The sequence below is a fragment of the Adelges cooleyi genome, unplaced genomic scaffold (genome assembly GCF_023614345.1).
Source record: "Adelges cooleyi isolate 19-005CV unplaced genomic scaffold, UGA_ACOO_1.1 ACOO_flye_CR_arks_rails_tigmint_CR_PRNA_30, whole genome shotgun sequence".
In the NCBI taxonomy this organism is placed as follows: Eukaryota; Metazoa; Arthropoda; class Insecta; order Hemiptera; family Adelgidae; genus Adelges; species Adelges cooleyi.
In genome coordinates, this window is record NW_026095971.1 from 1,438,480 (window position 1) to 1,686,024 (window position 247,545).

The following is a 247,545-nucleotide window of genomic DNA, read 5'->3' on the forward strand; positions in this document are numbered from 1 at the left end:
GAGTCCTTTGCCCGCGGCCTCTCTCCGGTTGCGTCGTGTCATCGAGTTAAGGGTTTACAGTTTAGTGTTTACATGATCGGCTTTTGGCGCGAGTATTGCCTAAATTTACGTTGTACTTGCAAGTATATGGTAGTAGTTGCCGTTGTACTAAGTGGCGAGTAGTTACTGGTTAGTATTCCTACAATCGCGTTCAACCGGCGGCCGACCGACCGATTCGTCACAACACCGTCGCCATCGCCCCACCACCGTCCGGCAAGCAACACAACAAAACGTCCACAACGACGGCGGCCGATAAACCCGCGTGCCGCCGCAGTCTGTGCTGTGCGGAATCGTCGAGCGGGTCGCGTACGTTTGCGGTACAAACACAGTCGACCGTTACCGGCATCGCCGCCGTCGCGTCGCATTTGTCGTTTATCCAGTGTCCTCTCATGATACAGAACTATTAGCAATAATTTTTAAGTCAAACGAATCGTCGCGCAAAGGTTTGTGCTGATCTAATAGTATTATATTAGTGTAGAAATAGAGTAATGATTATTGGTTGAAATAATCGGTTGCGCTGTGCGAGAGGCCCCCGGTGGCGTTTGGCGCAGCCGACCTCAACCGTGTCCAATCTTATCGGCAGCTTCCTCCGCCGCCGCTTTCTCGCGAAAATCATAATGCGGTCAATCGATTCGACGAGCTGCGTTAAAGGTCGACGGAATCCGTACGATTACACTTGAGTACGATCGACGGACGCAAAAATGTAAAACTTTAACCATAGGATGATGCGAATTTTCGTTGGATGCCGTTTAACCGTCCTTGCAGAACACGATGGCCAAACGTTCTGTCGGTACCACGTTTGTTGTTGTTGTCGTTTGCTCCAAAAAAAACTTGCAAAACGCTTTCGGTCGATCTGTTCGTTATCAGTCGATTCGAGTGGTTTGTGTTGTTGGGATGATATTGTCGATTGTATGGGATTATAGGTGTTAAAGTTGTGATAATGTAAACATTTTTAATATAATCTTTTTTATATATATAAAAAAAAAAAAAAAGGTTGCATAATAAGAATAAAAATCATCCGTGATATCAAAACGAGTATTTGCGTAACCAATGGCGGGAATAACGCGTTTTATTTTCGTCGGTGGTTCCTAAACGAGGTAAACGACAACATCAACAACAACAAAGATCCTACTACTGTTATCTCCTTCGCGTTGCGCCGTAGGGTCCCGTCCGACCTCTGCCGACGAGCCGCCCGTGTACGACTATCCCACACGTGTTCGGATACAGCGGTCTTGCCGACGGTCCTTAACCTTAATGGTTAACAGGTTAGAATTTCCAAAAGTAAAGAAGAAAAAATATCTATTGTAATACAAAATAATAATACCCATATATTTACGCGCATACGTTTTCTACAGAAGAAGGGACTCGTTGAAACCGCCCCATACATTTTTTAAGTAATAAAAAAAGAAAAGGTAAATAAATAATAAGACATCTGTTTCGACCAAAATCGACCCTTACTTGGGCCAGCACACTTTTTGCCTAAACTACATAACATGTAGTTAACTTATATCGTGTTTGGGATTATACTTTCAATATATTATTTACATATTAATTTAAATCGATTACGTATAATGTATGTTATATTCAAGTAAATTGTTTCCATATCTCAAATAGGCTCAAATTACAGATATTATACATCTATAAACTCGATTGCTGACTGCCATGTTGGCCAGCAAACCAAGTAAGATCGCAATTTTGCGGGATTAGACCTTTATCTCATACGTTATACGTACGTTTTCTGTGATAATAAATCATTTTAGGGATAATTTTCAGTGACAGTAAATATTTTTTACTGTTATTAAATTGTCGTTATAATTAATTTATTCGTCGTGTGTAAGACCCAAGTATCACAAAAATGGCTCCGTTCATTCTGTGTCTTAAACTAACAACTGGTTAACATTTTTAATTGCTGACTCTAATTTTTTAATGGAATAATATACTATAGTTTTCTACTAAAATAAATTATTCTGTTATAGTAATTTTGTATGAATACTCTTTAATTTTAATTACCAATTATTTTAGATAATATAAGCAATAATAATAGTATTATAATTTAATGTTAAACATTCTCGTCGACAGTTTCTTGGTCATAAACCGTAACTCATAACTTATGGCTAGGTATGAAAAATATATCTTGAAACCACTGAAGGCCGAAATTAGACATTTGAACCTTAATTTCTAGCATTGTACTTTATATGCATTTACTTAGCGGATTTTGATTATTGTAAAATTAAGAAATTAATTAGAATACAAATTTAAGTTTGATTGGAACAAAAAAAAAATCCGCGAGTTACTAAAATGTATTTTTTTCGTTCCTCAAAACTAACAAATGTTAAACATGAGAGAAGGGTAAGTCTCTCCGTGCTCGTCATAATGACCGAAACCGGTTGCCCTTTCGCATAGGTAATTATATTAAATCCCATGCGTTTAACTTGATCCTACGCCCTATTTCGAAAAAGTAGATTTTGATTTTTGACGTTATTAGTCAACTAAATACAATGTCCTATTATACAAAACAATGGAACCAGTTTTTAATATTGTTCATTGTGATTATGGATAGACGTAGGTGGACACAGCACCACGTTTTGGATCGATCCGTTTCGATGAGTAACACTTCCCTGTGTATACTTGCACAACACTATTATTATGTATGCATATACACGGATTTAATGACTCGGGACGAACAACTCGGTTCGGCCGGTGCTATATATACAATATACATAGAAGTATTATTATCGTATACTTGCAAAGCGTCCGTTGATTTTTATGCTTTTATACTGTTTACGTTGTACCAAATAAAAATAAAAAAAATGCCAACGTTCTGTGTTTATGTGAATAGGTTTCTTCGAAATCGGTCAGCTCGATGTAATAACACCGAGGATAAGATTATAAAAAGTAATGTTTCCACTTTTTATTGACCATTGAACGATATTAAGAAACAAACCCCGTCGTCTTATCGGTTCGTTCATATTTCTTCTGTATAAAAAAAAAAAATATATATATATATATATATATATATTATAAAAATGTCTATTGGAAACAACTCGACCGATGGCCGTAGTAAAGTTTTTCACAGCTTTGCTATGCCTGACGGATATCATCGACCCAACTTTCCTTTTTCACCCTCGTTTCGCTTACGGCTTAGCATAAAAAATAAAAAAAACATACCGAAACGACCGTGTTAACATTCCGCCCCGTCGACTCGGAACTCATTTTTTTAATTCATGTTTTCATCTTCCGCCACAACTTTCCCTATGAATATAATATTATATAAAACGCAACACTTAAGACGAGAGCTGCACATAAATAACGCCGCAACGCGGTGGTCTCGTGTGTTTTAGGATAAATGAAAAAAACAATACCCAAATTTTTACAGTACAAATACTTTTACGATATCATAACGAATAAAAAAAAAAAAATAGATTTTACATTAAAAAAAAAAACGAGAGTACTTAATCGCTTCATGCAATAAGGGCCTCGATCCTTAACATTAAACGTTTGGAAAAATGAAAAAACCGTTTGATATGTTTCAAAATGCATAAACATATAAAGGCTTTATCAAAGTTAATAGATATTAAACAGTACAATTACATTCTGTAAAACAATATTATTATTTTCAAATTATTTTTCTTCAAAAAATCGGTGAAAAATTGAAAAAAAAAATACATATAGAAAAGGGTTTCATTGGCGAATATAATAAATAACCGTATACTTGTTTTTGAAAAAATGGCCCTTGTAACCGTTTTGGTTCTAACTACTTTAATATGAAGGGCATCAGGGAAGGGTAGTAGCCCTTAGGTGACAGTTGTTTAGAAGGACAAAAACAAAGTTAGTTTGCGTGTACAAATTTATGTGTCAACCGTTTTTAAGGTGCTAAATTAGCCCAAACGATTCCTTGTTTCCGCCAAATGCATATCTATATTCGATAATAATGCCAATGTACTTTTTAAATGGTACCATCAACTCAAAGTCGAAAAAATTGACAAATACCATCCTTCTCCTGTGTCCTTCATGTTATGTTTTGATGGGATTATAAAAAAAAACCCTACCCAGTTTTTACATTTGCACTTACTCTATTAAACCTATATTTTTGGGTAAATATCGAACATTTTCTGGGATTAAACAAAAAAAAAAACCGATGGGTGTTTTTTAATTTTTTTCTGCCAATTCTGTGACAAATGTTGTTAAAGTGAAATGTATCGTGTACATAATTAAAAATCCCATTAATATAATTTTAATGTCGTTCAATATAATTTTGCTTAAAAGACAAGTTCAACTATTCTATAAATTTTGAGTTGTGGCTAACTACGCTTATAGACAAATCATAGATTTTTGTTGCTCTAAATCTTTTCTTTCTGGGTTACTGTGTGAATGAAAAAATACAACACAAACGACTATTTTATGTTTTATGGAAATGTTTTGTTATTTATTTAGCGTGCACTCGTTCTAATTGGGTAAGGTTAAGGAGAGTAAGCCGGTTTCACACAATAGTCGTTCTTGGCCCTCCCCCATTGAAAACCTCATCGACAACAATGCTACTAGGTATGGCGTGCAATAATTTTCGGTTACCTTATGGGACTATTTTTCTCGGTTTAGGTTGTAATTTTACCCGTGTGTTACCTTCGCCTGTGTATGGTGGCCTCTTGTCAATTGTATATTGGTTCTCTTTCAACACTACAATACACAACCCGACATGTATAGAATAGCTTCTTCTACTGCTCTCGGGTCTTTTTTTTAATATTGTTATCCGAAGTCCATAATACACGCGTTCACAGAACTAAACCACTTTAAACATTCTGTACGCCTTTACTGCAGCTCATGTGTAGTTTTTCGTTTTGATTAAAATCCAGTGAATAATTATTATTACTCACAAAATGATCAGACATTTTGCCGATTACACGTGAACTTACTGTTCACGGTTTTTAACACCATCATAACATGCCCATAAATTCTGATAATCTATTCTGAAAAGTTTCAAATTACTTCTCGTCTAGACAGGTGTGTTAATTGGCTAATATCGTAAAAACTAATTCACTTTGTGCAAGTTTTCTCGATAGTAGTCGCCATATTTGGCGTTGAGTAATCCATAGCATAAGCAAAGTTTAGAGTACACAGTATATTACCTGGTTATTTAATACAACTTATGCCAAAAGACTGCCTGGTTCGCGGTATTTAATTAGCCGGGAGTACTAGTATATGTTGAATACAAATTTCCATTATAGACTTGCAACCCAAGTCCCCCAACCGACGACAATATATTTTTGCTTTGTATAAAGTGATATCTAATTATTAATTTTACACTGAAAAACTCAATTATTTATTACTTTAAAGATGAAAACATTTTTAGCGAGGTCGTCTAGCTCAAAAACACACGGGTTCAGCGACAGCGAGAGGAAATTTATTAAAAATTACTTAACGACGTAAAATATTAAAAAAACCGTTTCATTGTCTGAAAATAATGTATTTTTTTTAAGTAGGTACCTATTACGATGCAATATTCACGTTTCTATTCGACTATATAGAATATTGACCAAAATAAAGTGACCGCTCAACTTTAACGTCAAAAGAAGTATTATTATGTCGATGACAGTTAATTTGGTCAAGGAGGTACTGAATAGGTGAAACATCAGAGTTTCTTATGTTTAAATTTAAAAACAAGTTAAATAGTTGTTTGTGTTTTGGTATTACCGTGAGCGGTGCTGTGTTCCCCACAAATCTATATTTTACAAATTTAATATAAATTAGGAACACCTCTATGAATAAAATGTTATCATATTCTGTAGTGTAGACACATATTTTATTGCTGTCTATTAATACACGTCATAGAACACAGTCCGGTTACAGATTTAATCAAGCAGAACGGACGCTGATTACAAATTACACAGAAAGTATGCCTTTCATAAATTTAACAGCCTCATTTTGTTTATATCTTGAAGTGACCATAGTGATTTATTTTATTCTACAATTTCACTGATTACATCCGTACATCCGACTCAAACCATTATTACTGCATTTAATAATAATTAATAAATATTAAATATTATAATAATTTTTAATGATTTACAGAAAAGCTTTAAAATCACTCTATGTGCTTTCTTTTCAGATTTTCCTTTAATCAAAATTCCAACTTATTCCATAAAGTCATACAGCATTTATTATTGTTTAATACTAGCCCATCTCTAAGTGAATACCCAGTCGATAATTAGGGGAAAATATCGAAGTAGTTTTTCATTTTATTAAATGTTTTACATTGTAATCAAATCTCCTTTATTTTTTTTTATCAAATTATTACTTCATTTTTCATAGTTAACAAAAAAATAAAACACTAATTTAGTAGTTGATATTTGCATTTGTAGATAAGTGATGTAGATGACCTCGGCCTATAACAGTTATAAGTAATATTAATAATCAGTGTGTTGTTTTTGTTGGTCCAACCCTAACATAGTTTTCTAATTACCCAGTTTTAGCTTTTTTAATAGTTCATTGTTTCACGGGCTTTAGAGGAGAGGGAGCGAGAGACTTGATATTCAAAAAAACTTAAAACTTGAAGTGTTGTAAAAAAAATCTTATATTTTTATATTTTACTGTTCTTAGCGAAAGAGTTGTTGACTATGACCAATATTTAACAATTCTTATTCAAACTTATAGTTGAGCGCACCTAGTCAAAATTCACAATTTTTCACATGTAAAAAAACACATAAGGGGCCAACCCCAATCTGTTTTTTGCTCGAAAACATGCATTATGGGACGAACCACGTAAAGGAATTATAAAAAAAATTAACTTGTGAACAAGTAAACGTGATCAACATATTATTTTGTTAAAAAATAAACTTTTCATTAAAAACTAGAATACCGGTTAAAAAAAAATTCAGTATCCTACAGTAGGACTTGGAGCTGTTATATTTGACGATATATTTTCCATTTATATATTCTAATAAAAACCGTGATAATGGTTATCGCTATTTGTCTAAATAAATATTACTCGACTTATTGAACGCTGCCAATTTGTACAGCTGATAGGGCACAAGATTTTAAGAGGCTGCAAAGTGCGCGCAGGTAAACCCAGTTATTACCGTTGATTACAAATGTTGATACGGTTTTGCTACGTCTATACTGTTCCGGATATAGACAATTATACATTTTCCAATTTCCTAGCCAACGCGAACGGCCTGCCAAATGACGCAATTGCAGATTTCCCCTCTAACCCGCTGCAGTCGTCGCCAATCGCAGTATCGAATTGGTTATTCACCCTACGTCTACAATTTCTGTTTTTTTTTTATTTCTATTATGCAACATTGCCGGTTGTTTGTGCCCGAACGCGTTTGAGACATTTTTCAAAACCTATTCGGATTATTTTTTGGTTTACCAGTCGTGATTTGAATATTCCATTACCTATGAACAACATGTAATATTAGCTGGATATAATGGTATCGTTTGGTAACAGGCTACTCTTTCCTCGGATCACACCGGACAAGTTTAATGGTCGATAATGATAATACAACATTGAGAAGAGCACACCTCCCTAGATCGTTAAAATCTAAAGAGAGATTTCGGATTACGTTTAAACTATGTATGTGTGGTTTGGCTTAACAACAAGCGTTATACCTAATGTCTTTTTTTTTTTTTTTACTTAATCACTAAATAACATAATATTGCAATTGTTATTATTGCCCTAAGCGCGTATAATGCATGATGTACAAATAAACAACGGATTGGTGAAATATTATACTTGGGGGAGTCATAACACAAATCGGAGCGAATAAATCGATTTTAAGTACCTGCTATGGGAACTATTTAAGCGGATTTTAGTTGCTTATGTAGTATAATAATTAATAATAATATAATGATAATTGATCATAATATATTATGCGTGACTAATGTTATTTCCAAAAAATACGACGAAAAATACCGGCAACGAGAATATTGCATTACTTTTTATACAATGTTGTTTACACTCAACAGTTAAATTACAAGACCTTTAACGGATTTTAATTGAAGTGATAATAACCGAGTGTACAGTGCCTTAAAAAAAAATTGTAATCATACGATATTTTTTTTAATTTAACCTTTCCATCCGCTTTTGTTATATAATTTATATGTTTGTTTTTGACAGATATTAAAAAAAATCTTTCAAATCACCCTTAAGAATATGTTGAAAAAAGGTTAGTAATAATTATATTTGTACTTTGACACGCTATAAGTATTTAAAAATATAATAGTAACATTTTAGGTATGCCTTTTATAACCATACAGAGCCTAGGGAAATAATTTGCTCCCTCCGTAGTTTTCCCCTTTGCATACAATATTTTGATTTTAAGGTCTGATCATACACAACGGAACTTTTTTTCTGAGGATAAAAATGTGATAAATATTTATTTAAAAAAAATATGACGTTTGCGAAGATTAACAAATGAAAAGAAAACTGCGATGAGAGGATCAGAGCATTAAGGTCTTGGAATTTACTTTGAGTTATTGACTTATGCTATTATCTCTCAAGTAGAATACCTCAAAGCTTTCTAAGTATTTGTTGATGGTCCTGGGAAATCCTGGGAATCCAACCACATTCTCAGAATTCAAAAACGATAAGGGTTCTTCAGAACTGTTTGATTCTAAATTCCTATTTAAAATTTATGGACACAATCTTTGTGTTTTCCGCGAAACACGGTTTTATTAAAAAAAAAAAAACCGTACTTTTCTAATATTATCAAATCTGTGTCCATTCGAAAATCGTGTAAAAAATACCTTTGGAGTTATTAAATTTTGATCCGTTATTGCAAGTATAGCGCGCCGTTGTTGTGCTCGTGTATTCTTAGAAAAATCAAAATAAATCTGCGTTCATAATGCCAGATTGTCTGTCGGCGGTATTGTGGTTTATTCGAAAATTCCCGAGAGAAAAATCTAGTGGTTGGTCTCGCTAAAGCCGCAGCTGACGTCGGTTCACATGTACAAAACTACATAAAATAATACAAATTGATGTGTCGACCCAACTCGTATGCGTTAATGACGAATACTCGGCGGGTCATTTTTCGTTGTTATGTACTTGTCAACCCCACTTCATTCGGAAAAAAACCTTTTGTTTCTCAATTCATTTCCCTCTTGCCCCGGTACTGCTGCTACTCGTTTTCGGCCCTGTTCACTGTTTAGTTCGTAACGGGAACACACGACGTTTGATTATCATTAAAGCGCCAAGGCCACTTACAAATCATGTGTAATTGACCATTTCCTCTTGGCCGGTGCTCAAAGACACGGCAACGCCTGTATTTCTCTATAGTAAACAAGAGATGTTTTATGATAATAGAAATCTCCGTGTATGTCATTAAAATAGAAACAAGTCCTTCCGAATTATTACTTATACGAGAAGACGTATATATATATATATTATATATTTATATATATATTGTTATCATAGTGTTACGCCTATCCAGTGGCTATTTGTTATTAGATTTAGTTAAATCTTGAACGTCCATTTTTCCATTCTTAGGCTTATGGTCTTGTGCATAGACATAGGCGCCGTGACATGTATAATTATAATATTTCAAAATGTTTAATTATCTGCGATACAATAAACTGCCTAGAAACCCTTTTCTTGAAAACAATTTTAATGGATTTGTACCTATAGAATGATTGTTGTTTCAGTTGAGTTGTGGCAAGGACAAAAACTGCGTTGGACATTCTGCTTTAGTTCTTAAGGTTTTTTTTTTATTTTTCTAACGAATTGTGGATTTTAAAATAAATCTTCGACTAACATTATTTGTTGTGCAATCGTCAAATACAAATTTTACTGTTTGATTGACATCTTTGTCCGCCAATGAGTCTACAAGAATTTTGATCATGGTCGGACGGAATGTTATGAAATTAATGTGAAGAATATTTCCAAGTACCCTAATCATGAAACTAGTAACAGCACTTACGTCGGGGACCGTAAGATCGTTTTAGATTACAATTTTATATTCTTTGGTGTATTAGAATAATTATTAAATTTCTATAATTAATAATATATGTTTTGTAAGGAAAAACAAAATAAGAACGCAATACTTAATATTAACACATTGATAGAGTAAATTAAATTTAACTTATTACACCGTAATTTAATCAGTTCAAATGTCCTTTTGTTGAAAATGTTTACAGCGGCTTTGTAGACTGATCAATAATATTGGAAAGCGTCGTGTAGATAATATTCTGGTTATTTTTACTCTAGTGGATCGCGCCACGCACAAAATATTAACAAATTTTATTATGTACTTTTTTTTTTTTTTTACACACTAGTTGGGCAGAATTATGTCCGTATTGATGAGTATACTATAAAAAAATTAACGTTGTTTATGATAACTAATTAATTTTTTCTCTGATGCATTCACTAGTCATTTTCAGAGCTCTCGGAACATGATCAAACGGCCGCACCGAGATAGTTATAGTGCAATATAATTTTTCATCGTGAAAAGACTGCGGTGGAAATTGTTAGAATTTTCCACCGTCCGGAATCATTTTTTAGTACTTAGGCTCATAGCTCTAGATTAAAACACGCATCAAAGCTAAAAAAGTATTTTTTAATCGCCGTCATTATTATTATTATTATTGTTTTCTACGTATATTTTTTTAATTTTCATTTCTCTGCGCAAGAAGTAATTTCAGAAGTACTAAATCGGTACTCTCTCTTGAGCGTACCGATACAGAGCGGCGGAGTAACTTGAATTTGGACTTTCGGAGTGTTGCGACGTTGTCGGAAATACAATGATAATAATAATAATATATATATATATATATATATATAAATCGACAGTAGCGATTTCATCGGATAAGAACGGTAGTAGAGAAATGGATCGGAACGAATTGTATTTTTTCCACGTCGTACACGGATTATTAAGCTCACCGTGTTGGCAGTGCACAAAATGCAACGTCGCAGGGGTACTCCCTCGCCAGTTTTTATTGTACTTAACGTATATTATATATATATTGTGCTCTCTTATTCTCCTAATATTGCCCGCCGGCTGCTGATGAACAGCAATCTATTATTTTGCCGTCCATCTGTGCTGCGGGTGCCGCAGGAAACGCACGAGCCAACAGCAATGCCAACCCTCCCCCACCTTTTGCTGAACCGGTTCCGGCATCGCGAGTTTCGCATAGATATGATGTCTACATTATGTTGTGTTATACATTTTGTGTACCCGTGTGTATACAAGAACGACAACACGTCCTCGACCTCAAACGCGGCCCAACGCCCACCGTGTTTAGCACCGGAAATCAAAATACATCTATCATCTAACCGTAAACTCTTAAATAAAAAAAGAATCCAAGAAACATAAACACCGACTTGTACTGTTCATAACTGATAACGATTAACATATTTTGAAAAAGCTAAATTTGACTAACGTTTGATAATTTTCACTCTCTATACACTAATGTAAAAAAAAAAACATCGATGGTCGTAATAAATAATAATTTAGTTTTATTGCTGTTATTTTATATATTATGATCCGTGAATTAAAAAGTAGATAAAACACGGGTACACAAAAACATGTATGTTTAATCTATGGTCATTCTGTTTCCCTCTTCAAAATCTACAAAGTCTTGGCAACGCATAAAAAATCTTTCAGTAGAACGGAACATATCTACTTACATTTGCTTTTGTTTGTTATCTCATTCCTAAAATATTTCCATGACCGCCAAAAAGTATTGCTAGGTCCGTCCGGTAGGTGAGATAAGTAAGCGTAGAATAATTCATTGTTATCATTAGTACGTGGGTATGTAAAGTTTCTATTCGTCTGGACTCGAAATAATTAGGTTACAAACCAATTGTTTAACGTTATTCGAAAGTAACCGACGGTACAATCGGTTCAAAAAACAATATTTAATACAATACGTTAATTTGGCCCATCGACAAACTGTCTAAAAACAACAACTTATGGCCATATTGTTGTGTAATTCTGCGAATATACTATTCGTCAAACAACAACTAGTGAAATATTAAATTAATTACCTGTATTTAACGCGTTTCCGTTCAATAAACTGTGTAAACATAATGACAAAATTTTTAAAAAAATGATCAAGGAAAGGAAGTAATTTGGTTATCGCGCTGGTGTACAATGTACAATGTAGGTACAGCCCATTAATACTAATATACAGTCGTACGCTTAATATGCTGCTATGTGCAGTGATAGTAAGTTTTTAAACTGAACCCTTATGTTTTATATTCATGTGTCGTCAAACGTTTCCGTCGCGTGTTGACAATGGTGTTATTGTCAATTACTAATCAGATATTATGATTTCTAATGGTGCAGTGAATTAATAACTCTTGTTTTGTTAATATAAAAAAAAAATATGAATTACAATATTATACTCACTACTTATTTCACTTCATCATTAAAGATATAAATACTAATGATCAAACTTTTGTTTTTAAAAATATTTTCACTCGACTCATTAGTTCTCGTTACTTTATAATTTAGTACAAGTTCAACTCTTTTATGAAAAAGTCTTCTGTATTTTATCTATTGGGCACTTTTATATAAAATTTTAAGACCGCATATATACCTAACCGGTCTCGCTGGTTAGATATTTGTAAAATGGGTTGATCTGACGCGATGGAAAAGCAAACTTAAGAGCTGGAATTATTGCACAAAATGATATTGGTTAAGCTTACCGACTAAAGCCTTTTATAGAAGAGGTGTTATTGATGCGATAACATAATTCTTAAAAAATATTTTTTCCGTTCTCAATATTCGAAATACTTTTCTCTCAATTGTCTAATAAGATTTTCGTTTAGCAGATGGTTCATTTTTAGTTTTCGGTAATAACTTGTTTCCTTAGTAATTTTGTTTTTAATTTTGTTTTTTACAGAAATGATAAGTTTAATAAAACCCCTATTATTTTAACTTTGGCATTTGACATGACATTTTCTAACAGACTTTGATAATAATAAAATATATATTTTTTTAAATCTTGGCAGTTCTTTTGCCGTTCACGTTGTTGAGCAACCAAAATAGTCGTCCGTGATGTAACTTATTATGGTAGAATCAAATTTCTCCCATAACGGATTATACTATGAGATAATTGGGTTTTTTGTTGTCGCGTGGCTTAGTGTTTAGACAACAGAAAACTGAAGTAATTTTCGACCGTGTGCGCATTGCCCTTTACTTGACATTTTATAAAAAGAAAAATACTAAAAACGCCCAGAATTAGGATGACCCTTGCTAATGTGTACTTGACATTCAAACTTTTGCGCAAACATTTTGCGAAACACACTTCATGATTTTAATATTTTAAAAACAATAATGTTCAACCAACGTCGTCTCGTGATCTTGTCTTGGCCATTTAAATGGATTACCATAGATATTTACTGTCATTTTCTCTCAATAGTAGTTGTTCTACGATAATAACAGTTTCTGCTTAAGACATTTTTAATATCTGTTTTTACTAATGTTTATTATTTTATTAGTTTTTAATTTAAGTTTTGTATTTTTTTTAGGTTTAATTGGGAAATGTTATACCTTATAAGCCTGTATTATGGAAAGTTTAAGAAAAACATGTTTCAACATTTAAAAGTACAATACAATAGAAGGAATTTTGTGATACGAAAAGCGCCATTTTGATTAAAAATAACTCTTCTGTTTTTCCCTGTATCCTTCGTGTGACGAAATCTTCTATTTTTTTTTTGTCACCTTAGTGTCATGAGAATAACAAATAAGACAGGCCAGTCAAATTCCACAAATCTATATCCTTCGCCGTTTATTTATATTAAAAAATGTTTGAATATTCATTTAATTAGGGTTTTAAGTAATTACTGTCAAAAAACACTAGTTTGTATGTAACTTGAGAGTCAAATGAAGTCCAAAATACATTTTTTACTTTATGAATTGTCAGCAAACACAATTTTCAAAATTTATCGAACACATGTATTTTCCGTTAGACCAAATTAACAACGACCAAAATAACTATTTAGATTTTAGAAGTATGTCAAATATAATATTTAATTTTTTCGTTTACTATTTTGGTAAAACGTCGTTTACTATCGATAGCTGTTGCACATTACCGCGTTGATTGTCGACTTGTATACTCGTTGATAAACAAATTATCTACTTAACTCTTGGCCGCCGTTTGCAACGTACGACGGATATACATAATGTAGCGTTTTCTGTATAACGAGTACAACGTGCCTTGGAAATGTTTTTTTTTTTATCCGGTACCGCAGTAAACCGTATACACGTACAGTATATCATATACATAATAATAATATATCATCGTTATTATGGTATCGCCGACATGGTGACTGTGACGAGGATATGGCATAAACACCCGTCCGTAGCCGTGGCCGGAGAAGGACGAGCAATGATTATTAGTCTATCAACGGTCGGAGAATAATATTTCGGCTATAGTCGAATTCCAGTGTCGGCGGAATGCTTGTTGGTTGGATTCGGTTCAAAAATTAAACAAACGGCACAGCCTCTTGCCGAGAAAACGCCGGAAAACCGTTTTTTTATTATTATTTTTTTGCCTTGTCTGATTGGCCACGAGGGACACATACACAGCATCCGAATCGTTTCCCGGTTGACGTCTGCAGGCCGTTGTGACTTTTCACTTGATCAGCAACACTAACGACCGTGTCAAACTCCCACGTGTGATAACGCGCGGTTCATGAAACTTGCTGCCGTATCATTGTAGTATGTCATTGTATATTATCTTACTGTTGTGTTGCATAGTCATATGTGTGCCGTACTACATGTAATATAATATACACCAATAGGCGGCAATGAGTCACGTCTTCACTGCTTTCCAACGCTGTGCCCCGTGTAGGCCGAACGGCAACTTTAAGACGCTACGTCTCTCTCTCTTTCTCTGTAACTTATTGTGAAATCGACTACAATTGCTACTACGAATCCTGGAGCGTCACGGATTCTAGAATTTTTAATAACTTTTACAAATGTCAACATCCCAGAACGTCTAGAAATGACCTAGACAATCTTCTCTTCCGTGGAGTAAGACAGAGTTGGACGGAGATGGGTAAAAAAGATCAAAATGCCAATCGATACAAGTATAAATAAAACCAGATTGCGTTAAATTGATCGATTAACCAAATTATTATTAGATATTCCCACTGTAAATTTAATCTTCGTTTTGGAATTCGCCGAAACAAGAAAATCAATTTGGATTTAATAACAATAAAAACAAACAAGATTAATGAAAAGAACGGGTTGAGGTGTATAGTTTTAACTCGCACAAACGGATTCCTTTGTTTTGTTTCGCGAGTCTAAAATACGATTTCGGCGATTAGTCTTAAATCCTAATTAAATTCCGACAAACTTTACCACCACCCCTCGTATTTTATAGGCGTTCCTAACGGTATTGGGAATTATTGTACTGTGGCCTGAAAAAGGGATTTTTAGGTTACTCGAGCGATTTTTTTGGTCTTGGCCTAACTACCGAGTATAAAACGTTTCTAAATATCTTTTCGCGGTGGCGGTATTTTTTTTATAACCCAAAAAATGTTCAGGTAAACGAATGCATAATATATACACACATAATGAAGCTTGTTTTTAAATTGCAATTAAATCGGCTTTTTTAGGAGCTTTTAATAGGGTGATATTAAAAATGAATTTATCGCTAAATCTAAACAAATATAATTTCTACTTGCATCATAAAAAAAGAGTTACCTGCGACTCGTACCGCAGACTACCATTGCAACATAATATTTGTTCGTCATAACACTGGTAATCTCGTCTATATACTTGGTAAGTGTTGGACGCTGACCAAAAAATAGCCTTTGGCAACCGTCTGGACTTGGTTTTTGATCAACCCAACAGTAACTCGACCACCGAGACTACTTCACACAGGATAATTTCTTAAAATAAATACTCCTAAGAATTTTTCTTCTCAACTCTGTGCATAACGAAAAGCATGGTTGAACGGTATTATAGTTAATGAACACTGCAACTGCGTTTGGATATTGTATTAAATTGATTTGCATGTGGAACTTATTGGATCAAAAAACATTGCCAGTACCGAAGTTATAAAAAATTCATAAGTCTCTCTTCTGAACGAACGGAAAGACATCTCAAATTATTGTTGATTTAATAGTGCTCGTGCCGACTGTAAATTAAATATTTAACGGTTTTAATGGACGTTTAATTGCTTGGATTTCCAAGAAATATCGCCCAATTGATTTGTACCTACATTTCCGAAAACGACATCCGAACTTTACCGATAAACCGGTGTATCCTTAATAGCTGATATTAAATAGGTAAACGATTAATGAAGAGAAGTAGGAAATTTGAAATTCCTTTTACAAGGTGCGTCAAGACAGCTCAAAAGTTTTAAATTTAAAGTGCGGAACATTGACAAACATGCTTTAGACATAAGTTTTAACCATTTAATCAGTTTATAACAATTTTACTGTATATTTGAAAAATATGAATCCGCGGCGGGCACCAGTTTAAAATTATAGTTTTTAAGGGTTAACCCTTTTTTACTTATTAAAAAAAAGTTTTAGATTTTATGTTTTTATTGAGGTATCCCTTCTGAGACCAATCCGGAACAAATAGTTCTACTTTTTTATTTGTTGATATAGGTATTAAGCATTAAAAAAACTTGTTATTTTACTGGTATGTAATTTTATTTAGGTATTGAGTTGAATATAAATTGTGGAGATGAAACTTGTTCAAGACACCAGTTGAAAAAATAACGCCTGTCCATTTCAAATTGTATTATGGAAAAATTAAAGAAGTTGGCAACCAGTTTATATGAATATTAGCAAAAGGGTGTAAACATCAAGTACATACTATAAATCGATGAAACACGTAGATGTATATCGCGATTTCTACTCATCAAAGACAATCCTAAATTAGTTGTCGGCGCTCAGTATAATGGAATAGGTACAACTCGTTTCTTTGGTGCGCTTAAACCACTATGTGAATTGCTTTTTATTAAATTAGTATGTGGTTTTATGCTGTAGTTAAGTGTTTGGTATTTATTATTTTTTTATCATAAAACTTAATATCACTTGTTAAGCACTGGATTATATCTCAAGGATAACTTGCGGTCGAAAGAGATCATGACCAAAATGAAGAAATTGTCAGTGGTGTACTGTAGTTGCGCACTTACTAGTTTTCGCTCTTTTGTTTTTTGAGCTGGCTTAACAGCTCTTGGTATTTTTTTTTTTTTGTATAAAAACAAAAACCGGTTATTTAACGGGTATATATTTACACAGGACACGTTTATTGTATATTTTCTAAACATTATTGTGTAAAGTACGTGCTCAATTTAATAATGTGTCTGTTTCGGGAAAGGATTTTCAGAAAACAATGCTACGCTTCCTTAGATAGGTTTATAGACGGAAAGAATGCTCGTGGCGTTTTTCATCCCTATAAACGGTTACATAACATTATTTTACTTACACAAGTGCCCACGTATGGGTTCCGACTTTGAAGGAATTTGTTTTAGAGGTGTTCACTGAACTTAATAATATAATAATCATAAATTCGGCGGTGAATACTTTCTTGATGCTGTATCGAGTGTCAACCCTGAGGGTAACACGAATGCATATAGATAGACAGCGCGAAACCGATGCTTTTCAAAGTCCATGATCACCTCCTGCCCCCGGGGCCCCCGAAACCGATCGTCGGTTTCGTTTCCCTTTATCATAAATATCTGGTAGTAATGTTATTATAATACTTGAGAGACCTGCAATAAAAATAAGTAAATAAGTTTGTTGGTTCCAGGTCCAAGTCCCAACGGTGTAATTACAGTATTTTTTTTTTTTAAGAAGACATTAACATATCTTCATAATATAAAACGCCGCATAAAAATACAGATAGGCATAGTTGTACTTCGCTAAAATTCTTCGCTCGTCTGTAGCTATTGATTATTAAAGATTCGTTTTCTAGGTAAACCAATAATACATTTTAACACAATTTTATAGATTTATACTGAGCCTGTTTATTAATTAGCATGTGGTGTAAATTAATCACAGTGAGAAGAGGGGGTTATGTTGTATAAAAATCTCGGACGATTGCTGCAGAGAAGAAAATAAAACAATTAAATTTTGTTTCTTATGAAAACCCGTGTAAAAAGTGCAAATGATTACCTCCTGTTCGAAGCGGCTGAATAATAGTTGACAAGACTGGCACGTGATATCCATCTGTTTTGTACTTGCGTGCCAGAGTCTGGGAGTTAATTTTTTTGTTTCTACATAAATAGAAACGGTCATGATATGCCAATATATTACAGGTTTATAACGAATCCGTTTAAAATCAGAGTGTCGCGTGTTGTACAGAATACCAGATCAGAGTCCAAGTGTGGTTTTGTTGTCAAAGAACATGGGGGGGGGAGGGTTACACAAATTCTGACGGTGTGATCTGTAGCCTTTTTGTTTTCGAAGTAATCTAGGGAAAAAGTTATATTCGGCGTTACAAACGTTGATTTTTTTGAAAATAAGCGAGAGAAATATTATTATAATTATTATTCTTTGAAAAGAAAAAAGAGCACCCCTCCGGTTCGTTGAGATTGCCGTCCCTTTGGCTCTGTTTTAGTATGATGTGACGGCCGGCAATGTATTACACTCGTAATGAACCAAAAATAAAAAAAAATACAGACTATTCATCTACATTTAAAATGAAACCCGTAAACATTACTTTTATTTTATTTAGGTACTCGCCTACTGCCATTACTCATCGTTTTTTTTTTATCTCAATTGGTGTGCGTGTATAGTATTCAAAATATATTCCACTAAAAAATTAACATAAAACCCCATTGTAAAATTACGTTCGCGGGATGACCTAATGATTTCAGTGATACGGCAGAACTATTGTTACCGAATAAATAAATCCCCCCTCCCCCCACGGGACTTAACCCCTAGAAGGAGAATATAACTTGTTAAAAGCCAAACCACCGTCAAAAGTTCGATGAAATTAACAGATAGATCGGCCATTATTATCATTACTTTGTTGAGCTTGCTATTGAGGAAACATTTTTTTTATAACTTCCTTTCTGTTATAGTATTAGCAACCTACATATAGCTTCTCAAGCTTTTCTGTGTGATGAGTATTTCCAGTTATTCATCGCGTAGCGCAATCGTCTAAAATATTTGAAACTTATTAGATGAACGTATGATAATATTTATTGCTACAAGTATTAATACACGCCTCGAAGTATGATTTTCATCTTCAATTTTTATCGTTTAGAGTTCAAACAACTCACAGCAAGTCAATTATATTTGTTTCGAGTTTTTTTTTTTATAATTTATTGTGATTTAACCTAACTGAAAATTGTAGGCGAGCTGGTTGGCCTTGTCAAGGCCGGTTCACATTTTGTTTGATGTGATTGACCTAAAACACATATCATTTGTCCGCGTGATTCACATACAATTGCATATTGTTAAATTTGTTTAATGACATTCGAATTGTTGTATTTACCTCTACCCACTGCTCTGCTTGTTGAAATTTATTTTTCCCTAGATCCGAGTATACCACCCAATTGATGAACATTACTACACTTTAATGGCCCTGTTCGATATTTTCTCAATTCGCTCTATGCGACGTCGTACACGACGTGTTCCTTATTATTGTTGACTCTCGTCGTTGTGTGTTTAATAATTGGACTGCAAAACAAATGTTTAATTTTCTGTTGTTTGCTAAACGTCATTTCGTTGTGTGCAAATGTAATAAATGACGCGCTTGTAGTGGGTCATTTATTATGTTGCCAACACACGAGTCTGTTTGGCAACGTTTTCCCAGCAACGTTTGTTCATGCTATTTTTCGGCTTGTATGGCCGCCGGCGGAATAACACTATGCCGAAAGAAAAGTAACGTTTACAAAGAAAAACATTTAGCTTCAAAGTGACATTTTACCAGAACCCTATCGGTCGTCCCGTATCCGATTACGTCCACACCCGGCGCACTATGCATCGTTTGACCTACCCAACACCTTAGTTTTTTCGGTATAGTATTTACAGTTGCAGTGCTGCTTAGCGCTATAAGTTATACCTGATACACCGGTGTAATTTTCGTTTTCAATTCTATCTCTTGTGGTGCCTTGGCTATGATGTTTGTCTGATTGAAAAAGTATATAACGTTTGGCTTACATAATAACACGGGCTTCCTTTGCCGGAGATGTTGGGAAAATCCTATATTTTATACATAGTTATATGTGTAAGTTTTAGTTTTTTTCACAAAACTATCAACTTTTGAAACTTATATGAATTTTCAAAATACGAGTGGCCAATTTAAAACGGATCGCTGCTTATTTTGATATAATTTATAGTAAATCTATTTAAATTTTTATACTTTCCAAGTTGAACAGTTTGAGCAATCGTAGTGCGATTTTCATTATCAGCGATTAGTATGCTGTTGACTGTAAATTTATGGTGAAAATCGCTTTGCCGATGTTCTTTAGATCAATATGTCGTTCATTGGCATGGTGTTTTTTCACGTGCCAAACGTTTTATATATGGATACATATTATGTATACTGTGTTCTCTTCGCGGACGATGACTTGCGCTGGAAACATAAAACGGTTATTTTTATTTCTTTATACAAAAAAAAAAACCGTATGGTCGTGTTTTTATTGATCCCCACAAAGCATAGGATAAAACGACTGCACGTTTTGTCGTTTAGACCTTTAAAACTCAAAAAAATATTAATACTTCATTAAAAAAACAATACCCTAAATAATCGAAATTACGGGTGGTGTACATTTAATATGCAGAAATATGTGTGTTTTCTTTTTTTTAAACTTTTATTTTACAGAGAAAAAAAGTATAACTATTTACTATTAACAAAAAATAAAATAGTAATAATAACTTAAAAACAATTTAAAATGAAAATTAAATCTTGAAATAATTTGTCCAATTGATTATTATTTGTAAATAGTTCTTGTTATTGGTTTTCCGAAAATAATATGATACATGCATTATGTACATGGTTATGGTGAATTATGCGATTAATATTTATTTTACCTATGTACTTACTTTCCAATAATTAAAATGTAAAGATAATTGATATAATAAGTGATACTCGTAGTTATTGCATTTTCGTCACTACCGATGAGCAAATAATAATTTGTATTATGTGACGTGTATTCAATTAAAACGGTTTAATATGTTTGTACAGCCGACATAAAAACGACATTTGTGTTAAAATTTTGGAATGGTCACCACCAACAATGTTCTCTTATTTAGTACACGTTTTATGCATGTTAAAAATAATTTTAAAAACTTTTAAAACTCGAGATAATTTTATTTTTTACAAAAATATCTAAACATTATACATGATTTGTTGTAGGATACACAACTTTTAAGCGTTTGAGTTTCGACATTCTAAAAATGATATCACTTTATCCAACCGGTGTTTTGTATAATATTTGAACGTTAATATTATAACGTTTTCGATTGTTAAAAAACGATACAATACCTTAGATATTTTTTTCGATAAACGTCCTTGGCCTTGTTATCTACCTTTTCTTTTTTTTGATTCATATGATTTATAAGTTATCCGTCGGTGAGAAGACGACTTCGGGTTGTTGTGGCGGTGAGATTTTGTTTACAAGCAAAATCGGTGCATTCGCCATAGTTGCACTACTGTGTATTGTGTTTCTTGTATTATTAGCGACTATTTCACGATGAAAGAAAATTAATTCCGTTTATGAGTTTTTATCGCCGCCGTCGTTTCGATGTCGCTGAAAATTGTAAATCACATACATTATTATATATTGCTACATATTTCTACTTTTTTTTTATGTATACCTATATATACTTGTATAGGTTCTTTCCACGAGAGTTTATATTGTGTCTGGGTCGTCGTCCCCGTATTGGCCGAGGTGTAGTAATATAATATAACGGAAGCCAGAAAAATTTAATAAAAATTGGGTTACATCTATCAGTTACTCTGCTATACATTTTTCAATGTATTAGTATACCTTCTCCTTTTTTTTCGTTTATCACTTACTGCCGGTGTTGTTGTTATTGTTTTATTATTATCCAATTATTCAACTACATAGCTCGTCGTTATCGGCGTTACAGAAAAAACTACTATTTATTATTACCATTATTAATTATGTGTTTTTTAACCAGTATAATAGTAATTTTTTGTATTGACCATCGGCGTGCGTCCACGCTGGATTTAACATAATTATATTTTAGGCGATATCCTATAATTTTGTACCCTACAATGTGTAGACTTTCTAAAACCATTGAATTAACGCGAGCTGACCGTGATCCGTCATAAACGAACGTTGACGTGTGGGCTAGTAAGTATACTCCAAGAGAATATTGTTACACCTTAGTATTATTCAAAGAGTTGGGCGTAGGCGATTTTGTCACAAAAATGAAGTATAAAAGTATTAAGTTTCAATCAAATTTTAAACTAGTTACAAAATAACCACGAGTAATTTCATATTTTTTCTGGACCATTAATATTAAAAATCACAACTTTTAAAAACGGTTACACATTTGGTTCCTTGAAAAAACAATTTTAGACTTAGTCAAAGTAACTATTTGGGGTAGGATTTTCCCTTGGAGACATGTTAGTACTCTCTCATTTAAATAATTAAATGGGCATTGAGGTCAACGATAAATTATTTTCTTTTTCAAAGAATTTATACGCTGTCCTATGAGATTGTGTCTAATCCTGACCTGTTTAAGTTGTTTCCCAAACCCAAGTTTTTCGAAAAATACCAAACGTTCGCTGAGCTTCAAAAAAACACCCATTGAATTTGTGGTTTTTTACTAGCTCTGCCATGAGCCTGTGCATATCTCGCTGGTTATATTATTAGGAATTTCCCTGTAGTGATCAGCTGACGTTTTAGTACAGGGAACGCACCCTTATACGACCGATGTTCGTACAACCGATTGCTAGAATGGAATTACATTTTTTATCTTTGATATTTTCTGGTCTTGTTCCCTTCGCCGTTGGACGATATTGACTCATTTCTGAGCGGTGTAAGCAAAAAATAGACGCGGAATTATTATCCCACCAGACGACCCCGTGCTCTTCATAATAACATACCTCGTCCCCAGCACCCCAAATACCGATTCTACAGCCGGCATGTATAACATTGTTGGGCAATGCCCTAGGGCAGTTGCCTTAGCAACAACTCCCCTATTCAACAGGGTGACCGTCGTCGTCCCTCGTTTTTGTACGATTGACCGTGAAAATCACAAAAAAACACGTTATGAATCAGCTGTTGTACGATCCGCAATATCTACATAGCACTCCTGACACTTTAAAAGAATTGTTAACCGTTCCTTGTGATGCACATTAATATGATGTCAGAACAATCCAATAAAGTAGTAATACAATTGTGTAAATAAATTGTTGTTTTTTTGAAAACAATAATATGTATTATTATTATTATTATTTTCTTACGTTCGATTAAGTAATGAAATATACAAAATACAGACCATAAATGTATGATATTAATAATGACCTGAGACTTAAAAAGTTAATGAATGGCGATAACACGGCCTTATATATCGGGCTTATCTAGAATATAGAATACAAGTACCAATTACAAGTACAAATATTAATTTATTAGCTTATTATGGATTGAAAATAAAGTTATATTTCATGACATCGTTTATCACCAAGAGGTTAATTGTTGGATCATTTCTCAACAATAATCAATAATGACTGCGTGAAGTGATTAGATTAGTACGAATTTAATAGAACTAATTCATGTTAGGTAATTCTGAATTTGTATGATTTGAAGAAAAATTAGAGAGAACAGATTGACATGATTTTATTGGGCACATTGGAAGAAGGAAGGTATGAGAGACGAAAGTAGAACAAGACGATGTGTAGAGAAATAGTAAAGGATAAAAAAGTGTGCAGGGAAAACATTAGGGGGGGGGGGGCGATCCCATTGGTTATTTGTATAGAAAAACATAAAGAAGAATGATTCAACTTAAATTTGATCGGCGCTACTAAACATATTTGCTTGGCGGCTATTTATAAAAATGCTTTTTCAAGGGTTCTCTTTTTACGCTGTAGTAGGTTTCCGTGCAAATGTGGTTGTACGGTTTGTAACTAAAAACCAAATAAATTATCGTCAGCGGTGTAATTAACTATTTATATTTGTCTTTACAGTGATTGAAAAATGGACGGGACCGAGGAAGAAGGAAAGAAATCGCTCCGCCTGAACGTGGAGGAGACTACGTGCTGTGGTAGTGACAGTGGAGTGGATGTGACTCCGGCCGCGTCGTGCGACTCAAGCTTGGCGTCCGGCTGCTACGACCCGTGCAAGAGCCCAGTGGGCCCGTTCAGTCCTACCGGTGCGGGCCCGTCGTCGTTGCCATGTTACACCGCCGGTGGTTACAGTAGGCCGAGCACGCCCACGTGGCGGCGCCCGGCCAAGTTGCCCAACAGTATGTCTTCGTCGTTCCACTTCGAGTCGTCGAACGGCAACAGGAACAGTCCGCCTAGGACTGCGGACGGTTCGGCGTCCAGGAAACCCGATCTGAACGCTGTAGCCAAACAGGCAAAAATCTCGACTGTGAAAAAGCTGGTCAACACGTACGACATGGTTAAATCGCTGGACCGGTACGCCACGTTGCCCAGACGGAAGAGGAGGTCCAAGGAGAACCTGACGACCGCTGTGTCTCCGGCCGCGACGCCGCCCAAAGAGCCTAGTCTCAACCGGGCGGCCAGTCTCAGGAGAAAGCACATCGAGCAGGGTGCCGCCATGCAGGCGACTCATCACGGTTCTTCCACGCCGTCGCCGCTCAAGTCGTCCACCATGCCAAAAACCGCCCGGCCGCCGCCGCCGCCAACGACGCCAGTCAAGACGAAAATCTATCACGAAGTGTGTTCGCAGACTTGTCTGACGGGCGAAGACATAACCAGTGTGTTGGCCGGCAACGTACTGGCTCCCGTAGAAAACAGGGTTGAAACCAATGACGCCGAAGTACAGGTAATTTTGAAACGATTATTATATTTTAACACCAATTGTGATCAGTCATATAATAGAAAGGTGGAACTGGTGAATTTGCGGTAATAATAAATTATGGTTGGATGAGGTGAAAATAGGCAACAGGAGGTGTGTTACTACGGTGTGTCTGGAAGGTGCCACTCAGACTGAAAGGAAAATAGTTTAATAACGGAAATAAAGCCAACATGATGCGTGGAAGTTAGTGTTAGACAATGAATAAGAGAGATAAAAGCAAAATGGAAATGAGAATGTTGAGATAGACGTGTTGAGGAATGACTAGGCTAATCAGAAAGAGAAATGAGTATCCAAGTTGGAAGTTGTGTTACAACAGTAAAAAAAATGAGAGAAAACAGAGTGTAAAAGTTATGGCAAGTAAAAAAGAAGAGAGGGAAGTAAAATACTTTGTAAAATGATCAAAGATGTCACTGTAGAGGGATTTAGAGATAAAGGTAGACCGAAGAAGAAGTAGTTGGATATTTGGTTGACCTATCCCATTTGTTTCTATGGGAGAAGGCTGAGAAGAAATTATGTTTTTTTACATCTATAATTTACAGATAGGCAGTTTCTATTGTTAACGATAGCACCAAATAATATGCATCCAAGTTTTATTTTTTATTTCAAAATTTAGAAATAATTGCTTACACATTATATTTTTATTAATAAAAACATATAATGTGTATTGCAATAAATATATGTTGCATATGTGTTAATGTGTAGTAGTTTCAAATTTAAAACGTTCTAGCGTTAGTAATAAACTAAATTTAACCAGTCCATTGCTAGCTTTTTAAAAGCTTGCCATTGCCTCAATTGCCTTACCCTTCAATTTGATTTATCTAGTTTAGAATGTAAATTGAATAAACTATAGCAATTTGTATCGTTTAAACTTATATTATATTATAAAATAGTCTGAATAAAAAAAATATTATATATTATATTAGGTCCTGCTTGACGTTCTGACAACATGATTTCTCCGTCAACTGTGATAAACAGGATATTATATTTACGGCATAATTTATTACTCTTTTTAAACTTTTATCAATTAAATTATTTTAATTTACAGTTTTAAACTAGTGTGTATTTAATTCCAATGATCGATTTCAGGTGGATCTGGTAGCAAAAAGAATTAACGCACTTGAGACTGACCTAAAGGAAAAGACTGAACAATTAGACTGTAAAATAAAAGAATTTACCGAACAACAAGAGTGCCTTAAACAGTTGCAGGAACGACTGAATCAAGAGGATTCCGATTCGTGCAAACAAGTAGACGCTTATAGTCTAAGACTATGTAACATTTTCCAGATAAATGGTACTTTATTGATTATATCATAATAGAGTTGTATTTTAAGTTTTATAACACTATTTAATTGTTTTTGTATAAACAGATTGTATTGATCCGTCGCCATCAAACATATTAGACATATTAGAAAAATATGTCACCTCCACCTCGTGTACGATCGGTGATCAACAAAAAGAAATCAGTAATCTGAAAACACTTTGTACATCTCTGCACAGGGTATTGTTTTCTAAACATTTATTTAATGACATTTTTTACTAAGTTATTATTTAATGTTTAGGATTTAGAAAAGAGCTATGCCGCTCAAAAATCACTTTTGCAAGCTAACCAAGCCGCTGAAATGGAGTCTTATGAAATACAAGATTTCCTTCAAGCAGAGAAAGCAATGTTGTTGGACACCATCAAAGACTTAGAAAAAGATGTAAAACTATATTTATTAAATACAAAATTAAGAAATGACATGTATAATATGTATATATATATATATATTTTTTTTTTGTTATTATTGCAACAGGTTAAAGACTCTAAAGAACAATTATCTGCGAAAGAAAAAGAAGCCGCCAAGCTCAAAGAGCAGTGTACGCATTTGGTGCGAATCTCTGAACAACGTAGACAAGAGAATTTATCGCTACAAGCCAAGATGCACGTTTTAGAAAATAAAAGCCGCGAAGTTTTGCAGCAACAAGAATCTACTGTCTCCAGTGCTGTTGTCGGTTTGTCGGGACTTGGCAATCGTCTTGATTCCCTTCTGGACAAACTAATCAAATCTTATTCGATTTCAGAAATTGACATTGAAGTAGGTATTTGCGTTTTTCAAAAACTAATAGATCCTTGTGATAATAGAATACTTACGATTTGTTTTCCCTTTAGGACGAAGTATACTTTAACGAAGCTTACACAAACGGTGACAGCGGTAGTGAATCCGAACAACATCACAGCTCCTCAAATAAAACCGATTCCAAGAGCCTACTCTCAGCCATCGTGTCGGCTATTAAATCCGCACCCGTTGGCTGGCAAAAGGCCAAAATGGATAAAGCCCTTACATGTAATATTTTGGTCAAATGTACATGATCTCGGGGCAAAATGTATTTATAGTGCTTTTTTTATTCATTATTTTAGCTAGTACAAATTCACAAGAGTTGTTTCACTCGCCTGTTAAACGTTTACACACGTCTGCTTCTTTGAAAGAATTGCAAAAAGCCGACTGTCAATTTTTCAAACAAAACGGATCGACTGGGGACTTAATATCGCAAACAGATTCCTTAGACGGTAAAATACATTTGACTTTTTACTTATTTTTAATTGTCTATTATAAAATAATATAACATACTATTTAGTGAAGAAAAATAATTATCGTAAAAGAATATTAGCTTCGATGCGGAGCTAAGAAAGTAGTGTTTTTATTTTTGTGTCTGGACCCACAATATCTTTTAAGCTGCTGAACTGATTTCTTTGTGTAGCAACTCTGTAGATCAGAAATCATATCTGAAAGGTACTCTATTGAGCTAAAAATTAAAAAAAATTCATCCCTTCCCCTTCTAAATCTAGAAAAACACCCAAATAAAGTACATATTTTTTTCAACTTAAAATTACAATGCTCTATAACATCTTTAAAAATAGTCGAATTAGTTCCAAATTTGTATGGAATATTCTTTACAGTACTACCGATAAACATTGACAAACTAAAAAAATATCATAAAACCTTTCCCCTAGAAGGGATAGAAATTTTTCCTTTATTTCACTTTTTCAAGTAGTTTTAGGGATTTAGGTCTGAAAGTTGTAGCATATACAATTTTTTCAAAAATCTGTTATCATACTTTTTTTATTAAGAATAAACAATAAAATAATGGGAAAATTACACTTTGACCGAAGTCAACTTCCAGGTTATTTTGTGTGAGTAAATCAACAGTTAACGGGTAATGAAAATATTTTCATTATATTGTTATTGATCAACTCTACTAATCGTATCCGCCCTAATTCTATAAATAAATGTTTAAGCACATTTGCACAATAATTGTCATTAGGTACAATGTTTTTATCAATATTTGTATTTTTATCTGTGAACACTGGAGCTCCACTTACTCACATAAGTATAATATTTTCTTACTGTCCTGGTTTATACTGTTTACTTTGGACTGTACTGGTTTGAACCTATTATCCACAGATTCGCATCAAAGTGTTTATTTAAAAGTGATTTTAACACTTTCAGTTAAATAATTGGTAGTAAAAAAGGTAATAATTCCTTGTTGGCGTGTGACCTCCCCATCCATCCTCAATATGTCACTACCAACTGTATTGTTTTTTTTTTTTTTATTTTAAATCAATAACATTGTTTGTTCGTTTAGATTGTAGTGAATTACAATCAGCCGAAAGTGAGTCGTTAAATAATTTATCGGACGCCATAATAGCTAGACAACAACTTGAAATGAACGTCAATTGTGGAGTTGGTGGTTTGGAATTCCTAGAAGACTTTCGACCACCAGACGCTGATCTCTTGGACCAAGTGATCGACCTTGATAACACGGTTACAAGGCTGTTAAAAGTTCTGACAATAGCACAAGGAAATAATAAAGAGCAACTGCAACGCCAAGAAAGGTACACATATGATTATGGAAATTAATCGATTGAATGTCACTAATAATTTTACATTTATTTTTTTGTAGACCAGAAACAAAATACAATAACTGCATTGGAAATGGAAAGAGTAGGCAGTATTTGTCGCAACCTTCGCTAATACACGAAAATGACGAAGCCAACTGCAAACGTACACCGCTTGTGCCCGTACAGGAACTCAACACTAGCTCACATAAAACGCTGAATGGATTCATGTGATTATTATTATTATTGTTGCACAAGTTTTGTGTAGTTTTTTCCTTTTTACATAAAATATTATATTAATATTGTTTATGATTATTATTACAAAACAAAATACTAATTTTTGTTCCCACAATTTTTTATTTAAATTTATATTCGAAAAGTTGTTACCAAATTGTAAAAAATTACGAATTTTGAAATTGGCGAATTTAATGCAGTTTTTAGCCATAGTTTTATAATTGCTAAGTCAAGTAATACTAAATTATAAAACATTTTCCCTCCTCTCCAAAAACAGTAACATTTTTGGATTTTATAAATATTTACAAACACATTTTTTCGGCAACAACATAATATACAGAAATGAATCGGTCAGGAATGTAATTCACAGTGTAGTACAATTGTTGATCTTATGGAATGTGATTTATACATGTAATAATAATAATAATATATTAAAAAGCCTTAAATATTTTTGCAATCAACTGTTTAATACGAGTATAGTCTACTCGATATTGCTGCTGTAACAATATTTTCTTCGTTGACTTATATTTGTATTGTTCTTATTATTATAATTTCTTTTTTTTTTTTTTTGTATAGATGTTTTAAAAACAAACAAGAAGACATTTGATGTTAATTCTGGTAATAAACTATTTTCTTACTGATACCGAGTAGTAAATGTTTAATTTAATAATCTGTAAACATATGTTACAAAAATACAATTTTTTTTATGCCTGCTAAGTTGATTTTTATACAAGTTAATGAAAAGTAGTTATACTCATTGAAAATATAGTAAGTAGGAAACTCCTTTTTCCCATTTTAAATTCTTTAAAAAAAATAATTTTTTCGCGTCTACAGGTAGATTATTTTACGGACACACTTTTTGAAATAAAAGAAATGCTTGTCAATCATATTATCAACAATAAATACATTAATTAATGTTTGTTTATAAAAACTTACTGAAGTTGTGTTGTGTTAGTTTAGCATTAAGGAAAGTATATTAACATCATTAATAATTTATAACATAAATGACTAAAATTAAATACCCATAATAAAAATATAAAATACAACCTTTACTCTTGCTAGTTGTGCAATTCCAAGCAATATTTATTAAGTTCATCCAAGTTATACTATTATTTATCATTATATTTAGCATTGTGGCTCTATGCATGAACTGTGAGGTATAATATGATAGTATGAAACAATATTTTCGTATTAAAAAAAAAAATATATATATATATATATATAGTCAAACCAAGTAACATAAAAATTAACAATGGTTTTTTTAGCAACTTACCAACACCATAGAATATGGTACATAATATTATACAATACCTTTCCAGCTCTGCATTCGAAGCTAAAAATACTTGTTTAAAAATAAATTATTAATTGGTAATTTAACGTAATATTTAATTATTTGAACCAATTCCTAAAAACAAAAATTCTTTGCTAAAACTACACAGCTTATAAATCCGATTCTGATAATTATATTTAAAATACATTTTCCAAAAAAATGATATCAATCTCTCTAATATATTATAATGTATATTATGGGGAAAAAATAGATAGAAATCTTGTATTGCACAATTTTAAAGACTAAATTTTAAGAGGTATTAATTTTAAGCAAACTAATTTCATATTCCTATGCTCCGCATCAAATAGTATTATGTTCAAACAAAAATGTTAATTGAAATATTAAAACGAGATAGTAATGAAAACAAACAACTGATGATTAAAACCACACATACTTTTTTCAAAACTTCAAAAAACAATTATCCTTGGTGAAATTCGCTGGTAAGCACAGACACTTTATTGCTTAAATTTGTATATTATTCTATTTACATGTATGAATTGAATCGCCTTTTGTTAAAAGGGCACATGTTTCAACAGGCGAACTTTTGATAAATGATAAAAAAACTGCATAACTTTCAAAATGTGGTAACTTTGCATTTAATTTTTTTTATGTGCATGGTACTCGACATTTATACCAAATTTCGATACTGTAAAAATATTTAATTCATGTTTATACTAGTTGAAAGTTGCAAAAAAATTTTAACAACAAATGTAACACCTGCCCTTTTAACAAAAAGCTATTCAATTCCTATAAATGGATTAAAAAGACAATATGAACAAAGTATATTGTTTATTAATTTATTACTAGCCATAAGTACTGTGTTAATTATTTATTTTATAAAAGGAGATCAATCGTAAAACAAATTCATGTTATGTATATAGTATGTATGTACATTGTACATAGTAGTAAATAATTGTTGGACAAATTTTATTTCAAATTTGAATATTTTAACAATGAACCTCTCATTTATAATAATTTTGTATACAAAATATGAGTGAAAAATCATTCAATTGTATAAATATTTTATAAAAATAACATTTTCCCCAATGATTACATTTTTTTTTTTTTTTTGTGAATGTTATTTTGGAAAAAATATTATGACAAAAATAAAATATGCAAGTAATTCAATTTGTAAGTAAGTTGGTATAAACACAATATTTTTGGTTGTGTAAATACATTGTATTGTTTTTAATTATTGTACAATTCATCTAAAGTTCAAAATATATCAATCATTTTAACAAAAAAAGAAAATTATTTACATAATATTAGACAATAATAATACCAAAAACTTACATTCTAGTCGAGAAAATTAATAACTATATCACAAATCAATTTGAATAATATTATGTAGAGTATACCGGTTTAAAATTTGATTTATAAAATAAATAATTTAAACATTTATAATGTTAGTAAAAAAGTTCTGTTTTACAATTTACAATTTATTTAAATATGTTACAAACGTGGGATTATGAATTGGAAAACAAATTTTTTTATAAAATTATAAAAATGTAAAGAAATAATATTGATGATGATTTATACGTATCATGCAAATAACTTTATAACTTCATTAAAAAATGAACAATAATAAGTGGTTTGAAACAAAATAATTTAAATAAAATACTAGTAATACTAGTAAGTAACCTAATAATATATACAACGGTAAGTGGTAACAGTAAATGAAAAAATTAAGTAAGTTATTATTAAGGGGTTGTCAATTAATTTCTAGAATATAAGTGGAAATATGTCCTAAAATATTACCAATTATTTGTTAATAAATAATTACTGAGACAATAATATTATTTTTTTCGTTTTTTCATCATTTGCTTTTCTCTTCTTATATCTGCTAGATCCTCCAGTAAACCTGTAATAATAAAATAACATGTTGAATCTGTCAACGTTACTTAATAAACATTAATTAAACACAGAGGATCCAAATTATTGTCAGTAAGAATCTTAATTTTTAAAACATGGTAATGTTCAATTTCTTACCAGCTCTTGTGCTACGGTATTCTTCTTTTTGAAGTGTACGGAAATCGGATTCCATACATTCATCATCATCGTCATCCATTCCTCTATACCTATAATAAAGAAAATTGTCAATTATTTAAAAACTTTTAAACTAACAAGACAATTATTACAATATTAATAAATCCGGGCTCAACACATTTATAGCATAGTAAATATAATGTTCAAAAGGTAGTAATCAATAAACAGAAAATGGAAAAATGAAGACTAACACAAATCTAAAGGTAATGGTAAACATAATACATTTCACAAAAACCACAAAAGAAAAAAGCCTAATTAATATAACCTTTGATTACAAAAATTATAGATAGCCCACCGAGACAGATTTAAGTTCTGGACGTCGACACGGGATTGGCGCTAGTAGTATCAATTTCATTGAAAACGATACTAGTTACTACTAGTGCCCATCCCGTGTCAACGTCCAGAACTGAAATTTGTCTCGGTGGGCTATCTATAATATTTATAATCAATGATACAACTTAACAATTAGAAGGCTGAAAAATAAATTTTCTAAAATATTTTTTACTCATTGGCTTTTTTTAAAAATGTTATAAAAAATTAATGTTGGAACAATAAAACTATCAATGTTAAACACAAATAACATTAAATACTCATTATTTATAAATTTAACCGTAAAAATAAAATTACTGCCATTTAACTTACTTTGATTTGTCATATCTGAATATTTCAGAAATCACTTTCGAGTAGTCTGCCTCTTCTTCTGGGCCATCATCAATAAAGTCATCTAGTTCAGAGTCATACTCTTCTGAATCCGATTCAATGACTTGACGTTTATTGCGAATCGACATAGAATGATCAGGTCTTCGCCTGACGTCTTCGGGAGGGAACCGTCTCGATACCATATCTCTTGGTGGGAATTGTTTAGGCATCATATCTCTTGGTGGGAACTGTTTAGGCATCATATCTTTAGGGGGGAATTGCTTTGGCGCTATATCTTTAGGAGGGAACTGTTTTGGCTTCATAACATTAGGTGGTAATGTTTTCGACTTATTGACTACTGTAGGTACATATTTTTCGTGTGCAGTTGCAGATTTTGATTTGTAGCTCTTGTCTTGAGATGACATACCGGCTCTAGGAAGAGGTTTTTCATTTGATGGTAACTTGGTTTTGGATTGAGGATATTTACTGGCAGATGAACCATTTTGTGAATTGGGCACATATTTCTCGGTATTTTGTATGTTTTTAGGTTTTGGTGAATACCTATCGTCAGACACTGTCTTTGAGCTGGGCACATATTTTTCATTTTTATTAGATTGTGATGAATATCTATTGCCAGATAACGAACTTTTGGGTTTAGGTGAATATCTATTGCTAGAAGACGAATTCTTGGGTGTTATGGTATATTTATTACCAGAGGATATAGTTTTAGGTTTAGGTGAATATTTATCACGAGCCGATAAATTCTTGGGTTTAGGTGAATACTTATCATCAGCAGATGATAAACTCTTGGATTTAGGTGAATATTGATTTATTTTAGGTTTGGGTGAATATTTATCCTCAGCAGATAAACTCTTAGGCTTAGGTGAATACTTATCATCAGCAGATAAACTGCTATGCTTAGGTTTAGGTGAATATTGGCTTGATTTGGATTTGGGTAAATATTTATTCTCGGCAGATAAACTCTTAGGTTTAGGTGAATATTGGTCTATTTTGGGTTTTGATAAGTATTTATCATCTGCTCTGCATTTAGGCACATATTTATCATCAGAAGATTTTGAAGTTTGGTAGTATTTATCATCAGAATAAGAATTTGATTTACTCCTAGGTACATATTTTTCATTGTGTGATGATGTAACTTTTGGTTTTGGTGAATACCGTTCATCTATAGAATCATACTTCTTTTCCTTCTGTACACGTTTTTCTAATAAACTTTTAGAACTGTATTTGTCATGAGTTCCGTTGGATCTCATTTCAGAACTATTTATTTGCCGTGGAATATACTTGTTTTTGTTGATATCGAGTTCGTTGCTAGTTTTTAGATTTTTTGCCCAAACGGATGAACTTTTTTTTAATTTCTCTTCGGCTTGTACATCAACTTTAGTCGAAGAAGGTATTGGCTTTTTTATTTTCTCCATCTGTTTTGACTCTCTAGATTTATTATCGGATGATGATGTCACAACTCTGCCTTGCCGACGAGCTAATCTCATTTCTTCTAATTTTTTTTCTTCTAAATATTTTTCTCGCTCTTTTTTAGTCATCATTGGCGTCATATTGTCTTTAACTTTTTTTTCAACAACAACTGGTTCATGTTGTTTCTGCTCAGCAATTTTGAGTAGCTCTTGAAAATTTAAAGGGGGAGGTTGAGGAGGTCGTTTTTTATGTTTATCTGAACTCATATCAGATTTATTTTTTTTCTGTTGTGGTGGTTCTGTATCACTCAGTGGGTCATCACCATTTTCATGTTCTTTTGTTTTTCTTTTCCGTTTGTGCGGCAATAGTAAATCCTCTTCTTCTTTCAACAATGCTGCTTTTACACGATCCTATAAAGTAACATTTAAATTATAAGAGCATAGTTTATTTAATGTGAAGTCAGCAACAAAATAAAAGTACGGAGTACATACTTTTGTACCGGAGATGTCGCATGATTTATGATTAGCTACTCTGGAACTTCTTGAATCTGCAGGTGTATTAACATATTTGTTTACAATATTATTGTAAATATCCATAGCATCTTTTGAAACATAGCCATAGTCATCTTCGTCAGGTTGTTGATAGCCTATTTGTAAAAAAAAATGTTTATATAATATAAAGGTAACATAATAGTTTAATACATAACCAACAAATTTTCAAACCTATAAACATATTATAATTCATAGGGTTCATCAACATTTCAACCAGCTTGGTGACATTGTAGTTGGAATATTAATAAACAATAACATTATTTATTATTTTATCTGGTTACTTAAGAATTAGGAACAAAAACAATAAGACTGATAGTTAGTTATAGCCGACAATAAAAGCACAGAATAAATTAGTCTACTTTGTGTTAAAAGACCAGAATAAAATTACCATCAATAATTTAAATGATAATTAATACTTTCTTATGACATAAAGTATCTACATAAAAGATTGTACTATTTATTATAAATTACTATACTAACCTGCAATGGTAACTGAAGTATTAACATCATCTTTGGCATCGTCTATAACGGCTTTGTTTGCTGATTTAGTACGATTCAACATAGACTGCACACGTTTGAATGATTTCTTATCTTGACTGCGAAGTGATAATAATTCCTCTTTCTTTTTTCTCTCTTCCAATTTCTTTTTGTTATCCTCTTCCTCCTTTTTAACTAAAAACCGTTTTATATTATCCGATAACTTTTTTTCCTTAGCCTCTTTTTTCGGAGGATCCAACGATGCTTTAAAATAGTTGACCTATATACCAGAGAATATTTTATATTTATTATTGTTATAGCGAAACAAACACTTTACAGACATGTAAAATGTGATTGTATACTTGAAACAATTTATTATCAGTCCCTTATGGACTAGTTAAACATTATTGACAATATTAATGAATAATTAATGTACTTACATAACTGTCTTTGTTATTATTTTTTTGTGCTTGATAGAGTAACGTGTTGAAGTCCATGCCTGTGTAAAAGAAAGCTTATCCATTCACTTATATAATAGGACATTTGTTTTTTTTTCGCAAAACATGTTCACAGTGAAATTTTTATAAAATTCTGTACAAATAGGAGAACAATTTAAAATAAATATAAAATTATAATTAGATATGTTTCGGCCGTAGTTGTGTTCTGTTGGAAACAATAATAATGTGAGTAAATATTGATCGGTGATACGAACAAGTCACAAGAAGAATAAATTAATGATTATAAAGCAGGTATTGACTACAATTTACATTAAACTACTTACTGTTGCACTACGTCTTCGCCACATGTCATATCATACATGAAACAGCTGTTCAATATCATTAGATATCGATTGATAACAATTTTTAATAAATTATTCCAGTTTTTTTAGGTTATGTTATTATAAATTATTGCAGACCACAACTTTTGATAATAAATTATAAAATAAACATAATATTTTTTATTTTACTAACGTAATTAATATTAAGTATTAATTTGTTTTATCTTCATTAGAAACCTTACTTAAATAAATTTTTTAGTCTATTTTGTATTTCTGCAACAATGAAAACGCTGTGCTGCTGTTTTTCGGCTAATTTTCGAATGATCATGCTCAATGCAGGAAGAACTTACTCGACAGAACTCAAACGGCCAATGGAAACCGTAAGAAAGCTAAAACCTCATGCCCGCAGCGGAGTGTTAGGAGCCGTGGAAAAAGATGATAGTGGATTTCCGGCTTATGTCATACTTAAGGAAACCAGTCCTATATTAAGGTTTGTACTTACCTCCTAAACTAAACAAGTATGTTTAAATATTTTCAAAATTGTAATCTCTAGTTTAAAGTTGTTACATTGCGGTCATTGGTTTACATTGTTATGTTCCAATTTCCAATTCTTTTTGGTAGTCGTAAGTTATGAATAAATATTATTCATGCCAGTACAAAAACTAATGAATTATATTTGCCCTACAAAAGCAATACTTTTTGCCTATTTAAAACTCTTGTAGGGCCAAACGTATTACTTTTAGTGGCCAAGAGTAAAACGCAGTAGTTTTCATCATTAGAGACCTAAAAGTATAAGTATAATATAAATGCTACATAATGTGATATAACAAAACATACTACTTTCCATAGCAGACATTATTATGGCTTAGCGAATTATTTGTTTAAAATATATTTCTATTTATGAAACAATAAATACCTAAGCGAGCTGCTTACCTGTGTATTGCCTCTTGACATAGTACACTGTAATAATAAGTATAAAATATAACATTTTATCTAAAAAATAAAAGAAGTACATTAAGGAGGTTCTTGTTAGAGGTGTGTCCATATCAGTTAAAAGGAATTTAAAACAAATATAAATATATATATATTCGATTTTTATTTTTCTTGAAATACTCACTATTATAAGAATAACTTTTCCCAAAGTCACTTTTTTTCTATGTTCCTTTTATTTATTTTAGCCAAGCAATAATGGACACTAAGAACAAGAAAAAACGTCAAAAAAAAACTAGCATACTCTTAGAAGGAAAGCGTTTAATTCAAGATGCACTGAATGTTGGAGTTAAACCGAAGCAAATATTTTTCAGTCAAAAGAGAGTCTTAGAACATTTATACTTACCTGAAGAGTTACGTGACCTACCAGTATCGGATACAATATTTTACAAAACGCCATATAATATGATGCAATTATTTTCAAACACTACAACTACACAAGGGATAATGGGTAATGCATATTTTCTTTTAATAAAAACTAATCATAATAATATTTTAATTATTTATAAATAGGAATTTTTGAAATGCCAAAGTTTGAAATTGATACTCCAAAAGAATTGTTTCCGATAACAATTGTTTGTGACAACATCCGTGAACCTGGGAATTTAGGATCCATTTTAAGAACTGTCACCGCTGTTGGAGCTTCACAAATTATTTTAATAAAAGGTAAAATTAGTATTGATTTATCTAATTTATTTTAATTATAATATTTATTTATATTATGTACATTACATTCCGTAGGCTGTACAGACTTGTGGGGCGATAAAGTGTTAAGATCAGCGTGTGGAGCGCATTTTAGAATGAAAATATTATCAGAAGTCGAGTGGAGTTCATTAAACAATATTAAAGGTCATGTATGTTTGGCTGATAATAATTGTAATATAGTTCAAGGAGACAAAAATGATGCAGATTTAAATGTATTTAGAAAAGTTACATCTACACCATTACCTTTAATTTCTTATGACAACGTAGATTTTTGTAAATCTACACCATTAATATTAATAGTTGGCGGTGAAACAGAAGGGTTAAGTGATGAAGGCTATCAGTTTGCCGAAAGTCGTCAAGGCATTCGAACTTATATACCTCTTTTGAATAGTGTCGAGAGTCTAAACTCCGCTACAGCAATTGGTATTTTATGTTTTGAAGCAAGAAAACAAATGATGAATTTAAGAAATAATGAGAATCCTAATATTGTAATACAAAATTAATGTTAAGTCATATGTAGTCTATGAAATTTCATATTTTGTTTGTTAATTAACATTTTTATTATTTGTAAATACTTTTTTTTTTTTTTAAAAATGTTACCTACAATATATTTTTTTCTTATCAAAAAATCATCCTATTCTGTTTTCTATTAAGTCTATAGACTCTCTCAGTGTCTCCTATGTTGCTTCACAACTGTTAATTATGAAATCAGATGTTACAGGTATTTTATTAATAGTTTATTATATTTCATTATTAAATTTTCTTTACAAATTAGATTTGAGTTATTTTTTCTTAATTCTTACACTTAGTTTTTATTGCATATGTTCTGACAATGGTGTCTTTTTTTAAAAACTGTAAAACACAAAAACCAAAGTAATTATTTCATTTAATACTTGTGTAATTACAAGTATTTTTTAACGTGTTTATAATAAAATATTATAAAACTTTTTTTATTGTAATAAAATGCCTCAACTTCTAATATCATTGACAAGCAGCGACGGTCCCACAGATTTTGCGTGCTAAATGCTTAATTAATAGTGTTTAAAAATAATAATGTACAGCGTAGACATTATTATCTTTGTTCACACAGTGGTACCTATATATAACTACAATCCGGGGTTCTCACATAGGAGGCCAAACGATTATTATCGGTTTTACAATAATTTAGACCAAGTTGGTCCAATATATCGTTTTATAGAAAGTTGAAAGTTCCGACGTGTAATGAAACAAGTTTAGTGTCTGACTTTTGTTTTTTCGTTTATATCTTTAAAAGCTAATAAAAAAACAAATTCACCAAAAGATAAATTGTTTTTCATAATTTACGCTAAGCTATAAGTTTTGGTTTGATGTATTATGCTTGAATTGGGAAAAAAAAAAAATAATTATACATAAATCATTATATTGGTCTCTTCTGCGCTCGTAATTGTATTAATATGCACCCTTTTGTGTTGTGTGATAAATGGAAATAATGTGATATGTTCCACTTAAGCTTATCCGCCCTTCGCAACACCAAACCAATGACGATGACTCAAAATATGTCTCTCGGTGGAACTTGCAACAGTCCACTCTCCCCAAGGCAGCATCCCCTAATGTTATTACGAATATTACTCATGTTTTGTCACACGTACTCGCCGCACGCCACAATGAAAACATGCCTTTCGCCTTCATTTTAATTTTGGTTTTTGTATACGATTCATCCCTTCACACAATGAGACTTTCCTTTTATAATAACCATCCTCTTCAAAATTAGTTTTATAAATTCGGCACGCATTGTAATAATAGTGTATTGTTGGCGGTGGTATTGCAAGTAATGATTTTTGTTCAATCAACATTGACTCAAATTTATTATAACTGAAACGACTAGTCACGCAAATAATCCAAGTCCAAACCAATTCAGTACAGAATAACACAGTTATGAAAAAATATTTTATTAAAAAAATTAATGTATTTGTTTTATTTATACAAACAGTTTTTATTTGATTTAAACGTATACTTTTAGGAAGTTATAAAATATTAGTCCACCGAATTTGATTGTTATTACACAGTTGTAATTATTTTATCGTGAATATCCTAACTGTTAGGTTCCTAAATTATTACTTTATATTTTAATTATAAAAAGGAACAATAAATTTGGTTCCCAGTAAACTTATTAACATTTAAACTTTAATTTTCGATATTGTTTCGAATATTAGTTTGATTACTATTGGTTTTATTAGTTATACATACATATTTACCGTAAAAAATAGTAATAAAACAACACTATAATAAATTGCATTAGTGTAATTTATTTGTTTAGATGTATGAGGTAGTATATTGAGATAAAATAGATTAATACTAAACATCAAATGGTTGCTACAACGAATGGCGTCTATTGTATGTTAAAACTCTTTTATAATCAAAAAATAATAACGTATAGCTAGTTCGATTACTCAATATCGTCTTTTCGAATTACATGTTCATTAGTTATTATTTTTTATTGAACTACTAATTAATAATTTAGGTCATTACAGAGGTGTTTTTTTCATAAATTTACCACCAAAAATATTTGTTTCATCTTTATTAAACAAGTAAATACATACATAGTGTTTATTTATGTCGTCAGTGTATGTAACCATGTATTCGAAACCATAGTTTTAACTTTGAAGTCTAGGTATAATAACTTCTGCGGTACTCAAGTTGATTAACGGGATCTCATTGTTCGATTCGTATATTATTCATTGTAGATATACACCAATACGTTTCAGTGCTCATTGCATAAAACTTATTAAGATCGAACATCCTTTTTTGGCATAAAATAAAAGCCGATTTAATCCGATTCAAACCGTCGTCTGGTTATAATGATTTACCAACTTAAGTATTACATAAACTATAATACTATATCTATCCCACTTATGCACTTAAATCTTAAACTATTAGACAAATAATTAATAGTTCTTCACATACAATACATAGGTGCCATTAAACCTAATTGATTTGGTAACTAACATTATTTAATTAAAATATATTTGTAATAGTTTTGGTAAAGTAGCAGTGTCATTTCTGAGAACACTTTTTTTCAATGGGGCCTTTTGGAAAAGTATTTTGAGTTTTTTAGGTGCCAGACCGACTCTGTCCTCTGATAGTATAAAATATGTTTTACATTAATTTTAAAATGTACGTAACCAAATTATTGGACGTCTTTTCAGCATGTACCCAATCTAATTCGAGCTACGAATGGTATAAACATACAACTGAATAAATCAGTTGTAGCTTTGACAATTTTGTAAAAAGTATATTATGTTATGCGACCCCAAGACATATTTTGGTACTCATAAACGTGAATCGCTAAACCTGAATACCATTAACATTTTGTATAGGACAGGCGTGCACAATTGAAATTAAAACAAAACTTTCCGACAGGTATGCCGAAAATAATCAGTTGCTGCTACGAGGGTGGGTTGCCTGTCAACCCGTATCCGTTTCTTTTTTTTTTGTAATTTTTTTCATTAAAAATAATAGGGAGGCAAAATGATTTTCCCTGCGGTCATGAAAAAAAACGAGATTATAGTACTTTGTAGTCATTAAAATAAAAAACAAGCGGATGCAGGCCGACCGAAAGCATAATGAAAAACGTACCATAATAATACGTGGGCGTAAAATCGTTTCCGGATATTTATTTATACACACTGTAGTATCGATCAAAAGATTTAAAAAAAATAATTACAATAAAACATCACATTTTTAACAGTATTAAATATTTAAGAATATTTATGAGAAAATGCCTAGCAACTGGCAAAATAATTTGCGAGCAATCAAATGTTCTTCTCCGGATTCTCTGTTTGTTATTCAAGACATGGCAAACGGCAGTTCAGTGTTTCCAGCATATTTTACAAGAGTTGAGATTCGAGTGTCGAGCAGTAATAATGTGAGTACCAATACTCAGAACAATTGGCAATAATAATTTTTTTTTTTTTATTCGATTTTATTTAAACAGCAACAATAATTACTATGCATAATACGAAGTGATGACTGATGAAAACCAAAAAGATATAAGTGACAATTTTATCAAAACACAACGTTTTTTCACAAACAATATTTGATCATTGAATACTTATTTTAACTGCACTTGGTCTTAACTCTTACAGTTTTTCATACATTTTTGAAAAAAGTACAAACCCGTGTGAGATCACATTAATTATTTAAACCTTTCGTTTTAAAAAAAAAAAATGTTCATACAATAAATGAACATGTATTAACATGGATAAGTTTTTGGGCTGAAGGTCATTCCATAATTAGCGTCACGTCAACTCACGGAATATGCGACGCTATAGATGAGCAAAGGATTATGCACAAACATGTATGATATATCCATGATCCAATGAGGACATAATTCTGTTATTGTCATATTTTATTTTAAAAAAATGCTAACAACAAAGTTTTTAGATGAAACAATATTTAATTATACATTTATTTCGTAATAATATTCCAGGTTTTTAATGCTTAAAGACAGTGACATCTATATTCTTTTTGTAAACCGTATATATATATATATAACCGTTTTTGCATTACTGGATTCAATAGCGATAAAACTATTATGATAAACGAAAGTCGAATCAATACACGGTAAATCCGTGTAATGATTGGGTAAAACTGGAAATGTAAAAAAAAAAAACGAATTTAATTTGATTTAACTGAATACTATACTGTGTGCTGTGTTATTATTATTATTATTATATTATCATACACGGAGGGTTTGGTCGGAAATCAAATTGGTCCCGGGTCAGTTTGATTTCTGTTTAACCGAAACGGCATAAAAACTTATTGAATTACTCGAATAATCTTGCGTTTGTTCAACAAAACATATACGATGCCTAAGATTGGACCTCGAGGGGAAAGATTTTTTCCCCGCACAAGTTTATTCTATAAATGGCTATACAAGCTGGTTATAGTTGAACAGTGATTTTTGCCTCGGGCGACGATGTTCTATCGGAATAATATACTACTGTTATGGTTTTTTACGATGGTGCGCAGGCTTTAATTTAGACATATTGAACCTTAAAGCAAAATATCTTTCGGGGTCCCTTTCCATAAATTAAATAGAAATTAATCCCCGTTTTTCCCGTTCCCTATTATATTACTACTACCACTAGGAATCACTTGATTGACAAATAATATTGATTTTTTTTGAAATGGTAGCCGCCACAAAAATAATGCTTGATTTTTACCAACACGGCTGACCCATTAAAGTACTTATATTATTTCTAATTTCAAACCCAATATTTTTAAAAAGCACATAGCAACTCCAGACAGCGTATTAAAAAAAATAGGTTTTTTTATATTTATTTTCTATTTTGTCTAATTAGTGTAGCTTTTCCTTCCTATAACTCTAAAAATCGATCGATAATCCAACCCATGAACAGGACATGAGCCTCTTGTAATAATTATATGACATTTTTCACACAACTAGTAATATTATTATAGATATCATTCTAACGGTTAATTATTGTTTTTTTATGTATTGTATTTGTGTTTTATTTTATTATTTTTCACTTATAGTTTTTAGCGAACTGTACCTATTAACTTCGGATGTTCATTAAATAAATAAAAACAAATAATAGATTTATTGTTTATTTTTAAATTGAAAATTTACAATTGAAATAATTATTACAGGCAATATTGATCCTATGTTTCGACTATCAAAGTCATAAAAAATGAGTTTTTATTATTTTGTTAGGTATACAATAAGGAAAACTGCAACTTAAATATTTTGAATAATTTATTCTAAAAAATATGTTCTCTTTAGTTTGTTACGTAAATAAATTGTTTTCAAAAAATTGTTCACAAAAACAATAATTGCCATAAAGAGTGTGTATTGTAATTGAGGCCATTGAAAGCCATAGTGCCTAGCTTGTCTAATAGAAAATATGGCCCTGTTAGTTCGTTGAACAGTATTAGTTTTTACTTAGTTTTCTTCTACTCAGGTCAGTTTTAGTTTTTTGGTAGAAAATATCTATAATATGTACTAATGTAGTTCATTTTTACAATTGATCGTCCGTTATTGGAATCCGGTGGGGTTAAAATCAAAAGAAAAGTTTAACATCTAATTCTAATATACCATAATTCATAATATAATGAAAACGTAAAATACCTACTGTTAGTAGGAACTAAAAATCGTCTTCTTTTTTATTTACAATGTATTTTATACGTCAAGCCTCAACGGTTACAAACATAAGTACATATTATTTATTATACAATGTATGCATATTTAGAAAATGTATGATTTGGAAAGATCATTGTAATTTGTAACATACAGGTATGCGTCCTAGTTACAACAAAAGTATTTGACATAATTAATAAAATACACATATATTATTTGCTGAGTGCGGTACACATTATTAGAGATAAATATAAATTGTGGTTGAAAAGACTAAAAAATAGACACGGTCAACTTTTTTGCAGAAAGTGAATTTTATTACTTTTTTCTCGAAGAAAATACAATTACCATACATAATTTCAACACTTTGTGCACTACTTACTCGAGTAAGTATGAATATACAAAATACAAACCCTTTTTTTTTAATAGTCGGCGAAATTAGTTTTTACCCCGTGGTGTATAAATAAATAAATTAATTAATGCTTGCATAATATACAATTGTGATATTGATGTTCAATAATAAACATACCCATGACACAACGAGTCAGGGGCAACATGACAAGTAAAAAGTAATTTTTTCATTTAATGTTACTCTTAATAGCAAATCACTAACCAGTTGAATAGTAATATTATAATAGCATAATTATTAGGTGGTTATGAATTTGAAAAAATTAACTAATAACTGCTTAGTTTTTGGAATAAATAATAAAATATCAAAAATTAATTCTAATTAATTTTATATTGAGTAATATAAACATTACAAATATTTGTATTACTGTGAGATGTAGTAAACAGTTATTTATGTATTTAATCATTTACGGGCAGAGCTCAAATATACACAACAGTGCATAAAATATAGTTAACTCAAATATTCAATTGTTATTAGTATTTCTTGTTGAGATTTTTTAAGATCTCCGTATCGAGTAAATTAAACGTGTTAGTTATAATTTATACCTTAGTTACGTTCCAAAAACTATATTTATGTCTCGGAGAGACTTTCGCAGTATACTATAATTTAATAAGTATTTTATATTGTTTAGGATGCTGCATACTTTTATACAACATGCAATTTAGCCATTTTATATTGTTCTATAAAAAGATAATTAATTTCCACTGCCGTTTTAAAATTACATAGTTTAGTAGTCGCTCCTATTTTGGCTGCAGATTATAAAAAAAAAGGTGTTTTTAATAAACCACATACTTTTATATAGTTCTACGACATATAAACCGAATATTATTTGTTTCAGGAAAGAAATGTATTAATTACATTATAGAGTTTCGACGGGATAATGAATTCAATAAGTTCAGTTTAGTTAAATACACAATATAATATGTGATTGTGCTGACGGTGTTCGCATTTTGTAGTCTATGGTGTGACTGTCGCTTCCTCACATAAATCATAAATGTAAAAGATTATAATAATAATGAATCTAAGTACAAGATTTATTAGTAGCAAGGACTCCTCTATATTACTTTATAATTAAAATAAAAATATTATTAGATAACATGGAAGATTATCAAACATTCACTATAGCTAAAATGATATGATTCAAATAATAAACATTTTTAACAATCATCAAATTTCAACTAAACTTGCATCTATAAATAATTCAATATAGTTATATAATTAATTAATTTTTATTAAATAGATCAATAAACATGAATAAGTGTTTAATTAACGTATTTATTCAGTGTATGTTATCTACCTTAATTAAGTTATTAATATTTAAATATATACATAGTTGGTCCAAAAATTAAGACCCACAATCCTCTCCTCGCAAATTTGGTCACGGTCAAAAATTGAGGAGATGATTGTTTCAAGGGTAAATATAACAAGACAAATGTAACAAATGTACAAGGGCCTTGTACGTTTTTTTTATTTCTTAAGTACAAAATGCCCATGGAAAGGACGACGTGGAACCCGTCATTGAGGCAACTGAAGAACCTAACTTCTCAGGATTTGGAGGGATGTTTTGATCAATGGAGACGGAGATGGGATAAATGATTGGTATGGGTATTTTAAAGGGGACAAACTTGATTTATTTAAAATAAAGAGTGTACCTATTACATCAGTCCAAATATTTTTGGTCAGGCTACAATTTAATCAACGCCATATTATAATTAACGTTATAAACAACTTGACGCTTAAGAAATACAATAATTACTTACATTTATCAGAAAGGAAGAGTTGTGCAATTTCCTGACTCCTGTTACAATTCAAACGCAGCTTCGTCATTTTATAAATAGCTTATTAAACTATAAGTGTATATTGCCAATAAAGCTATTAAAGATGTTTACCAATAAGCATCGATATCGTATTACACATATGATATCAATATTGTAATCGTGAAGACAAGGAGAACCTCTTTTCCAAATGTCATTCAATATCATATAAAAGTAGTATTTTAAAAACTTGATTGCCGTTCAATAAAAATAACTATAAATATATAACTTCAATACATTATTATTTTATTGTTAAAATAAAACAGAAAGCAAATACATTGCAATACATGTTATATTAATATATTAAAGTTGAGACAAATTATTAGTTTGAAAAAGATCACAGAGAATTATTATAATATTAAATTTTTATTATTAATATTAATATATGGGTAAGACAAAATATTTTTTTGTATACGTATATTGTTTACAAATCGCACTAAAGCCTTATAATAATATCAAAATGGACTGTAAAAAATGTTTTAAAAAAAGGACAGAAAATAGAGACGTAAGCAATATAAAGTGGAGAATTTTTTACTTTTCACGGTTATAAAAGCCAATGGCTTAAAAAAACAAACTAAACAAATATTTGATCTTATTTTTTTAAATTCCTTGAACGCGTTCCTTTTTAGTAATTCTCCAGTTCTTAATCGCCAAAAACGAATTAAATTTAGCCATGATAGCTAAATCAATAATAAAGTTATCCTTTATCTAAAAAAAACAACTACTATTAATAAATAAAGTCATATTTAAATATTGTTAATAAAAGTCATAATAAATTGGGTATAATTTTTTAGTGTACCCACGTGGGCTCATAAATAAAACATGAATGGAAATCCTATAAGACCACTTATTAATTATTAGCTAGAAAATACAATTTAATCTCAAGGTGGTTTTTGGGAATATAGGATAAGAGTTGTTTTATTAATTATACTGTTGAATTGAGTTCTTAAATGTTGTAAGAAAAATAATAATTTACCGTGAGAAAAATTATATAACTACTTAATTATAATTTATTATTATTTTAAAAGTTTGTTTTATTCTTCAAGTTTTAAAACAGCTACTAATCTCTTAACAGTTAAAATAAAACCTTCTGAGAATAGTTTTTGCTGAACTGTTAAATTTTAACCACCTTAATATGATTAACTAACTTAGTTTTTGTATACCTAGGATATAACCGAGTACCTTAAGTTAAATTAATTATTAAATGGTACTAATCGCTTAAAATTCACAAAAAATATAATCAAATTTAAAACCTCTTTTGAAAGAAAATAGTTTATTTATTTTACTAATTGATTATATTTTATACAACATCTTGATAACAGAACGTGAACTACTAAAATTACCTTCTTCAAAATTATTTATGAAAGCCGCAAGTATTACTAAAGTATTTATTTAAAATATTTGAAGCGCATAGCGCTAAAAAAACTTAACCCACAACAAATTAAATTTTGTTTTATCACATTATTAAACATTTTAGAAAGATATAATATTTGAAAACCAAACCCTAAAAAAAATGTATCCACTAAATGATAGAATTTGCTTTTTCTTGAAACAATATATTTTTGCGATAAGATTTTCTGAGGCCATGTGCCTCATTTATGGAATAAATAACAATAGCTTCAACTTAAATTCATTGTTACTAATTGATTGTAAACGGGATTGGAAACAATTCTTTTTTAAGCAAAATGCATCATTATTCTATCCATGGCACCGATCTAGTCAACAAAAAATACATCGGATAACATTGCGAAATGTTTAGCTATAAAATTAAATAAATTACTTTGGACACTAAATATAAATTAAAATAATTCTAAGGTAAGAGATTGGTTGTCAAAAATTTAATAGATATATTTAATTCAAAAATAACTACGTTGTTAAATAAATATTGAAATTACTGTAGTACAGTATCTATTATATTTTCGTAACAGTTCTATATGATCAACATTTAAGTAAAGCTTGTACTTCGTAAGTGCCAAAAAATGTTTAATGTATTTTTGAAATATTATTTTGTACGAACACACGTTAAAATTATTAATGATTTTTTAGCTCTTAAAAACATGATTTTATTTCTTTAGCATTTGTTTTTTCAACTAATTTTATAACGATTTTGAATTGAATTATTATTTTACAATATATTAAAATTTAGTATACTTACATATTTGCATGTGTGTGTATTATAAATATAAAATAAATAAGAAAATATGCAGTCATGACTGTGTATACTTAACCATAAAAAATGATGGTGTATGCTTAGCTGATAAATGGTTTTTTTTAATACAAATAGGTATTGTCTGTGAGTGCTGAACGTTTCTTAGGTGAATGGCGTTTCATTGACAAGAAGAAGGTCCGCCGGAAATTACATTACATCATAAAACAGCGACCAATATTTGTACTGGTAAATCCGCCCACAACGGTCACCGACAAAACAGTTAATGCCTATTGGACATGTAAGTCATGATACATTATCACTACTGCTACGGCAAGCATAAACGAACCAGGCTTTCATGCAAAACACATTATTCCAATCGATATTGAACCGCAAGAAGTACTTAACATAAACTTAAAAAATACATTCAAGGCCACGTGCGAGTATTGCTAACAAAAATAAATTAGCGTTACATAATAATAATCAATGATGATATTCTGGTATTTTATTAATAAGTCAGGAATGATTTTGTGCGCCTGTTCGGCAAAACGATTAACGTAAACCGCGTTAAAAGCATTCTCGGTTGACCTTTAAGGAACCGCTTAAACACCTGACGGTAAAACACCAAACCGTGCTATGATGTATTTAAAGTTTAAACCAATGCCGTCGCTATGATGGGTAGTTTGTGTGTGTTAACCCTCGGTAAACATTTGGCCGCAACAAAGAACAACAATAGGGTACGGAGTAGCCGTAAAATATTTTCCGAGCCCAATGCGTTAATCAAACACCTTTCTGACATTTACATACTTAAAAAAACAATAAAGACGTGTATTAAATAATATTATGTGCACAGGCCATCGTGTCTGTACACCGTATATACCTACTATACGCATAAATGTAGGTGTAAGGCTGTAAGATTTGTGTGGTAAAAAAAGAGAAAAGAAAAAGTATTAGACTTTCTGAGTATCTGAGAGTTTTTTTTTTATACACACATATTTGGATAGAATCACACTTGTAATGCAGTCGTTACTTCAGCAGAAATTAATCTGAATATATTGAAAACGTACCGTCTCGTCGTCTTGTCTTATACATATTATATGATGTGTTTGCCGTGTGTCTTATCATCGCCTTTTGATCTTTTGTACCGGAAACTTTTGCCTATCTCTTTATACAACGAATCCGGGCTTATACGTACTTAATATGAATGTTCACGATTATTTACTTCTACATTTGTGTTTTTAGTTGATCATTAAGCTAATTACACGAAAGATTGAACATTATATAACTTACTATCAATGTTCGTTAGTTTTAGTAGATGTAGGATATTTTTGTAATGACAAATTAAATTTAGGCAAAACACAAGGAGTACCTAATAAGTAAACTACTTAAATTTTAAAAATTATAAATTAAATAATATTAAATTTAGTTTCAACGAACTTAATGAAATAAGTATACATAATAACTCGCCTGACTTAGAATATATAATATATATTAATATATTTTTAATACAATATATATTATATATACTAAAAAAAAAGTTTTTGCCCCCGAAGTATGCAATTTGATTAGCATCGTTCCATTAGATTTATAATTTATAAATTAGTGCAATGTTAGAGTGGTAAATTAACGTAGTAGTTATAATATTAGAAAAGGACTTGCAGATCCATAGAAATGCCAAAATTATTTATTACACAAAAAACAAAGTTTTTAATGAGTTCAAGTATTTATATTGTGCTGTACAAGACTGAAAGGTATTATTTTAATTCTTGTCCAGTGGAGGACGGACATTAAAACTTTCTGATTGGTCTAATTAGCCATTTGTCTCGACGATATGTTTTTTCTAGTATGCTCTTTAGCCCGTTCAAAGTCTTAGATATGCTGGAAAACCGTCACTTACGCTTCCCAGCAAACTTAAAAAAATTGTGTTTATTTTGATAAATAGTGTTGTATGCGTTTCTGGCAAAATTAAAATTAATTTGTAGTGGGACGTGAGATGTTTTGGTGTTTTTGCGGTAGTAGAGCTTCGTGGTCGCGAATACCCGTTGTAGTCTCTTTTTGCGGAAATACCGCGGATTTTTGTTACGCCTAAACCATCCCTTTTCCCCGTCCGGCAAAGGCGCAGACGGCTTTTGTGGTAACCCCACCGTAACCGCGGTTGTCAATATTTGGGGTTTTTTTTTTTTATAATAAATTTTGTGTCCCCCGAGATTCGGCGTGGCTAATCGACGGGACGTTTAGACCGTCGATCGGCTAGTAGTCCGCAGGTACCCTCTCCGACATCCAATTGTGCGTGTAGGTACCCGGTTTGGCGCGTTTCTCTGATCGGCCGGGGCTAAGGGACCGAGGTGAATGGGGAAGGGTCGGTTGATGAGTACCGCGATGGGGGAGGCGACGTGTACAAGATGAAGACAACGAAGATGGGAAAAAAATGAGTCGGCGGTAGTCTTATATATTATTATAGAGCGAAAAAAAAAAAAAGAAATAATAGCGCCGCGAGCATCGCTACGTATATAGGTATATATAATATATATATGTACGCACTCTCTCGGGTCAATACTTGATTTCGAAGGGAGCAGCGGCGGCGGGTCCGACTGTATATACCGAACGCACGCACGCACGCACACGGCAAACCAACGGCTGCCGACCGCTCTGCAACCGCGCGGCAGTGTGTAAAACGGGCCGGTACCGCGAGCACCGTGTTCATCGCGTTCCGTTCGATATCTCTTTCAAAACCAAAAAAAGAGGACTACCGGAAAAGCGCGAGTGTATGTGTTTTTCAATCGTCGGCAATCGAGTATTGTGAGTATAACATGACGTTTTCGGTCGCTGTCGGTCCGACCCGGCGTTGTCACAGGCCGCCGTGTAAGCCGGCGTAATTTATTCGGTGAAATTTGTTTTTTTTTTAAATAATCAAACGAAACCATCGAAATTTCCGCAATTATCGTTCGACGAATCTCGTAATATTATCTATCATATTTACATTTACCTGCGAAAAAACTATTGAAAAAAACTACCGGACTTAGCGAGAAGATGGGACCGATATTCGTACTACTACAGCTGATCCTGATCATCGGTAAGTGTGATTAATCGTAAACGATCCTCCGGGCTATCATTAAAACTGTACAAGTCGTTAAATCCAAAAGACTGGGACGGTTTTTTCAAGAGATTCTTAAATTAATCACGAGTTCAAAATATCATCTTAAACTATTTTGTTGACTCAATCCAATAAGTAATAATATTAGTGCAAATAGACAGAAGTTTGAGAAGCTTAGACGTTCCAAATCGACTTCGAGCTCTAATAAAAAGGCAACCCTAGCGATGTACAAGTAGCCCGCCCAGTGATTTTCTTACTAGAATTTTGTGGAGCTTGAATGATTTACTGTGGGTTTAATCTGCACAAGCTTTCCCCATATGCGCTAATAGAAAAGATTACATTAACTTACCGGCTTTTTAGTAAGTTAATTTTATAACAAATACTATAACTATATTTTTAACGCTTTTATTTAAACCGTTTTAATCTATCCCACTTTTTTAGTATATTACAAAGCGTGGCGCCGCGCCGCCCTGACATAAATTCGGATAATCGATTGGGTTTGAGATTTTCTATTATTTCCATAGATATTCAGTACTTTATAGTTTTTAAAAAAACTACATCTCTCTCTGCCGTTATGTATTCGGCGTCCCCTTTGGTTACTATTAATAATTTTTTTTTTCATCTCAATAAACACTTGACCCAGTCCGTTTACGAATGTTGAATATCGCCCGTCGTGCACGCAATCTATGTATGTGTTGTTATTTAAAAAAAAATTATACATCGGCCCTTGTAGGTGTGCGGGACAAATGCATAGGAATTTCGTCACGGCCACCCTTTACTCGGATACGATCGAGAAAATACCTATAGATCCCGGGCATCTCGCCGGGATACAATCGTGGATTCATGTACAATAATTGAATAATATATGGTAGTCTTGCTTTATGTTTAACAATCACAACGTCCGGGTATCTGACATCAATACCGGAAATAACATTTCGAATGGCTTGTGCGGAGGACTCGACCTTTCGACTACGTTATTAAAACTCAATGTGTTACCTACTAGTTCTGATTGTTTGCGTGCTCCAGGTTACGTAGACCTTAAGTTAGGGTAGTTTATGCGATACGGGCAAGACTATAAGGGACAATCACACGTACACACGCCAGGGCATGTGCTCGAAGGGAATGTCACAATCCTTTTGATATTAAAACGAATATAATAATATTAATATTATTGCTGTCGTGGATAAGGAATACTGCGGCGGCAGTATAAGCCCACAAGGTAAAGTTTTCAGTTTATATCGTTTTTATTGCAGGGTGGTATACTAGTTTTTTTTTTCGCCAACCGAGTTTATTAAAAAAAAAAAAGTCATTCTCTTACAACGATAACAACGACTCCGCTTTCATTTATTATTCAAAACGACCGAGTTCGTTGGTTCGGTTTAACTATCTAGGTCTGTGCCGAAATCACCGAAGATTGTATTATAAAAGTTTTACAAGAAACGAAAACCCTGCGAACTTTTTAAACTTTTTCTCTGAACGCGATAAATAATGGTTATCTAGTATTAGTTGTAATAACAACGTGTCAGCACAGCCTATTCAATTATTTTCTGTAAATTGTTTTTCCTTCGTTATGTAAATACTGGAAGGCATGTCGCAGGAATTGATGTGTTTTTGTTGGGTTCAGCCCAACAAAAAAAACCAAAAACACGATAAAAATGTCATCTACGGCTGTAGTAACAGCGAAAACGTCGGTGTTACTATATATATATATATTGAATAATATATATATTTTTTTTAATTAATGGAAATGGATGACGCTTGTCTAGAGTAGAAAGCTAATCGAAGGGGTGACCGTTAACGTCAGTCGTCTATATGGTCAGTGGAGGATGGCCAATTATTATCCTCTCAACCCTACAATAGGGGAGACTGAAGAGTGTTGTACTTATTGTGTCCCTCGTGCCTTTCTCTAACGTAGTTTGATTTTATGGCCCGAGAGGACTCCGGGGACACAACCATTTGATATTTCGCCCAAGTCATAACTATTACAGCAGCCCAAAGGCTTTCAGTCTCCGGTTTTCTACTTTCGAATTAAGAGTTTATTAATATTTTATACTTCTGATTTTCGATTTCGGTTATTTGATTAGTGATTACTAACCAGTGCTGGGTCAGCAAACAACAGCATGTCTTGGCGGCGGCCGGCGCCCAGAATAGGTTGCGATTACTCGTTGTTGTCTCTTGTATCCGTTGTTTTTTATGTCGGATTCGAAAATAACCAACCGTTGTACTAACTGCTTGTGTACAATTACTTTGATAATTCCTTCCTTATGAGTAAAAACGAGGTATTTTAGCGGTAGATGGCTCGTCTGTGCGTCGTCGTTTCAGATGTTCTCGAACAAATGTTTGAAAATAATTTGTATGGCACTATAAAATAAAATTTCATTCATTATATCGATGTGTAATCACTAATCAGTAATTCAGTAAATTTAGTAACAGAGTTATTTCGATAGACGTTAAAATACGACCGAGTGGTAATCGATTGTTGTGTAATCTTATAACGCTGAAAGCACAAGTGTAAGAATATTCACCAACCCATATCCGGTTTACACTAGAGCACCCAATAATAATTTCAGCCATTGGGTTAACGGCGACGACGCCTTTGGACATCACGTGCGATACAACAACAAACGTTCTATGAATACCAGCTATACAAAGCCGGATTACAATTTCGCTATACTACATGTTTGTGTGTGCGTGTAGGACTTTTTTATTTCATTACTTCCGTGCGCTCATTTTCCTCTGTTAGTTTTACAAATCACGTTCTACAGGAGATGTTGGCGCTGGGAACGACCTCTTTGAAATCCAATTTAAAAATAAATTCCTTGGGTTCGCTCAATTATTATTCGTAGAACCTTGTTCACGGCGTCTATGGGAATCGAGAAAATGTCCAAAGGATAAATTAAATTTCGGTAATAAAAAAAAAAAATAATAATAAAATATTACTATTATTAACGCTAATTAATTTGTAACACATTAAAAAAAAAAATTAATAACAAAATGTTATATTATAGGTAAACTAATTTACAACGATCTTGCCATAAGATTCAAAATACTTTGGTTTTGTATTAAATCCGAATTAGGTGCTTTAATTCTTGTATAACCTCAACAAATTTTATGTAATTTATGAGTGTGTTAAATTACGAGATTTGTTTTTAAGTATATGACAGATCTTTTTCACAAATTGTATAAGTACTAAAAAAAATTGATCAGCAACTGTTGATCACAGGTCCGTTAGACCTCCGAGTCATTTGGAAAATTAAGGTTTCTAGACAGACCACTCCATTCTTGTTCAAATGTAAATGTTGTTTAATGCAAATAATGAGAATAATGCATACACATCATATATAATTATTAAATGTGTGATCTTTTGGAAATATAATCAAAACTTTGTCATTAGTATTAGATTTCCTGTTAAAAACATGAAGTAATAATATTGATGATAGTTTTTATAAAAAAATTATAATTCTCAATGAAATTTAATTAAAATAAATAAAAAATAAATTATTGCTTATTTTTATACATTTTTGACTGTCGTACTTCGTACAAGTGGCTGGTGGCAATTGAAAGAAATTCAAGTGCTCGTGTAACACGCAGGACGTGAAATAGAAACTCGAGTAGTTTTTAAAACGTTCCTTAAACAACACCTACGTACCTATATGTATATATAAATATACATTTAAAATATTGGCCTGTATACTTTACACATGCGCCCTGAGCCCACGTGTGATAATTACCGCAAACCTAATCGGGAAGCTGTTATTAGTTCGTACTTCATAGACGGTTAAAATATATACACTTCTTCCGTTTTGATACGGACGTTGAAGCTCATTTAGAGTGTAACAATAATAATAATAAATAATTAAGTTTAATAATATGTAACTAATGTACATCTACAGTATGGAGTTAAATTGAACATTGTCGCCGTCGCTTGTCGGTAAAATATATTCCCCTTAGGTCCTAGATGTTCTACAACAACAGTATATATGTGGCCAGTATAATGGGTCAAGGTAGGTGCATGCGATGGGGAAATAGAATTTTCGGCTGTCGTGTTTTATATTCTCCGACTTCTACGTTCCTTTGTTTTCTCGAACAAAACCAAATGTGAACGGGCGGCCTAAATGCGACCAGAACGTGTAGACTACTCCCGGAAGACTTCGCAAAAGCATTCATGATATATTACTCATAAGACCACTCAAAGCTTTCCGCAAAGCACGATATTAGTTTACCCTCCAAAATTGTACCGTAGACCTAACAAAAATGTATTTTGCCCAAGACCTTTTCTCAAATTTCTCAAAAGAACCAAAATAATAATTTCCTTTATAACTTTGATGCGAAACTGAAAAGGTATTGTTTTTACAATGACGTGTTTTTATTTTTTCAACAGGTACCAGAAAAATATTTTTTTTTCATCATATTTTAAGTAACAACGGCCAACAAATATTATTGAGACGATCAACTCTAATCGTACCCACCTAATACTAAAAATTTAGTTTGGATGGGAATGTTCGAAGTTGACCAAAATTCGAATTTTAGTCCCAACCATAATTTTAGCATAATACATGAAGTAACATACACAATACTCTTGATACATTCGATCAAATCAAATAATTATTATTTTATCACTTTTAATAGTTACTAATTACATAGGTTTTAAGCTTTAGTAGTTGTGGTCTTTGGTTATTGTTTAGGTACGTTAGTACATATTCCAATCGTTTTACTTTCATTCGTGCGCATTTCATTTCTTTATTGAACAGTTGAGCAGTACACATTTCCCACAATTTATTCGTGATCCCTGTTCAGAGCGTGTATATAAATCCCGAGATGTCATCGTCCAATTTGTAACCAACCGCGCGCCACGCTACCCGGGGGGTAAAATACTGAATTGAACGACAAGTATATAATATACAACAATAATAGACTCTCTTATGCGCACCTTGTTCCCTCATATTTTTATTCGTAAACGTGCGGGGAAAAAAACTTAAGTTAAAAACGAGTGAACAACATAATAAAAAGTCCAAAGGAGCGTCTCAGACAAACGCAGTACTATCTAGGAGATGGAATTATTAATAGCTACTATAACATTACCATTTTTGTGTATGAGACTAATGTACATAAAATACAAATATAGGCCGTGGTGGTATGTAATATTCAAACGGCCAGTAATTTATTATCCAACGTTTTTAGAAACCTCTGGTCCATGAAAATAATGCTCTGGTGTGTATGAGTTTGTTTTTTAACGGAAGTCAAGGACTCTGATAAAAAAAAGACGATAGAATGTATTATAAAGCAATATTTTTTTCATATACTTAATTAATAAAATCAATAAAATAATAATACTTTAATTTTAGCGTGATTATTAAGTGTAATAGTATGGTTGTAAAACTATACATCCAGCCCAACTAAATTATCAATGTATAGGTACCTATATCGATGTATATTCAATGACGTTAGGTTATTATCGTAGGTTTATATTGGGTGTTGATAATATTATTATTATTTTCTTACGCTATTGATCTTCAAACAATAGACTTAATTAACAATTTTGGCAATTGACTCGAAAACACACTATACTGGTAAATAACGTACCTCGTCTAAAGTTGAGTCACGCCTAGGTTTTTTTTTATTATTTCCTGTACAACTGATGACATTATTAATTATTTTTCGTCTACGCTCTACACCATAGCCGTTCATTTGGTGGCCGGTATTTTGTTTTTCAAAACGTGTTTATCATTTAAAGTTTTTTTTTAGTATAAAAAAATCAACTAGCTGTGACAGGTCGGTCCATATATGGGTAAGTTTTCTGGACGACTTGCAATGTCGATAATAATAAAACTGTTATCGCATCCAGATCATACGCATTCCCGTGGGAAACTATTAAAAACTGGCCGACTGCGGAGTGGTGCGACAGTCCGGGAAGTGTTGAAATTCAATTCTGAAAACACTCATTTGTCATACTTCTTAAGTAAAAAAAAACTACCTAAGAAAAAATATCGCGCACGAATGACATTCGACAGTCTTATTGGTTGATTCGCTAGCCCAAAACGATCACATACATGAATATCATTACCAACGATCCATTAGTAATGAATGATGTATTTGAGTCTATATATGCACTCACACGCTATTAACGACTTACGCACGTCTTTGGACTTAAAAAATAATAAATTATTTTTACTAAGATGCACTTTCAACGTCTATCACACTCGCGTTTTACTATAATATATTATAATATTAGCTTTCCTAAAAATACAATCGGTCCAAAAGTGCCCCATTACCGAACCGCAATGGTCGTGTGAACTCATCAATCCTTTTCTAATCGGTCGGTGGCGTGGGACAACAGCTGTGTCCCGAAAGAGCAAATGCCTGTATAACATTAAATGAACATCTTTTCGAATCGATCATGGTTACTCAGCCGGGTCCATACCGGCTGTAATTAAGTCTTGATCAACCCTACGACAACTTTTAGTCTAAAATTACATAAAACGTCACTATAGTTTTTAATAAAACAGATTAATCATTATTTGGTTCGTTTTGGATAACAATAAAATGTCATACAAAGAGTCATGTAAAAGTTTTTATTTTGAAAATCTAAAAATTACTGAACTGTTGTACAGTTAACTATTTTAAAGTATGCTCGGTGTAATTAACTGGTACTAATATTATAGATATGTTTTTTAAAATGTATGTAATCATTCATATTATAAGGGACTTAATTTTAATTCTGGAAAACGGCAACTGTACACAAATTTTGTAATGATAAAAAATATATTTTTACGAAAAAATCGTACTGAGATCTTAAAGGATCGAGTAAGTACATTAAAAAACACAAGAATCTTGGCATGTCCTTACAACTGTAAGAAGAAATATTTTATACATATCAGATATCGACACCAAGCCGAAATATGACCTGTAAATGGTACTTTCCTTTTATAATATATATTATCCAACCGGATAGACATTATTAATCATTATATGTTAGGTTAGGCACATCTAGATAGAAAAAAAACGCTGCCGAACGATCCGATCAGATATAATTATACACTTCATTATAGTATACACGATTAATGGTTCGAAACATGCTGTCAGATCTCAGAACTATAAGTCCATTTTAATCATATGAAACGATTTGGTAATTACGGGGTTAAAAGTTAAACTACTGTAATGTGGTGTACTCAAAATAAAAATAAGAAAAAGTCTAACATTATTTTATCCGGGCCGATGGCGTTTCATTGGAGCGTTGTCTACTTGTGTTTTTCTAGTGTCTTAATGAGTAATGAGATCCACGTTTTTGGATGATATTCAAGTATTTTTTATGTTCTTCTATTGAAATATTCTAAAACGGTTTTAATGGCCATAGACACTTTGAAATGTCTATTAGTAGTTAACGACCGGCGTCCTTTTACTATCTAAAACTTAAGTTCTAAATTAAAGTGTATAAAAGGTCGTCGCGGTCGAGTCTCTACTATATGCCTCGTGCCTATATCGTTACCGTGCATAGGTTATGCTGACCCGTAAGGGGTTGTTTCCCGAATTCCCAGCACAATAGTCACGTGTTGCGGGTTTTCAGCTGCTAAACCTACGAACGTGTGATTAATATTAGATATTTGGATATTGTAAACGCGCACAGTCATTATTGGACGGTGTCTGAAATATTCTAATCGCCAACACGCCTTACGCATAATAATGACATGTCATTTATTAAGCGCACATGCCGGGGAAGATCATCAATTTTTATCTAGTTCCTCGAGTATATTAGACACGCTATTCTTACCGCAAGTGTCAATGCTCTCGTACACTATTGAAGTTGCACAATTTTTTTTTTTAAATAGTTCTTTCGGGCATAGGAGTCGACGTCAACGATCGGCCGCCAATGGACATCTATCCATTATACATGCATCGTAAAGCGCATGAGCATCGTCATTAACGCAAGTATCTAATTATGTGCCGTTATTTTGTTTCGAGACTACTGGCTTTTTCCCGCATTTTATTTCGATCCATAAAAGACAATAAGTCGATTGCCGCCGCGACCGCTGGCGACGACGACCGATGTGACAGGTGATGCACATCAATAACATCCATACGAGACCGTTTTTTACACAGAGACTGCAGCCGTTCAGCGCGCGGTTCGATTGTTTCCGATCCACGGCCATTATATGATGTTGTGTGCTCGTTCTTGAACTCGGCACTCGAAAAGTGAGTCGCCGTGTGTTCGTTGTGAATACCTATATTTGCTCTTTGGTCTCTGAACATAATAAAAAACGCATCTCACACTGACAAGACGGCGACGTACGGCTGGTCGTTCCCTGCAAAACCCAATGGTAGTCGTCTGCGTTTCTTTTCATTACAATAGAGCGAAAAGTAGCGAAGACAACGAGGTTATCAACCCGGGATTTTATATTCGAAAATGACAAAGAGATAGTTTTTTGACCACCAATACGCAATATTGGACGCAACGGTAAGTGTTGCAAGCACAAAACCTCGGGGGAACACCGCAAGTTTCTGAAGAGAAGACCAATAGTAGCGCACGGTAAATATTGCAAATGCGAGAAGAATGGAGCATGATTGTAAAAGTTAAGCGTTTGTATGCTTTTGACTCTTCTATTTAGAGGAAAATCACACTATCATTGGTGTAGGCCTATGGCTTGTAAACGACGTATAAAACGCATTTTATTACAAAGTGACGACCGTTTGAATCGATAATGGTTAATATAAAATACATATGTATATGAGCCCAGAGGATGTGGGTTAAAGCGCATTAACCCTTTTGGCTGGATGCACCCCTGGGTATAATCAAGAGATAGTCGTTGTACTTTCGCTGTACTTAAATTGTAATACAGTGACGGAATAAAATATATATAAAATTATTATTACTTAGGGAATATATCAAGCCCGGCGCTGTACGGGTGTCCGTTAACAGTCGTAGAGGTCAGGCCGTCCGTTATTTATAAGCGACGAGAGACGAACCCCCGTCATAATAATTCATACGCCTCTGGTGGTAGCAGCCGCCAAGTGTGTTCATGTACAAGTTTTCAAAGTATATGTGTTGGGATGTGTGTGTATACTTTATAGTTACACACGGTTATAAATTATTTTTTAATAGCCGGATTACGTTTTCTCGGCCGGCGGAAAACGCATCGTGCGTCGGTTAATTCCGGACGATTCGAAATGGGGAATAAAACTAGCAGTCACGTTGCAAACAAAATATCTCGCAAATTGATTTATTTCGAACACAGTAATTCAGTCAGTTATGTCTGGCTGCTGTATGCGTCGTTGTCCGGCATTTAAAAATATCACCGAACTGATATTAGCGCGGGACGTTTGCGCCAAAATGTGCAAAGTGACGTAGATTACGAGATCGGCCTGTTAACATCAATTTAATAATTATAATTTAAGTATAATAATTCATAATTTTTTTTATAATTACGTCAGTTCAGGTCCAAATTTGTTTTTGCCTTTGCGCTTCTCTGTCTTTCTACAAAATAAAAAATTGAGTAATTGCGTTTTTGGCCAATAACGGGTAGGTATACCTCTATTCACAGTGTTGTTATATTTAATGTATACATGGCGTGTTATTGTGTATACGACCGTCATAATATTATTATGCGGCGCCGCCACGCCGGTAGCCGCCATACCGAATCGGTTAAGTGAAAAAAAAAACCAGTTTACTACATCACATGTACATCAAACTCGTATTTTTTAATAAATGCTTAATTCCATGGTTCGATCCTTCGAGTAATTAACCGTGTATTGTTTTATTGACTACGGGCTGCGGGGTATTCTATTGGCTCAGTGCGTGGGTATATACAATAGATACATAATATAGTAGTATCAGTATATCGTATAACCCCCGCATTTCGCTTCAAGTATCCTGTACGGACATAACACCATTATAAAGATGAAATTACATATCAAGAACTCATTTCCGGCTAATAAAATGATTTATCATATTATACATTTTATTTCCAAGATAAGTCGCAATATATTATGATTTTTCCTGTTTGTTTTTGCTGCAGTGAATGCTAATACTTTCATGTAAATTTGTTAACAATCCGACCCTTTGAGACTAATATAGTGTATTATACTTAAAATACCTCCGAGCTCGTTTACCGCTCTATGCATTAGTTATGAGTTCATAAAACCGCAATAGCCTGGGCTCTCGTCTTTAATTAAAATACGATAATTTATTTTAATTGCAAGATATATCTCGAGTTTCGAGTAAACAGACAACAATGTCGACAAACCTTAGGTATACTACTAGTTTGTAAACGATTTTCGTAGTTTTATGATAAAATACTTTTTCCTGTAAGTCATAAGACAATAAGTACACGTTTTTACTTTTTATATCAAATTAATTCACGAAACAAAAATCAAACTAAACAACCGCCTAAACCTCCTGAAATATATTCTCGGAAAAACCTCCAAAATTAATTGAAAATCCAAAATTCTATTATACAATCTACTCCTAAAACCGATCTGGACATATGGAATTCAACTTTGGGGATCAGCCAAGAAAACAAATATAAAAAAAATCCAAACATTCCAATCAAAAGCCCTGAGACTTATCACCAACGCTCCTCCATATGTATCCAATGATACACTACATATAGAATTCCATGTGCCCCTGGTGAATGAAGTGGCAAAACAACACTATAGAAGATTCAACAGAAGCCTCCTCAATCATACCAACCCACTAATTTCCAAACTATCCTCTACCAATCTCCCTGGTAATCCTACAAGAAGACTTAAGCGAAACTGGCCGAGAGATTTCCTAAGATCCTAATGTAATATCAAGCAATACGTCGGAGTACTACCACTGGGTGTCTTCTCCAATCGAGCAACCAAGTAAAATTATATTTGTCTACTTTATCACTTACGCTTATTGTACATAAAAATTGTATAGATTGTGTAGTACAAATAATAAAAGAAAAAAAAATATATCAAATTATATTGTAACGACAGACAAATAATTATTAATTCTTGCTACAATTAAAATATGGTATTTTAATTACACATTTTCAAAACAAATTTAATTTATCTTAAGAAAATGTCCATAATTTCGTGTAATTATCAAGGCTTTATTTTATACAACGTGTGTATGAGTGTAGATCATACGAAACAATGTATGCGATTCGTCAGTTTTTTCCTCCTATTCATTTATGTTGCGTGAAGCTCGTTCGAAAATTCCTCGGCCACACAACTGTTGGTATTTCAAGGACTACTCTTCTTTTTTCCATTTACATCGATTGATCGATCAGATGTCGTAATCGTACGATCTACAATAATATAAAACGATTTTTTTTTTTTGTCAGTCTGTTAAACGGATGGTGTGCAAATGGACTTGTAATTTACAACAGTCGCCTGCCGTCTGCCTCTTCACTTGTTACTGGCCTTTGAACGTTGAGTTTTGCCATAAATATATCGTTTCACAATATTCTACTCGTGGTAGCTCTTATTGTAATCATCAAACCAGCCTATAGTTGAATCGTGTATGTTATGACAACGACGGTGATTAATCTCTCCACTGGGGCCTTCTTATCGGGAAAAATAATCGTTGTACACCGTGTTTCCGGCCGACTTAGATGAAATAACTAAGCGCAGAGTGTGCGGTGGACGTTTTGACAAATTCGCACATGTCGGTCGCGCAACGGCTTTTTCGTCGAAAAATTATGTTTTCTACATTATATTATATTTTGTTGTACACGTTTCGCGGTGTATCGCAACCGTTTAACGTTTTACACATCACTGAAAACACAGTCTAGTATAACTCGCACGCGGTAATCGAGTAATATCGCTTATCGTTCACGGAAAACCTCCGTCGTCTCGGTCTCCGAAGGAAGTAAAATTTTTAATACAGCGCGAGGTCGGTTGTGTGTGGTTGTTATTTTATTGTGGAAAACGTGGTTATCCCGTATCGCTTCTCATAAATACTTGAAATGTAACGCTGAACGTTTGTAAAAGCTTTTGCATAAATTCATTTCTCCAAAACTCGGTCGGCGGAAAACGTGAAAAGCGTCCTCGACTCGTGTACCTACACCCGGCAGCCGTCACACAGCGTTCAGCCTGTGAGAGGCTAAGCGAATCTGACAATGTTGATTTACGATGTGACGCGATCCTATTATATTTCACGAATATTACCATATAGCTGCGGCGGTAACGTCAAAAGGAACCAAGAAATACCGAGTTTTTGTAAAACATCTTATAGTCGGCGTACAAATCGGTAAATGTCAAATGTATTAAAGGCGGTAGTAGACAAATTAAAAACGCAAAATTGGAGGTTCTATGAAATTCGAGACTAATAAGACGTATGATCATCGAAAATCTACCTTGAAAGTGTGTAGATAAACTCTCATCTTTAATTTTGTTCATGGCCGAAGATATACGCTAAAACTGTTTATCTTAGCGGTTTTTATATTATTCAAATAATTAGCCTTTTTGCGAGATTAGGCTAAAAGCTAGATTATTATTAGAAAATATTAAAATATAGTACTTCTTTATTTATTTATTATGAATATACGGGCTGAGCCCTTTTAGTACAATTAACGAGTAAACTAAGTTAAGTACTTAGTTGCCGCAACTCGTCCGAATTATATCACTTATTACATTGTTGCTGTATACTTGGCTTAGCGGACAAAAGCTCGGACCGTTTAAAACGTCACGTCTCCATTTCGGTGCTTAATAATTATTCATTGATCAAACACGTTTCCGCTCTATTGGGCGCAACCAACATAGGTAAACCGCGTCGATTACTGATAGTAAAATTTATTAACAAAAAACAAAAAATATTATACAGCTGTGTAATCCCATTCACGCGCCAAGATATTGATCTTCGGAGAGCACTTGACATATTTTTTTTACTGCTGCTTCCATAAATAAAATCCACTTGCACCCATATTCGACTGCATTTGGATATTGAAAATACTTAAACGTCGCGTCGTGTCGCACCGATTTACCTTATTTGTAAAACACTATTATGTAACATTGCACGTATAAACTGTACTCGTACCTATACACATAACTTCCAAATGTCAATGTTTATTTAATCAAATTACTATATCGGTGGTAACTTTTTTTTAAATATATTTTTTTAGCTAAATTTTCCTCCGTTCTCTATTATAATTACATACAATTTAGCCTCATCAAATAATGATTTTGTTGTTTATATAATTCCAAAAAAAACCTGATTGAGTCGAACTTTAAAAAAGGATACGCGTTTTTTAAAGTAAATAATATGGTCCCCTAAAATGTTAGATGTAATATATTTTTAAACGACGTGCTTAACCACGACTAAAGTTAAAAATATTTATTATGAGTATCTCGTTTTTAAATATATTTTCCGGATAATTCTAGATATAGTTTTGGCTGTAATACTAGTGATTATCGTGTGAGTGCTGTGGTTAGAGAAAACATTGTTCGTCGCATATCGCACTAAATATGCACATGTAGTTATAGTGCACAGCTATAGTTTGTAACAATTTGCTAAGTCTAACCCGAGTCGAAGGGTTACATGGACGTTTCCAGGTCGAAGGCAATGTACGACAATAAAAAAACGCGTACCCATAACGACCGTCGGTTGTAAATAATGCGTTATCGGCCCCTGTACACTCGAAGCGCCCGGTTAGAAGGAAAATAATAATTGTTATTGGACGGGCCTGAAATAAACGCGACCTATTCACTCGAGTCACTGGACTTTCTATCGCGTGGACTTAACTCATAAATCAATTTTACCGGCAAAAATCGTGATCGAATCCTTCCAATCGGGACTTTTAACAAAGAATTTTCTCTAAGATTTGATATTATATTTGTAAATTTGTAAGAACAATGTAAATGACAGCTTATACATTTATCTATTTATATCTAATCAATTGTTATACATAACATGCCGCTCGTATGCCTTAAAGTGTAATTAATATGTACTAACTCGGTACACTAATTCCTCTAAAAGAAGAAATTCGATTTAAACTTTTGGAATTCCACTTTTAAGATATGCTAGAGAATGAAATATGAACTAATAGTATTTTAATTTCATGTAACCGCCTTGATTAAGTATTTAACCATCATATATTTAATGGTTAAGATTTTATTTAACAAATCGTGTACATTGCACTGTTGTTAATTTTCATTATCCACTTCGAGTCTATAAGGACAATCCCAAGTTAAGAAAAAACGACCATTAACGCTTTTTATTATCTTAACGTAGATTTTTTTAAACCCTGGCGAATGCACATTGTATATTCTAACTAGTTCTGTACTTTTGTCAAAATACAGGTTTTTTTTTTATGTCGTCCAATTTATTGTACAGTTGCCGGTGTATAACCGTGTTAATCATGGACCTTTTTTTAGTTATCTTTGGACCTGTAAAGGTCGTCCACTGTTATAAACTGTGCTACCAAAAACCGTTTTAAACTTGGAGATGATAAAATAAATTGTCAATTCAAATCGGTCGACTGCGAAAGACGAACGGTTTTGCTCACCATACTAGTACCGTAAAACGGTCAAACTAGATTTCGATTACCAGGAGTGCCTCAACTCGACAGAAAAAAATCTTCGGCAAGAGCACACTTACGAGATACGAAGTATGATTGTTATTTTTCTTTCAAGAGGTTCGACTAGTTTTTTTCGAGCATTAACTGTGAGAAAGATAGGTCCCAACCTACGTAGGCCTTCGTTCGAACGGCCGTAAGGAAGCGCATTGTATTTTTTTAACGATTTCTCCGTAACTGTATTGTAATATATAGATGGCGTAGTGTAGTATATATGTTATAGTGAATACTTGTGTTCGATGAACAAGACAAACAAAAGGGAGGGAATAAGAACGTTTAGAAAAGTATATATATATATATATTATATCTACATAACGACATGTGTTCTCCGCATTCGTGTATCTACATAACCCATCTATACTGGATAACAATCGTCGTCCCGGGGCGCAAATTAATTATCCTGCGACCGACCTAAGGGGGGCGGTTAATTAAGTTTTAATTATCATCACACACAACACGAGTAAATTGTATTATCATATATTATATTATTTACCCTATATACGGCGGGCGTAACACAATATCAAAGGTGTACAATAATAGTGCGTTTTAACGTAGTACGGTAATTTATCATATCGAGAGAGACGAGCTTTTCTAGTCTTCTTCTGACGGACATGATCGTTGTATCATCATTAAAATGTGTGGGCATGCGGTATTATTGTTAAATAGACAAGAGACTGCGAAGCCGCCGCGCCCGAACGAAACTTGAACCGAGCGCCGCGACAATGTCCGAGATAGGATTAGGATCACACAAACATAAATACCCGCATACTATGTACATATGTATTAAATAAGCTCCATAATGCCACCAACAGCACTTTACGACCACACTGCAGCATATCATATCGACGTCCGTCCCGGTGATCCGTGCCAAGTCCAACTTAATATATATATATATTAACGTTCTATTCTTAAAGCGGACATATCGTTTTAAAAACGAGTTACGTACCGTGATGAGTTTGTATAAAAAAAAAAAAACCGACTAATTGGACTAGTTATGTCATCTCAAATCGCCGTCCATTAATACTGCTGTATAATACTGAGTGATTCATTGACATTATAACACATATATTATATCAGGAAAAAAAATACAATTATGTTTTTTTTAATTATATATTTTTAGGCATAACTATGCATTATTGTTCATTTCATTATTTTAATATACTATTTTTCAGTTCGACACTCGGTCACGGGCGCTCCGTTTACCGGGCGAGCAATCGTCCGGTTAAAATGAACCGCCATTCCCCTCTCCGGCAACGGACTGACGACCCGTCCCGGATAGCGAATTCGTCAAGAAACCATCTCATGATGGCAGCGTAGGACCTTCATGGCCCGTTAAGCTACATGATGATGATGATTATGATTTTCCAGTAAGAGCTGGTTGAACAGCTCTTTTTTTCCAATCTTCACTAGGTCTATCGACTTAAGAATTTTAAATGACATTCTCACATAATAACGCATATTTTGTAAAACAAGAGTGATGAGCAAAAACTAATAAGTGGTCGTTAATAATATTTTTGTATGCGCGAATCAAATAAATTGTACAATTGCACAATTCATTTTTAAAATGTGTTTTTTGACTAGGTAAAAAATATCAATAAACTATTCTTGGTGTAACAAATTATTAGTACATAAATTAAACTTAAAATTTTAAGTTTAGTCTGTGTAAACGACCATTAATAACTTTTTAAATGCGTTCGAATCACGTAAATCTATTTTATTTACATTTCTTCACAAATAAGACAATATTACTTACTTCACTACAATAATTATTCTCAAATGACAGTTATCATCAAATATACTTTAAATGTAAGGATAGTTAGCAATACTGAAATTATACTTACATTTTAAGTGTAGTCGGTATATAAATGATCATAAAGAAAGTAATGCCTAGGTTTTAACGAACCAACCGGTAGAACAATACGACATCAATAGTCAATACCTAATAATGTTGCTATCTCGCCTCTCGGACGTTTGCGTTTCCCAGTGTCCAGTAAACCGCACTTTAAATACTAATAAAATGCTATACACGGTAAGTACCACAATGTCCAATGATACTTATGTACGGGTACATTATTGTAATGTGCACGACTCATACGTATAGCTCCTACTCGTTGTTGAAGAGGTACTCACGGTTATATCTTTTAAACCGTGTATCGGGATTCGGGTCGTTGGAACATACCATTGAAGCGCTGCCTTGGGATCTCGTGCGTCGCCTCCGGTGCACTTTTAATTGTTTTTTTTATGATAACAAATGAATATCTTAAGAGTTCAGCCGGAAAAGGGTTTAAATTGACCCGTTTCGTTTTCGAGGTACCCATACAGATACTTAATTAAAATATGGTCGGAACGCAGTCCTTATCTCTACCGGCGTGTGTACGCGATAATGGAATTACCGTGTTTCTTTATGTTGCTTCCTATTTCTCGATTATTGTCTGCACCGTTGGTATTCGCTCACGTATGTAGACTAGTTCCAATTAAAATGTTGATTCCAATTAAACAAATTCGCCCGAAAGCCCGCTGCGCTGGTGGAACGTCGTTTTTTATCACGTGTTATAATTTATAAGTATACGTTTCGTTGTTTTTTTCGAAGTGGACGTGCTCGACGCGTTCAAGTTGAAATATTACATAGATTATTGTATTTTACGGTGCCGGAATATACAAAAAAATATTTATATTACAGTAACGCGTCTCGTACTATCGAGGAACGCAAAAGAAATAGTGTAGTATAACTCTTGTACATAAATAATCGACCGATTTCGCAAGCCTCGCGTGTACCTACATATTTTGGAAAAACAAATTCTGACGAATAATTTATCACGAGACTTCGGAGCGCGGTTATTGTCGAGTACTGCAGTGGGATGTATGAGTTTGATCGAGCGGAAACAGCGCTTTCAGGTTGTCTTTCTAGTTTCTATTTGTTATATTCGAAAAATGCTCGTTTCATCTTCGAAAAGTCGTATCTCGAAACCACAACATCTCTGAGAGCGTGTGAAAACTATAAAACCGCAAGATGAATCTATATCGCACTGCGGTCAGTTAACCTCAGAACCACGTGTAAACTCAATAAGGACTTGGTCATTTCAATATTATACCAGTTAAACTCATTTATCTATACTATAAAATCACTGAATCTTTACCCTTTTTACTATTTTCTAGAGCTTTATCAGTTTTTAAAAATTAAATCCTAACATATATATTCAAGGGAACGTTTAAATTAAAAATAATTTGCTGAGAATGTTGAGTGGTCGATAAATAGTTTTAGTTACTAACGTTTAAAATTTAGGGCGGAAGGAAGGTTGGAACGTAGAGTTATTTTTATCTGTGCGCATTACTCAACCGCACTCCACCTCCCGTGCTAAATTCTAACCTTTAATAACTTTAAAACTGGTTATCGACCAGTCAAAATTTTCATCAAATTATTCTTAATTTAAAATTCCATTTAACATATTATTATAATTTAAGTTTCAAAAGTTGATAAACCTCTAGAAAGATTAAATAAGATAACAATTTAAATACTGCCTAATATTGTGATATAACATTAACCAAAATGTTTTCAAAAAGAAAACCTACAAAATTGCAATTATTTTAAGAGAAAACTGATGTAGGAATCGTTAAAAGAATCACACGGTGTATATAATCACAGTATTTTGAAATTTAAGATTCGGCAAGAAATCACCTGTATCGAATACTTTAACAAATACGGTTCGTGGCGTTCTTTTAATTAAGCGTATTAAACTTAAAAATAAATGTAAGTTTATTGCTCGTTTTTTTTACTTATTAAGTAGTTATTTATTCAATATAACTAGTGGTACAGCCATTGTTTTATGAAATCCTATAGTTTTATACTATAGAAGTAGTTATTAGAGTTAAGTATAAAGTATACTCATTTACAATGAACAATTTTAGTACCACGTTTCTGATCTTTATCTCGTTGATATACAAGTTAAACCATACTGGTCGTTTCAGAATAGGCATATTTTGGGTATACGTGTTTATTGTACTTATACAACCCGCAACATTGTTTGCGTGACAAATTTTGTTTTATCATTATTATGATAGTTTATTAAATACATTTACTCGAAAAATTAAAATATTTTTAAAGACAGCATTTTTTAATGTTCAATTTGAATTGTTTTAACATAAGTATTCCATAATAATCTTAATCCTTAGCTATTTACGAGTATACGTTTATCAAATTTTGTAAGTTTTAAATAGAAATACTTACACATTTTATATGGCGGTGTAATAAGAGTCATTTAACGCCTATCTAAGCTGTAGGACACTTGGTTCATCATGCCTTCAACTCGGCCGTGTTACAGTGCCGCCTATGGCTAAGACTTGGGGGTTTAACTTCACCACAGGATGTCCGACAAGAATTGTGAAGCTGGAGTCGATTTTTTTTTTTAGTTGGTTTAATAGCTCTTTGTATTTTGTTACTGCAGTTGCCACGATTAATTTTCCAGAGTGCATTCCGTACATCTATCCCAGAAATCATAAAGTTTCTAGTGTCAGTATCACGTTTCCTGCTATGGCGATTGTGAAATCCCATCTGATGGGGCGTTTGTGTTCATTAATCCGAACGGTCACAATCGGACCCGTACCGCGCGTATAAGCACTAAACCGTTTATTAAAAAATAGGGTGTTGCCCCGGTTTACTATAAAAAATAAAAAATAAATCAGTAACGAAATTGATAAATTCCCTAGGCGAACATTATATACCGATGGCCTGGGATGTAATAAAACGCTTAACGAGGTCTATTGAAAACGACTCCTTTAACGACTGTGCGGTAAATTATTAATTTGATTTTGAAAATTGGATTTATATATTATGCTATTTTATGTTGGTACTTTTTAAAGCGTTTTTATTTTTATTAAGTTATTACATACACTGGCTTTGGATTTAAGTATAAAACGGTCTAGTCACGGTTGAACCGAATTTATTCTTATAGGATGTACAGAAATGTGGTCTATTAATTGTTGATATTACAAGCCCTAGACCGATTTCAACCAGTTCCGATGTTAACGATTCGTTCGGGATTGATTCGCACTGTAGTTTATCCATTTCTCAGGCATGGTTGCTTCGATTGTCAGACAGTTGTATTTTATTAAGTTGTTGTTATTACTATTATACAAACTTCTAAGAAATAATAACATTTTTTATAAACTCATTTATATTTCGACTGTCCTGGCCGATGATAACTCTGTTTAAATAATGGAACTTTTCTTCCGTTTTCGATTTTGCGGTTCGTTTTAACTAATGGCGTTGGTTGTGCAAAAAAAAATATTATAATATACTTATACAATATTATATTTTAAATAATGATTTATCGTTCGTCGCATGGCTGCCGCCGTTCTCTCGCCGCAAGTCCCGTAAACAACAATTTTTCACCACGACTTGAAAAAATAAAACAAATGACTTTATATAAAAGTTTTTAAAAAACGATTCCCGTTTACAGTTCAGTATCGAAATTACGTTAGGGATTTAATCGCCAAATTTCCATAATTTGCTTTTTTAATCTGAGATGACATGTTGTAAAAAGTGGAAAAAGGTAAATTATTTATTATTTTAGGAAAGCTGGCATAAAGTTTAAAAAATACTGTTAAATGGCATAAACAATTTTAAACATTCGATAATGACAATTGACACGAAAACGACGGGGGAATAAAAAATATATAATTTAGAGCGGATTAGTGTCTTAATCGTGTTATTCAAACAGTAGTGGTATTCTTGATAAGAGTTGAGTCATCGTAGTGTTCTTCGTAAAAGTAACAAAATGTTTTAAACCAATTTGTGCATATTAATTAGAATAAAATATGCATTTTCTCACAAACTACGGTTGAGAAATTCTCTAGGATTTGTGAATGGCATATGCGAAAACAAACAAAAAAAATATGTTACATATTATAATAACAATGAGAATATGATTGTGAAAATTCCGACGATATTAAGCATTTGAAAGATTATAAAATAATGTTTTCCGAGCTTTTATTTCCGTTTAAAAAATATTACTCTCAGCGCCCGCCCAATTCCATCGTGAGTTTTTATTATTTCTTAGCGTGAGGGCGGGATTTTGTGTATCATAAAAAAAGTAATTCAGAAAGAATTTGTTTATAAATGGTTTATCTCCCTCTTGTTTAAGTATTCGATAATGGGATGCACTCTGGTTATATTATTTATTATTATGTATACACGGTTATAATAACAACTTTATCGCTCGAATGCCTTCTTTATTATAATATTATTTTATGTTGTCGGAAATGGATCATTAATTTATTCGCTTACCTACCTGAAATAATTTGCTTTTCATAGTATTTTTATGTTAAATTGGTAGCCTTAATTGTCTCTCTGGTTACTAAAAAATTCTATTATTTTCATAAGTAGAAAGTTAGGTTAATTCAAAAATGTAAAAGTTTGATTTAATATTTCAGTTAAACATTAAAATTAACTCAAATATATTTTAAATATTACCGGCGATTAAGCTAAATTTTGGGTGTATAGTAATTGAAAGACGGAGAACGATTTTTATCCATGGAATCTAGCTTAATCAAAATAATTTTGAACATATAATTTTCTGTACAACCACTACAGCGTCATTATTTATGGCACTTGCAGTTTTAGGAGGAATACTAATTAATGTACGTTATAATATTACATAAGATGTTTACACGTCTTACTTATTTCCTTAATGGTCGATCCGACGGCGATAACAACTGGCGAAACAACACTTAAGCCAAAAACTATTATTATTGTACCGAGGAAGGTAAAGAATACTTTTCGAATACTACCTATTATACTTATAAAGCAAAGGCGGTCACCATGCAGTGGTTGTTTGTTCCTGTGGAAGTTTTCTAAACTTATTAGTGATGTTCGCCTTATATAGTGTACAACCATCCAATTGTCAGTATATTTCCCCCATCCAATCCAAGAACAGTGAATTATAATGAGTTTTTGTTTTTATAACACAAAGGGAGAAGCTTACAATATATATTGGCGGCGGCAGATTTTACTTGCGCGCCCTCAATTCCGTCAGAAGTTGTAAATCTCTTTTACCTGGAAGCCTATTATATTTATTGAAATTAAGCCGAACAATAGACTATAAAAAAAAAGTATCTTATAATAATATTAAAGTACGCATAAGTAAACGTTAAACTTCCTAATTGCATCGGTTCGAGAGTGACGTTTACGACTGCTTGTACGTGCGCTCGTTCAATGCATATTAGCATATACGTCTGGCCGTTTTATTACTGTGTACAGTGCATACAATATACTTACATCGCAGCATTATTTAACTCGTACGCCTAATGGTTTAGGTCGATTTATTCTAAAATATCTATGATGTAATAATATACTACCCAGTGGTGTGTGTATTTATAGCAATAAAGCATTTTGTTTAGAGAGGAAATAGCGACGACATGAACGGTATAAGCGCACATCAAACGATTATAATATTATGTTTCTTACAATAATTGTAAGAGACCGATAACCGTGCCGTAAAATCGAACGAGAAAACTATTGCGTACTTATTCACACCCAAAACGAAAATCGTCATAACTTTCAGAGACGCTGGACACGAAACGCCATGTTTACACATGGGAGGTTTTTGGAAGGATTCCAATGAAGTAGCGATAAAAACAGCATTGCAATGGTAGGAAGCCACCGCTGGAATCCTGATATTCCCCTGCAACGAACCAAATAACCTATACCAAAGTAATACGGATGAAAGCACTACAAAAGAGCTCCTAAATATGATTAAAATAATACTCAATTATGGTACTATAAATTAAATTGTATAAAATATATTATCAAATTTTTCCTTTAAAAACCCAATGGGGTTCTCTTATAAACATATTGTTTCCATTTTCTATGCGGTGTTAAAACTCAAAAGTTCTCTGTGAATTCTAACCATGTATTCCTGAATTCATTTTAGGAGGCTCTGTTAGTGTAGAGTAGCACATGTACCTTTTTCCATGACGATCCCACGTAATTTTAATTTGTGTCTTAAGACACTTCTGTTTCAATCCAAATGACTCAAATGGTACTCCGAGGACGGAACAAATCTAAACTATTATCAAAATGAGAGATCCTAAGAGTATTGAAATTCTAGCTTAAATTAGATAGAAACGAGAAAAAAAAAGGAGTTCTGTATGAGAGGATCTGTCCCCAAGATTTACTAAGCAATAATCATCATTGTTTTGCTGTCGTGGGGTGGCGCCAATAACCCCCTGTGATGTACGGTCAAAAGTATTCACAACATCAATAATGTTTTCTGCTTCGTTCTCTAGTGCAAACGTTTTGGCTGGATCAATTTTCGAAGTCGCGGGTCTGTAAAATGTTTATAACGACAAACAACAACGTGAAATATATAACTCGACCAAAAGTACTCGGCTGGTTAATTATGTTTAAAGGCGATAGCGGAGCCAGTGGTGGAGGCCCTGGGGATTCCAGCAACAGAAGCCCATCAGTCACCCTTGCAGCTCCCGTGTAATTGCAGTTGTATTCATATACTTCCGGGTTGCGGATCCAGCTAATATAATAATATCGCCGCCGCCTCGACTTTTGCAAAGCGGGGTTTTCACTAACAATCGCTTACCGGAACGACCGAAACTTTTGTTCTGGTCTTTTTGTAAATAATAATAATACTATTACATTATTCCGTTAGCCGTTGCGGTTTCTGTACCTAAGCCCCGAAAATAAAAGAAAAAAAATCAGACAAAGCGATTCGACGTGGCTTTTTAAAATTAACTGGCTGGTATACAAAAAAAAAAAACGGTAATCTCGTTAGGATCCAACAAAAATCCGCATATCTTAGATACTGTATTGATATAACATACCGTTTGCTTTTCTTAGGCTTCTTAAATAATTTATGCGCGTCCCAGCGACTCGTTATAATTGCATACGATTTTTATTTTGAAATAATTTACCACGGACAAAATATATCCGACGGGTTTACTCCTACGTGTATAAAAGGTCAACTATTCGTATTTGTTTATCTATAAGCTACATCTTGTACGATGATGACTGTTGGTTCGGTATTTTATTTATTTACATAAAATATTGTTTTTCGGATTTCGGTCGACGTTTCAATAAGTTCTATCTGTCGTTGTGTGTCCAAAGAGTTGGTACTGAAACAAAAAAAAAAAATGCACCCTCTTCTAATTCATACTGTAACAACAATAATAATTAATTATTTTTTTTTTATTGACAATTATTTTTTGGATGTTTAATAAATACAAAGAAATACACACACCTGAAGTGTGTTTAAAACGACGTTACTTGTGTTTGTATTGTTAGGTGGCGTGAGGCTGGTGGTGAACGGTGGTAGTTGTATTGATTTTTCTTTAAGGGTAGCATAGACGCCAGGAGCGGCGCCGCCTGCGGCCTGCCCTTGTGTTCGGGCACGGTATCGCATCACCGTCGCATCCCGTTTAGTGACATAGGCTGACTGTGGCTCTTCCCGGACAAAACAACATTTTCTCACTGACACACAAAGTATCTCTCTCTCTCTCTCTCTCTCCGTCAAATTTCGCCATGGCAGCTCGGCTTACTCGACGCCCGCTCTCACCCTACACATCCAACGTTTGGTTCGCGTTACGATTAATTTCGAGGTGGTCTCGCAAAGACGTTAAACCGACTACTTCCACTTCCCGGAAGCTGCGTATTGACTACAGCATGAGTTTTGTCGTAAAACCCTAATGTTTCGGCCCAACCTGTAAAAGCTCATCGGTAAAAACGTATTGAGATTATGTATAACTGTTAATATTAAAATAAACAATCTTATTTTGGAGCCCTATACTTAATTAGACTCGAAGGCATCCAAGTGCTAAACAAGTACCCTCAAATTGAGGTTTTGGTTTTTGTATGTTTGAAATAATTATTGAATAACCGCAAACCATAAATAAATTCATGCATGTATCTGTTGTTCACTGGCAAGGACAACGGTGGAGAGGGCAGTGTTGAAGTATGAATTTTCCAGATGGCCTAGAGCAAATGTAGGCTAATGGTATAAATAAACTTGTTGCTTTAACAAAAATGTTTAGTACGCAATTTTTGAAAATTATTTCTCATTATTGAAATCAGAATTGTCACATTTTCTTTTAAAATGTTAATTAAATAAAAATTTTATTCATTTTTTTTTCGTATAAAAAATTCCTGAAAAAAGAAAAAACTGAGTTTTGGGGTATTTGGGAAAACTTGTTTTGTTTCACAAAATCAAACTCTTAATTCTTATTCAGTGAAAACTGATAATTAATATCTTAAAAAAAACCAATGTATTTGGTTCTTGTAGCAAAATTATAATTCATTTTACCTACATTAATGGTATTGTATTTTGTTTTGCGAACTCTGTTAAAATATAAACATTACTTTATATCAATATACATATAATTGTTTTTAGGTCGAGTCCTTTTTACACCGTCTCTCTAGACAGATTGAGGATCATACTGGCAAGCCTAACTTTACATGTGTTACTTTGAATCAGGTCAGCTGATGTTGTATTATACGATTTCCGAAGATTCTTTAACCATGATATCCATCTTCTGCAAAAGCCTTTCTTTCCTTGATTTTTTCCCTGGAATTTTAGTTGGAGTAACTTATATTTCTCGTTTCTCATCACGTGACCCGATTATTTTAGTGTCTAAAGTTTTTCCGTGAAAACAATCTTAGCCATCTTTTTAATTCTCCGTAGTGCTCATTATTCGTTATCCAGTCTTCCCAAGAAATACATAGCGTTCGTCAGTGTGTCCACATTTTAAATAATTGTAGTCTTTTAAGTGTTTGAGTAAAGTGTTTTACCGAGTAAAGTTCGTTCTCACACTGCCTCTGTTCACTGGAATTCAAAAGTTTGACGACCAATTTAAAATAACATGTTTTGTACTATTATATAAAAACTAGTCCGCAGTCCGTTAATCAATTTAAACGATTTCGTTGAAGTCGCAGGCATTTATGGCGTTATTGATGTTTATTCTACAGAAACTAAATCTATTACATTTATGGACTTCTAAAATAATTGCATAAAACCTCGAGATTATTATCTCGGTTATGAAATAACTAATGTCAAAGATTTTTCTGGTGTCTCATTCGGTATTAGACAATAATATCATAGTAATAGAAATTTGTCTGAGAATGCTGCTAAGATGGATGAGTGGATAGGGAAGATAGAATAAGAAATGAATACATAAGGGGAGTCTAAGAGTTGCATCAATTGTGGGAAAAATGAGAGAGGATAGGTTGATATGGTTCGGTTATGTTATGAGAAGAGTTGAGACAGAGGCAGTGAGAGGTGTTATGAAGATGAATGTAGAGGGAAAAAGAGGAAGAGGAAGACCAAAGAAAAGATGGATAGATGGAATAAAGAGTGATATGAGGATAGCTTGGGTGGTTGAATGAGATGTAGAAAATCAAGCTCTATGGAGGTGTAGGACTAGGGTGGCCGACGCCATGTCTTTCAATATTATTCGACTCGAGGCATCAGAACAAGAAGATAACGCACCCATTATTATTTAAATATATTTATTTTACGATATACCAGTAAACATACTTATTTCAAAATATTAAAAAAGAAGAAAAAAAAAGATAAAATGTAATGTTTTTTCTTTTATATGATGAATAATAAAGATTGTTTTCTTTAGACATCAGGACGATCAATAACTTACAAAATATATGAAAATATCTGCATACTAATTTTAAAGCAACTGAACAGTGTCCTCGTTACATTCTGAATGAAATACAGATTGATTATTTACTTTACTCTTATATACTTTATATAAGATATTTTTTTAGTTTAATATATTTTACATTTTTTAAAGTAAACAGTTTAAATTAGCTGGGGAATAATACACAACTGACGTTTATACTTAATTGCAAATTATAATTTATACAACTTAAACGTTTCAAAAAAACAAAAGACGGTAAGCAAAAGTAATTACCTAAGCGTTGCAGTAGTTCGAAGAAACTTGAAAGACAATTATTATAAATCAAATTAAAATTTACTGTTTTGTTTTAATTGTCTTGCCTTATAGTGGAAAGTTAAAGGTGTCGCTTAGCAGTATACTGTGACTGCGTTAAGCCGATTGTTTAATTAAAAACGAATCTGCTTTGTAAGCTATATTATAATATATTACTACACCGATTATTAAAATCGCGATATTATTTAAATTCAATTATATAATTTAACCTTAACAAAAAAGATAAATAAAATACGTTTTAAGTTATTATATCGGATTCTTAACAAATTTTATCGTTAGTCTCTTTTCAGTAAAACCATTTCTCAATAATGTCGAGACAATTAAATTTTATACTTTTAGAAATTATATTATTTAGCCAGTCGTTAAATGTAATGCACAATCGTTTTTGTGTTGGCACATAAAAGCACATTAGTGCATTGGTTATAACGTCGAACAAAACAGGCATGCAATCGCGTTTTTGTAAGTCCTATTAAATACTAGGCGACATAAACAAATATAAGGTTGGTGCAAAAAGAACGCATGTTTTCAAGAAACTGTAATTTTATTTTTCAAAACATCGAAGGTAAAAAACATTTTCATTTTTCGAATTTGGATTAGGGTCGCTTATATAAGTTGATATAATTTGATCTTGAAACAAATTTGGCGTTATAAATTTGTTTACAAACGTGTAACCTTACTTGGGTCCTTGCCTTTGTTTTGGCTTTGTGAAATGTATTGTACACTTGAGCTGTAGTGGCACGAAGCGGACGTGGTTTATATATCCACTTGAATGGGGGGATGGGACAAAAAGCAACCCCTTTAGAAATAAAAAAAAGACACGGTGTAATACCGGATGAAGGTTGTACCTTTCTTCATTGTCTAAAATATCTTTTAGGAATGCGAGCACCGTTTTGGCTTTGTGGAAAGAGAAGTTTTTAGAGTAAAAAATGTGTAAATGTAAACACCTTCTTCGTGACTTCCATGTATTCTAAGGTTTTTATCGGATTACATAATAATGTTATTTAAAACGTTTCCTCAAGACGAATGAGATATCCGGATGCCGAACAAGTACAGATAATAATTTATAACTTGACAAAAAAAAAAACAAGAGAACATTTCCATGAATATATTGATTTTAAATTTAGCGCCGAATCTGATCGTTTAAGATCAACAAACCGAAACACATTTTGAAACATTTTATTTTTTCTTCAAAATACCTCAGAGATGTTATCGTCAACTATTAAGAGGAACGTCGTCGATCGTTTTCTTTAACGGCCACGGTGTATTGTACATACCGTTGTTGTGCCCACTAAATCGAACGTCTTTATTATTATTATTATTTACATCATCTCTTGAGCCTTTGAACGGTTATACTCAATCGTCCTCCTCGCCGCAGGATACATTCTTTAGCTTTATTATTGTATATAGAAGTCAAACGAGCATTCCCTTTGGGACGCATTTTTACGGTGCTCTGATTTGCTGCGACTGTTGCGGTGAATTCCTTTTTATTTTTTTCACGTATTCAACGTTTTATATTATATACATTTTTTTCTACCGGTATTACTCTAGAGAAAACCCCTCGGAGCCATGGCGCCCGCATATTGCAATACAACATGGTATATAATATTATGGCGACAACAGCGACGGCAAGCTGTAAAAAAAAAAACGTCAAACATTTCACTATAACCGTTCGATGAGTCCGACCGTTCGATTAATTAAATTCAGAAATCGAAAACCGGCAGACTAACACCTGTTTGACGATGCCCTCCGGCAGGTGTTATGTGTGTAGAATGTAACCCTTGCCCCCTTTTTTAAGCGTCTTCTTCTGTCTGTCTCCATTAGGGTTTATAATACTACCAAGAACCTGTATAATATGAATATTGAATAGTATAGTAAATGCAAGTAGTATATTATTATATACGATTTTACCATAGTTGTTATTACTTTTAATCCCTGTCGAAATGGTCGTGACTGTACCAGGCTAACAATTGTTACACAGCCGCGTCGGTATAATATGTAAATATTCGAATTAACTATACAACCGAATGGGGTTTGCTTTTGCCGGTGATATGAATCGCATATTTTATAAGCAAACAGCTGTCTACTTCTACCGCGTTCCATACACACACAAATTACCAGTGAATAACAGTATCCAATGCTAGTAACATATTTATAGACAACAGCTGACGAAGCTGTTCTATCTGAAGACGAGAATAAAAAAAAAAAACATTATAATTTTATATAACATTCGCTATTTGCTATTTAGATATTAAAATAACACAAATTTAAATGTCAATTTACTTAACTACCTTTGTTTTAAACTTCTCGAATGAAATTGGAAAACATTCTGTTGTTGTTATAACTACGATAGCCGTTTGGTTCCAATATGGCGGTCTCCATCGGCCTCACAAGTGATGTTTCACGTGCGAACAACAAAAAAACGTGTCGACTGATGAATGAACTTGTGAGGCCACCATATTAGAACCAAACGGCTACGCTTTTCCGTATAGGGAGTTAGCAGACTTGGTTATAGATCGTTATCATAACTATCATATCTATTATCAGTTGGCCCCTATCGGTCACCGAATCATTAACGTTGTGTAAGACATGTTCTGGTCAGTTGTCAGTATTGAATTCTAGTGAGAGGCCTGTTATTTTATTCCCATCTTCACACGATAAAACCCACACACAAATCATCGAGCACAGTATTAAATTTCTTGATAATCCTTCGGCGGGTCTACAGATAGGTTCTCCATTTATATTCGAAAAATAATATTTCCGAGGAGCTATCAGAGCGACCGAATCTCATTGGGCTGTATTATATGGCCACTCACACGTTTTTCCATTATTTTTTTGTTGTATGTGTACATGGCTAATGGTCATTTATTTAGAACAAAACTTATTTTTTCTTAAAATATTTGCAACTTTGTGGTTTATATTTTTTAAGACATTTCATTTATGTTGTTAAACAATATTATAAAATTACTAAATCTTTACCTTTTTTAGTATTTTCCAGAGCTCTATCAACTTTTGAAACTTAAATGGTAACATATATGGTTAACTTTTTAAATTGAAAATAATTTGCTGAACATTTCGACTGGTCGATAACCAGTTTTGGATAATTACTCTTCTTCTCTACTAAAGGCATTGCCTTGTCGTTGCAAATCTGGTTCTCCATTCTTCTCTGATGTTTAACCTTCATTGATTGGTATTTGGGAAAATTAATGCAGTGGTATCCCGTTGCCTTCTGCGTCGCAATGGCATCTCTTATTACTAAGGGATGTTATTCAAGTATAGATAAATCTATACTTGATACTAACATTGTTGCTGCCCATTGCTAGGTCCATTTTGGTCGCCTTTTACGACGGGCATGGATTGCCGTGGGTGTATTCTGGCCCCCACCCACATACTAAGAAAAAACAGTAAGCTTCGCATAAAAATAAAAAAACTTGAAATCCGTCAATAGATACGCAAGAAAATGACATCTACAAAAGTCATTTTTTATCAAACTTTTGTCATAACTCGGAGAAAAATATCTTTAAAAGTATTATAATTAGAAAATTGTAATATGTGTTCACATTGAAATAAGTAGGCATATGAAAAATGGCTATTAGATCAATTTTTGTCAAATATTTCCTATCTTTTGCCAATTAATAAATAGCGCTTTCCGTTTTAAAATGATAATTAATTATGTACTTTATAGTTTAAGATTGAAAAGTTGTTTGAGCTCTAAAAAAAATTTAAAAAGACACAAAATTGAATATTGTTTAATATCCTAAAAGAATAAAATAACTAAGGTGTCCCCAAAAAGAAAAACTACAAGATGGTAATTATTTCAAGGGAAAAAAATGTCTTATCTTTCAATGAACCACCCTGTATGTGTGTATAGTTTTTTAGCGTGTACAACAAAGACTCGTTTAAAACAAAATAATTATATGATATTCGACGTCTAGTAGTTAGCTAATCTCTCTGTGGATCTTTTTCCTTGTTATTGATGTGTTTTATTTTTTCGGCTATGTTAAACGTTCCTAAGACGAAATCATTATACATAGTAGTCACTTGTGTTTTTTTGTCTTGTAACCTGTTTGCTTATAATATTTTTTTTTACTGTTGTTGTCTTTGCCGCGTTGCTGCCGAGAACCCGATTTCTGAACGCAAGTATATTATTACAACAAATGACTACATCGAAACAACCGCTTCTCGCATATAATATGTATAATGTGTACTAATTGCGCAAAAATTGGGCGATAATTAAAACGTTTAGTGTCTTTCCCACGTGTGTACATGATATATCCCACTTTGTAGATGCATCGTATCGAGAGCAACGGCAACTCATTAACAATTGCAAACAGTATTACATGTTAAATATACATCATGTAAACACTGTAGGTATCTGTATAACGTTCAACGCTGCAACAATAATAGTAATAATAATAATAACAATAATAATAATTACAAAAACGCTTTATGGCGTTCGTTTTAAACACACATGGCGTTGTTTGCTCTGCGTATCGCTTTGATATGACAAATTTACATACAAATTATAATACCTATGTAGTGTGTACCGTGTACGTCTGTCAGTTCATCGTATTCACTTTGTACATGGTTACTGGGACGGTATTGTCGGAAATTCGATTTCGTTTTAATCATTTATGTGTGTATGCGTATAAAACGTTTCGAAGGGTTTCAAAAAATAAAAATACAATTATTATGATGATGACATAATGTACATAATATATGTAAACCGCCGCATTGCGTTTTCCGCATTTACACAAATCCAATCGTGTACAACGTTACCGTTCGAGCGTGTCAAAATGAATATTAGTTTTCAAATGGTTTAAAAATAAATCATGTATTATTGAAAATAATCATTATTTAGTTTCACGTCAGTTAGACTTTGGTGTATAGTAAAACGGAAACCGGCTAGGTACGATAAACTGACATATTATTGTACGGTTATTGCCGGAAGTTATTAAAGCTGGCAATTTAATAAATAACCTTTATTGCATTAAGATTTAAGTTATACTATACGAAATTATATTGGTTAAGTTCAAAACGAATCATATATTTATTTAACTTGAAAACTTAACAATAAATAAATAAACTCAAATCAGGGGAAAAGTCGGAATTTCAACAACATGTATCTGAAAAATAAAAATAGTCTCATTATATTGTTAAATACGGTGTATGGGTAACAATACCAACAAATTATTATAGACAACTGAATTCCTAATCGTATTGACGATCCTTAGTATTAAAAATATAAATTTAACCATATTGTAGCTCTTACAATACTTTTTTTTGGTAGTTTTAAATTCTACAGATTCGCATCGAAGCGTTTATATTAAAGTGACATACCACTTTCAGTTAAAATAATTCTCATAGACCTGCAAATTTTCCTTGTTCATTAATACAACCTCAAATTGTAAAATATTCGCAGTAAATACCAAAATTTGTTACTTACAAAATCGAAAATATATTTTTTTCTTAATAAAAACTCTTTTATTCTGAGCCTACTATTTTTCTCTTTACTCTTATCGTCAAAGTCTTAACTTGTACAGGTCACGAACAAGTGTGTGCAAACATCATAATAACATAAACTATAAATGAACATGGTTGTACCAAATCAACCCGTTCGCGACCCATAGGTGTCTAAAAAGTCAATCTTTACAAGAAAACAACGGTTCTATTTTTTACGATATATCTATTTGGAGTGTTTCTCGTTGTATGTTTTATTTATGTATTATAATTATTGATGTGTAGGTCGGTCGTATCGATTTCGCAAACTTATAGCAGTTTTGCCGCATTCAATAAAATAAGTTAGCGAACGTGCTTTTCATCCGAAACGGATACTAATAAACTCCTTATAGAACCGCATGAACTCGAACCAAGCAACGAACCCGTGTGTATATGTATATATATATATATTATTCTTTTGTGTGAATTTTCGGCGAAAAAGTTTATTGCGTTAAGCTTTTCCCACGTGGGTTTGTCGGTGGCGGCCGTGCGTGGTTTACTAATCGACAAGACTGGCGGTATTTCAGTAATACAAATAGAGCAAAAAGGATATGAAATGTTATTTAAAACTATCAAATAACATACTTATAATATGATAATTTTCATAAGAAAAGTCATGTGTTAACGCGAATATTCATCGTACAAAAACAAACTTTTGTAATCAAACATCCGGTAATATAAACTAAATAAGGGAACGTGATGTTTTCCATGGGAAATTCAAACAGTGAAATTAAGTTTTCCCCACTATCATTAAATATTTTGTGTAAGATAAAGGATTTACTTCGACAGACCTCTTTGTCACGCTTTCCTTGTTGTATTTCCAAAGTTCACTTGTCAGTTGTCTCTTGATCCGCATGGTAATTTAACTCATTTGTTTTACAAAGGAACCAAAATAAAGGCCATTTTCTACACTACCGTGTCATTTTCCCATAAAATTTTATAACTAAAGTCAGTGTATTGTCAAGCCAATATGGCACTAGCTGCATTAAGGCATAATTTTATGGTAAAGCACTTGAAAAAAATCCTGCAACGTGTTCACTGTTTTGCTACATTTTGTTTTGTTAAGAATTTAAAATTAGTCGATTAAAAAACGTTTAATGTATCGATAAGCTTAACTATTGGTTCTTTGTACAGAATTTTTTATCAAGTTTTTGAATGCAACCCGATTTGAACATTGTTAGAAGCCTAAAACCGGCTTAGCTATACGTTGTCGTTATTTAATAAAATTCTGAAATGCTTGGCAAAATTTTCTACGTTAAACGCGGGGTTTTTGTGATTTTTTTTATAGGTTTACGTTTTTTTATTTTGGACATGAGTCAATATGAGAGTAAAACTCGACCAACTCGAGTTTCCGAATAGTCGCACAAACAAATAATAATTCGTGTCGCGTACACGACCGAGTAAACTTTTAAGCGGCGACCGCGTATGTTGGCCGAGTACAAAACCGTGCAAGTTAATATGGTCGGCACTGGTATCGAATAAACCGACTTTTGGTATTTACCACGCGTATACAAAATAACATTAATATAAACTTAACACTGGAGGAGACCCGCAACCGCCCTCCACCCCCTTCGGCACGGGGTACAACTGTTGAACTTAGGTAAAATCCGTTCCATAAACACACATAATAATTTAACGGCGCCTTTTATGAACGCGATTATCGGTAGTTTGCCAAAAGTTTATCGCTTTACGATTCAATTGGTTGCTATGTGCCGTGTTCTTTGTTTAAAACAACAACACTCGTCGTATATACCATCTAAGTCGGGTATACTAATACCACTGTAGCGTGTCTGTTCGACTATACGCACAACCGAAAAAAAAAAACAAAATGGAAATCTACCCTTGAACCACTCGTCGGCTTAAATCGATTCACTGGTATTAGTTTTACCCCTACTTTTGTTTTTAGTGAAATTTTGCCTTAATTAAGATGATCGTTCTTAAAAACATATTACAAACGATTTTCTTGATTGGTTATTATGATAACTGTATTCTTATGTTATGGTGTACTTGATTATGTTTTTTTAACTGACAATGGTTCTCAAACCAATTATTCATATTTCTTAATATCATATAATATCATGTAAGATTTATCGATTACACACTTGCACAGACATGCATAGTCCAGTACTGTAAGTGTGTGACTGCGATTAAAAGTTTTAATTATTCGAAATCTTAATGGTATCGTTTGTATGTTTAAAGGTTATGTCTCGCCCGTGGAGGTACACTTTGACAACCCGGACGGAGGATTCTTCGTTCGTCATCCTCTGGGAACAGGCCGTCAGTCGCAACAACAGCAGTCCGACGATAACGAAGGCGCCGTGCTGAGCATAGACAGGTTTACAGTTTTACAGGATGTGCCTCAGACGTCGATCCGTGCCAGCTACGGGCCGTTTTCCACCAAGCAGACCGTGCCGTCCCGGTATCTCATCCCAGACCCGAGCGCCGCCATGTCCAATAATTACAACGGCACCGGCTCACCGCCGTCCTCGTTGGCCGCCGACATCTCGTCGATGGACGTATCCGCGCACCTCGTCCAGGAACACGTGTACCGCGAGAATCCAGTGGTCAGGACGTTGTTCCACGTCGGCTACAGCGTGGTCAGGCCACCGCCGTCCGCTTCGGTGGTGGTCGGTGGTATTGGCGGTATCAGTGACAAGGGAGGCGCGACCGGCGGCCCTGGATTGCGATCGTCGTACGGGAAACTGTGTGCGGTAGCCAAGGCTACGTTCGAAGGCTCCGACCGTCCGGTGACAGCCGCCTGCAAACCGGACCCCAAGGACGGTGTGTGTACCGCAAGGCTGGTGTTGCCGGCCAAGTGGTGGCCGCCGATGAACCCGCCCGACGCCAAGCCGGTGAAGACGCCACAACGATACGTGCAGATATCGTACGCGCTGTTGGAGTCCGACCACAGGTGCAGTCAATCGGACGTTCAGCTGCAACCGTTCACCTACATCGGACAAGCCGCCTTGGAACATGCCCAACGACCGTACAAAGAACTCAAGACGGACGCTTACCTGTTAACTCTCGTGCCGTCGGCGCCACTTTATCCCAAATCGTTTACGTACGTTCCCGTCTTTTTCGACGCCGGGCCCAAGGTACAGAACATCAAAGGCTTCATACTCAGGTAAGTTATCGACGACAAAACATCATATTTATCGCGGTTGCGTTTTGCAATGATTGCTATTTTTTTACAGAGCCAAAGTCAAAAACGGATTGCGCGTTTTAAACGCCGAGAATAGCGCTCCGGATCGGTGGACCGTAAACTACACTTCGAACCCGAAAGGCACTCAGATCACAGTGACCGCCGTGCACAAGGGTTTACCCAACAACGGGCAGACTGCTTGGCCCAATTCCAGGTACGAAGAAGTGCTCCAGTGGTTGCTTCAGGTTGACACGGAAGCGGAGGACGTTTGGGACGAGGGACGAGTCGTGTGGACGGTGCAGTATGTCATGGAGGCTACTGGCAACAGTACCAATTGGACGTCCGCCGCCGTGCCGCCCAAAGCAGACCGCCATCGTTCCGCGTACAAACACCATCGCAGACAAGCAGCTCTGGTAGCTGGTCAACGCAGGTCAGTAAGACGTGCCGCTGGTGCCACTAAAATGCTTTACTTGGACGGAGTCAACGGCGTGCTGGACGGAGTCAAGCGTAAGATATCTGCTCGTTTTGAGATACACAAGGACGACACGGAAGCCGTACTCCCTATATCCAAGGTATGCACCCAACAAGTATTGATTATTTACTCAAACGTATATTTAAAAAAAAACGTACTAAGAAAATCAAAAATCAGAAATCTGTTGTTTTTTATTTAGCTTTTGTTTGGTAGCAAAAATATTAGCCTTTTATTCAAATCAATCTAACGCTCACGGTCAGTTAAGCGATAATTTGTATTCAAGTTAGTAGGATGTAGTCATCATTTTACCTATAACGTCTATTCTTGATCATTAGATGGCTGTTTACGATCTGTCGTATTTATCTGTTATATTTTGTAAAGGCAAAAGTAGTTTTGAAACTCATAATAACAATAACTGTAACAATAATGTATCATTATTTTGATTTTACAACAAATACGCGTGGTCTTAAGAAGCGCCTATCTTGCCTGATCGCCCTCCCCTAACCGACCTTTGTAACTATACCGTTTTAATAATAACGCGACAGCTGTTTGCCACGATAACACGTCGAGCGTACGGGTAAACATAACGGGTGTGCGTGCAAACTGAAAACTACGAAGATCTCACTCCATCCTATGCTATTTCATTGAAATTACTGGGGATATTTAACTGATTACGACGGATTGCGTAATCGGTTGTTGTTGCTAATTTTACAAATGGCACAGTTGAAACGATTGCCGTCGTGACCCGCGATGCCTGTTGACATATTGGCACTTGCTCAGTTTTATTTCGTCAAACTTTGTTCAAAACTTTAACTTCAACGGAGCTTCGGTCATGGTATTATTATAATACGCGATGTCATATTATTTTTGTTCGGCGTGCGCACACGTGTGGAAAACTCAATTAATAATAATTCCATCGTTGTAACCGCCACGCTTGTGACTCACTGTACAACATTACATATATCATTGTTATTATGGCTTGCCCGCTTAGGCTCCCGCGCCGAAATCCCCAGAGCGTAGTAAACGCTATATTATGATGTGCAGCCCATGTGGTCGTTGTGCGCCACCTGTCATTCCCCACATCTAGCCGTTGCCGATGAATCACTGTTCTCACCGCTTGTACCCACGTGAGGGTTGCACATCGGCAGACGGTGACAAACGTGTGTGCCGCGTTTCACCTTTATATGACCTATTCATAGACAAATACCATTACTGCGAAACTGCGAACATGTAATAGCGGCGGAGGCGGCGCGCAAACGGCATTGACGAATCGATTGGAAAATCAAAATTGTTTATTGCTCTTCTGATTCGGAGGCGTTTCGCGCGCAGGGATGGCATTGACATGAGTTTGATGACTTTCGCCCCGAATGTATTGAACACGCCGGGTCATACCAATAAAGGGTTGCAATCGGTGTCGTCGTATTATTTATTTATTATTACATGTGGGCCGAAAGCCCGAGCTACAACGTATAAAATATTTAAAACAAAACATTTTTAGATTTCTGATTTTTGTATTCTGATACAAAAAAACTATACTAAGCCCTCGGTCTCGAAAGGAAAAGGCGGCGTCTGTATATTAGCGGTGCGTAACATTCTGAATATTATTGAAACGAGTTGGGTTCGATTGGTGTTTTTATAGAACTGGGAGATCATCAACACCGCCGTCTTAACCGGCAAGCAGATATCTCACGCCATGAAGGTGTTCGTGGTGAGCTATTCCGGTAAGATTTCGGACGTTACCCGTCAGTCGACGTGTCAGATGGAAGACGACAGCGTTCTAAAAGTAATTATCTTTGGAATATTATTATTATTTCGACGACAAACGTTAGATTGCTTTGGCGAGCAAACGTGATTTCCATAATGTTGACCTTGTCGTTTCCTATTATTACCTTTGGTCACTTCTTACAGGTCACTTCGTCATGCAGTTCGGTGTACGTAGACGGTTCGGAGATCCGGGGATCGTCTAACGCCACGGTGATCGTCAAGTACGAGACTTACACGGGCACGGCACACTTTATTGTTTGGGTGCCGGAAATCAACGAAATGGACCTGACCATCGCCGACCAGAAACTGAACCAGGTCAAAGGTTGGAGAGTGCCGGCTAGCGTGGAAGCCGACGACGACATGGACGAGTAACGACACCTATAAACGATAACAATTGTAACAGTAATCTGACAACATGTTTGGTTTTTGTATAGTTACGCTAACAAGTTGAAGAGGTCGACCGAAAGCAAAGGCGGTTTAAAACCGATAGATTTCCGGCTCAACGAGATGATCACCGAGGACATGGTTGCCGACGAGTACGACAGGAAGGCGAGCTGTCAGCTGAGATTCCAGCAGACGTCTGTCGAGGTAATTATTAGTGTCTTTTTAAACGAACGAACCGGATGTACATACTTGAAACAATTGAATTGAAGATGACGTTTTATTGAACTTGCCCGTCGTATCATAATTAAAACGTGTAGTACGAGCCGTTTAAATTATATTCCCGCTGTTTTTCTTTATTGATAACAATGTGCATGCGTTCGGGAAGTTCAAAATCATTAAAATCATTCGAATACTCGAAAGTTATATACAGTATTAATATATGTACACACATAGATAATCCACGTCGTAAAATATTTTAGCAAGACGATCTATAAACGCGAATTATTTTTTTTACGATAGAAGGATCTTGATTTTGCTTAATGTAATGTTTGTTGTGAATCAATTTCCCTAAATGTTTCCAGTATTTTTATGTACTGAAAATATAATATAATATATTTTTTTTAAATATTTATCAACTAAATATTAAACGGTTTAATGTGTTTTCGTATGTTGTATATATCAGATCTATGCGAGATTCAAGGCGACAGATCACGATTCTGGCCGAGTAAGTTACTTTGTCAACCGCAGGACATGGCTGAAAGTTACCGATCTATTACTGCATTACCTGAGGTCATCCGATCCCCGGGTGGCGTCCATCACGGGACAGATCGTGCGTGGCCACAACGTGGGCAGAACTGAGATCCAAGTGATATCGGCGCTGTCCGGGCACGTGCTGGTGTCTAAGGAAATCCGGGTGGTCAGCGACAAGGTGAGCGTGTCTAGACTGGCGGTGAACGTGGTGTCCGGACTGCAGCTGAATATCCGACCGGACGCGGCGGCCGACAACAATTACATAGCCGAGACGTCTGTCACCCGTAAACTGACGGCCAAGTATCAAGAAGGCCTGCTGGACATTGATTTGTGGTTCTCGGACGATACGCGAACGCCTTTGCGATCCGTGGCCATGGCCGATTACGCGTTGCGCGTTGAGTCCATCAACCCGGACGTTGTGGCGTTTGCGCCCATGGCCGCGTCGCCGCATCCTCGCGTCATAGCCGTCGGATCGGGCAAGGGACAACTATTACGCGTATCGTTCGGGCCGCCCGACGTTTGCGCTGGAGGTGCGGGCAACAGTGGTCGCAAGACCCAAATGACGCTCAGCGAAACGGCCGCCGACGTACAAGTTGACTTTTCGTTGTCCCCGTACGCTGTAGAGCAGTTCGTGCAAAACGACGGCGGCGGCAGTGGAATACTCAACGTCGGACCGCCCAAGGAAAAAAAGGATCACAAAGAAAAAATAGGTAAGCCTATACTGTTAATAAAATATATTAACACTTCTGTCCATGTTGTTCTATGCCCTAAAGCAACGAGTTTCAGTATAAAATATAAATTATAATGTACCCTTGATAGTACTGGATGGAAGTCAATAAAAAAACACTATAAAGACGCCGTACCTATTGATGTGAAACGCTTATTTATGAATACCGCGACTTGGATAAAATTGTTTCGATCCGCTCGCATTACCGCAATAAACCTAATTGACCTTAGTAATTACCTAAACAATTATACTTACCGTAGTAGTCGACCATTTTCTTTTCAATCCACAGCGTAGGAAATTCGGTATAATGTACAGCCTTTGTTTGTTTGTATTCAATTAGCCGTACCGCAAGTTGAACGAGAAAGCACCACCGATGCTTCGACTTTATCTTTAAAACCGGTGACTGCAGTTCTTTGAATCGACGTCTTTGTTTGCTTTCTATAAGCGCTATTGTTTGGCCAACAATTACTAGTTGGTCCGTTAATCGAATCTCCATACGCTCAATTGAAATGCCATAATTTATTACCGGGCTACGCGTTTTTATTGTGTCGGTCTAATGGTAGCAGCAGCAGTAGGTCGTTAGATAATAATTAGCTTCGCACATTAAAAGGTACTATACATAATATTATCTCTGGAAATAGACTCGCGCTGAACATAATATGCTTCCCGATATATTTTTAAAGCGTTACGTGGTTTCAACGACTGCGGTTCGACTAATATACGGTAATTTTGTAATTAATACTTGGGCGTAATCATCAAAATAGACGCCACCGAGAAAATGAACGCCTTCGGTTTTTAAGTAATATCAGTAATTACAACTGCTGCTATAACACAATAACAGTGTTTTAAATGTGTGACATAATTATTTAAAAAAATATAATAACATTTGTATTTTGTTTGGAATAATATATTATATGCCGGTTTACGTTGGCTCGAATTCATATCTTGTCTTATTGAAGCTAAAGAACGTTGTTAGGTTTTGCTAATATCATCTAAAAAACGAGAACACGTGCCTATAATGGATTTTTTTTCAAAGGGTACGCTTCGGATAAAAACAAAATATTCATATTCTCGTTTACAAAAAGTTAATGCGTGTAGGATTATAGTTTCGCTACCGGAAAATAGTCTGACTTGTTTGTAATAAGCAAAAAACACTTCTCCAAGTGTTCGATTACATTGTTTAAACCTTTTTTGCCCAGGTTTGACTGGCATTAAAGATGAAAATAACGATGAACCGACCGTACAAGCTCGCCAACATAACAACAACAACAACAACAACAACAATAACAATATGGTTGGCAACGCCGGGGGTAGTACTACGGTGCACGCTCACAAAGTCCAGACCCACTTGAGTCCCTTCGAGCTGGGCATGTATACACTGTTGACCACTTTGTGTTTCGCCATCTTGGCCTTTGTCATCGCCTGCTTAGTGTGTGCTTCCACGTATAAACAGACTTCGTTGGAGGCGCCAGTTACCTGCAAAGTGACGAGTGAGTACATCAACACGCACATAAAAAACTCTTTGTTCGTTAATTATTTTTTGTAATTTTTATATTGTTTTATCAGAGAAATCTTTGATGAGGAACGGCGGGGCAAATGACGGTGGATGCTCCGGTGCAGCCAATAAACCTTTGTCTCAGGAACAGACTATAAACGCCCACGACTGGGTGTGGTTGGGAAGATCTACTCTGGAACGGTCATCCGGCATGCTGGTGCCCTCGATGTGTAATAAATCGCACAACAACAGCAACAACAATGATAACATGCGGATATTGTCGAATCCTATTTATGGCGTTGACGACAACAGCAACCAGAGTTCAAATGTTCCAGCAATCAACACGTCCACTTATAACGTCAAGAACAGACTATCCCAGAACGGCAATGTCGTTTTCAATAAGCTGTGGAAAGTGTGAGCATTTTGTTTTTTGTAACTATCCGAGTATTGGTTTTGCAATATTGAGGCTCTGTAAAAGGGGGAAACGCGTGTAGAAAACCATTAGAACCATCTGCCGCGCACATCCGATTTTCCTTATCGCCCATTTCAAGCCAATACCTTCTTTTATTATATAATGTACATTCAGTAGAAACCTCCCAACAGCGGTTTTCAGTTTTATATTTTTTACTCCTTTTCTTTCTCTTTTATTGCCACCACTTTACCTTCTGCATTCGACAAAGTCACCGTCGTTATTTACCGTCAAAAGTTGTTTGTCTATTGATTTTTTTTGTTCTTCTATATACTATCATATCTGAACCCTGAACACGTTACTTGCAGCCTCGGTCGTGGTACGTATCCCCAAAGCGATAATTAGGTAGTCTACTAACCTTAATGAACTAACCCGTTTAATTGCGGCCGCGCCCTTACTAATTCGATTTCGAAAAACATAACGATAAATACCCGCTCCTGCATTCCATCTTGGTCTTCGGTTTGCTTTTATTACTCTAAATTTAACGTCTTGATATTTTATTACTTCTATCCATCTTTCACTTCTTTGAATTCAACCGCCAAGTAATTATGTTTTCAGTTTGTTTGATTTCCATCAACGTAAAACATAATTAAGTTCTAACGATCGACTTTGCCGCGATATTAGTTTATTTCTTAAAATAATAAATACACCTTATTTAATTCTGGTTTATATAGTTAAAAAACGTAAACAATGCGTTAGTTTCTATAATTTTTTCTGCATTTGCAGACTTCCGACGCCCAACGATCAGAACCTAGAGAAGCCTACTGACTATCGTCCACCTGTGCCGCCCCATAGAACACAATCGAACATTTCTGCCAGAGTGACAGACACGTTAGACACCGACGAATCGGCACCGCCGCCACCCAAACGTCATCACCACCATCATCATCATCACCGCAACAAAAGTCAAGGTATGTGAACAAAGCCGGTGCTTCGGTAAAGTGTTCAGGCACTGTTTAACCAGCTATCGCACAACTAATATGTTTGTTTATAACAATATGCTACTTTATAGTTGAAGTCAGTTCTTGAATCGCTAGGATATTTGTTTACACAATGGACTGAATAGGGAACACATGTTCTTTGAGTATACTCAAAAATAATTTGGGTCAATTTAAACATTATAGGCTCGATCTTTTACCTATACTAATCGAATGTTTATGGAATTCACAGGCTGCAGCAGACCGTTGAACAGCGGCAAGGCACTGGAAAGGAACTCCGACCCGGTGTTCGTGGAGAACTGTCATAGGAGGTCGATGGACGTCAAGCGGGCGGCCATCATAGGCAACCCTATGTTCGCATTTGAACCTACGGCGTCGGCTGTTGAACAACAGCAACAACAGCACCTGCAACAACCTGGCTCGTCCGGCAACGCGGACACGATCAAATTGGACGACCTTAACCTGGGCATGGACTACAAGCAACTGATGGAGTACTTCGACAACCTCAAAGAGTCAAACGCTTGAGCGGCCGTCGTAAACCGATCAACCCATTTGCATATCCGTGTCGTCCCAGTTACCAGTAACCACGTTACAATGCAATAAAATGCACAAGAACCTGCTTTTGCCAAAAACTACCCCTTCACCCTCACCCGAACATAAATTATCTTAAACTTTAACTGCTTTGCCCTCGTCACCAAAGCGCACAATAATAACAAAAATTATATTTTTGAAAAAAGTCAATTAACTTAAAGTCTTCAGAAAACTAGAGTAAACCAAAACAGCTATCGGCTTTTCCTCGCGATGCTTCGGTTTATAAAATTGTTTTGTTTTATGATCACTTATGGTTGTGAAACTCTCAATTACAAAATATGCTCTTTTTGGTTGTCATGTTGGGTTGTTGTTGTTGGTGGGGTAAGAATTTGTGTCGTATTATAATTATTGAATCTCGACCACCGCTAAAACTTTGGCCTTTCCTAAACTTAATTTTAACACTGTCTTCTAAACGCCTGTCTGATGTTTACTTAAAAACGTTTTTTTATAATTATTTATTATTCTATTGACATATTTTGTTTATATTATATCCTAAAAGTCGTATTTGAACGTCCGTTTTAGATAAAATCTTTAAAGTCTTTAGAGTAGGTAACTCTACTATTACTTAAACGGAAATCTAAGCTATATTATTTCTATTATTATTGTACTATTAAGTTTAAAATACCCAAACATTAGTTCCTCTATGATAATTGTTATCGTTATAAATATATGTACACTGGACATCCAACAAGGAATTACTCGTTGCAAATTTTCAGTAGTAGTGAAGATATATATTTAATTCTTTGAAATTAATTTCGCTATTCGTATACTAGAGCTATTATTTTTTTTAAAAAATTGTATGCTAAAGTAAAATGCTAATGGTGAAAATGATTAGAAAACCAACTTTAACAAGCAAAATGTTAATACTTAGACAAGAGTAATTGTAATTTCCCTTCTATACTTCATATGTTTGCATTGTGACTTAACACTACCAACTCATTAAAACATGTATCATCGACCATGTATTATTTCAATAGACCATTATTTTGCAAGTAGCTATTTTAAATTTACAAACAAACGTAAATTAAATTTATTATTTGGTATATAAAGAGTGATGACTATATAGAATTTAGGAATTGAAAACTAGTATAAAAACTAATCTAAAATGTATATCTACCTATTTATTTTATTTATTCAGCTAAAACAACAGCTGTATACTTGTGGATACAGTATGTATATTATGACAAAAAAAAGTATAACCGTACTATAGTATATAAGCTGTACTAAAATATAATTTAAGAGCAAATATTTCACGATACATGATTATTATTATTTATTTATACACGGACATAGGCTGTATTTAATATTACTGAATTGAGTATAAACTTTTGTTCTACACGTCTCTCTCAAAATGTTCCTAATACTAATGATCTTGTATCACTATTATATTAATGATTAATTTATTTTTCTTTTAGATAAATAATTTAACCCGAGCGTGTTATGTTGAATTTAATTGTTAATATTATTTATTTTTTAGTTTGGCACACCTATTATAAATTAAATTTTGTTTTATAACCTTTCAAATCTATCGAAGTTTTTCACTATTCTATTATAGTATATTATAGAGTGTAATTAAAACAATTATTATAATAGGAATACGTTACATTTTCGAAATTGTAATCGTTTAAAAAATAATGTCACTTGTATGCTCCTTAAACAAGAAAATTGCTCTGAGCAGTTACCACAAATATAATATAATGATATTACCGGTTCTAACAAACATGAAAATGTTTTCCATATTATTGAGACTCCAACCCCCAATCAGTTTAGGACTTAACCGTTTATTTTTTAATTATATTATGCCTATGTTTTAGTTTTAAAGTGCCATATTTTATAGTATATTTAATTTAAAAGTACAACTGGTTTGTTTAGTTTTTCTGTGATAATGTAAATACTTTTATTTATTTATTAATTTTAAAGCTATCGTTATCGACATCCTATGTTTTTTTTTATAATTAGGTATTCACTATTTACCGTTAAATAAAAACAATTTATTCCTCTTTTCGACATTTTTTTTTTTTTTTTAATTTTCGAAACCTAGTAGTGGAATATGGATGAAATATAGTTTTATTTATGTATTGTGAAACTATTAATTCCTTTTTAAAGGAAAGAGAAGACGTAAAACCTTTTCGATTTTGCAATAACAAATCACATGTCGTACAGCCGTCCATATTTTACAATGTTGTGTATATATTAAAATATAATATATACAAATTTGATTATTACAAAAAAAAAGTTACATAATTTACATACTATGAATATGTTACTATAACTACTTATAACTTAATATTTATATAATATATTTGAGAAATGCTATTCTAAGCTAATAAAATCATAACAACATTACAGTATAATATTATTATTACAATGTATAATAGTTGTTTATAAAATAATGCAAAACAAATATACCTATTATTTTCTAGTCAAAGTCTATTTATAATTTTTATGTTATACATTATAATTACATATTATATTCACGCATACACTAAAAACTATTTGTAAGTCATAGGTTATAATAATTTGTAAAAATAAATATTGTTCATCTTCCTTTTGGGTGCAAAGGTTTTCACGAATATTTAAAAAAATACATGAACGTAATAGACTATAGTAATTAATATAAGTGTAAAATTTATCCGTGTTTCACTTGTTTTGTTTTTAAATATGATAATATTACTATTATAATATATGCTAATGCGCAAATGTCATACGCGACTCAATGAGACTGTTTTTTAGAATAGAATAGAATCTTAATTTTTTTTATTAATGTGCACAATATTTATGTATTCATAAATTTCATACTATATTTTACGTACCGTTGCATTGTAGAAATTTAATAACAACATACACGTTCTCCATTTTATGAAACTTATCACAACGCCCGCCATATTATATATAATATGTACCTATACTATTAAAATAATACCGCATGTATGTTTAAGATACTACTATAATCTATTCAACATGTATGTGAGAAATATAATAGATAATAATAATATTGATATTGTTTTAACCACGGGACCTGGTTGTGATCCTATAAACTATAAATTATAATACTATTATTATTAATATTATAAATATAAGCTATATCATTTCACTATGTGAGATTTTTATAGCTATTAAAACATGTATCGTAGTAAAAATAAAAATTATTTGTAGACAACACTACATTTTAAGCATTGTTATGTTGTATGTGAGCAGATATAATTTTAAATAAACAATTTATTAAACTTGAAATCTGTGTTTGGTATTATTCTTATTATATAAGAGTTCGTGGTTAAATTTAACTCGACGTTAACACACATGAAAAGCACTAGAATTAAAAAAAAAAAAAGGATTTTGAATATTATAATTAACATTAAACAATTATTAGCTAAATAGTAATTTTTTCTAAATATTACATAGTCGATAATCAACGAACACATATTAACAATATTACGCTAGGAAGATGACAAATTTGTTTTTTTAAGAAAAGATATACAAATATAAATGTTTGAACTGTATAATACAAATGAGTATAAATGCGTATTAGTAAACAAAAAAAAAATCACCGTAACAAAGAACCCACATTACTGTACTAGACGTATACATAACAGTTTTAGCCAAATATTAAGTTCCTAAAAAATGTATTGCTTATACCAAACAAATAATAAATAGGGTGAGTGGCGTCCCCTTGTAGGTACAATGAACAATCTGTAAGTGTACAAAAAAACATAATCTTAAGCATAATAAATTCTGGTGTAGTACTTTAATAAAATAAATTGTAGGGGTTTTAATTAAATCCCCGACAAAAACCGTTTTAACGACCTCTTGTTTTTGGTACATATATCTCAAGGAAATTACATTTTAAGTCAGTTTGAAAATGCTACTAAATAGGTAATATCGCAATAATTTTAGTATTTGGCTTTCAGTGCCTATTGTAGCAGAAGTGTAACATGTTTGCTGCATAAATTTATATTCTTAGAAAAAATATATTGCAATAGATGGCTATAGACATTAAATAAAGAAATCGCTATCTACCAGATGCTATGCATGCAATTCTGTCAGATGTATACTATTTTATTTATTTTTCTCAAATACCTGATAATTTATTTTATATAAAAAAATTGTTTGTTATAAAATTAAAAAACGGGACATTGAAGGGTTAGAATAGTTTTAAAAAAACGTGATGATATTTTATTTTATGGATTAGTGTTCAATGTTTATACTTTATGTACTCTTAACTACTTTATTAATGGTTACATTTTTTTGTTAATTCGAATTTTATCCTATTGGTTTTTAAAATAATACTATTGATTATAAATTAACGATAATACCCATTTCTTTTATAATTTATAATAAATGCATTTGCATCTATTACTATTTTCGGCCAATCGAGTTTACTGCTAAATATGTAAATTAAAATGACCTATACATATACTGCCCCATATAATAATAATCTATAAATTATATGTATATATTAATATATTTATATATATATATATATTCCGCGATTTTTTTACAGTGTAATTTCAAACAAGTAACAACCCCCTGAGTGTTATAGCGTTAAGTGCCGCAAAAAATATGGTGCTTATAGCGCAAATGAGTATAAATTAATTTAAAAAAAAAAATCTTAAAAATATTCACTAGAACAAAAGTTATTTAATTTCTCTGATCTTTGTGGGACACTTTGTATACTTGGGTAATTAAGTTATATGTACGTAGGTAATAGTATGAATATTTTTATAAAGACTTAGTCGACTAAATTAATAAGCCTTTAGTTTAAAAAGTTTTTTTTTGCTCGCCAACGGTAAATTAAAGAAGTTAAGACGTGATTTTTACAGAATATGACACAAAACTCACATGGAAATATATACGATATAATTATACTTAGAGAGACATACTCAATGTGCATAGCCCTTTCAAAAATCCAACAACATTAATAATTAACATTGTAATATGTTACACACAGTTCTAAGCTTGTAAATGTTATATTTAATAAATATGAGCATTAATATTCTATAAAGCATATTTTCAATCATGTCTGTTAACACAGCATCCTCCAATTATTATCAAAGTTGGATTAACCATCAATATTTTATATTGACTTGGTTAAATTAAGTTAACTAGGTAGATTAGTTAAGTTTTTTATTAATTTGTATAGAAACTAACTATGTACTTTAGATAATAGATCAACTATAAGTGTCTTACAATGTACTTTATCCTGTGAAGAGTAACGATTCTTCATAAGATACATAATTATGAAGTACCTACATAAATTGTTTTTTCGACTTTTGTACGGTATAATATGTGTTGATCATTATAATAATATGGTTAAAACTATACAATTCGAAGACTTAATAGACAGTACAATTTAAGAATACCTACCTACTCATATATTTTTTACACAATTGAAATAATATGTTCGGACCGGCACGTTCATGTTAATTACATTTTTTACCCATATTGGACCATGGCACGAGCTATTCGAGCGTGCGTTCACCGTTTATAACAAATTAATAAACGCCTTAATAGGAAAACGATTATAGATCTGATATTTTTGAAAATAATTTGTATTTTATACGAGTCTATATAGCTCTTGGGTCACCCGTTCCCACGGTCAACTCGCAACGTTTGGCCGGCACACCAAGACTCGGGTCAAGTCACGCCTCCTCCTCGTTCTTCACCTCCTACTTTTCCTTATTATATTGTGCTTGTCTCCTCCTCTGGTCCACCACGGTATTATCATTATCGCCCTTGTCGTCGGGATGGACCAGCTATGGGTGATGTGGTGGTGTATATCTATAGAGGTACACGTGAGCGTGCGCGCGAGTCCTGACCAAAGACGCCCTCGAACAATTAAACCCATAGTTGATGATGATTAAAAAAAATACATAAATAAATAACATAAGCAACGAAAATAATACTGATGGACGTGTACGTGCTAGTCGTTGTAGAGATGAAATTTGTACAATACCCGTTGGTCGCCGTCTATGCCGGCTGAGTTGAGAGCGATACGGGCTGGAGTGAATATGAGCTAAATAGTCGCCCACATCAGATGGTTAAAGACGCGCCACTTCCATCACTCGGCATTGCAATTTCCATCGTGTTGCCAAGGTAAGTGCAAATTTATTATTTTATGCCAACTCACATTTTTAGTATTTTAGTCAAGGGGCCCCCCTTAATGATTTTCCAAAAAGTCCCGCTTGTCATACCCCGTTTTTCATAATTGACCCCATTTTCGGTCTATCTCGCCTACACTATTTAAATACACACCAGTTATTACAAATATTATATTAACTTACAATTAATAGTGAACCTGAGATAGTAGTTATTGGGTTTATATTTTCGAAACCGCTGCTTCGATTTGTTAATTGTTAATGTAGCAAAAATCTATAGATCATAAATCGAACCTGAAAGGTAGTTAATAAAATTCATCCCTCTCTCTTAAAATCTAAAAGACCACATACAAATATACACACTTTCCATCTAAAAGTTATGGCACAGTGTACATTTTTTTTTAAATAGTCGAAATAGTTCTAAATTAGTAGATATGGAATAATTTTTAGATACAAGTATAATGTTATCGATTAAGTTGACTAACCAAAAAAAATATCCAAAACACTTTCCCCTACCCTTGTTAAATTCTTTTTTAATAACCTTTTTCGCACGTATTTTTGGTATGAAAATTAGACTGAAGAGTAAGACTATAAATTTACAATTTTCTCAAAATATTAAGCCTTTATTAAGGAAAACCCCAAAAAATCGAGGGAAATAACCTTTTGACATTATTAAATTTCCATGTTGCTACGTGTGAATGTGTGAATCAGTGATTGAATAAATCAACAATAAACAAATATTTGAAAATCATCTTCATTATCTTGTTGATTACGATATATGGCAACGGCAATAATCATAAATAGATGATCAACCCTAATCGTATCCATCCTAATACTAAAAGTTCAATTTTAAGCACGGTATAGCTCTTACAATGATTTTATGTAATACGTAGATTTTTGTATTTCTACCATCTACAGATTCGTGTTGAAGTATTTTATCTGAAAATGATTACATCACTCTCGCACTTAAAATAATTCTTACCGGCTTATACCAACACTGATCTCACTATGCTCCGTCCCCACATACTCCCAACTCCTTATAATACTCCTTATGATACTCCTTATAATAAAAATACTATTTTAAACACAATATTGCCTTAATAATAATATTTTTGTTGATCTTTATATTTGTTTCCGTTTATTTAGGATCATTCTAACTAAATACACAAAATTAATATTAATTTTGTAGTTTAATAAACTTTTTTAGAATATTATAAATTTCCCAATCGATGAGATAGGACGTCCAGACGATTATTCTGAACTTAATAAGTTAATATAATATACGATTTATCGGTTATTTAAAAAAAATTTTAAATCCGTAGTGACTTTTTATCAAATGAAACTAAATAACATGATTCCACTTTGCTAGATTTTAGCTTCGATGTGTACTTTAAATTAAACTTGCCGATAAAACATTAAACAGAAAAATACTAATAGATATTTTCTAATGTAAGAAATAATTAGTTGTTAGGTAATACCTTAAATATCTTTATTATCTTTTCTAAAGAATTAACTAAAAATAAAATTATGAACACGAATATAAATATATTGTTGAAGTTGGTATTTAGTAACCATATATCTTTCCATACATTTATTATGCTTAAATGTTTAAGTTCAATAGACTGTTTTTGCATAGCTGATCCTCAACAATAGGTACAATAGTAGGTTTTATTTTACTCTATGGTCTCTTCCAATAATCAAAATAACAAGTTGTTCATGTGTGTGTGTGAGTGTGTTATTAAATTATTCAAATATTCTAATTTAGTCTCATTGATATAGAAAATTTAGGGATATGCTTTATTACAATTCAAATGTATTTTCATAAATCTAATCAACAGTTTAGTAGCATTCGATTAACTCTAAAAAAATTCGTATGATATTGATTAAATTTGTTTATAACTTTCAATTGTTAAATTAGATTGCAGCTTTAAATCTGCTATTTTTTTTTATAGAGTCGCCTGATGGAAAACGATACTGATGGGTCTTCGAAGTTCGTCGCTTGCGAAAAAGAACAACCAGACATTGACATGGGTTTTACACAACAAGAACCCTTCTCACGAAAATTCAGACAGGAAGTCACACGAAATGTTAGTGAAAAACATATTATATTAATATACTTTTTGTTTTAATAATGAATAGTGTTACGTCCAATTTATTATTTTGATTTAATTATATTCCTTCAATTTGTATTGTGGCTCGTTCTTGATTCATAATTTTAACATGTAGTATTAATATTTAGAAAATCTATAGCCGACTCAATAATGCCCCAGTACAGAGAAATAAAATACAATAATCATGTGATACATAGACCGAGAAGGCAAAGGGTTCGCGCCCAACCAGATGATGTAATAGACTACGGGAAACCCGGTCAAACATATGGATATGGCATAACTAACTTGGATGAATTTCTCTCTAAGGTAAATATAGGATTATTATCTGTTATTGGCGAATAATTGAGAAGTCCTATGTAATAACTAATAAGTGTTTATATAACTTTATAAATGCAGTAATTTATATTATATAATAATAACATGAACATTATTACGGCTGTTTCGAGCCTAAATTATTAATACCTAGAATTAATTATTAGTTTAACTTAAATGAATTTTTCTATAATTGGGATATATTTTTTATCTATATTTCAAATGTTTATTTTTTTTTTTTGGTTGAATATAGTATTGGTCGAATTTGTTTATATTTTGATGACAAAGTTTAAATATTTGTTAATGTTTATCGTATACAACCTATAATATCCAAGCACACGAGATCATAGTGTAATTTGACAAGTCAGCTATGTTTATGGAACGATTTGTGTGGTTTTTTAAAAACCTAACCCATACCAAACCCTAAAACCTAAGCCAATGTATTCTATAATGTTGTGTTAGATGACTAAGAATTCATCGCATTAACAATTAATATCAATCATATTTTGTTTGTTTTGGTATGTAGTCATCGATCGGCCGTCCGGGTAATATACCAATGGTATTGTGCGCGGGTTGTCTGCTGTACCAAACGCAATTGGACGACCATTACCAAACAGAGGTGGCGTTACCGTTAGGCATGGTCGTCAACGCCGTGTTCAAGCAGGCCGACTGGCTGTACGTGCAGACGCCACACGCCGAAGAGGGCTACATACCGTACAAGTGTTGCTTACCGCTGGGTATCATACCACCAATGGGGGCGGTCGACAGCGGCACGCCTTGCTGGGAGACGCAGTCGGACGTGTTTCCCCGGCCGTTGGGTGTAAGGAGATCGCGGCGGACACGGTCGACGGTGGCAGGTCAGGTCGAAAGCCCTGTGACCGACCACGTCCGGAAAGCGGTGTACGACATAGCCCCAATCAACAACGATAATCATCGACCGCCGAGAGTGGGTCCCAATACATTGCTCGTGGTCCACCGAGATTTTCTGGGTTCGCCGTCAGACGGTACGCTAACCGTGGCCAAAGGCGACGTTCTCACGCTGACTGTCGAAAAAAACGAACCGGCCACAACCGCGGACGGCTGGTTTTGGGTCCGCGACGGCCGTGGACAGGAAGGTCTAGTACCCGCGTCCCTGACCGGTTACGGATATCTTTAAACGGTATCGTCAGCAATGATAATTAGTAGCAGAAGATGAATGATAACTTATTAATCGCTTAATTCCGATTTGTATCACAACAATGTAACATTGTAATTATTACAACAAAATTGAGATCATTGGTGTAAGGGCAAGTTAAATGCTCTAGCAGTAAGTAATTAGTAGCTTATAAATAATCGATTACGTTAAATACCGTTTACAATTTGATATTTAATCGATTTAAAATTTTTTTTTTTTATAAGAAACGTATTACACTATTATTGGTAAATAATAAATTTATCTATTTGTCAGTTGTCATATATTAACAACGGTGAAAACTTAAAACTTTATTAAAACTGGACAGATCATAGTAGTGTACATAATTTTATTTTTGTTCACTTATATAGTTTATAAAGTAATTTTATCGTAATACAATTGTGTACATCCAAAATACGAAGCTACTACTAAGCTGAATTTAATATAACAGGACACCATTAAAAGACAATTTTAGAAAACAAATAACTCATCCCTCAAATTTAAACTCTAAACTCTGATTTTCAGGAAATTTTTTTCTGATAGCATTATTACATAATATATTTTTTTCCTATACGTCCATGGTGACCCGGGGGTAGACTCGCTTGATGAGACATTACTTCCCCCGGGTTTCTGACGCCGTTTATTAGAACACAATACACAGTTACAACTTTGTTGAGAAGGTGATTTATTTAATATTTATTAAACTTGTTATATTAATATTACTAATTTATAATAAACGATTGAATCAGTCATCGCAAATTGTGTATTATATTACTTGAAATAACTATAAAATGTAAATTATATTAACTACTTAGAGACAACACTCGACTCTACCCAAATAACAGGAGGGAGACATAAAATAGTTTTTGTCGTGTTTGTCACAAGTTCTTAATGTGAAAATGGCAGAGTGTGTGTGTTAATGAATAATAGATTAGATAATGGACGTGTGTATGTTATTCACTCATTATGTGTTTCAAGAAAACCAACGTTGTACGATCATCAGAAACATTCACTAAGGTTTTGTAAGTATTTGTATTGATTTCTGTATAAATTTTAATATCGTAATAATTCTTACAGCTATAGATAAAAGCTTAAAAACATATGTTAAATGTTTATACTACAAAATGTTAGGGTTTGTGTAATGCCAAACTTAAAACGTAATTTAGATAAATATGTTTAAATAATATCCTATAATTGTATATTAGTACCTATTTCATGAACCATGCAGATTTTATTTTGGCCAGAAAGAGTTTTTATAAAAATGTATTATTGTAAATAAATATACTCCGTATTATACAATATAAAAAGCCTGTATTAAAACTGTAAATTATATTGTAGTTAGTTTTTTATTTCGGTACGATAAATCATAGAGGGAGACGTAATAATGCCATTGTTAGTGAATTGTGCTTATATAATAATGGTGTTTATTATAATAGTTAAAAACTTTAAGTTTAAATATTATAATATAATATATTTAAGAGGACGCCAATGTGCACAGTTTTTGGAGGAAAATAGTACTTTCGTATTTCAACTACTAAGAAGTCAACAATAAACCCTGAGTCGTAAATAATAAAGCATACAACTAAAAGAGGACGTCATAACCCAAGTTATTAAGGAGATAGGTATGGGCAAATTAGTTTAGTAATTAGGACTCGTTTTTTTGGTAGTTAACTAAGTATGATAAGTTGATTAACTATAGGAGCAATGTTTAGGTTCACTTTCTTGGGTTAGACTCGTTGAACTATTTTTGCGGTTGCATTATAATTTTGACGTGTGTTTAATTATACAGTTTTATACATTTAACTTTTTGGGTGTGCTTAACTATCTACAAGTGTTTTAATGACATCAGTGTTTTTTTGTCAAAGTATCACAGTCGTTTCTATCGAAAAAATTAGAATTTTTTTCCATAAAATTAGCTTTGCGTAAATTATAACGAAAGAGACTAAAATCACCAAATTTTCACATTAAATAGAGAAGTAACTTTACCTCTGCTTAAAGGTATTAAAAGCAATATATTTTTGACGTTTTAGATTGAAAAGCTTGTCAAAACTTTTACTAATTAGGATGGTCAAATTTCAATTCTGTAATGATAAATATTAAATGTGATTACTTTTGCTAAGTTATGTTAGAAACAGATTTTTTATTTAAAAAATATGTTAGAAACAGATTTTTTACTTAAAAAATTGCTACAGCATTTTTAAAATGTAATTACAAAAAATTCTTTAAATGAAAATCTGTTTTCAACATAACCAAGTAAGGAGACAAATAAATTCTTATAATTTTAACAAAATAAAATGGGACTAGCCGAAGTCTCATAATTTTACCCCAGCGAATACATTTTTTACCAGCAAAATGGCTTTTGAGAAAAATACGGATATACCAAAGTTTGAGAATCCAGATTTATTGAATCTAAAATCCCAAACCGGATTTTGAAACTCTGATTTAATTATAAAGTTATTATAACCAAAATTTATTTGTAATAATTTAAAATATTTTTACGATTCATTAAAATAACCAGAAATAAACATTTATTTAAAAAAAAAACTGTTTAATTAGTTTTTTTAAATTTAAAAAAAACTTAATTTGTATAATATATCACATGCAATGAATCACAAAATAGATATTCATCTATATTATTATTTTATTTTATTATTGTTTTTTTATATTATTATATTAAAGTATATTAACATTGATTAAGAATAAATTATCAAAATGTTAATAATATAAATTATAAATTATTATTATTAAAAAATGTTCTTCGATAATAATCGTTAACATTTTTTTTTAATGTTAAAAAAAATGCCAAATATTTTTCAATTGAAAATACTATTTTAAATTACTAATTAGTATTTTTAATAGAAAAATAAGTGCGCGAAAAAATTAAAAATACTTTTTGGTACTTTCTAATATCGAATGTGTTATCTCTTATCTCTTACCTCTTATATTTATTCTCTTACCTCGCCTCCAGCCACAGATATATATAATAAACTGGATTGCTAACTAGCGATAAGAATTGAAGCCGACGGTCCGCCATTCTGGTGGGATTTGTGAGTGTATAAAATAATATATATATCTGTGATTCTGCGTTATCAACTGAACTTATTATATTGTTATAAGCATATTATTGTCATTTTATCGTCATGTTCTAACTTCTAATTCCACCAAGATGGCGAAAAGTGGCTGCTTCAATCTTCCCTATTGGTGGCATGTACAGTTAGCAATCTAGTTTATTATATATATCTGTGCCTCCAGCATCCAGCTGGACTATCTCTTAACTCTAATCTCTTATCTATATTTTTTTTATCTCTAATATCTTATACATACCGGAGTCCCACAAAGATAAGACAAATAAAATAACTTTTGTTCTAGTGAATAATTTTAAGAAATAGTTAAATTGAATTAAATTAATTAACCTATTCATCAAAAGCAACACCAAAATAATAATTCTATAAAACAAATATATTATAACAATATAATTTTAAATGTATTTTTATCTTTATTACAATAAAAAATAAAAATAATGTTTTAATCTCCTGTTAAAGTGCGGCCAGTGACAGAAATAATATAACATATATTTTTTTTTAATAAATAAATTATTTACCCCTAAATTTTTCTACTTCCGACCACGTGTTGCATAGGTTCCAAGTCAGTACAATGTAGATTCTTTTTTATTTTTACAATGAATGTTGTTATATTATTACTTTTACACTAACCGTATACACTTTCAAGTTTGCATCAATGCTAAAATTAATAATCCTACTCTAAAAAAATAGATTATTTTAATTTTAAATGATAACTTATTCTGTTATTTTGTTTAAGTGCATAATATGCAATAAACAGCCGGTCATAAACATCCTATTAATTTATTAATTATTGTGTGTAATTAATAATACTTGTTTATTTTAGTTTGCAGAAAAAAAGAGAACCAAAGTAGAGTTTTTCAAAAATGAGTTCAACACACAGCCAAGTATTCGAAAATGAACTATCGACTACATTTATCAATAATGTACTCGTTGATCGCTTTAAAGAAACTGAAGAAAATATTGTATATTGTACACTTTGCAATTTGATTGTGCCGAATACTTTAAAGGAAAAAAAAAGTCATTGGAAATCCTGCACGAATCGTCGGTATTACAATATCATCAATAATGACAACAATAATATTTCTGGTGGATTTCAATGTTATCCTTGTAAATTTGACATTAACACCTTAACCGGCTTTAGAAACCACATAATGACTGAATCACACACTACGAAATGCCATGGTGTAATCCTATATTCTTATTTGTGTATAGCATGCAGCATGATGATCTACGCTCCGTGCGAAACGATTAATAAGCACATGAAGGACAAGCATAAGCAATTATACTTGCTTCCTAGGTTGTCTTATATTTTAAACAGCATTATGACCAAATTTGAAAAAACAAAAGCACTTCGATTTTACTATGCTTGTGTAACGTGTAAGTCGATTTCTCCCTGTCGAATAAAACACCAGCTATTTCATAGCGACACAATGTTTTACTGTGACACCTGCAACATAGTGTTTTGTTGTTCAGATTGCATATACAAACGGCACACACTCAGCTACGAACATAATTTGTTTTGGATCAAATCAAATTCAAACACAATAGTTGATAATTCATATTTGATGGAATTTTCTATTAATTTGCCTCGATGTATCAAGCGAAATTTTGTGGCACTTCCCGATGATTTTATTAGGTGCAAGATATGTGGCGTCTCATGCACAACGAACGAAGGCGAAATCATGAATCATTTAGAATCCTTCTGCGTTCATCAACCAGACTTAACGGGTCGCAATTTCACTAATATCGATACTTTTAAATGTCTGATTTGTGACGAGCTACACAACGACTTTAACCTCTGGAAATGCCACGTGGTATCAAAGCAACATCTTGTTCGTTGCCACAATGCTGGTAACGTGATCACGGTGTTTGACGATAAGACCCTTTGGTGTGTTATTAACAAAACAGATGCGACCATCCTAACTTTTGCTGATAACCAATCAGGAGAAATATCTTTGTTGTCTATGTGTATGGCTCGAGTGTTAGAAGACCAAAATTGTGGTCTTGACACGTTTTACTACTATTACGACCACATTTCGGGAAATTTCGGTCGACTCCGTGAAAAACTCCAAAGTTCATCATATTACTGTGACACATGTAAGATATCATTTTTTTGTACGTCCGATCTTTTCAACAAACATTCGTTGACAAGTGAACATATTTTTTTAAGGTACATCGGTAACATTAAAAACGTTGAAAATCGTGAGTACCCGAAATTAATTTCACCGTTAAATACCTCAGACACGTCCCCACTTAAAGTATCCAATCTCTGCACTAGCCCAATCTATCAAACGCAAAAAACGCGACTTGCTAGACATTTCAAAATCAAAATCGAGACGCTTAACTCGCTGATGCAGTACAAAGATCAAGTAATCGACAGTGTTCGAGCCGTATCTTTTTATTGTACTGACTGTGATTACGTCACGAATGAAGATCTTCATTGGAAAGACCACAATGAACAGCATTACTCCAACAGTTCTAGTGGGGCCTTACCAGAACAGAGGATCCAGATTTACTGTGATGTCTGTAGCATTTACATGGTTGGTTTGAAGAAATATATAGACAAACATAAAACAACAGAAGAACACATTGCTTTAAATAAATTGTTTAGAGCTTTGAAGAAAGTAGAAAGCAACATAGCCGAGATGGAAGAAAGTCTACAGTCGTCGAGTAATATAAATGATGACAAAAGTGTTAACAAAAAAAGTGAGAACAAAACAACATTACCAAATGCAAAGTCCACAAGCCTGCATAATCTATCTACGAAGATTCCAAAACAATCAAATCAAGATCGACAACCTTGCAGTACAAGAGATGCACTGTCTTCAAGTTCATTAGTATCCACGGACGATCAGTATTTATTATACGTTGCCCAACGGTTTCAACAAATTCAAGACGATACCGTGAAATTCAAGATAAAATTAGCCATTGACCAAATATTTTGTAAGAATATATCTTTGCCATCCGACCTGTAAATAGGTAATGAAAATCCCATAACGTACCGGTCAAAATTTATTAAAGTTCTCCTTTTTATTTTTGACTACTACTGTAATGTATAAAGTTAACTTAATCGAATTTTTTTATAGTAACGTTAATAAAAATCTACTTTTAAGGAACAAAAATATTTTTTTACAATAAAATGTATGGAAAGTGGAAACCAATAATTTACCATGTTACACTGATATTATGTCGTATATTGTAGCATAACTTTCTTTCTTCCTAAGTCTATTATTCAACCAAAGTGGAAACAGCCTAATCCTCCTTAAAAACAGCTATACATTAATCAACTCAATTACAATAATAATATTTTTTAGAAAATTATCAACAATAATTAAATTACATTTTATTTAAATTATATTTATATTTGATTTATTATATATATAATACTATAAAACACTTAAGTTATAAATTATTTTCAAGTACTGACAAAATGTACACATATTTTACTCTGGGAAATAGTTTAAGCGACCTATATGTAAAGCCACTGCTTCCCCCTCCAGGGAAAGAGGTTTTTACCAGAATCTCTATCCGGGGTGGGTCATCCGTTTGTCATCAGAGTCTCTTTTATAATAGACAATATCCCGCCCCACAAATAGAACGCCTGGTCAAGTGTCGAACACTCGAACCGGTGATGGTGTGCGTCTATATATTTTACTATATTTTATAACTAATAATACTAGTAACATGTAATTCATTACACCCAAGTTCTAACATACCTTTGAAATCAAAGTTTTACTTCAAATTTGACAACGGGTAGTTCAATGTATAAAATTATTATTTATTTATATGTATGGTAATTCCAGCATTTATTATATTAAGATAGCCCAATAATTATAATTAATTATAAGTCGAGATTTAAAACATCACAAGTATCAAATATCACTAAAGCTGCTGGTGCTGGATTAGATCATAGGCTGAAATTCGGACTTGTAAGCTCCTCAAATAATTTTATAATATAGGTAATTACTAATTACAAATTTTAACTTTTGAAATAGAATGTTGGTAGGCTTAGTATAGAAGACTTCACATAAAAAAAAACGAAATCCTTCCAATGGATACGCTAGAAAATAACTTCTATGAAAGTAATTTTTTGTCAAACCTTTGCCGTAACTCGGATAAAATTAACTTTAAAAGTTTCTACTAGAAAAACATTAGAAAAATATATTTTCACTTTAAAATTAGTCGACATTTTTAAAATGGCTACTAAATTAACTTTTGTCAAATATTGCTTTGCGCTAAATAAATAGCCCTTGCCTAAAACATTTTTTATTTATTTTTGAATTAACGCCATTACGGCTCAAGTACAATACAAAGTTACATAATAGTATACAGATAATAAAATTTAAAATTACAATTAAATAACAGTTTAACACAATTTTAACTATAAAAGATTAATTATAAATCATGAAAACCAAAGAGTATAAATAATAATACAAAACACAAATCTAGGTTAAATTAAGACATTTTAAAGGTGGTAGACTATTTATATTGAAAAAATCTAAATGAGATAAATGATTACATTCGCGGCATGTTCTGTCAATTGGTGTATTGAAACCATACAACGTTCTGTGGAAAGACAAGGAGAAAGTAGGACTGGAACGTGAATAAAACTGAGGAACATGATAAGCGACTAATTTTAATAAATTTGGACACGAGATTTTGTCATTTAAAAGTTTATATTTAACTTTAAAAGCAATTATTACAAATTTATAAAAAATAAGTTGACATAATGGATAGAGTCCAGTTCACCACAATGTTATCATTGAGTGAGTGGCTATGATTTTTTTCAAATATTACCCTTTACTAAATAGTTGCATCAGGGAAATAAAAATAAACGGGTTTAATGTTTGAAATCTACTATTTTTTTATGATCGGTACTATTATGGTATTTTTAAATTTTAATATATAAAAACTAAAATAATGGCAGTACACAGATTTTACAATTCGCCGATAGATAGCTCTGCTACATTTGTAACAGATTTTAAAATAATTTATTTTTCAAGATTAGGTAAAAAAACTGGTAAGGCTGAATCTATTCTGTGGTAATAACAGAGAATAGATAAAAGCAGAAGGGTCACTTAACAATGTAAGCAAAAAAGTGACAACCATGTTTCAATTATGCTATAATCATAATAAATTATATCTATACACAATATTGAATAAACAACTAAAAATAATTATGTATAGATATAATTTATTATGTCATTACATATTTAGAAGTAGGCCGACGCGTTTTTGTGTGATAAGTATCTTTACCGTGTTAATTTTTATCAGTGTCCCCCCTTTGGTAATAGTACAGTTTTTAAGAGATAATAGATATTAGAATAGACTTATCAAAGGTACAAATTCCACTTCTCGTTATGTTTTAGTAATTTACAGAAATATCAATTTTTTGTGCCTTGTGGACAATAATCGTATTTTAATATTGTTGCCTGTTGGACGGTAGTTCATCAGCAACAATAACTATAATGAATTTCCAATTCTTTCACACTAATAACATTAAACGTTTTCTAAAATGAAAACCAGTTATAAGTACTATGTTAATAGTTTAAACTATAACCCATACGAACTACTAATATTATACATCTAAGGACGTTTTCATTTCCTGTTGGTGTTCTATTCATAGATACTATAGGTAAATTTCTACTTCACTAATAAAATTATTATATCAACTCCTATAATATAGTTTGTTATCGCCATTGATGTTCCCAGCTAAGTACCATAATCATTATTGTTGGCGATTATTGACGTTTAGTCCACATCTATTAAATAATAACAGATTCGCATCAAAGCAAAAAACTCTGTAAGTACTTAATTGAAATTCTAGATATTTTATATATAGTTTTAAAGTTACTCTAACGATATACACACCTACCATTTAAAGATTTTAGATAGTTTGTTTATAAAAAAAACTTATTTGAAATGGAAATTTAGAAATTTATTATTGTTTTACTTAATTTTTTTAGTGTTAATTGTTTTGATAAATGTCTTGTGTACTAAAATTTTAATTTTTCTACCAAGTTGTATTATGATTAGTTGCCAAGATTAAATAAAGAATATTTTGTTTGTCACCATCTAAGTATAGTTTATACTTAATAATTAAGAGAAAGTATATTTTTGTTATTATTTCCTAATTATAGTGAAAGAGAGATTAATAATGTTTTTTTTCCGCTCTCGCTAATCATCCATAATTCTCTCCTCGTTCAATGCAATTCAAAAAATAGGTAAATCAAACATGTAGCTTGTGTAACTGCCACAAAAAAAAATTGATAAAATTTTTATTTTTACAAAAGTCAAAACATATTATTTTTAATTATTTAAGAAAAAGATTTCATTTTAATCCATCTTAAAGGTCTTTTCTTAAGCTATTAAATGCCGGTAGTTAGAACCGTGTCTTATAAATGTACAAAAATATGCGTGATTAAAAAAAACATAGTGTATTGAAATGTTTGAATTCTTTGATTATTTTATTTTAAGCATAACAATGTAATAGTCATACTAATTATAGTAACTATTATCTTAATTATTCACATTGTTGTTATTTCTAGTGGATTCAATGTATGGTAAACCCGACACAAAGATATTAAGTAGCTTTATAGAATTTTTAAAGTTTTTTATCTTGTTGACACCCATATTTTGTGTTGAATGTACAAAATTACAACAACTGTAATTTCAGTGTAAGATTCAACTATTTACAATATATGTATACTGTTTACCGTTTCTATTCAATATTTTACAAAAAAAAAAAAAATGATTAAATTAATAATAAAAACAAATTTAAACCAAAGATCACTCTAATTTACAGTATGCGCTCTGATTACAGATTCCTTATACTATGTTTTATTTTAACTATGTAGAGAAGTGTGTTTAAAAAGTTGGGGTATATTCAGTACAAATGTTTTTAAATAATGTTTAATTTTATTTTAATAACAACGTTACAAATTAGAGTTTCTGTAAAATATATAGTTAAATGTATTTCACTTTAAACTAAGATAGATATGAAAATTTTAGTTATTCTAGTTCTTTTGCTAATGGTTTTATACGGTTAATATTTGTACACAATTTAAAAATGCATATTACATTACGTTTATTTAGAAATTACAATAAAGTTTTCTTTAAATTTTTATGTTACTGAGCAAATCTGTGAAACTACTTGACCATTTTACTTGTATGGTTGCCTTAAGACTTACTAATAAATAAAACTTGTTCAGTACTTTGTACTTAATTAGGATCTATTTTGAATTAAAAATAATTTATAAAATGTTGGTATGTTTTAGGACTTGTTCATGTATTACTATTGACCGGCCAGTAAAATCATAATCATCTGTTTCTTACTTAAAAGTGCGAAGTTCAAAAAATGTCGGTGTCTAGCAGCAAAACCAGCAGCCCAAATGAATCGGTTCCAAAGCCATCGTTAAAAGCTGTAATGAAATACACATTTAAAACATTTAGTATGGCAAACAAAGTGTTTTGTGTTTTTTGTAATCGAGTGCTTGACAATAAGACTCAAGTATTAAAAAAACATTTTACTGTGTGTACGCCACTATTGTTTCAACCGAGTCCAAATACTGAGTACACGTGCGGACCGTGTTCGATATCTACAAAAAGCTTTAAGCACTGGATGTACTTTCATATAGGGACGAAATCACACTGGGAGCAATGCAGAGCAGTAAACAAACCGCTCTATACTTATATGTGCTCTTCGTGTGAAATGATGTTCTACGATACAGAACGGTCTATAAGGAACCACATGCTCGACATACACGAGCACAAAGCAAATTTGCCATATGTATGCCAATTTATGGCCGAAGTACATTGTAAGTCGACCACCAGCGGCGCCAAACCCGGGAAACCGCTGCTCTATTTATGTGGCCCGTGTAAAGAGTTTGGCCAGGAACCTATACATCCGGAATTGACGTGTACAAAGGTTAAAAAGAAATCGGAGCCGTTTTACTGCAAGACTTGTGCTGCCAATTTCATTTGCACTGAAGATGTATACTTGTGGCATCTGTCTTCCGTCGAACATTTGGTACTGCTCAAGGAGACCGAAATCAGCAGCAACGGGTGGAAGGTACCCCGTATCGTGTGGTCACAGTTTTCCAGCTCAACGTTGAACAAACATCAAGTTGCCAATTGCGTCAAGTGCAAGCAAGACGTACCCTCCACTGACGTTGGTCTCGTGGACCACTTCAAGAAGTGCACCCACCATAAACCAGACATGACCGGCAAGAACATGTCTGGTGTCAAGCTGTTTTGCTGCGGTGTTTGCGAATTCCACATGGATAACTTCAACCAGTGGAAAAATCACGTGTTGTCAGAATCCCACCTATCCACGGCTAACAGTGTTCGCAATTACAGTTATTACTATTGCAAGTTGTGCTTTTGCTTGTTTTACGGTACTGCCAAGCAAGTGCTGGATGCGAGCAAACTGTTGGAGCATGACGACAACACTAATCACGTAATTCTCACGTTTGGACTGTCCGACCTGATGGCTTTTGTTTACAAAACGTTCAACATGGATCCGTTCAACAATACTGTGTTCTTCTATATGGAAAATACAGGTAAATTTGGCCAGTGCGAGCGTAGTCAAAAACCCGACACAGTGCCACACTTTTGTGCCACTTGCCACATTGAATTTTATAGCGGACCGAATGTCTACAACGAGCACGCGGTCACCGGTGAACACGTTCTGCTGAAGTATTTTGTTTTGCTTAAGCCGATCCCTCCCAAACCGCTTGAGGCAATCCCGCCTAAAGTCGACGAAGACGACGCATATGGGCAATCGGTCACGCTCCGGCTTAAGGCCATCAAAAACGACGCAGCCAAGAAAAACTTGAAAATAGCCATCGACACTCTGTTCAATTTACAATTAAAGTAATGCGTTTTCATCATATAAAAAGAATTTTTGAAAACATTTTTATAACTGAATCCATACATCCTTAAACGTTTTCATAGTGTGTTTAGAAACCAAATTCTACATTATTCTTTATAAATATTCCTTAGATGATAGTTGTTGAACTTTTTTTTATTGTTAACATTTTTTAAAGTATTAAACCTATTCCTTTTATTATTATGAATATAGTTGATACAATCGAAAATGTGATGTAACCTTCATATAGTGAAAAGATCATCACGAAAAATAAATATAAATATTTTACGTATTAGTTATGTTATATTTCCATCATGTTAAAAATAAATTTTTTCAATAAAATGTCAAGTATTATTTTTAAAAGCCAATACAGTAGGGTCTTGGCGTAGCAGGGATGGAGCATAATGAGATTGGTGTAGTCGGAACTAGGAACTAGTAAAACTGAGGGATAAATAACTAAAAAAAAAGTTTTGATATAATATTGTAGATGATAGAAATATTAAATATCCATAAAAATCATAATTATAAAGGGAATAATTTCTTTCAAAATGTAAATTTATTAATATGTTGTCGTTGTACTCATATATCGTAATCAACAATAATGAAAGTATTTTTCTGATCCTATCTGTTGACTGTTGATTCATTCACAAACAGCAACCTAGACATTTATTGAGGTCAAAGTGTAATTTACTCTTTTTTTAGGGATATTTTTTTAATAAAAAAAAAGTTCGACTACAGATTTTTGAAAATATGTAATAGCTTCACTTTAATTCTACCGTAAGTCACAAAACTATGTCAAAAAGCTAAACGAAGAAAGTTTTCACTTTCTGATTTAAATAGTAAAACTTGTAGTTTTTTAACACGCTGCAGTGATCTATTTAAGTGATAATTCACTTCCGCGAGAACTAATTGCACTTTTATAGTTTTTCTTTCTAATAAACTTTTAAAAAATTATTTTTTAATTCATAAATGATTAATAACTATTGTTTTATCGATTTAAAAACTAGTACGTCCGGTAGCGACTTCTAAAAACAATCAATATATATATATATATATATATCAATATACATATCAATGTACATATATATAATATATTGAAAAGATACCCCCTCAACAAATAACAAAAACGTGTGTATGAGCAATGTAAATTATTACAGGATGTCAGGATAGGAATCTGACTATGGTTTATCAATTATTTTTAAATGCCACTTTTAACACCGTTAAAATTGTTTTATGATTATTATGTTAACTAGGGCAAAAATTAGAAATTGGAGTGAAACTTGCTGAATATTGTATAGTTTAAAATAATACGCTTTTATTGGCTTACAAATATTTGCTTATAACAATAAAGCAGTTTGCTGTTGTGTAGTAGATAATTGTATTGATAACAATTATTACAAAAAAAAAAAATAGTCGTTCAACACTAAGGAGGTACAATGCCAGAAATTAAAATAAAGTAGTGATGGTTACTAGATAGATACATGAAACAATTATTGCACTATAAATCATTGTCTGGTATTTATTTACGCGATTTAATTGTCTGTGTGCGCACTCTAAAAAGTACTTATTGAAAACACGAGCAATTTATGTGACAAGATAATTATTATTTTAATTTAAAAAAGAAGTTTTTTATGTGTTTACAGATATATTTGTATAATATAGATATTTGCTTATCGCTTTTGCTTTATTACAGCAGATTAATACGTCAGTGACTCTGTTATGGTAGTCCGAACCGTTTCAATACCTTATACTGTCTTAGTAAAACAGTTATTACTTTTGAATTTGAATTTTTATACATTTTTTTTTTTATAAGTTGGTTACATTCGACGAGATTCCTATTAACAAGAAACAAGAAAATATCTAATCAATATCAGTTTCATATACTTATATCTTTTTGAATCGGTTTCTGAATAATCAACGTGACAGTGAAAGGAACGAAAATTTGGCATACTGTGAGAGTCGGGTATACGTTTCCCTACGAGCAAGAAATAACAACAAACCAGAGAATTAATACCTATCCAACATGTGAGTTGAACATGAGAAAGTATTTTGAAACGTTTTTTGGGTTAGAGGCCCGCATAACATAATTAATAGCTCCTTTGTAAGCAAAAATGTCAACTGAAACAGTTTTTTACTACTTTATATAACGTGGGAACAAAATATGACATTTAATTCAATCTATTTTTTTTATTAAGGGTTTTATGCTAGAAATGATGATGCGTCATTTATACACTAAGTGGTAGTTAAAAAACAGGGACATTTTTTTTGTTTTATCAAAAAAAAACGATTACGCTGCAGAAAAGTTGAAATTGTTTTAATTTAAACTAAATGTGGGTAGTCGTCTTACTCAATTTTGAATTCGAAGGAATGCAGATGACCTTTCCTCGTATTTAAAACTCAAAACGGGCTACAAAGCTATTTCGAATCGATTAGGTTAGGTTCCGAATTTAAACAAATTATGGTATTTAAATTTTAACATGATATAACTAAAAAGTACATCCTAAGGCACATCTAAAGGCATTGGTCTTTATGCTAGTGATGTACTTTTTAGGTTGACGTTTAACAAATTTTAGAATTAAATACGAATGGGTATAATTTAAATACCAATTATTTTATTTAGAAGGACAAATAAAATAGTTTTTAATTTATACTGGTTTAATTGAAATTAAAAAAATATACGCAATAACAATAATTATATTTAAGAGAACGCCACACCGGCCATTTCTAAGGAGTTAAGTATAGGCAATTTTTCGAAAAATCTTAATTTAGAGTCTGAACTATAATGTATACTTATTTATACAGTAATGAGGATACTTTGTTGATTGTAATTTTTTTTTTGTCAGACTATCACATTCATTTCTATAGGATAAATTACAATTTTTTTCCAATCAAAACTGCTTTGCGTGGATTAATTTTTCTCAGTCTTCATGTATAGTTGAGGAATGAAATTCATACATATTATACATGACAAAATTATGTGTGCTCCAGCATCCTTGTTTTTTCAATATACCTAATACTACCGACGCTATAGCATTTTTAAAAAAGCCCTTTTCTTAATTAATTAATTATTGATTAACTGGTTGAAATATTGCCAAAAGGGCCATGGTAGAGCACAGACAATGTTGTCTATATTATACTAATTTTTTCAGAGATCGTTGTATTGATGCGATAAGACTTTTCAAAGGTATTGTCAATATTCAACATTAAATTTTCAGGTTGATATCTACGTGAAAACGAATCAACAGTCAACAGGTTTCAGTAAAATATGTTTACTATCTATATTATGATGTTTAATTAGGTAGTCAGACGACCTACCCTAATCGTAATAAACCTATTGTACCTGCATAATGCTAAAAATACAATTTAATGTACATTATTGCCTTTGTAACGATTTTTATCGACATTTCTACCATCTGTAGATTCGCATCGAAGCGTTTCGTTTAAGAGTATAGTTTCATCAGTCACATTTGTGATAACTATTACTGTCCTGCGACTACATCGACATCGCTTAGCGGTTAGCCCCGACCCTACTGTACTTACTGTAAATTCCTATGATATATCAACAGGCGAGCAACTGAGTTCACCTACAGTGTAAATGTAAAAACAAGGTTTCTATGAACAAGTCAAAACGAATAAGTAAATCTTTATTTTTTCAAATAATTGCTCTTGCGGATTTTATATTTTATGTAAGGGATAAGCTCTAAAAATAAAATCGTTTTAAGATCAATCGATATCAATTCAGCTGCTCGTATTATACCTGTCACTAGCAAACATTTAGATTTTAGGACTGTAGGTGATGTATTATTCCATACTGGTATTTATATGAACGCGATAGTGGTAATCGTGTGTTGTGTGAAATGTGCGGGCTAGTACGCATTTTAGATAATGGTGAATCCGGATGCCTCAGCGGACGTGCGTCCTGCATATACCTGCTATTTAACATATCCGTATAATAACTGTGTACGGTAAAATGTTAATTTATCTGCTGTAGCTTATAATGAGCGTTGCATAATTGTTAATGTGGGTTTTTAGATAACCTTGACGATGGATGTGCGAAATGTTCACCCGTACATATCCCGTCGTTTGCCGTCAATGTGGGCTTGCGTCAATGCGCCTCTATTCTATTGTAAATACTCAATACTTCCGAAACTCATACGTTTATCTCCTAAACCCGGGCCACAACTCTGTGTGTATCTATGGGTATGGCCAGGATGTGTCCTATAATATAATCTCTCTGCGATATTAGGTAGAGGGTCAGGTTGGGTTGGGCTAACAACCAGAAATAATTGAAAGCGTTACTATTTACCAAAACTACACGAAAATAATGACTAGTACAAACCATCATCATTACTGAACCGAGCGTGATTAGGTTCATACTTAAGAGTCAAGGGATAACATTATACCTATATAGTAAAGGTCTATTTATGCATATCCGGTGGGGGGGGGGTGTCCGGACCGTTCGGGAACCCGAAGAGAGAATTGTCTAGAACAATATTTTTTCCACCCGGATTCGACACAGACGCCCGTCTATGTGGAGATAGACCTTTAATCGTAGATAGTTTTAAAAAATGTTTGAATAAAGAATAGCCTCTCTTGAGATCGTGGGCGTTATAGACAGGTTTGTTACTGACCCTCAGTAAAACTAGGGCTTTATAACTGTTAGTTTGAAATTGAAATGTTGGTACAGATGTGATTGAGGTTGAAGATTGTAGATGTTTAATTAATTCTGAACTATCAAAATTAGAATAATAATTTTTATCGTACAGTTAAATATGAACGCAAAGATCTTTTGACAAAAATATAAAATATGTTTTTGAGACGCCTTAGATGGAAGTCATATTGTCTTCTACTTGGCTGTCGGAATTGATCTCCTTGAACCATTGGCCCCGACTGGTATATAAGTGATCGAAATGCCGATGGTGGGGGGATCGCAAAGACAAGCCGGTTTTCTTGACGGCACTGGTATCAAAGAATTCGACCTAAAGTATAGCCTTGAACGCTCGTCGCGGTCCGTATTTTACATATAAAATTATTTAATACAATTTTTACATTTACCCATTTAATGGGTTGTCGTTAAAAAACTACTTTGCCAATGCTGAATGCCGACAAAGTAATAGAATTTAATATTCACAGTATACCACATCTGGTTAGGTCATTATAATACGCCGTACCCTTTGGACAAAGTAATCAAATTGATTAAAACACTGTTAAAAAAAGTGTGTTTGAACTTTGAACATTAAAAAATAATTGGGATGTACACGTTGTATTAAATAATAGCGATTGTGCGCAGTTTTTCAAGGAAACATAATATATTTGACTACTTTATTGAAATTGTCATTAAAATATCAGCTTATGGTAGTTTGTAACAGGTTTTTTAATCATTTTAGATCAATAAACTAGAGAGTATATACCCTCTTGTGGGCTCACAAGAGCCTTCTTCATAGCTGTTCATACCATGTGATTTGACTTTTGTATCGGGAATATTAGCCGATATTCTCGATTTTTAAGAAATGTTCATGTTTATATGGTATCAAAAATAATAAGCCCCTAACAGAGGTTTAGAAATTAGATTTTAAAAATCGAATTAAATCTAGTTTCCAGAAAACCCAGTTCAGAACATAGAAATATGTTCTTATTTACAGACTTATATTTTATGCCGTATGCGCAAGACATAGCGATAATGGATGTACATTAAAAACAAATTTCTGAATATTATACATTCTTGATATCCAAAAAAGTACACTTATTATCAAATGAAAAAAGTCAAAATATAAAAGCCTAAAATATTTCATTTCAAGCTCCTCATAGTATGATATCGATGGTCTAGCGTACAGATGTGTTAAGTGACATTTTTGTCGAAAATGTCACTTTTCATATTATGCACAAATGTTGTAAGTGAATTGTTTAATATTTTATCCACTATAAATTAAGTAATCTATAATTAATATTATTAATTATAGATGTTATTGTTGTTTGAGATATGTACTGTGGTTTATTTAAATGTGAACTTTCAAATGCTTCAACTGAACAATTTGTTAAATGTCACAAAACACATTTGTGCGCTAACCATCCACATATTTACGTATACCATAACAACGACTAGAAGTTTTGAGTGAAACGTAAAATTCAATCCTAAAACTTTGTCAAGTTAAATAAACACGTTTAACATAATATTTGATAGACGATTTCCTAGTTTCTTATCTGCAAACTTCAGTACCTAAACTTTTACAATAATTACCAAATTTGTCAATTAAAATAATATTAAATAAATTATGTTATTATATAATGTTAAGTATTATAATTTATTATTTAACAATTTTTGTACTACTTAAACTATACTATACATAATACTCCAAATTTGAAATTAATATGTTGGGTAAAGTTTCTGTATAAAAAATCTTCCATCCCACGGCTTAGTCAAAACAAAATGTTAAACCCCTCCTAATTACGGTTTTGTGGTGAAGCGATGATTTTTTTATGAAAGTCATGTAATTATGTTTTTTTGGTAAAACGCAATTGGTTGTACCTACGGTAGGTCCCTTCAACCTCGCTTTATTATTTATGAATGTCGAGGTTAGATACTAAATCTTATCCATTTTACCAAAGTATAATAATATAGAAAGGTTAAGTCGACTGTGGCTACTGACTACGCATTTGTTCTGTTTCAGAAATATAACTTATGAAGCTTAGGACGAACCGGGCGACCATGTTCGTTATTTCAGTCAAGTGGCGCTAAGCTGACAAATCAAATTAGGTAAAGCGTGCACGTTAAACGGACGGTGCCAAAACAATGGCCGTAAAACGTAACACGAGGCCAACGACGTTGAGGCCATCGTTGCAAGCCGTTGCCCAGTACCATTTTCGGCCCGTCGAAAACGAAAACAATATGACGTATTGCTTAGCGTGCAGCCGCGTACTGGAAAACACGGCGGTCGTGCTCGACTCGCATTTTGACGGTTGCACGCGCTTGACGTACATGCCGAATGCGAGCACGGTGTTCGCTTGCGGACCGTGTTCGTTGAACACCGACAGTTTCGAACACTGGAAGCACTTACACGTGTGGTCGAACGCCCACTGGGACCGGTGCGCGATCGAAAACGAGACGCTTGTCTCGTACTCGTGTGACACTTGTGAAACGGTAATGTACGACACCGACGGTAACGTAAGGGCCCACTTATCGAACGAACAATGTCACAAGCCCGACTTGCCGCACGTGGTCGAGTTGATGGCGCACGTGTTGGAAGTGTTCAAGGAGCGGTCCAAGTGCAAGCCGCTGTACTTTTGCGATCCGTGCAAACAGTTTTCCTACGCGCCCGTACACCCGGACTACCGTTGTCAGAACGCCGACGAAGCGGTCGAACCGTTTTATTGCCGTTTCTGCCGAGTCATGTTCGTCTGTCACGCCGACACATACGTTTTGCATCTGTCTTCGTTGGAACATCTGGCCCTGTCCACCGAGACCAACTTGGTCTGCGACGACGCCTGGAAACTTCCGCAGATCGTCAGGTCTCGGTTCGTCCGGCTGAACGCCAACGCATGTGTGTACTGTGCCAGTTGCCATCTAGTGGTGGCGTCCGACTCTGCCAGCGTCGTGGAACACTTGAAAAAGTGCGTGGGAATCGCGGTCGCCGGCTCTGCGGTGGCCGAGAAAAGCGATTGTGCGACGTCGCGGCCGACGAGACGATTCTGCTGTGGCGTCTGCGACGCGGTCGCCGTCGACACAAACGGTTGGGAACGTCACGTGTTGACGGCTTCGCATCTGACCAGCTGTTCCGACCGGACGCAACACCACGGGTACTTCGAGTGCAGATCGTGCCGGTCGCTGTTGTTCGGCACACCGAAACAAGCGCAAGCTGCCGAGTCGTTGGCTCACGACGTCGGGACGGACGAACGCCACACGTTTGCGCTGTTGCGGCCGTCCGAGCTGATGGACATGGTGTACAAGGCGTTTAACGCGGACCCGCTCAGCCCGGCCGTATTCTTTTACTACGAGGCTACCGGCAACTTTGGCCGGTGCGAGCGCAATGTCGAGCCCGCCGCGGTGCCTCATTACTGTCGCACGTGTCGCATAGAATTCTACGGCGGACGTGAGACGTATGAACAACACGAGTTGACGTGTGAACACATACTGATCAAGTACTTTGTTCCCGTCAAGTCAGTTGACAGCCATCTTTTTCCGGGTTTCCAAGTAACCGACGCCAGCCAGACGACCATTACCAACGCCATTACAGTGACAATTGGCAGTTTTTGTTCAACGTTTAAGCGATTTGTCAGTTTTCTTAACCAATCAGTCAAAGACAAGCCTTTTGCTTTTTTTCTTACTTTTCTCGCGTGTTATATTTTGTACAGCTATTTTTTCATCGACAGAGATTCGAAAAACAAATAATTATAGAAGGATAAACATTATACACATCAAGAATGCTAAACTACTATTTTAGAAGTACCTACATTTTGTACTTTGTAGTTCAATTATATCAAATTGTAGTTTTCGTGTTCGAGATATACTTTTTCTGTATTTAAGCACAATTTTCAATTGAAAAAAAGTAGCTTTGATATTACTCTGCTATGTATCATATTACAACTTTCGACTTTAGTGCACTATGATATTTGCAACAATTATAATTCTTGAAGTGGTAAGAAAAACGTCTACTGAATGAAACATAAGGCCCGTATATTTTTCTGAGAGAAGGGATAAGTAGCGGTTTTTTAAAGAAAATTTCCAAGTTTTTAAAAAGTCAATAGACTATTTGGTATTTACTATGTTTTATATGCATTAGGAATGACTTTTTTAATTTAAATCGTATCTTGTCGCGTCAACCTATTATTTATCCAGAAAAAATTGACCAGGTTCAACTCAATTTTCTCGTTTTTAACGCTACAACTACTTCATAATATACCTTGCACCACGAGAGAAGGAACCCGTTGCTCGACCGAAACGCGTTGATTCCGCGCATCGCCACCGATAGGCCACGCCCACGGTCGGCGGCGGCGCTGCATATATAGGGTGTATCATAACGTAAACTCGATACAGTGTGTAACAAGTCACAAGACTCACGTCTTACGTCTTTCAACCACGCGCTTGCTTTTACTGTTGAATTATTACATTATTATTATAATAATAATAATATAATATTTAAATATTAAATTAAATATAAGTATGTTTTAGCTTTAATTTTAATATAAATATTTTTTTATTTTACTTTTAAAATAACAAAAATATACTTTATATATATTATTATTATTACGTTATTTACATTATTGTCGTTATTTTTGTTTTTGATTTTTTTTAAATGAACGTTTTCAACGAAGAATTAGTCGATGAACCTACTACATCTGCTGAACAAAACAACGATTCTTCAGAAATCAAAAAGGAAGGGTAAGAATTTTAAAATTATTTTATATTTATTGAATTTATACTTATATATATAATATATGTTTTACTTTATTTGTAAATTTTAAATTATGAACGAATCGACTTATTTTTTGTTAATTTCAGTTTGTTGGAAAATGGCAAAAAATGATGATTGTTAACCTGTACAAGTCGAGCCAAGAAGAACATCCAGATATGAAATACCTGGCTGTTTTTGCCTGTACACAAAAAGTCGGGACGCGGCTTTCCTTTGCCTGTACATAAAAAACCTCTGACCTCACTTGACCTTGTTGTAAATATATGTTATAACTTATTATATTTATATTTATAAATTAATATAATAAATTAATTATGTTACACTACCGTAGGTGTTTTAAATAAATAAATAATTTTATATATATAATTTATAAATGACAATACAATATAATCATTCACAATTATAATAAATAATATACTTTATATACAATCACTCTGTATATCGCTTGTTTCGCGCTGTATGCACGCCTCAGCGCGACACTGAATGGCACAAAGTGGGGGTAATGGGGCCTTGGAACAGTCGCGGCCGTCAGTCGTGTTGCGCAAAACGGGTTCCTTCTCTCGTGGCGCAAGGTATATTTAAGATTGTTAAAAAGGTTAGCCAAAGGCCTGATATCTACACTTCATTTACCTCCAGTGACGCTTCTGAATTTATTTTTACTCTCTTTAACTTTCTCTTTAGTCTTCATATTATGTTATGTTAGGACCACTTCAACCTTTTTTTCAACCATATACGATCATCTTGCACACTTACTTTATATGATATCTCATCTAGTCACAACACATGTCAACCTCAACCTCATTACCAAAAAAAAAAACGATTACAACTTACTTATAAAAATTATAATGGGAAAGGTTTTGTGATAAATAAAAACACGCTTTAGAATAAAATTATATATTATTTTATACTTTATATTTAAAATAATTTTTGAATAAAATAAAATAACATAACTAATAAAACATAAACATAATGATAATATATTATAAATTGACAAAATATACCAAAATGCTATAAATATAACTTGCTATGCTAACTATGCTAACTAAATATCCCAAAACCAAATTTTTTTAAAACTATACTTGATTAAAAATGTAACCTTGAAATAACCTATCATCTGATGTACGATGTACGGAAATAAAATAAAAAGCATCGCATAAGAACAACTTTTGAATGTGAAGTTATTCAGGGATTCGTAACAAGTAATTTAAGGTTGATAGATAACCATTAGTTTCAATAGGTCCAACAAAACAAGTTATAACGTCATTTGAAAAATCGTAATTTTTTTAGAACTAAAACCAAAACGATTAAACCGAATGTACTCAATAATAAAATAATTGTATAGAACAGTTCGTGTTTTCTATGAAAAATGACGTTATGTCGAGTTTGACGAGTAAGTTACAATGTAAGTGTTATACAAGACGAGTTGTATACAAGACATACTCTTATTTTATACTTTTTATTTGCAGATTTCTTAGAAAACGATACTTAAGTAACGGGTTACTTAAAAATATTGCTTTTACGTTAATTAGTCATCACGCCCAAAAAAACTGTATTCTTTCTCAGTACTCCCTCTTACTTTTTTCGAAATAAATAAAAAATATCTCCATGTAAACAACTAGTACTGAGAGTTAGAATTGTATCTAATGTGAAAATTTAATTTGCCTGCAAAAATATATACACAATATAATGTAGCACTAGCTTGGCAATTTCGTACTACTCCATTATAATAAATTAAATAAATTTAAAACTTTGTAAACATAACAAATATTTAAAAAAAAAAATGCATTTTAACAGAAATACGATTGGTACGCATCGATTGTAAAAATAATAACAAAATGTGAACAGATTTTGGGAATGATCTGTAACTTACACGTCTTTAAGATGTCTTCAAGAAGCCAATAAAATGGTCGTCGAGTTATGTAATGGTCGTTCGTAACGAACATTCGTTCTTATGAATAGGCCAATGGTTAGCCTATAAACAGTTCACAGTGGTATTGATAAATATACAACAAAGATTGGTAGAAATAAAACAGAATATGTTGAGTGAGAATGAATGGTTCGGTGTTGGGAGGTAGACAGAAAAATAGAGTAGAGAATGAGTGTAGCTGACATAAGAATGCTTAGGTGGATGATTCAAGTGAGGAGAGAAGATAGGATAGGAACGAATTCATAAAAAGTAGCATAAGCGTGGCATCGATAGCGGATAAAATGGGAGAAAATAAACTTTAGGAATGTCACGAGGAGAGGGAATCGATAGAAGTAAAAATGATGATGAAAATAAACTTAGAAGAAATGAGGGGAAGACGATAACCGAAAAAGAGGTTATTGGATTCGATTGGGAATGATTTGACAACTGCTGGTGTATGTTGTGGGAGATCTAGTCTACTACTGTGAAAACTCGACTAAAACAACCAAGTTTAAATAAACAGCAGCTGATCTTACTTGGCATTTCTGGCTGCAATACGTGGCTTTTTCGCACATGCAAGTCCATTCAGAAATTTTTTTGCACGTTGTGAATTCCATACAACGGGACTAAAATCAAAACACCATCAAATTATAGTCACGACTAAATATGGGTTTACAGTAAAGATTATGTTACGATTGAAAAATCAATCGTGGATGAATTGGTAATGGTTAAGCAAATAAATTGGTTTTCATCCGCGAGTTAATCAAATTAAAAATGTATTGTATTAATGCAATACTCTACAGTCGACTAATGAAACTGAACTTGTTATTGAAACAAGTTTTAAAGCAAATATTAGCTGTGTTATAATTCTATTTTGTTAACCGAAAAAATGTATAGGTACTCACATAGGTCGTAGTAGCTGGTTGCTTATTGTCAACCGGTTGGGCAGAATTGACTTGAGGTAAAAGATGTAGCACGGAACTCAGTACGTTATAATTTTCCACGGCAAAATTACTAATTCCAAACTCAGGTCGCACTGATATTACAGGCAATGCCGGTTTTTTATCATCCATACACGAGGAATCTTCGTCACTCGGAGATAAACAATCTTGCACAACATTAATCGATGAAACATCAACGTCGTAACAACCGACGCTGGCATTTTCAAAATATTTAAATGCCAAATTTATGTAGTGAGTTATTTTACAATTTTCTTCTTGAAAACGCAACTGCGAAATCATACTTTTTTCATCCAAAATTATATAATCACATATTTCCAAAAAAATGATATAGTGTTTATCTTTGAGCCATCTCTTGGCAAACGGTTTGTTTATGGACTTTACGAATTTGGTAATAACTCTACAGAACATTTTGAATCTGTCTCTGATAATATGAAATTTAATATCCTGGTCTTGTATTATTTTGTGGAAAATCCGTACAAGGCAACTGGACAAATATATCATGTTGTATTTTTTGCGATTAAATTCATCAATAAGTTTTGCGATTAATTTACAAACTGATTTCGATTTCGAAGTTTCCCAAGTCGTTGATGGGTTTTTAGTGGCACCACTACACGGGTGAGGTACAAATCCATAATTGTATAATACGACTTCTTCTTGTAATAGGCCAGCCAAAACGTTAATTAACGATTCGGTCTTGAGTACAAAATTGCTGTTTACGACCACTTCCATCTCGTTCAGTTTTTCCATATCCTGAGGATATATAGTATTATATTGCATTGGGCCGTCTTCTGAAACGCTTATTCCGGAATCCGGGGAAGCTACGTTTTTCCCAATATTGCTTTCAGTTTCCGGAAGCGCAGTGTGCGGCTTAATACTATAGGTATTGCCTTCGGTTCGTGTCAGGCAAATAGAAGGTATTTTAGAAGAGTCTCCCCTTTTCTCTTCTTTCACTTCTCGTTTTAAATTGAACTGAATGAAAGTTTGTTTGTGGCACTTTTTTAGATTTACCACACTAGTTATTACTCGGGAAAACATTTGTGGCTTTTTTTCGTTTGTACTCTCGTTAATTTTGCTATTGTAATTACTTTTTTTTTTGGTAACTATTACTTCTGGCGACTTTGATTTTTTAACGTTTACCAATGTACTTTTGGCTTGTTCCGAGCTTGACTTAAACGTTGTACCTGTTGAAATTCGCTTTTTCTTGGATGGTTTACGTTCACGATGTACCTTTTCTTCTTTGTTTATTTGCAAAGTACGAGGTTCACCTTCGTCATCTGTTGGGTCATTTTGTAGATCAGAAAGAAGATCTAATGTATTATTATATGGATCCAATGATTCCAGTGGAGTAGAAGAACGGTTACTTAAAGACGAACGTTTATTCTTGTCTTCGCTCGTAAGCTTCATAGATAATAGACAATTATCATAAACATTTAATAGTCCTTCGTCGGCATATAAATGTTCAGGACCAAATAAGCTTTCCAATAATGAAAATAAATGTTTTTTATTTTTCATTTTTCTAATCTCTTTTTTTTCTAATTTCCTTTTCTTAACTGTAACTGTCACAGACCTGAAGAAACGCAAAGAAAAAAGTTAAATACTTTAAATAAATCTGACTATGTTTAATAGCCATGTTTGATATAAAACAAAATTATGAAATTCACTGACTTCTCAATTTGTTCACGATTTAATGAAACCATCGGCTCGCTGCACATCAATTGGTTGTACATTTTATCGGTATCATCTATCGATCCATTCGATAAACGAATGCAATCGTTGTAGATCTGCAACAAAATATTAATCACGTGATATTAATTATTTGCCAAGTAAAAATAATTGTTTACATTTTTGATAGACCTTAAATAATACATATTGATAAAAAGCTGAGAAGATGTCTTCCAAAAAACGATTAATGCGGCGATACATTTTATGATTCAACAACGCCGTAACACGGGCGGGGAGGACTGGGATGAAATATCGGTCGGAACTACAATTACATAAAAAGCCCTCCTCGGTTGTTTACATATAAAAAAATGGATCTAACATAGAAGTTAAACCAAATAAAATGTCTACAACGAGAAACCACATAAACATAACGATGGTAAGCTCTACAGTACTCGTGTTTTATGTTGTAAGCCAACATCTACATATGATCCAACAATACTAACAACTAAGATATTGTATGTACGACGTGACGCACACAAAACTCGCGGGGAACACGCCAACAAATACCGGTTTCGCAAAATCCGTAGCCTCTGGTAATTCTATTGGCAGGTTAATCAAAGACAACCGACACACCCAAAAATCCAAAGACCGCGTTCGGCGAAACGTATGTTTAATGAGCTACACGTGCGGTTTTCGCAAATGATTGCCAATTTGGTCGCTCGAGGACAAGTCCACCGGACCCCGCTACTCTTTTTGCTACTATCAGACCAGGATGTTCAGCCAACTGAGGTTATGCACGAGCGGGCAAATTGCAACACATTGTGCAAATCTCGCCAACTCTCACCAGGCGGGCTGCTATTGAAGGGCAACTCCCCGCCATGCTATGATTTTTTACCATACTAGCTATACACATGTAGTAATAAAACACTTTTCTGAAGTTTAGCCTGCTTAAAATTGTCTCAAGATACTATTGTCTAAAATTTAACTTGTGTTTATTAAACATGTATTATCATTATTCTGAGTTTAATTAAAAAACTAACACCTAACATGTATCCATCAACCACGATTGAGTACGAGCCTTTAAATCAAGCCTTTACTATCAAACGATATAATTGTAAAATTAAATTTTGAGAAAGTTAGTTGTATCACTGTTACTGTATTGAAGCTCACAATACAGGTTCAAGTTAACCGATTACCTGAAACATATTTAGTGTAGCATACCGATATTCAACCAAAGATTTATTGTATAAGAAAATTGTACAAGTTATATCTATTACATTATATTATTGATCATATTATAATGATCAATTTCGTGCAATTCATTTTACTAGTATGAATACTCACAAAAGAAAAAAAGCCTAACTAATAAAACTAGCAAGCCTTCAATTAACATTTTTAATTAAAATGCGTTCTTAAAACGTTTATAATTTATTTATTTAACTTATTCATATTTTATTTAGATAATTAACGTTCGAATGGGCACAGAGTACAGTGAGTGAAACACAATATATTTGAATCGCTTATTTTGTAATAGCCTGATCACTGGTACCAGACTATTAAGAATATTTATTTGTTGTTCGGACGTTGAAATCAATGCAGGGAGATGTTTTTTTTAGAAATAAAGTAAAGACTTCTGAATAATCTCAGATATAATATTTTATTAACACTTGTAAAACTTATTAAACATAAAAATGACCGCTTGTCATAAGAGTGTATACTTGTTGAGTGTTGTAGTTCGTCTGGTCTAGCTCTGCGTACTACTCCTATTTATATGGATATGATAATTTTGTAATGTGTTGATACTGATAATGATAATGATGAGCGGACGCGCACATCGTATAGTTATTTTAATTGCGTGGAGTTTTATAATAAAGGCAATAACATGATGCGGATCAAAAAGCACAGTGGTTTTTATAAACGAAATGTCTATTTTGCAATTTACCTAATTATAGTGTGAGATTAGATAATTATACTTGTGCGTATTGTGTTGACTATGAATCACGCTTCCGTCTTTGTATAACTATGCCAATTATAATAAGTGCGCAATTTTATACTATTTGTCTGTGTAACATCATCATAATGTATGTGGTATATGTATAGGTGTGTGTGTGTAGTGAAGGAATCGTCCGTAACAATTTAAGAAGGAACAAGTCACCATTTTTTACGGAAATTATGTTTTGGTAACAAATCATTTTGTAGAGTAAGACGAAATTGTTTGTACATCAAAAGGTACAAGTTTGTAAAACGCCTATGAAATATTATGTTTTTGAAAATCTCGTTAATTTTTAATGAATTATGAAGTCTTGTGGCCTTATTAGGCTAAATTTGTATTAGTATACACATTTTTTTCTTCTAATATACCTAAAACGAATTTACACAATACAATAACAATGTGAAATAAGCGTAAAATAATGTGTAAATGTATAACAACTTTAAACCACGCCACTTTGTTTTATGAAGTTAACTCGCAAATCTATCTGAACTTTTATTTTTTTTTAGTAATTTTGTGTTGTCTTTTGTGTTAATAATAATCATTTTTAGCTAAATTGGCCACTTTGGTATGTTATTATTTAACAAGACAACATTTTCCACATCTCCACCCTCGGCACGTAACAAATTATTAAACTTTAGTTATTTTAATATCAACAGGACCAAGCTCAAATACAATTAATTAAGTGTATAATATAACATTTTGTATGCAACATAATATGATTTAGTTAATGTTTATCACATTTAATATGAGTATATTATGTACATAATAATAATAATATATTTTATTAGTTAGCGCCAAGTCTACTACTCTTAAAAATACCGTAACACCCCTAAGACCTTATTACCTCTACACGAATAGAATTTTAATATAAGTTAATACCAGAGTATATAGCAAGAGAGAGAAAAACGACAGTTGAAGTGACAAAACAAAACAATATTGTTATTGCTTTTTCCGTAATTGGCTCTGCACTTTTGCTTTGTTGTCAAACTATTTTTAGCCCATTAGGTAACAAACCAAAAAAGCACGACAAGATGTGTCCAAATTACCATTAAAAATATTATACTTAATAGTTCAGTTAAATTTAATAACCAATAACTAGAATTATATTTAAATAATATTCATATCTTAAGCATTTATTATAGGAAGCTGTCACTTGGTCTAGATTAATTTATTGTTAGTATGTGCCGTAGAAAATAAACTTAAATTACATCAATGCGTTAGCGAGCGGCAATTACATGTAATGTAGATTTGAGCTTAGGAATGCCGGGTTGCAAAAAACCTTTAGTTATATCTAATTGGTTTTTATTAATCCAAAAACAACTTTATTGAGCCATTTGAGCTGCATAAACGGTTTATTGAAATGTAAAGATTTTATAAATAATAGCAAGGTTAATTTGAAATGGATAACAACTGAAAATTCATAAAAATTATTAATGAAGATAAAATATCATTAATAATAATACTTTATTGTCATCATTCTGTACTCTTAAGCGGCTGTTTTAGTGTTGTTATCGTAATTCATATTTTTATTTTTTCATCTATAAAACTGCCCATTAATATTAATTTTGCGCACGCCTATGAATTAATATACATTAATTACCTATAAATGTGAAGTATAAATTAAAAATCCTACATAAACGATTTTTGAAATCAATGTCATCGAAAGCTTGGTAAAATTTCCAACACATTCAAAACAAATTCGTCCTCAAAATCCGATGACGAATTTTAACTATACGACATTATTTATAAAATCAAGTACTTAATCAATAATACAAATAAGAAATACAGACATCAGACAACTTTATTAACAATGTGACAAAACGTTATTTAAAAATGTATCGGCCCGAAATTAGAGCACTAATATTTATTATTGATTTATTTATTTTTTATTGATTGTTAAATTTGGCATTTATGTATTTGTACAATGAACTTGATAGTGTTTATTTGTAGTGTGAAATTTAAATTGTCTTATGTATATGTATATTGAATAGTATGCTGTGTCATTTGGCAACCCGCATAGTGGGCAGCTCACTTTATGGTTTAATTAAATAAAAGCTGTTTCTCTCAATGAATTGTAATTAACTATAATGTACGAGTACATTAACCATTAATATAAGGGACCAATTAATTGAATGGGTTTTTAACGATCCAATAAATATTTTAGTTATTCATCAAAATGTTATTGGTTCAGTAAACATTTAGCGAATGTTTATGTAATATTATGTTAATTTTTTGGTGAACTTAATTATTTAAATTTTATATAATATTTTCTAAGCAAATCTTAAGCACAAACTTACTTGTTTTAGGAGTGTATTACGAGCATCTTCAGTGCACGCTTTTAGGTGATTCTTTACATTTGTACCCAGTTGATTTTTTGTACACATTCTTTGATAATCTAAAATATAAATACATTTTTAAAATTACATTAAAAAACATTTTAGTCAGACTATTTGTATACTTAAAAATATACTTACTGTAAGGTAAAAATTTCAATTTCATTTTAATTTTTTCATCATCCATTCTAGCATATTGTTTCTTATTTGCGATTTCCTGAAACGTACAAAAAAATTAGTATAATCATTTTGTAAAAGGCGGTAGAAGTAAAATACTTCACAGCGTGTATTCTTTGCTTGTTAAATCATAATTCTAAATATAATTGTACTATTAAAAAAAAATAAACTTAAGTTATATTGATGTTGTAAATTAGCGCAATTTAACAGTTTTAGTACCTGTAAAGTGGTAAGTGCAAAAAACTTACATTTACAGCCAGAGCGCAGTTTCTTTATCTATAAGAACCTCGTATGTTTTTTATTTGGGGAGTAAAGTAAGCGTGATTGTTGAGCAGCTGGCACAAAAATGCATGTAGGTTCAAAAAGAAAGTTTAACCGTCAAGTATAGGTCCCGGGATAGTGCATTATTGATTTAAAATTGAGCCTGCAAAATGTTTAACCGTCAAGTGCAAGTTCCGGGATAGTGCATTATTGATTTAAAAGCGAGACTGCAAAATGTTAGACCTAAGTGCGCAACTGGTAAAAGAGCGTCGATAGACAGTTAAGACATTATTTAAATATGTATTGTCAATTTAAAGTAGTCACTTGTGGTTTTTATTATACAGTTATGAATAAACCCTGACCACAATACAAATATCCTTATGAGCGTATACGACGATCATGTTGCCATCATCGCTAACTTTGTTATTTGCTTATTGTGTTAGGGTTTATTTATAATTGTATAAATAATTATTATAATACATTTTTATGTTATTTCATTATTTGTTAACATTACCCTTTTTAGGGGACGAAGCACGTTCTAATTTATTTAGGCATACGATAAAGGCAAGTTTTTTGTTTTATATTTTATCAGTCTTTATTTATAATGATTGTGAATATTTTAAATAAAAAACAAACCAAAATCCTGAGTTTTTGTCATGGATTTTTATGAATGGGTTTTAAAAAATAATATTAAATAATATTTTTATAAAAAATTACTCTAGTCGGTAAACAAATCGTTCTTAAATCTTATCGTAAATGATTTATGTAATTGTTTAGAAAACGTCTTTCATTATTAGTTACCATTGATTATACAGCTGTCTAGACACGGATACTGTTTAATAATTGATTGTTCTTAACTTTCCTGATGTGGTAATATATTAATATGTATGTGCTCATCAGTGTTTAGGTAAGCATGTTTTTACATAACAATTATACTTAAACTGATAAATACTTGATTAAAACTATAATCACATGGTAGAAACGATATGTTAATAGAAAAAAAGTAATAATTTATCTTTAAATAAAAGCAAAAAATATTTTAGAACATCATATTTTAGACTGCCTAAATACAAAGGTATTGATGTCATAATCTAAATATATGAATTTAGCTTACATTTTTATAGTATGCTATAAAAACTAACATTTTTATTAGAAAAAAATTCCAGCTTTGATAATTACTAATTAGTAATAATCGTAGTGATTGTCTATTTATCGTACACGTCTAGTGTAATGGTCAGATCTCCTTGAGATATAGTATTGACCATGGCACGTGAAATACAGATTATTGCTTACTGTTGTTTTGTGTAACTTTTAATTAATGTGTAATACTTAGTTGGCATTTAAGTATTATATTATTGTACTCAATTCTGTTTAAATGACGTTGTTAATACTTGTTTTCCACAAGTATTAGCATTTGCTTAGGTTGCTTTCTTGTACTATAAAACCCCAAGGAACAGCGAGTATGCATTCAATTGTTTTGTTTTGTTTCACCCGAGCAAGTTATTGCCTGAGTTATAAATAAATTAAAATTACATTTGAATCAAACCTTTTTTGGCAGTTATTATTTATTTTACTAAGTCTAACCGAGTTAATTACTATATTACTAACGCTGTCCAAAATAGTATTTGTATTGGACTCTACAGTTCATTACACTAGTAGCTGTCATAATAAAATGTATAACCCGGCCAAGGTTGTAGTCTCATGTTCGTATTCTACAAATGCGTACAAAAAATTTTTAATTTGATGAACTAGATTCGTCCTGCTAAAAATTAAGTTTCCAATGTATACAAACATTTTATTGACTGTAATTTTTTAGTTGTCGAACTGAAATAAAGTTTAGGAACTTTTGAAAAAGACTTTTAGGTCTTTATTGTGTACTTCTCTCTTGTAGCGTGCGATGTCGTTAAAGGAAAAGGATTACTCCAAGATACTTTTAAAATGTTTATTTCAAACTTTTCACGAAAAAATGTGAAAATGTTCATATTTTTAAAACGTAAGCTGGCGTGAAGGTACAATAATGTACTTGAAAACTGTTTTTACTATTGTTATATTTTTAAAAAACCGTGTTTAAGTGCATTATAAAAGTTATTTTTACGGTAATGGAAACTAATTTTATAATTAGTATCGTATAGCACTCACAAGAGACCGAGCTCTAGAGTATACTTTTAAGGTACGGTATGATTAAGAAAACGATTGAGGGGGGTTCGTTCATTGAGGCTCAATTCGTACATACACTTAGGTCCTACCTGGCATCGAGACACATTAAGTATACCCCCGTTATGATTATTACCTATCTGGGACAGGTCTGTCGCCAGAGTGATGACGATTCTTCCACAGAACGCATTCCCTTGCCCGGCAAACGGATCGCTCAACCTAACAAAAACACTCGTTCGACCTGAACAGGTGACAACGAGGCGTACACACGCAATCGCCTTAGCGACTCGGTCAATAGTCCTCATCTGGTCGTGATGCCATAAATATTATAAAATATTTTTAGTTTTATGGTACCGATCGGCTATTACTGTCATTTACCTATAGACTGTAGTCGGCTGCCGGTTTTGGGTTATCCCAATTATTCCGTATTCGATACAAGTCGCTCCAGCCGCCAAATATTAGGTACTCAATAATTATTAGGTATAGTCTATCATTTATGGATAATTAATGAAAAATGAAAATATGTAGGTATATTCAATACAAGTGTATATTTATAATATAAATATAGGTACGGTTGACCAAATAAGACACTCGTTTTCTTTTAAAGTAATTGCAATTTTGTAGTTTTTGGAGACACTTTAGTTTATATTATTTTACAATATTAGACAATATTCAAATTGTTATCTTTTTTTTTATTTTATCCGAGGCTCTGTCACTTTTTAAAACTTAAATGGTAACATAAGTATTTAATTGACATTTTAAATAACGAATAATTTGTTGACAATTTTGACAGGATGATAACCAGTTCTGGATAATTACTTTAGTTACTAAATTTTAAAATTAAGGACGGGAGGTGGAGGGCGGTAGTAATGCGGACAGATACAAAAAAAAATACTACTCACCACCCTTCCTCCTGTCCTAAATTTTAAACTAATAACTTTAGAAGTAATTATCCAAAACTGGTTATAGAGCAGTTTAAATTGACAATAAATATATTCTTGATCTAAACAGTTAATTAATCTTAAGTAAAAAAAAATATTTAAAAGAATACTAAAATAGGTACATTCTCAAAAAAAGTGAGAAGTTTCAATTATCATTTTACATACATTTTAAATGTAATGTTTACAACACTGGGCGAAATTTAATTTAATTCTGTATGTTAATTTTATGAGCAGCTTATGTATAATAAGATAATTGTTTTATTATTGAGAAATCCAAAAATGAGGTCATGGCATTATTACTGATTTTATGTTGAATACAATTTCACCTACGTTATTTCAATATCATTGGCTATGTTTTTAAGAGAGGTAACCGCAAAAAAATGAAAGTTCGTTACGGTCGAGCGCCTATTAAAAAAAAATGTAATCCTTTACCCGTCGCTGCAAAATGCATAATGCTACGGTTTTTTTTTTAGATAAAGAAATTCAATATTTATCATAGCGTCTCGTCTACATTATAATTTTTAGTAATAAATCGTAATCGTAAACATGGTCCCTATCACATCCGCATAACGAAGACAATTCAAAGAACTGTTATAACTGCGAATACTAAGAAATAACAATAATAAATAATCATTTGTGCATTTAAATGTCGAAACTATGAAATATTGTTAGTGATATTATTACAAATAAAAACAATAATAATTTATTACAATATAATCTAATATTGGCATTTCCTATAGAGAAAATCAGAAAAGTACGACACGCAATTTATAGTTGTTGATGTCCTTCTTATCGTCGTTGTGGGCAGTTATCCAAAATAATGTTATTTTAGAATAATAATACAATTATTATAATCAGAATCCTTAGCGAATAAAATATTTCGTTTAACTTACCGGAACGACCGATTGCTCACATCGCTGCCGTTTGCAACCCTTTACCGGTTGTTTAGGACTCATCTCTTACAATGACACGTTACCTATTCAAGTTTATTAATTATTATACAGCAACATATAACGAATAAATAAAACTGATCAGTACGACGTCAAGCAAGTCAAAGCAACCGACAACGACTAACGACGTGCCGAAAATAACTATCCAAATTCCAATTGTTTATTATACAGCAACATACAAATGAATAAAACTGATCGGTACACACCGTCAACGCAGACAAAACAACCGACCGCGACAAACACGACGTCTCGAAAACGGAGAAAAACTATCCAATCCGCAACCGTGCAACGACATTAGACAGCAGACAGTCACTTCCACACTAAACACGTTCATACCTGCCGTAGCATTGCAAGGCAGTCGCGACCGCCGACATTCGACAACCGCCGCAGACCGCCACCAGTGGTTACCAGTTGTCGTGCGCGCGCAACTATCAGTACATCCCAAAACGAGTATCCAGGTATAAAAACGTCAAGGACATTAAGGCGAGATCACACAAGGTTAGCACCGGACGTCTCTCGTTGCGATTTTTTTATAATACACAACTTTTACTATTTGCGTTGATATTATTTCTTCGGCGACTCAGTATAAAATATAACTGATAGTTACTAATGTGATATTTTATAAAAAGTTTCCAAGGCGTTGATTAATCAAATCAGTGGTGATCGTAGTTTTTACAGAAAACGCAGATTAAATTAAATCAAAACAAAAAAATATTATATTACATACAGTATTCATTATACCTATTCAAGTCTTCGTAGTCTGTGCAGACTGCAGTCTGCAGAACGATTTCTTTGCTCGATTATTTTTGACAGTGAATACAAACAAAAGAAAACCGGCTACACGCGATTCGGTTGTGAACTCGCCCCTCCTCTCCGTCACCCAGCAGACACGTGTTTGGTACAGGCTACGTGTAGACTGTGCCTTTCAAGGTTAACAAGAGCAGTATAATTCTCCAACGACCTTCAGATACACGACTTGTTAAAACCTGCACAGGGGTCAGGCACATCTGACAGGTTAACTGGGTTGTGTATAGCCGGTTTTAGTAACTCCACGAATACTAACAAAGAAATGTTGGTTTAAAAAACCAGTCGGCGTTTTAAAAATTTCAAAAAAATCTTTGGCATTTACCAAAAAAAAAAGTTAGTTGCCCCTTTGCATATTGACTAATAATAAAAATATAGTATATTTTATACATTTTCATTACAAATACTTGATTATATTTTATATCTTATATTTTAATTAGTTAATAATAAAATGGGCTTATTAGTTTATATCAAAAGAATTGGTATGAGCAGTTTCCTAAGTGTAATAAGCTTCAGTTTATTGTACTGTTATACTGTTTTGTTATCTTACATTATACATATTATACTATGTTGAAATTAAGATAAATTATACTATACTAGCACATCGTCAGCATAATATCTTGCAGATATAATGTTTATTTCTATAATAACTTTGTAAACCTTACTTTGCACTGACGCATGTTATTGTAACACTTTCTTACACAATACCATTGTTTTTCCCTAAATAGATTATCCATTTACGTCGATTAATCAATTGTAGATCAGTATATAACCCACCCGGAATCTAGGTACAATCGTCAGTTACTTGTCAAGTCTTCAGTTAGTTACATTATTATTATTATTATATTATTCTCAACGTGTTTATAATCTGTGTGTTTAATATATATATAATATAGTTCAAAAGTGTTTTATTGCTTAATAAATCTGTTACTTCTTTTACTCATCTTCTCTTATTGTATGTGGTACCTTACCAGTACCAGTTATCTTGTACATACAAATTTTAACCCACTTCAACCTTCACCACGGTTAAATTATTTTAATAATGATCTTGTTGTTTACGTTTAAATGTATTTTCAATTTTGGTTGTTGGTGGTGTGTATCTATTATTAAATGTTTGCCCTTCGCCAGTCCGATTAAGTTGTCCCACTCCCGTTGCTCGTAACGTTGTTGTTGTAAAACAGAATTTTATTTTTTCAGAATTCCCCCCCCCTCCCCCCGTTATAAGTACCGTTGTATTTTCTTTTTCGTGTACACGTGCGGTCAACAAGCGTCCGACATAATATGTAATATCATAAAGTGGATGGTCCACGTATCACTTATGTCTTAGCGTACAAAAAAATGGTTACTTACACAGATTGTGTAAATTATATATAATAACAAAAAAAAAAAAATGTAATAATATGTCGCGTGAACTGGCGGTGTATCGTGAGAACTGAGAAACCGTCTCGGGTCTCACGGTGAAAGAATCGCCCCCGCCAGAAAACGTATAGCACCATTTCATTTTTTTAAATTTTAAGCACGTGGCAAGTACCCGACGACGATTAATGCCAAAAGGAATGAAGCAAGTACGAATAGTAACTGCGTAGATTGGAAATAGTTGACCAAATAAGGAAATACATACAACAAGGAAAATATATAAATGTGGCATCAGAAAAACAAAGTATGACATCATGACAACATGCAATATAGAATCCAGTATCATAATATAATATAAAGAATATAATATAATAAAAATCCTGAGTTTATTACACTTAATAATAAATAAACCTAGCCAATAGGTATACTTCATACGAAAACAATTTTTTTTTTTGACCAACCAAAGGTACATTTTAAATAAGTAAAATTCTTGGTATGGGATACCGCCTAAGGGGGGTGTGTAAGAGAGAAGCCCCCACAAGTTTTTCATTGGAAACGTATTATGTAAAATAATGCAAGGGTCCAAAATTGTTGTCCCACCAATAGAAATGTTCTGGCTACGTGTCTGCGTATGACGTTGTAAAGATATTATATTTCTCCTTATAATGTCTTCACACACATGTCTTCGGTTTTCAAAAAAAAAAGTAGTGGCCATCTTTGTATTTGAATAGGTATATAAGAACCACCTGTCTATCATTATCTCAAAACCATTGTGCCTGGTTATCGGTGTTCTCGACTATCCGACAATGCAATTATGAATTTTATTATACAATTCGCATATAATAAGTTAACTTGAGGCGGAAAACCATTGTTTCGAAAAAAATACAGGTCTTATCTACAAGACGATTCATTTTTAAAAAAAGTCCATCGAGTTTTCACATACACGACATCGTTTTATAGTAATTTATGCAGAATCTATCACATTCAATTCCGAGATTAAAAAACTATAGTCGTGCATTAATTAAAAATATACAATGTTTCAATTCACACAGCTTAAGTACATTAATTATGTTTAAATTAATTAATAATTTCAACACTGAGAGTACCACTAATAATATTTATGTAGGTACTGTAGGCAGTACTGGTAGTGCACGTTTTACCTGTTCGACACTATAGTTTTAATAATTTATCTTTAGTATAATTATGTAAGTTATAATATAACATGTGTTATGTCTGGATGCAGTGTGAGGATGGAAGAGGGTAGGCAGAACAGAAGTTAACAACAAAAGTTACTTATAATTTGAATGTTAGCTATGAAACGATTGACAACACAATGTAATATTAACAGTAAAGTATTGACAAAAGGTCACGTATTAACAGGACGTTCCTGGATGAAGTCATATGTAGAACGCAGAGACGTAATAGTATAATAGTCCCTAAGTCCAAATAAAGAGTTATTTCAAATTAATGTCCATATAGGGAGTGTTATCGCCGTATGGTTGTAGCGAGTAGAATGGACGTGAAGGCTTTTGCGTCACACGTGGTATTTACATAGATTAAAAACGTAATTAGATTAATTATGTTAATACATTTTATATATAATTACTTCTGTTTTTTAAATCATTCTAAATTAAATTATTCAGTATACGGTTAAGAGGGCGTCGCACCGCCCATTTTTAAGGAGTAAAGTATAGGCAATTTTTTACAAAATCTTAATTTAAAGGTTAAACTGTAATGTGTAATTATTAGTTCAACGACTATGACTCTATTTTGGTAGTTAATTTATTTTTTGGACTACCACAGCATCCTTGAAAGCGATTTAAAAATGGTTTTTCATCTCTACGTGTTTAAGCAGACTGAAAATAACTCGCTTAATTTTGGTTTTAGAGTAAAAGCACCCATTATAAAATTAAAAGACAACAATATTCCGGAGGGCAAGACGGTGCGTTTTTTTCATTATTCTAAGTATAACGCTCAATACATAGTTTAGAAATAACGACTATTTTAACATTTTTAAATGATTGTAACTTTTCAAAAAAATATTTTTCGAAACCTAACCTAACCTAACCTAACCGTCTTGCCCTAATATTGTTGTCTTTTAATTTTATGATGGGTGCTTTTACTCTAAAACCAAAATTAAGCGAGTTATTTTCAATCTGCTTAAACATGTTTTTACCACTGAAAATCACCAGTGCGACGCCCTCTTAAGATATAATATTGTGTTCGACTAATATACTGTTTAGTGGTTAATTCATCAAAATTCAAAACACGTTATTAAAATTGCAATGCATAATATTTGTAGAATCGAATACGACATTAAGACGACAATAATGAATTGCGTAATTTGCAAACGCATGAATAAGCAATATTAAGTTAATAATATTTAAACGTCATTGTTGTCAATACAAATTATTTTTACGATAACTTTATAAAAAAAGAACTACATGATGTATCGCACCCGGTAACTGGAGACTAGTATCACTGATTATACATAATAAATATTTTATTTTATAATCAATGATAATAGTCAACATAGTAGGTACCGACATATTTTAATATATTACTTTTAAAAAGCATAACGCCTCGTAGAATAATGACATTTTGATAAAAAAAAAAAACTATTATGTTTGACATAGGAACTATTTTTATAGCTAGATTTCGGTTTAGGTAGATAAGATTTGTTGAATTTGATTTCTATGCGCCGTTATGCCTGAAGGCCGTCTTCTGAGGATGGAAGAGGGTAGGCAGAACAGAAGTTAACAACAAAAGTTAGAAAATAACTCATAATTTGAAGGTTAACTATGAAAAGATTAACAACACCGTACAATATAAACAATAAAGTGTATGACAATATGTAGCAGGACGTTGTACTGTAGAAGACTGGACGACGTTTGACGAATTGGCCCTGTTCGCTGTGGGTACTTATAGTAGTTGGTTGATGCCGGACGATGATAGTTGGACACATAACTAGACCATAGATAGTACTGTTTCTGGATGAAGTCATATGTAGAACGCAGAGACGTAATAGTATAATAGTTTCTAATATCCAAGTAAGGAGTGATATCAGCTAAGTGCCCATATAGGGAGTGATATCGCCGTATCGTAGTTGTAGACGAGTAGATGGACGTGAATGCTTTTGCGTCGCAGCGCCTTAATATGAGATTAAATATAACAAACTGGCAAGTGTACAACTATTTTTGTTAGGTAATGAAATAAAAAATCCAACTTACGTGAGTGATATCCTTCCTAAATCCTAGTCGCATGCAAACAATAAGTCATAAACATTTATTTTTTTCAGATGACCTAAACGGCGATGTCTTGGACGAAGAACATGTTACTTTTTCGTATTAAATTATTTGTTTTATTATATCTTAGCTTCGATGCGAAGCTAAGAATGTATTGTTTTGCAAAGAAACTAGTTTGTTGGCCTTTTAAAACCTGACAAAATAAGAACCCTGCCTGTGAGAAATGCAATACATTGTGTACAACTAGAATAAATTATATGTGTACATTTTTTTTATGTATTGTGAAATGCTATCTCATCAAAACAACGTTATAAATTATATGTGAGACATTTTTAATGCAATTGTAAACCTCACCTGTCTTTAATGAAAAGTCCTAATAATTATCGTAATGATAAATCTAAACAAGCATTTTATATACAATTTTAAATTTTGTTGACAATATGCTTATTACAATTTTTTAAATAAGTGGATGGTATTTATCTTCTAAAAATTAAGGTTCAGAATTAATTCTTAAAAGCGTTAATCCAATATTTGTTGAAAACTTAAATCTTAAAAGACTTGTCCTTTGATTCTTATGAAACAAATACTTTAAATGACGTATGTTTAGTATATAAACCAATTGGTTTACTTTAATGCATAAATATAATTTTTTTCCAAAAAGGTGATTAAATATTTTTGTTATATGATTCAGTATTGACTGTTAAAAGTCAACAAATTAAGTGTTAAAATACTAAAAACATACATAATAACTTCAAAAATGCCCTCCTAAAAAAATAGACTAAAATTATTACAGTAAAAATCTTTATTTATAATTATCAGTAGCGGACTTATGTTGTTCATTTACTATTCTGTGAATAAAAACCGCTAATTGGATTGAATATTGAGTTATCAGGAATGCTTTTTTTTTATATTATGGCTGAATATGAGAAAAATATAAATAATTGTTTTGACAATAATTGAACATTGTAAAACAGGAACTTAGGTATGTTGTTTAAAAACTAACTTTGTTGTTGAAAAAATTATGAAATAAAATTTGTATCATTGAATTGTTGATATGTAAATCAAATTTCCGTTGAGTCTAATCATTATACAAAAGGAATAGCTATACAAGTATATGAATATCAAGTTGCTATTACAATCATTACGAATACAATATAGTGTACAAAAGTAATTCAAAATAAAAAAAACGCCATATATTTTAATTTACAAAAAGTTTTTTTTTCAACAGCTAACGGTAAACTTAGGCTATTTAAATATTATAATAAAAGAGACAAAGTATTATTTAATATTTCCTATTAGAACTGATATCTATCAAATAATTTTTTACCATTTCTGGAATTTTATAAACAAACCATTCGAAATTTTTAATACTGGATACTTAATTTAGCTTGTATATCGTCGAGAATTTGTTGTAATTCATCGTCGTCAAATCTGCCATCTAAACTGGGTATAAGCGATTTTGCCTCGTCAGCTAGTTGTGGACAGAGATTGCCAATAGACGCCAATTCAAACTTGTGTAACTTTTTGCCAGCTAACAAATTACGTACAGCAACAATAGTTTCTTTATTCTTAAATTTCGAACACTGCTCTGTATACGTTAGTGTTTTATTAAATACTTCAGAGAATTCTTGTTCTTCTTCAGCACTCTCGTTCTGGTTCTTTCGAAATTTCAGAAGCATGTTTACCTAAAATTAGATGTAATATATTATAATATTTTGACAAATATATGTTATATTATAGTGAGTAAATTTACCTCAGATATAAGCAATGTTTCGGCATTTTCAAATTCTTTTGGAAACTGTAGCAAAGCAGCGTCTTCATCGACCGCTGCATTCATATATTGTGCCATACTTAACGATTTAAAACACTCCTCAATAAAAATCAAACAATAATATTACCCAGTTATAAAATAAAATTGAATTTAAAAACTTTATTTTGTCATCTAAATGGCGTTCGGTTTATTTATAATAATAAATAATAAATATTCCTTTTTTAAAATTTTTTAAAACAAAACGTAAACACTAAACAAACTATAATAATCTGAAATACAATCAACGTGATAACGGTTGATAAGAATAAATATTGCCGAATGCCGGGCAAAAAATTAAATTTCTGTATTGGCGTTCTATATATAAACAAAACGGGCAAAATCATGAAAAACAATAAACTATAGACATTCTTTGGGAAATCTGTAAAATTAAATTTCTAAGTTATAATTTAATATATTATATTAAAAGTCGATACTTGTTTTTAAATTTACTATTTTATCATAGTGTTATCAATAATTTACTTTGTCATGGAACAGCAAATTACTATTTAGGCTCCATGAAGAAAACTTTTTAGAGACATCTTACTCGCACATAATACCTATTTTAACACTTAACATCAGTAGTTTACCACACAATAGACTAAATTTAGTCTATTCTGTGATTTTACATTATGCTAATATACGGCAATATTCGCGGTCTATGTATATTATGTCTATGCAAAATAAAATAAACAATATAAGCAGGTATGTCAGCAATTGGATAACCGCAAAATGGCTGCCGATGTTTTCGGAGGGCTGTGTATTTTTTATGGGAGATAACAAACAACGATAAAAAATGATCACACAAATTGATGACATACTTAATATTTTGACGCGGGCAAAAGTAAATAGGGCAATAAAATCAAACAATTATTGTTTACCATCTAAACTTTTATAGGTAAAATATAAGCACCGATTTGATATCATCACTACATTTTTTACTTAGATCTTACCTTAGGATGCAAATAGGTAAACATAAAATAAATATGTTAAAATAACTGAAGACCAATACAAATATACCTATTTAATAATAACATAATAAATAATTTAAAAAAATATATATTACGATAAAGCTTTTTCATCAATAAAGCATAATATTTTTGTGTTAATTATACAAAAACAAAAAAATTAATAAATATGTCATTTATAATAAACAAAATTTGTTAATAAAAATATTTAATATTGCTGCCAAGGGTAATATAAAAAAAAAAAATTAACAAACAACATTTACAAGATTAAAATTAGACTTCAAATCTAGAGTTGAAGAACGTGATAAACTGTAAAAAACAATTTTGGATATAGTTTTATATGTTAGTTTACTATACAATAGACTTTTTCAACATTTAAAATAATCAATAAGATATGATGATTATGATATTTTTATCTAGAATTTGACAGGCACACTAAGACTTACATAGTCTTAGCTAGTTAAATAATTTAACTTTCAGGCCTCTCAACAAATTTAAACTATAAAAATTCTAATATTGTAGTTACCTACATCAGTTTACCGATTAGTTGAAGTAAATAGTTCGACTTTAAGCAAAATTTGTACAACTTTAGTTACTGGACTTTTAGTTAAAAAATGGTAACCTTGACCAATAACTTTTATCAATGACAGGACATCCTTTTTGATGTCGTATTTTTAAAGCATACGGCATTAGGTTTTCAATATATTCGATTCTTTTACTGTGTGAAGGATGAGTTGACAACCACCAAGGAATATTGTTGTTAACATCTATTTTTTCCATCATTTTCCAAAACACTATAGCTTGTCGAACGTCCAAACATGTATTCGCCGCTAACAGTAAACCGTACTTGTCCGCTTCTATCTCTTGATCACGTTCATATGGTAATAAAAGTACTAAGTCTTTAAAGTAATTTCCTAAAAAATAACCAAAAATGGCTTCAGGTATTGGAAATACAGCCCACATGACCAACAATAATGGCAAGAACAAAAGTATTTCCAACAAGTATTCGTGGCTTAATCTTATAGCGTGATGGTTGAGTAAGCAATGTGCGATTTCGTGCGACAATACAATACCTACTTGTTCGTCATTAGCCATATTTAATAAGCCTGTAAATACGACTATTATTCCATTTGGTAAAACCATTGCATTAATTCTTGGATCATTAACTACTACTAAAAACCAATTACGATCTTTTACGAGATCATGTTTTTTGTTTGCATTAATAATTTGCATTGCTATTTTCAATGCTCTTCGGTAATGAGGATGAGATGGTTTTAAAACTGCATGTGGATTTTCTTGTATCAATTGTTCAGCAATCACATTGGCTATGGCATTCATTTGTTGTTGGTTAAATAAAATTAGTTTTCTTTTCCCCGTGATCGGATCTAGTTCCATATGGAAACCACAATACATTGTTAACAGCCCTAACGCTCCTGCTATACTATAATATATCTGCTTACGACGCTTCTGTACGTTTGACCAAAATTTCTCTTTTTCTTTTTCACTCAATTTTAGATACCATCGACGTATTTGTGTGCCTAAAATCATAGCGAAAAACCGTGAAACTGGACGTAGAAATAAAGCTATTAGATGAGGTGGTATTGGAACTCGATGAACATGAGAAACACTAAAAACAAATAAATAACAATAATTAATCTAATTTATTTATCATACATAATATATTAACTTCCGTTTCGAAAAGTAGTAAGTGACCTAATTCCATTAGACCCATGTGGAGCTAAGCGTATTACCATAGCAAAGAATGATATGTCTGATACAGAGTGATTTTTTTTAGTGGCCCACCCGGCACTCAATACCTTTAATTAATAATTACATTTTTTTTTCCATAGAGTTTTCATATAATGTGATCTCAATTTTCCAAAAATGTTAATGCTCCCACCCCTCTTAAACTAATTATTTTTATATCAACTTTTGAAACTAAAATGGTAACGCATACTTTCATTAACTTTTTAAACTGAGAATAATATACTAAAAATGTTGACTGGTCAACAAGTTTCAAGTTTAGGGCAGGAGGAAAGGTGGAGTGCAGTATTATTTTTATCTGCGCGCACTTCCCCTCCCATCCTAACTTTTAGACTCTTATAACTTTAAAAATAGTGGTTCAAAACTAGTTATCAACCAGTCAAAATTGTAAGTAAAATATTCTTAATTTAAAAAGTTAATAAAATATATATGTTACCGTTTAAGTTTCAAAAGTTGCTATCAAAAAACTTATTTAGAAGGAGGTAGGAACATAAAAATTTGTGGAAAATTGAGATCACATCATGTAAAAATGAATTACTAATTAAACCTAGTGAGGTATTGAGTAGCTCATGATAAAAGAATCACCCTGTATGTATGTGAGTCTACAGGAAACCTTTATACAAGCAGCATTGAACCACAACCCTGAAGATGGAATGTGCAAGTATTCCGAAAAGTTGGCAGACCAGTCAATCTACTCAAGTGGGAGTAACCGTAAGATATGTATTAGTTTTCATCATTAAAGGGACAAACATATTAGTATTGATGTAACATACTACTTTTGTAAATAAATAAAACTTTTAACTTTTCGTAAAAGGCGTCAATATATAAATGTATACAACAACAACAACAGATTCAACAGGTTATACAACAACAGATTATGTCCATATATTTACCTAAAATGTTGAATCAACTTAGAATTATATTTATCCTTAATTGCTGTGTACTGATTCTGTAGTTTTTTAATAGGAAGTGGTCGGTATTGTCTATACAACAATACTTTTTGATGGTTGTGAAAACACAGCCTGTGTAAGCTGATACGAAGCATAATAATTTTTACCTTCCTTACAATCAATTACATTAGATAGTTTGTGAAGGCTTGAAAATGAAATAATTGTTACATTGTTGATGAACTTATATAGTAATGTAAAATTAGTACTGTGAAAACTTCATTGTTGTGTCCAAACAAATTAAGTACTAACTATAAAAGATATCACTACAAATTCAAAATGCTATTTTGACCATGATTCTTAGGCAAATAGTGTTTATTTTTATTTTGTTTATTTTGTATTTTATTCGTAGCGAGCAACGTAGCAACGACTTGGCAGTTGCCAGTTTGTACTTTGAAAGCAATGATAAGATGTTGATCAATAATAAGTGATAACAGTAATGATAATTAATAATAAATAAATACATTTTGCCAAATACGATTTTTAATGATAATTTGCCGATCACCGATGTTAAAAAATGTTTTAGACAACGTTAACGTCGAGAAACAAGCATGTCGTTAAACTTAAACCTTGCAAACCAAACAAAAAGACTTCAATTTAAGGCAACCGAGCTTTTCATCTACATTCTGTAAAATATAGAAAACCGTGCATTTAATTAGTAGACATTAAAGTATTGTAATTACCTTTTTTTAAAATAAACAATTGCTCATACTTATTTTGTAAAAAATATGGTTGTGAGCAGCACAACCATATTTTAGAAACTAAACGAAAACACTCAAATACACATTAAAGATAACATATTAAGGAATCTTTTAAAAACAAAACTACAAAGATGTATAGTTTTGGTTATAGTAAATTAATATTGTTATTGACTATGGTTGACTTGGTGCGGATGAACTCCGATGCATCAGACAGAACTGATTCTTTTGTTGAAACATTGCCGAGGTAAGAATAGGAATATTGGATTTGAACCGTAAACTTGTATTAAAAGATTTTTTATTTAAATTAATTACAAATGATGAATATTATCTCACTAGGTATATTCTATGGCATTTTACCATTTCTAAAATGTAGCTTAGATAATACTTAAAAATGTAATCTTATTGAACATGCGTTTTTTTTTTTTTAGATATGTTTTATACGATGTCAATCCATCGGAAGGATTTAATTTGCGTCGTGATGTGTTCCTGCGTATGGCAGAATTTATACGACATTTGAATAAAGTTTCAAATTATAATTGGATTTTGGTACTTATTCTAAAATCTTGTTAGTTGTTGTACGCATGGAACATCAAGATGTTACACTATAAACAATATGTAATTATCATTTATTAGTGATGATATTTTTTTTATAGGTAATGCCACCTTGGCATCAATTGTACCATTGGAGAACATTAGACATCGACCAAGAATATCTTCCTTGGAGTTTGTTTTTTGACATTGATTCTATAAAAACTACTACTCCAGTTTTGGAGTTGCATGAATTTTTGGAAGGTAGACATTTCTAGAGATATCTACAATAACATTTTTTCATAACGTTCAGTAGTCTTTGCTGCTGTGAGTTAATTTGATAACAAAAACAAATTTCTTTAAAATATAATTTATATTAAAAATACCATAATAAAATAAAATTATTATTACTACTAAATTATTTTTTTTTTACTTTTTATAAATTAGAAAGTGTTAAGGTATTTATAATTACAATGTGTTTTTAAATAACTTCATGTTATTATCTTATTTTTTTTTTTATTAATACTAACAAATTTTTAGTTAATGGATTGCGGCCATTAGACGTTCAAGTTACATTGCAAAACTATCCTGGATTGTCAGATCCAAATCATGACTGGTCAGATAATTGGGACGTTGCAAACTGTATAGAACCTATTAAAAAAAAGTTTTGGAGTTCAGAAAATTTAACAGCAATCACCTCTATTTGCGTATCATTTCAAGGACCTTCGACACTTTTAGTCAAAATTATTAATGATTTTCAACCTCGGTAATTTGTATTCTTATTATTATTATTTGTTGTATTAAAATTAAAATTAATAATGTTTAGAACAATAATGTTCAACCATGCTGAAGTGACGTTACACGAATATTACGGAGGTCAAGAGTATTGGTTAATTAGAAAAAGTATGCAGTTTTCCAAAAATCTTATAAATATTGCTAAACAATTTAAGGAAAACCATTTGAAGGACAATTACTTGTGTGCACATTTGCGCCGAAGAGATTTTTTGTTCGGACGTCCAAAGGAAGTGCCTACTATTGAGTGGGCCGCAAAACAAATTTTCGATATACTCCGTTCTCTTAAAGAAATTCAAGTTATTTTTGTATCTACTGATGCACCAGATTCAGGTTTTTTATTTTATTTTTATTACTAAAACGTTAGTAATAAATTAAACACTGTTTATAATAGAAGTTCGTCAGCTTAAAAAGTCGTTAGAAGGTTATCGAGTGCTTAAATTTGAAGCCAATAAGGAAATTTTGAGATTGTTCAAGGATGGCGGAGTAGCAATTATCGATCAAATAATTTGTTCTCGAGCTAAGTAAGCAATTTTTCTATTTCATTTAATTTTTTTAATTAAGAAATTTATATTACATTATACATATACATATTAAACATTTATAGATAAATTAAAATTTTGTTTTTAGATTTTTTGTTGGCACACATGAGTCTACATTTTCATTTAGAATACAAGAAGAACGAGAAATTCTGGGTTATGCTCCAGAAACGACATTTAATCGTTTATGCGGCAATGGAAAAAATATTTGTTCACAACCATCAAAATGGAGATTAGTCAACTAGCAATATGTTTGTATTTAAATCAAGGATATAGATTATAGTTCAAGGCAATTTTATTCATTATTTAAAAAAAATATTTTTTTTCTAAATAATTGGATTATTAAATTAATAGACAATCAATTTACATGCCATTAAAAAAAAACTAAAGTTCAAAACAATATTTTTGTTTAAACTATTTTTTTTTTTTTGGTTGTCTAATAGTTCAATTATTCAGAAAAATATATTTTGTTTGGGTTAATGAATAAATGTGAATTAATTTCGCCTTGGATAATGTGTTTTTATTTTACTATTTTTATGCTTGCTTGACCCACAGTATTTTTGAAGTCGTCAAAAATCATATTTTAATGTACTTTTATAAAGCCAAAAAGCGAGAAAAATATTTTAAAAATTAAGACGTTAAAATATTTTTCAAAAAAGTGTATTTGTCCTGAACTTACGTGAATAGATATAGTACTATAATTATGCCCCAAAAATTATCTGAAAACTTAATTAAAATAGCAAATACATTTTGGCGTCTTATCACTTATGTACCACCAACAATTTTATAAAGAAATTGTATACATAATTTATAAAACAATTTTCTCTTTATTATTTTAACTTGTTTAAAATTATTTTTTTTCATGTTCTAGTTTAATGGCCAATTCCTTGTTGAACTTTGATAAAAACGTACCGGCTGTAAAGAATTCAGTTTCGAGCAACTCTGCAGCAGTCTTGCGATTATTTGGTTCCAGTTGCAAACAGTATGTTACTATTTCCAAAACGCTCAACGGCCATTTGGGATATTTCTCACGGAGTGGCATAGCGGTTATGGCCAATCCATAAGATTTACTAGGTTGTGGCAACACGTTTATTTTATAGCCTTTCTTGTTCAAATATGAATGGATGGTTTCGTTGCAGTGCAATATTTTAACAATATTGTACAATTGAGCTATACACGTGTCTTCCATTACCAACGGTAGACTTTCAAGTAGTTCCGTCATCAAAATACCTAAATATTATTGTTGTTACGTGTACGGAATGGTTGATCAGTCTTGGATCTTACCTACCGACCAAATATCTATCATCGAGTTGTATTTCTTCAATCCCATCAAAACTTCTGGTGCTTGATACCAGATAGTTCCGACTTTAGTACTGAGATCTAATAAATCATTTGATGTATATACACGAGATATGCCAAAATCACATATTTTTATAACGCCGGATTGAGAAAATAATATGTTTTCTGGTTTAACATCTCTGTGCAATATGTTCCGCGAGTGTATGTATTGCAACCCCTTTAACACCTAATGGAAGTATAATTTTTTGACATGAAAATTAGTAAAAATTAAAAACAATTTTCAAAGGAGTCAATTTGTTTTGTAGAATAAAAACTGCTAAGTTATTTACTACTAATAGTTAATCCTATGAAATATGGGAATTAATATAATGTAGCATTGTGGACACGTTTGTAAAATAAATTATAGGTATTTAAGTAATAACTAAAAAAAGTTATATAAGAAAAAATTAAATTATGTAACCTAACCACCAATTTGGTTAAAATACTCACAAAAAAAAAAAAAAAAACATATGACAAACTTGTTATTTTTGAAACAACATTTATTCATAAATCAAACGTGAAAAGTTTTTAAATATAATAAGTTTAAAATAAAATAAAAGGTGATCGGCAGAGATGGGTATTATTTTGTTAATTTTTAAATAATTATTCATAATAAATTATTGTTTATATTATTTATTAGGCAAGTATTAGATTTCCTGTTTAGTTATTCATGAAAATGACTATTTTTATTTGTTAATAATTTATTTATAAATAAAATTAATAATAAATTATTCATGACTTTTATTTATTGTTCAATCATTTTTGCAAAATATGATCACACATCTGAACTGATTTTTTAGTCATACACAGAGTTCATTTAATAAAGCATATAATATTTTTTTCAGCACTACGATGTTGACTATTTACTTACTTGATATGAAAACTTCTTGGTTTCATTTAAAGTTAGGGTACTGTTTTTTAATTTCATGTATTCATAAAGGTTGTGAGTCATGTACGGAAAAACAATGTAAATACATCCAGCATAACGAAACACTTCGATCATTTCAACAATGTGGTTGTTTTTCAACATCTTTAACAATGTTATCTCACGCACTATCATTTCGTTGTTAAAATGGCTATCCGTCTTGTTGAGCATTTTTTTTATGGCCACTAGACGTTTAGTAGTTCTGTTAAAACATTTCATAACTGTACCAAATGTACCTTTACCCAAAAACATAATTTCTTGATACTTTTCCATCTGTTTTTTTTTTTAATTTTCACTTAAAACATTTTTTCTTTGCTGATTTTTTAGGATAGTGGATGTTGTCTTAAAATATAAAAATCAATATATTTTTTTTTAATATGTTAGTTTTTATGAAAATCTATGGAAACACGTATGAGGTTTTACATATATTATTCAACATTTTAAGTACAGTAATTAAAAAAATAAATAAATTGTTTGTGCAATATGTTTTTTGGCTGTATTCTGTATTTATTTAAAATATTTCTTTTTCTATTCAAATTCAAGGAAAATATGAACCTAATATAAATTACTTAAGTCGGTAAGTAATCATTAATAAAACACCATTCACTAATATTCTTTGCTTGTTGTATTGAAGTTTTTTATTTTGAATAATACAAATGTTTTCACACTTGTAAAATAAAAGTTTTATAAAAGATTATTTATATTTGTTCTAAAAATTGTTGGATTGTAATTAAAAACTTTAAAATATTTTTGTGGTATTCGGAAAAATAAATTCAAGACAAGTTTTATCGATAACTAAAAAAAAAAATATGTATATATAATCTTATATTATTTATTATAAAAATGGGTTTTATTTAATCTGACAGGCTAAATATCCAAATAGTAATTCAATGTGAAAACACAAATACTACAATTTATAATGTCCGTTATCTATGTCGCACACTAGTTTATTTACATTGTATTGGCTTTAGTGCTGGAAATATTAGGAATAATACTAATTAAACTTCAGCAGCTTTTGCAGCCTTTTTTTCACGTGCTTTCTTTCCTTCTGTTAACGACCGTCGTTCTTCGTCTAATAACCTCTTCTTGACATCAGTGATGACACCTGTACCAACCGTTGTGCCAGCGACACGCAATGTAAACCTTTGTCCTTGTTCCAAAACCATAGGTCTTATCATTTTTAACTGGATGCTAAAAATAATATCGGTAAACAATAATAATTAGAATTTTGGAAACCATTTTTGATACCATACCTGCAATCTTCGCCCGGCATAACCAACTCCTTGCTGACAATATGTAGTTGAACAGCACAATCCCAAGTTTTAGAATACATTTGCAATTGTTGATAAGGTATTAGCGGTTTGCCATTACCTCCCTCGTCTTTTGTCAACACGTATACTTGAGTGATAACGTTGTCTTGCATTTTTACACTACCGGGTTTTGCCAAAACCATTCCACGTCTCAAGTCATCACGTTTGGTACCCTTAATCAAAGCACCCAGCTGATCACCAGCCTGAGCTTCTTCGAGAATCTTGTGGAACATTTCAATACCTAATTGTACAGAATAAGTATTTTTTTTAGTAAAACATTTCTTAGTTACATCAAAATGTACGTGTTCATGTACGTAATTTATCAATGCTATTGACACAATTTAGTTGTGGACATACCTTTTTATTGTGTTAAGGGTGTTAGTTATATGAATGATAATCAAAAGATAAATTTTATCATTATAAATCACTTTTTTTTTTGGTTAATTAAAAAAAAAAAAACTGCTATCACAGATGAATGTAGAATGAATAAAACAAACAAATTATTTATGTCCATCAACGAGTTTTTTCAAAACACTAAAAACCTAACCTGTAATGGTGGATTTGATGGTTCTGTTGTAGCCAATGAATTCACATTCATTTCCTTTTTTGATTATTCCTCTTTCTAGTCTACCAGTAACGACTGTTCCACGACCGGGAATTGAATAAACATGTTCTACAGGCATCATAAACGGTTTATCTAGATCACGGGTCGGTTGTGGTACATATTTATCAACCTCATCCAGCAACGATAGAATAGCTTTTTCACCTATTAAAAAAATAGGGTTGAAATTATCAATGTTATATAATTCCATAGTTTGTTAAAGTTTACCGATTTCAGGTTCTTTTCCTTCAAGAGCACACAAAGCTGAACCTTTTATTACTGGTAAATTTTCACCATCGAAACCCATTTCGGATAACAGTTCTCTGATTTCCATTTCAACTAACTCAACCATTTCGGTATCAGCAGCATCTACTTTATTAATAAACACAATGACATGACTGATTCCAATCTGTTTAGCCAATAGTAAATGTTCTCGAGTTTGAGGCATAGCACCATCTGTGGCAGCTACTACTAATATAGCTCCGTCCATTTGATTAGTTCCTGTGATCATGTTCTGTAAAATGATAATATTTTGTTCATAACAAATGGATATATTCGTTTACATAATCATTTTGATAAGATGTAAATACTTATTAAAATTATACACTACACATAAAAGTTATTTAAAAAAAAAAGTGATAATGTAAATTAATGCATAAATAATGTCCAAAATTACTAAATTATTTAATAGCAGAAGCGTATTTGAGATCCGGCGACGGATTGACGACCCGTCCCGGAAGCGAATTCGTCAAGAAACCATCTCATGATGGCAGCGTTGGGCCTTCATGGCCCGTTAAGCTACACGATGATGATGTATTTAAGAGGGGCTACAGTTTTCTATAGAATATCAGGAAATATAAATTATTAATTACAGTGCAGCGTGGTACTTTTTTAATTTTAGCACATTAAAGGTTACTTCCTTCCCGAAATAATACAATTTTTGCTACGCCACTGTTTTAAAGATTTATTTGTAGAAAATTTTACATAAGCAAATTATTTATAGACAGAATTGTGTGGGGAACATTTTTACAGTTCATATAAATTACCTTGATATAATCAGCGTGGCCTGGACAATCGGTATGACTGTAATGTCTGGCTTCGGTTTCATATTCAACATGTGCAACATTAATAGTAATCCCACGAGCTTTTTCTTCTGGAGCATTATCAATATCAGCATACTGCTTCATCTTGGCCATTTTTTTAGAGGATAAAACTATAAATATCATAATGATAATGTTTAAATATCAAATAAATAAGCTTATACTCATAAAAAAAATGAATCTTATCCACACTAGTCACTAACCACAGATGTTTCATAGTTAAATGCAGCAACATACACATCAAATGTTTATATAAAATACTGACATTAGGTGGATTGCCGAAATGTTATACAAACACACACATCTATGTTATGCATTGAAGTATATGGTTTACTAGCATAGACAAAGCTTTAAACGAACAACCTTTTATTAAAACGTTAGTAATATATTTTTTTAACTTATCTGTCGAAATTGCATTACCTAGTTTTAATAAAATTACAATCTGTGGTAGATTATAAAAATAGTAATTTAAAATTAGCACAATTAATTCTTCGATTACACGATTGATGCAATCTTAAAAAGTATATATAATACGTATTATATAATAATAATGATTGACGACATCAATTTCATTTTTAATAGTTGAGTAACACTATTATGTACTAGGTACTTTAAATTTATTTTATTGGCATTGTCTATTATAAAGTATAGACAAATATTTTGTGTTATGATGTATATTAATGAGTGATAAGGGGACCCAATAAAAATATGAATTGAAAAATGTCTTACTTTTAGTTATAGCGGCTGTAAGTGTAGTTTTTCCGTGATCTACATGGCCTATAGTTCCGACATTACAGTGTGGTTTATTACGTTGATATACTTTTTTTTCGTTTGGTGCGGCATAAGTTCTAGCACGACCCACAATCGGACCAATAACTGTGTTTTGTCTGCGAAGGACATCGTTCATACATTTTTGAAGCGGTACATTGTATTTCTAAGTCAAAATTAATTCATAATGCGATGATTAAATTCAAGTTTTTTGGACTACCTAAGAAACAAGTAACTTACGCATAACGTTTGGATACATCTGTTCAGTTGGGATGAAGTCCTGTTGCGAGGCACTAACACAATCAATTTAATTAAAATACAACTTGCCAATGCCAAAAAAAAAATAACGTATTCTACTTACATGAGTAACAAATCAACCTGGACGATTTTAGTATAGTTGCCATTGTAGATGTAAGCGCGTCACTTGAATTATAGATAATAATTACTAGATTAGATTAGATTAGACAGCAATGAAGAAACATCTCTAAAATAACAATATTTGAGTCAAGAATTAAATAACTAGTACGATAATGAATAGCAATTGATGTATTACAGGTAAAAATGTAAAATCCAAAAAAAAAAAACGTGATTCGTGCGGTGACTTATTATCAATGATGAAAAGTTATTGGTGAATACTAAATTACCCCTGGCTGCGTTTAAGCCTCTTCGCCGGTCTGCGAACATGTGATTTGAAATTACATGGAAAAAACAATATGCAATATAGTTTTTCTGCCAAGATAAATGATAAGATATTGAGTGGGAAATTTTGTCAGAAAAAATATATTATTATATTAACTGAATATTAATTATATTTATACCTTACCGATTATTAGTATAAACAGTATAAATATTTTAAACGCAAATTAAGATTATATTCTATGCTTTTAACGGGATAAATATTTATTATATTCATTATTATTGTATTTGTCAAAATATCTTAGTAAGATTATGAAAATATTTCGTTTTTTTTGCTGTCTATATGAATTTTACACGTTTTGAGAACTTTAATCACGGAGTACGGACTGAGACAAATAGGTTAACTTGCATTTATTAAACATATTATTTACAAATATTGATCTCAAATGATATACATTTTTGAAAAGCAAGATTTTTTTCAATTACGTATATCTTTTTAAAATTGAAAAATGTTGGAGTTTCGGATATAAAGGGTGGCCCACAATGTTTTGACAAATGAAATAACTTTTGTTCTAGTGTTTATTTTTAAGATTTTTTTTAAAAAATAATTTATACTCATTTGCGCTCTAAGCACTACGTTTTTTATTGCACTTAACTATTTTACTTTTTAAAATTATTTTTGTTACATTTTTAAAAAAAATGCAAGATAGCCATTTTGTTAAGAATAATTTGCTAAAAATGTTGACTGGTCGATAATCAGATTTGGATAATTATTTTTTAGTTACTAAAGGTTAAAGGGTAGGATAGGAGGTGGAGTGCGGTAGAGTAAGCGTGTAAAGTTTTTTTATATGCGCGCATTTCTCTAAAAAATTAAAATAGTTAAGTGCAATAAAAATCGTGGTGCTTATAGCGCAAATGAGAATAAATAAATAATTAAAAAAATATTCACTAGAACAAAAGTTATTATAGAATATATATATAGAAGGATATACGTAATGAAAAAAATTTTGCTTTTCAAAAATCCATATCTTTTGAGACCATTATTTGTAAATAATAATATGTTTAATAAATGCAAGTTAACTTATTTTTTTGTCTCAGTCCATACTCTAATCCGTATATATATATATATATATAGATTTGCATTCTATGGTTATATAAAAACCCTAGACAAATGTCAAGTCCCAGTTACAGTTGTGTGAATGATTCCTGTTCAGTACTTAGAGCGAATTAAGAATTATTAGTTAGAATAACTACATTTTTGTTTCTACTTGAAATAATAGCGTTTCTTATAAAACAGATTGTTCAGTGTTCACTCGGGGTTAGAACAAAATAATTGAATATAAGGCTCTCTGATTGCCACGCCAACATCAGTGTGACCGTTTGAAGGTAACTTTTTTTTAAACGTGCACGAGGGATTTTACCCTGTAATTATAACAATACAATAATATAATAATTATTACAGTCATTAGTTTGATATCTTACGTATAAAAGTACAAACAGTATGATGTTCCGAAAATCAATGATTTTTATTTAATAAACACTTATGTCTATCTTTATAATATTGCAAGTTGTTAGGCGTCTATAAAAAAATTAAAAAAATGTCTGATGCTAAATACCAATTACCATATTTGAGTAACTAATATGTATTTGAGTTCAAGTGTCAGGCTATAGTTCAAACATTTTTAAATTCCCCATAAATAACAATGTAATACATTTTTTAATTTTATAAATAGATATATAATAGTAGTATACATATTATAAACCATGCTATGTCAACTGTAATTTACGCTCTAGGGCAATCATATATTTGGCGCCCTAATTAACATGTATTCATATTTTTTTGGCATCCCTAAAATTTGTGGCACCTTTGGCTCCCGTTGCCACCCCTTGGTCCTGATTATAAACATGAGTTATCTACCTATACGTGCAACAACAAACTTACTTATATTATTATAAAATGCTATTATCATAAGAGTAATCTAATTGCTTTTTTTGCTACATTCGAAACAAGAGCGTTAGAAGGTTTACAAACGTCATTGACCTCATTGCACAGTCGTAATCATCTCAATGTGTTTGTATTATGTTTAGATTTTCTACTTACTAATATATTGTTACTGATAACTCGACTTCTGTGTTTAAATTGTATTATTTGAAATACAAAATTATTTAATCGGTAAATCTTAACCATAGATAATAATTATAATAAAACTCGTTTGTATATATTAACTAAATCAAAGTAATTATTTCATCTTTTAGAACATGCTTTAGTCTTGACCTCCCAGCTCGAAAACGACATAAAAAAGCGTCACGAAAGTAGCGCGCCTACTTTAATCGTATAGTAACATATAAGATGCCATCGAAAAAATGACGAGCCGTCGTCGTCATGCAAACGTTTTGGCCAGAACATATAATTAAGACTATATTATCGTCATCAATCACAAGGAAATTATAGATCAGAAATGATCACTGTTCAGGAGCTAGCAGGCTAAAGCATGTTCCATGTTTTATAATTTTGGCCGTTAGGCTTTAAATAGACAGTAACTTTTTTTTATTTCTTCTGTCGGTCTTTTAAATGATCTGTAAAATTTCAGACCCTCATTCCAAGTAAGTTAAGTAGTCTGTAGCTACCTGCGTTTTTCTCGAGTCTTTACTACATGCCTCATGCGCTTAGGTATACCTACCTGTAGGTGTATAGTTAAGCAAGCTGTATATTGTTCATACGAGGAAACGACGTGATGGTAAAAATTACATATTCTATATGACAAAATCACATTTATTTTCGTTAATTGTTTTAAACTTACAAATTACAAAAAAAAATATATTAGGATTAACAACATTTAAAACGCCATCAGACGGATGGGGAGAATGACAAATCCGAGTAACACAATGATATAATAAACTGAAAGACAGAATGGATAAAAAACAAGTAGATTAGGTAAAATAATTTATCTTTATCCAAATTTTTTTGTTTATATAAACACAATTTATGTATAAATTAATATATATATATAGTTATGACCAGGTAAAACAACATAAATGGTCATTATATAATGTTAATTTAGATATAAAATATCATTAAAAAAAAATATATATATATATAATATATACAACGTTTAACAAAAGTTCGATAAACTATAATTAACTTCCTTTAACACGATTTCTATTTTCTTCTGCGGAGCTTTTGGATTTCCTATAAAATATAATAACACATTATATGAAAATAAAGTGTTCTAAAACGTTATAACCAAAGAGGACATTGTACACACAAAATATTATGTTGGTAATTATTATAAGAAGTCGTTCAGATGTGTATAAAAAACGACTATATTCGATTCGAAGCGTTCAAATGTTTTTTAAGTAGCGATTTTGTTTTAGTTTTTTTTTATAATATCAGACATTGTGCGTGCTTATTTAAGGGCTTGATTTGTTTTATATTAAAACCCTTTGAAACCCGCGTGTTCGAATTGAAAAAAAGTTGTAATGGAACGGCATTAATAATTTTAATATGTTTGACTTTGTGTGTATCGTCCTCATAAAACAATTAGTGTCATTACTTTGGATTGAAAACCCTTGTCGTTATTCTGCTTTGATATTTTGCTTTATTCTCTTTCTGATCGGCTGATTCTAAAAAAATAAAAAAAATAAAACATATTTCGATTTTAATATACACCGCATCTAAAACCAATTCAATATCATAACATCAATGAGACAATTACGTTTAGTCAACGTGTCTGATGTCCTGCTGCGAAACCTCGTCGTCGTTTGAGTACAGTTATTCGAAACGTTTCCATAGTATGTTGGATGGACTTTGTGTTGAACGTTGTTCGGTTTAGTCACGCTGTTGGTTTGTGCGCGACTTTGTATTCTATAAAATAGTTGTTTTTCAGAAAAGTTTAATTGAGAATTATCATTGAAAAAAAAAAAAAAATAGATAAATACACTGGTCTTCGTAGACGGTGAAGATTTTTAAATTGAAATGTTTATTATCAAAAACAACCAAACGTAATTTTTTGCTATTTATAAAAAATTGTACAATTGAAAAGCCAATTTAGACGTTAAGGCTAGAGTACACCCAAAAGACGTGTAACTAGTGAAGAACTCGATTTAAAGAAAAAAAATAACATTTTCGATTTTATTATAGGTACGGACCAACTATTATAATATTATATGCAATTCTGTCCGGCTATACTGTGAGATAAAAAAAAATTAACTAATATTGCAATAAGTAAAAAAAATTAAACAAAAAACAAAACTTGTTTGGCTGCACAAAAATTACAAATTTTCCTTACACTTATTAAATCAGATACACGGACGTTTAGAGTTTATATTTTTATACTCATTGCATGTATTATACATTTTTTTTACTCAAATAACATTATTTACTATTTTATTATTTGTTATCTATTTAATTACATTTTTATTCGAATAAATCATATCAAAAAATATTCAAATAAACTAACAAAAAAATTAACGATTGAATATTTTTTCAATTGAATAACATTTTATCATGAAAACGAATTACTTTTTAGCGAAGCTGGTCGTTGTCTTGGTGGCAACACTATTATTGATTTGTTGGGATTTGGTTTTCCTCTGAGTTCTCGGTTTAGTCCTCTGTGATTCGTCGGTGACTTCTTCGTCTGACGAACTCGCCTCGTCCAAATGAAGCAGTGCTTCCCTACTGCTGGCCCTTTGCAAAAGCCTGGCAGCTCTTTTCTTGTTTTTTGACTTTGTTTCGTCGGCCTTGGCAGCTCTCCTGTCGTCGCCGCTTGTTGGCATTTGCGACTCATCGTCGGTGTAACCGTTGACAGCTTTGAGTATCTCATCAGCCGCCCTATTCAACTCCTCTAGCACCGACGCCTCCACTAGGTCCATCGTGTCTTTCCGACCCCTTTGCTTGAACGTGCTTACCTTGGACTTGTTCAGCTTGGGACCCATGTCCTTGGGCATGTTTAACCAACTGTCTCTACCCGTGTTGAATAAATCTTGGGTTCTGCTGTTGGACGTTTTGTCTTTGATCCGGAGACTGCCGGCCCGGTATCCCACGTTACCGTAGACCGTCTCTTTTTTGTCCACTTTTTTTTCTTGTTCTTGACACATCACCTTGGGCTGTACCGTCATTGGAACCTGGAACGTTTAAAAAAAGCCGATTTTAGAAACAATATTTTATCATCGAAACAGCCTATTTTTGATTTAACGCGTTTGTCAGTTGACAAATCACCCTCCAGGCAAGGGCTTTTATTAGTGGCGGACTGGGTAAAGAAAGGTCTACAGGCATAGGAATTTTTAAAAAGGCAATGCAATTTGCAACGTGGCTATGTAATTTTATACACTTTAAGTGGCGTCCGTGAAAGTTAAATAAGGATAATTGTTGAACAAAGGTACTTTACCCTTCATGGTTGGGTCATTGTTATTATTGAACATAAAAGAAGGCCTACAACAGCGAATGTTCTAAATTATGACATTTAAGTTTTTAATTTATAAACCACATGTCTCAAGTCAACTTAACATTTTTCTTAGTACTTTCAAGGTGGTTTGTAGTTTCTCGAGTGAGAAAGGCAACTATACATTTATGATAAACCTGATAAATATATATATATATACAAATAAGATAAACACAAATTAAAAAAAAAAAGAGGAAATTATTTTTTGTAAAAGGTCAGCAAAATGAATTTATAATGAGGTTTGTAAAGGTGACTTATACTAAATTTACTTGAAAAATATGTATAAAATGTTATTAAATCAAATTACTTAACAGATAATTAGACTTAAATATCGATTATTATTTAAAATAAATTATTTTTAAATTATATTTCTGTGTGCCTTGGATTTGTAGGGGCTACTTTTTAGGTGGGTATTTCTTAAACAGTCCTATTTTTTTTTTATTGTTCGATTTTACCTGTTTTAACGATACGGTGGCAGTACTCTTTTTGATGGTCGGTGCTGATGTCTTCGGTTTTTCTTTGCGGTTATCTTGAACGATTCTTACCGGCACTCGTTTACTGGCTTTCTGTGGGAGCACCACGTCGAAATCACGGTTAAGCACAGTCGTTTGTATAGTGTGTACTTTTACCGGTTGAAACTTGGACGGTTCCGATTGTTTTTCGTGGATCAAGAGCACCGAAGTGACGTTTGGCACTGTCGACGGTTCGTACGGTTTGGCATCCGGTTGTTTGACAAAACCGTCTAAAAATACAACGAAAATTTACCTCTTATTAACGGCTGTTATACATATTTGCGTTTCTTATTAAAAGGATTAATACTATTATTTATTATTATTATCATTGTTATTGTTATTTGGCATTGATCATTTTCCGGGCGTGGGATACGGTTGTAGTAAATTGCACACTTTCTCCTAGCAAACGAAATTATACCTTTATTACAAAACGGTTGCTTGATATTTTGTTGAACGGTCGATATGAGCTTTTTCAGGTTGTTGTCGCACTCGGGCGTAAAAGGTGGGCAGTCTTGTTCGTCGTTGCAGTCGGCCGCCATGTACGACCTGACCTCTTCGTCAGCCTTCATACTCTCCTCGCTAGTCTCGTCCGTACTCATGAGATCTTTGACGTACTCCAGCCGGCCACGGATTTCGTCCTGCGGCTGTCGCACCCGGATCAGCGTCACGTGCCTGTCGTCGCCGTCCACGATCTGCCTGTCGATCGTTTTGCTCAAGTCGTCCAGGGCGCCGATGACGTCCGGCAGGCCGGCCGCCCGTTCGCGTTTGATGTCGGCGCACGTTTTCAGCAGGTTGTATTTCCTGCCGCTCGACGCCGTCTTGTGACTGCACCGCGGCCACGACGTGCTGCTGGCCTTCTGGAACCGGCCATGCATCTTCATGTTCATCTCCTCTGTGTACGTGCTCGGCTGTTCCGAACGGAGCTCGGTGTTCATCACCAGCGACGCGGACGTCAGCACGCATTCCGCCGGGCGGTCGCCGTTGGGTTTCACACCCGATTTAGACGCGCCGATGCGCACCAATAGTTTTTCGTGGCATTTGGCCGCGGTATCTGCAACGTGTCCGAGGCCATTAATACACACACACACATACTACCCCTTCCGATGTATAAATGCTTCATGCTTTCTTATAATTACATTTTTGCCATGCTGCAAGACATACAACAGTTCAAACACAAGCCACAGATACATTCCACGGTATTACAACAACAGTTACTAAGTACTACTACTACTACTACTACTACTATTACTACAGTAAGTATACTACTATTTGAAACACAAAAACCGAATTAAAAAAAAAAAAAAAGTACAAATAGCTGCTAAGCTAGCTACAGAAGCAATTTAAAAGCTTTATAATTAATACATATAAATACAATACGTAAACCGATGGCATAGTGCATAAAGTCGATATAAACGTTAACACGCTCACTGTCCGATGACCCCTATGTGGTTCATGATTTATTTATAGGCAAGTCCCTAATTAATTAATTAATTGAGTCCCTATCATCTCACCTGTCCAACTGTTTTATTATGAATTTCATAGAATATAGTCCATGCAGATAAATCTCCAGAGAAATAAATGTTTGAAATGAACCACATGTGGATACATGGACTACTAAAATAGGTTTAACGTGACCAATATATAGATCATAGGACTGACAACTTTTGATTTAATTTAACATTAGGACAGTGAACGTGTTAAGCCGTAAATACCATAGCGTTTAAAAGATGAAAAGTTTAACTATCTACGTTTTTCTGGGCAAGACTTTTTTTAAAAAAAAAAAAGGATTCCAAAGAAATAGTACTTAAATGCATGTCAGTGAATATAGCTCTTGTGAATCGTTTTACTAATATTTTTTTCAACTATAGGTTTTTAAAAACACATAGTTGTGAACTTATTATCTTTCAAACTTAAACGATATTATAGTTCTAAGTCTAGTCATTTTTAATTTTATTTTTAAATATTTTCAAGTCAAACATATTACGATTTATCTTATAAAAATAAAAATAAATTTATCTTATATATATCTTATTTTCGGAGTTCCATCACTAATTAGTGTTTACTACAATTACTAGACTACTATTGTTACTAAAGTTTGGATGTGTTATTGTATCCAATGCCAATTCAAGAAGTTACAAAAGCACATGACATTTGGCTAAAAATGATAAAACACAACATTTTTTTCTTAAAAGGTACACATACAAGCCATACCCTTATTGTTATTATTAATATTTCTTTGTAGTTTTTGAAAAAAACGTATACAATTGTAGAAGAAAATGTGCAATATAAAACAAAATATGTATGCGATATTAAACTAATCGTACACAGTCTTAATACGTTAAAAAAAAATTGCTCATGTTGTATACAATTAAAATTCAGTTATGGTCGGTACAAAATATAAAAAATTTAAATTAATCTCAGTTTGTTATGACTTATGTGCAATACCAAGTGACCCATGTTCGTGATTTGTATTAAATTAACTTAAAGACGCTAAGAGGTTTCAGAGTTAACATAATGCATTATGAGTTTTGGATTTTGTAAATAGCCAACTATTATAGACTATCGGTGATAACGAGGCCATCCCTTATATAATTTAGTGCTAGAACGGATGGAAAGATATTATATAAATTAGTTGTTTCTTTAGTTAACCCAAGGGAAAAGTTAATATAAAATGTGAACTTTTGACATTTTCATGTCTTAGCTCTGGCACATAACCGAAAAAAGCGTTCGTTACAAAAGCATTACAGGGGGTAGGTGATAGGGGTGGGAGATAGGGGGTGGAGGATAGGGGATGGGAGATAGGGGTGGGAGATATGTTGTATTTCCTGTGAATTGTTTAAGGCCAGATATTATGAAATCACTAAAATATAAGCCAGAAACTTGATATGTTTACCAGCCACCTTAGATACTAGCTTGTTAATATACTATTTCATTGTCTATAATTCCACCATTACTCTAAATTTATTCGGTACTTTAACGAAACATGAAAATGCTCTTTCGCGGTTGCAGACTCGGCTGAAAAACTTTTTTTTTGTTTAGTAATTTAAACTCCTGTCCATAATAATTGATGAGCTTTAACAAGAGAGAAACTTTTACCGCAGCTGTAACAATAATAATTTGTTTTGTTATTCACACGTGATCGTCGCGAGTTATTTTTTTAACTAATAAATTAGTTCTGAATAAAAAATAAAAATTCAGCCGCCTTGTCGTTTTCACAGAACACGAAACACATCGTTTGCTTTATGCCTTGTAATAGATCCTACCACGGTAGTCAATGAATTCTCACTTTTATATAACCCCCCCCCCGGTCGGCGAATTATTAATGAATCGTCAACTTACCAACGAAGAAAGGATAGGTTTTCCGTTACCCGCATAAAAACCCTTTAGAAAAATGTTTTTTATTAAAAATAAAAAAAATACAACAATTTATTGAAGCAGTTAAGTGCGCATTGCGATCATCGATAACGTTGAAAGCTATCGCGGGTTACAAAGAAAGGTTGTACACTCATACATGATACATCATCATATTATAGTGTAAGCAAGTGCCCCGAAAGTTAGTTTAAGCTGTTACTGGGATGAAGCCTGACCGTAAATACTATCCGAGGCGTTCGTGTTAAATGGTAATTATCAGTATCATCAAAAGCGTACCTGATGCGTTACCGCTGTTCTGATACCAGACCGGCGACCCCGTTCCGTTGTATGAGTAACGATGGTACCTCTTGGGGTCGGCCGGATCGAAACCGACAGCCGTGGTTTCGCCTTCGGTAAAGTTCACTCTGGTGGAGAACCCGACGGCTTCCACTTGTTTTACCCTGTCGGCCACTGACCAGGACGCTCGCCGATAGTCTACTGGAGTAGATTCTGTCGAGGAGATCCGCACTTCAATCCCGTTGTCAGAGGCCATGCCCGAGCTCTCTTCCTTGCCAGCCTGCTGCTGCTGCTGCTGCTGCTGTTGTTGGCATTGCTTTAATATGCTTTTGGGCTTGTTGTTGTCGTCGTCTTCGGCAGCGTTGCATTCGGCGTGACCGTTCATCATTACTTGCACGTCTCCGTGAACTTCCCCGAAATGATATTCCGGCAGTCCGTTGCTTTTTTCCGGCGGACGGTTATACCTGCAAGCGCAGAGAGAACCCGTTATGCAAAGAGGCGCGGTTGTAAATAGAATGGAAATTTAAGTGTTAGAGCTAAGTTATGCAAGACAATGGAGGAGTGGAATAAAACGCCAGTCGATCGACTGAGTGATGAGACTTAGACATTGAATATGCGTATCGAAATGAATATGCGAGCAGCTGAAATAAATAAGTTGAAATGGATACGTGATATTAAAAAAGTGATAACAATAAAATAATGAATCGGGTTGAAGAAATTATTTAATCATTTTATTCTAAAACGATTTAGAGATACACCAAAATGGATGTCGTACGTGTACATAAAAACATGAATACAGAATGTAAGCTGAGTGAATAGTGAAGTAATCACGTGAAGATAAATATGGGATAGAAAATATTAGGCTTCGTGATACCTTTTTTTCGGTCTGTACGCTTGGGCCGGCGCCGGTTTATCTTCCATGTCGACAATGTTTATTTTTCCAGGAGTAGTGTCGAAATGTACTTCTGTCCTGCAAAACTCCACCTTCTTGCCGACGTTCTTCTTGTCCGAGCTCGAATCCCTATCCAGGATAACTTCGCTTACCACCGCTATAGAATGACGCTTGGGACTTTCTTCTTCATTGGGGCTCTTTTCCATGACGTGATCCGCGTCCACGGATAGCCTTCTCCCGTTTGCCTATAAAAAAAAAAAAAAAAAGGTTAAAATTACAAATAATAATATTGAGAGCATATTATCACTCACCTGTTGTTTGTCTCTTTTGTCGTTATTCCTCAACACTAGCGCCGTCGTTTCGCCAGGCGTGGTGGTGTCAAAGTAAGCGTTGGATTTCGTTCTCAGGCTGTTGATCGCTTCCAGTATTCTTCCTTTGGCCACCACTGTGGTGCTATACGCTTGCACCGGACTATTATTGTTGTTGTTGTTGATTTCTTTGTTCGAGTATTTTTTTACTAGATCGGCGATGGATTCGCGGTCCGTCGAAGATTGTCGGCTCGAGTTGGAAAGACCGTTTTCGGTAGAATGGCAAATGCCGCTGTCCGTCGACGAGTCGATAGCCGAAAGTTCGGCCGCGTACTTATCTTCGTGGTCGGCCGCCATTTGTTCAAAACCGTAAGACTTGCGCCTGTTGTACCATTCTTCGGTTCGGTGTAACGCTGAACCTCTATAATCCAAACTCCTGGTGTTCCCGGCGGGTTTCGCGTCCGTCTCGATGCCGTCGTCTTCTTTGCCCGGGTCGTCCAGTCGCCGCAAACCGTTTTTGGTTTTGTTTAAGCTCTCTACCGTGACGAACGACGGTTTTTTTAAAAGAGACGACGGTTTCAACAGCGGACCATCGTCGTTGTCGCCGTCGTCGGTCGTTTCTCGATTGATGACATGCATCTTTTTGCCCAACACCTTTTTCAGCACGTCTTCCAATTCTCCGGCAACTTTGTGACTGGACTCCTCGACGTCCGTCGGTTGGGTGAACTGCAACGACCTACGGAATCTGGAAGACCTGTCTAGAAAGTCGTCCGACTCGGTGGTTTCGCTGCGTATTTCGTCGTTGGAGCAACTCTTGTGACGGCTCAGGTTCGTGGTGTAAGTGTCCGCGTTGTGGTCCCGATGATCGTCTGACCCATCGGCATTGTCTGTGGAATCGGCCAGGTCGATAACCGGCAAATTCGTCGTAACCACATGGGGACGGCGAGTCGGAGGTCTTCTGTTACTGATCGATCCGCTTCTGGCGACGCTCGCTTTGCTTTTCTGAGAACTAACGTCCAAAGGACTAAATTCCAGTTGAAGCTCGTCGAACTGAGGTTCTCTTTTATCAAATATCGAAGACGGCCATTGGAACGTTCCCGCGACAGCCTGCGTAATATAAAAAAAACAAATGTCTAAAAAAAATCTAGTTAAATATCTAATATAAAGCTGTTCCTTGGCTTTGGTGGTTCGCCCCGAAGGGATCCCCACGACTGCGGACCGACTAGTAGCACTGGGTGCTAATTGCTGGCCGGAGAAGTCGTGTCACAAGAAGAAGTGACCAGTCGGAAAGGCCACTTGTCGGAGGGCTCTACGTCACTTCAGTAGCCTTTTACGACAGGTGTAGAATTCTTTATACCCTAACCACCGGGAGAGCACAGACTACTGTTGAGAATAACATTTTAGATTTTCCAAGATCACGCCTCAATTAGGTATCCGATGCATGTGCTTTCGGTATTAAGATTGATTTGTGTTGAATTGCTTACATTTGAATTGTGCCAAGAGCTGGTGGTACTCGTTTGAGATCTGATTACTTGAACCGAGCACCCGCCCGTGTGAGCTTGAAACACTTCAAGCTGTTTAGTTTGTTTGGTTTGTTCTTTACTGCCATCGGCGAGATTTCTAGCTCGTGTGTCTACTACCTAGAAGAAAAATGGACAATTTACTATCATGGTAACCGTAGTTAATCGACATACATATTACACGCATCTGATGTTTTACATGATTCGGCGTTAAGAGCGACCCAAGGATGGAGTTGATTATTAATAAAATAATTATGCGTAATTGCTGTTTTGGTCAATGAACCGGATGTTAAAATGTGCTTAACGACTATATACGGTGATATATAATTTTTAAATTTCATGCCATACAAATATTGAGTGTTTCACAAAAGGAAATTACCCATAAATCAGTTTGAATCAACACACGGCAATTTCCATTTAATTAGGCATTTCGTAGAATTTCAGTTACTTTGGCAAACACTTACGTTATAGACATGTACAGATTACGTCGTACATCGTTAGTATTATAGTTAAAAAATAAAAACCCACTATCGACCTGTAAGCAATTGGTTGTAAGGCGTCGGACTCGCGGTCTGAGAGGGATGCGAATCGACGATTGTCCACGGGGGGGGGGGGGGGCGGCATATTTGGGCATAAATTCTACCAATTTATAATTATAGTATTTTTTTTTTTTTTTTTTTAACATTTGACTGTACGCTTACCTTGCCGTACTTGTGTTTTGTGTTAGCCGTGTGATTAGACCATTGGTCGGCTTCGACCCTGGCGTGTTCCAATATGCCCGTTAGCCTGTCCAGTCTTGACCATTCTTGAACGCGTCTCTTGATGCCGTTATCGCCGCCGTTGGACGTTTCCGAACCGGTAGCCGAGCTCCTCATGAGAGGAATCACCTCCATTTCGCTACGCTATCACAGTCGCTATAGCATCAATACACGTCAAAATGACAAGTCTGTAAAACAAACGCAAACCCGTAACTATTAGAACTGACGTAAACGGTTATTATTATTATTATACACTGCTTGTGGCCGCTGTGTTAAAGGCGCAGCAAAGACTGGTAAATTATGTTTGTCAGAGTGTCGTACGGAGGAAACGGAAATTCAGTCGCAGTAATTGCTGCAATAAAAACGTTTACCGTCAACGGATTTTATCGACGGCGATGGTCCAACGCCAGTGCCGCCCTCGTTCTCCTTCGGTCCGTGACAGTCGAACGGCGTCTGATTTTTTATCAAAGCAAATTACTTCTGCTCAATCAAGGCTTCAGACAACGTGTAAAATTATTGATATTTGCGCAGACGACAAAAACGCACGAGTTACTCAAGCGAATCCGGATGGTTTGCCAAGAATGAAAGAAAATAAAAAAAAAATGGTTTGCTGGCACTGCACCGACTGCAAATGTCGCATACAAGTGACAACGTGGTTAGTTTATTACTCAAAAAATACTACGTTGGATTGGAAAATGAACAATTAATTTACCCTCCCCTCTCTGGGAGTCTGGTCGAAAAATAAGTCGTTCGGTCGATTTCAACAGAACCGGAGTAAGTATAACCGCAGCATGAATCGTGTCAAGCGTGGGCTGTCAGGTGTATTCGCTGACGTTAAACGGATGACCGCGGTTTCATTCCTCTGTCATTCAGATCCTAAAGTATGTAAAATTTGTAGGAATTTGACATCTCAACGGTCGAACTCGCCCGGGACGTGATTTAATCTATCGTATATTTTTATTTAAAAGCGCTAATGACAAAATTCAAGTAAATTCTTTAATTTTATATAAAGTACACTCTTACGCTAAAACTGTTTTGTTCTTTAGAAAAGTGATTCTCTTGAGACATGCTTATGTACAAAAAAAAAAAAAAAAAAATAGCTAAAAATGTAGTTATACGTGTCGTGTTCGATACAAATATTAATAAGGACTATTACTGCTAGAGTTACTACTTGCTTTATATTATATTTTATCAAAAAATTGCTCAAAATTTACCACATAATAAGTAGGTGGGCGTGGTGCCCTCGCAACTAGCTATCCTAGTTTTTGTCAAGCACTAATATGTACAGCTAAGTCCATAGTTTTGCGCGAAATCATAAACCTATTAACAAATATTCCGCTTTAGCAATCAACGTCCGTTCTAATGTATCGACCATTATGATTTATGCGACTCGACACGTTGTCCTCTTATCGACAGACGATTTTTTTGTTGCATCGTTTTTTAAACGACTCCTTCAAAGTACAGTAACCCCGGTATATGCACAGCGGTCGCCGGCGGGATAAAAATACGCGTTTTTCACCGTTTCGATTATCAATGAAACTATTTTTAATGTATGCTTTGAACGGGTTTTCGGTCCCGTCCGAGTCCACGGCCGTCCAGACGCACTGCCGTCGGTTTACCCTAACGCAAAAACTGTTCATTATAAATTATTACCACTCGGCTCGGTAATGTATTTCATTTTGTGCAAGGACTCCCGAATTGCGTAATCGATTTTTCGTTTTGCGCCGATTATGTCATAAACTCATTATCGTTATTACTAGGTAGGTTTTTTTTGTACTTTTGGTACTTTTAGGCGAGTGCGGTGAACGTGAGCTCATCCGCTGCGTATGCCCGCGGCGACACTACGGAAAACAGGACGCACGGTTAGGTTAACATCGATGTTAAACGTCGTATATGGTCCGTAAGCACGTAATTAAGCTCGAATTGACGGTTCCAACTCCAGCAGCGTACAACACCTTTGACCACGTGCGGTCACAGAGAATGATATATATATATATATATATAGTATACACCATCCGCACGACGGTAATATAACAATATTACCCGCTTACCCCTGCTGTCCTGTGTCAAAACGACTTAACCGAACTGTCTATTCGTGCGTGCCGAAACGGCCGCTGCAATTGGGGATCGTCAAAACTTTGGCGCGATTCGCTCACATTGTCGGCTATTCAAAATAATAAAAACAGATGTTGCGCACCGTGAATTCACAAAGCGTCAGCTGTTCAGTTTTGAAATCGTTTCGCTCGTCTGAAGCCACTTGGGAAATTATCATATAAACGCACACCACGTCCCCCGTCCTCTGGTAAATAACGTTATTATAATAATGCGTCTATATAGTCATATAACTCTTATGCTTTCCACCGAAAATGGCCTTGTAATTTTATAAAAGTGACACAATAAAACGGCACCGATAAAAATATATCGATCTCGTTCCAACCCCGATCGTTTGCGAGCCAATAACAAATTCCCTACGCAATCACATCATCTAACCTAACCGTCAACATCTGAAAACTATGGTTTTAATAGGTTAGTTTGATTTTTTTGGGGTTTCTCTGTACATTTTGTTTTAACAAAATTGTAAACTTTTAGGTCGAGAATAATCTACTGACAATTTTTACCGGTCAAACAAATCGTGTCTTTAGTTTTTGTTTGTTATTCTTAATAAAAAAAAACGTTTGATGACAGATTTAAAAAAAAAAAATTATATAACATGTTATAGGGCCATACTATATCTACTTTTAATCTAATCTGTAGATCTCAAGTCCAAAAGTTACGCCTACAAATGTAAAAAAAAAGTTTCAACCCCTTCTAGAGGAAAAGGTAAATAATTGTTTTTATTGCATTATTCGTCGAAAGACATTATAGCACACATGTACAGTATACAGAAAGGTAAATAATATTTTATTGATTTTTTCATTGTATATCGGTAGTAATTTGAATATTTTTTAAAGTTGCATAGTGTGTCATAAATTTAATTGAAAAGTTCGTACATTTTTGGGTTGTTTTTTTCGATTTTTTATAAGGAAGAGGTAATATTTTTATTACATTTTAGATTCGCTGCATAAACCGCGGTCCAGCGGTTTACAAGATATCGCGGGTGCAGATACAAAAATAATAACGTATCTTTGTCACAGCAATACTATTTGTGTTGCGCAAGCTCAAACGATTGAGACGATTACGCCGAAAATGCGACTCGCACGGTAAAAAAAGGCGCCGCACCGGTCTCTACATAATAATAATTTACAGATTTATATTCAATAGGCCAACCGGTCAGCACGTAGTGCCGACCAGTGTCAAGGACTACGAAGAATGCAATAATATGGGCTATATTCTATTTTGTTGTCGCACGTCTAAACGTGACTACTGACGGTAAAAAAATTCTACACAGTCCATTCTAATCGTAAACATCAGTCGGAAGTATGACGTTATTACAAATGTCTGTTTCCTCGTTCAAAAATAAAAACCATTTGATTCTGTTTTGTTGTGTTGTTGTTTTGAAAATGAATGACGATTTCGAGTGTTCGGCTAAAACCACAGAGACGAGCAAACATGTTAAGCGGGTATGTTGGCGGGGGGAGGGGGGAAAGTATAGCTGTCAATAATAATTATAGCCGTAGTATAACTTCTAACAATGGTCGAGTCTTTAATTGGAAAAAAGCGACCAGACGATTGTATACCCATGAATCGTGTTGCTCGCGAAGGACATCCAAATCGGGTTCGAAACAAAAAAATAAATACAAAAGTCATTCAATAATGTTACTGGAAAATCGGCGACAAGACAACAATTACGTTATTGTAAGTCGTCAGTTCAATTCATACAACACTATTATTTTTTTTTTTTCCATTAATTTTCAACAGAGCGATTAGTTTTAATTAACGACAATGGGTATTAATTATTATTAGCCGGTACATTTTTGTTTGCGTCATTCGAAGGTTTTTCATCCACATTGATGCAGTTTAGAATTTATTGTTAGATTTTATAAAGTGTGCGCGTTATGTACTTTAGTAGGCCTTGTTGAAAAAGTTCACTTGTAACCATTCAATACGATGAAAATTCTTATTTGTTAAAAAATATATATTAAAATTCGATCTTTGACAAATGACAAGCTATGATAAAGCTGGCTAGTCAAAATATACAATGATTAAAAGTGACAGGCTTTCAGGGGAATTTCTATAATTAGACTACACTTAAATATAATACAATAGTGTTTATTTGAAATGTTCCCGAAAGTTACAAAAGTTTCTCTTAAAAGTGATATTTTCTTTGAATAACTTAAAATTTAATAAAAATGCTATAAAATATTTATTAAGTCATTTGTATTTTATTATTATATGGAAATAATATAATAATAAAAATTATTTTTTGGAAATAATATTATTTTATTAATTTAATGTGCTTTTTATGATGTTAATTTATTATTTTTTAATACATGACAACGCTGTAACAAATTCCATATTAGTAAAAACTGTCAAGAATTACTAAAACACTAAAGAAGCAGAAATAGGAATTTAAAACAAAACTAATCAGAATTCAAATTTTGCAAGATGCGTGGAAAACAATCATGTCGTTAATTTTAATGCATACAAATGTTATACAGCTGATTTGAATAACCGAAATAACACATTATACATAAATACAACGAATAATATAAATAATATTTTTAATTTAATCAGTAAATTATGTTATATAATAGGTAACAAATAAATAATAATGTAGTAGTGCATTAGACCTTTTAATTAGATTATTAATCATACACAACATATTCGAGTATTTTTTTAACAATACAACGTATTTTACCACTTTTGTGTAATAATTTTTTATTTTGATGTTTAGTTCAGGCTCAAAGGATATGTTTATTTACAAAAAAATGTACTACAACTTCACTTATAAATGATTTATATATTATTATTACAAATTTGAGTAAATAAATTTAAACGTGGCAAGTATAAAACAAACTTATAACATAGAAACATTCAATCCCCACATTGTATGTGATCGAAGTGTGCAAATTTCCAAAAAAAATGTAATATAATTTTTTTTGATTATTAATTAAATTGATGATAAATTTATGCACACGTAAGATACAAACACTTGTTTGAGAAATTCAGTTGTTATAATAATATCAGGCCACTCAAGATATAAAAGAACATTATACCATCAAATGGTCACTAAATCTGAATAAGATAATTAAGATGATTAAGCAACATCCGTAACGGATAGCACATGAAGAATAAGATAAAAACATTAGATACCAAATTTTTAGAAAATCAATTTGTATTGCTAGAGAACGTATTTAAATTAATTATATGGCTTCATCAACTTTTGAACGTTGCGTCGTTCCTGTAAAATTAAAAAAATGTACTTTTTGCATTTTTCTATCATTATTTTATTTGTTATAAAAATAAACTATTATATGATATATACTATAATAAACCGTAAACTTATTACTTGCAAAATGAGTTTTCTAAAATCATATCTAAATAGAAATAATCTTAATAATATCCAACAACATTAACAGTATCAATACTTTGGAAAAAGTATTTGGTTTTCCTTGCCTTACAACAATCATCCTTCAAGATGAAAAAAAAAATGAGTGTAATAAAGAAGGTAGTTAGTAGCAGGAAACTCAAAAGAAGGAAAGAAAATAATCTCATTCGCATAAATCAATGTCTTCCATTTCGCGACTTTGGGTTGTTATTGTTCATTCAAGTTCCTTCGATCAAATTTTTTTAATACTAAAAAAGTTTTTTATACGTCCTGTTTCGTTTAGATTTTAGATATGATCTCTGTGAATACCGCATCAAAAGCTATGCGGACGTTGGCGGCAATGTGTGGTGCAATGGAACAATATTGTTACCATAAAGAGTATACAGCTAAATGGGAAATCAAACGTATAAATAATAGCACGGTATATTTTCGATTTGCATAATTTGTACACAACAAAAAAGGGAAAATCATCATGTCGACGTTAGTGGTAAATTTCCGGTTCGATTGTAACACAAAACGGGTATTACAAATAAAAAAATGCTTTCTCCGCGTTGAACACAATTAGAAACAGTATGGAATTTGCAGTTTGCTACACAATACCGTCCGTCTGGGCTAACTGCATTTCGAGAATATCTACTGGCACGCCGTCGATCATTAGCAGCCAACAACGAGAACTCGTCCCCGAGTGTCATCAAACATTACCGGGCCGGCCAAGTAAGTACTCGGTTGTTTTTTCTACTTCTTCTCCGCGAACGGTCAACGCCAGACCGGGTGTAGCCGGTCAGCCGCTATTATCCGACAGCGTTCTCGGCCGAGAGACCAAAATAAAAAAAAAAATGCGATGTACCACTGTCGTCGTACGACCGCGTGTCATCCGCTTTGTCTGTTGGCTGTTTATGGTAAAGCACGACCGCCGGGATAACCAACCACAGCGCAGTGAAACTAATTTATTTTCTTTAGCGCGCACCAAAGGCCAAGTACAAGTCCAAAACGCCAACACGACCCAGGCGGATGGCACCGGAGACTGGTGAAAATATCGCGTAGAACGTTGTATATTATGCAGACATGAACGATGAGGTCTTTGCACGAGCTCACGATATCTTCTCCGTAGGGTTAGCCGTATTTTATCGGCACTGTCATCGAGAGTTGACACCGAGAACGTAATATAGCTTCTGTGGGCGCAATACACGTCAACCCACGGTGAACACCGAAGCCTGTCCTCGCGAAGCCCAACAAGTCCGTAGCACGTTGGACGTTTTCCGCTAATAGACGATATAAAAGCTTCATCATATATTTTCATTAATATTTTTACAACCACCAAGGTGAGTCCTGCGAGTTCTTGTTGGCGGCATAAAGCTTTTAGAAACTTATTTTGCAACACAGTAGTTTTAACTTCGACACGGAGTTGAGAGGCTATTTTATACATCAATTATTATTTACAATGGAAAAGGTGCGTCCTGAATGAAATCATAACTGTTTATCTAATTTTTTTTTTTAATAGGAAATAGCGCATTTTTACCATAAGTAATAGTTCCATTAGATTCCACGTCAAATGTCTTAAAATAATCAATAATGTACAATCCGATTTTTAATGGAATTAGTGCCTTTTGTATTGAATCCCTTGAATTAATAAAATCCGATACATTATGTACCGATACTCGTTGAATTCATTAAAACTTGATAGGATTACAATTTGAATAACAAAAGTTATAAATGCTGTTTAGCGGAATTAATCATGACCGTGATTAAATTGTCAATTATCAGCACGAATCTGCTGATTCCAATTGAACAACATTTTTCATACTTAAAGTTTAATCCTATCTATACATATAACTGTTAGGTGCAATTTCCACATTTTAAGAAATTATGATTCGCGAATTAGCCATTGAGAAATTCGTAATTATTTTAATACTGCCGAGAACAATTAAATCCCCGAAACAACGGATTCGACAAAGTACATGTAAACATTTATACAAGTAAAAATGGAAATACATTTTGGAAAAATTGATTGCACACTTTTTTCTTGACATTTTAAAGCCTCTCGCTATTCTGCCCCGTCCTGTGCACAGAATTTTATCAGTTTTGTTAAAACTATAATTATAAAACTTTAACCATGGATTTTATCAGGCTATACGGGCCATATGTCATGTTAGCGTTAAAAATATTTTTGTCGCTCTCTCGCATTCAACCTATAACCTAATATAATACCTAATCTAATACAGGGAGAGGAAATTATTTGGTTTTTGTGTTTTAAACAAATCCCTATTTATGTTCATGTTCAGAAAATATAGTATTTTACTGTAATTTCACACAAAAGAGCCATATATTGGGAAAGTAACATCAATGGTCGAAATCTCTTTCATAATTCCTTATAATAATATCATATATATAGGTTTAAACATTAATGAAAATAAAGTATATAAATTAAATCATCTAAATATTATTATTTATTTCCCATTAAACATGGATTATGCGATACATTTTTGTTTTTTATTTTTTGTATAATATATTTTTTATTTTTTCATTAAAATAGTAACTATTAATTATTAACCACTATAATATACATAAATAAATATATATATATAATAACTGACATTATTTATGATATGAGGTCTTTACCTATTATTTTTATTTTCGTTTAATTTTGTTATATGTACAATATATATTATTTACATTAAAATTATCATAAACTAATATCATGTAATAATGACGAATATAAACGATAAGTTAATCGTGTAGGTGGCCTAAGCTGTGTTAAAGAGTGTTTAGTCTTTGTCTTACAAAATATTTGACATTTACACATACGATTCCCATTTGAACAATTTTGCAATAAAATTGAGTATTTTAATAAATATTAAAATTAAAATGGAATAAATTATTTGAGAACGTTACTTTTTATTGTTTTAGTCGTACGAATTTGGAATAAAACACTTAAACACCTTTATCGTATTATTTTAATCAATTTTCGAGGGGAATTAATATTTCTAGTTTTTTATTATTTTTTCATCATTTTCCTGGTGGTTATGAGAAGCGTACATTGTTGGTTAATGGTTACTGTAGTATAGAAAATAACTATACGAGTGATTTAAAATTTTTCCTGTTTTATTGTTTCGATTTAATTAGCTGGGAGACAGACTTATATATAATTTATTAGTACAACTGGAAACGGTTATTGCAATGCCGTCTCGTCCCGACATCAAGTGAACAATGCTCCATTATCATTATTTAGAAATATTTAAAAAGAACCATGCGATCACTTACGCAGTGTCCTTTAAACTGACTTGTATAAAACCATGACGCTATAAATCAGTACACAATATATATATACATTAAAAGCTTGTTGCTATCTACTATTACTATAAAATTCAGTTAAGTCGGCAGTTAAACAATACATTTTATTGTATTTGTTTAGTGCGTTAGCGTTAAGTCTAACATCGACAACATTGTAACAAATCATATCGATTTCATATATTATATATATTTATTTTTTTTTTTTTTTGAAGAGGACTTTTTTTATTTTTAAAAAGCTTATCTTCTTAATATTAAATGTTACATCCGACGCTGTATCGATTCGGACGCAGGGTTTTCTCGCTGTTATTTTTCTAGACGTGCGTCGACTACTTAAATTTGCAAAACGCGTGTGCGCGTTGTTATTAATAAAATATATCTCGATCTAACGACGTTCTCGGTGTATTCAACGGCACATAGTACAAACGCCTATAAACAATGCATTAGACTTTGTATAGCGTACGGAAATCGGAATAAGACATTATTTTATGGTCCACGCCATTTAACGCGGAGAGTGAGTCACTTTTTTTTGAATATTTTTGCAGTAAAAAAAAAAAAAGAGGCATTATGAACATTATTATCGTTATTACGCGCGTTCGCGGTAAAACAAAAAAAAAATCCGTTTTCAAGAGTAGAGATTTATTTTATACACATCTGACCGATTAATATTCCTCTCGGTCGGTTTAACAATGCACGTATAATGTTATAAACATTATGCTCACGCGGTCGACGTTGAAAGCTGATATTATTAAGTCGACGAGCCGAGGGAATACTTAGTCATGTCAAAGCATAACAAGTCGGACGACTTGTCACCGCGGCAACGGGGTAACTGTCGTTTACCTACACAAGACAAGAGGAGACCGTGCATATCTTATTGGATAAGTCCCTTGGAGGATGTTTTGCACACGGTTGGACCAAGGAAAACCGTCGAGACGAAAAATGATTGATGAACACCGAGGCCATTATCAGAATTAAACGACGCCTTCTGTGTTATTATCATTATTATTATTATTATCATTATTATTTGGTCGTCATGTTTTTGGGCGTCCGCTTTGCCAGGCACGACTGACGAATGCCTATTAATTAACACGTACACTTCTCGAAGGACAACTAGTAAGTAATTATTATTTTCATTTCGGCGCGATTAATAACTTACCTGACCGCGACCGTTTAATTTGCGTTTGTCGCGATACTACCACCGATATTATAATGAGAATTTTGTGATTGACAACTGCATTTTGTACAAGGTGTTCCTCAGTGCAAAACTGACATTACAGGTATATCGACAACGGGGTCAGAAATAAAACGAAAACTTGTCTTTCTTTTGTGAATTCTTAATTGTGAGGTTATTTACGTACGGAACGTACTTAAAAGTCACTCTACGTTTCCGAATTTTAGGTTTAACCCTTTCGACCAAGGTCCAAAAGAGTTATAAAACTTTTTTTTTTTTAATCTATTTAAACAGTTCTAAAAGAACACAAAAAAAAAATTCTAAAACAACAGTTATACAAGAACTAATATTACAAAATATCAGTTATTATACACAAGAACTTATAATACAAATGAATAATCTACTAGCATTTTTATTTTTTAATAATAAAAATAAACATTCAACTAGAATTTATTAAAATCATTGATTTCTTTAATTTGTTCTCTGCGTTCAACTTTATAGTTGAAGCGCATATGAATAACATTAACCAAGAAAATAAAAAAATATAAGTAACTATTTTCAATATATACAGTTTAAAATTTTGAATATATTTAAGTTCAAAATAACACAACTCTCAAAAACGTTTTCGTCCATAATATTATTACTTTTGAAGAACAATACTAAACTAATATTTTTTAAATCAAACTACTTAAGCTGCTTTAACTCTATGCGCTTAAATTAAAAATAGGGTTTCGATTTACATATTTAAATAGTCAAACAATCACTATTTTAACCCATCACTATTTTAAAAGGATAATTGATAAATTGTGCAACATGTTAGAGTAGCGCGATTAAGGATTAACATTAAATTAAGTTAGCTAAATGAAGTTTTCTAAATTAAATGTTTTATTTAATTATACATTTTATTAAGTAGTTAAGTAAACTTAAAAATGTAGGTTTTATTTTTTTATTTCATTGCTTATAAATACTAATCTATCGCCGGTCTCTACGGTCTAGACGTTTGTGGTCCCTGGTAAGGGAGGGGCGGGCGCTCGAGTCTCCCTTTCCATTGTTTCCTGCTGGTTGCGCTGCTCATTCGGCAGTAACATTAAAATTCGGATGAAAAGAAGCTGGTAAGTTTTCGATTCCCCTTAGTCCCAGGAGTGGACACGCGAAATATTGGTGTATTATAATTTATAAACGTATAGAAGCGTTATTTGAAATGCTGTGCAGCGATTCGCGTGAAGCCGAACACGACCGACGGTAGATTTTTTTTAAAATCGAATATTATAGGTGAGACTTGTCCGTGTGTACGCGACGGGTACTTCGCGCATAGATTCCTCGGTCGCTGTTTTCATCATGACTGTAATAAGCAACGAAGCGATGTGCCTCGTCGACAGTCGCTCTGGAAGTATAAGGAAATTAATTAACGGTGACGATTTTTTAGGGTGTCGTCACTTCCTGGTCCGTGACCACGTCGAGACGGCGCAAAATGATATAACAAAAATAGCATCTACCCATTACCTACTCAAACACATTTTTGCTCAAGTCCTCGGAGCCGGGTCAAATCTCTCAGACACGAATCTTTACGTTTTTTTAGCGGTATAAATCAATAGGCGTTTGTTTGTATCGCGCTCCGGGAATTTGTACACGCCAATGTGGTTTCCGACATTATTCCATTTATGGCGGTTCGCCTATAATGCTTTTCATTCGCTGTCGTGTACTGTCCTAATACGGCACGTGCAGTATATAAATATAATAACTGTGTCTAATGTGCTCAAGTTCGACTTGAGCCAACAATAAAAGTGAACAATGCGGATTTCTGGGCGGAATCTCGATACTACACACGGAGAGAATTATTTTTTATTTTTAAGACCGTCGTGATTTGGCTTTAACCATTAAAACCCGTCACAAAGGGCGTTTAGACGGAGCGTGTTTTTTTTATCACATCTTCAACACGCTGTCGACTGCTATCACTGGCTTTGAGTGACGGCACAATGGTTACTCGCGACCGGTTATTCCATTTGCTTAATCTCGACTTAATACATTATTATTATCGGTTTTAATCAATTCCAGACTCCTTCGAGGTATAATCACAATATATCCACGAAAAATAAACATGTGTCGTTAAATTATTTTTATTACCTATTCAACTATTTATTATAGTATGGTAATATAAGACATTTTTCGATACAATTTGATATGCAGCTAAAATGTACAAAATCATATTATATGAATACAACAGAGAGGAATCTTTATTAATACAAATAGGCAGAATAGATTATTAAACTACCGACTAATATTTATTTGAATAATTTTGCAAGACTGATGACTAATTTCTTCAAAGTTGTGCATCTACTAAAACATGTTTTGTCTGCTCAAAAAGTACCAAGTGTGCTGCGCTTAATATGCGTCGGTAATTTGTGATTAAAAAACTAGATTGTCTTGACCGAACACACGGTAAGATTTGCATTTGAACAAAACACAAAAACCTAATCGATAGGTTGATGCGGAACAAATTCCACGTCATTTCATATGGTGGGATCAAAGTGTGCATGTATTTTTTTTGTTAATCCCAAAAACAATGATGGATTTCCACCCGACGGACTGCTAAAAATTAGTTTTACCGTTAGTTCATGTGGACAACGGGGAATAGGTGCCACTATATGTAATGTATAATTCATGCCGTGGTTTACCGTACGAAAAACGGCAATTTCGAATATTTCTTCCACGCAAACTCAATTGTTGTTTGTTTACTGTTTTACAAACATTTTGGAATATTTAGAGTCTGTCGAGCAGGACCCGTGGTAATAACTTGATAAATAATATAGTGTTATCGATAACAAATGGTAAACATTGGCAACAACGTTGACACAAACGTAATGACATCCGTTGGAGATTCATAACCGCGCACAAAACCTCTGTATCACTATTTACTATTATTATTCATGAAATATTGATTTAAAATTAGGCACTATATAATCATATAATAGTTCTTACAGGTGGTCTACCTACTTAAAAAATTTCAAATAGCTGTAAATTTCAGAAAGTCCATCCCGAATACATTTTAATCGTTATCATTAGACATTATCGTTGAATTTTTCTCAGAAATATCATAATATTTAACACGCGGTGTTTAACAAGTTAAATGTTGAATAAATACCAAAAAATGTATAATGGGTACAAAAGTTATAAAAAAAACATCATGCAAATTCGATTTCTACCAAGAAAACAACTCCATATTTAGTTTTTTATGAGACATGTAAAATACGATATTCAACTTTCTAAAAAAATATTCATATTTTTAAAACTCGACTTTAGAAACAAGCGTTTAAGTACTGTTGTATGAGGTTCATTAGGACAAGTAGTGTGTGGCATGAATTCGGTATAGTTTTATGTAATTACATGTTACCATCTAATGTTACCAATAACTTGAAAACACCAGCGCACATATTATGCTAAGGTAAATAGTATACGATTTAAAAATAAATAATTGTTTTATTTAACACAATTGTTGTTATTTATATTTTATTGATTTGTTTAAAATAATATATCTGTACCCCGGGTCATAAAGAGTAAATAAAACTTTTTGAAATGTTTGCCAAATGATACTTAAAATACAAAATATTAATTTTCCGTTAGATTAGGTTTAATCGACACAGAACTCTTCGTCTCAACTATGAATAATACCGTTTTGTAAAATTGATCATGTGATAGTGTTTAAATTTCAATCTTAGGTACTAAAATTATTACCATAAGATACTTTCAGTAACTTCACTCGGGTAGTTTTTCGTGTGTATACTGTAATAATACATAAGTTCGGTTTCCACCTCTCATCAAATATAGTAATAAATAATAAATTATTACAATTTTCCGTCTACAGCTTCACAACGGAAATTAAAAAAACATGGCTGCCCCACCTAAATAAAATCACAAACAGGAAATCCATCTGATTCGTTGGTAGGAGGGGAGCGCGGAAGGGGCACTTTTTAACCTATACTTTTGCGTTTCGCTAATATTTTCTTAACGTCTAAAAATGTACGAACCTATGTTCGATGCATGTATGTTAAATGCACCGGTTATTACGATAAGTATTGGACTTAAGAATGTGCACGAGAAAATACTAGTTTCCGTATTTGGTGATACGAAGCCGGTCATTACTGGACTGTCTTTTTTTTAATTTTTATTAGTATTAGTTTTATTATTATATTTTTTTACACGCTTCGTGATTTTGCTTCGGCTACAACTTATCAGTCGATTAGTTAACATTCGATTTTATTGTCGAGCTAGTGAAATCCACCAGCCACCAGTTTCCTTGGGTGCATTTTTTTAACCACAACCAGTATTTTCCTTGCCTATGAATATTGTGTACATCTGAAATCGTGCATGCGGTATTCAGCGTTGATATTGTATTATTGTTATTTTTATAATATAATATCTCTCAAGGATAAACTGTTTTTGTACTTATACATGGGATTTTAATGGCTAAACGTATAGCGTACGCGTAGTTCTATTTAAATTGCTCTGCTTAACGGTTACTATCTAGTCCATTAACACATGTTTATGGTTCTTTCAATTGTAGTTTTAAACGAATCATTTAATTTAGTTGAATAGGGTGTAACAATACTTAAATATGTCTATGATATCGTTTATGGAGCGATTGGGTTACAAGTAGTTCAGATACAAGTAAATTTTGGATTATCACAGTTTAAAACTGGCTAAATTTCATTTCCGTTTGGTAGATTTTTTTCTTTGTACTATATTTCCAATGATTGATTTATTGGAAGCTATAAAATACTATAATTTATGTTGTTTTCTCGTGTAATTAAACTATAAAAAGAGAAATGTATATTTTTTATCGATTCTTAGAAGATCAAGTAAGGAGGTACACCTAATGATTAGGTATTAATATACTCTGTATATTGTAGTCACGCAAAATTAATTAAATGATCCATATCTGCCAATACGCTCAGTAAACATTGGACCGCCTCTTAAATGAATGTTTATATGAACTATATCACATACTTTCTCATTACATAAAAGAAAAACGTTCGTCGGACGATCTTATTTATAATTTAACACATCGACATAGTCGGGACTTCTATGAGTTATATGTTCACCAATTATATGTTTATTTTTGGTTTAAGATTTCTAACATATTTTGCGAAGTAATCAAAAGTGACTTAAGTTCCTTTTTACAACAATCCATTAATTTATATTATCATTTATCTGTTGCTATATGTTTTTTTCCGCTTGTCTTAAACAGGTTTATGCACAAATGGGTGGGCGTATAAGTGTGATCTTATAATGACCATCAGATGTTTCAAATATGCAAACTTTGCTGTGTGGCATATATTATAAATAATGTAGAAAATTATTTTTCATTCATTTTGTTGAGTACCAATTGAATATATTATATTAAACACACTTTTATTTTGGGATTCTTAAAGAGAAACTCATCAAATTATACTAGTAGGTACTAGGTATGAAAAAAAAAAATGTTATTTGCTAAAAGAAAATAAAGTCGTCGTGTGAAGTCCTTATTTAATGGTCGACTTAATGGTCACAATACTATCATCTTTGGTGTCCAGTATACGAATACGCGCGTTTCTTTTAATTTATCAAAATTTGTTTTAATAAGAAGTGGTTCCTAAACAATATATGTACATAAACTGTAGAGAAATTTCTAACCTAACGTTGTTTAACATGAATATATTTATAATACATAAAACTCGTGTTTTTAACGTTTAATGAATAATACACAGTACAACAGTAATTTATACAAGGTCTGTAAGGGTGGTGTGCGTTGTAAGTTGTGAGCGAATGAGAAAGATGTAAATGTAAATTTTCGTACAGAAAAAAAACTTTTTATTTAATTGTTTATTACTTTGTCGTCTTATAATTAAAATAACACGAATCGTGCGAAAATAAAAAAAGTAAGGACATGGAAATTGACATCTTAGTTGGGGTGTAAAGTGTACCCGTTACAGTATGTTAATTTGCCGCTGCACACTTTTTAATTTCATTCAATGCACAAAGTATGTCATGCTGTACACCGAAAATTGGCAACTGATAATACAACCGTTTGTAAATAATTAACATTTTATTTTAGTCAAGAATCTGGTACACGGTGTACCAACACAAAATAATTGTTTTTTTCTTGTTTAATTGCCGTTACGATAGGAAAGAAATAGTCCGCGTACTTCGCGGGTTTACATAATACGAAACGTTTTTTTTTTTTTTTACTAGAGCAATATTTTTATTCTGAAAGAAAAATCGTTTTCGGCGAATTACCTCACGCCTTGGTTGTTACGCGCATAAAGTGTTCGGTAATCGATAATAATAATAAAAAAAAAGTGTAATGCGGCAGTAGGTACACGCCCTGATAATTATTGTTGTTGGGCGCAATTATAAAATTGGACGAGCTCTGTGAAAGCACAAAAAGGCTGTTGGCCAACGATTCTACTATGATAACCTCACGGCAACCCGAGGTAGGCTAGTGTATAAATCAATTGATAAAATTGTCCAACGCATTCCGTTTTCGGGCAAGTATTATATTCTGCCGATATTGTCACCTGAGAGAAACCGTTGCGGTCGATTTGTCAACGGATTCCGCCAAATCACTAAAAAACCCCTACTTATAAAATAAAACGGGCATTGAGAGAGCCAAGGGCAGTGACAACTGTCACACACAAATTAAATTTAAACACAATGCAGAATTCTTGTTTATCAAAAAAAAAAAAACCGATTTGTTAAATAAAATGCGAAACAACACACAAAAATAATATTATGACTTTCTATGTTTTGTCACATTGAACACATTTGCGTTATTAATAATTAATTTCCTGATAAAAACATATTTTAACAATATCAAACGTTTAATTGTTTAGTCAAGTATTTAAAATATATTTTTTGCTAAGTGAAATAGATTGCCTTACTTGTATCTCACACTTGATAATACGACAACATTAATATTATCGTAAATTTCTTTAATATAACAATTACGTTGCAAGTGCAATGCGCGTAACGGCCTTTGTTTCCAAATAAAACGATTTCGATGCTAATAATTAATAATTAATCACTTTAGCCTTTAATAAGATGGTATATCTTTGTAAATAAAATATAGATATTACATTATAATAATAATAATGTAATAGTTCTGTACACAACAGTGTTGCGCACTTTTGCGGTTTTTTACTAGCTAACATAAATAATATCATAAACATAAACAAATGTAGACTTTTACTTTATACATGGTCTGAAGAAACGATAATATTATATATTAGTTACAACTAAGAAGGTCATAAAACGCAACGACTAACTATATTCACTCAACCTTAACTCCTTCAGGGCAACGCAGGTTTAAACACTGGCGCAACTACAGCCTAAAGCGCCCAGGTGCAAACTTTATCATCACATCATCGCCTTATTTAATATTTTGTACCCTAAAACATTTCTTAATAGTTAATACTCAGGTGTCATATGAACTGGTCGCAGCAAATTGAGCGCAAGTAAATGAAGCGTATATATTTATTTTAAATTAAAACTGGTAGTTATGTTTGTTGACAATCGATTTGTTGTTATAGTAACTATTTTATTCGTAACGTTGAATTTTTACATAAATAAATATGTATATGTAAACAATTTTTAGCCCTCGAAGTAAAATTGCAGCTTTCTTAAAATAGTTGAATTGGTGATATTAGGTTTGGTTAGGTAGTTAAGTGCAGGAGGGAAGAAATGCGAAAGCGGTCCCCCTCCATATACGATTGTTTTCTTCTAAAAAAAAAGGTAGTTAAGTGCGATTGAATTATTATTTTCTTTTTGTATTATTCGATCTTGTAAAATAATGAAGTTACGGATCTTCTCAAATGCCCGACCTTTGGCTATCAGTTAAATTTAAATTTAATTTTGCGATTGACATCCGATTGTGTTGTATTCCAATAAATTGTACCGTGCACTGAATCCATTTTATGTAAAATATTGGCGTCATGACAAACAACTTACTTTATTTATTAGTCTACCGAAACACTTAAGTATGAAGACTAAACAAAAAGCCATTTCAAAAATCTAGCATTAGACACGTACGCAGTCGTGCTCCAGGGTGTCACTAAAGGTCAATTATATGTTTGTTTCACGGATTTTACAATCGAATTTAACAATCTTTATACTACCGGGCGAAAGGGGAAAAAGGAGAATTGAATAGAATTTACAGCCCAATCTAAGGTAAAACTTTACCGGTTTCAGTTTTGTAAGGAATTCTCGAAGCTCTTGTATACAATAAAACATAATACACACTACGAGTCTATCACGTTCTTGATGTCCGAACATTCAGTTACATATAACCTCGTTATAATAATTTTATTGTTTTGTTATTTCATGTAGATCATGTCGATTTAATGTAATAATAAAAAATAATAACGACAATGGCGGTTTTTTTTTATAGACTACCAGCTATGCAGAATGACCAATTAGCGCAGTGATCCGTGGCTTTGGCGTTCGCATCATCTTATAGAAACTGAAGGATTTTTTTTTCTTTCTTTTGGCGTTCACGTGGATTTATGTGGACGATGAATTTTGCTCGCGAATCTGACTTTATTGACGATGAACGTGCACATATTATACACGACACGTGTCGTTGTGGTACATTCCCGTGTATTATTATCGATCTCGTTGGCGGAAATAAAAAAAAAAACAAGATAATATTATGATGGCGAACGTGACGGTAGTGAATATGGCGTTGTGTTTGGCTTGGATTCAAATTTTCCGGTCGTGCAGACTCACAAATTCGGCATTGGTGTGTGCTCTCGCACTAATATTACAATGTATAAATTATATATCATTACGCTCTGGGTATCGACAAAACGACGCAGGAAATGATCTACCGCGTCGACCTCGTCCGGCTCCTAGTTTAGGTTCTCACGTTATTTTTTCTCCGTCTCGAATAAGTCGCTCCTGGGTAGTTTTCGGGTTGAAATTCGTTTTCCGTGCTCGACCATATACGGTACGGCCAATGTCAAGGGTTCGACGCAACAGCACCCGGTAGTCGTACTTAGACCTGTCGTCTATCAATAGGTACTCAATAGCCACGTTAATCGCACACACGCAATATAACAATTTATTATTATTATTTCATTTTTTTTTTTTTTTTACCTCCTTCGCCGACCAATCCAACCCAGCTGCCTAGTTCGATTTTTGATTGATTAAACGATACCAGCGTTCAAGGGTAATGAGACGGGTGCGCGCACAGTAATAATAATTAACGGCCGCCCGTTTTCCGACTATTATGATAATATCGTTTGTTAATTATTACAATAACTCATATCACCGCGCCATTATTGTTATTATTGATCGCCGGCGTCTGTGTGTTCCGGCTTGGGTAATATGTGTGTTCGTGTATTATAAATCACAAGAACCCGGTTTGACCTAGTGTGAATTCAAAAGCGACCACTGCCGCCAAGGGAAAAAGCATTGGAGATAGTGTAGCGGAATAGTTATTAATATTCAGACGGCGAGTCCGTTCGGTACTTCACTCTAAAGATGAGAAAAAAAGTTGACAAAAACGGGATATATTTTAAGTTTGGGCCGATTTTGAAATAAGAAGTATATTACATAGAAATAGTCCTTATTTTTATTTTATTAGTTTAAGTATACTTGAATTTAGAAAAAAATATTTTTTAGTGTAGACAAATCTTTTATGACTATACCTACGCCTGTGCCTCTATATTAATGCGAAATAATAAAACCGAAAAAATTACCTCACTACCGTTGTTTTTTAAACGGTTTTTTTCTTTGGTCTCTATTGAAAAATTAGAATAGAGCATATTTGAGTAGGGTTTCTCCGCGAGCGATGACGTTTAAAACATGTAAAGAACTATAAATTGTAATAGAAACATGTGAAACTTAATCAACTAATAGTAATGTTATACTATAATTGTTATGATTTATAGAATTTTGTTGTAATATTTAATCGTATAACACATTTTGATTATTGTAGCCTTTGTATATCAACAATAATTTCCATTTGCCAAGACTTGACAGTTTTATTTCAGAATCGTAGGGGTACCGTGAATTATCGTCTCCGCCTATCGCTAATGGAACATCCCGAGTACAACAAGTTCCCGCTGAGAATATTCAATCAGAAAACATAATAGTCCTCATGTTACATACACTCGTTCGCGCCGCATATAATTGTTATTATTATTAATGTAATTATATTGTTCGCAAAACCATTGTGTGCCGCATTAATCAATATTTCTTCGTTTAATATGCGTGTGCGCCTTAAGCCGGCCGTATAAAGATAAATATTTGCACTAACAATGTCTATCTTAACGCTAAATCGTATTGAACTGGTAACATTTTGATTGAAATTCGTAGTCGATTAAAACCTGCTATAAACGCATCATTTCAAATCAGTCGTGTAGGCGATTTTTGTTTTTGGTATTTTAGAAAAAAAACCACGTCTTGTGAATTTCGAACTCTTTGATACGCCAAAAATCGGAATCCCTACGAATCGTTTAAGTGTTAAACTAAACATAATGCATTAAAAACTGCAACTAGGTCATTCCATGCGATTAAACGACAATATTTTCACTTTTAGCTAATTCGAATTTTTCTAGATATATTTTTTTTTTATTTATTTTTTGTGAAGTAAATGTTATAATATATTAACCATACACCATATACTATTTACCATATATTATCAAATCAAAGTTAATATCGTAATATTATACAAAGATAGATTTCAAACTGTTCCGGAGGTAAAATTGAAAACGTAAGCAAAGTTGTATTATCTTATTTATAATTATAAATATTAAATGTCTTATTATATTAATTATAATACGAGAAAAACATTTTTCAGGTTTTTGTCAGGAAAAATTGATTTTTTTATTAATTTACAAATAGAGTAATTATTATCCTTTCAATTATCTCTTGACGTTGTTGTGAGTTAGAATTTATTTATGCGTTTATTAGCGATTTTTTTTTTAAATTTGGAGGTGGAGAAATCAATGATGCATAAATTAAATTGAATATTATTAAATTAGACAATTTGAAAAATTTGAAATACAAGTTAAAAATGTTTTGTTGATTTCACGTAGAACATAAATATAATTGGTAGAATTGATATTATAAGTTTATTAGCTATCGAAACTGGATGTTTGTTGAAATAAGAAATGAACGTCGTTCATTTTATGAAATAAGAAAACGTTTGTTCAAATAAAGTAGCACGTTAAATTAATAAAGTATTATATTATTAAATTAACATAAACGTTTTCTAATACATTTCTTTAATTAATTACGTTTAATTTTCAAATCGATGTATGTTTTATTGGTCGTGTATTGTAGTATATTGATGAATATTTTGGTTAAATCAACCGCTAATTATTTTTTTATTGGATTGTAGATGGAATTTTTCGGCGTTGTCGAATGAATACCGACCGAGGTCTGGCGTGTAACGGTCGTTGAATTTCATCGAGTGTCGTCGCGTTAAATCAATTTGGATAGCGGTTGCCGTTTTCCATCGTTGTGACAATACGGTAATTGTCTGTGTATGATAACGATATGCGCTGTATTACATTATAGTTGTCGACCGGGGAACCGCTGATCGGTTTGTGCAACGCACTCGAGACAATATTGTATAATAGCCCGTATGTATAGGACGACACGACCCTGCAATACGATATAGGTATATTCTGCGGTTTCGATTGGCCGTCGCAAAACGTCCGTGGGTAATTATCGCTGTGCCAGTTCCTCTTTCCTCTCGTGCCCTGTCGGGTCGTTTGCACGCGTTATTAACCCGAAGCCGTGTCGTCGGACGGTGGTACATTATATCGATAGACGGTCGAAAAAAACACTGAGACCGGTCGTCTCGACTTTCACGCGTCCGTCCGGATCATAATAATAATAATAATAAAATCGACCGTAACCGTCGTTGTTCGGGTGAAAAAAAAAAAAGAAAAGGAACAAACAAATATTATAATGGTGGCATAAAAAAAAAAAAAAACAACCGGGAGACTTTCACTGCAAAGACTCGACACCAAAAGGTCATCTCCGCCGAGTGTGCATTTTCGATTGCACCGAAAAGTCGTTTTCGTGCATCAGCCGGCGTAATCGCAATTTGTAACACGCTATGATATATATATATATATTTATATGTTATATTATCGTACATAACGCGCACGTTAATCGCAGTGCAGTCGTGTCAGTCAGTCAGTAAGTCAGTCGCCACGTACAGTTTATATAGAAGTAATAATCCGTAATAATAATACAAAAACAATTTTTTTTTTTTTTTTGGCAAACCAACACGGACAAGTCGGTACGTACTATGATGTACGACGCCTAAGAGCGCGACGATAGATCATGCGATCTCGTTGGAACATAGGCAGGACGAAAAATACCAACTGCCCAGTATGTCCAACGAAAATCGCGGTTAAAGTAACTAATAACATTTTTTTTTTTTTGGTTGGCAATCATAACCAGTCAGGAAATTTCAAGACGTGTTTTGGGCCCAGAAAAAAAAAATCTGATTTAAAATAATTGCAAGATCTTAATTTTTGCTAAACTTGAATTCGACTGGTTTTTGTACAGCGACCGCACACGGTTTGATCAAAACATTGTACCTATTAATTTAATCAAAGAATAAATAAATACTTTGTTGATTCCACAAAACCCATTGTACTATTTTTATGTTAAATTATAGAGGGCATATTTGAATTAATAATTGTTTCATTTAATTATAGTTTAAAGTTACAAATTAAATTATAATAATAGTATGATTATTTCAAAAACAATATCAATGAATTTCGTACAAATATTTATCAAATTGATAAAACTGTTGTGTAGTAATCCATTAAAACTACGAGTATAGTGTTTAATGCCCGTTTTCGATATAAAACACATTATTCAATGATTAAATAGTTTGTACATGAAACTAATAAAATATTTCTTATTTTAATTAATATCCTATTGTTCAAAATTCATATTATTAATTTTAAAATTGCTTACATCTACAAGCGACCTTGGTTCTTTATCACAATAGATTTTTATTAAGTTTTGAAACCGGGTATTTATCGTATTCGAACGAGGAAAGGTTGCAAACTTTGTACGCTTAACGGTTGATAAGTTTAAATTAATTGAGCTTTAGACATTCCACCAAGATCCAACGATCGACATTCCTGCAAACGTTATAATATTACACTTGGGACAGATCGTACTCAACGATTTCGGATTGTATTGTTCAGTTGGTTTTTTTAATGAGTTGTACTTTCATTGCAATGAAGATGAGTGTTATTTTTTTAATAACGAGTATTATGTTGTCTACGACGGTTGAACTTTAGTGCATGATAATGGCAAAAAAGGAAACCTGTTCCAAGTAGGTTTCTAACGTTGTAAAAGCCTAGATTCGTCGTGTCTTAGTCGGTCACACATTAAAATAATAATAATATGTATATTCGTCTTTCGCCAATAGGAATTGGGAACAGACACACCATATGGTCGCAGTGAAGGTTTCCGGGTTTTTAAAAATCGCTTTCTGAAACGTAACCGATAAATTGCGTTGCTGTTGTTTTGTGTTTCTAGATGAAGCCATCTGATGACCTACGCGGTTCAAATTCCATTACAATCTGACCCGGAGTAATGAAATGTGCAATTTTTCCGTAAACAATACTATAGAAAACTATAATAATTTATAGTATTGTTAAAACGCATTAATGTAAACCGCCTAGTGCTTTCAGAAATAACTATAGAAATTATTATTTTTGAAACGAAATCGCAGTAATCTATTTTAGCATTTTGATGTATTATTTACTTAAAAAGCTCTCTTTCTCTCGTCGCGAGCCAATTTTTTTTTAATGAAAATCCCAACGATGAGAAATGTGTCCATGGTGTTTATTTAGCAGCATATAGATACATATATTATATACAGACCAAAGTATTGGAGAGGAATATACAATTATATAAGGGACGTTTTGGCGCCATAATTCATACTCCTATATTTTTTATATCTTCTTTGCCTCAGGTCTTGGGTATTTTTATGGTAATTTTTACGACTCTCGAGGCATAATAGGGATTGGGAAAAGGAAATCAACAAAGAAAGCGACGGCGACACGGCGAGGCCGATATCACCGTCCAATTTTATACTATTGTCACTTGGTGTCGAATTATATTTTAACTGGTATCTTCTGTTGTTACAATGTAGGTATTGGTATCTAGTGAATTGATCATCAGTCGATTAATCGCGAGCAAATGAAAATCTAGTAAAAGCAAATCGATAACTGATAAGTGGAACAAAAGTGTGTGGAGAAAGATAAGACGTCGAACATAGAAACTTGAAGAGAGAGAGTGAGAGGATTGTGCTGGATTTTAATTTATTGTTTTTATTATTAATATCAACGGTTAAAATTTAGTTAATTACATTTTTGAGGGTATGGTAGGTACTTTATGAGTCTTAAACAAAAGTATATTCCTAGTATAATAGGTTTTATAATTTTGATCTAAACTAAATGTTTCGGTAAATAATCTTTCAAATTTCGTAATAATAATTAACAATAAGTGTATTTATTTATATCTATTGACCTAATGATCGTTAGGTCTGACGGCTAATCGACTTAGCCATTAGTCGTGTGCCATCCCTTCGTCTTGACAAATGTTCAACAAAACATTATAGCCGGCACCACGATATTCTTGTGATAATATTATTATTAAATCGAAAAACCGTATATCCGTTTTGCGACTAATTGATACATATAGCCCATGAAGTATTATAATATTTCCCCAAGTGTCTGGAGGAATCACATGTCGTTTGTGCATTTTACCATAATATAAATCTATATAATATTTATACGTTTTTTGAAGAGCAGACACGAAGATGGACACGCGGACACAACGATTTAACATGTATGTATAGTGATAGGCGAAGGCAGCAACAGCAGTCGCTATAGTATTATGCCGCTTCATTTGGATCGTTTTACTCGGAAGAGAGCTGTGCGGAAACGCGTTTCCTACAACGAATGTATAACTTAAACGACGACGACTTTTACGGTAATGCGGTTAAGCCACAGGGCTCATAATATTATTATGTCCAATATGTAATAACAAGTAAGATTTATAGATTTATTATTATTACTATTATTATGATCACTCCGGTGCGCGTTTGTGAGCGACTATAACGGCCGTTCGACCGGGTAATTATTATTATTATTATTAACACTGTGTGGTTATGTTACGACGGGTATTACAATATTATAAAGCTACCGCACGTATAATAATGTGATCTGATTTATACAGCACTCCCGGTAGACAGCTTTCTAGGGAACTCGGCGACGCGACTGTGTGTTTATCCGAGATCCATCCTAGACCAGACTGGAAAACGACAACACGGCGATATCATTGACAGACAAATAATTGTTTATCATTTAACCGTTCGATTCCGTTGCGATCTGTCGTTTCTGAATGCGGTTGAACATTTTTATTTATTACTATTATTTTTTTTTTTATGATGTTTGAACGTTATGGAACATGATGTATTACTGATGCGGGCGTCTCGACCAACGCAGATCTCGGTCCATACGGCGACTCACACATTCTTTTTGAATAAATAATTTTGTAATACCCTATTATTATGCGTCTTCGGCGGCGTAGGCGACATCTCTCACATCGGCCAAGACTCAAATAATAATAATAATAATAATAAAATCCGACACTCGCCTGTGCAATTTCCGAACGAAACGCTGGCTCGTGTGTGCATACCTCGTGCCTTAAGTTATATCCCGTCTCGACTGTTTGTTTATCACTTGGAAACGTAATAAGTAATAATCCTTCATGACGCTGAAGATTAACATTACCATATTATACGCCGGCCAGTTTGATCTTTAAGTTAACAAAACAACAATAGGTGTATAAAAAAACGTGAAACGTTTTAAAATGTCACGTGTAATTCATCCATATAGTTATACAATATTATAATTCAATTGCCATTTGGAAAACTGCGTGTGAAATAAACGGGTAGGAAATCATTATTGCTTTTGCTGAAAAAAAATTAGAATTATTATTGTCGACCGGAAAAAAAATCCATTTACCGTTTCAACTCATTTAATAACGTATTATAAATAATTAAACGACGACTGTCCGAAAATATATACTAGGCCGTAGAGCTGCTTGTGAGTTATAAAAAGGTACTCGTCTTTTTTTTAATAATTTATTTTTACAACAGCGAACAATCGTATATAAATTTCTAATTTCATAACAAAGCCTATTTTACCTCTTCTCAATGTTATCGAGAAATGTAATCAACATTGCAATCGTTTTGATTATACCGAGTTAATCACAGTTCCGGTTACTTGGAGTGACAAACGGGTTCGCTTCTATTACACGTTCGCCGTGATTGCGCTATTAATCTTTCTCGGATAATTACAGGTATTATTTTAATCTTTGGAATTACAACAGTTTTGGGCGAATTCCCGGTTGGTGTTGGTCAATTTAAACGCCGAAGAAAAATACAACGTCAACATAACATAATGATAGTTATAAATTATAATTATTGTCAACTGTTATTGACAAAATGTTTATCATCTTTATAGGCATTCTTATTATGAATCAATGTCGTGTCGTGCATAACATCAACAATCATCTGCGCAATTAATAATGGGTATTTAAAAATAAATTAACTTGTATTGTTATTAAATAAATAAATCAACAATAATTGTTGATTACATTCTATTCTCAATCGGTTGTCTATAATTTAACATATTAAATCTACAATGGATATTTTGAAATAAACAAAGAAGTGAACTATAAACCGGATATATGTAAAAGTTCAAAAAGATCTAGTTTGTATAAACTGGCATAGAATTAATTCAATTAATACTTGTTTATTTCCGAATGCCACTATGTAATACCTAAATTAATTAATTGTTTTTATTCATTTTCCTCTGTATAGTTCATTTTTAATTTATTTTGAAAACGTTCACTACAAGCACTGTTTTGCCTTTTGCAAGGCGTATTATATTGTGATGTTTATATTTTTAATGTAAACATTTATGTTGTAGACCTTTAAAACACGATATAGACAAATTACAATAATAATCAGTCAATTTAATGAAATTCTTATTACTAAATACTTACTGAAAATAATATTTTAATTTATAAATAGTAAAATTTAACTCCGAATATTACTAAATTAATAAATACTTGTTTTGGCGTTTGATAGAAATTGTGTTCAATAAAGCGCGATTTTTATTGGATATATAGACTTATATTAAGTATTATACATTTGTTATAGCACACACGGATTTTCATCGGTAAGACTTGCACGGTAGCATTGACCTACCGGAAACAGTCGATAGCTGTTATTGCCTGAAGCGTGAGTTTTCGACAGAATGATTGTTAACGCTATTATGCATTGGTGAGTATAATACATATGGTTGTATAATATGGCTTGACTTTTGGTTCAATACATACACAAATACTTTGTTTCCATAATAGACCAATATTATTGTAACTATCTTACAAAAGAGAACAATAGAAACAGTCTGTTAAATAACGGGGCTAAGTTGAATATTTTTTTTAAAAACAAAAATGATATAAAACTATAAATGATACGGTGACACGGAGAAAAAACTTAAGATAATGACTTTGACCTCTAAACATGGAGCTCCGTCTGTGGTTTTATGACCGACTAATGTTATTGCTCTGTGTGCACATTTGTTTAAAGTACATTGCACTATATACCTTCAGTGTTGTTTTGAAATAAAAAAAATCAAACTGTACCATTGCTTTTGTTTTACATTAATGTGTGGTAATTAATTAGATTGTATACGGACTATACACAGCTGTCATCAATAATACAATACATAATTTATAAAGGTTTGTGTTTATCACTTTACTTAGATAAAAAAAATATTTGGATGCTAAAATCTAAGATGTCACTGTCAATGTCACTTTTTGGTAGAAATTATTTAGACTATTAAACATATTAAAAAAACGTTATATTGTTTCCAAAAAATTGACAAACATTGAATAAGTTATTTAGTTTTATAAAAAATGAACACAGAACTTATAAAAAGTTAACTTTAAAGCTTTGTTTTACACAATTTCCAAAAATGTGTAAAAAAAAAAAAACACAGTTAATTTAAGACGGCTTGAATGATGCAGGCCAATTTTTTGTTAGATATGACAGCAACACGCTTCTAAACGTCGAATCATGTTTTCAACAATAGTTATGAGATTTCTTCATAATTAGAGATGTTATTACTTAAAAGTCGACCTATTAGTCAGCAAAATAAATCATGCCTATAATTATATCGATATTAAGTGATGCTGGCGTTAATAACAGTATGGAGGTTTACATAGGCATTTGGTAGAATGTAGAAAACGCAAAAACACTTTAGTAAACTTCTAAAAATACTTGATCATCGTACACGGTTTTCACTTACTTCTTAATTTAATTTAAAACTTAAGCCATCTTATAATTCCAACATTATTTGCTTTTCGAAATTAGAGTTAAATGATTGACCTAAAAAAATGGACAAGACACACTTATTAACATATTTATATATATATATATTAAATGTTCGCAAACAGTTCTGATTATTAAACTTTTATTTTAATACATTTGCCGTTTTATAAATAATTAACATATTATTATTCTGTCTTGCCCATATCATATTATTAAACGTATTTTAATGGATTATGAAAATACGTTGACAGCTATTAACTTAAGTAACAACGCTTGTTTAACGTTTATAAAATATAATTTATTTTGCAACAGTTTATTGAATACAGTCATAAATATTTTTCTGTTAGTGAAGGTATCAAAACAAGTCTGTATTATTTGAATTGTTTTAGAAATATGTATTTTAACGGAAAACTAACATTTATACAAATTATACAACGTTACCGTTTCTCTTAATCTGTTGAAAATTGTTTCACTGAACTAGTATTAAATTGGATGATTGGATACTCGTGATGCATTTACGTTCAATGTCGACATTTTCATTCGAAGACAGTTATAATATTTTAATCTTGAGAAGCGGAACATTGTAGATAGGTAATACGCCACGACGAGTACACTTCAGTAATATCAATTGTTGTATATATCAATTCCCTATCCCCTAAGGACAAAAATAATGAAGTATATATTCGCCTTGAACGTTATTTGCATGAAATAAACATTATTGTTTGTAGGTAAATATTTTACCACTCCATCCGTGTTGGAATTATGTATTTTTGCTAGATTTGTGTTTATTATATGCGTCGGCTCCTTTGGCCAAATCGATTATGTGATTTCTCGAAAAACATGTGCATCACTATCATTCAATATTTTATTGTTATTATATCCTCCAGCAGCCGACCAACTTGGCCATCGACCGTGACATTAATGGTATTAACAAACACATTCGTATGGCACGTGTATATTCAACAATATTATAATACACCGATTACTATTAAATATGTAGTGTAAAAAATGTTAACAGTTTGTCTTAGTTGCCGGACAGCACAACACATGCTGGGTAGGATTATTATAACTTATATTTTGTAACTTTATGTTGCGTGGGCTAAACGTAGGTATGTTTTTTTTTTTTTACCTTTTTTGCCCGTTATCACGTGCAAATACCTCTCAAAGTGTGCACTGTATACTGATAATAATAACAACATTATTATGATTGCTAAGTACTAACAGCTACCGGACCAGCATGGGGTCGAACTACTCGCGGTACTGATGAAATAGACCGGTGGCAGACAACAGAGGCGAATTGGATTTCTAACGACAACAATGTAAGGTACCCGTTCTTGCGATATACAAGAAGGTGTACTGCAGGTGGCGGCCACTTGGTCTACACAAGGTCATTGCGCCGCTTTATTTTCGCACATTTTATTTAAAACGTTCGTATAATAATATTATAATTATTATTATCATTGAACACACTACATACGCGGTAGCGTCTATAGCGAGGCATCGCGATAATCGACAATAGCGTACGCAGAAGTCGAACAATTGTTATTATACAAACACAATAGCATTGCAAATCGATAAGACTTTTGAGCTGGCTTGTTTTTATATTATTTGTCGGTACTCGTGAATTCTATAACTCAATACAGAATCTATACAACAATATCAGTATTATGGTCTCGAGGTTGCAGCCTAGGTATTGCCGTGTCTGTCTTTATAAGTATACAACGTGGTGTGTTTGTGTGTGTGTGTGTGTGTAGGCGTCATTCGAATCGGTCCAATGCACTTTGGACCATCGTGACCGCACTCACTCCTATCGTCCAAAAACCTAATTATGGTTCACTCTAAACTATCACGGATGTCTCAATTGTGTTACAGTTGAGCATTTGAACACTAAATGCAACGAGTTAGCGTATACATACATAACCTGACTGCGAGCACATGGTACAATTTAAATTACAACAGATTATTGTTATTTTATATATATATATTCACCTTGAATAGACTTTAGTACAATAAAACAGTTCAATATTAACAGGTACACGTTACGAAGAGGGGGGAAAAGTGAATAAAATAAAAATAAAACGTTTGATTTTTAGGATGAAAATTGGCATATTTATCAATTATCAGTAAGGGAAAAAAATACATTTAATCAAATATTGAACGTCAAAAAAACTTACTTCAAGTGGAAAAATCTGATATTTATAAAATCTGTTTGATACTTGTTTTTACATATTTTTCATTAAATAATTGATTTATATTAGTGTTTATGCTGGTTATGTGTTAACGCATTGCAAACATATGAAATTTTAATTTGCAACAAGACTCAGATTTATTACACTTACTACTATTTTTATAAAACCATGTTTGTGCATAAAAAGTGGTATGGTTTTTAAGGAAACAAAGTGCCCAAACGGTAAGTCAACTAAGGACAAAGAACAGGTAAAAAAGTCTAAACGTGTTTTACTGGAGTTATTTTTCTTCGTAACCCTGACTTCACGTGGGAAGCTTTTAACCGACACCGTGGCGATATTTTAGACCGAAAAACCACGCTAAGACCTTGCTATGACCCGTGATTGAATTTGGGATCGCAAATGTGATCGATTTGATCGTTGAGTACTTGCATATGGTTCGACAAACTTATATTACATAAAAAATATATTAAGGTCAAAGAGATAATTTTCGACTGCAATGCGTCATGATTCATATAATACCCATAACAGAACACTGCGGTTTACGGTACACTGTTACTTGACACGAATATTTTTTAATTAAAATAATCCCCAAGTTTAATTTCAGAACACTGCAGTCAAGTCCAATCTGTTTTATGGCTATACAGATATAACAATAATATAAAATGTTGATTTCAAAAACAAAGCTTTTGTTTCGTGGTCGGCATTGGCTTAAGCCGTTCCTCCGGGAAGTAATTCTTAAAAAAAAAGCAGTAAAAAAATCGTTTAAACTGAACTCATCTTTATTCAATTAGTTATAAAACGACGTTGTTGGGATTAAATATTGTTAGGTACACTTTATTATTGCACTCTAAAACGGTTCGTCATTTAAATTAGATCGAATCCAATTTATATACGTTTAAAATTCTTCCTACATAGGTAGTTTGATGTACATAGTTGATTAATTGTTTTATTGATATTTACTTTTGAAATTTAAATGGGAACGTATATATATTTAATTAACTTTTTAAAATTTAGAGCAGGAGGATAGTAGCGTGTAGTATTATTTTTAACTGCGCGCATTACTCTATCGCACTCTACATACCGCTCAATTTTTTAAATTTACTAACTTTTAAAGTAGTTGTCCCAAACTGGTTATCGACCAGTCAGCAAATTATTCTTAATTTAAAAAGTTAAATTAAACGTATACGTTTCCATTTATGTTTCTAAAGTTGACAGCGTTGTGGATAAAAAAAAAATAAACATTTGAATAATGTAAAATAACATTAACTAAAATGTTTCCAAAAAGAAAACTATAAAATTGCAATAATTTTAAAAGAAAGTGTCTTATCCTAAATGAATCACCCTATATAGCGTTTATCCATAACTACTTACGTTTTTTTTTTCGGAATCGAATAAAAGCTACTGTTATTTTTTCACAACCAAGCCACTTTTTTTTATAAACTAATAGTAGACATTACTCTAAAGACGATCGACTGTGCTAGTCTAGTAGGCATCCTGATAGCAAACAACCCTATTTCACGAGGAAAACGAGAATTGATTGACATGTGGTTTTATTTAAGGTTTTATTATTTTTTTTAACAAATCTAAAACATGTTTTTCTGTAACGGGGTACCCGTCCTTGCTCGTAGCGGTGTCATTGCCGTTTTGGATACGCATAATTAAATTTACTGTACTCGGATGACATTCATTAAACGTGCTCCATTTGCCGTTTAAACACCGTTATATTATTATGACTAGTCTATGTACGCATATACACGTAGGTTGGACACTTGGACCGATCCGTTTAAGTTTGTGGTTTCAAACGTACGGATGAGTAGGCGTTTGGTAGGTAAAACCTATATATATATATATATATTAAACGCTACAGCTATCAGTAAAAGATAACTGATGCGTTTGGTGGACACGAATGATCGAGTGTTCTTATACTCTGGTAAACGGGGTTAGGACAACCGCAGAGCTTATACTAAAATCCTAATGAGCGAATGTCGTAAAGCGTGAAAAATTCGACTCTAGTAAATCACAAAATCGTCGGTGTAGTGCGCAGTTGTCACAAGTGTAATTTTTGGAATTTCACAAATAAGACGTTTTAAAACACATGATGGCATATGATTCGCATTGATCGGCAAGAAAAATCGTCTTTAATGTATCGTGTACACAGTATGTACAAGAAGGCTATCGGCGTATAAAGTACACGCTGTTCGATTTTTCAAATAAAATACACCCATCACGATATCTATCACACGTGTTACCTTTGTTTTAGAAAAAATTAAATGGAGAAAGACACGAGAACAATCGAGTGTTGTGAAATATTCGGGTAACTGATTTAGTAATAATGTGATCAAAGCTCGGCGTATAAGCACACGAGCGTACATGTGTGTTTGTCGAGAGTTGCAAAATCCGACAATCTAGTTGACATTAAAATCGAACGATAAATTAATAATTAAACTATGCGCGCCGCCTCCAACGTTACCTTTGCGCAGTTGACGTGAACCACGGGTCATGCGTTGGATAATAAATGACAAGAAGAATCGGTTTGCGTTTGGCGGAGATATCCCCGGTAAGTGTAACTCTGACTTGTATACGTCCAATTTTGTTTTGACAAACGGCTGTGTCGAGTAATTATGCTTTAATCTTGCATCAGACGTTCGTAGAATGTAATTTCTGTATTAGTCCAAAGACAAACGCGATATTTTATTTTTGCCAGAATTAATTTAAGTTACACAATGAAGTAAGTGTTGAACAACAATAGGTAACAACACCGTACTGACCAAACGGACGAACGTACAAGAAAGAATAAAATTCTTTTGGTCGGCAACTATGCACAGTAAAGGACTCTGTGCAGGTACACAATGAATTGATTCTTTGAGACTTTTCAAGGAAGTGATTCTTATTATACCGCCGATTCTATTAAACATCACGTGAAAGAACTTCCTTACAATTGTTTTATTAGAGCCACACACGAAAAAAAAAATAGAGAAGTTTTAAATCAATATAATAATAATAGAGAGTCCGGCCGACAATTATTAAATCCTAATTAAACGCAGACGTTTCCTGGTCACATTTGATAAGGTCGTTCCGAGCTATGGCGAGCCGGACGGCCGTTATTAAGTGCAGTGTACGATTTTCCTGGTTTCGAAGTAGATGCAATACAGCTGATAATTATATTGAAACCAACATGCGTGTGCTTATATTTGGTCAGAAGTCACGGATGAAAGGTCAACGTTCCGCGCGTATTGTGACCCTTTCATTAATATACAGTGACTGTTATCATAAAAACCACACACACACATGCATTATCCACACACATAGCTAATAGACGTGCAGGTACGCTTAGGCGTTAACCCGTCAACGCTTTGGCCAAGCCAGCCTTAGAGTTTTTGTTACGTGAAATGTAAATGTTATATTATTATTCTTATTTGATCAACGCGTGAACGGGGCGTAATAAGTTTTTGACGGATACAATAATGATACAATATAAAAAACGTCGACGGACACACTGACCTAGTTTTCAAGGTCTCCTGGAACATTTTTGTCGTATACGATATTGAAACACCTTAATGCGTCAAAAACAGTATAAGTGCTTGATTATAAATTTCGTGTATGTGTTGAGTACTTTATTTGAGGACGATGAGGTCCAGGGTACCGGAATTGATAAATAGTGTGGCACGTGACGACGAGCACTTTAAAAACATTGGGTGTCTCTCACTTTACAACTTGTTTTGATTCCTTATTTTTTTTTTTCAACACTGCCCATATAGTCTGCTTTCTGCTCCGACTATTAAACAACGAAAAACGCGCCTGACGCTATTTGGAAGTCGGAGACCATTAAATAAGGAAACCAATTATTATTTGGCTAAATGGATTGTAAGGTTTACACGGGCACAAACTCCCTACACAGGGAGCAAACGATTTACAAATATTTAAACGAGGCCTATAACATTGATGAGTCACCGAACGATAAAGGTGAAATTGCACACACCCTTCGTACGTTGTTTGCCCAAGTAATTGACTATGGTAAATCGCGTTAGCGTATAAGTCAAGCTAATTTAAAACTTTGTTAATTGAACTGAACTGCTTGCGAGTAAACAATGGTGTCAAAGCAGAGTAGGCTATAATATAATAATCATCCGATCTCATATTACACTTAAGTACACGCATGAGTGTGTTGTGTCTGTGTTATTAATAGGTATAGAGTACACGAAGAGATACGCTTAGCCGACAAAACGTTGAACGAGTCGAAGAAGTCTAGTCTCGCGATGGTGATTTACTCCAATGCTACGGCACACAATAATGAAAGATCTCATTATTGTATTTTTGTTTTATTGTAATGCCATTGCGTCTTGCGAAAATAATAACAATAATAATAAAGAATAAAAACAAATTTCGGACTCATGTGATGAACCTAGATGTTGCTGAGGTCGTTAACGTCAATGACGAATCGCAAACATAGGATGACTCACCGGTCCATTGAAATAGCGTTGAAGATCGTCCCAATGGTTCTCATACTACTGTGGGTAACCCCAACGAGAAGAACTTTAACGCGTTGTCTGTACACCACAGCAACGACAAGTCATCGTAGATCATAATCGGCATATATAGGTAGGAAGATCGGAGGCGGACTTGCGGTGTCTGTGTCGCTGGTAAAGTTTGTTTTTTTTGTCACCCTTTGCTGCCGTTTGAGAAATTAATAGGATTACCATTTCCAAAGCCATCTAGTAGCTCAGTCAACCGACGAGTTCGTCGGAATCGCAATACGGTCGATCGTTGTGTTTTCATGCTTTCTGATTTTTGACAAAACTAAATTGCTGACAAAACCGACATTATACAACTATTGACGAGCCCGTAGATTTGAAAGTACACGGATCTCCTTTCTCGTCTGGCAATCAGAGTTTACAGAATATGGTGTAGTCTTTCCTATAACCATCTCATGTTCTTAATAAGCTTTTAATTGGTTCTGAAATCGCATGACAGATGTTGAGTTGGTAACGTAAAACCTTAAACCATTTTCCTACGCGCTGAAAACAAGATAAAAACTAGCCACGCTTTAGCGTTCCTTTATTCCATAACTATAGAACGTGGTCATGGTTTATTAGCAATAACGATTGTCTTGTAGGTTTTTTGAAACGGTTCTACTCGGTTAGGTAAGAGCTATACAAAAAAATTAGCCGAAAATCCTTTTCGTCCTTGTCAAAAAAAAAAAAAAATAATAATCTATAGTTTTCACAAATGCGTTGAATAGTATTAATACACTTAAGTGGAGAAAAGCGTTATACCTATTTGACAGTTCAGGGTTAACGAGACGTCCTTCGATTTTCGTCATCTGTATTTTTACAACCTCCGAGATTAGGTCACCAAATGACGCATAATTGTTTTTCTTTTTTTTTTGTGTGTGTGTGTGTGTGTGTGTATGTGTAAATAATAAAACGGATCATTGGAGACACCCGAAGTTACACAGTCGTATAACGCATGATTGAAATGGTCTCGTTTTGAGTAGTTTGAAAATAACTTTGGAAGTTCATATCCGACGGCGCGGCGTCGACGATCAAAACAATATGTTTGTCAAACTCTACGAGGTGTTTTCGTATAATCGTTAAAAAAGTATCCTTTAATAATTACTGCACTTCAACGAAACGGTATTCTAATTAAATCTCAGCCGTACGACGTAGGAACACCGCGGATTTTGTGGTTTTAAACTACTCGGTAATGATCTGATTTCCCTGACGAGTATCAAGTCTGTTTACTTGCGATCAACGGTAAAGCTTCGAGCGAGATTGACAGTCAAGAGAGAGAGAGAGAGATAAAAGAGAATTTGAACTGCAGCATTCGTATTGTATCTGTGTAGATATACCGTTTATGTTGGCGGTCGACACATTCCATATGCATACAAGAGACATGTCTTGCAGACTCGTTTTATCCGTTCTCGTTTTTGCCCGGTTTGCTTCGGATTGAAATCGCTGCTGCTTTGAGCTGATGAAATCATAAATCGTTTTTCTAAAACCACAGTCCCTTCGCGCCGATGGGTTTTTTTCTTTCAAAACAGCGCAACACAATACACGGTTTTTTTGTACGGTTACGCAGTTTTCCGTTTTGTCTGACTCCGCAGCAATTCCGGTGCCAAAGCCACAATCGTCAACGGAGACGGATGCACGTATATTGTATTTTTCTATGGTCAAAAGCGAGAGAGTGAAAATGAAAGAGAGAGGGAGAGAGAGAAGAAAGGGTGGATAAACCAGTAGAAATATTAAATAAATAAATAAAAACCGTGACAAAGGAATATTAAAAATAAAGTGTGTGCGTTACGCAAGTTTTTGTATGAACATCAACCTACACTTTTGCTGGGACTCGCGTGAGCGCTGGAAATACCACTTCCGAAATGTAAGCGGCGTGGGTACTGTATCTCAACAATGGATGCTGAAAAAAAATATATTATTATCGAAATAATAATAACACTCTGAACAATTGGAAGAGCAACTCGGGTTTTTTTATTTATAATTTATAGAAAAATATCGCATACGACCAGATGTTTCGCATGTTTTGTTATTGATGAATCAATGTTATAATATATTAATGTCATTATTGTACATTTATTGTAATAGATCTGTAACGTTGGCCTACAAAACAAAACCAAAAACCACGACCAAAGATACTGGATTCGTGCAGCTAAAAGGTAATGAACACGGTAATTATGGCGTGGAAGAAACAATTAGAGGAAATCGACGAAAATCCTTTGTCCTTTTACAATCTAATTTTTTTTTTTTTTTATCGGAGATAGCGGTAAGTGTTTAGCGATAAACAGTAAATTATTACGAGTTTACGTTATTTATCCGTGACCAATAGTTTTTTCCTCCTAGAAAAACGCTCTAAGCAATCCCCTTTTTTTTTTGTTTTGTATAAAAAAGGACTAAACCTGACCCGAATCGATTCAAGATGTATCTTGATTACAAAAAAAAGGCTGAGATTGTACAGGTTTTTTTTAAGCAGACTTATTTCATAAACTGCCAATATAGTAGTGACTACTAGCTTTACGCCGTCGAGCTTGATAAAATAGCATCTCAAACGTATATTCGACTAATGGAATCGATGGATTATTTTAACCACAACACGGTCAGTATCATCGTGTGGTCGGGCGTACGCAATAGCCGCGAGATGATTAATTCCAGCAGCAGATCACACACGTCTAAACAGGTTGACTGCATAGTATTGCTCACGGGATTCCGAGACGTTTGAGTCATGCAGTTTTGTACTCCAGAAGAATATTAAGAATCGATCGTATATTCTGATTTCAGATGCGACAATCGAGTTTCTTTTAAACCGATTAATTCGCATTTAAATGTCTCGTTAGTCGTTACGGCTCTATCAGTCTGGCCAAAGCAGATGGTCTTAAATTACTTGATTTGCAATAAATTATCAAAAGATTGTTAACAAGTTTAAGTTAGAATATGTCTTAGTAATGAAATGGAATTTATTCATTGAGATTGTCCCATTGTTACCTTTTTATATTTTAAAGATTGTAAGTAATTAATACTTTGATCCGTTAAACTTCATACTGCTAATATCTTAAACGTTTCAATTATTAATAGAGTTAATCGTTTTTTATTGTACTGTATTAATGGGATCATACGACATGTATGGTAGGTAACAATGCCTTAAATTTAAATTTAAGACCACGGTTAAACAAATAAATATATTATAATAAACGTTTGTTTCTAATTTGGTATAAACAAGCTCATTAAGTTAAATACTAAACCAATGAGTAATGGTCGAGATGAATAATATAGATACATTATTATTCAGTGACGAATAGTTTTAACCGCCAAAAACTAGATGTGGTATAGGTAGCCCACACGCTTAACACTGTTAGTACGTTTAACACTGTATGATAAATATTATTTTAGAATTTATCAACGTCTAATGGTAATCAATTTTTTCAAAAAAAACCGTTTTATCAACACTTTCTGAATTTATGTACAAACGTGTGTAGAAACTCTGAATCTCTTTGTGTGAGAAACGCGTTAAAATTTATCAATATTTGGCTTCGTATAAACACCCCGGTATAAATTAATTTTAATGAAATATTATTTTAATTCTAATGCTGGATTGCTTTATCGTTGGTTAAGTGTTTAATGTATCAATAGACATTTAGTGGCCTGAGTTTGGTCCATTCGCAATTTTAATGAACCGTTAAATGTGTCAGTTTTGGATGCAAGTCGGCATGGACCTAACTGTACTTTAGTTATTATCTATTTACTATTTTACAGTGGTAGCCTATAAAAAATAATTTAAAAAGTTGTATTGTTCTGTTTAATTTAATTGATCAACTGAATACATACTTATTTGAAATTCCCATTTCTACAGTATCGAGAGAAATAACATAACTGATATTTTAGTTTAAATAAAAGTAAATTGTTTTCTTTCGAAATCAAAATGTTTTTTATAGGAACATAAATGTATATTTTATCTACACCCGCGATTACACAAAAAATAATTAAAACCATGTCCGGTTAGCTCCGGAAACTACTCGAGTCATCTTTTCCCGTATCGTTTAATATGTAATTACAATATATGTATGCATACAGACAGGCAGATATTCAATTTTTTTCGACCAACAAATCCTCCCTAAGCCGTTAAGTCGCGTTTTCGCCGGAAGAATACCGTTTTCGACAGTTGGGTAGATTGGACAGCGCGTCTACACCGCTATAAAGCGTTCTGTGGGCGAACATACCCACATATAAAATACCCGTACAAATCTTCAGAGGGATTTCCCCCCGTCTCCCGTTTTCGGTAGCCGTGCATTTATACCCAAAACTGTTTCATAGACGTCTGATCCTGTCACGAGGACTATATATTGTATTCACGTTACAGTACTATACATTTCAGGGTGTATAAATAATATTGTGTTTGGACAAAAGGGGATAAGTCAAAATTCATAGAAGTTGGGGCCGTTTCGCCGACATAGACGTGACATCCGCGTAGTCCATCTAGATGTTATATGTACATCACTGATTGGCGAAAAGAGAAGTTGTTTAAGGCACATGCGTTAGATTTGTACGGCCAAAAGAAAACATTAAAAATTTTACATAATCCGTCCCCTTTTGTCCACACTGTTCTTTGTCGGCGGAGTTCGCTTACCGTTTTTCGGGCGTCACGCGGCGTTTTTCCTTCTGCAAAGTTCTTTTCCGCCGGAGTTCCTCGAGCAACAGGTACTAATATTATTATTATTATTATTATTATTAAGAAAAACTAGTACTTCTCGCGAGCGCACGGATTGTGTTTGAACATAACACGCGCAGTATGTCCGTAACGACGTGCGGACTACCGGCTGGTAGGAAAATTAGCAAAAATATTAACAAACAAACGGTTCGGCCGATTCCTCCAAACTTAAGGCTCGATTCGATCACGTGCGTTCGCCCTACGCTTGTTTCACGCGTTTGCCGGCCGGTCCGGTCGAACGTATTTCGCGTACTGGCCCAAGTCTGTGCGCTGCGCCGCGACAATCTTCGCCCAGAGAGTTCACCGTCCCCACCGACACAACGTTATGCTTGCCTCTGTCCGATCACCGCACACACACACACACACACGCACACGCCATACAATGCAATCACAACGTGTATATTATTATCATTATTATTATTATTATTATTATCATCATCATTACACCGTAGGTCCGTATTGTTGGGACGTGTATACAGGGCGGCCCGACGACGACAGCCGACGCCGGTCGGGTCCTGAGGTCCGTGGATATCCGTGGCCGCCTGTATACACTCGGTGCACCGGCAACAGCTCAGACACCCACTGCTCGGTCCGGTCGCGGGTCTCTCCTAAAATGGTCAACGCCGTACGATCAACATGCGCTCGCACATAAATACATAATAATAATAATAATAATAATAATAATAATATATAATATAAATATACATACATACACTTACACACGCCGTCGCATAAAGCACAGAATATACAATATTCACGCTTGCATACTCGTTTCTATAGTAAATGTTGCGTCTCGCACCCAAGCCGATCGCACTTACTATAATTTGTATTTATTCGTTGTCTGGTGTAAGACAAATGGCTTCTTTAAATTACAACGTAAAAAAATAACTTAAAATTAATTATGTTAAAACTACATGGAAATAGAATACATTAATAGAAAACAATGTTTGATTATAATATCAGACAGAAATAAGTTAATAGAGAATCAGGTTTAGTGTCAAAGGCTACATTACCTAATCCAATTAAATGGTTTTGCATAGAAAAACGACTCTTAAGAATAGGTATTTTAGAAAGACGCCCAGTGCTTTTAATCTGAAAACTTACTATATCTAAATTTATATACTATAATTACTGTTGACTAGTTGTTAATATTTGTCTTATTACTTATACTATTTGATCAAAGCAAGCTGAGTAAGTGTTTTAAAAACTAGTTTAAGTTAAAATAATTTTTAAATAAAAAGTGAATGGTTACTTTTAAGAACGTTTGTCTAATTAACCTAAAAATAGGATTTTTAAACTATTATTAATATAAATACAAATATTATACATTTTTGTACTGTTTTTTTTTTGTGAGATTTCGGGGTTTTTATTCTAATAGACTTGGAGTTTAAAAACTATTAAGTATACCCTTATTTTAAATTAAAATATTTACACCAAACAAATTACCTACCTAACATTCATATAATACCTAATGATTCTAACGTTTGTGTTCTGTATATTAGGTAATTGTAATTTTTTTTTAATATTCGTACTGTGTAGGGACTTTAATGAACTTTAAATTGCTCTTATTCCTAACTAATATGTATTGTATAGAACACGGTAAACATGATTCACAATAATACAAATTAATATTTGACAAAAATATAATCGGTTCTTAATCTGTATTTATTTTTTCTACATATTTTAGCAATTTTTTTACATGTCGACGATGGATGATATTGGTGCCATGTGTTTGGATAACATCTAAAGAGTGTTATTTACAATGTAACCATACATTTTCCTTATTATGTCATGTTGAGTGGGCTGTTTGAATAATAACTCGTGTCCTATAAGTAGAAGTACGATTATTTCGTTGGATATATGATTTATGAAGCTATTACAATACATGCGCGATGTTCTTCATAATCCGCCGCCGAACAAGAATTGTGTTGTTGGCGATGGACTTCTCAGGGATATCATCCATCGTTGTTCATCACTCATCAGTAAGCGCATTATATTTTTACGTTGTACAAACTTTTTTCATGACCCACCTAATACGGGTGATTATTTGCTGTCGCTGAGCCGATAAACTAGCGTCTTTTGTCTCATCTAACAAGCAAACATAACATACAGGACGTATGGGTTGTGTGCAAAACTATAAAATTGCTAAGCATAAATAACGTATTTAAGCTATTTTACACTTCTTCACTTTTTTCAAAAGATAAACAAAACGCAAAACCTTTGAAAAATCATACATATCACATCTAGAACATGCATTTGTGGGATTTATAAAGAACATCACACGCGTATATTTGTTACAAAAAAAAACCTTAAATTTTCTTGTTCCAGTCTAACAAATTTTTGTTTTGCTCATTGTGTTGACATGCCAGTTACGCTGTCTTTCGCCATTATGTACACCACACTGCCACAATAAGCGTACTTAGACACTTCGCTCGTTAATTATTTTATTTAGTCGAGTCGTCGAAAACAACTCGACCGATTGTGTCATTATATAGACGATTAATGATACCTGGAGCACAGTGTGTAGGAAGACGTTTTTCCTACTTTGTGGACTGCCGTTAAGGCACATTGCTGAGTCTATATCAACCAATAGTAATAATTAAAAATGATGAAATCAGCCATAGAGACATACCAGTATACTGTTTTAATGTGTTCCATACAACGGTTGTGTAAATACAAAGTTCGTCCACTTAATGGCAAGTCTCAGTAACTAATTTCGAATGTGTCATGTACTAGTAACTAAATACTATTTCCTAGATAAGTTAGCGATGAATTAATATACAACTATGAATTATAAGAAAACAATTTATAAAACTTTAAATTATTCTTATACAGTTCTAGTCAGGTTTATTTCCAAATAAGCGTTAACTGTAGCGATAGCTGTAATAAATATTTTCTAAAAATAATGTTTAAAAACAAGATTGTGAGTTCATAAAAACGTTATAAAAAATATAAATTCAATTCTCAGGAATTATCAATGTTGACCCATGTTTTTAGTTTTATCCTTAGAATCTAGATACTTTTGCTCTAAGTCAAGCTATTGCTTATTGGGGAGAGGTTATTTATTTACTATAATATGTTGTTTTGATTTTAATTAGACTCAATGTCTCAAATAGCAAATTTATATATTATTATCATTAAAACTATTATTTTACGTATACGTATCAGCATACTTGTTGTAATGTGTTTATTATTCACCTTTGTATATATTACAGTCGGCGTCTTGGAGGGAACAAATTAAGGATCGAATCGACTATTGTTCTTTTGTATTGTAAGTATGTAAGTATACTGCTTCTATATGACAATAAAAACCGGCCGATTACAATATTCAAATTCGCATTACGTTACGTTTGCCAACCTAAGACGTGTACCTACCTACTACGACGTGTGATATTATTACCTGCGAGCTATTTGTTCGTTTACACTTCATTATACTTGGGTATGTAGATTTTTTTTTTTTTTTAATAATAATTCTTTTTGTACATGGAACGTCATGACACATGGCGGCGGCGATATGCACGTGATACCGCATCGGCCATAGGTAAGTATTAATGTATTGTGTACTGCCGTTTTCCAGTTGACCGAGTCCATTGCGCAATTATGTCAAAACGCGTCGAGGGTTATTACGATCACGTTTTTAGTTGCAATCGAATCACAAAGATCCGAGACGATAACGCGGAATAACATAATATTGTGTACGTCATCCATATGCCGTATAGTTTGTTGATCAAGTATCGGTCAACCTATAACGGCCCAAAGGTCCACCGCCAGACTGAGATAGACAATTTTGTTCGCATACATAGTATAGACAACGCTAATTGATTTTAACTGACCCGCCCGAATTGACGGGTTTTTAGGGTTCACACGTGGTCCGCCTTGAGAAATGTGTTCCGGCAGTTTAAACTAGGTTAGCCTCGTCCCATACCGAGTGATACATATACACGCATTTATTTTAGTTTTGCACTTCTTGCGTCTTATTTCCGGTTCCGAAACGTGACCGACCTCCACAATGTTATTACTCTGCGACGGTCCTACTACTCGGTCGCTAATGCACCGTAATTTGAGTGCCTACCTAAATGTTTATATTATATTTATATATATATGGAACTGGAATAGCTATTCTCGCTGAGTTTATTTTAATATATTATTACATAGAGTTTTCTAAAATGAACATCGTCCGACTTTATATGGCATGTAGGTTGGTACCTTAATGCATTATAATGTAAAAAAATTGGCAATAATTTACTAGCAAATGTACAGTTAAGCGTGCTCCGTTTCCATGGTCGGACCTACTAAAACGATTATAGCCAAAATTTGGTTTTAAAATAAAACCGGTGTAAAGTATAAAAACACGTTAGTGCTAGTTACGGAGGCAAAAATATGCGACGACCACATTTTGTAGTTGACTATATAATTGTAATTTCGTTGTTTGTGTTTACTATTTACACATAAACATTGAAAAAATTATATTATTTTATAGTTTAGAAAGATCTGTTTTTTTGTTTTAAAATATTATAATTTATAATAGACCACACCACTTTTCATCTTATATCGAATATAAATTGTTGATAAGTTGGGTAAGTTGTAAACGTAATAAATGCGTTCAATAATTCTTTTTAAATGTATTATACACTCTTTTTGATTGCGAAATTTTTTTTGTTTGAGTACAAATTGTGTGAAATAGCAGTTCTCGATAAAATTGGTATTTAATTGTTAGACGACCGGTACAAGTAGCGTTTCTTAAATGACATTTTTTTACTGTGTATAAAATATTAGCTGTGTCGTTAAGTAATGCGATTGTGCGATCTAGTGGAATCGACTGAACATTTTTTTTACAGATCATTACAGCAGAATAAACATTACATCATGTAAATCGAACAAAAATTGTAATATACGCTTCGTCTGATCGAATTAAAAAAAAACTCAATTGTACTACAGAGACACACGTTCGTGTTAGATATGCCTTGTTAGTTGTTATTATTATTATTGCTGGGACGATATAAACCGTACTTCGGGTGTAACAAAAAAACATGTAAAATGAACAAAATAGGTAATAACTATGTTTACGGTTTCTTGGTAACGATTGCGCGTCTACGGCGTGTCCGTAAACGCACATAGTGTTACAATTTATAGTAATATAATATTATTGTATACTTTCATATGCGTCTTTAATGTTTTAATGCATACATCATGTATTGTGATCAAGTTCAAAGCTTTCGATCACGACATCTGTTTGAAGTCTGGACTGCATTTCGTAAAAATAAGTTTTTGGTCTTATAATTTCTGTTGATAAAAACATAAAAGTATTTGTATTTGTTTTTAAATTGTGATTTCGTTTTGAGAGATATTTTAAGAACATTACCAACATCGCCTACAAGAACACATTGCATTCTTATTTTGCTATTATCCCGCATGTCTGCATTCCATACCAAGCTATAACCAATACGCCGTAGGTAAAAATATTAGGTATTATCTGAAGGATTTCTGCGTCCCTAGTTTTGGACCTTTTCGGGTTTCGCCGTTGATGTCTGCGACCAATTAGGAGCGGAATAAAACAATTTGTACGGCAGGTAGAATCTGGAGGTGCTAGTTAATTTTTTTTTATTTGTGTGTGTGTGTTCTAGTAAGGAGAGAGCGAAACGACCGTTGTCTCGAAATGTTTTCATTATAATAAACGGTCGATTGTAGCCGGTGACTTTAACGAATCGTCCGCAAATGAACGACAGTCAACACTCGTGCGATCTCGTCATTTCGGCGCGTTAAATTGTAAACAAACTGGAACGAAATTCATTCGCTCGGTGCCCGTCGAACCAGCGTTATGCACTCAACATAGTGTGTATTATAATATACATTAGCGTGTAGTATAATATAATATTATACTTACGCTTGTCTATAATATATTATATTCGCCGTCGTACACATATAATAATATGTGTGAGCTGGCGAGTGCGCGAGTAGAGTATATACGAATCGATTGTGTTAAAACTGGTTTCGGTACGCCCACGCGTCCGGTCAAGTGTATTATATGTATTATACAAGGAGATATTGTAGTCGCGTCGCATTCGTCCCCGTTGTATAATAATACCAGCAATAGTTGTAATAATAATAATAACAACAACAACAACTATTGAGATGACAACGACCACCACCGCGACTTGACGATAATAACTGTAATAATCGTTGACAAAATCGTAAAACTCCGTTAACGGTATCACGAGCGACTGCTGCGGACCGACCATCCGACCTGAATAATTTATAATTGTCTCCACTATGCCCACAGACAAGTATCGTGAGTTTTTAGGGATAGTGTTTGGTTTTTCTAGCTATTGTCAATGCGCGCCTATTACGCGGTGCACGTTTCTGGCTTCAGACTATGAACGAGGGCGCGTTCAAGAGGATGGCGGCGGTGCAAAGACGCGTGGCACTAAGGGTGGCGACGAGCTACTGAACCGTCTCCGGTGCGGCAATCAACGTGGTCTCATCCATTCCACCTTTGAAGCAATTAGCAGAAGAGAGAAAGGAAATACACCATGGTTCGGATCGAACTTCGGTAAGGACGAGGCTGTTCGCAAGATGACAGGCGGAGTGGGATGTGGCCAGGCGGTGCTCCAGCAGCTACAGTGCAGTAGACTTCCATGTGACACAAGTATTAACGGACATGGATGCTTCAGACGACTCGCCGAATTGTGCCCAGTGCAGTCACGTTACCGACGATGCAGAACATGCAATTTTTTATTGCTAAGCATGGCATAGGTGGAGGGGGCAGCTGTTAGCATAAAGTTGAAGATTTTCGCCCGGAGATGTTAGTCGAGGAAATGATTAGGTCAGAGGCAACGTGGAACGCAGTTGCGAGTTTTCTTCGGTGTGTCACGGGGACCAGGGAACTAAAGGAGCATCGGCGCCAGGAGAGACACCGATGACTATCAATTGCATTATTATTGTATTATATTATTATTAATAGTATCGTGTGACAACGGGTGTAACACTTCTGTGAGCCTGCCTTGCCCCGAGAGGGAAACATGTTTTATGTTGTTCGATTGATAATTGTAAGTTTGTTGAATAAACAGCACCGGACACCGGGAATGGGGGGGGGGAAGTAATGGCCTATGCTAGCCCCCCCCCCCCCGACTGTCAATGGGTGCACATGTACAAAAAAAAAAGAAGCACTATCATCCGTGTTGTTTTCATAACGAAATAAAGAAAAAGTCTCCGCCCTATACTAGAGCAAAGGCCTAATGGTATATTTATGATTTTTGGCTATAAATCAGTAGGGTTGGTTTACATATTTATACACAGCACATAAAAAATTGAAAAATCATGATGTATTTAAAAGGAAAAAATATTTGAGAAATAACGTTTTATACAATTTTTGTTTTTGTAAGAAATTTTATATTTAAATACTTTATCGGAAAATCGTTATCCTAAAATTTTTGAAAGATCATAACTAATATAGTATTTGATATAAATTATGTACACAATTCCTTTTTTGTGAAGTCCTTTTGCAATAACTTTGTTTTCTGCTTTAATATACAATTTAAATGGTATTATATTTTAGTTGTTAACATAGCAATTTCATATGATTATTTATAAGCTAAATAAAGATTACCTACTATTTTGTTAGCTGAAATATATAAAATTAAAGTCTATTAATTATGTTAAGCACGTTGTAAAGTATACAAACTAGTAATCATCCGACATTCGAAATCAACCGTACAACATTTTCCTAGAAAACTAATGCCACTAATGAATCATTTGATGTTATACAGACAAGTATGATTATTTTTTTAGGGTTAAACAACTTTTAGCGGCAATGTTTTATAGATATATAATTATGTATCATTAACGAAGACAAATTAGTGGGCGATTCCATATTCAGACATCAGTAATTGAGATGTCGGCATGTGATTTGGTACACCTATATAAGCATAGATTATTTATATGTATTTTTTTAAATAAAAACTATTACTTACCATTCGACAGAGAAACATTATTTTTATGATGCAATTTTTTTGTTGTACTAACAAACAAAGTAAGAGCTATACATATCGTGTAATAGGTGTTTTTTTTTTTAGTGAGCTGTAAGCATATTGCATTCGCAATTATTTTAACGATATAAAGGGTTTAAATAGATTTTTACTTGAAAATATCATTGTTTTAAGCTAACTAACTAATTAGTGTATTTGTAGACGGATTGATGAAAAACGCTTGTCGTTGCGCAATATTTGATGATAACATTATTATGCTTGGCAGCGTTACACATTATGGCACCTCTGACGTGCCTATATATTTTTCCAACCAGGTCAACCGTGGTCAGTTCCTGCGGTGTGATTATAATAATTGTATGTTTCTTGTGTCTGACATCAGCGTTTGCGAATGCGCTGGCGAAAAGTAAGTACATTAGTCTTCTCGTTCGTCTTTTTAAGTTTTTTGTCGATACCGTCGTGGTTGTGCGTACATGTCATTGAAATCATTACAAACGGATGCTGGTGGGCGGCCGTTTTATATAATATATATAATATTAAAACATGACCTATTAATGAACAGTGTTTGCCAAGGTTCGTATTGACGGCAAATACGAATTGGACGACACTTTTAGCGCGTTGCATAATCGCACATTTCACATTCAAAGGTTATAGCGGCGTACATATTGTTGCAATGTTATTCATATTATATTAATTGTCGCTAAAACGGAAGCTGTACTTGTTGAACACTGTAAAACGATTTAAATAATATTATCGTGTACCGATGTGTAGTTTGATTTGATTTATTTATTTTTAATACACGAATAAATAATTTGGTGTCGTTAGGATAAGGTAGGTAGGGGGCCAACTTCTTTTAACCAGCTAGTTTAATTTTGGAACTACTTTGGTTGTTATCGAAACACGGACACAACACTTTAAGAAGTCACTTGTTGAAATACAATAAGTATTTTCTAAGTGTGTTATTTAGTACAACGCTTTGCGCCTATAATGATTGCGAAGTGCAAACTAGTGTAAGAGTACAATTTAAAAATAATAAAAGCTCTTTATTTTTTGGTCGGTCGCGAGTTATTTTAGTTTGATTTGACAAATCAAAAACATGTTTAATGTTTGCCAATTTCACATTAAAAGTATTTGATTGATTTTGAGATATTTTTCCAAATCCGATAATCGAATCATCCGTTCAGTTACAGTTTACCGAGTCATTGTAAACGTGTGCAACCTTAAGCATTTGTTGGGTGCTACACTAGACAATAATAATATGTGGACCCGATGAACTATTATCTCAGTTACCTTGAACAACGTCAACAGTCGTGTTATATGTTTGTCACGTTCGCAATTATTGTTAATATTGTGACGAACAACGTTTAGCCGTTCGGTGTATAATATAACAAATAATGGCAAATTCCTATTGTAAATGCACTTGTCTTAAAATATGCTTGAGTCTTTCGGCTTCTCCGCCATGCCAGCCGGATATTGTCGCTTAAAACCTTAACAACACGAAGCCGAAGGTGATGATTATGTTTGAACAAGGAGCGTATACATAATATATAGAGTGTTTGTGGACGATGCAAATAGTATTGTAAAGATCTTCATAGCACTAAATAAGTAATTATATTTATTTAGCCTTAATTGAGTTGTTATTGTTCGAAGATAACGGTTTGTTTTAAAGTCGACGGTAATAATGTATTGGTTTTAGATTAGAACCTCGTCGTGCTTTGACGGTAAAAATCATCGACTCGTAAGTCTTATTACGAAAAATTAAAAATTAACTCAGATTTCTTAAGGTTTATTGGTAAAATATTTTAAACTTTCCCAAAGGTCATAATATCTACTAATAGGCTTAGACTTTAGAGGTAGTCCAAAGAAAAACTAGGTTGATATAATAATAAAGACATGAAAGTGTTTAGAATGAATAGCTTAGGAGCAACTATAATATAATATAATTAATATACTTATTTAGTAATAAACATATTTTAATATTAACAACATTATACATTTTAACAATGTACCATATCTATTAAAATGAGATGGTATTAGATAGGTACATTTTATTAATTTAACAAAAATATCGTTTTGTTAAGTATTGAGTATTTAACAGACAATGAGCATTGTATTTATTTATACAATTTTTAATTTTAATATTAAAAAAACGATATTACGCAAAATTAACAGTATATTTGAAAAAATTATGTGAATAAATTATTCAATATTAATATTACAATAAAATAATAACGATTAGCATTTGCGCAAATAACAAACGATTTTTAGTAAATAAATAAAATAATTTGTATTTTACTGAAATCACTTGTCGACGTAGAACTGCTAGAACATAGTAAATCTTCTGGGAAAACTAAGAAAATTAACAAATGATTTTTATAATCCAGATTTTTTTTTGTCATGTAATGTGTAAAAATTAAATATACACTGTATATTTTGTGTTTCTTACAATAATTGAATTTATTATTTTATATGCAGCTATCCGTTTTTTTTGGCGAAACACTAAGTAAAATAATATTATATAGGTAGTCATTATTAATCTATGAGCAGCGTAACTAATGATTATTAAATAGACGTTACAGGAATTCTAACTATGTATTTGGAGATTAATATTGCAAGTCAATAGTAAATTCTTAAAAAAAAAAATACTATTAAAAAAATTGGAATTACAGACACAAAGTTATAAATGTTTATTTTACTGAACACAAACTATTAACTGTATCGAGTATCGCATTTGTATATAAGGGAATTCTGTTGGCGTTTAAAACGATTGATTGGGATTGTTGCCAATTTCTATGGTTTTGTAAGTATATTCTCGATTGTGTTCTAGATCGGATTTAGTTACGGTACCCAGTAAACCACAGGATTCTTTTACTTCCCCAGTAGCGTTGTCTGCCAGAATTAATAACAACAACAGCTATGTACCATAAATTATAAGAACCGTATTGTTTCCGTATTGGATGTTTGGCTGAATTTTCTCCTTAGGGCGACAGATACATATTATATCAGGGCCGCGAGTGCTACTAATTGCTTTCAAGCTTTTCAAACAAAATTTGCAAATCCGTATAATAGTACATAATACTGTTACTATATGGTCGCTGTGGGACATTGTAAGTGTATACGACGAAGCCGACCCCAGAATTGATGGCAACCGATTGCCAATAATTTAACGACTGGGTACCTTTCGAAGACTTGTCGTCCGTGGGTGCTCATGTTCCCAACGGGACTTAATAAATTAAAACAATGCGTTTACACCCTCCACTTTTACTACAGCCCGACGACGACGACCAATCGACTGTGCACATAAGTATTAGGTTTTGGCTCGTTATGGGGAGAAAGGACTGTGTGCATGCAGTTTTATTACTTATAAATATTTTTATTTCCTATCACGGCTGTACCGCTTTGTTCCGTTTAACGCTATAATTTTCCTTTCTATTGCCCTCTTAAATATATATATATAATTTACATGAAAACCTATTACTATTCTGGCTCGCATTTGTAACGTTTAAACAGTTTAGATGCAAATTAGTAAACTTTAGAAATCTGTCCATAAATGCAAATAACGATTATCTATAATTGGAAGTTTCATCGTGCACAAATCATTATTCATTATAAAAGTATTCTTCGATACGCGGAGAGGATTAAAATTACAAACTAAATTTCCGGTCGTGGTAAGTTTATCAGAAATGTATCGCGTTAAAACATAATTTAATTTTTAACACTTCACAACAAAGAAAATCATGATACACACTGACACACGTGTGATTGAAAATTAAATATTACATGTCATTGACATTATCAGAGTGAACATTATATTCTAGTTGGAAGAGAACAATGTGTGTAGAATAACATTATCATTTAAACGATGTTGAAGTCTACGGAAAACTAATATTACTCACATGATGGAAAACAGAGCAATTGTTTCCACTTAAATTCAATTGTACGTGGATTTAAAATCGAAAGTCACTGTGCACATTGAATGGAATGACAATGGTAATTACAGTGACATGCGGTCAGTGTAAGTGAGTATAATATACTCATTCAAGGACAATATATTTATTTATTTTTTAAATTCTGTATGCTCGAACGTTTTTGCATTAACTAAATTGTTTCTGCGGGGAAGCGACGGCACGCCATTAGTTTGTTCAGTATAAATGACAACTTAAAATCCCAATAGTTCGTTAATACACATTGGACCAACATTATTAGATACAAAAAAAAAAATCGACGTTTCTTTGGTAGCTAGTAATAGTTTCAAAGAAAATAGTTCATGTCATCACTTTAAATGTTTATGTTATAAGATGCTAGCCGGGAAAAATACATTATTGCTCTAGAGACTAGAAAATCTATTTTCAGTGAACAATTTCAACTGAAGGATACATTGTCAAAGCTTTAAATTAATAACATTGATTTTATTAAACCGTAATTAACTTATACAGATATAAAAACTTTTATTGCAGTAGTGAATATGTCTAGTGTAGTGTTCTACTAAAAGTATTTGTAATAATTTTTTTTATTCATAAAATACCGGTTATTTTTCATTTTTTATTGATTTTTACGATTAATATAAAAACACGAAACGTCTATTTTATATTATTTTACAACATTAAATGTATGCAGTTGTATTTATTAAATTTTTTCTAATCGTGTTATTCATAATATTTTATCTAAAAAGGGTGAACCTTCTATCGTTATTTTTTACAACGTGTATGCGTATTTAAATAATATAATAACATAAATTCTATAGTAAAATTATACCATTGGATACATAAATATTGAAATTTATATTCTTTGTCATTTTTTCTGAGTGTTTCCATAAATTGTAAAAATGTGTAGGTTATGAATTTAATGACTGTAAGTAAAAAAAAGTCGTTAAACCGTAAAGTAAACGATAATAGATATGAATGCATGTTAAAAATCGCACGGGTAAAAAATAAAATCAACTTTATAAGGAAGTAAAAAAATATCCTTACAATTAAATACAATGGTCTTTTATATATTTTACTGAGTATAAAATTTTCTACTAGGTTGTAAATGTCATGGTGCTAAATTTAGGGCTCTTCCATTTTGAAATTATTAACAATATGACGTTTGGAATAACTTCAAAAGTACCGCATGTTTAGTAACTAAGTTGGATTAGGTAAAGATCGATAAAAAATTATTCCATTGATAGATGATCAAATTTTAATAAGTGTGTTGCAGAGAAAACTACAGATTCACGATTTATTTTGTTTGCAGACATTTGTTGATTTGGAACTTCAAAATCATAAGATTATTTCTAAGCTTTAACTTCAATAAGAAAATTTTAGATGAATCAAATAATACATTTAAATGTTTTAGTAAAAACCCTCATCAACGAATACCAAGTATATACTTATTTCTTTAATTTCTATGATATTCAGTGTTACAATATAAGTACAATGGACCGCCAAAAAGGTTGATAGGTACTTTTGTGTAGATTTTTGATTATGTCCAAAAACACATCTTAAACGTTTTTGAACGTAGATTAAAGAATGTTATTTTGATTTCAAAATCGATGACATCCTACAAATCAATACATTATTACCATTTCTGACTGTATTGTTTTCATGAAAGTAATTTTGGGTTTGTTTAATGCGAATTTTAATTTTAATTTAATCGTTATTAATTGCCTTATTGAATTTCAACCTTTAAGAGGGGTTATACCATATTAAGGATTACCATATTTATTCACACCATTGAAAAGCTAATCCATATAAAACAAATATTCCGAGAATTTTTGTTTTGTTTTTAATATTGTCTTATAGTAGTAGAAAAAAATATATACAACGTTTAAAAATCCATACATTAACATGCCCACGCGGCTAATACAATAATAATTATAATGATATATAGCCAAGCATATCATTATTTAAATTGGCGGTAATACAATTATTAAATAAATAGGACTCTTTCCATCGTAAGATGACAGAATTGTTTTTTTTTTGCCATTCATTCGACCGAAAACGAATTTGTACACACTTTTCAACAACGCGTATTTGATTAATTTTGTTGTTCTTGTACGATTAGATTTTATGATTCACAACGCCAACCAATATAAATAATCACTATTCAGGAGCCAGCAGGTATAAAGCATGTTGCATGTTTTATCATTTTAGCCGTTAGGCTTTAAGTAGACTGTAAGTTTTTTTATTTATCTTCATTCGGTTGAATTATATTCCTACCCTGATTTAATAATAAAATATGTGCATTCTAATTTATTGTTTTATACCCAAAACAGAAGCGATTAAACAAATATTTTTTAGGTCGTAATGAAGTTTGTAAAATCGCATAATAACGTCATATACTATAGAGTGAGCTTTGATCCAGGGTTAAACATAAAGGTTTTTGATGTCATTTTTCATTAATTAGACACGTAAAACAGGCTGACAACGTACGTATTTTAAATATTATTTATTTTTAACGTTATTTAATCACTCTGCGTAGTTCTTTTTTAATATAGTTGGTTCATTTGGTCTTTGTTATTATTGTTATATTATTTTCCGCTGTGAATTTAAAATTATAAATTCTAATATTAACCTAATGTGTATTTATATAGCTTTAGGGTTGATTTTTTTTTTTGTATTTAGCTTTGATCTGGAGCTGATAAGCTATTCGATGATTTCATGGTTAGGTTTTTTTGTTATTATTTTGTTTATTATTATTAAGTCTACTTGGGTTAGTTCAGGTATAAAATTATCAATATTAGTGTACAGTGGTGTTAAGGCATAGTCGGGACGGAGCACCACGGGTTAGGTTAAACCACAATTCTACAGTAATTATTTTAACTGAAAGTAATAAAATGTTTGGTCCAATAAAGTGCCTTTCGGATACTATTTATAATCTGTAGTCTTACTTCATGGAGAAATCTGTTCAGCGGCTTACAAAGTTAGTTAAGACACACAATAAAAACTAAAAACACACATATTGTAAAAACAATACGTTCTGAGATCTACATCGAAGTTAAAAATCAGGGAAATGATCAGAGAGTTTTTTCCTTTATTAATTGTTTCTTTTTTTTAGGCGTAATTATAGCACTTTATTTGCGAAACTTAACTACAAATTAAATATCACTCAGTAAATAATCTTTTGGTATTTAGTATATTTACAATAACTTATTAATTAGTCCTGGGCTCTGTAGAGTTATACAAGCGAGCAAAGAGTTAACATGAATTTTAATAAATATATAATATGTGTTAAGAAACAGGATAGGTCGCACGGAACACTCATTAATCATTAAATACTATCGTACATACAATGTTAATTGTAGCAATAAATGTAAAATCACGATAACATTAACGACAAACTGTTAACATGATAATATGAACTACCATAAAAATAAAACTCCTATTTAAAATTAACCATAATTAATGTGCAATAAATTAATTTGTTGTTGACACATTTGATAATAATTGTATAGGTACTAAATTGACACGTTTAAGGGGAAAAACATTGTACGTGATCATTAGTTGCAGCACTAACTTTGCGCGGAGGTTGTAGATATTATATTTATTTGCCGTACAATTACTTTTTATAGGTACTCCGAACTTAAAAATTACAGTGTAACAAAAGGTACACAGGGCATAAAGTATATAGGCGATAAAATATAACATATTTTAACTTTTTAAATTTTGAAACACAGATGTAATAAATAAAAATACTATACAGTAAAAACCGTATACCCATTTTTTATTAACGACTTGCATTACGTTATACATATTTTTATAATATGTAAATAATAAAATAACATTGTAGTTGAAAGAAAAATATTTTCCAATAGAACATATTGAAAATAGTATAATAGTTTTATAATTAAATCGCTTTTTTGTACTTTAGTTTTGCCGATTTTTTGTATTTTTACTAACAGGATGGACCCCAAATGGAAAAGCTAAACTTAGATAAAATTTTCATTTGCAGCTGACGAGATTTTATGTAAAAAAAAAAAGTGAGATTACCAAGAAGTGAAAATCAATTTAATCAGTCCGGAAACGGGCATGACAAATACATAGGTGCAGCATTTTGTTACGCGTACCAGTCAAACGGTTTTAAGTAATGGATTAATAATAGTGAGTATATAATAAAATTGTATTTTTTAAATTTTTAGCGAGGCAAGAACATATATTGTAGGTACTTAAAACTTAAATACAGGTCGACCGGTGTTTGAATATAATTACCGTCCTTCACCCTGAGGTAAGTTAGCGGCGGCTAAAGAATCAATCAAATGGCTTAAGCGGCGGTGGCGATTGACTAGGTTACGCGGATAACTACTAATAGCTAGTAGCCGCAATTACAGTGTTGGTATTTTTCTCGTGTTGGTCAACTAAAACGATTGCTTCCCGTTTTGCCTTTTATGAACTGGAGAATAATATTATTATAAATCATCTTCAGCGGCGGCGATTTATCATCGTACATACAATATAACGCGCACGAATCATCTGTCAATGCAAATATATATCTGACTTCGCTCCTTGTGCGTTCACTTTAAAGTATATATTGAAAACGCTTTATTGTACAAAACGACGACCGGCAGTGGTGTAGTTGTCGAGATTTCCACACGAGAGAGAGGGAGATGATTAAATTGTTTGTTTCGAATAATAACTCTCCCGGAGCCTACGTAACATTCCAGACAGAATTAAAAAAAAAAAAAAAGTCAAGTACAATTTTTGTTGAAATTTGGTAGAAAATATGATTTGTTAATCATTTATAGTGATTATAATTGTGAGTGTTGTTGACATTGTTTACCTATTTTGTTTTATGGTTAAAATGTATTTCATAAAATATGATTTTTTAATAATAATTTAGTTACATGGTTATATTTTATAATAAAACAATTATACAGATAAAACAATTTAGGATGAAAATATTTAAACCAAAATAATACAATGTGTCAATAATACAGTAATCATATTTATAACACTTATACTGTTATTTTGTGTATCCTTTATTTATGAAAGGGAAGAGTTTCATTTTTTATTATTTTTTTTATTTATTGAGATTCTTCATATTACAATTTATCTCGACAATTAGAGTTTCATTTTATATCATAAATCTAAGAAAGACTAAAGTAGATATAATTTTATACTATTAGTTATTATATTAACTTAAGTGTTATTTATGAGTAGAAAACAGTTTCTCTTAGTTTTCAAAAAGTTTGACCTTTTTGTTCTTACTAAAATTAATAAATAAACGGTTTAAGTATAAAATCAAACGTATAAATATTTAAATTCACAGTATGTTTTATAAAATAACATACTAAAAAAAACACATTATTAAACAATTTAAATTAAAAAAAAAAGGTCATATTTCAGCCGAGTCTGCAACCACGAAAGAGCATTTTCATATCTCGTCGAAGTATCGAGTAAATTTAGAGTAGTGGTAGAATTATAGACAATAATATAGTATATTAAGAAGCAGTAACAAGCTAGTATATTAAAACATCAAGTTTCTGGCTAGTATTGTAGTGTTTAATATCTGGTTTAAAACAGTTCATAGAGAATTTGGGCGCTTAAACTATTTTGAATTTATCATTTAGTTCTAATTTGAACGTTGAACGTACAACATATCTCCTACCTCCTATCTCTTACCCCCCCAACCCCAACCCCAATCCTATTCCCACCCCACCCCAACCCCATCTCTGTGTTCTAACGCTTTTTTCGTTATTAAAGTATATACACTTTTTTTGGTAATGTGCCAGAGCTAAGAAATGAAAATGTCAATAATTAATTTAAAATTTTTTTGTTATTAAGGACCTATAAAGAATGTATGGTAAAAATTTCATACATTTTTGAAGTATAGTCGCACACCCATTAGGTGATTTCACGTGGAATGACCCTTAGAGCAAAATGCACATTTTTTTTAAATAAAACACTTTTTTTTTTTTTGATAAATTTTTTCTCTAAAAAATTGTCTAACCTATCCTAACTGCGCTTTACCCTAGGGCAAAATAAAATGTGTTATGTCATATTTTTATTTACCGGAAAGTGTTTTATAATGTTGTACGGAACCCCAATATAATTAAAGGCGCACTATGTAGGCAATTAAAATACTGTTGTCAATACAAATAGGTGTTCAATTGTATTTGGTTGACAGATTTTCGTTATAGTCGTTTTTCAATAGTGCATACAAATCTAATTTGCATTATCACATCTTGGTTCTTAACATTTCTGATAAAATATATTTTTATTATTTAAAAAATAAAATATTGGCATCGGCATTGTGTAAATGTAGGTCTAACCGACAATTTAGTAAATAATGTAAGTGGGGGTGAGAGATAGGAGGTAGGAGATATGTTGTACGTTCAACGTTCAAATTATAACTAAATGATAAATTCAAAATAGTTTAAGGGCCCAAATTCCCTATGAATTGTTTTAAGCCAGATATTAAACACTACAATATTAGCCAGAAACTTGATGTTTTAATATACTAGCTTGTTACTGCTTTTTAATATACTATATCATTATCTATAATTCCACCACTACTCTAAATTTATTCGGTACTTCAACGAGACATGGAAATGCTCTTTCGTGGTTGCAGACTCGGCTGAAAAACTTTTTTATTATTTCATCATGCATGATGTGTACGATTATTGTTTTACAATGATTAATTTTCTTAAATCGCATTACTTACGTGACCAGGCCTGTGTGTAATCGAAGTCTTAGCGTACTATAATGTAAACGGTATTATACGGCTTCGTAGTCGTTGGCTGTTGGGCTCTTTTAATGTTTACACGGGCGTTCAGATTTTATGGCAATAAAACTTAATAGTCTACTTGGAAATTATTTCCTCGAACGAATGAACTTTTTCATGGGTTCGTGTTATATCCGGTCGTCTCGTGTATACAAGTGTATATAGACTGTGTAAAGCGTTGCGCACAGAATTTATTTTCGTCCACTACGACTGGATACATGACATTCGTTTCTAATTTATATTACACGCAACTTATACTGAAATATCTTTATATATATATATATATAACATCACATAACGTATACAACATCAACAGTACACCCGTAAACTGATTTGGCATTTTTATAGTGTAAATATAACGTTATTGTATTATTATGGGCTTGACGTATTCAAAGTGATTTAAAAAAAAAAAAAAAAACATTGAACACATTTTCAACTACCGTGCGAGCGTTGTGTAAAATGATCGGATAAAAAATAGCCCGAGTTAAGTCGGTAGAAATATATTTATGTCCACCACGTGCAACGGAAGATGGTGTTTCTTTTTTCACTCGGTGAAATATATTCCAAAATTTTATTGTTGTCGTATTGACTTGGGAAGGATTTGGTAAAGGCACGTTGGCTTAACGATCGCTAGCAAGAAATATCGTCGAGTCGGTCATCGTGTGGGCGTTGGGCAGTAAAAAACATCAACGGGATTCAACAACATTACTATTTACTATCAGATCCGGATAAAAAAAAAATTAATTATTTTATTGTTTTGGGAGAACATGTATAGTACTACTGTTATTGTTATTCGCCCCGGATTTTAATAATATTATATCGAATGGGTTCTAAACATTATAAGGTATATACCGTGTACGCGTAGGTTAACGTGTAACGCACATCATTAGTGATTTGAATAAATTATAATTTATAATTTTGGCAAAACGTTAGGCCATTTGTCAATGTTTTTAATGAAGGATTTTTTTTTCGACGATGGCGAATAATAATTTTAATTATTTATTTGAATTTCTACATTATATTATGATACTTCATAGTAATAGGAAACCGGGTAGTTTATTTCAAGATTCAGAAATTTAACGTCTGCAGCACACAAGTATAGCACACTTAATACTTATAAGAGCATTTTACAAACACAAGTCAACTGAACATAAGACTGTATTGTAAAAAAGTCAAGGTCTCTACAGTCGTATTATATATATCATCAATAAAAAAAATAAAAACGAAAACATTACATAATAACATTAATAACCAAATTGATCTACTCATACAAGTAACGGTTAAATAAATTTATTGGTTTATTTATTTATAAATTCGTGTACTTAGACAGAAACTCTGGACACGATAGGCACTTTATAAAGGTTTCCAGGCTTATCGCACTGTATACAAGAAAACACAGATTTATTGATATACGAATAAAATCCCAAGGACAACATTTAGCATCCAATTTAATTCATGTAGTATTTTTTTTTTTATTAAAAACTGGTGTGACAGATGGTCAGCCTATAATATGTACTCAGTTTTTGATGAATTCCGTAATGGGTGATGACCACTATGCCGTAGGATTATTACCACGGGACAGTTTGAAAATAGATGATACTATTATAATCTGTAGAATAGACTCCCACGTTTGTTGTTCCTAATATTGGAAGTGTACATATTATGTGATGTCCAAGGAAAACCAGTTCTTCACTGGTCATCATCGAATTGAAGAACTTTAGAAGTTGATAATGAAACTTCCGAATTCCAACCAAGTACCGTCCCGACGTACTTCAAGAACCACAAGTTATACTTGTTACATTATAATTGTAAAATGAAAAAAATATGCAATTAACTGATTTAAGGGTAAATGATTATAATGTTTTTTCAGTTATAATATAACTGTTACATACTTTTTAAAGTTATTTTTATCTAATTGTTATGGCGAAAGATTGAAAAACAACTATTATTGTAGAAGACATTTTTCTGGTGTATCTTTGAAATGGATATCAATATTTTTAAATTTGTTAGGTTGATTAGAAAAAACAAAATATAAATATAAATCTTTATACAAAAGATATATATTGAAGAAAACTTATATCACATAAGAATACATGGTAAATATAATTTTTAGTTAAGTTACTTATATTTATTTCGTTCTAACTACTTCAATTAAATAATAAATGTAATTATTTAGGTCTTATTCGGGATTAACTTCTTGTATAATATAAATCATAATTGTAATTTAAGTTTTTTTACTTATGTTACGAAGATAATAATATACTTCTTTATTTGGCAATGGCGCAGTTAGATGATCAATCAATGAAAAGTTGTTTTGTGCACTTATGGCTAATGGATTAGCTTACAATATTACAGGCATTGAAGCGCCTTCAATACAATTTCAAGAACTTAAGCTATTTCTTTGTCGATTCGCTTTTTCCATTTTTTACCACAAAACGTATGAGGTTTTTCATCAGACCGGTGGATTTAAACTTCATTTTATATATGAGTAATGGTTTGTCGAAAAACTTCGGCAATTCATTTTTCTTTTTACCTTATAATATTCCATATATATATAAATATAATATTATACATCCGTATTCGTCCAAATCCAATTCAGACTATCGGTATTTATTATTGTATTATGCGACTACTGTTCAGTGTTTTTTTTTGAAGAAAAAAATATTTTATCTTATAACTTTTAAAAGTCCTGTGACGATTTTAGGAACATATGTCTTATCGAAATGGGTTTCTATAATAACTACATACATACGTATAATATACGTGCATCTTGGGTTCTATTGAAGCGGATGAAAGCTCCCAGTTTATGTTTATTGAAAAAAATAATGTAAACCTTTCAATCATTTTCTCTACAACGATGAGCAATACTTTTAACATAGCTGTCTCGAATGACCTTATTTGATTTCACGGAGGTAGGTGAATTTGCAATAGCCTACAAGATACAAGAGCTTGTAATATTATGGTATAGTATAGGATGGCAAAGCTGTTCATTTATAGAATGCTCGTAAATTTGTTTTCTCTAGTAAAAACTACTACAAGAAAAAACAAATAATTTTTACCTATTAATTAATTTGTGAGCCGCTAAATTTTAAAACTAGACTTCATTCCGATTAGGATCAGAGAATAAATATCATTTTTATATTTTTTTATATCGTTGTTATTCATCGATTTGAAGCGATTCTATTTTGCATTTAATACAATATGTATGAATATATTTTTCTATAAAACACAACCGAGCTAACGTCCTGTTAATCTGGTAACTTGGATTTTCACAACACATGGTTTAATCTGAAGCTTAAATATGTATTTTTTAAATGTCTGAAATAAAAATAATTAAAATGCATTGAAAACATACCATGTTCTATTTGGTTGTTTTTTAAAATAAAATAATTGTGTATGTTTTGCTTTATAATTTAAATATGTTGTAAAATTACATTGTACAAAACAATTTTAGAAAATTCAGCTATTTTTAAGGTTTTAATCGTTAAGTATTAATCTGGTCTCAGAATTATTATGTTTTTTTTTTTATAAACTTATTGGTATCAAAAAGCATTGAAAATAATTCTAAGACTAGTTCTAACTAGTCTAGTAGGTAAAACTCTTTTAAAGCCAATATGTTATACTAATTTTTTTTTTTTTTACATAACATATTGAAAATACCATAAAGCCATGCTTTCTACAATTTTAAAAGTGGCTTCTAACTAAACGTCTGAGATTAGATTCGGGATCAACATTAGTGTATTAGTTATTAACGTTTAACAAAATGAATTTATTGCACATTAAAATATTACTTTTTAGTAATGCTTTACTTAAACAAACGTAGGATTTAAAATTTGCCAATGCATTTGAAGTAAAATAATAATTGTGGATTTTCAAATGCGTGTCATGTTTCCAAATTTTGTTTGCTAGTTTAAAACTTTTACGAAGTCGAGTAGTTTTCAACGAATCATGTTTCATCACAACCGAGTTTTAAGTTTTCTATTACCAAACTCCTGATATCAGCTACCGTCTAAGTAGGTTGATATAACAAGGCGTCAGCACTACATGCGGATGTAGCTTTATTGAAAGAATTGATTTTCGTCATAAAGTTTTCAAACTCATTAGAGTTTATTTCTTTTGTTCGCCAATCTACACGTGGATCAAGATTTATTTGAAACTTTGTCGGCTACAAAGTTTTTGTTTAGCTTACCTTACATTTCTTATACTTAGCCAGACTATATAAAGTGCTTTCTATACGAAATAACTAGCAAAAAGTACAAGAAAACACTCACAACTTGCGATTACAATACTTGAAGGCGTCAGTATGTTATCCCTTTTTTTATTTTAGAGTAACTTCATTATTATAACATATTTTCAGGTATCCACTGTAGAAATTATGTCCACCTCGAGTATTTAATAATAGACAAAATCCAAAATAATTGTAATACATAAGGCTAACTGTTTGGTAGGAAGTATTTTTAGCTCACGTCCCGACTCCCGTCATAGGTATTAGAAATTATGTATAATATTATACTATATTGTAAGTGATAATACGTTTGGCAAAAAAAAGAACAAGTCCAACGAGCTGTTTTGGAAACAATGTGTTATTTGACAACTAGACTGCAAAAAAAAAAAGCGACTCAACAGATCCCTTACCGTTTGTGTCTGGTTATAGTAATCATTTGTGGTGGGTTACAAATCGGCGGATGCAAAGTGCAACGAACACCAGACTTGTTAGGAGGTACCTCGAAAATCGTGTTATTATTGTTATGCCTTCTATTATATTATTCATTGTTTCACGCATTAAGTAGATTGATGTGTGTTTCACTATTCTGGGTAACCCGTGGCCTCACCTAGTTGAAAATAATATACTATACTGCACGAATCCGCGGTAATTGGATGGCACGTCCAACACCATTATACTCCAGTGTGGTAGCGGGTTTATGGCTATCATCCATAACAAGAAAAGAAGATTAGAGTATTTGACCGCCACAAGGACAACTGACGTAAAATTATCGAGTACATGTCTATTTTCTCAACTATATTATATTATTGTCTACAGTACTTCCGTTACCGGTACAAGCAATACAAATTCCACAACTGTTTGTCACAAATGTTAATAGCTGACGAGTAATTCAAACGGTACAGAAATATGAATTGACATCAAAATTAATTTTAAATTATAATAATTAGATGTACTTAGCTGATATGTTTCATAATTTAAACTAAATAAAATAAAATTTATGTTATCAGTTATGAAATGTTATGTACTTCGTGTTCACATATGGCTGAACATTGAGTACAAAAGAGTAATTCCCGACGAACAAGCATTTAAGATTATATTTACATAAAAACGAATAGATTAACTATGAACAAGTATGACTTTTTTATCAATAAACGTAAAGATATGATTGTTTTTCCTACACAGCAATGATATATTTTTAAAGTATTTCAATAGTATATTTTCTTATAATATTGAATTATAGATGTCACAATATTGTAAGTGTAATAATTATACAAAAATTGGTTTTAAACCTTGATTAAACATTACATTTATAGTACTTTTAATTAAATAACTCCAAAACATTTGTATTTTTAAATCGCCGTGTGGAATATACTAACATAAATTTCGTTCAAAAATTGAACCAAAGTTATAGATTTTAATGTTATATTCTTGACTTTAATGAAGTTAATATTTTTTTGTTAAAAATAAATAGTAAACTTAGGTTATTTTTTGGGTTTAAAAATCTAGTCAAATTTAAAATCTAAAAATCATTCGTACAAAGAAGATTCCAGCGGCTGTAACATAAAAGTTATCTGACTACAAGTTCATAAAACATACATATAAGAACGTACTATAGTATTACGTAGTGTTAATCATTCACAAGGTAAGCCAACTTACGATTTTCTTGCTAGAAGTCTTGTTGACAAAAAAATTACTTCGTTTAGTGACTAGTAAGTAAAAAATCCAAGTAGTCCGCAATGTGGGTTTGGTATAATAATAAAGAATTTGTTATTTGACCTAAAAGAGATTTCAATATTTTTATTAATTTCTATTTTCTATGTATAGTATAACATGAAGTGTATTATAGTTATAAAGGGCAATAGTACAAATACATTCGAACTTATCTTATAAACATTACATTAGTTATTATTATTCTAAAACAAAAAAAAAACATTTCTAACGACATTCTCTCTGACGACGGCTTGGGAAAACATGTTTAACACTCATGTAGGAAACTTATACAGCAAATCTTAAAATAGGGACGGGGAAGTATCAGGTTTTCGGTAGTTATTGCAACAGAAAGTAATTAAATCACATTCAAGTAAACATATTGTTTACTTCCTTTTGTTTTCTAAAAAAAAGGAATATTATTTTAAAACACTTTTACATTCAAAACGTCTCATTTGAATAATAAATACAGTGACAAAAAACAGCAGTTTAAAATTCTCAGGTTATTTGTTCTATATTATCACTAAGTTTTTTTAAAAATATTCACATATGATTATTTGTTTGCTTAAAAGTACATAAGCACTTTTAATAGGGATTAATCTGTATTAATTTTAGAAAACATAATATAAAATAGTCCTCGAAAGTGTCGACCTGTGACTTCTCAAGTCGCATCATCATTGTCTATGCTTGCTTTTTAATGTTTTCAATTAATTCGTTTGCGCGAAAATTGTTTAAGTTAAAAGCGAAGGTTTTCCAGGAATGAGGAAAGGGTTAAAGTGCATAAAATAAAACTCTCTTACTCGTATCAAATGCGTTTTCCGTGTTTCTGCTCTTGGCTTTCGGTTCCCTCTGGACACAAGTTTAAGCTGTCGTTATCGCTCTTCCCCGCAGTCCTTACAGTGAACCTAACATTAAAAATTAAAATCATTCCGTTGTTATCGCCCGTAGGCAACTAGAAATTACTACTTTAAGTCGGCGTTGTCAATTAAAAAAAAAAACATTATAATGATGATAAAAATGACTATAATAATGATAATAATCGTAAAAAAAAAAACATTTTAATACAAAACGTCGCTTTTAAAGCCTGTATAATTGCTTTCAGCACAATAAGTACATATTTGATAGCACATGATCGTTCACTCAAACTACGTATCCGATAACATAGTTAAAGCGAGCTGTATTTTAAAACTGGAAAATCTTACACTCGTATATTAAATAGAGTATTTTTTTTTTCTTGATTAAAGGGAACTGAGAACGGTTGAACTATTTTAACTTTTGACGATGTCAAGTACTTTTGGCGTACAGTTTATAATAGTTATAGATTGGCTATATAATATGATAAAACAACAATATCATTCGATTACGATTATAATAAATGCCAGATATAGGCTACAACAAATATGTAACAGCATAGGCCAGGAAGTAAGGGAGAAGTGAACGGGGAAGGTAAAAGGGAGGGAGGCGAGAGATATTTATCAAATCTAAAACATATTCATAATCATTGATCTAATTGTTTTTCGTGCAGCGGAGAAAATGAGTAATTTTTTTCTAAGCCAAATAGAATAATATTATATTATATATCAAAAGTTATTGTGGTTTTTTTTATTGCAAACCTTATATTTTATTCGACACATTAGTTTGTACAACAACCTTTTTTTAAATCTTTTTCTTCTTTATACTAGATATTTAACTGTAACTCTTGCGGAACTATGTACTTTGATTTTTAGAAACTCTCTATAGTATATATTTGTATGAATGTGTTAAAACTTTCACGGGTTGAAGATATTTTTAAGATTTAAACATTTGATTTATTTTATATTAATTTTTTATTTTAAATTTGATGAAACTTTAAACGCCTTTTTCTCAAAACTATGTTTTAAAAAACTTGTGAAGTGGTATTTTAAAAAGTACTCGACGAGTTTTAATGAAATTTATACAGCGTATTTTAGACAAGAAAAACTAGTGCTTAATCGAAAGATTTTTTTTTTATAAACTATAAACAAGCGCTTTTTTCCCTTAAAACGCACGTATAAACTTTTAGAGGCCACTATATTTTGCTTACTTAATAAAAAAAAAAATCCTTTACTAAGCACTAGTTTTCATGCCTATAATAAGGCATTTATTATTTTTTAGTGCCCAACATTCTATTGGTATCCGTCGAATGGTTTTAAAACATACTGGTCACTATTTGTGAAAGAACGTTGAACAATCAAGCACATAACTTGGTCCGAACTTCATATTTTGACTAGAAATGTATGTAAAACATTATGTGATAATTCACATAACGCGTTGCTAGAAAAATCATTCTGAAAATTAATGACTTAGAAGTAGAAGCGTTTGCGCGTGGAGTTATTGTTTGCTAGCTTGGCCGATTTTTAGTTGCGACCTCGAGGATACTCTTGGACTATAAGGCTTGTATTTCTACTGAAAAGTTATAATAACGTGCATTAACAACGTTTAATTATGTAATAACACCGTATACACATTATACAATTTAAATTCAGTACTTCCTCTAAAAGCCTTTTTACATAACTTATATATATATATTTTTTTAATTTAACTTGGTTTGTAGATCATTTACTAAATACTAATGTGTAATTATAGTGCTAAAATATTTTATGAACTTAAAGGTACTAATTATTATACTCTAAAATCGTGTTAATTAAGTACAGTTTAATAGTTGTTAGACACGATATTTCAAGTAGGTTGATAGAATGAAAAATTATTTTGATACTAAATAAACACGTTCCAAGTAATAAGAAAATATACACCTAAATGTGGGTGACATTCTTTTGTGGGTCGATAATTGTCAAATTCGGTGAACAAATAAAGTTAAACGACTAAATTGATCATATTGATTAGCTTTATTGATGTATTTAAATATTCTGTTTTTTTAATTGTTACCAACACACGGTGGTAATGCAATTTTTAAACTATTGTATAATGTTTTTTAACGCGCACCGAACCGTTGAACATTGTAAATGTATACTAAACAATGTAATAGTATAACCTTTGTACGTTTGTTAAACAGTTGGTGTTCTGTAAAGCGCATTGCGTGAATTAAATTGTTTGGTTTAGATCGAATAATAATATTTAAATGCATTACGAGATTTCTAGTAATTTAAAATGCATGTTATGTGTTGGCGCCATAACAAGTCTCTATTTAAAAAGAAATGTCATAAATAAACCGATCCAGTTCTGCATTGTCCATGTACATAATACATATATTATACAGTATACATATATGTGTATTTATGTATGTATGCAGAACGAATCAGTAATTATAAATTATTAAGTATATATATATTATAGTGGCGAAACGTACTTCAGATAATGCGTAGGGTTTAAGATTAAATACTCGAGTTGTTACTTCTTAACAATAAACAAAAAAAATTATTTCTCAACGAGTCAGAAAATTTCAAAATATAAGATTTAAAACAAAAAAGGAATGGTCGCAGAAATTAACTAATTCAATGTGATCTATCAATCCTGTGTTATCAATTTTTGAGAAACCTTACAAAAACATTTTGTACACGAATGCCATTACACCGTTCTTATCCGCACGGAAAAAATACAGTTTGTTTAATTTTTATTAAAATATTATAATATTTTGAATACATTGTAACACTATTTTTTGCACTATGTTCTTGACATTGGCTAAATATCATAATATTTAATATAATTGTCTTGTCTTTCACTAAACTTCAAACAAACGTATAGAAAATATTAATATTTTTAAATTCTGTTTTATTCAGTTAGCTCTTAACAAGTTATTTTGGTGACTATATCTTTAATTTCTTTTTTTATAATTGACTATTCACCATTAATGATTTTTTTTCTTTAATGTAAATAATTAATAAAATAAAATAATGTAAACATATAATGCTAATAATTATCATGTAAAAATATACTGTTTTTCATAATATCCTTTTGAAGCTACGTATACATTGAATATTGAAGACTACTAAACGTTGTAAGTAGTTTATTCTTAATTCAGATAATTTAAACTATAAAACTAACCAAAAAACAAAAAAGTATTGGCTATATGTTTTTACAAAAGTTTGAAAGAATAAATTCACAGGAAATTAAATGTGATAAAAAGAAAATTACTTTCGAAAAAGAATTATGCGAAACATATTTAATACTCATAACTTCCAATGAAATATTTTGATTTATATCACAAGTTTATAAATGATTTATAAATAAATACCATACTTTTTCTTTGACATTTTTTGTATTAATAATTCTTTACGTACATTTAATACAGAATATATATTTTGTGTGGAACGTTATTTATAAAATACATTGACAATAGAAGTTTTTTAGGAAACCCACAAAATGTATAAGCTGTTTCTGGGATAACATTTTTTTTTCTAATAGACCTTATTATTATTTTAATAATAGAGAAACGTTTTATTATTGATATAAAGCTGAGACGATATTTTTTAATGACATTTTTACTATCATTATAATTATTATTGTATTTATTGTCCGCAAGATATCTTTTAAACCCTTAGGCTTATAAATGTGTGCGGCATTTTTTCATTGAACAGAAATGCACTTAGTTATTACCATTACGAAATGTGAAGATCGAAAAATCCACGAAGTCAGTAAAGTTGTACTACTTTGGTTTTAAATGATAATATTTTGCCATGTCGGTTTCGTTTTTAACAAGTTTATTAATTGTTTGTACTTAACTAAAAAGTAAATATAACTACCTATAATTATATTGAGTTATGTGTGATTGCACTAATAGTTGAAAACTCTCACTAGTTTTTTTTTTAAATTAAATGACCTAATCGTGGATAACAGTTTGATGTTTAAGAGAGTATAGTTATTAAATGTTTCGTATTAAACCTTTAATCAATGTTAAACGTTGATACCTCCTGGCAATAAAATACATTACTCTGCTAAATTTATTTTAAAGCTAAAACTTTTATTATCAACATTTTTAAATGCAATTATTATTTGGTTATTAGTTCAATTTAAAATATAAATATGCTAAATTGATATACCTGATGTATGTCGGAAATGATTTCTCAGCAATATTAGATTCAAATACATTTTTTTTCACGTGCATCCATAGAGATCCGGGGGGGGGGGGAGGGGCAGCTTGGTAAGGCCTTACTTCTCCAGATTCAAACATGGTAGTAAAATGAATTCATATATTTGAACGTACACTGATTTAAGTATTACAAGTATAAATTAAGTACATGCTTTGAAGTTTTAAGATATATAATTTTGAAAAATTAGTTAAAGATACACGATTTGAATTTTTAACTTGGAAATATGATTTTGGGAGTTATGCAAGCATTTAATTCTGGCTCTGATTTAGGATATCAATGTAGTCTACTACTTAACCTAACCTAATTGGCTTCCAAAAACTGCCACTGATATTTATTTTAATCTGAAATAAATATGATTTTAAACGAAAACAGAAAAACGGCGACAGTGAAACAGATTTACATTTTGATGGCATTCGTGTATCAAAATTGCATAGCTAATGCGCCGGCGTTATTGATTCTACAACAGTAGAGTTTTTAGTAACTGAATTCTTAAAATTCCTACAAACACCTATAATAAAGCTTGTTTATAGTGCCTAGTGCCTACCTATTACATGCGTTATTGATACAACAGCTAAACTATAATAAAAAATTATACTAACTAGTTATAAATTAATTATAAAATCATTATAGCTAATTATAGTCGTCGAAAAGGCGTAACGGAATCAAATATATATATATGATCGAAAAGTCAAAAATTCAAAAAACGGCCATAATAAGCAAATGCACTTGTATCTTATTGTTTTAGTTTTTTAGGGTTTTATTATAAATAACATCAACAATAATTTGTATACTAAAGACACGCGTTATTATAAACTAAACTAATCTTTGAGTTTAACCTTATGAGTTCTATAGATGAGCCCAGGAAGCTTGTGTTTTTTGCTCGGAAAAAGAGAAAAATATTTCCTATTAAATTAACACATCTCAGATCCACATTGAGTAATGGCGGCATTTTTTTAAGCGCCTGCAGTATTAAAAAAGGGTAACGGACGATTAAACGCGAAACTGTAGATTGATTAGACTTTGTGTGCAAAGTAGAAGTGATGACACGGCTGTGTATGTTTTGGCGTGTTCCCAACCTCTCCTTGTGGACCAGATGGGCTAGGAAAAAATAATGTTGAGTTTATTTTGCTGGTAAGAACTTAATATCAACTAACACTCGGTGTTGAGTAATGGCTACTGAGATTATACCTTGACGTAAATTTATGGCAAACGTTATATTACCGTATGGTTATATAAGAACAGCTAGAAGTCCTTCGCAGGTTACTTTGTCGTGAAGTTTTTCTTTAATAGTAAAACAAAAGTTTAAATTTAAAAAAAAAATCTTAGTTTAAACTGTGTATTTATTCATTGAAACGATAGAAAATAACTATTAACAACAATACAAAAATTCACCTTTTTTTTTAAATCCAAAAATTCATTTTTATTTTTGTGGACCGAATGGTTTTAGGCGTTTTTAAAAATCCACAAGAGACTATAGAGGTAAAATATAAGTTATTTCCTTTTGTGCACTGACAATTTAATAGTAAGGCTTGTGTTATTAAACACATTTTTAATCCTATATCATTTTTAAGAAATGAAAACTATTTGCTTTTGTGCACTAATATTTTTGAAGTTGTATCATATCATGTACATGATATCTACCTTAATATAACTTATATATTATCCTACATAATTAATAATACTAGAAAAAATCTAATACTAATAGTCTTCTACTTTAACTTGTTTAATTACCAAATTATTACAAAAATTACAGTTTTACAAGTTAAAGAGTAATTAAATATTTGACAAAGACCCGTGAATACAATATAAACTGATGTGTTGAAATTGCTCAAACTCATAAATTAATTATATTTAGCGTGAAAAGATTTTTAATATTCCGTTGCACTAATTCTGTTTCTATTATTATACTCAGAAAACATAATTTCAATTTTTTTTTCTCATTATAATTAGTTAAGTAAACAGAGTTAAGAAATTAGTGCGGTCTGTTAAATTTTAACATTTTAAATATCAAAATCACGAGAAAGCATGATGGTAATATCTGTTTTTTCTAATGCGGTCCGAATGAACAGCTGTTGTTACATCATTTCCCACTAGATTGAATTACAAACCCCCTTCGCAATACTTTCATACCTTACCAATATTTTGGCAAAATATACTAATAAATAGAGTTTGGGGTCAGCTTTCTTATACAGCTGTTATACACCTTAAACGTTTTGTTTATGTAGTCATTTTTAATTACCCATCTATAAGTTTTATTTCAATTAAAATTAATCCTTTTGAAATAACTAAAATAATGTATCAATTTGCTTTTTGGTTTTGGAACAATAATAATTTTTAATAACAACCTAGTTGTTCTACCTAATTATATTTCTTGTTATCAAAGTTATATTCTTGTAGATTATTAGTTTTTTTTTAAATATTAATAGTTGAAGTTATAATAATTATATTACAATAAAGACTATTTAAGAAAAACGTAACTAACAACTTTTTATAATATGTAATTATAAGTATTTAACAACTATGTTGAAGTTAGTTTTTGTAGCATACAAAAAAGACCAAATAAAGTTATTCTGTTATGTGAATTTACTACTATTATTAAAACAATTATAGGTAAATTGCACACATTTAACATTTTATTTTTATTACTTATGTCACTTAAAAGTATATTTTTGAGTTTAATGCATTCGTCTTTTGTTTAACAGTTTCAATACATAGTAGATATATTAAAAATAAAAAATGAAGGGCTGCGGGAAAAAAGATCAGTGTCAATTATTGTTCATTCTGAGAAAATCATGTTTTTAATTTCAAAACGTAATACATTTTGCTTGGAGGCCTAAACTTCCGGCGGTCGTTACTCTTGACTAATCTGTTTTTTTCCCTGGTTCGAGCGCATAGTAGATACAATACGTCAACACAATTAATTTGATACCGAAATCTCATTTTTAAAAAAAAAAATTGACATTGATCTTTTTTTCCCGCAGCACTTCAAATACTTAGTCTGCATAGTTTTTATTTGCCGTCTAAACCTCGTTAGCGTAATATGGAGAATATCGTTGGAAAAAAATTCCAATATTGTTTTCAGACAAATCCCTATCCGGTAATAACTAAATCGTATGCAACAAGCTAGTTTATTTATAATTTTTTTAATTAATTTCATTGTAAATCAAATTAATTAGTGACAGTATTCTGTATTTATTATGTGGAATTCATTAAAGTTGTATTATACATTATTATTACACAAATAGGGTGGACACTTGAAATATTTTATATTAATTATCTTTTCCAGGATTTTAGTGTAATCTGTTACGGCCATAAATCATAATCTTTCGGAAGTTGATCGAAATATAAATAAACGCATTCGTTTAATTGTACATAATTATTTTCGACGTCATTTAGTATTTAATTATATTAGTCGCTAGCTGATGCACTTAAATTATAAATGCTTCATTGCAAGTGTATTTTGTTTTATGTTTTTCCTTAATCAGTATTGATTTTTGTACATGTTCATATATACCGTACAAGTACTTTTTCTGCTCGACTGACTAAAAATAATAATATACACACGAATGAGTAAATATATAAATCAATTATCAGTAAAGCACGTTTTAGCCTGTAGGTACAACTCACAGCGCGTATTAGGTTTTCATAATTTTTTTTAAATGATAGTTTTAAAAAATCCAGCACAGAACTGTAAAAATGATTATAACTGACTGACGAAATTACTTCCACGTGAATCTGTAGACGGTCAGTCAATTAAACATTATTTAAATTAAGCGTAGCTATTGTTTATTTATTGATTACCTTGCTTGTTCAATTAATCTTCTCCCCATAATACAATGAGGGAAGTAATAACAAGAGTGTAAGTTTGTGATACAATATGACAAGTACGATATAATTTAATAATTGTTGGTGTGTTTTTTTTTTTTTACGAAAATGCGTGTCCTGAGTTGACTTTACGAATTTATTTTTCTTGTCTAGTTTAGTTTTTTTATAGAATTTTTTATCGTTTGTTAAAATATTACTAAAAGTAGTTATTTTTAATTCGAGCTAAATTATATTAATGCTTTTTTTTTTATCACGTTAGTCGTCGGTTAAGAAGTAACATTACATAAACATTTTGTTAACGGGTAAGTGTTAAAAAACATATTGCTTCATATTATGATAATGTGTTCGGCTTTTGAAGTAGATCGGTGTGAGTTGAATAGTTAAGAAGTTATTATCATTTTTAGAGTCGTTTGAAAAGTAATGATAAACAAAATCATATGATTTTGCTTAGGTCTTAATATGTTTTAAAGTGAAAACAAATTAACGGTCTTCGTTGACTTGACACATTATCTAAACGGATTGATAGCATAATAACTGTTTTTCGCGTTGGCGACAAGTTGTTCTACAACCTTTTTTTTATGACTAGTATGTTTGCACATCAGCAGTTTACCAAGTTTTATTATTATTATCGTTATTTTTTTTTACGGGGGTCTAAATAAAATGTCTTCAGTCCACAGTCAGTAATCGTGTAATAAGGTTTGCACTTACAATATTTTATCGATACCAACAATTAACACTATTTTGTTTATGAAACGATGATCTGTAAGTTGTTCGCAATGTTGTACAATTATTATTATTACATAAACATAGTTTTAACCACACATAATATTATGTTGTATGACTTTCGCGGCTATCATCTGTGCGAATGATGAGGTGGTCTTGGTAGGGGTGGACTACCAGAGTATTATAAATATAATAAGGAATTTCTTTTGTATCTTTGGCGGTAAAAATAAAACCCACTTAACGTCATCGATGTGTGTACCTGTGTATTATTTTTGACAGACCCACGAAACGCCAAAACCCGACACGTCGGCGGCACTTGGACAAAATCCAACATAATTATTCTGCATCGCTTAGAAACGGCTGAACTGAATCACTGACACGGCACTAACGTCGCATGGAAATCTATAAAACCGTCATCAAAACGACAACGAGATGTCTTAATTGTTTTATATATTTATAAATATATTTGTTGTTTTCTACAGTACAATACCTATCATATGTTAAAATAATTTTGTTTTTGCCATTCGCACTTTTATAAATAGAACATGTGTTAATTATAATTATTAGATTACTGTAATGGGGTTTAAGTAAATTTGTAATATTTAACAAATATATGGTCTGATTTCATGGAATGAATACCAAGTACCACCTAGGTGGGGTTCATATCCTTTTTTCCTCATTATCAATATACATCTAAATGATACGGACAAAATTCGATTATTGCTGTAAACTTGTAACTATTTTCTTCGATTCTGTATCTTTCTCCGATTTGGAAAACATTCAAACTGCTCATCTCAGATCTATCTTGGGTTATATTTGATTAACTCCTTACCTCGCAATTGATGTACAAACTGTATACCCTCCTTTTAATATTAGATGTCGTAATTGGCTTACAGGAAAATGTATTCTTTATCAGAATGTAATAATTGTATTTTTGTCAATTTATTTTTATTAATTTTTAAATGGTCATATATTAAAACATCTCTACCCGTCCTTTCTCTTGCAGCTAACTCGATCTCGTGTTTTCAACAGCATATTTATAATTTATTGAAGCTTTCCTCTATTTTTTCTCGTCATCTAGCCATCTTCAATGTTGAGTTTTCTTAGGTGCTTTACTGCTTAGTCATGTAGGTACCCAATCTAATGAAAACGCCAACTGTTTGGCCAGGTCCTCTTCTATTTGTTTATTTTCATCTCATCGTAAGCCTCCGTCACCTGAATTTATTTCTATCTTAAGCCATCATGCCAGCAATCTTAGGACTCACAATTAAATAATTTACCTACTAATGTTGTACCCGATTTAAAAATAATAGTTATTTATAAATTCTTTAGGTACTTATGATTTCGAAACTCTAACCTAGTTGTGAAACGTTACTAAATTAATTATACAAAAAAAAAAAAAAAAATGGTAAAATATATTAAAATTTGCCTCGAAAATGGATTTTTTTTTAAGCTTTTGTTTGTTTCAAAATAATTACCAACACGTACTGTTTTTCGGCATCTATAAAAATAATATTTTGTCTTCTAAGAGTACCGCGTCTTGTTTGCATACATTGTAACACATGTATTATATATATATATATATTTTATTTTAAA

The 247,545-nt window shown here is 32.5% G+C and overlaps 14 protein-coding genes across 23 annotated transcripts; 8 read left to right on the top strand and 6 right to left on the bottom strand.

Annotated features, from left to right (window-relative positions):
* The first annotated feature begins 303 nt into the window (after positions 1–303).
* LOC126837911 (uncharacterized) lies at positions 304–29,790 on the top strand. Its single transcript, XM_050571894.1, has 10 exons — positions 304–482; positions 24,111–24,933; positions 26,053–26,257; positions 26,334–26,464; positions 26,526–26,666; positions 26,760–27,041; positions 27,116–27,290; positions 27,365–27,514; positions 28,591–28,840; positions 28,909–29,790. Exons 2-10 carry the CDS (start codon positions 24,121–24,123, stop codon positions 29,075–29,077), a joined length of 2,316 nt encoding a protein of 771 aa, XP_050427851.1. The 5' UTR covers positions 304–482; positions 24,111–24,120; the 3' UTR covers positions 29,078–29,790.
* Positions 29,791–31,856: 2,066 nt separating this feature from the next.
* Positions 31,857–36,333, bottom strand: LOC126837910 (protein SPT2 homolog). Its single transcript, XM_050571893.1, has 6 exons — positions 35,992–36,333; positions 35,555–35,831; positions 35,015–35,169; positions 33,096–34,933; positions 32,397–32,485; positions 31,857–32,268 (listed from the first exon to the last, which is right to left on the bottom strand). Exons 1-6 carry the CDS (start codon positions 36,046–36,048, stop codon positions 32,204–32,206), a joined length of 2,481 nt encoding a protein of 826 aa, XP_050427850.1. The 5' UTR covers positions 36,049–36,333; the 3' UTR covers positions 31,857–32,203.
* A 127-nt stretch (positions 36,334–36,460) lies between these two features.
* On the top strand, positions 36,461–38,596 carry LOC126837913 (rRNA methyltransferase 3, mitochondrial). The gene is made up of 4 exons (XM_050571895.1): positions 36,461–36,819; positions 37,508–37,770; positions 37,833–37,985; positions 38,061–38,596. The coding sequence occupies exons 1-4, from the start codon at positions 36,611–36,613 to the stop codon at positions 38,525–38,527; spliced, it is 1,092 nt and encodes a 363-aa protein (XP_050427852.1). The 5' UTR covers positions 36,461–36,610; the 3' UTR covers positions 38,528–38,596.
* Positions 38,597–51,204: 12,608 nt separating this feature from the next.
* Positions 51,205–97,583, top strand: LOC126838376 (transmembrane protein 132E). The gene is made up of 11 exons (XM_050572740.1): positions 51,205–51,599; positions 85,817–86,741; positions 86,812–87,331; positions 88,871–89,014; positions 89,140–89,363; positions 89,430–89,583; positions 90,062–90,839; positions 92,056–92,346; positions 92,423–92,765; positions 93,547–93,731; positions 93,991–97,583. The coding sequence occupies exons 1-11, from the start codon at positions 51,557–51,559 to the stop codon at positions 94,281–94,283; spliced, it is 3,900 nt and encodes a 1,299-aa protein (XP_050428697.1). The 5' UTR covers positions 51,205–51,556; the 3' UTR covers positions 94,284–97,583.
* A 2,681-nt stretch (positions 97,584–100,264) lies between these two features.
* LOC126838287 (uncharacterized) lies at positions 100,265–104,788 on the top strand. Its single transcript, XM_050572595.1, has 4 exons — positions 100,265–100,442; positions 102,397–102,531; positions 102,684–102,861; positions 103,394–104,788. The coding sequence occupies exons 2-4, from the start codon at positions 102,422–102,424 to the stop codon at positions 104,021–104,023; spliced, it is 918 nt and encodes a 305-aa protein (XP_050428552.1). The 5' UTR covers positions 100,265–100,442; positions 102,397–102,421; the 3' UTR covers positions 104,024–104,788.
* A 2-nt stretch (positions 104,789–104,790) lies between these two features.
* Positions 104,791–110,412, top strand: LOC126838286 (uncharacterized). The gene is made up of 2 exons (XM_050572594.1): positions 104,791–105,060; positions 107,945–110,412. The coding sequence occupies exon 2, from the start codon at positions 107,985–107,987 to the stop codon at positions 110,094–110,096; it is 2,112 nt and encodes a 703-aa protein (XP_050428551.1). The 5' UTR covers positions 104,791–105,060; positions 107,945–107,984; the 3' UTR covers positions 110,097–110,412.
* Positions 110,413–112,433: 2,021 nt separating this feature from the next.
* Positions 112,434–116,282, top strand: LOC126838266 (uncharacterized). 3 transcript variants are annotated; one of them, XM_050572561.1, is made up of 3 exons: positions 112,434–112,756; positions 112,834–112,924; positions 114,399–116,282. In XM_050572561.1, the coding sequence occupies exon 3, from the start codon at positions 114,479–114,481 to the stop codon at positions 115,997–115,999; it is 1,521 nt and encodes a 506-aa protein (XP_050428518.1). In that variant the 5' UTR covers positions 112,434–112,756; positions 112,834–112,924; positions 114,399–114,478; the 3' UTR covers positions 116,000–116,282. The 3 variants fall into 3 exon arrangements, with proteins under 3 accessions (XP_050428518.1, XP_050428519.1, XP_050428520.1); XM_050572562.1 differs by having other exon boundaries at positions 112,434–112,924; XM_050572563.1 differs by lacking the exon at positions 112,834–112,924.
* Positions 116,283–117,705: 1,423 nt separating this feature from the next.
* On the top strand, positions 117,706–125,073 carry LOC126838885 (uncharacterized). The gene is made up of 2 exons (XM_050573660.1): positions 117,706–118,015; positions 122,659–125,073. Exon 2 carries the CDS (start codon positions 122,781–122,783, stop codon positions 124,374–124,376), a length of 1,596 nt encoding a protein of 531 aa, XP_050429617.1. The 5' UTR covers positions 117,706–118,015; positions 122,659–122,780; the 3' UTR covers positions 124,377–125,073.
* A 1,202-nt stretch (positions 125,074–126,275) lies between these two features.
* Positions 126,276–139,095, bottom strand: LOC126838424 (uncharacterized). Of its 4 annotated transcripts, none has more exons than XM_050572827.1 (8): positions 138,943–139,095; positions 138,680–138,762; positions 134,395–134,470; positions 134,218–134,315; positions 129,931–130,046; positions 128,209–129,832; positions 127,840–127,929; positions 126,276–127,369 (listed from the first exon to the last, which is right to left on the bottom strand). In XM_050572827.1, exons 2-8 carry the CDS (start codon positions 138,740–138,742, stop codon positions 127,313–127,315), a joined length of 2,124 nt encoding a protein of 707 aa, XP_050428784.1. In that variant the 5' UTR covers positions 138,743–138,762; positions 138,943–139,095; the 3' UTR covers positions 126,276–127,312. The 4 variants fall into 4 exon arrangements, with proteins under 4 accessions (XP_050428784.1, XP_050428783.1, XP_050428785.1 ...); XM_050572826.1 differs by having other exon boundaries at positions 138,916–139,095; XM_050572828.1 differs by adding an exon at positions 134,679–134,854 and having other exon boundaries at positions 138,680–139,095.
* A 6,217-nt stretch (positions 139,096–145,312) lies between these two features.
* LOC126838516 (DNA-directed RNA polymerase II subunit Rpb4) lies at positions 145,313–146,227 on the bottom strand. Its single transcript, XM_050573007.1, has 2 exons — positions 145,895–146,227; positions 145,313–145,826 (listed from the first exon to the last, which is right to left on the bottom strand). The coding sequence occupies exons 1-2, from the start codon at positions 145,988–145,990 to the stop codon at positions 145,506–145,508; spliced, it is 417 nt and encodes a 138-aa protein (XP_050428964.1). The 5' UTR covers positions 145,991–146,227; the 3' UTR covers positions 145,313–145,505.
* An 888-nt stretch (positions 146,228–147,115) lies between these two features.
* On the bottom strand, positions 147,116–150,018 carry LOC126838727 (metalloendopeptidase OMA1, mitochondrial-like). Of its 2 annotated transcripts, XM_050573384.1 has the most exons (3): positions 149,574–150,018; positions 148,377–148,543; positions 147,116–148,301 (listed from the first exon to the last, which is right to left on the bottom strand). In XM_050573384.1, exons 1-3 carry the CDS (start codon positions 149,723–149,725, stop codon positions 147,520–147,522), a joined length of 1,101 nt encoding a protein of 366 aa, XP_050429341.1. In that variant the 5' UTR covers positions 149,726–150,018; the 3' UTR covers positions 147,116–147,519. The 2 variants fall into 2 exon arrangements, with proteins under 2 accessions (XP_050429341.1, XP_050429340.1); XM_050573383.1 differs by having other exon boundaries at positions 147,117–148,543; positions 149,574–150,016.
* Positions 150,019–150,025: 7 nt separating this feature from the next.
* LOC126838725 (GDP-fucose protein O-fucosyltransferase 2) lies at positions 150,026–153,774 on the top strand. Of its 3 annotated transcripts, none has more exons than XM_050573380.1 (8): positions 150,026–150,572; positions 150,757–150,874; positions 150,982–151,120; positions 151,397–151,622; positions 151,683–151,981; positions 152,043–152,172; positions 152,279–152,438; positions 153,059–153,774. In XM_050573380.1, exons 1-7 carry the CDS (start codon positions 150,460–150,462, stop codon positions 152,430–152,432), a joined length of 1,179 nt encoding a protein of 392 aa, XP_050429337.1. In that variant the 5' UTR covers positions 150,026–150,459; the 3' UTR covers positions 152,433–152,438; positions 153,059–153,774. The 3 variants fall into 3 exon arrangements, with proteins under 3 accessions (XP_050429337.1, XP_050429339.1, XP_050429338.1); XM_050573382.1 differs by having other exon boundaries at positions 150,027–150,572; positions 150,757–150,903; XM_050573381.1 differs by having other exon boundaries at positions 150,027–150,572; positions 150,757–150,893.
* A 1,492-nt stretch (positions 153,775–155,266) lies between these two features.
* Positions 155,267–158,834, bottom strand: LOC126837857 (elongation factor Tu, mitochondrial-like). The gene is made up of 8 exons (XM_050571807.1): positions 158,591–158,834; positions 158,470–158,522; positions 158,191–158,395; positions 157,408–157,574; positions 156,590–156,875; positions 156,308–156,526; positions 155,704–156,001; positions 155,267–155,641 (listed from the first exon to the last, which is right to left on the bottom strand). The coding sequence occupies exons 1-8, from the start codon at positions 158,631–158,633 to the stop codon at positions 155,449–155,451; spliced, it is 1,464 nt and encodes a 487-aa protein (XP_050427764.1). The 5' UTR covers positions 158,634–158,834; the 3' UTR covers positions 155,267–155,448.
* Positions 158,835–161,716: 2,882 nt separating this feature from the next.
* LOC126837856 (uncharacterized) lies at positions 161,717–211,988 on the bottom strand. 2 transcript variants are annotated; one of them, XM_050571805.1, is made up of 12 exons: positions 211,640–211,988; positions 171,888–172,132; positions 171,151–171,306; positions 169,670–170,773; positions 169,341–169,603; positions 168,467–168,930; positions 165,237–165,869; positions 164,762–165,048; positions 163,388–163,989; positions 162,582–162,730; positions 162,420–162,489; positions 161,717–162,055 (listed from the first exon to the last, which is right to left on the bottom strand). In XM_050571805.1, exons 2-12 carry the CDS (start codon positions 172,077–172,079, stop codon positions 162,004–162,006), a joined length of 3,972 nt encoding a protein of 1,323 aa, XP_050427762.1. In that variant the 5' UTR covers positions 172,080–172,132; positions 211,640–211,988; the 3' UTR covers positions 161,717–162,003. The 2 variants fall into 2 exon arrangements, with proteins under 2 accessions (XP_050427762.1, XP_050427763.1); XM_050571806.1 differs by lacking the exon at positions 165,237–165,869 and having other exon boundaries at positions 161,718–162,055; positions 211,640–211,987.
* Between the last annotated feature and the right edge of the window lie 35,557 nt (positions 211,989–247,545).

What these genes read in the sequence shown, in the direction of transcription:
- LOC126837911 (XM_050571894.1), top strand. Translation starts at nt 24,121, where the DNA reads ATGGACGGGACCGAGGAAGAAGGAAAGAAATCGCTCCGCCTGAACGTG. An exon ending in TTTCAGAAATTGACATTGAA is followed by an intron (nt 27,042 to 27,115) that starts GTAGGTATTTGC and finishes TTTTCCCTTTAG; the next exon opens with GACGAAGTATACTTTAACGA. An exon ending in GCAAACAGATTCCTTAGACG is followed by an intron (nt 27,515 to 28,590) that starts GTAAAATACATT and finishes TTGTTCGTTTAG; the next exon opens with ATTGTAGTGAATTACAATCA.
- LOC126837910 (XM_050571893.1), bottom strand. Translation starts at nt 36,048, where the DNA reads ATGGACTTCAACACGTTACTCTATCAAGCACAAAAAAATAATAACAAA. An exon ending in TACTTCAGTTACCATTGCAG is followed by an intron (nt 35,170 to 35,554) that starts GTTAGTATAGTA and finishes TTTTACAAATAG; the next exon opens with GCTATCAACAACCTGACGAA. An exon ending in GCGACATCTCCGGTACAAAA is followed by an intron (nt 34,934 to 35,014) that starts GTATGTACTCCG and finishes GTTACTTTATAG; the next exon opens with GATCGTGTAAAAGCAGCATT.
- LOC126837913 (XM_050571895.1), top strand. Translation starts at nt 36,611, where the DNA reads ATGAAAACGCTGTGCTGCTGTTTTTCGGCTAATTTTCGAATGATCATG. An exon ending in GAAACCAGTCCTATATTAAG is followed by an intron (nt 36,820 to 37,507) that starts GTTTGTACTTAC and finishes TATTTATTTTAG; the next exon opens with CCAAGCAATAATGGACACTA. An exon ending in AACTACACAAGGGATAATGG is followed by an intron (nt 37,771 to 37,832) that starts GTAATGCATATT and finishes ATTTATAAATAG; the next exon opens with GAATTTTTGAAATGCCAAAG.
- LOC126838376 (XM_050572740.1), top strand. Translation starts at nt 51,557, where the DNA reads ATGGGACCGATATTCGTACTACTACAGCTGATCCTGATCATCG. An exon ending in ACAGCTGATCCTGATCATCG is followed by an intron (nt 51,600 to 85,816) that starts GTAAGTGTGATT and finishes GTATGTTTAAAG; the next exon opens with GTTATGTCTCGCCCGTGGAG. An exon ending in CCGTACTCCCTATATCCAAG is followed by an intron (nt 87,332 to 88,870) that starts GTATGCACCCAA and finishes GTGTTTTTATAG; the next exon opens with AACTGGGAGATCATCAACAC.
- LOC126838287 (XM_050572595.1), top strand. Translation starts at nt 102,422, where the DNA reads ATGGGTCTTCGAAGTTCGTCGCTTGCGAAAAAGAACAACCAGACATTG. An exon ending in GACAGGAAGTCACACGAAAT is followed by an intron (nt 102,532 to 102,683) that starts GTTAGTGAAAAA and finishes ATTAATATTTAG; the next exon opens with AAAATCTATAGCCGACTCAA. An exon ending in TGGATGAATTTCTCTCTAAG is followed by an intron (nt 102,862 to 103,393) that starts GTAAATATAGGA and finishes TTTGGTATGTAG; the next exon opens with TCATCGATCGGCCGTCCGGG.
- LOC126838286 (XM_050572594.1), top strand. Translation starts at nt 107,985, where the DNA reads ATGAGTTCAACACACAGCCAAGTATTCGAAAATGAACTATCGACTACA.
- LOC126838266 (XM_050572562.1), top strand. Translation starts at nt 114,479, where the DNA reads ATGTCGGTGTCTAGCAGCAAAACCAGCAGCCCAAATGAATCGGTTCCA.
- LOC126838885 (XM_050573660.1), top strand. Translation starts at nt 122,781, where the DNA reads ATGGCCGTAAAACGTAACACGAGGCCAACGACGTTGAGGCCATCGTTG.
- LOC126838424 (XM_050572827.1), bottom strand. Translation starts at nt 138,742, where the DNA reads ATGAGTCCTAAACAACCGGTAAAGGGTTGCAAACGGCAGCGATGTGAG. An exon ending in GTGAGCAATCGGTCGTTCCG is followed by an intron (nt 134,471 to 138,679) that starts GTAAGTTAAACG and finishes TGTACGTTTCAG; the next exon opens with GAAATCGCAAATAAGAAACA. An exon ending in GTAATACACTCCTAAAACAA is followed by an intron (nt 130,047 to 134,217) that starts GTAAGTTTGTGC and finishes ATTTTGTTGCAG; the next exon opens with ATCTACAACGATTGCATTCG.
- LOC126838516 (XM_050573007.1), bottom strand. Translation starts at nt 145,990, where the DNA reads ATGGCACAATATATGAATGCAGCGGTCGATGAAGACGCTGCTTTGCTA. An exon ending in AAACATTGCTTATATCTGAG is followed by an intron (nt 145,827 to 145,894) that starts GTAAATTTACTC and finishes ATCTAATTTTAG; the next exon opens with GTAAACATGCTTCTGAAATT.
- LOC126838727 (XM_050573383.1), bottom strand. Translation starts at nt 149,725, where the DNA reads ATGCTTCGTATCAGCTTACACAGGCTGTGTTTTCACAACCATCAAAAA. An exon ending in AAGTTGATTCAACATTTTAG is followed by an intron (nt 148,544 to 149,573) that starts GTAAATATATGG and finishes ATTTGTTTTTAG; the next exon opens with TGTTTCTCATGTTCATCGAG.
- LOC126838725 (XM_050573380.1), top strand. Translation starts at nt 150,460, where the DNA reads ATGTATAGTTTTGGTTATAGTAAATTAATATTGTTATTGACTATGGTT. An exon ending in ATTAATGATTTTCAACCTCG is followed by an intron (nt 151,623 to 151,682) that starts GTAATTTGTATT and finishes AATAATGTTTAG; the next exon opens with AACAATAATGTTCAACCATG. An exon ending in TACTGATGCACCAGATTCAG is followed by an intron (nt 151,982 to 152,042) that starts GTTTTTTATTTT and finishes TGTTTATAATAG; the next exon opens with AAGTTCGTCAGCTTAAAAAG.
- LOC126837857 (XM_050571807.1), bottom strand. Translation starts at nt 158,633, where the DNA reads ATGGCAACTATACTAAAATCGTCCAGGTTGATTTGTTACTCAT. An exon ending in CATCAAATCCACCATTACAG is followed by an intron (nt 156,002 to 156,307) that starts GTTAGGTTTTTA and finishes CTGTACAATTAG; the next exon opens with GTATTGAAATGTTCCACAAG. An exon ending in ATGCCGGGCGAAGATTGCAG is followed by an intron (nt 155,642 to 155,703) that starts GTATGGTATCAA and finishes TATTATTTTTAG; the next exon opens with CATCCAGTTAAAAATGATAA.
- LOC126837856 (XM_050571805.1), bottom strand. Translation starts at nt 172,079, where the DNA reads ATGGAGGTGATTCCTCTCATGAGGAGCTCGGCTACCGGTTCGGAAACG. An exon ending in CAAAACACAAGTACGGCAAG is followed by an intron (nt 171,307 to 171,887) that starts GTAAGCGTACAG and finishes TTTTTCTTCTAG; the next exon opens with GTAGTAGACACACGAGCTAG. An exon ending in GCAACCGTTTTGTAATAAAG is followed by an intron (nt 165,049 to 165,236) that starts GTATAATTTCGT and finishes TTGTATTTTTAG; the next exon opens with ACGGTTTTGTCAAACAACCG.